This window comes from Mastigoproctus giganteus, chromosome 1, assembly GCF_048544385.1.
Source record: "Mastigoproctus giganteus isolate SK-2022 chromosome 1, ASM4854438v1, whole genome shotgun sequence".
Taxonomy (NCBI): Eukaryota; Metazoa; Arthropoda; class Arachnida; order Uropygi; family Thelyphonidae; genus Mastigoproctus; species Mastigoproctus giganteus.
In genome coordinates, this window is record NC_143575.1 from 90,801,603 (window position 1) to 91,089,960 (window position 288,358).

General features: G+C 38.3%; 3 protein-coding genes and 1 long non-coding RNA gene across 4 annotated transcripts in view; 2 read left to right on the top strand and 2 right to left on the bottom strand.

Moving 5' to 3' along the window:
- LOC150090985 (hypoxanthine-guanine phosphoribosyltransferase-like) overlaps positions 1–51,507 on the bottom strand; it is a 96,575-nt gene extending 45,068 nt beyond the window's left edge. The window contains exons 1-2 of the mRNA XM_090379413.1: positions 51,322–51,507; positions 15,893–15,999 (exon numbers count right to left, since the gene is read on the bottom strand). Of these exons, the coding sequence (XP_090235539.1) occupies positions 15,893–15,999; positions 51,322–51,345 (131 nt within the window). The 5' untranslated portion in view covers positions 51,346–51,507. The remainder of the gene's footprint in view (positions 1–15,892; positions 16,000–51,321) is intronic.
- A 23,307-nt stretch (positions 51,508–74,814) lies between these two features.
- Positions 74,815–188,528, top strand: LOC150090986 (NACHT and WD repeat domain-containing protein 2). The gene is made up of 8 exons (XM_090379506.1): positions 74,815–74,917; positions 90,099–90,187; positions 126,143–126,259; positions 126,701–126,904; positions 129,006–129,150; positions 130,802–131,027; positions 159,836–163,914; positions 188,416–188,528. Exons 1-8 carry the CDS (start codon positions 74,815–74,817, stop codon positions 188,526–188,528), a joined length of 5,076 nt encoding a protein of 1,691 aa, XP_090235632.1.
- Positions 188,529–192,914: 4,386 nt separating this feature from the next.
- Positions 192,915–288,358, top strand: part of LOC150090987 (uncharacterized) — a 98,643-nt gene continuing 3,199 nt past the window's right edge. The window contains exons 1-2 of the long non-coding RNA XR_016547364.1: positions 192,915–193,040; positions 286,040–286,207. This is a non-coding gene — a long non-coding RNA (uncharacterized LOC150090987). The remainder of the gene's footprint in view (positions 193,041–286,039; positions 286,208–288,358) is intronic.
- Pburs (bursicon subunit partner of burs) lies at positions 279,980–285,370 on the bottom strand. The gene is made up of 3 exons (XM_090380965.1): positions 285,120–285,370; positions 280,849–281,151; positions 279,980–280,480 (listed from the first exon to the last, which is right to left on the bottom strand). The coding sequence occupies exons 2-3, from the start codon at positions 281,149–281,151 to the stop codon at positions 280,322–280,324; spliced, it is 462 nt and encodes a 153-aa protein (XP_090237091.1). The 5' UTR covers positions 285,120–285,370; the 3' UTR covers positions 279,980–280,321.

A 288,358-nucleotide genomic window follows, 5' to 3' on the forward strand; every position in this document is an offset into this window, starting at 1 on the left:
AGGCAGCAAGCTCAGCTTGACATACCTGCGAGAATGTCTGTGACAGCCACAGAGATGGTTCTTTTGCTCCAACTTTTTTTTTTTTTTTGGCTGGTGCAGCATAAGCTATAGGCTTCCTTGCACCATGTGCCATTGCTAATACTAACTAAAGGCTTTGGTCAGGAAATGCATGAAATGCTACAGTGGCAGCCCAGATAGTCTGGTGGTGGACTGGATTTAATTATCAAAGTGAACTATCTCTAGCAGAAGCATAAACCAAACCTGTGAAGAATAATCAAGTTTAGAATGCATGATCCTGGTAGAGCCAAAGCAGGATACAGCAATCTGCACCCCACAAAGTTCACGAAAGGGACTTTAGCCCCTTGGCACACCTTGCCCTTAGATTACGGATATGTTGTAGAAAAGCTCTATTATCACTGGGACACTGTTTTTGCCCAAGCCTTAATTCTGGGTCAAGATGAGGATTCCATTTTCAACAAAAGTGTTCACAAACGGTCTTCTGTGGTGAAAATCTGAACCCACGAGCAAATGTCCATGATGTAAGGTGATCAATGGCGTTTTGCCTCATATTGCACATGTGACAAAATATAATAAAATTGTCAACTTAGAGGGCATTGTTTACTGTTGGAAGTTGTTCTGTGATCATTTATTTTGATTGTGAAAAGCGTGACACTTAGAACAGACTGCTGTGACTCCTTCCACTTGGCAAAACACTTGAAGAAATATTGAGCCTAAACAACTTGAAATAGGTGATCAGAAAGAAAGTTTTTAATAAAAACGGGATGGTTACTCCTAATACGAAAATCATGGAGGTCTTGCAATATACCGAATCACCAGGTTGTGTCATATGCTTTATAGCAAAGGAAGTAAGCAAACCCATAGCCATAATTATGAGAGCATCCTTTGACTCAGGGGAAGTCCCCACTGACTGGAGATGTGCACATGAGTAATTACGGACCAGTTAGTTTAACTTCTGTTCCGGGTAAAATAATGGAGTCACTGGTTAAAGATGCACTGCAGGATCATCTAGACAAGACTGCAGCAATAATTCAGATATAGTACGGATTTGCCAAGGGAAAGTCGTCTGACAACTTTGATTGGGTATTATGATGTGGTCACAAAGGAACTGGACGCAAAAAATAATTTTGATATCATATACTTGGATTTCAGGAAAGCTATTGACACTGTTGCACATGGAAGACTACTGTACAAATTGGAGCAGAATGGTATTAAGGGTAAGTTGCTACAAGTTGCTACTATGGATAAAAGGATGGTTGAGTGGGAGAAGACAGAGGGTGATAATCAATGAGTGCTGCTCTTCGTGGACTAATGTTATTAGTGGAGTCCCACAGGGTTCGGTGTTGGATCCACTGTTGTTTTTTATATTTATCAATGATATTGATGAAGATATATCAGGCTTAGTGTCGAAGTCTGCAGATGATACAAAGGTTGGCAGGGTTGTTAATGACAGTAATGGCAGTGTGCTACTGCAACAGGATCTAGAAAATTTGGGCAGATGGGCTCAGAAGTGGCAACTGAAGTTTAACCTTGACAAATGCAAAGTACTGCATATGGGTAGAAGTAACCCCAGAGAAACGTACCACTTAAGGTGGTAGAAAATGAAAAAGACCTGGGAGTAATTGTGTAGTCAGATATGAAGTTTTCTGAGCAATGCAGACAGGCTGCCAGGGCAGGTCATGGGGTTTTGTCAATGATATACAGGAATTTTGCTAGTAGGGAAAAGGAGGTGATTGTCTCTCTGTATAAGGCAATGGTCAGGCTACGCCTTGAATACTGCGTACAGGTCTGGTACCCAGATTTGCTTCAATGTATACAGAAAAGGGCAACAAGATTGGTGAGGGGGAATGAAGGAATCCTCTTACCAAGAGAGGTTTAAGTTCTGCAAATTGCAGTGGCTGGAGACTAGGCACCGGTGCGGTGATCTGATTGAGGTGTATAAGGCTTTGAATGGGTTGAGCATGCTGAATTCTAATGGGATTCTTCTGCAGATTACGAACCTAAGGGGGCATAAATTCAAATTGAGAAAAGACAGATGTGCGGAAATTTGCCTTTAGCCAGCGGGTGGTTAATTGCTGGAACAAGCTTCCATCTGTCATTGTGGAGGGAATTGTTTTGTGATTTTTTTTTTTTTTTTTTTTGCTGATGCTCATACACTTGCTTTCTAGCATCATATGCCACTACTACTACTACAATATTAAAGAAAACTGCTACTGGATAAAAAAGGTAAAGTGCAGCCATTATCAATCCACTGCAGGATGGAAGCTTCCTCAACAATTCATGCTGACGGAAATGGACCATAATCTGCCACGTTGGTCCAGTGCGGGTTGGCAGATCAACCGTATTCAGCCGTCAGGGGCTTGAACCCCGGTTTACTCAAGGAGCGTGTGCTACTGTACTCTCACTCCTGACCACTCGGCTACGGAGGCTGGATACTCTTCCTTTATAAAAGCATAATAGATGTACATACTGAGTCTGATTAAATGATCCAAAGTGGACTTGCTTCTTTGGGAGCCTCCCCTTGGGTATTTTCAACTGTAGTAGGATCCGCAATTGGATATCAATTCTGCTCTAGGATCACCAAAGGGCATGGAGGATATTTTCCCTTCATTTTCTGAATCTTATCCGAGACTACTTTTGATCTAGCAGACTGGGTTATAGGGGAGGTAAAAGAAATCAGATTCCCTTTGGCTGGCTCGGATGTTAGATATAGCATGCTTTGGCATGTGCATGTTTAACGTTTGGATATTAGAATTTCTGCGGTGAGTTATCAGCAAAATAGCCCCTAACCTTGTTTTGAGCTTTTCCTGCTGCTGTGAATTCTGATTTCCACCAAGGTTTTGGAAATGGTGGAAACTGTAGACATTTTTGGAATTGCAACTACTCCTGCACGGACAATACCTTTTGTAATGTATTTAATTGTATCATAAATAGACTCTTGGCTGATTCTTGTGATATTAATTGTGCCAGATGTTTGACGGCATTCCAGTCAGTCTTATCAAACTTCCATTGAGGTATCCTTGATAGGTTACATGAACTTTTTTTCATTTAGAAGAGCTATCAGAGAGAAGTGATCACTCCAATAGGGATTTTTTTTTTCACCATGTGAACAAAGGGAAGAGAGAAGGGGAGCAAATAGAGAGATCAGTGGCAGTAAACATACAGATAGATGTACAGAGAAATGTGATTGTTTTTCCACATTTAGGAAAAAAAGCTCATTATTTTCGAGTATGTGCCCTATTTTATGGCCCCTCATATTACTATCTGCACTACTCCAGAGAGTATTATGACCATTAAGATTTACTAAAAGAATATGAGCTGACAGTTGCACAATGATATCAATGTCTGTCTGTCTGGAAGATGTTGATCTGAGGTAGCAAATACACTGAACATATTGTTAGAAGAAACCCTACAAAGACACAAGCAGCAACTGCCTTTATGGTGGTTTTAAGAGAGATTACTTGGAAAGGGTGCATGATTACCCACCAGGATGACAATTCCATGAACAGGTCCATCCTGTTTCGTCTTTGTGTATTATGCTGACATTATCATTTATCTTAAGATATGTCTCCTGCAAACAAATTCACACTAGTTTGTGCCTATGGAGAAGAGCCTTGATATCATCAACATTCCGTTTGTATTCACAACAATTCCATTGTATGAATTTGGCCATTATTTCGGTTTTGTAGATCCAACAGATGGACATATGGATGCTGTCCTGTCCAGTTCTTCATCAATAAAGAGTTCCAAGACTGAATCATATGGTATATCCTTTACCTCGATATCTAAGTTTTCCTGTGTTATGAGGTAACTTCAGCTTTTTTAAATCTTATCTCTATCACTTTTTGTTACTGGGGGAGAATAAGGAGGCACAGATATAGGAGTAGCAGCTGATTGACCCTTCTGGGTATTATGAGCATTAAGGATATTCTGATTGACCATTCTGGGTATTTTGCAAGCTTAACAAATACTAGACAATGGGAGTAAATGACTCTAATGATGGTATGGTCATGTTTGTATCCCAATGCTACATTTCCCAGAAACCTTCTGGGCATATGAGGGCTTGTCACTATTTACTAGTTGGATACATGTCCTGGCCTCTTAGTAGGAAATTTTCAGTTCGGTTTTCAGTTTTTGAATTTTTTTCTCCAATTTCCACTGCTGGCATGTTCAAGGTTTGTTTTTTTCAGATTTTTTCAGATATGGATCTAGAGCATTAGCAACTAAATCCATATTGCTCCAGGGATGGGATATGCGGTGGTCATTTCCTGACCTTTCCGCACCCTCCGTATTTGGTGGTCACGGGCTCAAACCCCGGTCTAATCAAGAAGCGTGTGCTAAGCACTGCCACTACTGCCCACCTGGCTACGGAGGGGCCGATTTTTATGGCATAAAAACAACTATGGTTATAATGTGCCACGTCATTACGCTCGAGGAATATGCAGGGTGCTCTCCTCGGCAATTTGTACAAACTGGCTTTGAAGCTTAACATTACTTGTTCTCATGGTCTTTGGCACCACGTTGAGCACAAGCAGAGTTGCCACGATAGCTGTCACTTCTTGATCTTTCAAATTCAGAGCAAATTTCTTCATCAGAGACATGAAGATCCCACTTTGATATGACACCATCTCTACACCAACATATGAATTGTTAAAAACTGTTTATGGTGAATGGTTATGATAAAGTTGTACCAGTGTATTTGAATGGTATAAGTGGTTCAAAGATGGATATGAGGATGTTCATAATGAGTGAGCATCCACCAACTTCTCGAAATGAGAACAGCTTTGCAAAGGTGTGGGAAATTGTGGCAAGAGATCTTCATTTGACCCTCAGAATGACTGCTGATGAGATGGATGTGAATAAGGAGATGATTTGTCAAATTCTGCATGAAGATTTAGGGAAAAGGAAGGTCTGTGTAAAATTTGTGATGCACAGCCTCATGGATGAGCAGAAGCAACGAAAAGTGTCATCATATGAAGGCTTCATCCAGTCATCATGTGAAGACTTCATGAAGGCAGTCCTAATTTCTTTGACTGTATTTTTAGTGGAAATGAAGGTTGGGTGTTTTAGTACAACTTAGAGACGAAGCACCAGAACATATAGTGGACTTCAAAACCATCACCAAGCCCCCGAATAGTTTGTTTACGGAAGTCCAGGATCAAGATGATGCCGATCATGTTTTTCAACAAACAGGGTGTGATTCACAAAGAATTTGTACCTGAAGGGGAGAGAGTCGAAGCTGCTCTATGTACAGGTGCTTCAAAGGCTGTTGAAGCCCATGTCCAAAGTGAGGCAGCTAGGTCTTGTTGCATGATGCCTCCGCTCATCATGCAACAAGAACCTTGTTGTGAAGACATTTCTGATGAAACATGGCAATGCACAGATCAACCATCTGCCATACTCTATGAATCTCGCACCAGTGGACTTCCTCTTTCCCAACGTGGAAACTGCTCTCAAAGGAAAGAGATTTTAGGATGTTGAGGATATAAAGAAAAATGTAATTGCTCAAGATTTCTTTGGATACATTTGCTGACTCTTTTCAAAAACTTTGAGAACAGTGTAACAAGGGCATTCAATCATATGGTGATTATTTTTAATAAAAATAAAACCATTTTTGAACTCCTTCACTTTGTGTTCTTTTTATTGCAGCAGTCCAGAAACTTTATTGCACACCTCATATATATGTGTGTTACTGTAAAAGCAAACCAGTAACATTAACACATTTCCAGCCTTTTCTGCTCTGGTAAGGTAAATCCCAGGAATTACTGGTTTGCATTGTTAAAAGAACAAAATGTCAACATATTTCCAATTTTCACTGGTCTGATATGATAAATGCTAAAATTTAACTGTTTCAGTTGGTATAAACCCAACTGCAGCACCTAGATCAGTGCATGCTGACCTTTTACCACTCTGAACCAACAAAACCTACAATTTGCAAGTTCATTTTGGTAAAAGCATGGTGAGTTTTTTAAAATCCAACAATTAAAAATAAGTTATTTTCTTTTAGGAAAACTGACTAAACAAATTATATATCATGTTAGATGATCTGCACAAACATTTCTTGCTGAACCAATTTATGTGCAATGGCATCTTTTGAATCCTTGTTTTCCAGAAATATAATCACTAACGAAATCCTCAGATCTGCTCTTCAGTGATCCACTTTTGGGATTTAATTTTAACAGTTTGCCCCAGTAATGCTGCTTGAAATTTTTTATTTGATGTCAACTTCATTTCTTTTCCTTATTCCTCTAATCAGTGTCAAGAGGTTTTGGCAGTCCTCCCCCTCCCCCAAAACCTCTCTCAGGCTTCTAGATTCAATTCAAAAGAGGGCAGGTACATTAACTAATGACTCATCTCTAACAAAGTCTCTCCAACCTGTCTTCATAAATATTCTGTTTCTACTGCATGCCTTTTCTATAGATACTTCTATGGGCACTGTTCTTCTGAATTGGCTTCTACAATTCCTGCTCTCTTCCAAAGCAGTCCAAGCACGTGCCACAACCAGCCAACATCCTTTTACTATCAAACTTCAAACTCGCAGAACAAACTTTTCTTTTCCCTCATTTATTTATTCAACTTCCATTTTCTGGAACAGCCTTCATTTATATGTATTTCCTGAAAACCATCTACAAAAGTTCAAGTCTTCTTTACAAATATCTTCTTTCATCTTCTTGACTCTCAACCCATGCATGGTACTAAGTACTATAAGTTCTAATACCTCTTGTGTATGGGGTTTCATTAAAAAAAAAAAAAAAAAAGGTTTGTGGTAATCTCATTTGCAAATTTTCTTCCATTATCCGATTGAAGTATATCTGGAGTTTTGGATGAAGTGAATATGTCAAGAATTTGGAAAGCTCTCTTCAGTTTGTTTAGCGTGAAGAGGACGAATAACAAATTTAATCAGATGGTCCTGGTACACCATAATGGATTTAAAATTATTATCAGGGTTCAACTCATATGAGTAAGGTCCAGGCGCCTCCGTAGCCAGGTGGGAAGGAGCAGCAGTGCGTAGCACACGCTTCTTGATTAGACCGGGGTTCGAGCCCGTCACCACCAAATACGGAGGATGCGGAAAGGTTAAGGAATGACCGCCGCATATCCTGGAGCAATATGGCCTTAGTTGCTAATGCTCCTAAAAACCAAACAACAACAACAACAACAGTAAGGTCCAGTTGACATTTGGAATTCATTTTCACAAGCAATGCTGGTTTTAGAACAAGCCCTTTTCTCATGCTTTGTTTTTCTGGCATGGTTTCAATAGTTTCAAGTAATCTATAACTGATTTGATGGCAACATTTTGTATTTTTGATTTGTCTCCTTAGTACTCATGTTCTGCCTCTGTAACTTGTTGAAAGATAAGCTTCATGTATAACAGAAAATAGTTCTTTTTAACATACATAATAATAAATATCCTGCATTCTTTGGAGAGAGCAGTCCACCAATAAGTTAAGTCATCACCACTGATAATAAGAATATTGTACTACTTAACCATCAATAATGTACTGCTATTTTTGCACTTCCCCTCTTTTGTCCTCAACTTCTCAGGTGTCGTTTTCAGGTGTCTCAAGTTCTTGTCTCAGGTTTTGAGGTTGTCACAGACATTCTCTCAGATATGCCACACAAGCTGTACTTGCTACCTGAGAGCCTAAAACACTGATGGAACTGATATTCGGGTGACACTCAAGTCAAGTGGACCCAATTTCGGTGAAGTCCAGACGGTCTGTGACAGCCAAATCCTCTGCTTACACCTTCACAATGGTGGGTGACCACCCAGGTGTGAACCAACGTAAGCAGGGGTCGAGATGTGGTGCCCACACCACATGGAGGAATGCCGCCCCTCTATGTTACCAGACAGTACTAGGTGGTAGATGACTCTCATCAACTGGTGCAATACCACCACTTTGCTTATTGGAGGCTTGAAGTGGTGAAACCCATGTTTAGTCTCTAGAGCAGGGGTGGGAAACTTTTTTCATCAGCAGGCCGAATGAAATTTTCGTATCATGACGCGGAGCGGAATAGATCGAACGATTTAACAAAAAAAAAGCAGAACCTAAAAAATGTTACATTATTTGAATTACCAAATTATTAATGTATTTTAAAAAAAGTAAATACAATATTTAAATAGAAGTCGATTATAGATGGGTACAGATAAGAACTACAGTTTGGAATAAACATTTTTATTGTTATGATAACAAAGTAAATGCAGAAAACAAAAACTTTAATGTGAGGGATTACATTTGGAATGTTCCTGATTTATGATTTCATCAAAATTGGGATTCAATTCACTAGTGGCTATTCGTAGAACTGCTCCTAAATTTTCATCCGTTATTCTTGATCTTTTGCTCTTTGTATTTTTCATTAAAGAAAATGTAGTTTCGCATAGGTATGTCGATCCAAAGAATGCCAAATATTTCTGTGCATTATCCAGAATATTTTAAAATATTTCTGGATTTAATGAGGCATAAAAGTCCGTTATTGTTTTTTCAGCAAATTGATTCTTTAATATTAAATTTGACTGTAAATTTATCAGTTCCAACTGGATACAAGGTGGTGCATCATTGACATTAAAATTAAATGGTAGGCTTACTAAAGATAGATCTTTAGAAATTTTCTGGAAATCATCAAATCTTGTAAATTCATTAAATAAGTCACTTATTATAGCCTCATATTTCTTAAAATCAGCACATTTCAAGTTTTTTTTCTTTTTTCTAAGATTGGAAAGTGAGTTAACTGTTTATTTTGGAATTGTTGCGAAAATAACTTGAGTTTTCTCGTAAATGATGTGACATTTGTATACATATCAAAAATAAATAGTCCTTTCCCTTGTAATAATAAATTTAATTCATTTTGATATGAAAACATATCAACGGAGGAGAAAAAGTCGTTCAGCCATTGTTCATCTTTTAATTCACAAAATTCATTCAGTGTCCTTAGCATTTAAGAAGTTTACAATTTCATCAAACAAATCATGAAATCGTTTTAACACTTTTGCAAGAATAAGCCATCTTATGTCCGTATGGTAAGGAATATCAGTAAAATCACATTCAATTTCTTTCAAAAATGTTATGAATTGGTGGTGGTTTAAAGCTCTTCCACAAATAAAATTAACTACTTTCGTTACAACCGATATAACATGCTTCAGTTTTAAAACTCTTCTGCAAAGGGTTTCTTGATGAATTATACAATGTAAAAAAATTATTTCTTTTCCCGGAATATGCTTTATTTCATCGCTTATTCTTTTTAATAATCCAATGATTTTTCCTGTCATACTAGGACACCAATCAGTTGTGATGTTGACAATTTTGTCCCACTTTATATTATGTTTTTGCAAAGCTTCTTGAAGAGCTATAAAAAAATCTTCGCCAGTCTTTGTGTCTTTCATAGAATATGCATAAAGTAATTCCTCCGTAATTTCAAATCTATGATTTATACCTCAAATAAAGATTAAAAGTTGACTCGTATCAGTAATGTCACATGATTCATCTAAAGCCAGTGCATGGTAAGTACAATCTTCCAATTTTAATTGATCACATAAATTACTCGAAATATTATCAATTCGTCTCACAAGAGTTCTTCATGACAGAGAAATTTTTTCAAACGTTAGTTTTTTATCAGGGCATAATAATTCAGCAATATCTATCAAACATTCCTTCATAAATTCCTCATCAGAAAATGATTTACATTGTTTTGCAACCTTATGTGCAACAATGAAACTAGCTTTTTTCAGAGCTCTATCTGTATTTGACAAAATTTTCAAAGTATTTTGTTGCTTACGCAAACCACATTTTAAATTTTCTGCTTCAATTTTCATTTGTTCCCGTGAAAATAGCTTATATTTTACGAAATGTTTTGTTGAAAAATGCCTTTTTAGATTATATTCTTTAAGAACTGAAATAGTTTTGTTACAAACCAAACAAACAGCTTTATCGTCTATATTTGCAATTAAATATTTGAATGTCCAATTATCATTGAAAATGCGGCATTCGGCATCAATTTTTCTTTTTTTTTTAATTGGCTCATTTTAGGGGCTATAAATTATATTAAATTAAAAATTGTAATAATTAGAAAAGGCATAAACTGACTTATAAAATATCTTGCACCAATATTATTTTTTCCAATAAGATGTCAAACCCAAAGGAACTTCGATCGATGCTACAATAATAATTTGGAAATAATACTCTTTGACACTGCGTAGAATCACCTGGTTAACTGCACACTGCTTACTGCTGCACTGGCCGCGATTCCTGATTGAACCGAATTAAGCCGAACGTTTACGGCGAGTGTAGTCAGGTATGGATTTTCTATATTTATGCATTTACGGAGGGGGTCGGATACAACATTGTCACGGGCCGCCTGTTGCCCACCTCTGCTCTAGAGCTAAGTTCCGGTCAACCCTTCCCCATCTCTTCCATCATGCAGTATGACTGATGATTTTGAGGTCATGATAAACATCAAGGTGAGATCCAATCTTCCTTACATTTCAAGGGTACAGCTCTAAAACGGCGTTTGCAGGCTGCCCGCTAGTTAGTACACCGGACCGAACCTATTGGTAACTCTCTAGGAGGCTTCCGGATCAGCTAGTGTATAATCTTGCTACATCTACTCTGCCAGATAGTGACTGGAGGGAGTCCGAGTAGTGTGTATGCGGGGAGCATTGTCAAGGCCACATTTGTCAAGGATCTGGGTTCTTACTATGTCTACACCATATCCAAAAATTTCATTACTTCATACAGCATGTCCCACCCACTTTTTCTTACTATTGAATACACCATGAATTGTCAAACTAATAAAGCAAGCTTATCTGCGAAAAGATCTAAACCTCCCAAACACTTCCTAATTCATTTCACAAATATACATGGTCTCAATTCTAATCTCAACGATGTCCATTTCCACTTGCAGTCTGCCAAACGCATGAACTTTTTCTGACTCAGTTGATTCAACTACTGCTCATCTCAGATGCCCATATCATTCGCTGTATGATTCCTTTCGCCTCAAGGGTGGTACTTGTGTATATGTCCATTCTGATGTTCCCTGTCAGAGACTTGGCAATTTGGAATTTTCTCTCTTTGATCTTCTCTGGCTTAAAATCTCTCTACCTCATTGTGTCAAATTTATCTGTTGTCTCCACCATTCTCTCAACTCCATTAATCATTTGGAGCTCTTTGACTTCCTCTCTTTGCAACTTGACTTTCTCCAGTCCAACTTTCCTAACTGAGGTAATTTTCCTTGCTGATTTTAATGTTTACAACTCCAGCTGGCTTCTGTTTTCTAGTCACACTGATCCAGCTGGCCAAGATTCTGAGGCTTTTGCAATAACTAATAGCCTTGCACAGATTGTTCATTTACCTACAAGAATACTGGACAATCCTAACCATACAGCCAACATGCTTGATCTTTTTCTCACAAACAACCCTTCTAAGTACACGGTCGAAGTGAGAGGTCCTTTAGACACCTCAGATCACAACTTGGTGATTGTGTCTTCTCCAATGGAGCCTTTATCTCATGGCTATTCCCAACCTCATGTTGTTTGACATTACAAGAATGCAAAATGGGATGATCTGCGAGATTTTGTTTCTTCTTTTCCTTGGTCGGATTACTGTTTCAAAACTTCTGACGTCAACGTTTGCTCAGATCATGTCAGTGAAATTATTCTTGCAGGAATGGAATCCTTTATCCCACACTCCACTTTAAAATCTTGTCCTTTATCTAAACCTTGGTTTTCCAATAAATGTGCTACGGCTGTTCAAGAGAAGAATGTTGCATATCGTAATTGGCTTGTTTCTAATTCTTCAGTTTCATTTTCGGCCTACATCAAAGCTCGCAACAATTGTAAGGCAGGTATTAATCAGTCCAAACTAGAGTTTGAACAGGCTAACAGTAGAAAAGTTGCTTCTTGCCCTAATGGTAGCCGAGCATTCTGGTCTCTTGCCAAAGCTATTGGCCGCAACTTTTGCCCATCTCTGCTCCCACCTCTGTCCAAACCAGATGGTTCTGTTGTCACTTCAGCCAAGGATAAAGCTGACCTGCTAGCATCCCATATTTCTTCCAACTCATGTATTAATGATCTTGGTAAAACACTTCCCTCCATTCCCAACACGCTCCATTCATTGCCTCCTGTGGTCTTCCGTCAAAAGGATGCCGGATTATGATTTTGACGAGTTTTGATGCTAAGAAAGCCCCAGGTCCCGATGGTATTTCTTCACTTATTCTGAAAACCTGTGCTCCTGAACTCTCTCCTATTCTTTGCCGCCTTTTTTCACTTTCTGATTCCAAAAGTGTTTTTCCTTCTGCTTGGAAATTTGCTCATATCCAGCCAGTTCCTAAAAAGGGTGACAAATCGCTCCCATCCAATTATCGTCCCATTGCAATTACTTCTACTCTTTCTAAAGTAATGGAAAAATCAATTAACCGCCAACTCTTAACTACCTAGAAACCTTCCGTCTGATCAATGATCGCCAGTATGGATTCCTTCAGTGTCAATCCACTAGTGATATTCTGGTTTACCTTACCCAATTATGGACTAATTCAATGGAAAGGTTTGGTGAAACATAAGTAGTTGCTCTTGACACCTCAAAGGCTTTCCATCGTGTCTGGCATAAAGGTCTTCTAAACTAGCTTCCATCTTATGGTTTGCCAACTGTTTTTTGTAATTGGTTATCCAGTTTTCTCTCTGATCGTGCCCTGAGGGTGATGGTAGATGGCACTGTCTTCTAACTTCTCCACTAATGCTGGTGTCCCCCAAGGTTCAGTTCTTTCCCCTACTTTTTTTCCTCTTGTATATTAATGACCTTCTTCCACTGACTGGAAATCTTATCCATAGTTTTGCCAACGATAGCACATTGCATTCCACTTTTCATTTTGAGAAACCTTGCTCTGCTCAATCAGCTTCAACTTCTCGAAAATCTGCTACCAATTCCTTAAATGCCAATCTTCTGGTAATTCTCCAGTGGGGCAAAGACAAGTTAGTTGATTTCAACCCTTCTAAAACTCAGTCTTGTCTTATATCTCGCAAAAAGGATTCTTCTGCTCCTATGCTTATCTTTGGTGACACTCCGATTTCTACGCAAAACGATATATATCTCTTTTGGGGATTACCCTGACTCCTAATCTCTCTCTCTTGGCACAAGCACATTACAAATATTGCTTCCTCTGCATCTAAAAAACTTGGTTTTCTCTTTCGCTTTTAGCGTTACTTTTCTTCCAAACAGCTGCTCACTATGTATAAATCGCAAATCCACCCTACCATGGAATATTGTTCCCACAACTGGGGTAGTGTACCCAAAACCTCTCTCAGGCTTCTTGATTCCATTCAGAAGAGGGCGGTTAAGTTGATTAATGATTCATCTCTAACAGAGTCTCTCCACTCGCTGTCTCATAGACGTACTGTTTCTGCTGCATGCCTCTTCTACAGATACTTCCATGGGCACTGTTCTTCCTGAATTGGCTTCTATAATTGTCACCCTCTCTTTCAAAACAGACCTAACACGTGCAGCTACCAGCCAACATCCATTTACTGTCCAACTTCAAACTCACAGAACTAACTTTTCATCTTCCTCGTTTATTCATTCAACTGCCATTTTCTGGAACAACCTTCCTTCATACAGATTTCTTGAAAATTACAGTCTACAGAAGTTCAAGTCCAATGTCAACAAATGTCTTCTTTCGTCTTCTGAACTTCCAACAAAAGCATGGTACTAAGCATGGTTCTAATACCTCTCGTGTTTGGGATTTACATAAGAAAAAAAAAGGTGTAGTTAACATTATTTATCACAAGTTATATAAAAGTTATTTTTAGCTTTCTTCTGAGTAATATCACCTGTTAATTATCATAAAAATATTTTGATGAAGCCATTTCTGCCACATAACATACAATCGACAAGAATGGAACAGATCGGGTTGTAATAAGGAGCAGAGAGCACACCTCCCATCAGCGATAGTTGTCTGATTTTGGCTTACAAAAGCTGATATTTTCCATAATTCAAATCAAAAAGCTAATGAAATACATAAAAAGATGTAGAATGTAGTATTACATAAAAAAACAGGAGTAACTGGGTTTTTTTTAAAATTTTTCTATAATTTCTTTAAATTTATTATTATTTTTTTAAATTCTTTTTTGAATTTCAATTTCAATTTTTTGACAATAATTTCATTCAAATGATGGGTGTCTGACTGAAAATCAGAAAGAATTCTATGTCATTTAAGTACAAATTTTAATTTTTATGAATTTTGAAAATTTAATGAAGAAGCTTGCTCCAGAAATGGTTAAAGTGGAAGGAATCGTGAAGCAAATAATTATGGCAAATGAGATGAATGGTAACTGATGCAAACAATAATTGAGATTCTTTCTGGTAAAAAAATAAGTGGGCTAGGCATATTATAGACAGAACTGGACGTCGATGAGATTAGAACTGAGACAGCATACATTTCTAAAATGAATTAGGAAGTTTTTGTGATGTTTAGTTCAAAATACTGGAAGCGTTTTACTTTTGTAAAGTTTTTTTAATCTGTCATATATGTTTTCCCTTCCACTTCTTTTTTAGTGATTGCAAAATTAAACCTTTATACATGGCAAGTAGGAGTGCCTCCCAGTGATGCTTCTACTAAATTCATAATCAGAGCCTAAGGAATCATGAATCCACTTTACTTCCTTTGTTGTCCTTGATCTGGGACAAAATGAAGGGAAAATGCATATCCCACTCTTCACCAATCCTGTATTATAATGTATGCACTAAATTGGCTATTACAGATTGAACAGCAATAGCCAATTCTCCTGGGAAAACATTTTCTAACATTCCTGGAACATCATTTTACACCCAACATTTCCTGGTCCTGAAAAAGAAAAATGCTCTTTAATATTTTATATCAAAGAGTTTTTACCCATACAATTGACCATTTAGCAAGCAAGAATTAAAAATGGTCTTAACTCTTACTAAGGCAAGTGCTTTTGGTCCAGATGACATTCAATATGAAATGAAAAAAACCTGTGGATCACCTGCTTTTTTTTTTTTTTAAATATAACAATCTTTCTTAAATAGTAGTTCCAAATACTGCTGGTACAGGGCAACCACCGTCGCCTTCACTAAGCTAGGAAAAGATGTCGAAGTTTCACCTATCGCCCTACTGATCCAACAAACTGTAAAGAATGGTAGATTGGACACGTCTATCCGAGATGCTTTCCTCACATGAGTATCTGCAATTCACCTTTTGATATAGAAAAAGCATATGACATAACTTGGAGATTTCGTATATAGCCTTTGTCTTAGAGGTCACCTCCCTACTTTTATTAAAAACTCTTTATCCCATCAGTCCTCCTGATTCATGTAGGATTCACCCTCTCCCAATCCTTTTGCAAGAGTAGGAAGTACCTCAAAATTATGTGATCAAGGATCAGTTTTAACTGTTGCACCTTTAGAATCCACAACTTTTTCTGTGGAGGTATGAATTTCTTTTTTTCTTTTTCATGTTAGCCATTGTAATGCAAACTGTGTTCTAAGGGCAGTTTTTCTCACTGCAAAAAAAAAAAAAAAAAGGATAAATCCCTGGAAAAATGCAACTGCTATGTCTGAGACCAGCTAACTCAACCTATTTGAAATCACTTAAGTTCCTTTTGTATTAACGTAAGTCAAATTAGGAAATTTTACAGTCTTACCTTCCATAACAGATATGCACAGACATCTGGATGTATACTATCCAACTTTGGATAACCCTCAAAAATATGAAGAGAAATCTCATCATGAACTTATACTGAAAAGTACTGGTATTAGTATTAATATTGGCACGTGATTCAAGAAAGCAAGCTTATACAGCATCAGCCAAAAAAAAAAAAAAAAAAAATCCCATTTCACCTGCCATCTCCTCCAATAGTCTAACTTACCTATCAAGGATTAATCCACATGGAAGAAGAACTGATTCAAGTGATTTTTCATAATGATGAGGAACACAAAATACATGAAGGGGATAGCCCTGACAGTCATCTGGAACCTATAATATAACACAAACAAACTTCTTTTTAAGGATGAAAAACAAATAAGGACTCAATATACAAAGGTGAATCAAAAAGCAATGGTGATTTACCTATAGATAAAATTTATGGTTATTAATAGGCATTTTATTAAATTTTTAAAAATCTGGTAACAATATTTTGTGTTTTTCAGATAATTTTATTAAAATTGCCTATATGTGATGCCAAGAGCTTAATTAATAAGGGTGTCTCCCTTACAACACTGAACTGAGATCAAAGAGCACTTAGCCATTCTTTATTATGCAAAAAAAGAATATCTTCATAAAATTTACATTTTTAGATCTAATATGGCTTCCTTTTATTTTTTTATTATTTATTTATTATTATTTTTTTTTCCAGCTTTATGAACTCTAAAGGCATTTTTAAGATAATAATACTTCTATTGACAAATGTAAAGAACTACATATGGGAAACAGCAACCCCAGAGCAATGTATCAACTCTGTGGTACTACACTAACAGTGGTAGAGAATGAAAGGGACCTGGGGGTGGTTGTGCAGGCAGATATGAAGTTCTCTGAGCAGTGCAGACGGGCTGCAAGAGTAGCTCATGGTGTATTGTCAATGATATATAGGAATTTTTCTAGCAGAGATAAGGAGGTGATTATTCCCTTGTATAAGGCAATGGTCAGGCCACACCTAGAGTACTGTATACAGGTCTGGAGGCCTCATTTCAAGGATGTAGAACTGCTGGAACGAGTACAGAGAAGGGCAACAAGATTAGTGAATGGAACAAAGGGTTGCTCTTACGAAGAAAGGCTTAAGTTTTGCAAATTACAGTGTCTGGAGACTAGGCACCAGCGAGGTGATCTGATAGAGGTGTATAAAGCCTTGAATGGTTTGAGCATGCTCAATGCTGTAGGGATTCTTCCTCTTGCTCAGAATAATTACCCGAGAGGGCATAAATTCAAATTGAGGAAAGACAGATGTAGGATAGACGTGAGAAAATTTGCCTTTAGCCAGCGGGTGGTTGGTTGGTGGAACAGACTTCCATCCCTTGTCGTGGAAGTTGATAGCCTAAATAAGTTTAAGGCTCAGCTGGACAGGTATTTCGAATTAACAGAGGGGTGAAGTGGAAATGGTTTTTTTTTTTTTTTTTTGCTGATGCTGCATAAGCTTGCTTTCTTGCATCAAATGCCTCTACTAATGCTATAATGCTGGAATTCTCATATTCAAAATAATTAGGATTTTACTGTTAGGATAATTTATAAACCAATAATTTTTGATACAATTTTATAAATGAAATCATTATACATGGACACCTGCTTTATGATATTAATCCGATCCAGAGACACCATTGTATTGTGAAAATATTGTAATGTGAACCCAAAACACAATGTTTTATGGTAATTCATTCCAAGACTGCTGAAGTTAAAATTTTTGCTATATAACTAAGCTATTTATCTCTCTAAAAGGCAATTTTTATAATGGAAATTGTACACACTGATTAAAAAAAAATTGATTAAAGCAAAACAAAAAAAAAAAAAAAAATCACTTAAACTAAAGGATGCAAAAACAAAACATGTGGCCAACACATTTACAAATGCTGCTACTGGCTGAGAGGAAGACTATGTGGCCTGGTTGGAAACAATTGTGAGCCCATCCCATTGTAAAGTGAAATAAGTAGGCACCAGTTAACATGGTCATTGGTTAGTGGAATCAGCCACTTTAATTTCAAAAAACCAATTCAAATCATTAAAATGTACTACACTTTCATCATTATCATATGTTCGGTTATAAGAATGAATTTTGGAAACCTTTGTGATATTTTTCTAAAGCACATTTCTGGAGATCACTACCATAAAACAATAAAAACAATTTGCAGTTTCCAGTTTATCAGTCTTTTCTGTTAGTGCAATCTATTATAAACAGGTAGTAAATTCAATCTTATTGTATTTGTGGTAATACCGATAGCTGGAATTCTGTAGCTTTTTACATTATTATGGTGAAATGTGTTTCTCCCTTCCACAAAAGCTTCAATCACATAAAAACAATAAATTTTCAGAATCTTCTTTTCATTTTTATTTTTTAAGCTTCGTAAACTTGTCACACCTTATCTCACTTGCGCATATCATGTTAGTTGCAATTTGCGCTTGTTGTGTTCTTTGTTATTGATTGCTTATCTTGTTTTTTTTTTACTGTTTTAATATTTTACAACCCTGCCCCCCAAAAAAATGTCAGCGAACAGAAATATCAACCCGTTAGTAGGAACGTATTAAAGTATGTATTAATTAAGCTATATACATAAGCGTAACTATTTATATAAAATACTTAGGTATGCTGCCCAAATTTTCCAACTGCTAATTGTTGCCAGCACCCGTTCACTTGGTTCACCTTGCATGACCACCATACCAGACATACTTTATTAATTTTTGTACTAATGTTTTTTGACAAGAAAGGCAGCCCATGCCTGAAAACTATCAATGTATGTTTATTTTATCTGTCTTCAATTTTAATGAACCTTTCTAAGTTTTAAGAAGTGTAGTGGCTGAATAGCATGTAAGAACTTTGAAAAAATGTAGAAGAAATGCTAATGAAACATTAGAGGGGAGAGACATCTAACAGACTAAGACACAAAAAACATTGAAGAAAGAGAAGCAATATTGGAAATGAGAAGACACCATAGGACTAATCAAATAGAAGTACTGGATGTGAATAATCAACATGTTGTAATTAATGCGGAAGAGCATGACATTGGAAATATGTGTTACAACTGTGAGTATTGCAATGCAAGATATTGGGTACATGAGTTAAACACGTTGAATAAATACACTAAATGCTATCATGATGAGACACCTACTCCATTACGACAGCTGCGTACAGGGGATACACGTGAAGCAAATAACTACAGATAACATATATATGAGTACAACTCAGCAATGGCATTTGCATCAATGGGCGCAGAGATTAAATTACCGCCTGGAAATGGTCCATACTGTTTCAGAATACACGGCCAGATTTACCATTTGGTCTCACTGCTATATCCAAATGAGACAAATAAGCCAAGATATGAACAACTTTATATTTTTGATTCTGTTGAAGCAACAACAAAATGGCTTGAAAAACAATCAAACCAAGGGTGTATAGTCGAAGTAATGCAAGAACTGGATGAGATGGTTTAGAGACAACATAACACACCTACATCCAAAACAGAGATTGCTGCAATATTTCTTGGACAGGACGGGAACCACCTGCAAATAGAGACATGCAATATCACACAGGTGACTGCTCTAGAATAATATCACCGCTAAACAAGAATGGTGAAGATTGAAGGATCAAGATTAAATGTGGAAAATATTCTTCCTATTTTCAGTATCATTTAATTTTGTTAAGTGGTGAGGTAATAAAGTGTAAGTTTGTGATCTTTACTTTTATAGCTTGTAGGTAATATTCCTCCTATTTTTGCTTATTAGAATTGCCATTTAATAGAATTAAAATTCAATACACAAACGTGATCATCACATATTGTATAGTGAACGGTATTTTATTATGGAGAGTCCATTGTAAAGTGATTTGATCGTATAGTGAACCAATCATAAAGTGGGGGTCCACTATAATTAGATTTCAGAAAAGCTTCTGATACCATTGCCCATAAAGGCTGCTGTACAAGGAGCAGGTGGCATTAAGGACAAGCAACTGCTATGGATAAAGAGATGGTTGAGCAGGAAAAGACAGAATCGTGATCAATTGGCACTGCTCTTCTCGGTCTAATGTTATTACTACAGCTCCCTATGGAAAATGGGTGCCGCCTTAGCCAGGTGGGCAGGAGCAGCAGTGCGTAGCACGCACTTCTTGATTAGACAGGGGTTTGAGCCCGTGACCACCAAATACGGAGGATGCGGAAAGGTCAGGGAATGACCACCACATATCCCCGGAGCTTTGTTGTTGTTGTTGTTGTTTGAGAGCTATTGGCGCAAGAGCAGCTTAGGCTATAATGCGCCTAATCTAGGTTAGAGTTTCATATTTCGACATTTTTTATTATGTTGTTCAGATGGAAGTCAAGATTTTATTTTATAATTACGTAGCTTTTTCGTAAATGTTACGCTATTTATTTTTATATGTTTTGGTAGTATCCGATTAACTTAAGGAAAAAGAAAACGTCGGTAATATTTGGCTGGTTATCTAAAATTGTTTTGAGCGTTAGGTTGTTTTGTGCGTTCGTGGTTATTTGAAAGGCTTTTATACGTTCTGAAGTAAATCTTGGACAGTTCACCATGAAGTGATGTACAGTGAGTGGAACTTGACAGTTTTGGCATTGAGGAGGGTCTTCACCTCTGAGTAGGTAAGAATGGGTCATATGTGTATGCCCAATTCGCAATTGAGCAAGGATCACTTCTTCGTGTCTGTTGGATCGGTAACTGGAAGTCCATGGTCGGAGTGTTTGTTTAATTACACGAAGTTTGTTGTTACTTTGATCTTTCCAATGTTATTGCCATTGTTTTAAACTGCTTTGGTGGATTAAGGACTTGTAATCGGTATATGGTATTGAGCGGAAGGCATAGTAAGAGGTAGCAGCTTCTCTTGTCGCTTTATCTGCTTTTCATTCCCAGTTATTCCTGTGTGGCCTGGAATCCAACAGAAACTGATCTTGTGATTATTTTGCAATAAGCTTTGATACTGAATATTGGACCTGTTGTAAAACTGGGTGTGCTTTAGCATTGGCATTCTGCAAAGCAATGACAGAGCTAAGCGAGTCAGTGAAAATTATGCTGTCTGCTATCTGTTCATGTTTAATTTTGTTTACGGCCATCAAAATGGCTTGTAATTCTGCTGTAAAGATGCTGCATTCTTTTGGAAGTTGTTGGATGAGAGTACAGTCCTCAGAGTGAATCGCAGCTCCTACACAAGTTTCTGTTTTTGAGCCATCTGTGTATATGAAAGTGTGATGTTCATATTTTTCTTTGTATGCTGCATGTAGTTGCTGGTAGTTTGTTCTCGGGAGATTTGTTTTCCCCCAAGATTGGAAATGCAGGTCATACGCAGGTTGAATTATAATTCCACAGTGGAATCATCTGTGTAGTCGTGGTAGCTATGCTATCATAATTAAGCTCTCGGCATAACAGTAAATCTTTTAGACGGATGTTGGAAGGTCGGTTTATTCGTGGATGGGCTTGGTATACGTTTTCAAAGTACGATGAAAACAGAACCTCTCTATTTGGATGATCGGTGATGGATTTTATCTTTACGGCATAGTGTAATAACAAGTTCTGTCGTCTAAGTTGTAGTGAAGGTTCATGGGCTTCTGCATATAGGCTTTGTACAGGTGAAGTGTGAAAAGCTCCAAGCGCTATACGGAGTGCACTTGGTCTTGCGGAGTCGTAAACAGGTGCTCCATAGTCCAGCTTGGAACGCACTATTACTCGATAAAGTTTAAGTAGTGTATGTCGATCTGCACCCCAAGTTGTTGCGGAGAGAACTTTGAGTAGATTTAACTTCTTGATGCAAGAATGTCTTAGCTGCTTAATATGTTCAAGGAATGTCAGTTTCTTATCTAAGAGAAGTCCTAAGAATCTTATGTTTGGTACGACTGGGATCATATATCCATCTAGTTTAAGTTCAGGATCAGGGTGTAGGTTTCGTTTCCTACAGAAGTGTATACATGCAGTTTTCTGTGTGCAAAACCGGAAGCCATTTGTTTGTGCCCATTGACTTATTTTATTTATTGCTCCCTGTAACTGCCATTCTATACTTCGCATATTCTGAGAGTGATAGGACATACTGAAATCGTCAACGTATAAAGCGGTATCAACAGGTTTTGGTATATGCTCAGTTATGGAGTTTATTTTGATAGCAAAGAGGGTTGTGCTAAGCACAGACCCCCGAGGCACACCCTCTTCTTGGGTGAAGACTTTTGAAAGAGCATTCTGCAATCTAAATTGAAATGACCTGTGGAGTAAGAAATTTTGAATATATTTAGGAAGATGTCCACGTAATCCAAGGTGGTATAGGTTTTGAATAATTCCATAACGCCATGCAGTATTGTAAGCTTTCTCTATATCAAAACATATCATTACGTGGTGCTCTTTTCGGATAAAGGCATTCCGCACACTGTTTTCTAATTTGATCAGTAAATCTAGTGTTGAACAATTTTTTCTGAAACCATGCTGTGCTGGATTGAGAAGGTTATTTCTGTTCAAAAACCATGTTAGACGAGCATTGATAATTTTCTCCATAACTTTTCCCAGGCAACTGGTTAGAGCAATTGGACGGTAGTTGCGTGGGTCAGAGAGGTCTTTCCCCGGTTTTGGGAAAGCAAGAATTATTGCATGACGCCAACTGTCTGGAAATTGGTTTTCTAGTAAGATTTTGTTATATAGTTCTAGTAATGCCATTTGGGATTAATCATCGAGTTGCTTTAACATCATATAGTGGATTTGGTCTGGTCCTACAGCACTTTGCTTTGTCTGGCATAGAGCGTGTTTCAATTCATAGAATGTTAAGGGTAGGTTGTACTCTTCATTATTTCTTGTGGAAAAATTCATTTTATGTCTTTCTATTCTTGCCTTGTATATTTGAAAACTGGGAGTATATTGAGTGGTCGCTGATATTCTGGCGAAGATTTCGCCCAGTGCGTTGGCTATTTCTGACGGCTCTGCAGTGACTTGTCTAGTCCAGTTTAGGATCGGAGTTGGAGTAATCTGGTATCTGCCACTCATTTTGTTAATTTTATTCCAGACAGTTTTAGATGGTGTGGAACTTGTTAATGTAGATGCAAATTTTATCCAGGATTTTTTCCTATTGGCCCGCCTAATATATCTGGCTCTTGCCTGTGCCTTCTTGAACAATATGAGGGTCTCTAAAGTTGGATATCTTCGAAAAGTATTCCAGGTTTTGTTTCGCTCTTTCTTAGTCTGCGCACATTCTGCATTCCACCATGATTTTGGATGTGTTGGAAAGTGAGACGATGTTTTTGGGATAGAGTGTTCAGCAGCTTGACTTATTTTATTTGTTATATATTGTACTGCTGCATCTAACGGTTTTTGCTTGATAGTATCAACATTTAGTTTTGCTAATGATTTATAAGTTTCCCAATCTGCTTCATTTATTTTCCATCTGGGAGTTTTGCGTGACTTGCATATGGTTCCTAATGCCATGGTGATGATTATTGGATAGTGATCACTGCTGAGAGGATCACTGTGCACTGACCAATCAAGTATTGGAAATAGTATTGGAGAACATACAGACAGGTCTATAGCTGTAGTATTTCCTGATGGAAGATGTGTATAAGTAAGTGTGCCGTTGTTCAACAAAGTTAAATCATTCTCGTCTATCCATTTTTCAATTTGTTTTCCTCTCCGATCTGTGGTTGTGTTACCCCACACAGGGCTATGCCCGTTGAGGTCGCCTAGTATACAGAAGGGGATTGGTAACTGCCTTACAATGTCTTCTAAGTCCTGTTGTAATAAATTTTGGTTTGGTGGAACATAAATTGTTATTACTGTTATGAGGGATCTAGTGGCTATGCATACTGCAATCGCTTCAAGGGTTGTGTTTAGCGGGACAATCTGGGAAGGAACGCGAGAATTTATTAGTATTGCCGCACCACCATGGGTTGTGTCACCTGTTACTCTGTCCTTTCGACATGCTGTATAGTTCTTTATTAAGGTAGAGTCTTGAGGTCTGAGGTAGGTTTCTTGTAAGCAAAGACATAATGGTGCATACTGTGTAATCAGATCATATATATCACCTATGTTAGTGTGGAGTCCTCTACAATTCCACTGGATTATGGTTTTCATTATTTGGTTTTGGAGAGGTTTTCGGTCTGTTTCCTAGATGCTGTTTTAAGTCTTTCACACGTTGGTTTTTCCTTTTTGGGGAAATATGGTTTTCCGGTGTCCATATCGTCTTCCGCGAAAATCTCTAATACTGACTCATCTGCTTGGTTGGTTGCTTCTGTCTCCATTTGTTCAGTTGCCTTCTGACTTATGACATTACGTTTTCCTTGAGGGGCTTTCGATTCTGAGTGTTTTATATCGGGAGGTACGGAAAGTGGTGTGTTGGCGAGTTTCTCTTGATGTTTTGGCTGGGAAATTGTAAGTAGTGCTCCTGCCCAGTCTGAGATAGATTTCTTTGGAGGAATTGTAAAATCTGTTTGGGTTTCTATTGTACGATGATTCGTTATGACCTGCACGTAGGAAGGTCTGTTTAAGATAGTCGGGTGTATAGTTCTCTTTGCTTCTTGGTATGTGACAGAATGTTCCACTTTATACCGCTGAATCTGCTTTTCTTTTTCCAATATTCACAATTCTTGGAATAGGCAGAATGGTCTCCCTCGCAGTTTGGACATTTTGGTTTCTCGGATGAACAGTTCTGATTGCTGTGCTCCTGGGACCCGCAGTTGGAACAGATAGCTACACCACGGCATGCCATTTGTGAATGACCATACTTTTGGCATTTAAAGCAGCGGAGAGGATTCGGAATGTATGGTCTGATGTTACAATTTAGATATCCAGCCTTCACAGATGTAGGTGGTTTAGGAGTGTTGAACGTCAGTATGATAGTTCTAGTTGGGATAAGTGTCCCATCTCTTGTAATTTTAATCCTTCTCACAGCTATAACGCCTTGATTTTCAAGTTCATTTTTAATTTCTTCTTCGGAGATGCTGATAAGGTCCCACTCAGAAATTACTCCTTTCGATGTATTTAGCGTATTATGGGGAGAGACCTTTACTGGGATCCCACCAAATGTTTTCATTTGAAGCAGTCTTTCTGCATGTTTGGTATTTGCTGTCTCGACTAGAATGTCGCCTGATTTTAGTTGCTTAACATTTTTTGGTGTTCTAGCCACACTTTCTAAACATTTCTGGATGACGAATGGCGACAATTTTCCTAATGGCTGTTCTGTCGTAGAATTAAAGACAATAAAGGTAGGTGCATTAAGTGATGTTATTTCCTTTTTTTGCCTTTTGGTTGCAATAGTCACATTGTTCTCATTTTTCCGACTCAAAGAAGTCAGATCTTTGGGATGCATGGTAATGTTTGAGCCATTCGTGTTTGCTCCTTTTGGCCCTGGGAGTGAGAGCTTTTCCTCCCAGGTTTCCGGCCCCGCCACGGGGAGGCAGGAGCGGTGCCACCTAGTGACCAAGCGGAAGTAGATTAGTGGTTAGTAGGACTAGAATATAAATAAAAGAAAGGTGACTTTCCTTTCTTAGGAACCTTTGCACTGATACTTTTCAGCAACTATATATATTTACAGAAGAGAATTAACTTTAAACTCTTGATATATCTAACACTCTTTCACTTTAGGAATCGCTTTATAATTGCACAGAAATCGCCTGATCACTAGAAACGCTTGGTATTCGGGGCCATCCCCGGAGCAATATTGCCTTAGTTGCTAATGCTCCTAAAAACCAAATAACAAACAAACTGGGAAAATGAACTGATGAAGGTATAATTATGAACTGTAATTTCTTGAGACCAAGTGCCTGCGGGGAGATCCAACTGAGGTATTTAAAGCCTTGACTGTACTTGAATGGCATTCTTCCATTTGCCGAGACTACACGAGGAGGCATAAATTCAAATTGGGGAAGTTCGCCTTCAGCCAGCATGTGGTTGATTGTTGGAACAGGTTCCATCTGTTGTCGTGGAAGTGGATGGGTTGAATAAATTCAAGGGAGAACTAGATAAATTCTTGGAGGGCACAGATGGGTGAAGTGTTTTTTTTTCACTGATACCACTACTAATGAGTTTACTGTATACAGGCAGTTCCCACTTTACAAGTTCCTGGGTTTACGAGTTTTTTTTTTTTTTTAAAGTATCAACAAAATCGAAAGTATGAACATTAATTGCAAAAAATGAATGTTAAACATTCATAAATATTGCATTTCAAACCACACATGTAGCCATACAATACAGTGCACCCGCTTTACGATATTAACTAATCCGTTCTAGAGGCACCACTGTATCGTGAACCCAATAACACATTGTTTTTTGGTAATTCGTTCCATGACCTCGGAAGTTGAAATTTTTGCTATATAACTCTCTAAAAGGTCGTTCTTATAGTGTAAATTGCATTGGTTACCAATTCAAATAATTAAAATGCACTACACTTTCATCGTTATCATACGCTCTGTTATAAGAATCAATTCTGAATGGCTTTGTGATATTTTTCTAAAGCACATTTCTGGAGGTCACGACCAGAACAGTTTGCACTTTCCAGTTTATTGGGTTTTTCTGTTATTGCAAACAATTATAAACGGGTAGTAAACCCGATTTTATTGCATTTGCGAAAATACCGATAGCTGGAATTGTGTGGTTTTTTTATGTTATTATGGTGAAATACATTTCCCCTTTACTGAAATCTTCAATTGCATAAAAAACAAATAAATTTTCAAAATCTTCTCGTCATTCCTTTTTTTTAAGCTTCGTAAACTTGTTACTCCACGGAAATCGTGTTAGTTGTAATTTGTGCATTCCATTAAAAAATGCTTATGAATGCTATTGAAATTTATAAAGAAAAGAAAAGATTATCTTGGAAACAAACGCCACTTGAAACATTTCTGAAGAAGACAACTCCTCGTGCTGTTGTCCAACGAGGAGTTGTCAACAAACCAACGAGTGCCGAGCCAATAATGCGTGATCAAAGAGTGTGTTTAGTCGATGATGATGATGAAGAATAAACTTTCTTTAACATTTGTAAGTCATAAATAATTTCTTTATTATTAATAATGACTGTTATTAAGCCTTGACTAAAGCATATATTTTCTTTCTTTATTATTATAATTTGCTTGATTTTACAGGTTATGTTGTTATTTCTTTGGATAAATCAACCATTGTTTAAAAGACCTAATTAGCTAACTGATTTCATTGTTAAAAACGTAACCACTACTTTTAACATTATGTCTATGGGAAATAAATTCCCACTTTATGAACGTGTGCTAGGAACTAATTAACTTGTAAAGTCGGAAACTACCTGTACATATATAGTAGTAGTAGCAGTGGCATGTGATGCAAAAGCGCCTCCGTAGCCAGGTGGGAAGGAGCAGCAGTGTGTAGCACATGCTTCTTGATTAGACCGGGGTTCGAGCCCGTCACCACCAAATACGGAGGATGCGGAAAGGTCAGGGAATGACCACCGCATATCCCAGAGCAATATGGCCTTAGTTGCTAATGCTCCTAAAAACCAAATAACAAACAAACATGTGATGCAAGAAAGCAAGTGTATGAGCTTATGCAGCATCAGCCAGAAAAAAAAAAAAAAAACATTTACAAAACAATTCCCTCTAAATGTTTGTCCAGTTCCTCCTTAAATTTATTTAACCTATCAATTTCCACAATGACAGATTGAAGTTTGTTCCAGCAATTAACCACCCGCTGACTAAAGGCAAATTTCCGCACATCTATTCTACATCAGTCTTTCCTCAATTTGAATTTATGCCCCCTTAGGTTTGTAATCTGAACAAGTGGAAGAATCCCATCAGAATTCAGTGTGCTCAACCCATTCAAGGCCTTATACTAGTCTCCAGTTGCTGCAATTTGCAGAATTTAAGCCTCTCTTGGTAAGAGGATCCCTTCATTCCCCTCACCAATCTTGTTGCCCCTTCTCTGTACATGCTCAAGCAAATCTACATCCTTCCTAAAATGAGGCCTCAAGACCTGTACGCAGTACTCAAGGCATGGCCTGACCATTGCCTTATACAGAGGGACAATCACCTCCTTTTCCCTGCTAGCAAAATTCCTGTATATCATTGACAAAACCCCATGACCTGCCCTGGCAGCCTGTCTGCATTGCTCAGAAAACTTCATATCTGACTGCACAATTACTCCCGTATGTATATATGTGTGTGTGTGTATATAACATACATACATGCCGACCGGGCTAGCCAGGTGGGTAAAGTGCCTGCTGGAACCCAAAGGTTGTAGGTTCGAATCCCGCCTCGGGCTTGGATCAGAGTAAAATGCAAAAACTTTGGGAGGTGCATTATGGCCACAGAAGCCGATGCGCCAATAAAACAAAAAAAAACAAACAAAAACATACATACACACACACAGAGTTCTGAACAAAAACATTATGACCAAGTCTGTGCCCATGATTTGTCACATCCCAGAGCACCCAGGAGTGATATCACCAAACCACACAGCATACATAGTGATGGCACAGGTATAGCCTGTAGATTTATCAGTATGAAGCCTAAAGAATGAGAAGGAATGAGAAGGACCTGATGGACTTTGTGGAATGCTTTGTGATGTTAGAAATGCAAGGGCCAGCATCTCAGTAAATAAATAAATAAATAAATAAATTTTCTGTTTATACTCCAGGACGACCAAACAGTCAGAGGAGTTAACAAGATAGACAGAATACAAGAAACAGCACCGTATTCAGCAGTCACGGGCTTGAACCCTGGTCACTCAAGGCACGTGTACTTATGTACCCGCGCCCCTGACCACTAGGCTACGGCGGTAACTGCAGGCATAGTTGGTTGTTCAAGGACTGCCATAGTGAACTTCTGGCAGGAATGGTCCAAATAAGGACACAATCACCCAACATGGTAGAACATAGAGAGACCACCATTGGTTGACAGTCGAGGTGAACTGCAGTTCACAGATGCTGTCTGGGACAACAGATGGCTCATGATTCCTCAATTAACAGCAGACCACAATCAGAGTGCACAGAGAAATATTTCCAAGCACACATTCCAGTGGATCCTCTTGTGGACAGACCTACAGAGAAAGCAACCTGTTTCTTTGCTTATGTTGACCAACCATTATCATCAACACCTTCACCTGTAGTGGGAATGGGAATGCCACTGCTGGACAGTGGACTGAAAAGTTACCCAGTATGATGAATCAAGGTTCCAGCTCCATCATGCTGAAGGATGGGTGCATATTTGATGGTAAGCAGGTGAACAGCTGCAAAAGACTGCATGGTTGGATGAAAACAGGCTGGCAGTCATGATATCATGGTTTGGGATATGTTTTCCGACTTCACTGGGTCCCCCTCATCTCTATTGAACCCACTGTAATTACCAGATCCCACCTTAGCACTGTTTCAGAACAAGCTTTTTCTTAATTGGTAACCATGTATCCACATGGCACTGGACTCTTTCATTAACACAAGGCCCAAATTGTTCAGGAATGGTTCAAAGATCGTGTCCAAGCATTCCATGTGCTCCCCTGGCCACCAAATTCCTCCAATAATCTCACTGTTCATTTGCAGGATGCAGTGGAACACAGCATTTGCCAGTCCACACCAGCAATTCACTCCATTGTTGAACTCAAGACATGATTCTATCCAGAATACTGCTGGACCCTTCAGCGGTATCATGGAGCTGATGTCACACTGGGTACAAACATGGTGTGTCCATACTGAATATATGCTTTTTGGTATGATCATAATATTTTGTCTGAGTGCATGCACGCACACGCACACACATATATATAAATGTAAATATTAAAAGGTGAATTAGGAGTATGAAAAAAGGGAAAGATTGATTATGGACAAAGATAACTGAGAGACAAAAAGAACCTAACAACCATAATACTATAATAAATAGGTAAATAAAAGTTGTAGAGATAAGAGAAGTAAAAAAAAAAAAAAAAAAAAAAAAATTGATACATATAAATAAGTCAATATTATTATACAGAATTATATTGTCATATATCGCAAAATCCTGGTCTCATTCCCAAGTGTCAACCACCAGAAGGTGGTTGGTTCTGGTGTTTTCAACACTTGAGAACGATGCCAGGATTGTGCAATATACGACAATATAATTCTGTATAATAATATTTACTTATTTCTATATAAATAAAATTTTTTTTTACTTCCTTCTCTTATCTCTACAATTTTTATTTACTTACTTATTTTATACATATATACACCAATGAGCCAAAACATTATGGCCACCTACCTAACATGATGCTGGTCCTCCATGTGCAGCCAAAACAGCTCGTACCTGGTGAGGCATGGATGCTACAAGATTTCTAAATATGTCTTGTGGTATCTGGAACCAACACGTAACCAGCAGATCCTTAACTCCTGTAAGGTCCGTGGTTGAGATGCCGCAGATCGGAGTTTCTGTTCCAACACAAACCACAGATGCTCGATGGGATTGATATCTGAAGAATTTGGAGGGCAGAACAATACCTGGAAGTCTTCCTCATGTTCTGCGAAGCAGTCTCGAACAATCTGGGCGGTAAGGCATGACACATTATCCTGCTGAAAGATGGCACCACCAGAGAGAGAGAGAAAGACTGTTGCCAAGAAAGGGTGTACCTCGTCAGCAATGATGTTTAGGTAGGTGGTAGACATCAGAGTGCCTGGCACACGGATGACTGGACCCAAGTATCCCAGCAGAACATCACCCAAAGCATGACGCCGGCTTGTTTTCATTCCATGGTATATCCAGGTGCCATCACTTCCCCAGATAAACGACACACATGTACCCACCTGTCCATGGTGCAACAGGAAATGTGATTCATCGGACCAGACGACCTTCTTCCAATCACTCAAGTTCCAGTTTCGATGCTTGCGTGCCCATTGTAGATGCTGTCGCCGGTGAACTCTGGTTAGCATGGGCTACACAGGCTACACAGTCCCATTTTCAGTGGAGTTCGATGTAATGTGTGTTGTGACACATTATTCACATCACCAGCATTCCAATTACTGGTGAGTTGCACCACAGTCACCCTTCTGTTGCCACGTACCATCCGGAAGAGCCTTCGCTCACTTCGAGCATCGATGAGCCATGGTCATTCAACACCTTGCCGACAGTTCGTGTGTTTTCCCTCCTCGGATCACTTTTGGTAAGTACTAACCATTGCTGACCGTGAGCACCCCACCAGCCGTGCCATTTCGGATATGCTCTGACCCAGTTGTCTGGCCATTACAATTTGGCCTTTGTCAAACTTGCTTAAGTCCGCTGCCTTTCCCATCTGAAGAATAAGAGTAACACTGATTAACGGAGCTCAGTATCAGGTGTTTTTTATAGTGTCATGACCTGTGCACGTGCCGTAGTTCACCTGCAGTTGCTTCGATTTGCATAACAACTCGCTGGTCATAATGTTTTGGCTCATCGGTGTATAATGTATACAGGGTGATTCACTACCAGTGCGACAAACTTTCAGGAGGTGTAGGGGGCACCAAGATTAATCGGAATCACATAGCATTGCAGGGTCCGAAATGCCTTCATCACGCGGTAGAGGACGTTGAACGGGAGGATGCGTGAACAGCAATCCCGCTGGAAGTCAGCATTTGCGAACAGTTTCTGTTGAAGAAACCAAGTAGCAAAAGTCTTCCGGAGTGGATAATCTGCAGGCTCCAATGATTGGATGCATTGCAGATGGTATGAACTCATTTGGTTTGTTGACAGTATTCTCCATACAGTCGATTGGGAAATACACAATCGTTGGCCTATCACTCGAGTACTCGTACTGCCTTCTGCAAGACGTAGGACATTCTTCTCATTGGCGAACAGTTTCATGGTACCTCTCGTGAAACAACCAGTCTCACGTAACCTTCTGTGCACACGTGCGAAAATCGTATGATGAGGAACACGCCCGTGAGGGAAACGTTCCTGGTACAAGCGCAGAGCGGCGCACCCATTACAGTCCGCAGCTCCATACACGAGGTGCATGTCGGCCAGTTCAACGTTTGAATACTCGTCCATCCTACTGCCTCAGGAACCGGTTCACAAATGCTGACTTCCAGCGGGATCGCTGTTCACGCGACCTCCCGTTCAACGTCCTCTACCGCACGATGAAGGCATTTCGGACCCTGCAATGCTATGTGATTCCGATTCGTCTTTGTGCCTGCAAGTTTGTCGCACTGGTAGTGAATCACCATGTATATGTAATGTATATACACTATATATATATATATATTTTTTTTTTTTTTTTTCTTCTTTTCTTCTTCTGCTAGGGCAATTACATGGATCAAACTGTGACTGCTTTGATGTGAACATTTCAATTAAAAAAAATTTTTTTTTAATTTTCTGTTTATACTCCAGATAGCCACACGGGTTATGAAACGATAATGACGTCATTTCCATTTCATAACAGAGAAATCGGAGTCGGGAGAGGAGATCGGGCAAAGGATCATGGGAGGTGATCTTGGATGTGCTCAGAGCTGTCATATACCACATGGTTGCAGAGAAAAATGCTTATGATTCGGGGCATACCACTTAGGTGGCTTTGGGCTAACCTTTGCCACCCATAGCAGAAACCTTTTGGTAATCAGAGAAATGGACACTTTGCAAAATTTAGGGTAAAGCATTTAAAGCAAAGGATCATGGGAAGTGATCTTGGTTGTGCTTAGAGCTGGCATAAACCAGCTGGTTGTGGAAAAATCGTGGGAAAGACAAAAAGAAGAGTCGGGATAGGAGACTGAGCAAAGAATCATGGGAGGTGATCTTGGATATGCTCAGAGCTGGCGTAAACCAGCTGGTTGCGGAAAAACATTTATGATTATGGGCATACCACTTATTATTATTATTTTTTTTTTTGGTAGTTGTTGGCGCATCAGCTTCTGTGGCCATAATGCACCTCCCAAGGTTTTTGCAGTACTTTGATCCAAGGCCGAGGCAGGATTTGAACCTGCGACCTTTGAGTTGCCAGGCAGGCACTTTACCCACCCGGCTAGTCCGGTCGGCATACCACTTATGTGGCTTTGGGCTAACCATTGCCACCTGCGGCAGGAACCTTTTTGTAACCAGAGAAATGGATATCTTGAGGGCAGTGATCTTAGCCATCCAAGGTCACTACATTACATGCGCTTCAATCTTACCAGTTGAAGTGCATGTAATCTAAGCGTTACAATACCCATCTGTATTACTGAAACGGTTATAAATTTCCATCAAGAGGCAAATCATAAATGTTTTTCTGCAACCAGCTGGGCAAGTCAAGAATATTTGAATTGGTTTGGAAATGGGTGATAAGACTCCAAATTACATGTATGAGTAAAATCTTTTGCTTGTTATTGGCTACTTTCATTAAGTTGCAGAAGTCATCGTTGGTCATCAAGTTTTTGTTTCTTTGCAATTGGGTTGAGTTGGTTGAGCTTTAGATCCCCATTCATCTCGCTGTTTGGATGACTTTAAAAGTTTCGAAAGGGGTCTTCTCGCAGTTGCATTACAAGGCTATGCAGGTCATTACCGTATGTTTCGTCAGGGTCACCATCGTTGTTGTCTTGATGCATCGCCTTATATTTCAATCGTTTTGCGAATGTCCAAGTCCAATTCATACAATTTACAATCTAGTATGAGCTCTTCATTGTCGACATAGATCTTGACATATTTAACCTCTGACAGTATCTCTGTTTCCTTGTGAAATGGAATGTGCAGCATTACCATCTCGCGCTTGTACTCGTTGAGATCCTGAGCCAAGTCATAGTTTCGATAGCGTATTATGAATGGATACTGTCGTTTCTTGCAGATCTTGTAGCGCTGCATGGTAATTTGCAACAAAGCATGACAGAGTAACACAATTCAACATGATAGCAACATAGACAGTATGACTGTAACAATACAAATACTTGCATTGTTTGCAATCATACTATTCAACAAATGGCTGCAATCAAATGGGTTATTAGACTATTGGCCTAACTGCTTCCAAATGTTGATTTGGCAGAGTAAGCAGCAGGCGTGTGTATCTTATTTATCACTAATATTGATTTGGTAAAGTAGCGGGCATGAGCATAAATTACATCGTTCATGATTTCGGTTCTACTGTTATCAAAGATGTTTACACATAAATCATCTTTCGTACCTACAGGGTACACCCGCAATTTTTTTTAATTGCAATTTCCTTATTATTAGTATTAAATTACCTCCATCTCTCTTATTCTGCAGTATTTAGTATTAGTAATGGCCATATGATGTAAAGAAGCCTAAGGTTTATGCTGCACCAGCAAAAAAAAAGAAAAGAAAAAAAAGTAAAATAATAATAATAAAATAAAATAAATAATTAATAAATAATAAAAGAAAAGGAAATATACAGCCTATGTCTCTTTCCCTCCTCTAGTAGGTAACTATCCAGCTACCCTTCGAATTTACCCAAACTGTTAGCCTTGACCACCCATGTAGGTAACTTATTCCAGTAATTTATAACTCGCTGGCCAAAATAAAACTTCCTGCAATCCAGTCTAAACATCTCCCACCGTAACTTCAATTTATGGCCCCCAGTTCTAGAATCATTTATAACTGTGAAAATTTCATCTTCATTCATTTTGCTTATGCCTCTCAGAGCCTTAAACACTTCAATCAAGTCTCCTCTAAGGTACCTAGTTTCCAAGCTCTGCAACCCACATATTCGAAGTCTTTCCTCACATGAATGCACTTTTGCCGATATCACCAAGCGAGTTACTCATCTCTGGACCCTTTCAAGAAGCTCGATGTCTCTTTTTTTTAGGTGTGGTCTCCATATTTGAACACATTATTCCAAGTGGGGTCTCGCAATAGCCTTATATAATGGGATTATGATGGTCTCATCTCTACTAGAAATGTTCGATAAATCATCGATAGGACACCATAGGCTCTCCCTGCAACCTGTCTACAATGCTCTGAGAACTTCATGTCTCACCATATCATAACTCCTAAGTCCCTTTCTTCCACTAATGACTTTAGTTGAATGTCATCAAGTGTGAATAGCAATAAAGCTCAATAAATTTCCACCCCAACTTCATGTAACTAAGCAGATCAATCAAGGTGAGTACCGTCTATTAAGCTTTATTGCTATTGATTTTTTAAGGAGTCCTTATGTGCTGTAATGTAATAACTGCTGAAAAATTAAGCTAAGCTATACCTACGATCTAGCTTTATTGCTATTCACACTATTAAGTCGATTGTACAATGGTACATTAAGAAGCTCTATAAATCATCTAAGTGCCACTTATCAGAGCATTGGTAATGATCATTAACACCAAGTGTTAATGATCACTACCGATGCTCTGCTTGGTAGTGATCATTTAGTTTAGGTAGCTGAAAATTTAGACATCATGCGCTCTATCCCTTCACTGATATCATTTAAGAAAATCAAAAACAACAATGGTCCCAATACCAATTCTTGGGGTACCCCACTTCTTACATTAACCCAATCTGAAGAATAACTATTTATCACAACCCACTGCCTCTTGCCCTGAAGCCATCCTGCTATCCATAAGGATTTTTCTCTGTGATTCCAACCTGTTCCAGCTTACAAAGTAATCAGTCATGTGGGATTGAGTGAAATGATTTGCTGAAATTTAAATAAACAATGTCAAAATTATTCCCTAAATCCAGCTCATGAGAGACCCTGTCAAAATAGTTAACCAGATTTATTAAACATGATTTTCTCATTATAAAACTACGCTATGTATCCTTCAGAATTCCATTTCTATCTAAATGATCCTAAAGTTCACCCTTGATCATTACCTCCATGATTTTCCCTACTGAAGTTAGACTGACCAGTCCGTAATTTCCCACTTCACTCATAGAACCGCCTTTATGTATTGGCGATACATCATGTTTCCAATCTAATGGAATCTCTCCCAAGTCCATTGATGCTCTTATAATTAATCTTACTGGTTCGATGCACTCACTTGCTGCCTCCCTTAAACTTATAGAGTATATGCCATCAACCCCAGGAGGCTTACTTGCCTGTAGGCCCGAAAGTTTTTTTATTAAGTAATCATGCAAAATTTCAATATCACTAATTACATATTTTTCAACTACACCCCTATAATTTGTCAATGACATAAAGGGTTTTTCTTCTGCAAATATCAATGAAAAGTAACTATTGAGTTCATCTGCAACATCAGCTGGGGCATCTAATACTATCCCACGTCCATTACGTAAGGGTCTTATCTTATTTGTCCTTCTCTTCTTTGCATTTTTATATGTGAAAAATTCCTTATCCTCACAACTTGCTTGCCTAACCTTTTCTGTGGTACTACTACAGAGAATTTGTAGCTGTTATAAGCTTCAGTACTTTTTATTGCCCTGTAACTTTTCCATGCTGTCTTTTTCTGCTCAAGTAATCTGGCAACTTCATTATTCATTCAACTTGGAATTCACCTCTTGGATTATTTTTTTAATAGTATATACACATTCAAGCCTTCTGTGATTAATGTTTTAAAGGTATACCATAATTCAATTATATTCATTCTCTGTGAGATATCTATTCAGTAAACAGAGGCCATGTAGCACCTTAAGCCGTCGCGATTTCCTTTCCTGCAATTATAACCCTTTCCTTTAACTACTGCTACCTCTCTCTCTCTTCGTCCACCATAGAACTATGTGATCATTTCCTGCTACTGGTGCCTGTACTGTCAGCCATATAAAGTCATCAGGTTCATGGGCGATGATTAGGTCTAGAATATTCTTTTCCCTAGTACTTTCCCTGACATGTTGATACAAATAACAATCATCTAGTTGATTTAAAAAATTTTCTCCCATGCCAAGTTTCCTTCCTATTTGCTCCAATCAATTAGAGACAAATTAAAATTACCCATAATAAAACATTTATGTTTACTTGCCCATTCCATTTGCACGTAGAGGCTCTCATCATAATCTTCAAAATCACCTGGCTTGTAAATTACCCCCATTCTCATTATACCTTTGCTTCCAACTAACTCACACCACACAGATACTCTACTACCATGGGAAATGTCTGAATCTGGGAAAGCTTTCGTCATGCTCAGGCTGCTTTTGATAAGAATCATGACCCCGCCACCCCTTCTATCTGCCCTGTCTTTCCTAAATACATTGTACATACCGTATGAAACCCATCATCCCCTATTTCCGGGATGCACCACATTTCCGTAATCAGTATCACGTCAGCGTTACTTGTCCTAACCAGCAGTTCGAATTCACTCCTTTTATCAACAACCCTTCTGACATTACTGTATAAACAATTAAGACTTGTATAGTTCTTGTGTTTTTGTATAGTTAACTACTTTGACATACCCCTTGAAGTTATTTAAGCTTGCTTCCCTGTCATTAGCTACCCACTCATTTGAAACGTTTCCGCCCTCAGAACATCTTGCTAATATGATCTGTTGCGGTAACAGAAAAACTCTTGAGGTATGTGCAAGCGTTACTTTGACCAATATCATCAGATAAATGTTTATCTATATTACCCTTGTCCAATCGAACTAGCAGTATCCCCTGAACCTTTAAGGGATCCTCAATGATACTGGCAAAAACTCTTGCATCACCTTTGTTTAAATGTATCCTGTCTCTACAAAACAGATTCCTTCTACCTACAAGTGTGGGCCAAGCTGATAAAATTTCTCCCGAAGAGCCTTGCAGAATCATTCAAGTCGTGAGTTAATCCACAAGGCTTTCAGCATATAATCCCTCCTATCGTGCGTGGGGCAGAATTGCAGACACACAGATTTTCTGACATAACAAATCATCCGATTGTGTGCGCTTAATATCATTAGTCCCTACATGAATAATATTCTCTTTACCTCCCTTAAAATCTGACAATCTGTTGGTGACATCATTAATTGTTGCTCCAGGCAGACAAACCCTGGTTCTTGTCATATATCCTTATTACAAAAAATATTTTCTGTTTGCTGACAATGGAGTCTCCTAATAGAAACTCCTTTTGAACCAGAGCGGTTTGTACGTGGTTATTCTGTTTCTGGGAACAGAATCTACAGTGCATCACTTAATAAGTTACTAGAGTCTCGAGTCACTGACGAGCTCCCATTATTCTTGAGGGCAAGCACCCGTTTTTTTCATTGACCCAGCTTCTTCTAGCAATGCATAAAATTTTAACTCTAGATCGGCACACTCCGTACAATGGTGACAAAGAAAAGAATTACCAGGTGAGCTATGATTATCCATTAGGTCGACCTTGGAATACATAGCACAGGTTCTGCAAATGATAAAATCATAATTCACCTGGAAATTGCCATCAGCTTTTTCTGTATGAGTCATGATACCTTCTGACTAAGTGTTCAAGGTGCATCTTGTCACAACCATTGTTAAATTTATTAAATATCACAGAAAGTAAAAATTGTATTTATCATCATCATGAACTTGGTCCGGCTTAGGTCTTTTAAGACCTGTTCTGCTGTAGCTCTTGGAAGTGGTTTTGATCTTGCCATCATTGTCTTGGTCGACCAACATCTCTCTTGCCTGTAGGTTTGTAGTTAAAGGCTAATTTGGGATCCCATCTGGGTTCATACTTTCTATGTGCCTGATCCATTTTTTCTGATACTGTTTTATGTCATTTTCTATGTTATCTACTTTTAATTTCTCGCAGACATCTAAATTTCTTTGGTGGTCTAGTCTTGTAAAGCCTAATAATGGTCTTAAAAATCTCTGTGCTGCTTCTAGTTCGTGTGCATCTTTCTTCTTTATGACCCAAGTCTCACAGCTGTAGAAGAGGGCTGGTTTTGAAGTGATGTTGTGCAGTCGTAATTTTGTTTCAGTTGTCATTTGTTTTCTGAAGTGGCGTTTAATTGTTCCATTCATTTTATTATATTTTTGTAGTTTAGTGTGGATGTCTTTCCCTTCATTTGATATTAAATTTCTCAAATAGGTGAAGTCAGATATTTGTTCTATTATTTTATCATCAATAACAATTTTGACTCTTTGTATGTTTTTTCCACATAATCCCATTGATTTTGTTTTTGAGGTGGAGATTTTCATCTCGTACTTTTTACCTATTTTATTAAGTTCATTTGCTGCTATCTGTAGTTCATCTTTGGATTTTGCAATTATAACTTGATCATCAGGATAGAATATAGTTTGGATTTTATTCCTGTTCTTCAACTGTATTCTGTTGTTAATTGTTTGTTTCCATTGTTTAAGAATTTTATTGATGTAGATATTAAATAAATTTGGTGATAATCCACATCCTTGTTTCACTCCTTTATTGGTGTTAATTGGGTCTGATAGTTGGCCATTAGAATATTTTATACAGACTTTTGAGTTTTTATATAGGCTTTGGATCGCTTTCTGGAGTTGGGTTGGGATATTTTCTTCACGTAGAATTTGCCAAAGTTTTTTCCGGTTTACATTGTCATATGCTTTTTCATAATCAATAAAGAGCAGAAATGTTAGCATTAGCATTAGTAGAGGCATTTGATGCAAGAAAGCAAGCTTATGCAGCATCAGCCAAAAAAAAAAAAAAAAAACCCCTTTCCACTTCACCCCTCTGTTCGTTCAAAATACCTGTCCAGCTGAGCCTTAAACTTATTTAGGATATCAACCTCCACCACAAGGGATGGAAGTCTGTTCCACCAACCAACCACCCGCTGGCTAAAGGCAAATTTCCGCACGTCTATCCTACATCTGTCTTTCCTCAATTTGAATTTATGCCCTCTCAGGTGATTTTTCTGAGCTAGAGGAAGAATCCCATCAGCATTGAGCATGCTTAAACCATTCAAGGCTTTATACACCTCTATCAGATCACCGCGCTGGTGCCTAGTCTCCAGACACTGTAATTTGCAAAACTTAAGCCTTTCTTCGTAAGAGCACCCCTTTGTTCCATTCACTAATCTTGTTGCCCTTCTCTGTACTCGTTCCAGCAGCTCTACATCCTTCTTCAAATGAGGCCTCCAGACCTGTATACAGTACACTAGGTGTGGCCTGACCATTGCCTTATACAATGGAATAATCACCTCCTTATCCCTGCTGGAAAAATTCCTGTATATCATTGACAATACTCCATGAGCTACTCTTGCAGCCCGTCTGCACTGCTCAGAGAACTTCATATCTGCCGGCACAACCACCCCCAAGTCCCTTTCATTCTCTACCACTGTCAGTGTAGTACCACAGAGTTGATACGTTGCTCTGGGGTTGCTGTTTCCCATGTGTAGTACTTTACATTTGTCAATGTTAAACTTCATTTGCCACCTCTGAGCCCATCTGCTCAACCTTTCCAGATCCTGTTGCAGCAGCATAGTGTCAGTAGTGTCCTTGACAACCCTGCCAACCTTTGTATCGTCTGCAAACTTGGACATTAAGCTTGAAATACCATCATCAATATCATTTATAAATACAGAAAACAATAATGGACCGAACACTGAGCCCTGAGGGACTCCACTAATAACATTAGTCCACGATGAGCAGTGTCCACTGATTACCACTCTCTGTCTTCTCCCCCTCAACCACCCCTTTATCCATAGCAGCAATTTGCCTCCAATGTCACACTGCTCCAATTTGTGTAGCAGTCTTCCATGTGCAACAGTATCAAAAGCCTTTCTAAGATCCAAGTATATAATATCAAAGTTATTACCTGCATCCAGTTCTTTTGTGACTGCATCGTAGTACCCAATCAAGTTGGTCAGGCAAGACTTCCCCTTCACAAAACCATGCTGTGTCTGAGCTATAACTGAAGTCTTGTCTAAATGATCCTGCAGTGCTTCTTTAACCAGTGCCTCCATTAATTTTCCTGGAACAGAAGTTAAGCTCACAGGTGTATATTACTTGTGTCAGCCTTTGATCCTCCTTTGTGAATTGGGGTCACAGTTGCACATTTCCAGTCTATAGGTACCTCCCCTGAGTCCAAGGAAGTTCTCATAATTATGGCTAAGGGTTTGCTTACTTCTTTGCTGCCTCCTTTAATATAACTGGATAGATCCCATCCACCCCGGGTGCCTTTCTTGTGTTTATCTTCAACAGTTTCTCCTCCACTTTACTCCCATTTATTTCAATATTCTGTAGCTTACTGCTAGAGTTGAATACACCTCTGGCATTCCCCTTGCTCAATAACTCCTCATGTGTGAATGTCGATGCAAAGTATTCATTTAGTTTGTTAGCTACCTGAGCAGGATCATCAATATCAAGTGGACCAATCTGATTCATCCCCTTCCTTCTAGAGTTTACATAAGTAAAGAACTCTTTGCTGTTTTTCTTTGCATCCCTTGCCAAGGATTTCTCGTAATCTGCCTTCGCCTGCCTAACCTCCTTTGTAACTTGGTTGCATAACAACTTGTATCTATCATAGGCTTCTGTGTCATGTGTTAATTTGTAAGTATCCCATGCATTTTTCTTCTCTGCCATATGCCTCATTAGTTCATCTGACATCCATTTTGGCCTAAACCTTGAACAATATTTCTTAGTTGGTATGTAAAGCCTAGCAGCTTCCAAGGTAAGTTCTTTGAATGCTTCCCATTTTGAATTTGCTGTTGGTAACATCATCAGTTGGTCCCACTGTATAGAATTTAAATACTGTCTCAGTCCATCGTAGTCGCCTTTACGGAAGCAATAACCCTTCCCTTTACCCCTAATGGTAGTTACCTCTTTGAGTAAATCCCACTTCAGCACACTGTGATCACTGCCACCTAGTGGTTCATTTATCTGCAGATTCTTAATGCACGAAGAATCACTGCTGATAATCAAATCAAGAGTATTACTCCCTCTAGTTGCCTCCCGAACATGCTGATGTAGAAAACAATCATCCAATAAATCCACAAAAGCCCTGCTAGTGTGTGAGTAACCAGCCCCCAAATTCCAGTCAATATGTGGGAAATTAAAATCTCCCATTATAAGACTTTCTGATTTACTGGCCCACTCTATTTCCCTGTACAGTTCCTTATTATACTCATCAGAGTCATAAGGCCTATAGCACACTCCTACTCTCAATTTTGATCTCCCAATGCTTATGTCACACCAAACTGACTCAACACTGCACTGTCCAGCGATGTCGACTGGCTTCACTTCCTTGGTTTTTATGTGTTTCTTAACTAATAGCATAACCCCTTCCCCCTTCCTATCCTGTCTATCCTTTCTGTAGACGTTGTACTCCCCAATTGCCGTTCTGCATCCCTTATATCTCTGTGACACCACGTCTCTGATATCCCAACAATATCTGCCTTTGATGTTTTGAGCAATACCTCAAATTCATCAAATTTATTTACTAAACTCCTAGCATTGGTGTACACGCAAGTATACCTGCACCTGTTTCTATTCTTAGCTACCCTAACACAACCCATGTGTTTACTTGTACCGCAATGGCTCCCAGCAGTCTCTGAAATACCATGCATCTTGTTTTTCAGGCTTCTGCTCATTCTAATAGAAGCAGTGCAAGAATCTCTTTCACCTCTGCCAGTGGCTACTGTCAATCCATTGGTCTTTGTCTCCCCCCAAGCTAGCAGTTTTCCGACCCACCTAACACTGCCTCAATAGCATCAGCAAATATTCTTGCACCCTTTCTATTTAAGTGTATCCCATCCCTGTAGAAGCAATCTCTCCTGTTAACAAGTACAGTCCAGGCTGAAAAAAATTCTACCCCTTGAGCCTTGCACAATCTTTCCAGGGCCGAATTGATCGACAAGGCTCTCATCATATACTCCCTCCTATCGTGTCTGGGCAGAATTGCAGACACTTTCAAATTCAACCCTAATTCTTGGCTTTTGTTCAACAGTGACCTGTACTTGTTAAGTAATTCTGCCGGTCTCCTAAACTTAATATTATTAGTGCCAACGTGTACAACTATATCACCTTTTGTGCCCTTAAAAGATGATATTCGCTCTACAACGTCATCAACCTTTGCCCCTGGCAGACATACCCTGGTCCTGTTCCACCTATCTTTTTTACAAAGCATGTTCCCCGTTTCCCTGACAATAGAGTCACCAACAACTACTAGTTCCTTCGGGACCAGCGCATTCTGCCTTGGGGGTTGTCTCTGTGTCACGCGATGCCCAAGTGCAAGCTCTGGCTTTGATGCGGGCAGCTGAGAGCTTGATGGGCCCCTCAATTTAGTTTCTTCGAAGGCATCCACCCTGTCCTTCAAGCTCTCATATAGGCCCACAAGAACGCCGAGTTGTTGCCTGATATCGATACACTCCTTGCATCGCGCACACACAAAGACATCCCCCTTGGCAGTATCATGTCCCGTACCCGATTGCTCTGCAAACATCAAGCAAACAGTGCATTTTATAAGGCTGTGAGTCAGAGGACAACTGCCTCCCTCAGTTCTGCTCTGAGCCACAGCACTTCCATTAGCTTGAGCCTTTTGCTTTGCTGCTCTGGTCTGAGTCATGATTCTATTAATTTATTAATTAATTATAATTAATTATGTTAAATATAATTAATTATATTACGTTTGTAATCTAAGTCGTTATATGTATTTATTTAAACGTACAATTTAACTGGTATCTAGTACGGTATATAACTATCGTATCACAAAGGCGGGAAAGTTACGAACGGTAGCGGAGTTGAAAACACGTGAAAACCCTTACCGATACTTTTATGCAATTACAAGGCCGAGTAAAGAATAAATACACCAAATTAATCAGAAAATCACAAAATAATGTTATACTACTAAATTTAAATCAAAAGTTTTAGAAAAACAATAATTTCAAATCAATAAATAAGAAAAATTCACTTAGCGGCTTTGAACACGACCGTCTCCTAGTAGCCTCGTCAGCAGACTATGTTGATAGATTGAATTCTCTTTTTTTTTTCTCCAAAATTTGTTGTAGTGAAAAAATGGCATCTATTGTGCTTCTACCTTTTCTGAACCCACATTGTTCTTCTTCTAAGAATTGTTCACGGTATTTATTAAGTTTATTCTTTAGTATATTAGAGTATAGCTTTGTAGCAGTTGACAGCAGTGTTATCCCTCTGTAGTTGTTAGGCTTATTTCTGGAGCCTTTTTTGTGTAAATTGATTACTATTCCTGTTTCCCAATCTTTGGGTATCTGTTGCTTATGCCATATGATGTTAAATAATTTTAGTAGTGTGTTTTTTAGTAAGGTGCCCCCATATTTAAGTTCTACATTCAAATTGTCTATGCCTGGGCTTTTTCGTTTTTTTGATTTTTGTAATATTAACTCTAGTTCTTCCATTGTTATATTTTCTTCATCTTTGGTTATCACAGATTCATCTTCCAATTCCCTAGTGCCTGGGTTATACCATAGTTTGGAATAGTGTTGCTTCCATTCTGCTTGGGAGATGAAGTTGGTTTTTATTTGATCATTTGTGTTTAGTACTTTCTTAAAAATTTTAAAACCTCTTCTCTGTGGGCTCGTGATATCACGTTCTAAAGATTTAACAAATTTATCCCAGTCATCTCGTCGGATTCTTCTGGTTAGTTTTCTGACTTCTGCTCTAAGCTTTTTATATTTTATGTGTAGATGTAGGTCTTTAGTTTGTAGGAACAGTTTATAGGTCTTTTTTTTTCTCATTGATTGTTTGTTTCAATTCTTAATTCCAAGTTCTTAGCCAGTTTTTATTTTTTTATAGGTTTATATCCAAGACTTTCTTCAGCAGCTCCCAGAATTGATTTTTTTCATGTTTGACCAGATTTCCTCAACATTATCACTTTCATCTTCCAACAAATGTATTTTTAATTTCTTAGTAGTTTTCGTTGGTATTTTCTTCTTTTTATTAAGATAATTTCTTTTTATTTTAAAAGTGCTTTCTACTAGGTAGTGATCACTTTCAATTTCACTGCCTCTGAATACTCTAGTGTCTCTAATTTTGTCATTTAAATTTTCATTAATGATAATATAATCTATTATAGACTTTGTGTTTCTTGCTTCCCATGTGAATTTATGGATATTCTTGTGTCTGAAAAAAGTATTTGTAATTTTAAGTTTATTAAAAATGCAGAAGTCTATCAGGCATCTTCCATTATTGTTGACCATTTATAATATTATATAAATTCAATTTGCAAACTATTACAGGGAAAAAAATATATCAAAACAAACTTAACACAGTATATTAAATAAATTATTTAAATGCAATTATTTAACCTCTTAATCCTAATATAATCCTCTTATCCACTCTAAGCCTCTAATTATTATGTTCTCCTTGTGCTTTAGAAAGGTGTCCGCTCGCTACGAATGCCATTAATCCATATTAAAAAAACTAATAAAATAATCCATATTTAAAAATTAAAATCACTGTTCATTAATCCATATTAAATTTATTTCATATTTTTATTATTTCAAGCACTTAACATAAAATTAGTTTACACAGCAGAAATATCTAGTGAGAGGTGCAGATTGGGAGGGGGAATGATTAATTCCCATAGAACCCAACCCTGAAGTTTCTGTAAAAGCTTTTAGTTTCCTTATAGAAAAATGGTAACTGAATTCTTAAATCAGTGTTTCCTCCCCCACTCAAATTCAATTTGCCTTGGGTGGCTTCATGTGGCATCTAAGGTGTTGCATGCCAGTCAAAGGTGTTCACAACACATTTCAACATAATATATAACACACTACAGGAACAGGATGCAAGTGAGTTAAAAGATGCTTCAGTATTGCCCGTAGTGTACCAACAGAAAGAAATGAGCACTCAATTAGGAAATATATCAGAAAAAAAAAAAAATCCTAATTGGTCAATGATAAAATCTGAAGCAGTTTTAGAATAAATTAGCAGGCACTGTCAATTAGATGAATAATTTTACCAAATGAATAAATCCAGTAATACCTTTCTAACACTAGCAACTGCTAGTGTAAGCAGACCCTTGATCTAAACAAAAAATTGTGGCAAAGACAGCTTGTTTCATGTAGTAGTATTCAACCTTTTTTTCCTTGACATATTCCATAAAAACATATTTCTAGGCCATATCATACCCTACTACATTCCAAATCCAACGTGCTGAACTTCTGCAAAAGAAACAGTTTTGATTGTTAAAATCTTTATTGGTAAAACCAAGTTTTATAAAATGTTTGAGACAATTTGTCCCACTCAGAGATCAGGCTGAATATGCATAATGGGCAAAACATGCTTGTAGTTTTCAATAACACGTGTAGTTTTATGAGTTTTAAATAACTGTTCACTACACACTTTTAGTAATCAAGTTAATAGAGAACTTCTCTTAAAATGTGGATACTGAAAAATCAAAAGATAATTCAGAGAAAGCTTTGACTGATGGAAATGGAAACTATTCAAAACAGAAAAATCAGTGATATGGAGATTGTGGAAAGCAAAAATTGGGAGCTCTTTTTGTACATATTTTTGAAGTTGGAACAAGTAGGAAATATGATCACTAAAGTGCACAAAAAACAAAAGTAAGAGCAGTTACAAACAATTCTTGAAAAGTAGTTTGCCAATAAGCCCAATACAAACCTTGGTCAGCATTACAAACAAAGGGTTTAACATAAGAGAAAGCATGGTTAACCAGGGCCAGAGGAATAAATGATGCACCTCAGATGGCATTCAGGCTTGGCACTGCCTGCCAAGACGTGCACATAATCCCCCCAAACAAGATTGCCAATTGCTCCATGTGATCTTTAACAACCATACTAAAGCAGCTATAGCAAATCACATAGTATGGCAGTTCCACCATTGTGTGGGCATATAAATAAGAAATATTTAAGACTTTTATATAGCACCCTGATAAATGAATGAATGGCCAATCCTTGAATAAATCTGCTACATAGATGAAACTGCATCCAAACCTCCATCTTAAACATAACCCAAAGAGTAACAACACCATCCAGCTGCTATGACTTATTAAATATGAAGTTATCAAAACAGAATATAAATTTTTTTCAGAAATTAACTTGTCATAATTTATTCTAAAAAATCTTAGATATTAAATTGTATGTGTTCAGGAAAAAGGTTATTGGAAACTATTGTTAGAATATTGACAAAATTACCTGTCACTTGAATCTAGAAGAGGAAATTTAAATGTAACAAGCAAATTAAACATTACTTTTTAATTATGTCAGGAAAGATTGAACAAACTGACTATATTTTCAATTAAAAACAAACTACTGTACCATGCAAAATAAGACATTTTTCCCAACTGGAAAATGTTGCCTAAAACTTCCCTGCATCTTATGGTCGAAAGGTTTACTAGGTGCATGTAGTGAGGATTTATTATTATTTTTAAAATATCACTGTATAATATTTAGCATATCTGAGCAAGGTGTTCGATATCTCACTAAAACTTGTCCTTTATTCAAAAGAGGAAGATTACTAAAAGCCTACATCCATCTAGAAACCTTCTTTGGGGGAAAACTGCAATTACCAGGGAACTCATGCGAGATATCTACCACACCATTCTTGTCCTGCTTCTCTGAAAGTTTAGACCAGTGGTTTTCAACCTTTTTTTAATAACGGCACCCCTAAGTAATTTATTTTATTTTGTGGCACCCCTACTCAATTTTCTGCCTGTTAGATCCGATTCTCTCTCTGTATATATCCGTGTATGTGTGTGTGTGTATATATATATATATATATATATATATATATATATATAAAATTAAAAAAATATGTTATATGATAGTTATTACAATAATATAATTATAAAAATTACATTTCATAATACAAATTATTTTATTATTATTATTATTAGCTATATGGTGCAAGGAAGCCTGAGGCTTATGCAGCACCAGCCAAAAAAAAAAATTACCGAATTACCCCAAAAGAGAGAGAGAGAGAGAGAGTCAAAGGGGAATCACCAAGAAAAAGAAGAATGATGATATCCAGCTCAGGACCCTGGGTGTGCCAAGCCCATACTCACCAGATGTGAGCCCCCGGGGAGAAATATATATATATATATACAGTTTATAATTTTATTCTTTATATAGAAGTACTAAGTAAACATCAATTATAGATCACCACAAAATTAAAAAGAAACTGTACACCATTTTATAATGAAATAAACATATAAATTAAAAAATAATAAGTAACTTAAACCCAAATTACGTGGCATATTGGTTGAAAACCACTGGTTTAGACTATAACTTAGTAACGATTTTATTATTTCGTATGGCAAAAAATGAGGATACATTTGTAACAATGTCAAAAAATAAATAAATAAATTACAATAAGCCTAAAAACAATATTTACAGAAAAAAATTATAAGTAACATTTGATGAATTAAAATGTAATGTCCAGTTTACAGTTTATTCAGCCACTTAATAGCATCATCAGTAACACTATGTAGATCTTGGATGGAGCCTTCAAATCTCCTCTTTGGGCACTCCGAGATGACATGCTGGATGGTCTGGGGCACGTTGTCACAGTCGCAGAATGGGTTTTCAGTTTTTCCCCACTTATGCAGCCAAAACTTGCATCTTCCGTGATTTGTTCGGATTCTGTTCAGGGATGTCCATTCCTTTCTTGGTAAGTTGAAACCTGGAACAGCTCTGCATGGATCACTGACTAAGCCCAGGTGGTCGGGATTTGAAGTAGTCCAGTCTTCGCGCCAGGTCTGGTCAGCATTAAAATGTGACTTGATAAGTTTCTCGCCTAGCTTCCATGAGGGGTTCCTAGACTTCAATCTCTCCGGCTTCTGGGGGTTGCAATCCTGATGTATGGGCAAGTGAGGATTTCTTTGACATTTCTGCCATTCTTTCAGCAAGGCTATTTCTCTTCTTATATGAGGGGGATAGATGTTAGATAACACTGGTAGCCATTTTAAAGGTGTCGATTTAATGGTGCCTGATATTGTCCTCATTGTGTCATTCAGTTGGATATCAACTTTTACAGAGTGTGCACTATTAAGCCATACGGGGCAACAATATTCTGCAACTGAGTAGACTAGGGCAAGGGCTGATGTTCGTAGCACCGTTGCGTTTGCTCCCCAGCCTGTTCCACTGAGTTTATGCAAGATGTTATTCCTAGTTTTTATCTTTGCTGCAATATTACAAAGGTGTTGTTTATACATCAGTGTTCGGTCCATTATAATTCCCAGATATTTTGGGAAAGGGTTGTGTTTCAGTCGTTGACCTTTATATTCCACTTGTGGCATATAGTTAGCCCTATGATTATCCAGATGAAAACAGCTAACTTCGGTTTTATTTAAATTAGGTTTAAGTCGCCATGTGTGAAAATATTTATTCAGGTTACGAAGATCCTTTGTAAGTACAATTTCGGCTGCATTGAAGTCAGTAGACTGGGCAGTCAGGGCTATGTCATCTGCGTACATGAATTTCCTAGAAGCAGTTGTTGGAAGATCTGCAGTATAGATATTAAATAATAATGGGGCTAGAACTGATCCTTGTGGTAAACCATCATTTAATATATAGGACTTGCTCACTCTGCCGTTTAAGTGTACTTCAAACACTCTGTTGCATAACATATTGTTAAGTAGGATCACGAGGGGCTTACAAGGAATAATCTTCAAAAATTTCAGAATCATTCCTTGTTGCCATACTGTGTCATAAGCTGATGTCAAGTCCACAAAGACTGCAATGGTCTTCTTCTTATCTTGGAATCCGTTCTTGATATGGCTGGTAAGTGCCAGTACCTGATCGCAGCAGCTTCGGCCTGGTCGGAATCCGGCTTGTTCAATTGGTATGTGTTGGAAGGTTGTGGATGAAATTCTATTGTAAACCATTCTTTCAATTAATTTATAACATATATTTAAAAGTGCAATTGGGCGATAATCTTCAGGGCAAGATCCACTTTTCCCAGGCTTTAGGATGGCAACTATTTTAGTTCTCTTAAACAAAGACGGGAACCTACCATTCTGCAAGATGTCATTAAAAAATTTAACTAGCCAATTCAGAGCTCTTGGACCACAATGTTTCAGGAACTGTGGATATATTCCGTCCACTCCGGCTGCTTTGCCTGGTTTTATTTCCTTCAGAGCTGTTGAAATCTCTGCAATTATGAATTCTCCTGAGAATTGGGAGGTTGGTTCAGCCAAGGATAGTCTAGTTCTTAATTCCTTCTTAAGTTTTTTGACTTCAACTTTGTTAGTATCGGTTGGTCTCTTGGAAATGTTGACAATTCTCTTGGCTACTTTTCCTGGGGGATACTTCTGAGCTCTTATTAATATATTTGGGAGTACTACTTCCGAGTTTCCTCAGAAGTGTCCATGCTTTTCTGCTTGAGTGTTGGAAATTCATACCTGCTGTCATTATGTTCCATTTTTCTTTCCTAGCAGAGTCTAAGCATTGCAATAGTTCATCAGCAATTTCTGTTCTATTGCTAAGTTGGTATTCTTCATATAGCTCATCACATCTTCTGTTCCAGCCAGGAATGTATTCTTTCCTATATCCTCTGGGAATATGTTTCTTTGCTATGGAGCATATTAAACCAACAAATCGCTTATAACTGTCGGTTTTTGATGGGATCCATTGAATATTGTGATCCACTTCATTAGTGAAGGCTTCCCAGTGAGCTTTTACAAAGTTCCAGCGAGGTACAGGCTTTGATCTTACTATTGGAACTTCGGTGCAAATTTTTACAAGAATTGGTCTATGCTGACTACGAGGAAAATTATTCAAAACTTTCCTGCTACACTGCAAAGGTCTTCCGCACTCATCTCTTGAGACAAAACAGAGGTCTGGGTTGGTATCTTTGTTCCATCTGCCTGAGTGAAAGGAACCTTTCTCTTTTGCGTCATACATTAAGAAAATATCCTCGACTTCAGACCAGGCCATCTGCATTAGTGTCAGCATAGCCCCAAAGAGTACTCCTACTGTTGAAATCTCCCATAATAATTGATGGATGAGGGAGACAAACGTTGCTACACGTCCGTAGGAATAACCTTAAATTGCCCTACACGTGTCTCCCGGGTGGTGCTAAGTGAGCAACTGCGTTGGCTGCTGGACCTCGAGCTCTGCTTTTGGATATCCCAGCAATTAGAGGATACATTATATTAATACTTAGAACATGGAACATTATCCTAATCTAAATGGCTCCTTTCAGAACCAAACAACAACAAAGAACGTAGGACACCCTCTGAATATTCTTCAACTTAATATTGAGGGTATAAGCCGATCAAAAAGTGACTACCTCTTAAAAGTGCTTAACGACTACCATGTAGATGTTGTGCTGCTACAAGAAACACACTGTGAAGATCAAAACCAACTTTACTCTAGATGTAAATTACCGGGATACAGCCTTGTCACGGCTACTTTCCATAAAAACTTAGTAATGATGAGTCCAAGAGTAGCAACAATTGGTTTTAATGGTTGAACTGGTTAGATTTTGAACCATAAAGTTTCTATGGCTCTTATATTTCAATGTAGAAACATAAAAACCACAGCTTTTCAGAGCATTTAATTGTTGTTAATGCTTTTTTCTGCACTGAAATTTTGTTTATTAAGCACTTATGAATTTGTTTCAAATACAGGCATAATTTTTTTTTCCATAAAATTCACCTTCTAAAACCTAAGTTGTGTAGTCCATAAAATATATTTTTTGAAGTTATCAATCGATACCATGATATGATTTTCTGCTTTCAAATCTTTTTTCCCTACCCCACTGCATGTATTGCAGTAGAGCACTCTTTGGTTACATGTGGCTTTGAAACATGGGTTAATAGAAGACACGAGTTATATTCAAAAATTTGTAAAAAAAGACACACACATGTAGTGCTGTACGATGTAAAAATCCAGCCCGATGCTCCTATAGTGTGGGCAGTAGAAAAAACAACTCAATCGAATCTTAAATTCGGAGAAAACGGATAAGAAAAATGACAAAATACCAAAAATCTTACCACGATACATTCCGAATTTGACATCACAGAAGAAGTAGCTTACCGAGTCAACGATTATTTGTAAACTATCTCCAATTTATTTCAAGTTTTTGTCGATAAATAATTCTATTCCGTTATCAATATCAACTGAATCGACACATTTTTTTTTTTTTTGTATTACTTTTAAGTGATGCGTTTGGAGGTTTAAAAAAAACACACAGCTAAAAGTAACAAGCATGTAGCAAGTTCGTCTGGTGCTCAGATAGTAGCGTCCTCTCTCTCAAGAAGTTATACTTGGCGAAATAGAATTAAGGTTGTAAATATTAAGGCTTTGTATGCGGCCGTTTTTATGATGTTATGTATAAATGTGAAGAAAATCGTTCTTAAAATTTTATAGAATCATAAGACTTTTGTACTAACTACAGTGGAAACCGGTTAATAAGATATGCACGGGACTTTCAGAAATATTTCCTGTTAAACGAAATTCATGGAAAAGGTTTTGATGACCGATTCCAAGTATGGAAAAAAACGGGGAGAACTGGGCACATAAGTGGAAATGGTTCACAGAAAACAATTAGCTCACCTGTAGGTACTGCGAAAATCGCAACTATCAAAGTCGATAACAAGATGCACCTGCAAACCCTTCCCTTTCCAACCATTTTTTCATGCGAGGATGGCAGCAATATCACAGCATTAACCAAATATATGGCCCAATCACAATTTCTATCGTCATATTTTCATCAATATTGGCCACTGACGAAAGTTTGAAAACCGCTGCACTATGTAGTTGAATTATTTAGAGCGCGACAGAAAATGCATAGAGTACCAATAGACAACATCTGTTAAAACCACAAAGAATAGCTTACTGCAGTGGTAAAAGGGCCGATGTAAGGCAAAAAAAAAAAAAAAAACTTTTTTTTTTTTTTTTTTTTTTTTGCAGCTCTTGAATACAGTTTATCAGTGGCGTAGATACCATGTAGGCAATTGCCTCTGGGCCCGGGCCCTTTGGGGACCAGGCGTCTTTGGCTGTCTCCTGTTTTTGCAATTTTCATTAATTAAGTAGGGGCCCAACATCTTCTTTGCTTCACGGTCCGAAAAAGGGTAGCTACGCTACTGCAATTTATGATGTTACATGAACATCGACTTTATGAACAAATCTATATCATGACTGTTACTGTTCGCTGTTACAAAGCTATTCAATGTTTTGTGTCCCGAGGAGAACGATCTCCTGCTACTGCTACTGCAGTTTATGATGTTACATGAACATCGACTTTATGAACAAATCTATATCATGACTGTTACTGTTCGCTGTTACAAAGCTATTCAATGTTTTGTGTCCCGAGGAGAACGATCTCCCTAAATTCTAGGACCATCTTCAATGTCGAATTCCACCCAAGGCTACCTGAGCCACTCCGCATCTCCAGTCTAACCTTCTCTGAATAAATAGTTTGATTCGTTCAAACAAATTCAAAACTTAAAACCTGATGTTTGGTTTCGTGATAGACAACAGAAAAAGAATTTAGACGCACTCATATTAAAACCCTGACTTTAGCAAACCAGTTGTTTTCAGTTTACGTAAGCTTTTTTACATTTTATTTCTTTGTTAAAGCCTCAGTTGCCTATTTTATATATTCGGTTTTTGTTCAATGCAAACCTCTTGTTTGTACTTTGGTGCGCAATAAATGTTTTTTTTTTTTTTTTTTCGTATATATCGAAAAAAAAAATCTAACATAGCTTTGAATCATTTGCCATTCAAATGGCTGCTTGTTACACTAAAACATTAAGCAGGTTGAATTTTAACTACAATAAAAATATATCTCAATTTATCAATTGAAAAAGGTTAATAATTGATTTAGCACTTCATTAAAACCGAACTATTACGGTGGAGCAATTAAAAAATAATTAGTCATTAACGTAAAAAACGAAAGAAGATATCATGACTGACTAATTGAGATACACTGCCGATTGAGGATAATACGTATTAATAAATTTTAATCTGGGAAAAGTATTCCACAGCTGATATTGTAGCTAGCATGGTAAGTAAAATTTTACCATTAAAAAGAAACGAAAAAGTGATTTGCAAAATATCGATCAAAAGATTTTTGCGAATATACTACTATATAATACCAACCATTATGGTTTCATGTTCCCTCAGATCAGACAGTAAATTTCGGGTTTGAGCGTTCTAAGCTGCTCTTTGCTGTTTCGAGGGCGAAAGCTCTGAGGTTATGAGGTGTTAGTATACTCTGTCTGTAAATTGCTTATATTTTATGACCAATTTTCCTGTTTTATGGACGAAAAAACCATGCAACCCACGCTTGAAACGGACTAGCTTAGCTACGTTGTCAAAAAAAAGGCATAAATTTTGCTTCCGTCATCGATGTGATTCTAGCCCAGACATTTTCCACCCAGTGTACGGAGGAATGAGATTATATCTACTGTGCTACTGCGAAGGAAGCATCCTCAGCAGTAATGAAATTACGATCACAGTGTCAAGTTTTGATTTTTAGCAGGGGGTGAAATACAGTCAGAGCTCGAAATGGAAAGTTTTACGACACTCTGGCCACTCGTTAATAAGATATCTTATTTTAAAAACACTAAATAACAAAATTATTTTTTGTGTTTATATGCAAGTGTTTCTTATGCTTTTTGTGTAGTGAATATCAGAGATAAAAAGACAACCGTGAGGTACATAAGAACAATCATCTTTCCACCTTTACTCTATGCTGCTGAAATTTGGCGTCAGCGGCACCATCAATAAAGAAACCACTCTTTGCCACAGAATTCTGGCTCCTAAAGGGGGCCAACTGGAAGCACAACCTTCCAGCTCTGATTCGTACCACGCAGCTTACCAACTCTCTTGGGATTCCACGGCTTCCCACCTTAGTCGACGACCAACGCCTCCTAGCAACAGTCAAGATGATAACAGGCATAATCGCAACACCTTTATTCTGGGATACCTGTGGCTGGAGGATTCCCCCTGTTGCCCTTAGGGCCAATCCCGAGCTCTACTCGCATTCAGCGCGACTCCATCTCTCGGACAGGTTCCTCCCTCAGCAGATGTTCAAGCAAACCCAGGCACTTGACGCCGACCTGAACAAATTCGCTGTTGACCGGACTTAGAGGAAAAAAATTATGTCTAGTAGGACTAATCAGCAATGACATGTGTACCTTGCACCTGTTCCTGTCTGATTGAGCTGGTGCTCTTATCTCGATGTTAAGCCAGCTCAATCAGACCTAACTCTCGTAAGGAGTTCTCTCCTTTGTATCAAAATATGTTTTCTTTTGTAAAATTACCGGTTTTGTAAATTAATTGTTCTATTTTCCCGGAAGTTTCGGGAGGCTGTAAAAATTTAAACCCCTGGCTTTTTTTGGCCGTGAAGGGCATTAAAGATTATCTCTCTCTCTCTCTCTCTCTCTCTCTCTCTCTTAATTTAAGAGTGTTATTAGATTTTTTTTTGGTATCAATATTTTAGTGGAATCTACAGGTTTTATGGGTTTTTTTTGGACATTACATAAGAGGGTAACAATAATATGATGTACAAGAACCTGTAGCATTGGCATAATAACCATTCGCATTCGTTTGGTAGGCACAGCATTTGCTATAATTGCCAAACGACGGTGTAACTTATTTCTGGACTAGTTCTGCTATATCTGTGGACAGTGGATATTATGTATAAGCAGATAAAGCGCGTTGAGAGTGCCAAGATTTGTAGGCAAATGAAGCTTATTATGGAACATGGGCATTCTTTGGATGATCAAGACAAGTTGCAGACGGTTGTGGGCTTGTGGCAGTTGCCAGTTAATATTGGAGGGACGATTTAATGGTAGTCGTAAGTGGATGCCCTTTGCTGTACCTCGAAAATGGAGAGCCCACAAATCAATAAGATCATTGTCACCTTTATATGGTAGATATTAGTATTAGTATTAGTAATGGCCGCATGGTGCAAGAAAGCCTATGGCTTATGCTGCACCAGCCAAAAAAAAAAAAAAAAAAAAATCCAAACAAAAAAAATAAATAATAATAATTAATAAAAAAAAAGAAAATTAAACCTATCATCCTATGCGCTTCCCTTACCCGAAAGTACTATCCAGATGACCAAACTGTCGGCCTCTACCACCCATGAAGGCAACTTATTCAAGTAATTTATAACTTGCTGGCTAAAATAAAACTTCCTGCAGTCCAATCTAAACATTTCCGCCCGTAACATGAATTTATGTCCCCTAGTTCTAGCATCATGTATAATCTTGAAAATTTCGTCCTCATTCATTTTACTGATGCCTCTCAGAGCCTTAAACACCTCAATCAAATCTCCTCTAAGGTGTCTAGTTTCCAAACTCTCCAACCCACATATTCGAAGTCTTTCTTCATAAGGATGCCCTTTTGCCAATCTCACCAGGCGAGTTACCCTTCTTTGCACCCTTTCAAGAAGCTCGATGTCTTTCTTTAGGTGCGGTCTCCACACTTGAACACAGTATTTCAAGTGTGGTCTAACATAAGCCTTATATAATGGGATTATCACGTCCCTATCTCTACTTGCAAAAGTTCGATAGATCATCGATGGGACACCATGGGCCTTCCTTGCAACCTGTTTACAATGCTCAGAGAATTTCGTGTCTGACCGTATCGTAACACCCAAGTCCCTTTCCTCCAGTACTGGGTTTAGTTGAACTACACCAAGTGAATAAGTTATTTTGGGATTACTGTTTCCCAGGTGTAATACCTTACACTTTGTTGGATTAAAGCATAGCTGACATTTTTCTGGCCGTTACTGAAATCTATCTAGGTCTCCCTGAAGAAGCTCAGCTTGACAGTGATCATTAACTACTCTACCAGTATATCAGGGTTTAAAAGTTTTATGAGAGAAAATTATAGCGTCATACTTTAACATGCCATCCTCTTTTGCTCTGGTGCCATACGATAAAGACTTTGTTCATTCCCACTCCATCTTCCAGAGAAGAGTTTTCAGAAATGGATGACAAAACTGGCGAAAGAATAACTGCGATTAAACCTCAGAGTTTGGTCAAGTACAGCGGCACATTTTAGTAATTAGCAAAACTGGCTAACTCGGTGTCGGTTTGGATATAACGAAAACCAGTACTGAGCTCCTGACGAATAGTTTAAAAGGATAGAGTTTACTGGATAGCTCGTGCAAGATTTTCACATTCAGAAAAATATATCACTACTGCACTTTTTCATATTGTTTCAGAATCCCTGTACTATTGTTTTTATTTGTATTTATTAGCATTAGCATTAGTAGAGGCATTTGATACAAGAAAGCAAGCTTATGCAGCATCAGCCAAAAAAAAAAAAAAAAAAAAACCCACTTCCACTTCACCCCTCTGTTCGTTCAAAATACCTGTCCAGCTGAGCCTTAAATTTATTTAGGCTATCAACCTCCACTACAAGGGATGGAAGTCTGTTCCACCAACCAACCACCCGCTGGCTAAAGGCAAATTTCCGCACGTCTATCCTACATCTGTCTTTACTCAATTTGAATTTATGCCCTCTCAGGTGATTATTCTGAGCTAGAGGAAGAGTCCCATCAGCATTGAGCATGCTCAAACCATTCAAGGCTTTATACACCTCTATCAGATCACCTCTCTGGTGCCTAGTCTCCAGACACTGTAATTTGCAAAACTTAAGCCTTTCTTCGTAAGAGCACCCCTTTGTTCCATTCACTAATCTTGTTGCCCTTCTCTGTACTCGTTCCAGCAGCTCTACATCCTTCTTCAAATGAGGCCACCAGACCTGTATACAGTACTCTAGGTGTGGCCTGACCATTGCCTTATACAAGGGAATAATCACCTCCTTATCCCTGCTGGAAAAATTCCTGTATATCATTGACAATACTTCATGAGCTACTCTTCCAGCCCGTCTGCACTGCTCAGAGAACTTCATATCTGCCTGCACAACCACCCCAAAGTCCTTTTCATGCTCTACCACTGTCAGTGTAGTACCACAGAGTTGATACGTTGCTCTGGGGTTGCTGTTTCCCATGTGTAGTACTTTACATTTGTCAATGTTAAACTTCATTTGCCACCTCCGAGCCCATCTGCTCAAGCTTTCGAGATCCTGTTGCAGCAGCATAGTGTCAGTAGTGTCCTTGACAACCCTGCCAACCTTTGTATCGTCTGCAAACTTGGACATTAAGCTTGATATACCATCATCAATATCATTTATAAATACAGAAAACAATAATGGACCGAACACTGAGCCCTGAGAGACTCCACTAATAACATTAGTCCACGTTGAGCAGTGTCCATTGATTACCACTCTCTGTCTTCTCCCCCTCAACCACCCCTTTATCCATAGCAGCAATTTGCCTCCAATGTCACACTGCTCCAATTTGTGTAGCAGTCTTCCATGTGCAACAGTATCAAAAGCCTTTCTAAGATCCAAGTATACAATATCAAAGCTATTCCCTGCATCCAGTTATTTTGTGACTGCATCATAATATTATCCATAGCAGCAATTTGCCTCCAATGTCACACTGCTCCAATTTGTGTAGCAGTCTTCCATGTGCAACAGTATCAAAAGCCTTTCTAAGATCCAAGTATACAATATCAAAGCTATTCCCTGCATCCAGTTATTTTGTGACTGCATCATAATATTCAATCAAATTGGTCAGACAAGACTTCCCCTTAACAAAACCATGCTGTGTCCGAGCTATAACTGAAGTCTTGTCTAAATGATCCTGCAGTGCTTCTTTAACCAGTGCCTCCATTAATTTTCCTGGAACAGAAGTTAAGCTCACAGGTCTATAATTACTTGTGTCAGCCTTTGATACTCCTTTGTGAATTGGGGTCACATTTGCACATTTCCAGTCTACGGGTACCTCCCCTGAGTCCAAGGAAGCTCTCATAATTATGGCTAAGGGTTTGCTTAATTCCTTTGCTGCCTCCTTTAATATAACTGGATAGATCCCATCCATCCCGGGTGCCTTTCTTGTGTTTATCTTCAACAGTTTCTCCTCCACTTTACTCCCAGTTATTTCAAGATTCTGTAGCTTACTGCTAGAGTTGAATACACCTCTGGCATTCCCCTCGCTGAATAACTCCTCATGTGTGAATGTCGATGCAAAATATTCATTTAGTTTGTTAGCTACCTGAGCAGGGTCATCAACAGTTGACCCATCAATATCAAGTGGACCAATCTGATTCATCCCCTTCCTTCTAGAGTTTACATAAGTAAAGAACTCTTTGCTGTTTTTCTTTACATCCCTTGCGAAGGATTTCTCGTAATCTGCCTTCGCCTGCCTAACCTCCTTTGTAACTTGGTTGCATATCAACTTGTATCTATCATAGGCTTCTGTGTCATGTGTTAATTTGTAAGTATCCCATGCATTTTTCTTCTCTGCCATATGCCTCATTAGTTCATCTGACATCCATTTTGGCCTAAACCTTGAACAATATTTCTTAGTTGGTATGTAAAGCCTAGTAGCTTCCAACATTAATTCTTTGAATGCTTCCCATTTTGAATTTGCTGTTGGTAACATCATCAGTTGGTCCCACTGTATAGAATTTAAATACTGTCTCAGTCCATCATAGTCGCCTTTACGGAAGCAATAACCCTTCCCTTTACCCCTAATGGTAGTTACCTCTTTGAGCAAATCCCACTTCAGCACACTGTGATCACTGCCACCTAGTGGTTCATTTATCTGCAGATTCTTAATGCACGAAGAATCACTGCTGATAATCAAATCAAGAGTATTACTCCCTCTAGTTGCCTCCCGAACATGCTGATGTAGAAAACAATCATCCAATAAATCCACAAAAGCCCTGCTAGTGTGTGAGTAACCAGCCCCCAAATTCCAGTCAATATGTGGGAAATTAAAATCTCCCATTATAAGACTTTCTGATTTACTGGCCCACTCTATTTCCCTGTACAGTTCCTTATTATACTCATCAGAGTCATAAGGCCTATAGCACACTCCTACTCTCAATTTTGATCTCCCAATGCTTATGTCACACCAAACTGACTCAACACTGCACTGTCCAGCGATGTCGACTGGCTTCACTTCCTTGGTTTTTATGTGTTTCTTAACTAATAGCATAACCCCTTCCCCCTTCCTATCCTGTCTATCCTTTCTGTAGACGTTGTACTCCCCAATTGCCGTTCTGCATCCCTTATATCTCTGTGACACCACGTCTCTGATATCCCAACAATATCTGCCTTTGATGTTTTGAGCAATACCTCAAATTCATCAAATTTATTTACTAAACTCCTAGCATTGGTGTACACGCAAGTATACCTGCACCTGTTTCTATTCTTAGCTACCCTAACACAACCCATGTGTTTACTTGTACCGCAATGGCTCCCAGCAGTCTCTGAAATATCGTGCATCTTGTTTTTCAGGCTTCTGCTCATTTTAATAGAAGCAGTGCAAGAATCTCTTTCACCTCTGCCAGTGGCTACTGTTAATCTATTGGTCTTTGTCTCCCCCCAAGCTAGCAGTTTTCCGACCCACCTAACACTGCCTCAATAGCATCAGCAAATATTCTTGCACCCTTTCTATTTAAGTGTATCCCATCCCTGTAGAAGCAATCTCTCCTGTTAACAAGTACAGTCCAGGCTGAAAAAAATTATACCCCTTGAGCCTTGCACTATCTTTCCAAGGCCGAATTGATCGACAAGGCTCTCATTATATACTCCCTCCTATAAAGAAATTGATATCAGTCACAATTCAGAAAAGTGGCATCTTTCATAGACAGTTCAAATAAAAGTTTTGAAATCTGTGATGCTTTTAAACTGATATATACACCCATCGATTCCTACTGCGCACTCTGTTCATATTGAAGAAAACTTCGGAAATGTGAAACATGTATTAGAAATGATTCAGTATCACCAAGATAAATGAGATGTCTGTGGGGACTTCAAAATGCTGGGACTCACCTCTTTCTGTATTTAGTATTAGTATTAGTATTAGTAACGGCCGCATGGTGCAAGAAAGCCTATGGCTTATGGCTGCACCAGCCAAAGCGAGATTTGTTAAACATGATTTTCCCTTTACAAAACCATGCTGAGTATCCTTGAGAATTTCAATTCGATCCAAATGATCCTAAATTCCTCCCTTGATCACTGCCTCCATGATTTTCCCTACTACTGAAGTCAGACTGACAGGTCGATAATTTCCAACTTCACTTTTAGAGCCACCCTTATGTATGGGAGATACATTTGCACTTTTCCAATCCAAGGGAATCTCCCCAGAGTCTAGTGATGCTCGCATAATTAGCCTCAATGGTTCAATGCACTCGCTTGCTGCCTCTCTTAAGATTGTAGGGTATATTCCATCAACTCCAGGAGCCTTACTGGTCTGTAGGCTGGAAAGTTTTTTCATTAAATAATCTTGCGAAATTTCAATATCATTAATTACATATTTTTTAACTTCGCTCCCACAATTTCCGTTTGCCACAAAAGGCTTTTCATTTGTAAATATCGATGCAAAATAACTGTTGAGTTCATCTGTAATGGCAGCTGGTGTATTTATTACTATCCCCTTTCCCTTACGTAAAGGTCCGATCTGGTTTGTCCTGCTCTTCTTGGCATTTATATATGTGAAGAATTCTTTATCCCCCCTCTTTGCTCTGTTTGCTAGTGATTTATCATAAACTGGCTTTGCCTGTCGAACCTTTTCTGTGGCTCTATTACACATCACCTTGTAGCTGTTATAGGCTTCAGTACATTTTATTGCTCTGTAACGTTTCCATGCCACCTTTTTCTGCTCAAGTAATGTGGCAACTTCACTATTCATCCAACTTGGAACCCTTCTCGTGGAGTATTTTTTTAATGGTATATACGCATTCAAGGCATCTGTGATTAATGTTTTAAAAGCGTACCACAGTTCAATTGTATTCATTCTCTGCGTGATATCTACCAGTTAATAGAGGCCATGTAGTACCTTAAGGCATTGTAATTTCCTTTTCTGAAATTAAAACCCATTCCTTTGCCATTTACTTCTGCTACTTCTTTCGTCATCATCCACCATAGAACTCCGTGATCACTTCCTGCTACTGGTTCCTCTACTGTCAGCCCTGTTATGTCATCTGATTCATGTGTGATGATGAGGTCTAGGATATTCTTTTCTCTAGTACTTTCCCTGACATGTTGATACAAATAACAGAAATCTAGTTAATTTAAAAATTTTGTTCCCCAAGTCGAGTTTCCTTCCCATTTACTCCAATCAATTAGAGGCAAATTGAAATCACCCATAATAAGGCATTGACGCTTACTTGCCCATTCCATTTGCATGTAGAGGCTTTTGTCATAATCTTCACAACCACCTGGTCTGTAGATTACTCCTACTCGCATTATACCTTTGTTTCCAACTATCTCACACCATACAGACTCTATACTAGCATGTGAAATGTCTGAATCCGGGAAAGATATCGTCGCACTCAGGCTGCTTTTGATAAGAAGCATTACCGCACCACCCCTTCTATCTACCCTATCCTTCCTAAACACATTATACAAGCCGTACTGAAACTCATCATCCCCAATTTCCGGGTGGCACCACGTCTCTGTAAACTCTATTATGTCCGCGTTACTTGTTTTAAACAGCAGTTCGAATTCGCTCATTTTATTGACGACACTTCTAACGTTACTGTATAAACAATTAAGATTTACTGTTCTTGTATATTTAACAACCCTAACACAACCCTTGAAGTTTTTTAGGTTCTCTTCCCTGATATTAGCTACCCGCTCACGTGAAACGTTTCTGCCCCCAGAACATCTAGATGATACGTCCAGTTGGAGTAACAGATAAGAACTCTTAAGGTATGTGCAAGAGTTACTTTGACCAATATTATCAGATAAACGCGTGTCCGTATTACCCACATCCCCCCTAACTAGCAGTTTCCCTGAACCTTTAAGGTATCCTCAATAATACTGGCAATAACTTTTGCACCACCTTTGTTTAAGTGTATCCCGTCTCTACAAAACAAATTCCTTCTACCTACAAGTGTGGGCCATGCTGATAGAAATTTACCCCCTAAAAAAGCCTTGCAGATTCCTTCAAGTCTTGAGTTAATCCACAAGGCTCTTAACATATAATCCCTCCTAATGTGTCTGGGCAGAATTGCAGACACATAGACATTATGGCCTAGCTCGCGACATTTCCTCAGCATGGTCCTGTATTTTTCCAACAAATCGTCAGATCGTGTACGTTTAATATCATTTGTCCCCACATGAATAATAATATTTTCTTTACCCCCTTTAAAATCTGACAATCTGTTGGTGACATCATCAATAGTTGCTCCCGATTTGTAAGCCGGGGTCATTAACTTCTCTTGCTTTTTTGCCTCAGTGACAGAAAAGCAAGTAAATCAGCATTACAGGGGACGAGAATGGTCTGCCAGAATTAACTGCACACAATGTACTAAGAAATCTTTTGGTTACAAGAAAGAAAGTCTTGTTTTTACCATTTCATATTAAGCCAGGACCTGTCAAACAAATGTTTAAAATACTGGATCCTAAGGGTGACCTTCAAGTACATACAATCCATGTTTTCAAAACTACCTAATGCAAAAGTAAACGGTGACATATTTATTTACTGTTCACAAGTTCAGCAGATACAGTATTTGATTTACAAGAGCTGGAAGATAAAATAATGATGCTAAATAAAAAGCTTGGCCATCATGTTGCTTTGCTTCAAAGTCAATAACGATTCTTTTCTCCCGGAAACTCGGAGTTTTGTCAGAGAACACGCAAATTGACTTATTTCTGGAGAAATACAGAAAATACATAAGTTACAGTCATAATACGCAAATAACACAATATGATCTAAGGTGCTAAAGCACTTTCTAAAATCATACAAACAACTGAAACACTGTAATTCTTATCAGTAGATAGAATGCAATAGTTTTAATGAACTGCAAAAGTTCTAAATAAACTAAACCCTGAATAACTCAGCAAAGGTAAGATACATGTGACGATGCGTATGACGAGCCGAACGGCGTTCCGGTGTACTGTGGCCCATTCCGAGCCCTGAAAGTATAAAAAACGATCGTGGAGTCAAGATCGTCCTTTTGACTGCAGTACAGCAGGTCAGCTATCCATAATCTACATCGACAAACTGAACACCGTAAAACACGCAATTTTCAACCTAAGAAATGAATTACACCAAAATTTCGCTTGAAGTTCGTAAGAATTTAATTAACGCAAATATTCATCAAATATGCAAGGGTGTTTGGTGACATTTGAAACAGATTCTGATATGTACTTTTCCCCACCATGGCAAGTGGCGATGAATGACGGAATAGATCAATTTGAGTTTCTTTACATTTTCTTCAACAATTACAACCGACTCGCCTAACATACTACAGGAGATAGTACAGGCCAGGTAGTATAGGAAAAGCCCTATACTATCTGGCAACCTTAGGAGAACGATACATTTGGTTTTCTCTTCTCTCAATATGTGTGGACAGCACAGTGGTTATAATCGCCGTCCTCCGCGCATCGGATAGAAAAGACCCCGGTCGGTTCGAATCCTGTCAATGACGTGAATAACTTTTATCGCTTTTTTTTTTTTCGGCTAAATTTGTCGGTCTCAGGCGTGGATAACAAGGTTTTCTCCCGGAAACTTGGATTTTTTATCCATAAAAATAGACAAATCGATTAGAGAACACATGAAATTTATGAGCATATTACACATGGGCAGATGAGTTAGTTCTCGGGCCTAATATTAGTATTAGCATGTAATGCAAGAAAGTAAGCTTATAAAGCATCAGCTACAAAAAAAAAAAAAAAAATTTCCACATCACCAGTTCACCTATTATATTCACACATGAGGAGATCAGGGCCGTGCCCAGCCATTTTAGTACACGAGGCAAGAATGAAAAATTGTGCCCTCCCCTAAAATATTAAAAAATATATATGACTTATTTAAAATACATTTCTGGTGCACATTTTAAAAAATTTAAAACTGAGGTTAAAAATGACAACCAGTGGGGAAACACCATGGAGGCACCTCAGATAGTGTTAGCTCGCACAGCTCGGTATCTATACAGTGGCGCGACAAAGATTTTCGTCTTGTAAAAGCAGTGATGATAAACAGATTGGAATAATCAAAACATAAAATCGAAAATATTGACAATTATTTAATCTTTCTTTTGACGCCCCTTTCAGCTTTTAAACTGAGGCAAGAGCCTCGTTTGGCTCGGCATGACTCTGTGAGGAGTTATCCAAGGACGGGAATGCCAGAAGTTTATCAAACTCTAACAGGAAGCTAAGTGATTTTGTAATAACTGAGAGCAAAGTGGAGGAGAAATTGTTGAAGTTAAACATAAGGAAGCCACCTGGGGTGGATGGGATCTATCCAGTTATATTAAAGGAAGCAGGAAAGGAGTAAACAAACCATTAGCCATAATTATGAAAGCTTCCTTAGACTCAGGTCCCCATGGACTAGTGATATGCAAATGTGTCCCCAATTCACCAAGGTGGATCAAAGGGTGACACGAGTAATTACAGACCTGTTAGTCTAACTTCTGTTCCAGGGAAAATAATGAAGTCACTAGTTAAGGAAGCGATGCGGAATCATCTGGACCAGACTGCAGTTACAGTTCAGACACAGCATGGGTTTGTTAAAGGGCAGCACCATGATTGGATACAATGATGTGATCACAAAGGAACTGGATGCAAAGAATAATTTTGATATCATATACTTGGATTTTAGGAAAGCTTTTGATACTATACAAATTGGAGCGAATGGCATTAAGGGCAAGTTGCTACAATGGATAAACGGATAGTTGAGTGGGAGAAGACAGAGAGTGGTTATCAATGGACACTGCTCTTCATGGACTAATGTTATTAGTCCATGATGCTATATAAAGGGGTTCGGTGTTTGGCCCATTGTTGTTTTCGGTATTTATCAATGATATTGATGAAGGTATATCAGGATGTCTAAGGTTGGCAGGGTTGCTAGTGACACTAATGATAGAACGCTACTGCAACAGGATCTGAAAAAAGTTGAGAAGATGGGCTGAGAAGTGGCAACTGAAGTTTAACATTGACAAATGTAAAATACTGCATATGGGTAGCAGTCTGGAAGCCTGATTTTAGGTAAGATGTAGAGCTGCTGGAAGGAGTACAGAGAAAGGCAACGAGATTGGTGAGTGGAACAAAGGGTTGGTGGTACCAAGAAAAGCTGAAGTTCTGGAAATTGCAGCTTCTGGAGACTATGCACCTATGAGGTGATCTGACTGAGGTATGTAAGGCCTTGAATGGATTGAGCAAGCTCAATGCTAATGGGATTCTTCCTCTTGCTGAGATTACTCACCTGAGAGGGCATAAATTCAAATTAAGCAAAGACAATTGTAGAATAGATGTGCGGAAATTCGCCTTTAGCCAGCAGGTGATTGATAGTTGGAACAAACTTCCATCTGTTGTAGTGGAGGTCAACAACTTAAATAAGTTCAAGGCAGAACTAGACAAACATTTGGAGTGAATGGATAAGTGAAATGGGAAGGTTTTTTTTTTTTTTTTGGCTGATGCTATATAAGCTTGCTTTCTTGCGTCATATGTCGCTACTAATGCTAATCCCTACAATAATTTGTCTAGTTCTTCCTTGATGGAAGTTTGTTGGAAGTTTGTCCCAACAATAAACAGCAGCTGACCCAAGGCAAACAGCCTTCAATTTGAATTGATGCCCCTCCTGTGTAGCCTGGGCAAGAGGACAAATGTCATGCGCATTGAGCTTACTTAATTCATTCAAAGCCTACACCACCTCAATCAGATTTTCTTACAGGTGGCTAGTCTCCGCACGCTGCAATTTGCAGAACTGAATCCTTTCTTGCTAAAACCGCCCTTTTGTTCCTTTCACTAATCTCGTTGCCCTTCTCTATACGCGTTTCATCAGATCTATAACTGTCCTATTTTTGTTCTTGTAGGGTTTTAGAAGTATCAGCGACTAAGGCCATATTGCTCTGTATATACTGTCTGTAAATTGAATGTGTTCTGTGGTCGATTTTCTGCTTACTGGACAATAAAAACCCGAGTTTCTGCGAGACAAAAAAAAAACAAAAAAACAATGCTGTTCTCGCCTGAAACTGACGAACTCAGCCACGTTGTGAAAGAAACCCATAAAAATTTCTCAAGTCATCGAACTCAGGTCTTTTTCACCAATGTGGGTAGGACGGTGATTCTACGTACTATGCTACCTACGAAGACACACAAGCTTCCGAAAATGAGGCTTCCAGACCTGTGTGCAGTATTCAAGATGTGGTCTAACCATTTCCTTGTGCATGGGTTATGACTAGGCTGTCTTAATATTATAATATACCTATAATATAATTTGTTTAATTATTAATTAAATTCATAAATTTATTTAATATTAGCTCCGGAAATACAGCATAGTATATATTATTTTTCCAGTGAAATTGTAGTAACTTTACTCCCGCCTGAATGTGGATCAGGTTGCTGAGGATGGGAAAATACGAAATGAAAATATATAATCTGTTTATCATTTCACGTTACAGCCACAGTCAAGCTTAGTTCATTAATTAATAACGATTAAATAAGTTTTTTTTTTTTTAATGAAAACCCAAAACACGAAAGTTATTAGTATTGTGTGTGGGTTGAGAAGATGAAAGAAGATATCTGTTGAAAATTTGCCCTTCTGGATTATAGCTCAATTATATTTGTATTAATTATAATCACATAGCAGTTGGTTGAGACATATTACCTCAAGTTCCTAAAACAATCCGTAGTATTGTAGAAAAAGAACACTATATCACAAAATTAAAGCAGCAAATTAATGTAATTTGCTGCTTTAATTTAATTTTAACTGAAAAGGTGTATGTTTTGCATTAATTTCCGTTTTAATTTAATAGTATAGTTAGCGTTCTTTTCTCTAATAGTCTCAGCGACCCAATCACGTTTGTGTTTGTAGTAAGCTTTCAGACCTGTATGCAATTTCGGTTTTTGTTGAAAGCTTTTCGATATTCGTGTGGCTTTTCTTTTTTACTTTTCTTCATGATTGTCCTCAAGTTTGTGTTACTTATTATTATTATTTATTATGTTTTATTACATTCTTCAATTAGGTATATGTGATACGTTTTATTAATTAAAGTGGATTTCAAAAATTGTCCATGCTATTCTGCAAAAACTGCCACGATATTCTCCAAGCTAAACGATACTCCTTATGGAGGCTCTTTTAGCGTGGAGAACATCAACCACGTGCTCATTATACGTTTCCAGTTTCTCAATTTTTGAACAGTAGTAACAGTAACAGGTTTTGTAAGATTTGTCAGCTTACGAGTGGATAATTTTATGATTTATTTGTTTTTAAACATATAAGCAAGATTATACAGCATCAGTCAAAAAAAATTACTCACCTCATCTATCCATTTCCTTTAAGAATATGTCTAATTCTTCCTAAAATTTATGAAAAGTACCCACTTCCACAACACCAGATGATAGTTTGATTTTCAAATAATTAATCTCTGTATGAAAGCAAATTTTCTCACACCTATCTGGCAGGCATAATTTTTCAGTTTATGTTCCCTTGTGTATGTTGTCCATGAAGGAGTAAGAATACCATCATCATTAAGTTCACTCAATCCATTTAAAGCCGTAAGCACTTCAATCAAGTATTCAAGGCCTTTGACCTTGCAAGTGCCTACTTTACAAGCGCTGCAATTTGTAGAACCGATGCCTTTCGTGGTAAAAGTGTTCTTGGTCAATCTGGTTGCTCTTCACTGCACCCGTTCCAATAGAGCCACATTCTTCTTAAAATAAGGCTTCCAGACCAGCACACAGTATTGAAGATGCAGCCTAAATGAGTTGTTCTAGCAGCCCTTCCGCGCTGCTCAGAGAACTTCATGTCGGGCTGTACAATTACTCGTAAGTTTTTTTCTTTACCACCACTTGTGGTATTAGTGTGGTATCACCTAATTGGTAATGTTATGCTGGGATTAGTGCTACACACGTGCAGTACCTTATATTTATCAATGTTAAATCTCAATTACCACTTCTTGGTCCAAAAAAAAAAAAAAAAAGATTTTAATTATCATTAAATAAATCATGATAATACTGTTTGCATTCACTGCCTTCGTTATGAATATATGTAAGCTGTGTATTTCGTTGCCTGAGCAATTCGGGAATAATAAAAAAATATATATCCAGAAAATTTTTTTTATCCACGAGAGGGCGCGCCATTGCATAAAGTTACTGTGATGTAGAAATGCGATTCATTTTTGTGCAATACTTACAGTGTTTTGTATATTTGAAACTATACAAATGTGTAGATTGATATATATTTAATTAAATTAAAATAAAAAGAATTACAGTAAGTACTAAGTATTCCAATAAACGTTTTCAAAGAATCTTTTCGACGATCGCTACTACTTCCTGGTTGCAATTGCAACACCTTTATCTTACTATTCTCAAAGAAGCCAAGTGTTATATAATCTGTGAGAACAGTTCGCTGATACCATGCGCATTGCCTTAGATAATATATTTGCACTTCTCTCACTCTATCTTCACAGAAACGATGTAGTGAGAAAAGGGTAAACATTAATAAATTACACCGCATGCGTGTTGTTTACTGTTGCTATCCGTGTCTAACATGGGAAGTAGTAACAGGCAGATAGATTTTATCGCTCCGTAAACTAACACGGACGAAGCACATCTCATTTGCCTCTTTAGGGCGATGATGAAACTAGATAAGGAATAATAAGCGACCTGTTTATCCACAGGTCGTTCATTATTCCCAGGCTGTTATAAACAAATAACATAAAAAAAAAAAGATAATGATAACTTCACGTACATTATAAACGCAGTGGCTTTAAAAGAACACGTTGGATGACATAATTTTTTCCGTCTCGCCATTAAGTATTTTCGACGTGTTTTCGCATCTGGAGGAGGGAGAAAGGCAGGGGGAGAGAGCTCAGCTTTCAATAACAATAGATCAATGAGAAGATGCATACATAGCTTTCGATATTTATTATATACTTAAAATGATTCCCAGATAGAAACTATTACAGAAGATGCTGCCGTAAGCTGAACATAAATAATTTTTTCCTCCATGGCAGTGAATGCCAAGGGTCTACAAAAGTAGAAGTTTATGTACATGTAAGTATTTATCGATCAAAATGAGACAGTCACGACCCCATGAGGTTCTTCGTTTCTAGAGGCCCAAAAATTTAATTCAAGTGCCTCGCTCTACCACTGTAACTGCAATGTATTAGAACGTTAGGAGCTTAAGAATAAAATAGACTATTGAGCAAATCCTGCTAGCAGGCGAGTTTGATATCTTAGCTATATTCGAAACATGGTCTGAGCATGAGCAACAGAACATAGTGATAGCTACGCCAGCAGACTATGGGGCGCGAATTCCCTCCAGGAGAAGCAGAAGGGGAGATGGTGCTGCTATGTTCTTCAAAGAGGCGGCTTTAAAACTGATCAACACTAAATCCAGTGATTCACCGGATTTCGAGGCAATGGCTATCACACTCCTCAGAAACGCATCCATAGTAGATATTTGCTTAATGTATATTCTATTATCCACTATTGATATCATTACTGAGGTAGCCAACTGGACAATGATGATATAATATATCATCATCGGGGATTTCAACCTCGCTCCACAGCTCACGGCCCATAAGAAGGAAGCTCCACATGCAATTAGCAAATATACAGCTATATCAATCATTGTCCTGCTAGAGGAGAAAACCACCTTGAAAGGATTCTTCTACACCTATCTTCAATGACACTGATTTCTATGCAAGATCATATATCTCTATTGGGGATTATCCTATCTTCTAATCTCTCTTGGCATAAACTAAAGGTAAACTGCAGTCATTATCAATCCACTACAGGATGGAAGCCTCCTCAACAATTCATGTCGAGAGAAATGGACCATAATCTGCCAGGCTGGTCCTGGTGAGGGTTGGAAAATCGACCGTATTCAGCAGTCAGGGGCTTGAACCCCGGTCTGCTCAAAGAGCCTGTGCTATTGCACTCCCGCTCATGACCACTCGGCTATGGAGGCACATTACAAATATTGCTTCCTCTGCATCTAAAAACCTAGGTTTTCTCGTTCGCTCTCGGCTCTACTTTTCTTCTGAACAGCTGTGTACTCTGTACAAATCGCAAATCTACCCTACCATAGAATACTGTTCCCACATTTGGGGCAGTGCCTCTATAACCTCTAGTGCAGTTGATATAAGAAGTACAGTATAATCTCGGTAATCTGTCAAAGCTGGAACCCTCTCGATTGTGATGAATCAGCTGGCATGACGAATTAAAGGAAGTAGGGCAGGTACAATACATACAAATTAGAAAAGCATATAAATTTTGAAAAGAGAATACATTTTTATAAAAAAGAGTCTTATTTAGTGAAAAGTTCTGTATATTAAAACAGTACAGTACCATATTTTAAATAGTTCATCTTTTTTTTTTTTTTTTTTTTTTTTTTGAGCCATCTTCCGTTGTCACTTACAGGTGCAATCATGCCCTTTACAGATATATTTATGAATGTATTTTTGCCCTGTGCATCCTTGCACAAACTTCTACATTAATATGAGCCTGAAAATACATTAACAGAAAAGAAATGTAAGGAACGATAAAGCATTGTCGACGCCAACTCTAATACCATGAATATTTGTTAAAGGTTCTGCCATTGTTCCTTCTTAGATGAAGGGGAATAACCGTTTACATTCTCTTTTTTTCTGCTATAAATTCCTTTGGAGATTCTTTTTTGGCACTTGCCAGCTTCCATACAAATAGTAACTGGATTGAGAGAACCGCAAAGGACCATGCACCATATGAGTTGTGACTAAATTATATTAGGTGGTATCACTAGTGTCTGGTATTTCCGCTCAAACGAATTCCTTTGTCGATATCTGTTATTTTCCTTAACTTGCAATTATCCCACATAGCAATATGCATATGAGAAGGTTTTTCCATAGCAATAAACAGATATGAGGTTTTGAAATTCTACGGTATACAAAAAAGTTTGTACTTCACCAAATATTTGTTTTTGTTTGATTAAACGTACAATTCCTCTACTTTTTCATGAAACATAGGAACACCGATATCGGGTCTATTATTAGCAGTTTCATTTGAATGAATGCTATTGGTGATTTCAGGCCACGAAGTATTGCATGTAAAAGTAATAAAAACATCGGGTTTACCAAACTTTCTTTCTATTGCCTTGGCGTCTTAATAATCTGCATCATATTGCGAGGACTACCAGTAAAACAAAGGGATTAGATAACAATCCGCCCAGCTCTTAAGTTCTCTTTGTCAGCCCTCGTATGTAGAGCCTCTGCAAGGCCAACGTATGTAACTACCAGTAACCTTGCCTGCAGGTTACGGATAGATTTCAATCTGTCATCTTAGATGTGACAGTAATAATCTACAATTAATTGTTGGATCAGTTTTACAGCATTAAGTATAGGGTTGAAATCTCCTGGAGAAGAGTGACCTCTACCCGCAAGTCTGTATGAAATATATTCCCGCATAGTAACATTATGTCGCATTTTAGTTTAACGCTCCCATCCAGTTGACATCGAAATATGCCACCCCATTTCCGCACATGGCCATATCAACACATAGCACATCGGATCGCAGCGCATACTATCAAAATCCATTTTCCTCAATCCTCCCTCTTTTGGATACACGGCAATATGCCTACGAGAAGGTGGAGCATCGTTGGCCGATTCAAAAACAACTACAACTTCCGAACATGTAGGATTGTTATACAGTCTAGATTGAACCTGCTTGAGGTTCATGATAAAAGGGCATTACCAAATTTATTTGAGGACGATTTTATTTTAAAGCTAACTCCCTTTCTTCGCAAACCTTTTGATGTATCGTTTTATATGAACGGCTATAAGGGTTATACCGACGTAATACAGAATGTTCGAGAATGAACTAGGACAGAATACCAAGAAGAATGTTTAAGAAGAAAATGGACAAGAAGAAGCCAAGAGGAAGCCTCCGAAAAGATCAGATTAGGGAAGATGTGGAAACGAAAATAATTGAGTGGGAGAGAATGACAGAAGATACGATTGGGAAGATAGAAAAAGATGAAAGGCTTTGATTCACCCGACCCAACCCTAGGTTGGAACCGCAAGGAAGATATCGGTTTAATTATAGGAAGCAAGGAAGATACCGATATTGTATTACCGGTTTAATACAATAAGAATGTCTTCCCTTAAACTACTATTTGAAGGGTTGCAAGTCTAATTTGATTGGCTTCAGAGAAATTTAAAATATATAACTAACAAAAAGAACTACTGATTGTGTTTTCAGGATATAAGGATGAAATTCGATGATGCACTTCTCGAAGAATTTTAAAACAATAGGGTCCGTATCCAGGAAATATTGGCACCAAATGAAACAAAAAACTGTTGTACCGACGAACGTTGTCTCTAAATTTTTTTTAATTTTCTTCATTCCCTACGAATATTTTTTTAATCTCACCAGGCATGTTAAATGTAGGCAAGTTAATTTTTCCATTAGAACAGCAGAGACAGAAGTACCCTGCCGTATTTTTTTCACATACGAAAAGCAATGCAGGGCAGTAAGTATATTTATTGCATACATCTTCTACCGTGAAAGGGGTAAGATTTTGAGTGGTAAATCAGAAATGGCAAATCAACACTCGATTTGAAAAGGCCGTCGATTTTGATATCGTGTACGTGTAGCTTTAGATTCTCTGCGACCGGTCAATGTTTTTCTCCTTTTAGACCTTTTTTTAGGAACGCTATGCTGAGCACCTTCAGTTAATGACCTAAATTCAAAAACACTATAATTTCCTGTAGCAATATTGCTAAGAATAAGTAAATTGCAAACACTATATCCAGTACCATAATCAATGGTTTCGTTGCTATCAACTCCATTCCATTATCAACCCACTGCAGGATGGAAGCCTCCTCAACAATGCATGCTGAGGGGGGAAATGGACCATAATCTGCCATGCTGGTCCAGTGCGGATCGACCGTATTTAGCAGTCAGGGGCTTGAACCTCGGTCTACTCAAAGAGCATGTGCTATTGCACTCCCGCTCCTGACCACTCGGCTACGGAGGCCTATCTATCAACTCTATACACCCTAAATAAATAATCGGTGAACACGGGCTTATGAAATTCAATTCAACATGACCAGCATATAGTCAACATCTATAAAAAGCAAATTTTGATAGTCAAGAGTGTGAATGGGCAGTCTATAATATTGGTCACCAAAAACGAGGCACCTCTGTAGCCAGGTGGGCAGGAGCAGCAGTGCGTAGCAGACGCTTCTTGATTAGACCGGGGTTCGAGCCCGTGACCACCAAATACGGAGGATGCGAAAAGGTCAGGGAATGACCACCGCACACCCCCGGAGCAATATGGCCTTAGCTGCTAATGCTCCTAAAAACCAAATAACAAGCAAACCAATAAAGAAGTCTATACAAAACTGTCACTCATTTACTATTTTGGGAATGACTTGCAATTGAATTTCATGATGCCTTTCAAACAATAAGAAATAGCGCGAAATAAGCAATTCAATTAACTCCATAATTAAAGAAAATCAAGAAACAGGGATGTTGACGCAGCAGCAGAACTATCTCCTACAAAAGGCAGGTTACAACTGACAATATTGCTAGCTGTAGTTTCGAAGAGCGCCGCCCCGCATTCATAAAGTTGAAACATTAAAACATTCATCTACAGTGATGAATATGTAAATTAAAAATTATAATAATTAAAAAAACAGAATGATGAAAATCGGTTTAGCAGAAGTTGCTCGCGGACTCAAGCAACCTTGCGTTTTAAATACATAGCTGAACGGAAGGGGGTGGGGAAAGGTAAACTGCAGCCATTAATAATCCACAGCAGGATGGAAGCCTCCTCAACGATTCATGCTGAGGAAAATGGACCATAAATTGCCACGCTGGTCCAGTGAGGGTTGACAGATCGACCGTATTTAGCAGTCAGGGGCTTGAACCCCGGTCTACTTAAAGAGTGTGTAACCTTCAAAGAAAAATGGATAACCTGTCCAATATCAACTGTTTGGTTATGAAAAAAAAAAATTACAAACAAAACGCAGTTTTAATAATTCGGAAAAACTAGGAAATTCTGAAGGAATGGAGTGTGTTCCACAATCATTCCATGTGAAGAAGAGAAAGGGTAAAAAAAAAAAAAAAAAAAAACGCTTTCAGGGAATACCACCAGGTGCATTCAAGTTCGCACTAAAATCTTAATCTAAGGTGTCCTAATACTTATTGGCTGATGGCATTTCTTTATAACGCTTGCGCGTTACCATGGTCACACAAGACGCGCCTAGCAACTTCAAATAAAGGTCTTTTCCACGTGACCGAAGTTCATAACTACCGGTTTCCGTTGTTATCAAACTTTTGACAGTTTCGACCACCTCAGACTGCTGTCGCAAGACGACAGCCAGTGCACATGCCGTCAATTCAGTCGGCGGTCGATCTCTAAGTAACCTTCCATGTTTCAAAAATTGTGTTCGCTATTTTGACAGAAGATCAAGGTTTTTATTGCCAAACAAGAGCAGTAGACGTCAACAATCATGGATGATAGGGCAATCGATCGTATTTTTAGTGGCAACCTATCGGACCTTCCACCGGTCAGCTCAAAGATTGTTCGTATATTTACAAGTTCGACATTTACAGGTAGGTTGCCTGCACGCACCAAAAAAAAAATCTTCTCTTGTACTGAATACGTCTAAGGCAACTGATTTATGAAAACTGTTTACACCTAATAGAAAAATAATTACAGGTATTTGCAATTATAATTAGGATAAGATCTTTAGAGATAAATTACACACACACACATATATGTATATACGGCTATTTTAAGTATTCTATTTAACACTTTCTTGATGATAACTTCAAAAGCATAAGTACGGATATCTCTAGGTTTTACTGTATTATATGTTTACTCATCTTTCTTACTTGAAGTTCTAATTTTCATCTTTCTCTGTATGTGACCTCATGGAATTTAAACCCGGCGTCAATGAACTTTGAGCCCCGTTCTGTTTTTCAGTTGGGTCATGTTGCCCATTTAAATTACTATATTCATCTGTCTATACCACTTGCTCAGTTCATTGCGATGACATTTGGTACTGGAGATCCATAACAAAATACTTTGCCCCAATTCAGTATTTGTTCATATTGGACAATTTGATATAACTTTATGAAAATATATTGATGTGTATAAACAAGCGAATCGGTTATGATTGTATCTTACCACTTTAATAATCAAAGAATGGTGAACCGTTTTTGAAACCAATTACAAAATATTTTTCGCGTAATTATCGATACGAAGTGGTGTCCATCGGTGGCGTATCCTAAAGAAGCACACACATATATTTTCACATATACAGTACAAGTATTTTGTATGCACCAATGCTATCCAGGGTACAATTAACACCAACAACTAACTGGATGTTCCCACCGGTCTGGTTCTGGATACTTCTTTAATTTTTGCTTTGTTTTATGGTGCCACAAACGACCTTCATTTCGCTTGTAATTCGCTTTCTTTCAATGCATGAAAAATAAAGATAGACTATTAATTGATTGCAAGCCATGGGCATCACCCTACAGTCAGCGCTTTTAAAATACTTTTAAAGTAAATTCATTATACTGACTGGAACTGAACATGTTTTCATGAATACGTACTGTCCACTAATGGCAGCCAAAATCGAAGTTAATTTCTAATACCATTTCTAAAAGATCTTAGTCGCTGCTAGGTTGATACCAGTACTAATAGCTGTAAATGAAATTTTTATTGCTAAATGAGTCTATTTACTGGACTGTGTCAGCCAACCTTACTGTAAATGCAAAAAAAGATGACGCTTCTCTCTTTATAAGATGCTTGCAGGACTATCTTGCCTTTTAATCTGTTTTTGCGGCCAGCAGGATATCAACTGCATAGATAATGAATGCTTTTAATTATCACAGCAAAATAAACTTGCCTTTGCAATGAGTGTGCCTGATATTTCACTACTTTCAAACAGAGGGCTTCGTCAAAAGGTTAATTGGCCATTTTTTTAAAACATGGGACTGCTATGACAGCCTGTTTCAAGACTGACTGGTCCCTCATCAGACAGCAGGTAGTCTCTAGTAGCAATAGGCAGACAAAAAGGTTGCAAAGAAGTTGTTCGATGTGAGCTGCTATTCTGTATAAAAAACCAAGAGCTTTCAAATTTGTAATATAGGTAAAGCTATCTGTTTGGTCTAACTGGTGTCACTGGAGATCATCTGCTATCTGATGAGGTACCAGTTAGTCCTGAAACAGGCTGTTACAGTAGTGTTTTATGTTTTAAACAATGGCCAATTCACTTTTTTACAGGACCATCTGTTTTAAAGTAGTGTAATACCAATGCAACTCATTGAAAAGGCAAGTTTGTTCCGCTGTTAGAATTAAAAGCATTTCATTATATAGTTTAAATCTCGCTGGTAGCAAAATCGGATTAGACAAAAAGATAGTCCTGCAAACATTTTATGATTTCTCTGAGGACATATAGCTTTAGATATATTATAAATTTGAGTTTCTCTCTTTTAGTGCTATCTCTAATTCAGCAAACTTAGTAACTTAGTGCGAACTGCCCTTGCAAATTACAGCTGTGTGGTTGGTCAAACAATGTTTGAGTGAGCTAGTGATCAGGATGACGTCACTTAAGAATAGTTTAGAGCAAAGAGACAGAAAACGCCCTGTGTGGGTACAGCTGGAAAATCTATGATTCATTTACTGTCATTTGTTCACACTTAAAATTTTGAATTCTTATTTACATATTAATGATGATGAAAATAAAAAAAAAAATTGTCGTGTACCTTCCTCCTTGTTCCAGACCGCACAGCTGTTGATGAAATAGCAAACTGGATCTTTAATCAAACGCATGCGTCCTAACTAAAGTAATATGTGATGTTTTTAATCTCACCTTACAACTCAGGCAACTGGAAACTGCACTACAGGCAAAACTATCTATCAATGTACTCTTCGCAATTAACTCAGCCCAAACTCTGGTAAGCCACAGGGCTAAACATATTAAAATGCTGTCCTCATGCCATCATTGATTAAGCATCAATAGCCAGATTATGAATCCCAGTTTATATAGAGCAGTGTATGAAATGCATGTACGTTGCATTCTTCTGGCCTACATTGTTTGATGCTAGATTTTAGCACAACCTACATAGATACCCTTGTAATCTCTGACATTGCCGTTAGGGCTGCACAGACCCCGACAACCATTCATCTTGTGACTCGCTGATATTCCCTACTTTTCTCAGAATAAAACATTAATGACAACAGTTAGGCTATGCAGCTACTTATTGATAAGCTTATTTCGATATATTACTAGGTAGCTCTCTAAGAATCATGATGGTCAAATATTTTGTGGTATTTATACAAAATAAGCACCCTCTGTGACAGTATACTGCTTTCATCACTTGTTACTAGTTTGGAGAGATCTAAGTTCAATTTCTGTCGACGACTGGAGGAATTTCTAAAGGCCTCTTCAATCGAGGCTGTGGAGGGAGTAGGAATCTCCTCCCCTGTGAGTTATTTCGGCCCGTGAACACACACACTTCTACAGGTATAATACACTTACACGGATATAAGTTATGTTTGGGAGCCGTTAACATAATAATTATTATAATAAATAAAGTAGAATCTTTACATCCAATCTGTTTGCAAATGAATTGTATATGTCCAAACGTGGGCTTGACTTCTGAAAATGTAGACCTCTTTTACTTATAAAAGAAACTTATACTATTCGTGATAAAGCAATAAAGTAACGTCCAACTTGATGTGGATATCAAACTGGAGAGCTTTTCTTCCAGAGAAACTATATAAGTACCCATATATTTTTAGCTACTAGGTGTAGCGTGCAAGATGATTGGAGTCTTATCAGTGTTGGAAAATGGCACCGGTCGTTATTAGTGTCTGAAATCGATAACAATATACTGACATTCTCCTTTAAGAAGTTTTATCAGACTCTCTGCCATGACCTGCTTGACTGCTATTGATAATGGTTTACCTTGCAATTTACGCTGAACAGCTCCCAATGACGATATCACATGTGACGTAACGAATGAGGTTAAAATTTCAAGAATTCTGTCTACAAATACGTAACTGCACCACTTCAATTATATACTATTGTTAATCAAAAATAGGACTGCTGCAAGCCTATATTGTGGTTTAAGCTTGTTGCGCATATTTATATGTACAGTATTATTTAAAATCAGGACAAGAGTTCTTAATGCTTTTACTACCTTAGCTATATTTCATTTAGGGATGAAAGCAGAAGTGAAGCGATCAAATCATAAAGCCATCTCTCAAGCATGCTTACTCATTGTCCCCTCCAAAAACGAATTTGTTTTTGGAGGGGACAATTGCTGAATTTTAAGTATGAAATTCTACCTCTCTAAGCTTAAAGAAGTAACTCTACCAGTTCTGTGACGGATTGTTTAGATTTTGCGCTGAGGCAAGTGTCGGGTTAGTGTATAGTATTTGTAAATTGCGTGTATTCTATTATCGATTTGCCTGTTATGGGGAAGGAAAAGTAAAGTAAAGTAAAGGTAATTTCAATATTTCTTTAGTTCCTCTTAAAACTTCTTTCACCTTTTCGGTTTTTTATTGTACAACAACTCTAATAAACGGAATGGAGTCTTCCCCTAGACCAAATTCTATTTTGAATAAAAAAGTTTATCTTATTAGTTTTACCTGTTTATCTTATTAGTTAACGGCTATCTCGAGATGATAACGAGATTTCTAAAAAGCAACGTTCCCAAGGAAGACAATTGGTTTCTTCAGGTTGTCAATAAAATTAAGGAGAAGTACGCCACAGTGAAGAAAAAAGAACAAAACACAATGAAGTATTATAAAAGGTTGCGGTTAAGAATTTTCAGTGATGACAGATCGTTAAGAAAACGTAAAGCAGGCATTGGAGAAGAAATTTTTGAAGTTAAACATAATAAACGCACCTCGGGTGGATGGGATCTATCCAGTTATATTAAAGGAGGCGGCAAAGAAAGTAAGAAAACCCTTAGCCATAATTATTAGAGCATCCTTGGACTCAGAGGAAGTCCCCACGGACTGGAGATGTGCAAATGTATCCCCAATTCACAAAGCGGGATCAAAGGGTAACACGAATAATTACAGAATAATTAATTAACACGAATAATTAATTAGTTTAACTTCTGTTCCGGGGAAAATAATGGAGTCACTGGTTAAAGATGCATTGCAGGATCATCTAGACAAGACTGCAACAATAATTCAGACACAGCATGGCTTTGTTAAGGGAAAATCTTGTCTGACAAATTTGATTGGATATTATGATGTGGTTACAAAGGATTGGTTGTTTGGTTGTTGGATTTTATTGGCGCATTAGCAACTAAGGTTATAATGCGCCAAAGGTTACAAAGGAACTGGATGCAAAAAATAATTTCGATATCATATACTTGGATTTCAGGAAAGCTTTCGATATTGTTGCACATAGAAGACTGCTGTACAAATTGGAGCTGTATGGTATTAAGGGTAAGTTGCTACAATGGATATAAAAGGGTTGTTGAGCGGGAGAAGACAGAGAGTGGTAATCAATGGGCACTGCTCTTCGTGGACTAATGTTATTAGTGTAGTCCCCCAGAGTTCAGTGCTGGGCCAATGTTGTTTTGTATATTTATCAAAGATATTGATGAAGGTATATCAGGCTTAATGTCGAAGTTTGCAGGTAATACAAAGGTTGGCAGGGTTGTTAATGACGGTGTGCTACTGTAATAGAATCTATATTTGGTTGGTTGTTTTAGGATTTTATGGCTCATTAGTGTCTAAGGCTATAATTCTCCAAGTCAAAAAGGTTTAAAATACAAAAGTATAATATTATAATTGTTTATATATTATTGTGAAAGAGTATACGATACAAAAATTTTATAAAGCATAAAACGATGAAAACATTCTAGATAAAGTTATTTAGATTAATAAGCTGTAAAAACTTAAATATAGTTGACACGTTGTCATTGTCCAATAAAATCTGTCTGAGTGTATAAGGCTCAGACAGATGGCTAAAACATAAACGACGGTCATTATAAAAACACGGACATTCAATTAAAGTATGACCGACTGTTAAAATGACCTCATAATTTCCACATAGGACGATCGTCTGCTCTCAGCATTTGCTGAGGGCAGACGATGTGTCACTTGTCAGCAATGTGTCAAGTGACAATGTCCTATGCGGAGCCGAGATAGAACAACTTCCTCTTTTCGGTTCCTGCGTAGAATAGATTGTCAATGTTCTATTACAGGCTCAATCTCATATAACTTGTTTGCAGCCTGTCCATGCCATGAGTGTTGCCATTGGGATACAAGTTTCTTTCGAATTACAGTACTTGCCTGTAGTCTGTATAGGGGACTAACAGGCAAGAGTTTAAGAGGTTCGTTGATTTGGCTGCAATGTCTGCGAAATCATTTCTTGAGATCCCAATGTGGCCTGAGATCCAGCAGAAACGAACATCAAATTCAGATTGTGAAAGGAAGTGCAGCTTCTGCTGTATCCGGGTCAGGAAAGGATGAGTGTTGGACCTCATCGACGATAAAGCCTGCAATGAACTCAAAGAATCGGTATATACAGTATAATATATTTTTTGTGGCGGGTGATTTGTATAGGATCCAAGGCTAGCTCAACTTCGTGCAGCTCTGCAGTGAACACACTGCATTTGTGGGAGATCTGCTCAGATACCGTGGTGTCTGGGAAAACAGCTGCAGATCCGACAGACACTTATGACCTCGAGCCATGTCTGTAGACTGGCAAGAAGACAATGTTCAGAGCGCTGTGCTAAAAAGAGCTGCAAGTAGACAGCGGATGGAGTATTGTCGTTTCTCCAGTTGTTATGGGAGAAGTTGCAGTTTGGAACACGAGCATGCCAGGGTGCAGAAGGTTGCCCTGGTGATGAGGCAACATTGTCTAATGTGATGTCCACATCTCTCCGTAGTCTTTGGATACGAATACCAAATGGTTCAGTGGCAATCTCGCGACTGTTGTACAGATTTTCCCAACGTGGTTCAAAAACGGGTGTCCACGTGGGATGGTCTGTTAGGGATTTCAGTTTCGAAGCATGCTGTAGAGACAACTGTTTCCTACGAAGCAATAACAAGGGTTCATTCGCTTCGACATATAGGCTCTGGACAGGAGATGTTCGAAATGCTCCAGTGGCAACACGGATCGCCTGGTGGTGGTTGGGATCCAGCCATCGGAGTACGCTGAGTCTAGAAGATGCTTATACCTGGGACCCTTAATATAACTTAGATCGCAAGTGCACGATAGGGCCGCAATAGAGTGCATCGGTCAGCGCCCCAGATGGGGCTGAGAAATGGCAACTGAAGTTTAACATTGACAAATGCAAAGTACTCCATATGGGTAGAAATAACCCCAGAAAAATGCATCAACTGTGTGGCACTACACTTAGGGTGGTAGAAAATGAAATAGATATGGGAGTAATTGTGTGAGCAATACAGAGATGATGCCAGGAGAGCTCATGGGGTTTTTGTCAATGATATACAGGAATTTTGCTAGTAGGGAAAAGGAGGCTATTATCCCTTTCTATAAGGCCATGGTCAAACCACGTCTTGAGTACTGCGTAAAAGTCTGGAGGCCACATTTTCGGAAGGATGTAGAGTTGCTTGAGCGTGTACAGAGAAGGGCAGCAAGATTGGTGAGGAGAACGAAGGGGTCCTCTTACCAAGAAAGGCTTAAGTTCTGCAAATTGCAGCGGCTGGAGACTAGGCACCTGCGAGGTGATTGATCTGATTGAGTTGTATAAGGCCTTGAATTGGTTGAGCACGCTGAATTGTGATGGGATTCATCCGGTTGCTCAGATTACGAAACTGAGGGGGCATAAATTGAAATTGAGGGAACACAGTTGTAGAATAGATGTGCGGAAATTTCCCTTTAGTCAGCGGGTGATTAATTGTTGGAACAAACTTCCATCTGTCGTCGGAAGTTGATAGCTTAAATAAATTAAAGGAGGAACTGAACAAACTTTTAGAGGTAATGGATGTGTGAAATTTGGGTTTTTTTTTTTTTTTTTTGGCTGATGCTACCGAAGTTCATAGACTTGAACTTCGTTGCATCACATGCCTCCATTACTACTAGTATAGTATAACGCGGGAAGAGTAAAAAAAAAAAAAAAAATGTGAAACTGCAAATTTGGTGTCCCACAAAATACCAGAACCTCCCCTCCTCCATGCTCTTTAACAACTGCATAGGCAGACTGTAGGGGCCTTTGCGGCAGACATATCAGTATGGTAGTTTTGCCACTTTTACAAAATAAAAATAACTCCTCACCGCTGCAAAAATAAACTGCAAGCAACTGGAGCGGTGGGAAAGAGTGAATTGAAAAATCAGTATATATGGATATACAGGTTCTTTGAAACACGAACTCATTCATCACGTTGTTTTACAAATGCATCAAGTAGTTGCCAGTTTATCTCAAGTAAAACTGTCGCATTTTTTGACATTCACGAATTGAAATAAAAATTTACAATAAACGGAAATCCAGTATTGCATAAACTACGTGTAACACATAAAGTTCATTCTGTCATGGAGAAAAGTGAATGATAATGGATAACAATCATGGTAACTGTTAGCACCTGACATCACGGGCATAAGAAGCAATCTTCTGCATCGCTGACAGTGAGAAGTCTTGCATGCGTGTCACGAACATATGCAATCAGTTACCTATTTCTCGGAAATAGGCAACCATTGTTTGTTTGAAGCCATTACTTTATTAAGAATACGTAGCAGTTTTCTTTATGTAATCAGGATCATCGGGAGAACAAATATCATTTTCTCTTGTTCTCGCTGTGTTTGTGTGTAAACTCATTTCATACTCATTATTAAAATGTCACTTTGGAGTAAAGTAAACGCATGCCTTTATCATCTACTCAATGATTTTCTTGGTGCTTTCCTATAGTGGGACTACCTTAATTTCAGTGGAAAGGAGACTAACAGGTTTGGGGCAGACTAAAAGATAATGAATCAATGCTTTGATTGATACTCCAGAGCGTACTGCTAGGGTATTTACGTGTCCCTTTTTAACTAACAAAACGTTTCGATTATTTGTGAAAATTATTCCCAATCTTAAATTTATTTTGCAGATTTATTGTATAATTAAGAAAAACTTTTTTATTGAATCAGAATATTAATACAAAAGTTGTTCGAGATAGCACAGTTTGTGAATCTTCATTAATACAGCCTGAAGATTCATCACAGGCACTGATGAAAGAGTAAAATTTAAAATCATCATAACATATGCACAGAAGGAAAGAGTGCAGAACACTCGTACTTTAATCAAGACTTGGAATTGGTCATCCTCTTCGAGGGGTTACCAAAATTACCTATAATTTTTACAAGAAGATAAAATCATATTTTATTCAGCAATACATTACAGTACCTTTACCTGCGCCTTGATTACTTGAAGACACACGCCTGGAAGTGTCAGGTTCCAGTACCCGAACTCCTGTTCAGATGCAGCCTAATCTTAGATACGTACATGTTCTTTCTGTAGAGAACCTGGCACATTTGAACTTTAGTGGATCATTTCCTGTTGCTGAATTTGAATTGAATTGTTATGAAGTCTTCTGAGGAACTTTTAACTTGTCGTCAAGCTATTCCTATTTGACTAAGGATTTCTCCCTCTGACTTCATATACCGCGATGTAGACCTTTGATCATGTTGACGACTTTTTCCAGTGGATGTCTTCTCTGAGAAGAAGCATTCTCCAAGCAATATCTTTTCATGCGCAATCTTTCCTCTCCCTTCTTCTCCCCCCCTCTTTTTTTTTCTAACCAATTCAGGGCAGGATTTGCTGGTTTTAATTTTTTATAGAGGCGGGAGTTCTACTTGTGGTACGGTGTTGCTGACATCCAACTGGTATTGCACTACTATTAGGGATTACCGGCATCCACAGAACTTGCACTACTAATTATGGGTCCAGGATTTAGTCCACTAAGGACAGTATGTGGACAGCTGTGGCAAGCTTCCTGGTAGCAAAACTGCCATGAGCAACAGAACAAGATATACACTGTATACATTTCTAGCTATTTTTCAAAGTAATGTATCATTATAGTGCAACTCGGCAGAGTTGAATCAACATCGAAGAACCACCATACATGTGACACGTCCTTTCTGTACCCTTTACTGGTCAATCTCACTGCAGCCCCAGAGTTGTGGTGAGAGGCTCAAAAACTATGATTTATTTTTTTACAAAAGATGGCCCACTTCCTCGTGACCAGGAGAGAGCCAGCGAGCAGATTTCCAGGCTACGTTTGCCACCTGGTTGCTAAGAGGCCACTCATACAACACATCAATAAACAACAACATACATTGCCGGATTTGCAAAGACGCTTAACGCATAGGCACGATGACAGTTTGAAGGACCTCTTAGTAACTTCAGTAACTAAACTACATATCCTTTCTGTACGCATTCCACTTACAATTTTTCAAATTCTGGATCCTCTATGTCTGAGTGGCACCATGTTTCCGATATTCGTGTAACGTCCATTTGATGTATTAACCAATACTTCACATTTACCAAATTTATTTACTATACATTAAATATTAATGCACAAGCAAGTATATATGCGCCTGCATAGCCCATACACAATATGTGCTTATTCCACGAGGACCCTCCCCCCAATAGTAGGCCGTGAAATTCCGAAAACCTTGCTTTTTCAGGCTTCTGCATATCTCAACAGAAGCAACGCACGATTCAAATCCACTTCTGCTTGCAGCTGCCCTTAAACTATTAGTATGTGTATCCCCGCCCCCACACAAATTAGTAATTTTTCTAGCAATCTAAAACGGCCTCGATAACATCAGAAAATATTCTTGCATAATTATTCATGAGATAATTATATACGTATTGCAGAGTATTACTTTTTGAAGTCTGTATATTTTTATAATCCGAGATTAGAAATAATTACTTAAAAAAAAGGGCTAGATTTTGACATGGTTCGCAAAAAAAAAAAAAAAAAAAAAAAAAAAAACATCCCCGTAATAGCACTTTTGACATGAGTTAATTCTGTTTAAATCGTGTACAGTATTGATTATCTTGATAAACCACCTCCTACCATTTCCGGTACACTCCATTCAATGCCTCCTGTGGTCTTCCGTTAAAAGGATGTAAGAAGAATTTTGAACAGCCTTGATGCCAAGAAAGAGCCAGGTCCTGATGGTATTTCTCCACTTATTCTTAAAACCTATTTTCCTGAGTCTACTCCTGTTCTGTTTCGCCTTTTCTCCTTTCTTATTCTACCGGCGTTTTCCTTATTGCTTGGAAATTTGTTCATATCCAGCCAATTCCTGAAAACAGTGACAAATTCCTCCCATCCAATCATCGTTCCATTACATTTACGTCTACGCTTTCTAATGTAATGAAGAAATCTATTAACCACCAACTATTACACTATCTAGAAACCTTCTATCTGATAAACTATCGCCAGTATGAATTCGGTCACTGTCGATCCAAAGGTGATAATTATGCCAAATTCAATGGAAAGGTTTGGTGAAACTCAAGCAGTTGCTCTTGACATTTCAAAGGCATTTGATCGTGTTTGGCATAAGATCATGGCTTGCAAACCGTTTTCTGTAATTGGGTATCCAGTTTTCTCTTTGACAGCTCACTGCAGGTGATGGTAGATGGCTCTCTGTCTTCTAACTTCTTTACTAATACCCAAGTTTTCCGTTCTTTCTCCCACTCTTTTCATCAGCACGGTTTTGCTGATGATAGCACATTGCATTCCATCTTCTTGCACAAACAGCTTGAACTTCTCGAATATCCACTACCAATTCTTTAAATGCTGATCGCCAGTAGGGCAAAGATAACTTAGTTGATTTCAATCCTTCTAAAACTCCGTCCTGTCTTATATCTTGCAAAAAGGATTTCTGCTCCTATGCTTATCTTCGATGACACTCTGCTTTCTAGACAAGATCACATATCTCTACTAGGGATTAACCTGACTTCTAATCTCTCTTGGCATATATACATCACAATTATTGCTTCCTCTGCATCTAAAAGACTGGGTTTTCTCTTTTTTTGCTCTCGGAGTTACTTTTATTCCAAACAGCTGTTCACTCTGTACAAATCGTAAATCCGCCCTACCATAAATAGTGTTCCCGCATCTTGGGAGGTATCCCCAAAACCTATCTCAGGCTTCTAGATTCTATTCAAAAGAAGCAGTTAGGTTAATTAATGACTCATCTCTAACAAATTGTCTCATAGAGTATTGTTTCTGCTGCATGCTTTTTCTCTAGATACTTCCATGGGCACTGTTCTTCTGAATTTGCTTCTGTAATTTCCGCTCTCTCTTCCAAACTGCTGCCGCAACCAGTCAGCATCCTTTTACTGTCCAACTTCAAACTTCCAGAACCAACTTTTCTTCTTCCTCATTTATTCCTTCAACTTCCGTTTTCTGGAACAACGTCCCTTCTTACGTATTTCCTGAAAATTACAATCTACAGAAATTCAAGTTTAACGTCAACAAGTATCTTCTTTCCTTCTCTGCCTTCAACCCATGCACGATACTAAGGACTGTAGGTTATAATACCTCTCGTGCTTGGAGTTTTCATAAAAGAATACCATACATGATCCGCATTAAAATGGAACCGAAAAGAACCTGTTACGCTGTCCTACATACTAGATCTCTTTTACTTCATAATAATACAGAAGAAACAGTTACTGCCTAAGTGTGTCAAAAGTTGTGTTTAGGGCTGCATGTCTGGAGACGACTGAGCAAAAATTTCAGTTTAATGGGTAATCTCACGCACTAATGAAAAGTAAGTCGCATGTATAATCACCCCAATTGGAATTAACCCATAATATTTAAGTTAGCAAGCGAATATGAACACCATGAGCAACCAGTATGTTTTGTCTGTATGGTTACTCACCTACATTATCTAACTCCTGCTTCTTAGAAGATTGTTATGCAATATTCTCTGACATTCAGAATTGAATATTGAATATTCTCTGACACTCAGCACTGCTATTAGGAATTATTAAAATGCTAAGAATGACTTTGGATAATTTGTTATACGAGGTATGTCCCAAAATTAGTGAGACTAATTTTATAAAATGCGACAGGGCAGCACTGCGTACACATACTTCATTTCAGCGTGTAGGTTGAACCCCCCCTAAACAAGCATAGTCCCGTCTCTTCGCGTTCAGTGTGTGTCGAGTCATCATGAAATAAGCAACTACGTGTTTGTCGACTGGGTCATTAAAAATAAAATCGAAGAATATTGAGCAACGTTACGCCATCCAATTTTTGCGCCATCAACGAAAGCGCGACATAAATGCACGAAAAGTGCTAAAAGGGTTTAGGACTGAAAGTCTCAGACCATGGAAAAAAATTACTTCGATGATTTACCACGAATTAAAATTTGCTTTGCTCCTAACTTGTTCGTCTACGTAAGAAAAGTTAAAAAGAGCTTATGGAGATCAAGTTTTCCGATTGCACAAGATCTTTTTGGAAGGATATAAAGCCGTTGAAGATGAACCACGTGCAGTGAGACCTGTCTGCATCGGAAACAACAGATAAACATGTAGAGAGGGTAAAGGCTCTGATTGATCAGAATTGACAGAGTATGCGTTGGAATGCATTCAGGAATATAGTAATAGGAACTATGCGGTAATGGGGGGAGGGGAAGAGTTAAAGAGACTTTGAAAAGAGAAAAATAAAATAAACATTTTATATTAAGAACTTTAGCCAGGCAGCTTTAAACAGAAACGAGGAGAGAAATATAGGAGAAGTGTAGAATGGGCTTTCCAAAAGCAAAAACTAATGGAGCATGGCGGGGGTTCTGGGAAACGCGAGCCTGTGAGAGCACTCAATCCGAGATTGGAAATACTTCAGACGGTATGACGTCAGCAATTAGAGAAAGGCCAATCTGTAATTCTTGTTCGGACTCATTATGCACGTGAACTAGATCCCGGTAAAGGGTTTGTAACGTAATGTTCGTTTATTAAAATTATAATTTTAATGAACGGGCACGATAAATAATTAATAAAATTATTTATCGTGGTATAAAAAGTGCGCTTTATTTCTGTATGGATAACACTCAGGAAGAAAATATTGTTTAAGGAGATGATTAGCTCCTTCAGTGAGTAATAACAGGTGACGAAACATGGACTCTTGAGTCCAATCCGGAAAGAAATAGACAGGGTGAAGAATGGCACGCCACAAATTCGAGACGCCCGAAGAAATCACGAATGAGCAAATGTAGAATGAAATCGATGTTCATCTATTTATTATTATTACAGCGCAGTGGTGCACAAAGAGTTTCTACTTCAAGGTAAAACTTTCTACCGAGAAATCCTTGAACGACTATGGAAAAAGGTTCTGTGCGTTCGACCTGAAAACGCCGAAATCCCTGTTCTTCCGCAGCCATCGTACTCCCCAATTGACATGAGACCATCTTTTTCCAGAGATCAACAATCGCCTGAAAGGTCATCATTTTGGGATGATCGACAACATTCAAAGCGCCGTAACCGATGCACTGAAGGACTTCACAGAAGAAGACTTCCAGCACTGATCCCAGGGGAGATTTATAGCTTCCCAAAGAAGCTACTTTGAAACCTTCAGTTGCAGAAAATTTACAATAATTTTTTTTAGATAATCAGTCGCATTAATTTTATACAGACCTTGTACTTTATGCTTCCTTGTGCTCTTGTCAGTGACTCGACCAAGGGCAACTGTATGTCAACTTCTTCCTCTTTCTCAATTTCATTGTGAGAACCTGCCGGACCCTTTCCGGCAGGTTTTCGCAATGAAATTGAAGGTAATGGTACTGCAAAATAGCTATTTCTTTATATGCAATTATATTGAGAAGTACTGAAAACTTTTTATTTATGTTTTTTGCGAAATAGGTTCATTTGAATTTAGTTCAAAAATATGTTTTCCGAATAGCGCTAATGGATAAAACACTGGGCTCTCCAAATACGATTGCATTTAGGTTAACAATATTAACTCAACTCTTTCGAAAACTGAGTTGGGAAAGTTACTATCTACGAGACGTGGTCAAAAAGTTCTGAGAAGAGGATATATAAAATGTATTAATAAATTATAGAATAAAATTTATAAATGGTAAATACCTTGTAAGTGCATATTAGCCTATGTAGGTTGTGTAGCAGCACTAGGGCCCTGAACTCACGGGGACCCAAAGGAAAAGAGCACTTTGTGGCATATTAGCCTATGTAGGCTGTGTAGCTGCACTAGGGCCCTGAGCTCAGGGACCCAAAGGAAAAGAGCACTTTGTGGACCAATAAAGAAACTCAGCACCTGCACTTAAGGTCATCATGATAATCCTCTGATCTTGTATCTATCAGAGTTTACAATTAGTTCATTCTACCAATTAGATTTAAAATTCTACCGAAATCACAATTTCCCCATAACAATGAATTCAGTAATGATCAGTAGAGTTGATAATTCTTATTTAAAAAGGCACTGTCCCAAATTTATGAAATAAATTAGTTTTTTTTTCTTTCCTCCACCTCTAATTTGAAATAAAGACTTTCCAGCAGGATTTCTCTTTATCTTTAAGATTTTGCCTCTGATTTTTGTGCACTCTTCGACTAGGAGATCGCACTGACATATTTAGCTTTATTTTATTCCTATTACTGTTTTATGTAAGAAAATCCTAAATCAGATTTCCAAAGAGTCTTCATTATTATTATTTTTATCAAGCTAACTACTGTAATCACGCAAATGTCAGTCCAGCAATAATTGATTGAAGATATTGATCAGTTTTCATGCTGTTATTATAGTTATCTTCTATTTCTTCTTTTTTGCCTTTTTCAGATATGTCGATGGAGCGAAATGCTCTCATGGAAGAGGTCTATCCAAAATTGAAGGATTACTGCCGAGAACGACATGGCCTGGAGTTTCAGGTACGTAACCTAGACATTGAGTGGATTTTGGTCCATGTGTAGTGTGTCAATGAACTGCCTGAAAGCATTCAGATGGATTGAAGAATAATGACAACTGAACGCTGATATCTACTTCGTGATGATTACTAAAAATAGAGTGCAGTGGGTGTTTCCAAAACCAAGTCAAGCTTTTTTTTGTCAAGAATACATTACGTTATGAGATCTTTGTGAATACGAATACAAAAATAAAATACTGTATAACAAAAAACGTGAAGTTTGAAAAGAAATGGCAAAAATAATCACATGATTTCCTAGAAAACAGTACATATAGCAAAAAAGCAGAGCTGAACACAACATTGATCCATAGCCGCCTTTTATCTCTTCTGTTCATAAAAGAAAGTTGGGTAGATTTACAAAGACTGGCCTGTTACCAACTGCATTAACACAATAGACAATTCAATAAACACAGTACAAAAAAAAGGAAAGTTTTCTGCCATTTCTCCAATCGATCCAGTTTGATCTTTTAACGTATTCAGTAAGGTTTCACTCCATTTGTGCGTTCCAGTTATCCAAATGCTTCCAACAACAAGCACGTTTTCACATGTCAAGAATGTCGCCAGACCGGGTCGACCTTCATGTGTCATATGTGGGAAATGACATAATGTTTGTAGCTGTTAAAGGAAATATCTGAGAGCACGGAAAGGGCGGTTTATTTATTTATGAATATGCTCTATTGGTTATCAAATGCATCGCTCATTGGGAAATGCCCAATAAAGTTGATTATTTAAAGTGTTTTATGGCACAAGGTCTGCGGTGGCCGTATTATACCTTTCACTCTTCTTTAAACAGTTCTAATGGCTAAGTCTGAAACTTTATGGGTAGAATTAATAATTATTACATACATGAATTTAATGATAACAGGCCAGTGAGGAGGGCTGCTCACAAATTACATAATTCCAGGAGGAGAAGAGGTTAGGAAAAATGTTATGATGAAGGCAAGGAAGGCAGTGGAGCGCGCCAGACCCCTTTCTAGTTCTGTGATGTACATGCTTGATTATTAATAAGATATTTTATTAACAAGTACTCTATTCTTAAGATTTAGCATTTCGACCCATGGTTACGATGCAGTACCGAAGTTTGTTTATAGGCTTTACAGCGCAAGGGCAACAAGGCCATAATGCGACTAGCTATAATCCTAAATACATAGTTTTATCCGTATAAATGTTGTTCAAGTTTACACTGCGTTGTACAGTTGTATCTGTTTGAGAAAAGCAAAAATTTTGACCACGTGTGGTGTATCTGCTAGGAGGTCAGCAATACTGAAAGAAGCGTTCGTCGTGGAAAAAGAGGTAAACATAGCTTGTCAGTCACTACTGTATTTGATTGGGGCAATCCATGAGTACAAGTTGGACAGTGAGCTGGGTGTTGCAGTTTTTCACTATGGTGGATTAATACCAGAAAGCAGATAAAATATGTTTGTGGCCTATTCGTAGTCGGTCTAGCAGTACCAATGGGTGGATCCAAAGCTGCTGCCAGAGAAAGTACGAGGGTGGAGGGGTGGAGTTTCCAGAAAGTTAGATAAATTGCATTAGGTGGTCAGTGGCCCAAATGGAAAGCTTTTCTAAACTTTGTCTATTTGTTTTTCTTAATGTGCAAGTCTCAGTCCTATTATTAACTTTAGTTAAAGTTAATACTACTGCTCAAATTTGTTATTAGATATGCAACTAAAAAGATTAAAAAGATAAATCAGCTGAAAATGTGTTTCACCCATTCTCCAGTCCTACATTCATGCGATAGAAGAGCAAAGGCAACACAATCCATATTTCCTATCGATTAAAAGAAAATAAACGCAAATATACATCGCTTAATGCCTAGATAGTAGGTGTACAAATCTGTACAGTTCTTGTTTTTTTGAAACGTTTGACTTTATGCATACTGATTACTCGTCGAAAGAATGTATCAATCATTTCTGATCAGCAAGGTGAAGTACTAGCAAACATCTGCAGCACACTGCTCACCTATAATTCAAAATTTAAGCGCTGAAAAAATAAAATAGTAATAAAATAAAAAAAGGATATCACGCACTACTCCTATACTAACCTCCAAGACAAGAAGTGGTCACGAAAATACGTTCGTTGTGCATATTTTATTCTCTTATCTGCTACCAACTTCATGCTATCGGTTGCAATGCTCTGAACAATTTAAAACAGATAAAAATCTTCTAATGATTCTAGAATTCGAAATTAATATTTAATTTCAGACGCTTTCTAAGTTCCAGCTGGCTTCGTGCAATAGTGATGCAGAAGTGCAGTGAGGGTAGCAGAAATGCTATTATTTTTAATGCACGACTTATCGAATACTGAAGGAATAGCCTGAGATCTGAGAATGCATCCATCGTTAGAATCTGTACACCAGCCACTTTTGTGACAATTTTTTCATAAATTGTTTTGCAGTCGCAAGGAAATGGTGAATGTAGAAGTTCATCGAGCCTTTTACATTCATTATTTCCGTGCGAACGTTACTCACTCAATATTACACGTAGCTGTAATATAGAGCGAGTAATATAGCAGCACTTAAAAATAAATTAAAATTTCTGTCTATACTCCGGAATGATCACATAGAGATCAGAGACGTTTACAAGATAGGGAGAATACAAGAACACTGTGTTTAGTAGTCGCATGAATTTCAACCATGGCCAGACAAGCGCATATAATTCTGTACTCTCGCTTTGATCACTCGGCTAGAGTGATCAATGCGTAACTATTTATAATTAGTTAAAATATTTTCACAACAGAATACCAGGGAGCCAAGATGTTCCTCATCATCTTACATCAGCCTGACGATCATGTTAAAGAGTAGAGAGCCATCTCAGGCGCCTCCGTAGCCAGGTGGGATGGAGCAGCAGTGCGTAGCACACGCTTCTTGATTAGACCGGGGTTCGAGCCCGTCGCCACCAAATACGGAAGATGCGGAAAGGTCAGGGAATGACCACCGCATATCCCCGGAGCAATATGGCCTTAGTTGCTAATGCTCCTAAAAACCAAATAACAAGCAAACAACAAACAGAGAGCAACCTCCAGCGTGGATACTTGAGAGCTATTTGAATATACTTTATTCAAAGTTTCCTTTGCTAATATACGCCACGACACACTCTACTCTATTCAGTATTATATACTGGAAACTTTGGAGAATTCCCTCCCCCAAGGTTCAGGAGAAAATCGGATTTATCGGAGAGGACTTTCCCTCATAAAATGTTCCATAACGAAATTGTTAAATCTAGGGTTTATTGAAATGCAGTGTTTCGATCCAATACAGAAAAGTGATCCGAGTCAACGCCGACCCACCAGAGTATTCCTATACTCTGGTGGGTGGGCGGCTCCCATAATCTATTGCGGCTAATGATCGCCTGATGGTCTTTGTGGAGACGTTTCTGGCACTTCCCTCGTTGAAGTCGGAGGTGATTTGTGCCACTGTCGCTTTCTGGTTGGCTGAAAAAATTCGAGAAAGACGTCGAAGTCACGTCCATCCACCATCATTCTCCGCCCACAGCACTGTCCACGATGAGATGTTATTCTGGAAATGGCATATTCCCGATACACTCTTGATACTATCGAATAGGGAAAGTGCTATTTCTGTACAACCCCCGCGATAGAGTGACCCATGCATCGGGCACCCACTATCATCCCTCTTTCAAAGTCGGTAACTCACGACGTTTATCCATACTAACATTGGATTACCGTCTACGTGAATGCAGTGTACCTATATACCTGCCAAGCGGCGGGTTCGTTCACTAGTGAGAGGGGTGACAGCGTCGCGTTGCCCACAAACCTAGTATCCCATGAATTCTGTCCTTTCAGAGTACATTCACATCCAAATAATGGCCTACTCTTGTCCAGTATTCCCATACCAGAAAGATACTGTTTAGTGAATAGTGTTCGGTATAAATTTAGTTGTCTTCCTTCGTCACGCCTATGTAGGTCTGCGACAGTGATTTTCTTCTTTACTTTGCATCACCGCAGATTATTTTTACTAGCACCGTAATTTTCGTTTTTAGGTCAAACCGATATAAAGTCAGCAGACGAAAGTAGAGAATAGGGTGGAGGCAGACTATAATTATAGATGTTCTTAATTACTAACGATGCGCCGATTTTTCTGAGGTTTGGATGCAGTGTTTTATCTCGGTTTGAAATCTTTAATCGAATTTACAGTCCACCCTCCTCTCAATCACTCGCACTGCAGAAAGAAGTAGCCCTTAATAATTAAAGAAGGGATAAATTCTGCTTATTGATTATATAAAGGAATAATGTAGTCCCCTAAAACTGCATAATAACAGAAATATAATGACAAATATAAATAAGCATCAATGAAAATGGAAAAGGCATTATAAGAGAGGATTATTTTGTACATAGCAAATATGCTAGCAACAGTTTAACATTTATAAATTTCAAGTCTGAAGTTTAAAATTAAAATAAAAATTTTAATTTTAAAATGTGTTCGATTTTCTGTTTGCCGGGAGAAAAAACCACGATAGCCTCGACTAACTCAGCCACTTTGAGATAAAGGCCCATAAAAATTCCTCATGTCATCGACGGAACTGAAACTCGGGTATTTTTCACCCTGGGTGGGGAGGCCGGCGAATCTACCAACTGCGCTACTCACGAGGATAATATTATAATAATAATAAAAACATGTGTTCACACATTAGTACACAACTTTAATTCATGGTGCTGATAGGGGAAAAGAATCTTCACACACACACACACACCTTTGCCAAACTGCTCAAGGAAGGTTTGACCATTCTAGTCTGATAAACTTTGATACAGATCGTTTTAGCAGGAAGAAATTGAGTCGATGTAAGACTTCTCTCACGTTTCATCCCAAACAAGCTGTCGTAAATGAAGAAAACGATCCCAGCTAGTACAATAAAGCTTTTTTAACATCCTGGTCCACAACTCAAACAGGTTTTGCAAGAAGACAGATATAAGGAATATACTAAGTGAGACATATCCACTCGATCAATTTCAGGCAGCTGAAGACTATAACCACGAATAAGAAGCGTCCTCCAAACCCCAAGAAGCGCCCATTATACTGGGCGTTGCACTAGATGATTTTGTTTTCTAAATTGTCTTTGCCAGCATTCATATTTAATGAAGGTTCTTTTTTTTATGTTAGATGTCAAAATCAACGCCCGTAAATGTACGCCCACCAATAACTTATGCCTGTTCGTTCAGGGTGAAACCTTTTATAGAAATAAACATTAATTTAATAATATTAATAATAAAAATGACAAAAGCCCTCCTCTTATTTTGTTGCATAGCTGATCTGGAAAATAGCGTTTCTATAGTACTTTTTCCTCCAATAAAGGATGACTATCTGATTTTTAAGTTTTTTTTCGATTTGGATGCTATTTCATTCGATTGAACTTATTGGAAAGTATAATGGATTATCTCTGTAGTGTTAAATTTCATGCCATTCAACTGTGAGAGTTCTTCCTATGGCTGAAACTTTCCTTCTTAATTCGTTTATGAAATCTGCTGGTCTGAATCATGAAGGCTCATGGGTAGATAACCAGGCGGACATAGCGCATGATAACATATTGCCAAACGAATCCAAGCACTACTGATAATTGGGAAAATGCATTATAATGGGGGATTTTAACTTTCCAAATATTGACCGGAACTTAGAGTTGGTCGTTCACACAGCACCAGAAATATGCGGGATATACTGGATGACTGTTTTATACAACAACGCGTTAGAGTGGCAATAAGAAAAGGCAATCCTCTTGATCTGATTATCAACAGTGATCCTTTATGCAGTGAAGTATCACTGCTGATAATCAGATCAAAATTTTGGCCACGTGTGGCGTATCTGCTAGGTGGCAAGCAATGCTGAGAGAGGTGTTCGTTGTGGAAAATGATGTAAAATTAGTTTCTCGGTCACGATTGTATAAGGAACAATCGATGAGTACATGCTGGACTGTAAGATGGGTGTTGCAGTTTGTACACTGCAGTGGATCAATGTCCGCAAGCAAATATAGATGTGTTAGGTGCGCGCGCGTGTGTGTGGCCTATCCACATTCGGACTAGTACGACTTCTTTATACCCGTTCTCACGCTGACTCATTACTGACGGATTTAAGCAACTAAGGCAGATTATGAGAAGCCTTTGGCTAAGAATGAAAAGAAAAGCAGCGAAGAATTCTTTGCTTATGACAACTAGAAGGAAAAGGATGAAGCACATTAGTCCACTAGATGAATGGCATAAATATTGATGGTCCTGTTCAGGTTGCTGAATAAATATTTTGCCTATACATTTACACGTAAAGAAGATTTTGGAGATGGAAATACCTGAAGAGTACTAACTTCCAACTGGGAGTTAAATGATTTTATGATAAATGAGGAAAAAGTAGAAGAGAAATTGCTAAAGCTAGAAGTAAATAAGGTATTCCGGGCTGACAGTATCTAATTATATTAAAAGAAGCGGCAAAAAGGATAAGAAAATCTTTGGCTATAATGTTGAGAGCATCCTTGGGACCAGGGAGGATCCAACAGATTGGAGATGTATGCAAATATTTCTCTTATTCACAAAGGGACAAAGGGGAGGGGGGAGTAAAGGGCGTAGTTAGTAATTAACACCTGTAACTTTTGGATAGAGTTAATGGTTAAAGAAGTAATGAAGGATCATCTTGACAAGAATGCCGTTATATGGCAATTATAGCGTGGATTTGTTAAGGAGTATTTTATCTGACCAACCTGATTAGCTATTACGATGCAGTAACTAAGGGACTGGATGTCAATAGTAATTATAATCTTATATACTTATATTTTAGTAAAGCTTTTGACATCTTTTACACGAAAGACTGCTGTACAGATTGGAGCAGAGTGGAAATTAGGAGAAAGTTCCTGCTATGGATAAATGGATGGTTGAGTGCTGAAGCCAGAGGGTGGTTATAAATGGCCACTGCTTTTCTTGGTCTAATCTTATTAGTGGTGTCCATCAGAGTTCAATGCTGGGCCCCTTACTGTTCAAAATTTATTAATGATTTTGATGAAAGTATATCCAGCTTATTGTCTGAGTTTGCAAATGGAAGCAGATTAATGACGGGATGAAGGCGTACTGATACAAAAAGATCTAGACAAAATGGAGAGATAGGCCAAACAGTGACAATTGAGGTTGAACATTGATAAATGCAAGGTAATATATATGAGAATAACATACCATTTCGGTGATGAATCCAAAATGGTGTTATTACATACCTGAAATTCTCTGAGCAGTACAGACAGACTACTAAGACATTTTCATGGAGTTCTATCAATGATATATAGACATTTTGAAAGCAGGGACAAGAAAATGATTATCCCGTTGCATTAGGCAATGGTCAGGATGTATCTTGAGAGCTGCATGCAGGTCTGGAAGCTTCATTTTAAGAAGGATGTGGAATTGCTCGATTGCATTTAGAGAAGAGCAAGAAAATTAGTTAGTGACACAAAGGGGTACTCTTACCACAAAAGACTAATTGTAAAGGTTTCCAAATAACAAATTTCAGCGTTTGGAAAGGCGCCTACGGGATCACCTGACTGAAGCGGTCAAGGCTTTAAACGGATTGAGTATACTAAAATCTGATGGTATTTTTATTCTTTTTCGGAGAGCACACATAAGGGAACCATGCTGCCCAACAATTAGCAGCTGGCGACAACTGCTAATTGTTGCTAGCACCCGTTATTAATTTTTATGCTAACGTTTTTCGGCTGAAGAAAGGCAACCTATGCCTGAAAGCTATCGATGTATGTTGATTTTAACTGTCTATTTTATCTGTCTTAAATTTTAATAAATCGTTCTAAGTTTTAAGAAGTATAAAAATGGCTGAACTTTGAGAAAATATAGAAGAAATGTTAAATGAAACATTAGAGGAGAGATCTAGTAGATCGAAACGAGACTCTACGACTACGAAGACGGACAGAAAACATCGAAGAAAGAAAAATAAAATTGGAAATGAGAAGACGGGCGAAACTCGGTAGGACTAATCAAATAGAAGTACCAGATGCGAATAATCAACAAGCTGTAATTAATGTGAAAGAGCATGACATAGGGAATATGTGTTACCACTGTGAGTATTGCAATGCAAGATATTGGGGACATGAGTTAAACACATCGAATAAATACACTAAATGCTGTCATGATGAAAAGGTTTTACTTGTCTGAGACACCTACTCTATTACGAGAGCTGCTTACAGGGGATACACGTGAAGCAAATAACTACAGAAACCACATACGAGAGTACAACTCAGCAATGGCGTTCGCATCAATGGGCACAAAGATTCAATGACCACCTGGAAATGGTCCATACTGTTTTAGAATACACGGCCAGATTTACCATTTGGTCTCACCGCTATATCCAAACGAGGCAAATAAACCAGGATATAGACAACTTTATATTTTCGATTTTGCTGAAGCAACACCAAAACGGCTTGAAATACAATCAAACAAAGGGTGTATGGCCGAAGTAATGCAACAACTGGACGAGATGCTGCGACAATTTAACCCATTTGTTGAGTTATACGAGTATGATGCTGATGGCGTACGTTACGCCGGGTTCTTCTAGTTTTTTATTTTCATATTTTATTAATAACAAGATACATAACAGGTAATCATTAACGGTGTATCTGAGAACAGAACAATGATGAATCCGAAAGATAAACAGGAAGATAAACATTGATATAGATTCAAACATTAAAATCATATGTACAAAACAGGTATGCATTAAGTTAAGTTATCGGTAAAACAAATAATAAATTAATTAATCGGATAGTAGAAAATAGTAAAACAAATAATAATAATAAACTACAATAATTAGATGATAGCTGGTCGCTTTGCAATTTAAGAGAGGAAGAAAACTTGTGGATGGAGTTCATCAGTGATTGGGAGTTGTCAAAAAAGTTAATGAGAGAGTCATTTGCTGATTATGTTCAGTGGACTGAATTTCATAAAGTCAGTATCCGCAGAGTCAAGGCGAAACAGCGTAAGATTCCTGACGTCTACAAGGAGCATGGAAGTTGATTTTACTAAGGATATCAGATGCTTCATAAGTTCCAGTGATTACTTTGGCTAGAAGGGTGATGTCAGCAATAACTCTTCTAGTGCACAGAGGCCTCAGATGAAAGTAATCACACAGCGATTCATAGTACACTGAGTGATAAAATAGAGGATTACGGAAAGTAAGGTAACGAACAAAATTTTTTTGGACTGCTTCAATTTTGTTAATTAACGTCTTTGTGTGAGTGAGCTGAATTCAAGGATTGGCAGAAAAATAGTTTTATAAAGGGTAACAGCGTATCTGCTTTCCTTGTGATTTTAAGGACATGGACATCAAATTTAGCACTGCGAGAAGAGAATTCTCAAGTCGTTAACTTGATCACATCTTTCGATGACTACAGAGTTAATAGTGTACTCCGTATTTATTAGTTGTGGAGATCTACAGGATGATAAAGAGATTACTTTGCACTTCGAGGGGTTAACAGAAAAGCCATTCAGAGATAGCCACGAGAGAATTTATTGAGGGCGCATTGAAGCTGTTGAGAATTGGTAATTTCCTTCACTGCTGAGTAGATCTTAAGATCTTCTGCATAGAGTGCAACTTGAAAATTGGAGGTGCAGATGAAAGAATGAAGATCATTTATGAAAACATAAAGCCTTGAGGTACTCCACTTAGTGGTTTAAAATGGTCCGAGTTCAGTCAGAATAACCGATTATTGGAATAAATTTCTGTTTGATGTTGTGGATAGTTTGGATATATTTAAGGAAAGATTAGACAAATTGTTAGAGGGGACTTATAAAAGGTCGATTTTTTTGCCTAATGCTTTATAAGGTTGCACCCAAGCATCATTTTCACTTCTAATACTATTTCTTGTGGTTTGAACTGAGACTATTGCTTGTCAATCCTGAAATAATGAATACCATACATTACACTGGCATTCTGGATAGTTCCACTCCTCTTACACTGCTGTGGCATAGCATAATGGAGAAATGCCATTTCTATATCAGCATGAAAATACACCACGTTATACTGCATAGCCTGTTGTGACTTGTTTTTAAGACATCGGCGTATAAAAGCTTCACTGTCTTGCCCGGATCGCCAACCTTAAGCCCACTGAACATCTTTCGGAACTGGAACGCCGGCTTTCGGCCATGCCAACATGACAGAAATCAGTAGCTGAAATGACCGCTGTGTTGAAGGAGTAATTGGACCCAAACTACTGCCTTCCTCTTATGGAAAATTGGTTCGGAGTATAGTGACGAGGATACCGTTTGTATTTAAGACCAAAGGTGATCCGACACGTTATTAAATATTATATAAATCTCTTCATGCTAGATATTTTTGGAAATTTAGTATTTTTACTTCCACAATACATAATGAGCCATTTCTTTAATGAAACAACAGCTTTGAAATTCATTTTAAATGAATGCTTTACTGTCATTTGTACTTTGTATATGGTAATTTGAGTGTTCCCTAAATGCTAGGAATGAAAGCTTTCGCTTATCGTTCTTGTGCTTAAATTTGTCCCTGATGTATATTTGATTAAATAAAATAAAAGAAAGAGTGATTAAGGAAAAATCGTCGACAACAGATTATTGAATAATTAAAGATCTTAAACATTGCATGCTTCCTTCAATTTATGAGTGAAAGTTTATTAAGATAAGTTTGTACTTGCTGCTTCGTCTCATTCTCATCTATCTGATGAGAATCGCCTAAATTGTAATAAAGAACATCAAACAGATGAGTAAACTGTAAATGAATTCGGCAAATTTTCTTACCGCTAAAGAAAAAAAAAAAGGTACAAATACCTGTTTCTTCAATGACTAAACTACGCTAAACCCTCATTAATATCCGAACACTTGCATATTGCCCTCGTGGGTAGCACAGTTTTCAGAAAGGTTGTTCTCCCCATACCGGATGGAAACGACCCAATTCGAGTCCCGTCAATGACGTGAGCAATTTTTATGGGCCTTTTTCACAAGGTGGTTAAGTTAGTCGGTCTTAGGCGAGGGTAGTATCCCCTTCCGGAAACTCGGGGATTTTCGTCAAGAAAACAAAAAATCAACCACAGAACACACGCAATTTAGACAGTATACACGGGCAATATGGCCCTAGTTGATGATGCTCCTAAAAACCCTATACCACCACCAACAACCTGCATATCTACAAATAACCTTTATCTGCAGAAAAACTAATAACGTGTGCTGAAACCTTTATCTTTAATAACAGCCTCTAGTCTCGGTGGAATACTTTCCGCCAGTGTTTTTAAAATATCCTCCGATTTCGTTCATTCCGAATGATGGTTCATTTGAAACATCATTCGGTTTTCAAAGCGGTTACTAGTTCAGCCCTATTCTTTTTTCTGCTGTCTCTTCTCAAATGCATCGGTCAATCCAATTCATCTGGAGATTCTCTTGAGGATTCAGATCAGCACTCTGGGCTGGCCAACCCAACTTTCGACGCTCGTGTTCTTAAACCAGTCTGTCACAATTCGAGGAGTATGACATGGAGCCACGTCTAGCTGATACAGTATGGGCTTTTCCCCACGTGCTGCAGCAACGTAGTATTCTTTTATTGTTCGGAATGTCTAGATAGATCCTATTAACATGGTTTGTCCAAAGCAACCAATGGTTCAAGGCCTAACCATGAAAAACAGCTCCAGACCATCATGCTGCCTCCACTAAACTTCATTGTTAGGACGATACAGTCCAGGGTAGCTTTCTCAGAGAATTCGCCACGACCGCCAGACTGGTAGACCATGCATCGTGATTCGTTCACTCCAAAGCACAGGTCTCCGGTGGTCTACTACCGAAGACCCTACATTAAACGAGACAGTGTAATTTGTCGGTGATTAGTGGCTTGTGGACCGCTGCAATACCGTACTAGCCCATATCATGCAGCGTCCTGCAAGTGAACACTAAAACGAACCCAAGTTACCACCAGAATTTCAATGCATTAAGGACATGCTTACTCAAAATATTTCATGGATGAAACAACTGAGAGGTGTTTAAACATCAACAAAAACCGTCAGCGAGCGGATACCGTAGAATTCATATATTTATAATCCATATATATAAGATTACGTTAACAAAATCAGAATAACTGGAAAGAAATCCAATGAACAAATAAAATTTACAGTAATCAATATTCTGTGGCATAAATTGTTTCCCTGTACAAAATTCTTATGTGCACGTCTTGTTAACTGACTGCTTATACTTGTACTGTATATATATTCTAATAATTTATATAAATTCACTGTATTTGTATTAACATGCATATACAGTGCTTGTTTATTACATATAATTTTACTTCTGGGGAATAATAATTATCACAGCAAAGCTGTCGATTTACATGCTGATTATTCCGCAGCAAACAGTGGACTTGGTATGAATGAAGAAGGAAATATTCTCTGGAAGCTCTCCGCAAAACTAAACTAAAGAGATCAAAGTGGTGGCGGGGAGAAAGAAACAATATACCAAAAATGAATTTTAGTTTAAGTTGAAGCAAAATTAGTTGCTATACGAGTAGGAGAGTTCATATCGATTATATTTTTTTTTCACCTCTGCCTGACTACATTGTAATGGTTTATTGCAATACACGAGAGAGACCCTGTGACTTCTTTTGGAGCAGAGAGAGAGAGAGAGAGTATCGATTCCTTTCAGAGGGTGTTGGCTAGGCTACATATATTTCCTAATGATGACAGCTATAAACGAACAAGGCGTGGAAAGTAGAGTGTTTTTCAATCTTTATTTGGTTTGATTCTACAAAAATTCTGCATATATTTAATCTAACTGTTTTGATAGAATGAAATGTCGCTCGACCATTTCGAAACATCCTTAAACAAGTAACATCGAACACATAATTCTTGTAATGCACGTGATAGGTCACAAAAGTTAGGGAAAAATATGAAAAACAATTCAGTTTAATTGTTAAAACACCCATCTTCAGAGCAGGTTTAACCCCCATTGCGAATCAACAATGTATACATTAGAAACTTATAGCTTTGTTTTCGAAAACTATAAATTAGCATTAGCATTAGTAGAGGCATATGATGAAAGAAAGCAAGCATATACAGCATCAGGCAAAAAAAAAAAAAAAAAAAACACTTCCCATTTCACCCATCCATTCGCTCTAAAGGTTTGTTCAGTTCTTCATTGAATTTTTTTAAGTTATCAACTTCCACGACAGACAGAAGTTTGTCTTCTATCTGTCGTGGAAGTTGATACCAGCAATCAACTACCCACTGGCTAAAGGCAAATTTCTGCACATCTAGTCTTTCCTCAATTTTAATACATGCCCCTTCAGATTCGTAATCTGAGCAAGAGGAAGAATCCCATCAGCATTGAGCTTGTTCAGACCTCAATCAGATCACTTCGCAGATGCCTAGTCTCCAGCCGCTGCAATTTCGAAATTTAAGCCTTTCTTGTTAAGAGCACCCCTTGATTCCTTTCACCAACCTTTTTCTTCTCTGTACACGCTCAAGCAACTCTACATCCTTCCTAGAATGAGGCCTCCAGACCTGTACGCAGTACTTAAGGTTTGGCCTGACCGTTGCCTTATACAAAGGGTTAATCACCTTCTTATCCCTACTAGCAAAATTCCTGTAGACCATTGACAATAAATACCCCATGGCCTGCTCTGGCAGCCTGTCTCCACTGCTCAGAAAACTTCATATCTGGCTGCACAATTACAGCCAGGTCTTTTTCATTTTCTACCACTCTAAGTGTAGTACCACACAGTTGGTACGTTTCTCTGGGGTTACTTCTACCCATATGCAGTACTTTGCATTTGTCAATGTTAAACTTCAGTTGCCCATCTGCCCAAATTTTCTAGATTCTGTCGCAGTAGCACAATGCCATTACTGCTATTAACAACCTTGCCATCCTTTGTATCATCTGAAAACTTGGACATTATGGCTGATGTCATCAATATCGTTGATAAATATAGAAAACAACAATTTTTAATGTATACGTTATGGATTCACAATGAACGAAAACTACATTGGGGAAGGATATATTACATAAAATAAATAGGTCAACAAATCAGAGCGATTAACGGTTGAGCGAAGTAAATAATTGGATCAATATGCAGAAATAAAATGCGATTGTGAGAAACATCTTGACTTTAGTGATGGACATTAGCATTAGCATTAGTAGAGGTATATGATGCAAGAAAGCAAGCTTATTCAGCATCAGCCAAAAAAAAAAGCACAACCACTACTCCCATTTCAACCCTCCGTTCGTTCAAAATACCTGTCCAGCTAAGCCTTAAATTTGTTTAGGCTGTCAACTTCAATAACAAGTGATGGAAGTCTATTCCACAAACCAACTGCCCGCTGGCTAAAGGCAAATTTCCGCACATCTATCCGACATCCGTCCTTCCTCAATTTGAATTTATGCCCTCTCAGGTGATTATTCTGAGCGAGAGGAAGAATCCCATCGGCATTGAGCATGCTCAAGCCATTCAAAGCCTTATACACCTCTATCAGATCACCTCGCCGATGCCTAGTCTCCAGACTCTGTAATTTGCAAAACTTAAGCCTTTCTTCGTAAGAGCAACCCTTTGTTCCATTCAGTAATCTTGTTGCCCTTCTCTGTACTCGTTCCAGCAGCTCTGCATCCTTCTTGAAATGAGGCCTCCAGACCTGTATACAGTACTCAAGGTGTGGCCTGACCAATGCCTTATACATGTAAGGAACTTCCCTAAAAGGCACCACCAGGACCGAAGTACTAATGCGCTTGACTTTAGTGATAAAGGTATTTGAATAATAGGTGAAAGACGGCGTTCGTAATTACACACAACCCAAGTCTTGCAGCCAACTTCGCATAACGGGGTATTTTTGAGCTTTTGTGCGGGGGAAAACCCTGCCATTATGTTGGATGTAATTTTTCAACATTTCTATTGTTTTTTTGTGAATTTCCGTTGTTGACTAGCTAGCCGTTATGCAAAAAAAAGAGAAAAAAGGGACAACCCCATATTTTAAAATCCAAATCGTCTTACAAAAGGGGAAAAGGTTTCACACACTTCAAAAAGTTTAAATTTAAAAGAAGCAACAATCCGGACCATAAAGAAAATAAACAGAAAATTATAATTGACAATAGCAGTAAAAAAACGGATCCCATTAGACGGTAATGCAATTAAACAAAAGGCACTAAAAATTTATAACCATTTAAGAGAAAATTAAGAATCGAATCTTCTGTTAACCCGTAGTTTGTTGCCAATAAAGGTTGGTTTGAGCGATTTAAAAACCGCTTCTCATAACAAAACATAACAATTCAAGAGGAAAGTGCATCGGCTGATAATGAAGCTGCCAAGAAGTATGCAGAGGAATTTCAAAAAATTATTGAAGAGCACGGATATACACCACATCAAGTTTTCAATGCCGATGAGACAGGTCCTTGGTGGAAAAATGCCCAACAGAACGTTTATTTCAAAAAAAAGAGAAAACTGCACCAGGTTTTAAAGCATGAAAAGATCCTATAACGTTACTTATGTGCAGTAACGCACTAGGCGATTACATGATAAAACTTATGTTAGTTTATAGATCCTCTAATCCTCGTGCAATGAATTCAATATAAATTGAAGTACCAGATGTGGAAAAATCTAGATTTCAAAGTTTTGTTACTATTGGATAACGCGCCAGGCCATCCAAACGTTGAAGTAATGTTCCTACCACTTAATATAACTTCTTCAGCGATTAGATTATATCTACCTTTATCAAGGCATTATATATCTATCTTTAAAACTCAATACATCAGAAAATCGTTACAATGGAATTTGGAAAAAAATGATTCCAATTCTATTGAAGTGATGGAGGCATCGGAGGTAAACCAAATCAATTTAGAGGATGATAACGCAGATGAAAATTCTGAAGACACTAAAAAGCATACGGGAAGGCATAAACTTAGCCGAGCAATTAGAATCTTATTTTTTGAAAATGCAAATCCTTCGACAGAAAGAAGCACAAAGTTCAAAAGGGAGCTTCAAAAATGCTTAGATCCATAACCTAAATTTTACAAAGATCTGTCAAGCAAAATCAGATAACTGATTTTTTAAAAGAGCACAAGATACACGAAATCTAGATGCTGCAAAAGAAAGTTCAGAAGGTGAAGATATTCTGAAACAGAGAAAACGTTTTCGTTTGATTGTGCTTAGCAGGAATGAAGAGGAAGAAAATTAAATGAACGTACATTATCTGACATATATGTATCACAGTTTGTATGGCGTTTGTTCAGTTATTACTATTTTTAATAATAATTAAGTTTATGACAGTTATATGATGTATCTTTGTTAGTTTTTGGAACATAATCCCCTTTATCCCCTTTTTTGTATTGGTTCTTAGTCCAGTATAACACGGTTTCGCACTACACGAGATTTTATGGGAACCTAACTACCGTGTTTTAAGAGGGTTACCTGTACTTAGTACTGTAATTACTAACGCCATATTACGCGAAAATAAATCCTACATCTATTGAGAAATAATATTTATGCAAATATGAAAACTGTTTCTGAAATGTCGTCGAAAAGCAGCTTCTCAGACACGCAAGAAAGGTCATAAATTTTCCTGAGATTTATGCAAACATTGAGTAATGAAGCTGATAACCACCATTTAGCTTTGAGTGAAAATTAACGCCCATGTAGTATTCTGATATTCAAGTGTCCCTGAATAAATTTGACACAGGCATTGTACACCTTTTAATATTTATGTAACATTCGTCTCACGAGTACTCATAGCAATGATAGATGAACTCATGGACACACATAACACATGGTCTGGAAGAATAATTTCAAAGTGGGCCAACAAAAATATTATTTATTTATTTAAAATCAGCATGTAACTGACTACGCCCTCTACTCATTTGTATTAATGATCTACTTACAGATCATTTTATTCGGAAAACCGTTATAGTACCATACAGAACCTTCGTTCATCTTCATATAGTCTTCTGCGTGCTGCTTGTTTTTTTTTTGTGCCAAAGAAGTAGAGCTATAAGGCATCAATATATTGTCTGTAAATTCCATGTATGCTGTGGCAGGCCTGCCTATTCCGCTGGATACAAAAAACCCAAGTTTCCAGATGGAAGTGAGGATCGTGCAATGTTGGTATGAGCCCGACTAACTCGGCCATGGTGTGAAAAATAAGTCAGTCTTGACGATATTCAAATTCAGATTAAGTACGTGCAAGAAACCAGAGTTTGTTAATTTTATTAATATTAGATAATTAATTAGTTAATTTCAATTCTTCTAAAACTAAGTTCTGTCTTACATCTCACAAAAATGAGGCTACTGCTTCTATGATTATCTTCGATAACACTCAGATTTCTAAACAAGATCAAATATCTTTATTACCCTGACTTCTAATCTCTCTTAGCATAAGCACATTACAAATATTGCTTCCTTTTTGTACATCTAAACAAACTGGGTTTTCTTTTTCGTTCCTGGCTTTACTTTTCTTTTGTAGAGATCTGAAATCTGTCCTATGATGGAATTCTACAGATGTTTTCTTTTCCGAACTGTCATCTCTAATTCTCTTTTCCAAACCAGTTCGAACACATGCCTCAACCAGTAACATCCATTTAGTGTCCAACTTCAAACACATAGAAGGAACTTTTCTTCCTTTCCCTTTCTGTTTTCTGAAACAATCTTCCTCCACATGTATTTTCTGACAACTACAATCTACAGAAATTCAAGTCTAATATAAACAAGTATCTTCATTGTCTTCTCAAACTTTAACCCATGCCTAACTAAGCACTACAGGTTCTAATACCTTTCATGTTTGCGGTTTTAATAAAATATATTGTATATATCCAAGAGTGGACAAAATACTGGAAACACCTAATATGAAATAGTGGTTTTTGTAATGCCTGTATGATGTATTTATGAACATGTAGCGTTGATTTTTTCTTGTTTCTTGCAGATAGTGCTATGAAGGAAAGATGATAAAAGCTGATGTTTATTTAGAGGTGCTATAAAAAAAAGGTACATGAAGAATATAACTGAACTGTTTGAATTCTGAAGAGGTCAAACTGTTGGTGCACGTTTAGTAAGGGCATCTTTGACTAAAACTGCTGATTTGTTTAATGTATCCAGAGAAACTGTATCGAAAGTGATGTCTATATTCACCAGGTATTGAAAACAAAATCTGACAGGACGAATTATGGCGAAAATTGAAGCTGACTGAAAAGGACTCTAGCTCAAAAATATAAAAATGACTGCAGAACTTAATCCTAGTTTCTAGAAAAAGAGTTCGGTGAGAACTTCATAATGCTGAAATTTATGGCAGAGTTGCTATTATTTAGTGATAGTAATTTTAGAAAGAGGATGCAACGGTGTAAGGAGCACAAAAACTGGACACTTGATAATTAGAAACGTCATAATTTCAGAAAAATTATCATTCACACTTTTTCCAACGTCAGGAAGAGCTTACGTTTTGACGAATGCCAAAGGAAGCGTATCATCCTGACTGTTTTCGCCAACCGTCAAACATTGAGGATCAACAATGATTTGGGCAGCAGTATCTTGGTGTTATTTAGATTGTTCCATTACTCTGAACGGCCAATTACTGCCACTGATTACCTTGATATTCTGAGTGAACAGGTTCATCCGATGGTGCAGACATTGTTTTCCACAAATGATGCAATGTTTCAAGATGATAATGCTCCAATACACAGTGCCAAATGTGTCCAGTCTTAATATGAGGAGCATGAAACTGAGGCTAAGCATCTTCCGTGGCCTGCACAATCACCAGAGTTAAATGTTATTGAGCCACTGTGAGCATATCTGGAGAGGAGAGTGAGAAGCAGATTTCCTTACTGAAGGAGCTTGAACCGTTCCATGACGAATCGTCTAACATTCCTCTTAAGCCAGGTCAAGATTTATTTCAGTCTATTACATGTGGAATACAAGCTGTTTTAAAAGCAACGAGCGGCCCAACATCATATTAGTGCATACCTGTAACTCTTATTATAGGCGTTTCCATTATTCTGTCTCTCCCCTTGTGTGTGCGCGCGCGTGGTTTTTAGCAAATAGTAAGTCTTGAAGACAAAAGGGGAGGTTTCTGAACCCGATGTGACACTATATGCAAGTCGGATTTTATTCTAAAATGGAGGAAGTGAGGGGAAATTACTTTTTATACACGCCAAAAGCAGTCCCATCATTTACTCTCACATAAGATTCGTGCGATCAATCTCACCCTCCCTTGCAATACAACGGAACATTTTCTGTCTTCAATTCTCTCCTTGCATCACATAATTTTTGAATGATCCCTTAACTTCTCTGCACCGAGCCATATTTGCATATATTCTTCACATTACCACCTTTTCCAAATTGTACGAATGAAATGTGTGAGTGAACTTTATACAGGAAGAAGAGAACAGAAAATTTACTATTTTTGAGAGAAATGATTTACATACCAGGTTAAGTAAAATGTCACTCAGAGATATGAATGGGTCATTTCCTCTTCTGTTAACAAGTACATGGCTGTCTTGTTGCTAAAAGAACCATTAATAATAAGGCGCCAGTGCCATTGCGGGGAAGGTGCATGTAATTCATTGATAGGCACGCTACCTAAGTACAATGGTCAACGAGAGAGAGAATGCACAAACGGAAATAAAATTTATCGGTTGCTGTTAATGCAAATATTTATAGAAAATAGTTTAGTATTAATAAAGCCATATGATGCAAGAAAGCGGCCATTTTCTGCATCAGCCAAAAAATTAATAACAAATAGAATAAAATGAATATTCATGCAATTCCATTTTGAACAGCCAGAATCACTACCTCTGCTACGCTGGGAGGCAATTTATTCGTGTTGGACAAACCGTTGCCCACAGCTGAACTCTGAGATCCGACTTCCCGAAGATTTTATATTTGTGTTCCCTGGTCCTTGTCTCATCTACAAGAGAGGGAGAACAAATCTCTTCCTAAATCTGGTCTTCCTTAACTGAACCCTCACCAGTAGCTAATTTCGTGGTTTTTTATTTTCTCTTTTTTTTAGGTGCAGTCTTCAGACCCGAATACAATACCTTCCTCTTATACCGAGAAATAAAAACGTTATTCTTCCAACTAGCAAAAGTACTATAAATCATGGGCAGAACATTGTGTGCCTTCCAGGTCGCCTGTTTACACTGCATGGAAAATTTCATGTCAGAGTGAATCGCAATATCTAAGTCCTTTTCGGTTTGAACAACGTTTAGCTCCTCTCCTCCTAACTCATACGTGATTCCAGGATCTCTGTTCCCCAAATGCATAGCATTACAATTAAAAGCATTAAATTTCAGTTGCCATTTTTGGATCGTATATGCAACTGATCCAAGTCTTTTTGAAGCAGCATAGCCTGGCTCGGATTGTTAACCACCCTTCCCATCTTAAAATCTTCAGCAAACTCTAACACCTTCCTTCGGATAACCTCGTTAATTTTTTTTTTTTTTTTTTTTTGTAGTTGTTGGCGCATCGGCTTCTGTGGCCATATTGCACCTCCCAAGGTTTTTGCAGTACTTTGATCCAAGCCCGAGGCGGGAATCGAACCCGCGACCTTTGGGTTGCCGGGCAGGTACTTTACCCACTCGGCTAGCCCGGTCGGCCACCTCGTTAATATAATTTATGAAAATCAGAAATAGGAGAGAGCCCAACACTGAGCCCAGTACTCTGCTTATTACACTGGTCCACCCTGAAGACTGAAACATTTATGGCAACCTATCTTTTAGTCTCCTCCGTCTCCTATCTTGCAAGCTGGCTAAAAGTTAGCCAGCCTGTAATCCAGCATACTTTCTTGCCAGTAACTTCAACCAGTTTATATACTAGTGTTCCATGAGGGATAGTATCCACAGCTTCACTAAAGTCGAAATACAATATCAAAATTGTTACCTGCGTCCAAATGACTACATCACAGTTTAGTTGACTTGTCAGGCATCACGAACCCATGCTGGAATCTAATCAACGGACCATTCTTGTTGGGTTCTGAATCGCATCCTTAATCACAGAAGTCGAACTTACTGTCATATAGTTATCGAACTCCTCTTTATTACCAATTTTGTATATCGGAGAGACTTAACACTTATGCAGTAGAAAGAGGAACCGTTTCGGAGTCTAACGCTCTTAATAACATTCCCAACGCTTTGGTACACTCATGTGTAACTTTTGTAAGTATAATTGAATATATACCATCGTGCCCTGGATCCTTGTTCTCCTTTAACCTCGATAACTTTTCTAACAAACGTTTCTCTGAACTAATTGTATCACATATTTTACAGCAGCCTGACTCCTTAATATTCTCCAGAGATTCTGGCTTGCATTCGACTGTTCAACTCATCTTCCATTTCTGCTGTGATTTATATTGACCTTAAACTGCAATCTAATCAAGAACTATTTGATTTGCTCTTTTATTTGTTGTATTTACGTATTAGAAGAACTTTCTACTCTTTTTCTTAGCTCTCTTCGGTCGTGTTTTCTCGAAATTAGTTTTCGGCCATTTATTCCATCACTGATTTTGTTACATATTCTCATATAATGCTCAAACAAATCGGAATCACGTAATCACTGTGTAATCGTCCCATACTTGTTTCTTTTGTTCAATTAAATTGTTTACCTCACTGTCATCCATTTTGGTATTTTACGTTTACGAAACTTGACCACTGGTAGAAATACGTTTGTGGCTTCCAGGATAGACTGTGTGAACATTTCCACAATAGTCTCTCCAGTTAATCGGGCCCAAGAAATCTCATTCAATTATAGCCCCCCCCCCCCCCCTCTTCTTGAAATTGAATCTCAGGCCTTTATCTTTGAATATACAGGTTTCTTTAAACACAACCCAATTTTTAGTATTGTTGTGGACATCCTGTTATTGGATTCCCCAGAGTCTAAATTTTGCTACAGTTAGGCTCCTTAGTGAGAATCAGATTTAACTCATTAGATAAGAATCATTCAGTTTGTTCAAAAAACTGTTACGATACAGGATATTTCCTGTCTCCATACTCCGGTCTATAAGAGGTAGGTTGAAGTCATACATAATGAGGTATTTGCATTTACTAACCGATTCAATCTGCCTAAAGAGATTTTTGTCATATTCAGACTTATTTGGCCCGCATCTTATATCTGCAAAAAACCCCTCTTCTCTCTTTTTCTTCTTTTGCTCTTGAAGATACAGAAAAATTTCGCTTTCTTGTATCATCTAGCCATTAATACTAAATTTTCTAGATGAATCCATAATCTCTTTGAAATAATATTTAAAATTACAGAACACTGATTAATTACTGGCTAAAATTACATATCTCGCTCTCACGTTCCCTTTATTGCAAGTCATTTCATACAACATCCGCGTCTGCGTTACTTCGATCTGACTCAGAGAACATTCTTGTTACCTTCAGGGAGGTTTTGGTTAGAAGCATCACTTCCTACCCTGCCCATCCCTCCTGAATGTACAGTATTTACCGAAATGAAATTCATATTATATATCTCTGGGCGGCACCATTTTCGGTAAGCCAAACTACATCAGCATTAGATGAACTGATTGAAATCTCAAATTAGTTTAATTTTGTTTACGATACTCGTACCATTACTCTTATAGATAAATTAAGTTCTTTGCTTTAACCCTCATACACTCTTGTTTACTTAAAATGTTTTTCCATGTGACCTTAGATCCCTGGTGGATTTTTTACTACTAATGTTTCCCTTCAGTGTTTAGGGTAATTAAATGTAAATTAATGGTCACACAAGAACTGTGAGAGAAGGTGCAAATGTAATTGTGTCTCATGGCACTGACCTGAGTCGATTCCTCAATGCTTCCTCAATGGCTCAGCAAAAACCCAGACACCTCAGTTTAAATGTATTACCGTCTTTATAAAATAAATTGGGACTACCAACTAAGGCCCGCTATGGTGAGGAAAATTTTTCCCGTAAGCTTTTCAAAGTCCTTCAAGTCTAGAGTTAATCCATAAGGTTTTCATAATGAAATCCCTCCTGCCATGTCTGAGCAGAATTGCAGGCACAACGTTTTGTTCTATCTCTCGCCACTTTTTCGATATTCTGTATATTTCATAACCAATTCAGTCAGTTTAAGATTTAAATCAGTATTTCCCATATGTATTACCAAGGAGCCATTAGATCGGCGCACGGTGGTTATCATTACAATCATAACCATTGTGCATTGTGAGTTGATCAACTCTTTGTTACATCGTGAATTTGTGAATTTTTGCATCCGGTAGACATACTCTAGTTCTATGCCATCTGTCTTTCTTACCGAATATACTTCTTGTCTCTCTTACAACTGAGTACCGATAATACCTCGGAACCAAAGCATTCTGTACAGTTGATCCTCTGGAGCCGGATTCAGAAAGAAGATGCTCAACACAGCATCAGACACTTGAGTCTTTGTTGAGTTCACCGGATTCATCAGTCTTTAAGTCACTTTCTCAAAGACTCAATGGCCGATCAGGCATTGAGTCTTTGAGAAATTATGCCATCGAGTATTCGCCTAATATGGCAAGCACTGAATTCGGTTCTTCCCACTCCCGACATCTTGCACAAAGATGTCGGGAGTGGGACTCAGCTAGTGAAACTCGACATCCGTGTGACAAGTGCAAGCAAAAGTACATAACTCATAGGTGAATCATCTCCATCAGTTGACATCTCGTTTGGCACGTTATGATAGAAAATATTTCTTTCTTTTTTTGCAGATACAAAAGAAGTTAGCTTTCTTGTATCATCTAGTCATTATAATACTAAAACAGAATTTTCTAGGTGAATCCATAACCTCTTTGAAATAAAATTTAAAATTACAAACCAATATTGGTTAATTACTAGCTAAAATACATCAAGAAGCTATACAAGAGAATTCGTACTTGAAGCTTACGTATTTCTCAACAAAATTACTGATAACACAGGTTCCAGGAAAGTTAAGCTGCAACTACATGAGATTATAATATTATTTACAGTATATACATATATATATATACTGTAAATAATATTACAAATAAACGAAAAAATTCAGCAAAAACTCACTCGCTTCACAGCAGCTGAAAATTTCGACTATCACCATCGAGCAGGGAAAAGTAGAATCTCATTTTTATGCCAAATCAACTAAGACTATGAGGAGTCAGTGGGTGTTCTAAATTTTGTTAGATGCAAAGTTCGTTAGGGGGGGGGGGGAAAGACCGTACAACTCTCGCCTGAGTCTAAATCGGCGATTGTTTGAGCAATTTCGTACCCCTCCTCAATCTTGAAGAGAAATATACTAAGATCTTTATTTCATCCAATTGTTAAAAGTCCAAGGTTCGAATCCTGTCAACATTTGGGAGGGAAGATTTATGGGCTTTTTCCAATCATTGCCGCGTTAAGCTCGGGAAAGAGTGACAATTTCGGTCACTTTTTAATTTTTTAAAAAAGTTTTGATAATTTTTTTTCTTTTCATTTTCTTTGGGAAAACAAAACGTGGTCAAAATTACTGCTTGTGCTGCAGTACAAATGTTTCTGAAGTCAGTAATATCACTGAGTAAGAAGTTCATTAAGATCTAACTAGAATAGTATCAGCAAATCACAGAGTCCAGAAATTCGCGCAGCTTTTATATGGGGATACATGGATGCAGTTCAATAAAGGAAGAAGTAAGACATTTTGAGGGGCAGTGTTGTATGAAATAAATCAAAATGCCCTCTTTTCCCCTTGAGTTTTTAGTTTCCAATTTCGTATGAAAGCAGCCTTTCATGATTACTGAACATGGTTACTGACACGGAAGCTGTGGACTGTGTTGCTCTCGTTATTACAAGTGTATTATTGCCTGGGGCACTTCTGATAAATAATGCAAGCTCTCATTTTGTTCTAGTGTCACGAAGATGAATCACATCATGAGCGAAAATTACACATCAATTTGTTAGTCTTCAACAAGTAGGACGTTCTATGCACGCTGCACACCTGGATGACGAAATATATTAAGCATTATCAAAACCGTTTTGAATATGTTTGTTCACGATATTGACCTCGAGTTTTGCATCTATAAAGATAAGAAAATTCTCAACCAACGATCGAGTTCATGATGTTAACAAGAATTTAATAAGTTAAATTTTAAATACGAAATTAAGTAACTAATGAGTTTGCGCAAATGACTAACTGGAATAGTAAATAAGGATATTATTAAGCGCAACAACAACAACAACAGTTGAACAAATAGAGTAATGGAAATCGGGTATACCTCATCAAATCCAGATGGAGACGTGTATTCTCCCCAACTATTCCTCGATTATTTTGAGAGAATTAAGTGGTTAGCTTATTTTTTGCCTTTATAACCAACCTCCATTGCATTCTGCGATTCACTTTGATCACAAATATTAAATACAAGTCTAAAATATATATATAATACTAAATATACTCATAGTGCAACTCTTAAGGAATTGCTTCCATTTGAGGAAGCAATTCCAAAGGTAATTGAGCAGTATTACATTGCATTAGTGATATATTTATATATATATATCCTCTCACACATGTATAGATTAATCAGTTCTAATATTATAGGCGTGTGTGTTTTTGTTACATTATATTTCTTTAAGAATTTTCTTTTGGAACTCAATGCATTATTTAAAATTACGAAATATATGTGGCTAATTTTATTAAAATTTTAGCTCACGTAATGTCTTTCATATGTTCTTAAAATATATGTTCTTAAAAGATAAAAACCAAAAAGAAAATGCAATATGTATTGACGAGGTTCGAATGTAATACCATACCACAGCACTGAATACTATACATTAAAAACCTTGCCACACAAAAATAAAATCCAGAGAAATTCACGGGCAGTTGAGATTCAATCAAAATAACAGAGAAGCCAAGCAAGATGTTTCCTACAAATAAAATCCAACATCTAAATAATGCTTGAGTGGACCATAAGATTTTTTAATGAAAACTCCAAACACGAACAGTATCAAAACCTATAGTACTTAGTACTGTGCATGGGTTGAAGGAGCTGGGGAGGGAGGAGATGCGGGAAACTTTGCTCTGGTGACTAAATATAGGTTTCACTACTTCAAGCTTCCGATAAGCAAAGTGGTGGTATTGCACCGGTTGATGATTGATATTGATATGTATTACTTAAAGCGGTCCCAGCCAACCAATGGCAACCCCGCTGTCAGTTACACATAATTTAGCAGTACTCTTATATACTCCTTCTCCTGTTTGCCCAAGTACAGGGAGGGGAAAAAACCTGCTATGACCCAAAAAGATTGATATGAACAAACTGAAAAATAATCAAATTACATAAAAGATAAAATATACATATAATTAAATTTCAGACAAAGTCCAAACTTCATTGGAAAGATCTGCATCTATTCACAGTCTGTTGGAAAGCCAGCAGCGCTAGGAGCTGCCGAGAAGAGAAATACCAGCACAAGGAGCTGGAGTTGGTTGCAGTGGATATAGCAGACTCCAGCCTCCACGATTCCACAGAATTCTAGGTAACTCGACATACACCATACCGCATTACAAATCCAAGGCTTCCAGATGCAGAAGAGTCTTCCGCCTAAGAAATATTGCAGTTGCAAAGGCTTGGAAAGCCAAGAAGTTCTCCTGTTTATCAATTAGAATTGTCTCGCAGCCTTCTGCCATAAGATTGAGATTACTAATCCGAGATACCAATTCAATTCGTATATCGCAGTACTCCTCACAGTTGTATATAATATGTTCCCATGATTCTCTTTCGCCACAATGACAACTAGATCTTTCATTAATTCCTAAATCATGCAACTTTGCATTAATCTAACCATGACCAGTTAATAAGAACATAGCCTGTAAGTTTGGGGCAAACCATTTGAATTTTATCGAGGCTGCATTTCTTAAATCTGGAAAAAAATTTTTGTGTAATCTGCCCTTTATCACAAACACTCCAACGCTCTTGCCAGACTTTTACCAAAGCATCCCAGATTCTTGTCCTTTCTTTTTTGGGATTTACCAAAATGTCCACCTGTATATTCAGAAAAGAACAGGGAATACCACGGCGGATGAAGTAAGCCAATGCACAATACAATAAATGCAGATCAACAGGCAATTTTCCAGTCACAATCTGCAAAGCTGGGGTCGACACAGTTCGGCATGCCATGCACATCCTAAGGAGCATTACTCTTTGAATGGAACTGAGCTTTCTAGTAAATACTTTTACACTTACACGTTCAAACCAAATTGGTGCACTATACATTACCATGGGGATAAATACACATTTATATAGAAAGTTCAGCACCGGTTGATGAGAGTCATATACCACCTAGTGTCATATTAGATCATACTAGTATTATATTATATTATTAGTGCAATTTTATATTAGTGTTAGTACCAGTAAGTACTTTTCTAAACACCTAGTGATGATAAAGCACCAACTGTTCCTTGCAGGAAAACTTACTGAAGTTTACTCCTGGAATTATAAATTTCATTTAATATTATTGATATCTTTCACAGTTAATTTTCATATAGGAATGTTATCCTGTTGGGCTGTTCTGAAATGTAGTCAATAGCTTTCTTTAATAATAATATTTGAAGATCATTCAACTGTGCAACCAGACTGCATAGTTAGTAGGCGGCGATGGTATCATGGCTTGGGTGATGTTTTCATGGACACCCTCATCTCCAGATCCTACCTGCGCATTGTTTCGGACCAAGTTTTGCCCTACGTGGGGACCGTGTATCGAGGTGGCACTGGACGCTTTAAACACGACAACATATCTCAAGGCCGGCATTGTGCAGGAATGGTTCTAGGATCATGTCCAAACATTTTGTATGCTCCCTTGGCCGCCAAATTCCCCCAACATCAACCCGATCGAACATTTGTGGGTTGCGGTGGAACGCAGCATTCGTCAGTGCCTCGCTCCGTTGCCGAACTTTGGGATGTTCTTCTGTCCAGCTGAGAACATCTATGTTCTCGTGGAGTCATGCCACGCCGGATGCAAGCGGTTATCACGGAGAAAGGTGGCTTAATACTTTTAGGCAGGTAGTCATAATATTTTGGCACATCACTGTAAGCTTGCTTCCCTGCATCATTTGCCACCACTAATACCACCGCGAAAAAAAGTGATAACACAAATATTTTTGTATTAATGATTCATTCACTTTTCCGATTTCTAAACAAGGACATATTGGGGATCATATTGGGGATCCCGACAAGGACATATTGGGGATCCCGACACCACAAAAGTTGTGATGATATTTTTTTCAGCTTAAGAAGTAATAATATTTTATTTTCAGTTTGTTTGTTTTTTAACAATTATTTATCATAATCAGTTTTAAGATTATTATCTCTCCCCGAAATATCTAAGAAAATATTTAATCTGAACCTGTATACATTATTTGAAGTCCAGTGTGCAATCTTGCAGAAATCTGATAGTGCAACAATTTAATATAAAACTACTAAGAACATTCATGAATAATCTGTTTGTCTCATTTTGATAATCATATGCAATTCGTACAAAACCACATCTTTGGCAACACTGAACATCTCAGCATGCAGAGCAGTGGTTCTAAAGTTGCCCTTGGACAAACACATTCAAAATTGCATAAATAAAAATGCGAAAATCAAAGCGGAATTCCGAGAAAATATCAAGATTCACTAGAACCAAACAAATCAACAATTTCATGATTCACTGTTTGTGCAGTTAACGGTAGAACAAATTGTAGCGTGCTTGTTCGCCGAGTGGAAAGGCCTGGGTTAGAATCCAGCAGAAGGTATTCAGGAAGTTTTCCTGCCTTCTTCCACCTGGTGCTGAGTTAGTCGCTCTCAGGTCGTGAAGTGAGGTTCCCCTCGCAGACCTAAAATCGACCGTAGAACGAAGTTACAAACAACTACACTTCGCGTTTCTTGAAATTTCAGTGCCTCGTTTTTGGGGTATTGAACTTTCAAGGTTCTCTTACGAGAGCTGTCCCCTCGCGGGAGAAAGTAGTTCCTTGCTCCCCCAGAAAATGTTTAACTAGTTTCTTGATCCAAACATTTGTTTAAATGTTTTACAAATTTGCTTGATCCAAACATTTGTTTAAATCAAGAAACTGTTTGAATTGAATTATCGAACATGAAGAAAAGATAGCGTCTGTTTACAACACTTATTATAATTACTATCATCGGGGGGGGGGGGCTTTGTTTTCCGCATATGGGCTCTGTGGGCATGTATTGCAAGTTGTAGCAGAGTGCAGATTTAGATGTCATGTAGATCTGGCGAAACCGCAAGCTGGCCCATTTCAGCACCAAGAATTCTAGACCCCACAGTTTCTTGAGACTGGTGGGAGGTGCGGCAGATCAAACTTCCATGGCATAGGAGAGCACACTACTGAAGTACGTTGCGAGATTTACCTGATTATTTGTTTATTGTGAGTTTTGCAAAAATCTATTTTCATTCCCCGGAAGGCTCTTAAAGCTTTGGAATACTGAGCTTGGATTTATTCTTTATAGATGAGGTTCGCATCAAGGATTACTCCTAGGAATTTAATACTGTCTGTAGGAGTCAGAATATTTCCTACTATTCCGGAAGTAACGATGATGCAGTATCAGCAGACGTCATCCGACTTGGAGTAAAGATGAGATAGCTTGACTTCTCTGGATTGTGAGTATGCCCAATTTTTTAGCTTGACAGGCTAAAAAATTGGGCATACTCACAGGATCTATTTAGTTAGCTTACAATTTCTGAGGAGGTTTGTCTTGCTTGTGAATCACCAACATGGCGTTTGCATGACAAGTAGCACACAATATCATTCGCATACGATAAGAACGAAGATGGATCCATAAGCGGAACGAATATTGCAGCGAATAGCAGGGCTGAGAGAGAGAGAACCGCCTTGTGGGATACCTACATCCGAGCTTTTACAGACCGTTCTATCATTACTTGTGAAGTGAAGCATTCTCCTAGACAGAAGGCCCTCGTGGGTAGCACAGTTGGAAGAATCGCATCCTCCTCACACTGGGTGGAAAAGAACTGAGTTTGGAAACTGAGTGAGGAATTTTTATGGGCCTTTTTCACAACATGGCCAAGAGCATCATGGTTTTTTCTCCCGGAGACTCTGGTTTTTCGTCCAACAAACAGAAAATCGAACACAGAACACACGCAATTTACAGACAGCATATATGGAGCAATATGGCCCTAGTCGCTAATGCTCCTAAAACCCAACTACAACAACAAAAACAACTAGATAGAAGATTTTTGAGGAGTTCGAGTATATTGAACTGAGTCGAATGCAGATTTAATGTCCAGAAATATGGCGTGGAGATTTTCATTGACAATCTTCATTGTCAATTCTGCGATAAGAACTGTAGAAAGGTTATAGGAGATATATTTGGCATGACATAATTGGAAAGTTCGGGCCTATGTGCAAAGATTGCGAGAGCAACATCATGAGCATGAGGCTTTTTTGTAATTGCCGCGACTCAAGTCAACCAGCTTGCAGGCACCTCTGCCTGTTTGGGTACTTTGTTGTAGAGGTGGGTGAGCTCTCTCTCTCTCTCTCTCTCTCTCTCTCTCTCTGCTGATGAAATAGGAAGCAATTTAGACGCTAAAGAGAGGTATTTCGCCAATTCCTATGGTGGACTTGTCAGGTAGTGAGTCTATTATTTTTATTAGCTGTTCTTCGTAAATTTCGATATTACTAGTACTGTAGTTGAAGAAACGTTAAGCGCTTCATTCCAAGGATATACTTCGAGCACGTTATGATCTCTCTTAAAACGCAGCACGTGCTTACACCATTCCTGGGCAGCTAGAGCTAGCGGTGGGTGCAACTATGACTTGTGGACCACACACATTTGCCTCTGGACAGCCGGCCATTCATGAAATTGTCAACAGCTGATTGCTTGCTCTTCTGGAAATTCATCCGTGCTTTGGAGAGTTTGGCATATGAGTCTTCTGAAGGCGGCTTTTTGTAGCAGGGCATGGGCTGCCTGTTTTTCCTTGAAGGCCTTAGGAGGTCATTCTTCCACCATGACTTCGAGTGGGTACTAAGGATGTAAGTTTTGGACATTGCACACCTTGCAATGAATTCCATCCATTTCGAAACCCAGTAGGCGGCCTCATTGATGTTAAGCTCTGCAAGTTTGTCCCACGGGTAAAGTTAGAAAAGGGTAGTAACTTTTTCAATGATGATGTATTATATCCTGACTGTGTTTGTAGCTTGTACTGGCGAACTTCATCCTTAGGTGCCTGCAGTGATATTACGGCAGCGATCGTATCGTGATCGGACGGGAGGAAGTTATCGGATATGGTCAAGGTTTCTTTTAGGGAACAGTTTGAGAAGATGCGCTGAAGGGTCGCATTGCCATGTGAAGGAGGAACATCAATATGACCAATGCCCATTTTTGATTTATTCAATGACAGTATATCTAGGAGCTTCTTTGTGGCTGACAGTGAAGGTTAAAGTCTCCGAGGATGATAACCTTTTGACGATGATTGATTGTGCATGACAGCCATGCCGTCAGCTTGAGGGGAGAATCTTCAGAAACCGGTGGAGGGAAATAAACGGCGCACACAAAGATTGGCAATTCGGCAACTCGGTAGATTACAAGAACTGTTTCTACGTTTCCTCCTGGGTAAGTGCATGCCTTAATTAGAGGGAGTGTGCTCCTTTGACAGGTTGCTACAGAACTACCTCGTCTCCCTATTCTGTTAGCAGCCAGCGGGTGATAGCCAAGATTTGAGATGAAGGTAGTAATTTCCATTTCATCACTGAGTCAGGTTTCGATCAAAACTACGAAGCCGTACTCTGCGCAGAAAGTAAATCGAGTACGCGAAGTAGTTTGTTTTTGACACTCCTGATGTTTTGTAGGGAAAATCGAATATTTACCTTCACAGAGGGTTGCCAGGATGAGATACTAGATCTTTTTATTTAAATATTTGAGAATATCTTCCATCCTTGCATTTTTTCGTTTTGCAGAATTAAACTTAATTTAAAATAAACATGAACGTTATGTTTGTTTTGCTCATTTTATTTAGTCGCACCTCACGAAGTTCATAAAGTTTTTTTTTTATTTGAAACTGGTTAAATATACATGTATTGTATATATATATATATATATATATTCATTGCAGGAATTTCCAAGTATATATATCAGACTACGTCGCGCTTCTCCAAGTGCTTTAGCATTCTTGTATAAAAGAATTATAGTTTGCACACTTTTGAATAATTATAAAATATTTAATACTCTGTGTTACAGATACAGTAAACTGCCACACAAAAAAGTAAATAAAATAAATACATTTTAGAAGTCCTACACCTGCTTAAAGTTCAATTTTTAAGTTTTAGGGCGCACTTATCCCACCTTACTTTACATATATTTCTAATATTTTTGAGCCCTTTTAATTCACCGTATATTTCAACCCTATATTTTAACTTGCTTAGTGCATACTGCAATTTTATTGTAACTAAAGTTTCAGTTTACTATCCTGTTTGTGTAACCGGTGTAATTTAAAATGCCTATCACGTTTCCTACACCCGACATGCGACAGTTCTTCTACTAAACAATTTTTTTGAAGTTAAAAACGTTTTTACTGGCGTTATTCCAAAAATGTTGTAACGAAAAACCGTCATACGAAAATGTATTCCAATTTAATTTATCTTCTACTGGACCACATTTAATGAAATTTTGCACGGAGCTTCATCTTAGCTCTGTACTAGTGGAACAACTTTCAAACCTCCGAAAACTGCAGTAGTTTTTCCAGGATAGCGGAAAATATGAACATGTGAACAGGGAAATTTTCTCACATAATAAACAGGATAATGTGGACGAATAGCATATCGTTGGAAAGCTAACGAATTTAGAAACAGAAATATTAAGGTTTTAAGATACAAAAAAATAAAATAAAATAAAATAAAAATATTGTTATATTATTATTCATGAATTTTATTAATATCTGAAAATTAAAACGTTTTAACGCCTGCCAGTGAAAAACACGTTAAATTATGTACCTGGTACATAATTTTATGCCATCTACTTTACATATAATAAAGGTTCAACATGGACATCTATCATAAAAAAATCTTATCGATTTGACCGCTTCATTTTCCATTGACTGTGAAGAAACGTCCAGAGGAACACTGGTAGTGTTCAGGAAAGTTCAAAGAAAAGTTTACACATTCCTGTGGACTTGCCTTTCTATCTGACAGCAATGTCACTTTCCTGACAGTTTCTTACAGATTATCAACAGTTCTTGGCTTTCGCTGGAAAAAGTTTACTTTGGCCTAGTCAAAAAATAAAATATCCACCGGAGTCAAATAAGGTCTCATTGAGAGCACTGCGCTCCACCACACTTCATTAAATATTCGATGTAAATAGAAATATCCTTCTAAATTCCTCATATCCTGTAAAATGTATGGGCAAAATTCTGTAACATGTCATACTACACTGTCACTTTTGGACGGCTTTTGTGGTCCCTAGTAATGTCTGCTACCAAAATAGTGTCATGTTAGAATAAGTTAGTCCTCTAGCCATTCAAATTCGATCGTTCAATCAGTCTTCTGGCTCCTGTACGGTTTCCATTTTTCCGCTTTACTTCTGTTTTCAAAATTTTCTGTTCAGAATGGAAAGTCACCCTTAGTTTCAACGCTAACCTGTTTCTTCGGATGTTGTGAAAAAGCGTCATCTGGAACCATCTTAATGTTCTCTCCTGATACATAAGAATGGTATTCCATTGCATTTTCCATGAGCAACAAATCTCGCTGTCATCAGATTTTGGTGGAAAATTTTAACAGTCTTAGGATTCGGTCTAGCACTACTTCCACGCCGTGCTCCCTGCCATCTTGAAACAGTTGTTATTGACCCCCAATATACAATATGGCGGAAATCTTTGATCTATCACTGATACTCAGTTGCCCGAACATTACTTAATTAAAACAGGGAAAAAAAGGGAAAAAACAGTTATGTAGAATATTATATTTGTCAACTTCTCTAATAAACATAATTTCAATATCCTATCTGGTTTTCGCTCTTCTAACAGCATTTTAAAAATAGTTAATCACTTTCCATTTAATTCTTTATATAAAGATTTCGATTTCGTCCCCAAAAGACTTGATAAGGACAGGGAACATGGACGTATCTCGGAAAAATTTTAAACTATCACTTTCAAAAATAAATGAAGCCGACATCTAATGGAAACTGCTTTTTAGTTTCTATTACATATCTAAATAAGATCGAAAACAGTGGTTATTGGGCAATGCTGCCTAGAATTACAAATAACATGCACGAGTTCTCCATTGATTAACCTTGTCGCTCTGAATTATCTATTGTGCTCGCGTTATAACAGACGCTATGTTAAACGTGCAAAGCATTCAAGTAGTAGACTACTGACCTATGCTGCACTGTACAATATAACAGTCAAAGAGAACCTTTTAATTTGATAGCTCGAACTTTAAAAGGAGTATGATCAGTGCAACTTTCTGACTCAGCAAGGATGATGGACTGTTTTTTTTTTGATAGTTGTTGGCGCATCGGCTTCTGTGGCCATATTGCACCTCCCAAGGTTTTTGCAGTACTTTGATCCAAGCCCGAGGCGAGAATCGAACCCGCGACCTTTGGGTTGCCGGGCAGGTACTTTACCCACTCGGCTAGCCCGGCCGGCTGATGGACTGTGTCAAAGATGTATAAGTATTAGCAAAACCGTAGGTGAGAAGTGCAGCAATCACAAGAGATGTGGTAATAAACGAGCCTTCACGCGATGACAGATGAATGGAGTATATAGTCCCCAACTGTGAATAACAGTAGAAAATTTATGCCCACCAAGCAATAACAACGTGTCACTTTCGGTTCTCCTTTCCAGCTGATCCATACTCTCCAACCAGTTAAATTATATCACCAGATGAACAACAGTGGCAGCCGTGTCCGAAGCGACTCCTGCACAGTGGATATCAATCACCGGAATTCCCAAACAGCTGGAAAAAGGCCTAAGTTCGAATCCCGTCAATGACGCGAGAAATTTGATGGGCTTTTTCCACAAAGTAATTCAGTCAGTTGGTCCCAGGTGAAGGCTGCGTAGTTTTTTTCTCCCAGAAGCTCGGACTTTTCGTCAAGTAAACAAACAATTTGAACACAAAATACACGCAATTACAGAACCAATAGACTCATAGCGATAGTTGCTTTGGCGCTTAAAGCACATACCGTTCTCTCTGAAGCAGTATTACAAGAAACGTAACTCTCAAGGTGTCACGAATATCTTGAGTAGACCAAGAAAGATTAGCAAAAAGTGTGTTGAATCACGCTATCTTGAGTTAATGTAATGGACGTTTCACGTATAATGGAAGCAATACAAGTTGGCGTTACTGTTTACAGAATGTTTTTCCGGAAAGCTCTGTTGATTGTTCATACGTGTGCACGAGGTTCAGGTCCGCTCATTAATATTCTAAGCTTTATTCAGTGATGGTACAGTTTTATAACGGGGCAATACACTTTGCCATGTGCTGGAAATGTGGCACACGGTTTTAAATACATTTGGATGATCAGACCTTCCTTGGTCAATAACCATCTTTGATTTTAACTTAATCGAATATTTATGGGATGAATGAAACAGCTGAGTAAGAATCTGTTGAAAACTATCCACGGTACAATAAATACTGTAAACGCTGTGCAGACAGCAAGAGAAACCATATCTCAGGCATTATGTTTCGCCATCCTATAGTATCCATGTCAGGATGAATTAAGGCAGCCACGGAGGTCTAATACATTAATATATAGGTATTCGTATTTTGATGATGGGTAAAACTGTGATTATGAAACGTTTAGCATTTTAATAATAAACAATTCAATAAAAATAAAATAACTACTAGCAGTTATGAAAATTCTTAACAAGATATAATTAATATTCAATCTGGCAAGAATAATTTAATATCGGATTGATATTCTCACCTTATGGAATTTTAATATTCTTAATGCGAAAAAGTCGGTCTATCCATAAGCTAATGCAAAACATTCATCATCTTAAAGTAACTCATATTCATTTCTTATTTTCTTTCAGGTGGTGGACATGCGTTGGGGAGTCCGTGATGAAGCTACAGATGATCACATGACCACCGACCTGTGTATGAGGGAAATAGAGAACTGTCAGAGACTATCAATGGGACCGAACTTTGTCGTTAGTATGCTCTATTCATTCAGCAATCCAAAAATAAAAAATAAAAAAAAGAAAGAAAGAAATCTCACCGTGTGCGATTTCTTTCTTTTTTACTAATTAAATTTTTAATTAGTAAAAAATTCCCGATACGTCAGGACAATGACTATGTAAAATAAATGAAGCAATGCTGTATAAAGTCAGTGATTTTCTATCGATTATAATTCACCATTTAAACAATAATACTGTACTAATGAATTGAACTGTTACTCTTGTTTTATTGTCCTTAACACTAAAAATAAGTTGAGCTCAATTCCTTTTTGGAGCTATAATTAGCGCGTATAGGTCTGTCAGTACAGTAAATTGTTCTCATAATTCTCAGCTCTCTTGTCTACATAAAATTATGGATTCATATTGGAGACTGTTTATAATATGCCAGTATTGAAGTGTGTTTGAATCTTCCAGGTGTTCTTGGGGCAGAAGTACGGTTATCGTCCAATTCCTACTATCATCGACGGAAAGGAGTTTCGTCAAGTGCGTGAATGCCTTGTCACATTAGCCCTGGACACGTCTTTGCTTGACCGTTGGTACCGTGAGGATACTAATGCCGTACCATCCGTCTTCATTCTGCAGCCAATCAGTTCAATCCTAGTGCACTTCAACAACAAGGTAGGCAGTTTATATAAGTGTGGATAGGTGGAAGCTAATATCAGAGGAAGACTACGTATTTATGGCCAAAATTTATTTCTTAAAATTGAAATATAGGTCCATTAAATTTACATATATAAAGTGCGTTCTTAGGCCAGGATAATTTAGGCCTTCAAGCCTTTCCGTTTTTCCATAAAAGTCAAATAAATTCATCTGAATTTCTTTAAAAATACAAGAAAATAAGAATACAAAAAGGATATCAGCGTATCGAATTTACACTATCCTACCAAAAGTCATGAGAGCCCACAGACTACACGAAATTTGTATGACTACGAAATATGCAAATATTTTGGCGTGTAAAGGTGTTCAGCAGTTAGTCCAGAATTCATTTAAAACGTGTGCGCCGAACGTTGAGCACATAAAAAGAACTAATACAGTTTCAGAGGAAAATGACAGTCAGATGTCAAATTGGAAATATACCTGTGTGTTATTACTCAAGAATTAAACATTCCCAAATCAATAAATGGAAGTCCATGGTTCAAGAAACGATAAGGAAGGCATAGAATAGTGGTTAATAGGTGGCTCACCTGCCTTGAGATAACTGTTTTACTCATTTCACCATCAGACCCTAGGGAATCTGTTTGGAGCTGCAAGGTAAACTGCAAGTAAACCTACAGCTCTTTCCATGACATTTAGAAAGCTGAATAACATGAATTTCCATGAAACAGCTTCAGTCCACAAACCTTTGATAACAAAAACAAATGCACTATCGACTGGCATAGTTAGTGCAACTTACACCGAAGCTGAAACGCAGAGCAACAGAAATCGATCCTGTAGAGCGGCGTGATAGGCTACACGCTCTTTCAGTTTGATGAACATGTTTGGATATGGAAGATGCCGCAGAACGCTTATTATCTGGCTGCATTCTTTCAGTTGTGAAGTTGGGTCGAGATAGTGTCATGATCTGGGGATTTTAACTTGGTATGGACTAGATCCACTGGGTCGCAGTGCATGGAAAAATACAAGCTAAGTCTTACATTAATGTTATGAACAATTCTGTGTGCCTTATATGTGACAGTTTTATGGAGCTGCCGTTACATCTTCCAACAAGAAAACGCTGCATGTCACAAAACAATGATTGTGAATGTGAGGTTTGAGGCGAATAACGTCGGAACATTACAAGGGCCAGTGCAGCTCTCTGTCCCGAACACCTTTGTGGTGATTTGGAACACAGAATTAGTTTGTTATTGTTAGTTATTTTGGTTTTTAGGAGCATTAGCAACTAAGGCCATATTGCTCCGGGATATGCGGTGGTCATTCCCTGACCTTTCCGCATCCTCCGTATTTGGTGGTGACGGGCTCGAACCCCGGTCTAATCAAGAAGCGTGTGCTGCGCACTGCTGCTCCTTCCCACCTGGCTACGGAGGCGCCCACACACAGAATTAGGGAAAGGCCAAGTTCATCGCCCTTCGTCAGTGGAGCTGGCGATGTTTTAAAAGAGGAGTGAAGCTGTTGTTGCACGGTCTTAGACCATATTGAGACGTATATATTTTGTCTGTAAATTGCGTGTGTTCTGTGTTCGATTTGTCTGTTTGCTGGACGAAAAACCCATGCTACCCTAGCCCAACACCAAATAAGTGAACCACGTTGTGAAAAAGACACATAAAATTTCTCATGTCATCAACGGGATTCGAACCCAGGTCTTTTCCACCGGTGTAGGGAGGATGGCAATTCAACCAATTGTGCTTCGTGCGAGGGCAGGAGTGGAGCACTTACCACTAGCTTTCTGGTAGCTTTATACCGGAAATTGATAGAAAAACTTCTGCAACGCATGAAATTTATCTCGAGTTCACATTGTATAACAGTGTTATAATAAAAATAACTCATGTGGTATAATAGTGCCTTATTTCGAGAGGTAAAATCATGGAAAATCACTATGTAATGTCCTCTCCTAACTTTTCAACACATTAAATTTCTTTCTTGCAATTAATGTCTTTGAATAAATACATGTTTTGTTCATAACTACAAGTGTCCTATGATTCTGGGTAGCGCAGTGTAATTTATTATTAGGATGCTATATATTTATATAATAAACAAATATTTTATTACATATATCTGATAGAGGGCACCGAAGCTACAAGCTCAAGATCAAGCAACTTGGTGGGACACTTTAGCAAAACTCCAGAAGCTCCTCAGAAAATCTGCTCAAACTTTGAATTCATCTCAAAGAATGGATGACGATGCAACGCATAACTATATGATGGCTGGTGAGTACATAAAGTAAAAATCTTCTCTCTCTCTGCCTACACAGCGAGTTGTGTTTTCTTTGTGATGTATTAACTGCAACTAACTTCCTTTGAAAATCAGAAATTATGAGAAACTGGTATATTTCATCATTACTTCATTTTAATTCCATTGATTTATCATTATGTAGTCGTAGCTACTTTAGTGCATTTTGCAGATTGAATGAGATAATTCATTTCCGCGAAGAACTGAAGCTCAAGAAGCGTGGGAAATTGGCCAAAGACAATGGACTTGCGCCCACAGCGTTTGTGACTCAGACAACAATGCGTGACTGTGGATTCGCCCTCTCTTCAGATTTGGCTCCATCGGACTATTTTCAAATTTCAAAAAGGAGTTAAAAGGCCAGAATTCGACAGTGACAATTCTGTTATGGATGCAGTCAACAATTGGTTTGAGCCAAAATCTGAATTTTATTTGAGAGGATTACAAAAGATAGTGGATCGTGCCAGAAAGTGTTGACTTAAGGGGGGGGGGGGGCTGTGTTGAAAAATAAATGAGTTTTCACAATTTTCCAGCATTCCTTCTTTAAGAGGCTAGAAACTTTTAAATCTCTCCTCGTATGCGTAAACTGGTAAAACACAAAATAAATCTGAAGTCAACTTAGAGTTAATAATAATGAGCTATCTTTCTTTTCAATGATTATATGATTAAACATTCATGACGCAATCTGTCATTCTCATGTTTCAACTGTTCATGGAAACAGACGGTCCAGTCTCTCATTATGCTTTTTTTTAAGATATTAGTATTACTGTTCATTGGAATACTTAACATCTGAGGGAATGAGTGAACATCTTCTTAGGAAAAACTTCATTAAAGCTTAAAGTAACTGGAACTTTAAAATACTCATTTCATTAGGCCCTTCACACATTTCCTTCGTGTGTTTTTTTCTCCCCTCCAGGAGTGAAACTACTGTGGATGTAAAATTTCTTTTGTTGTTTAATGTTTCTGGAAAAAAACTGAAATTCACTTCTCGTATTCAAATTATTATTTTTACAATTATGCAATGGAAGTGCATGCGCTGAATAATAATTATTATTTGAACAGACTAATCTGACCCCAAAACGGAGTGTTTCTATGAGAACCATGCCCAAAGTAAAGATTGATTAAACTTGATGTGAAATTTTTAAATCAGAAACCATATCGCATAATTAATATTTTAAATTCTTATTCTACTTGAAATTCAACAAAAAATAACAAATAAAAAATATATTTCATAAACAGCCAACGGCATCCCACACTCTATTCATTTTTCTTTCAATTCGAATGGTTTCCTATGATCAGACTATCCAAATTACTACGATTTTTCATAATGTTATATCTTTTTAAATGATCTGGTCACTGAAAATCATTAAAACTTAAAAGTGAGTGAGAGATAAATTTATATGACCTTGGATTTTTATGAGATTTTACATTTTTCTACATAAAGGCAAAAATCCTTTTTTATATTTATAATTGTTTCACACAGAAAAGTTACTTTTTGGGACAGATGTTCATGTAAAAAATCGTTTATCATTTATTACTCTAAGAGTCCATGAATTGCATTAGATTTTATCTTACTGTGAATTTATTCTTAACGAATCACTAAAAACTTTTTTTTTTATTACTGCCTTCTAGTAACAGAGAGAGAGGTCATAAATGGCATACTGAGCGTGTCAAACACCAGGAATCACTGTTTGGCATATATTCGACACATAAACAACATCGATATGACCAATCTGAAGACAGTTGGCAACTTTGTTGATGTCATTGGTAGGAATGTGGATACCGAGGCTCAAAATCTGTTAAGTAACCTGAGAGACGAAAGACTGCCTGCAAAGATTGAAACCACAAACATTGTCAGGTAGAGTAAGACTTTTTATTGTATACGCAATCGTTAGTAATTAGTCACTAATTAGAATCCTTCAACAATTATTTGTAACTGGTAGGCTGGCCGTGCCTTGTGGTAACACGCAGATAAGTTTAGCACGTAAAAAGATTCAGTTCATCATTATGCTATAAATATACTTCATAGGATTGATTTAATCATATTAAAAACAGCAGGCAACTTCTTTGGTAGTCTCACAGAAGCCGCAGGCTAATTTTCCTTTTTATGGTCAGTGGTTACAATTTTACAGCGCTACCCCGTTTAGCCCTCCAAAATTCATGAAGCTGTTCATATATACGCAACAAACTGACAGGGACAACCATATTCATCCTGTCCGTTTTTACCTGGATCTCCAGGAAATTAAATAAGTTTCATTCACTGGAAGATATTTCATCAACTACAGTGGCAAATATAATAATCCTGTTTATAAAAATAAAATATAAAAGGGGGAAAAAATGGAGTCAAACAACTAAGACCATACGACATAGGCGCCACTATATCGTGTATGTGAATGCGTTTGTGGATCCGATCCTACGGGAATAGCAAAATTTTAAAAAATTTTCTGATAGTTCGAGCAAGCACGCATCTATTCCTACCCTGCAATAATCCCCTCACACGTTATCTATTCTACCATGCTGAATACAGCTGAGAGACCATGCCCTTTGTATAAAAATCAAAAATTTTCCATTGATTTCCATGTCCTTCTTTATGGAAACTTATACCAGTCGGTTCCCACAATGAGCCCCTAAGATCCCAAACAGCAATTGTGTACGCTTAATTTACTGTGTTATCAATCTTTATACGTTCTAAAAGTCACATACCAAAATGACCCTATGTAGCGGTCCCAAAATAAACACAGAAATGTATTTACTATTTATTCATTTTATTGCTCTATTATGCAAACACTTGTACTAGAAGGGCCGCTTTGTTTCAGTTAGGCATTTCTAATAAATTGGCAGGCAGTGAATACGCATCAGTCTAAACGTACGAATTACAAAGGGGGTTTTAATCTGCGTCGTTAACTGAATCCGCAGCTTAACTAAAGGAAAAATTGCTACTGTTTTATTGTAATGAAGGAACTGATCTTTGTATATTGCCTCACTGAGAATTAAACTAAAACTATGAAGTAGGTACTGTCCAGTCTCTGAGAAATATTTGTTCGATCATTCCCAGAGGCTTAAATAAGTTGGAAAAAGCAGCAGTGCATACCACTAGTCTTTTATATCCAATTAGTCAGCACTCTTCGCTTGTTCTCTGTTAGGTTGAATGATTTTGTGACTGCCACACTGGTAATGCGATATTGCTGGAAACCTGGAAACCATAAGAGATCTTGTCTTTCGATATCGTCTCTCATCGAGCTATTCAGTGATAAGTGAAGAGGTAAATTATCTAAGATAACATCAATCCTGGGGGTGTCTCGTTTATCATTCTAACACTTATAGGGGCCAGATAATGGAAACTGCTGTAAAGTAGCCCGTGGTGGTTTCAAGTGTCATTGACTGCCGGTTTTATATACATTTTGCCAATGTAAAATGAAATTATGTTCATATTTTACTGTTATTTGATTTAAAGTGCATTTTTTGTTATTTATTTTTAAAGTGCATTTGTTATTTATTTTTAAAGTGCATTTTTGTTATTTATTTTAAAGTGCATTTTTGTTATTTAGTTTTAAAGTGCACTTTTTGTTATTTATCTTTTAAAATGCATTTTTTATTTATCTTTTAAAGTGCATTTTTTGTTATTTAGTTTTTAAAGTGCATTTTTTGTTATTTATCTTTTAAAATGCATTTTTTATTTATCTTTTAAAGTGCATTTTTTGTTATTTAGTTTTTAAAGTGCATTTTTTGTTATTTATCTTTTAAAATGCATTTTTTATTTATATTTTAAAGTGCATTTTTTGTTATTTAGTTTTTAAAGTGCATTTTTTGTTATTTAGTTTTTAAAGTGCATTTTTTGTTATTTAGTTTTTAAAGTTTGGGCGTGTACTGATAGAATATTTTCATGTAAGAAAAGTTTTCTTGTGGCGCCATCTAGTATGAAAATCGCTATCTAATTATTCCATGTTGCTTAAATAATATTTAAATAAATAGGATATCAGCATTTCTCCATGTTATTTCAAACAGCTTTGAAGAATCCTTTTGTCTAACTTTTCTGGTAAAACTTAACACTATCTCTCAATCCATTTCTATAAACAATTAGTGACCTTTACAAGGTTGATCGACTGATACATTATTCCAACAAAATGTGGGATAATTACAATATTCAATGTAAAATAATTTACAACCACAATCCGATTATCGAATTGTAAAAGACAAACAAAAAAAGCATTACTAAAATGGAAGTAATGAGAAATTGCCATGGTAACGGTTTCTACGTATATCAGATTATCTAAATGATCTAAATGATTATTAAAATTATGAAATTCGTCATTAATAACTTTATTATCGCTATAAAATAAGCTCTATAGATCCAACAGAGAGAAAATGAAAGGTTTCCAGAGAGAAGGACAAGGAATTTATCATAACATGCAAATTTAGAGGAAAATTCCAGTGCTGCTGACATAGCAGCAAGAAGCGTTAACGGGGAGTAGGGAAAGGAGGGGATAAAAAAAGAGAGAGACAGCATCTGCAGAATCAACTGCAATTCGTAAATGATTTCTCTCCTTCTTGAAGATTAGAGTTAGTCTTAATTATTTATTTATGAAATTCAATGACTATTATTTTTATCGTACGCCAATAATACAAAATCATTTTGTTATATTAATCGTACGATAAAACTGTTAGGCTTTATTCGTAGTTGCTCAGTATTTTAAGTCCCATTAGTTCTTCCCTTACTATGATTTGCAGTGCCAGTCTGGGCATCAAGCAAGGTGAATAGCCTAGCCTGAAAAAAAAAAGGGGGGGGGGAATACAACCAAAACTTACACTTGGCCAACATGGTGTTTTACTAACACTAATATATCAGCTTAGAAAATAATTCTTAACGCGGTTAGTCCTTGACGGCAGTTCTACCAACTATACTATCCACGAGGGCCCTTGCTAATCCAGATAGCTTTTTATCCTGTTTGGTGACTTGCTATATGATGATGAAACCAGTGATGAACTTTGGTTGCGTTTTTTTGATCGTGAATCCAAATTAGAAAGCATGCAGTGGAAGCAAAAGAGATCTCCAAACCCCGAAAATTTCGAACTCAACCATCAGCTGAAAAAGCGTTGAACTCAATTTTGTGGGATACAAAAGGATTGCTATTAAATGATTAACTTGCATCTAAAACGACAACAGCAGAGGAATAATATGTAAAAGTTAAAAGCCTGAACTCAGGAAAAAAGGGAGGAAAGCTGGGTCATTGGATTTTGCTTCTACATAACGATGCACTCATGCACAGAGCTCAAGTTACAGGCTAAAATTCACGAAGGAGGGATTTGAATAATTTACCCCCTCCCGCGTTCAGCCTAGATCAGGCTCCAAATGATTATTATTAGTTCCGAAACCTCAATTCTCATCTTCGTTGAACTAATTTTAAAGATGATGAAGAGCTATAAGCAGCTGTGGAAGCCTGGTTTGACGCCAACCTGAAGAATTTTTTTTTTTGAAGTATTAAACTTTTTGCAGATTAAAGATAACAATAAATTATAAATTATATATTATAAAATATAATTAAATATAATAAACCCGTTGAAGATTAAATATAATGAATGTATTGAACTTCTGGGTGAATTCATTAAAAAACAGACTTTTGCACCTGTCTTTTATACTCCGTTGTCAGAACTTTTCGACCTCATTTGGTATAAAAACGAAGTAGAATTTCTATGAATCCGATTTTAATAAATTGGGTGGCTTCAAAAATGTTTCTAGATGACTCAAATATCAAATTTTTATGAAAATCCATTACTGAGAATAGGTCATGTGAAAACAACTCGATTTTAGACTTAACGCATTTATGAATTTGTCTGAAAATGACGTATAGCCAAGGTGTATACGCCGTGGTATGGATTCCGTTAGGTGTCTGAGGGAGTCCAGCTCCAGATTTGACCATTCTTCTATCTGAATACTTGTCAGCTACTGTATTATGGCCAGTAGAGAATTGCGAAGTCGAACTGCCATTTCCAACATACCCCAGACATTCTCATTTGGATTCAATCTGGAGAATTAGGCAACCAGGTAGGTGATGGAAATTTTGGGAATGCTACTTGAACCGTTTAGATACAACTTTTTCACGCTGGATAGTTTCTTTGTTTGAAAGAATCCATAGTAATTCGGGTAAGGATGAAAAGTTCATCTGCTACAACAGAAAGATATTCATTGGAGGACACAACCTTTTAACGGTTTAAGCAGATCCATCCGTACCACCAGCACACATATCCCATGCCATGACACCACCTCCAGCCGCTTGGGTGGTGGACGGATAAGAAACGGTCTGGATATGTGACTTCATGAAGTCCACGCCACTGATGCAAAAAAGTGTAAATCGAGACTGGTCAGACCACATGATCTTTTTTCTCTGTTCCACAGTCCAGCCTTGACGTTGGCGGTAATACTCCAGTTGAATTTTCGATTGTTTAAAAAAAAAAAAAGGTGTCTTTAGTATAGATACTCGACTACATAATTCTAAATTATTCAAACTAAGAAAGACCCATTTCCATTTATTCCTTTTAGAGCTACATTCTTTGGTCTTCCACTCATTGTATATTTTGATATGGTTGCTTTGGACACACCATTCCTTTGTTTTCTCTATTGTTGTTCCTGCTAAAGACACTTCACAGCAACACCTTTCTAGAAATCCAAAAGATCACTGTCTTCTCCATGACCGGATCGAATAAGAAGCCTCAGCAAAGCGTACAGTATTCATCTGATGCCAATGAACCTGTGATCATGTCATGCTACAACTTACATTTGCATACTCTACATTTAATTATCTGTTGACGCCAACTGCAAAAGGTTTCTAATTTTTCGCCCAGTGAGTGTATGCAGTAATCAATAATTACTATATACTGATAAGTAAAAAATTCTGTAATTTTTCTGTTTCTGAAGAGTACAGAACATTTTTACCAAAATGCAATGAAATGCATGCATTTTAGAAAGCACACGGCTATTGGATTGGATTGGATTTTTGTTTTAATGGCGCAAAAACATCTAGGGCTATAATGCACCAGGAACAAGGGCTTTTGGGGCTGCAACGTTTTGTGACACTAGGTGCCTAACATGTGAACCCTAAACACTCATGTCTGAGGGTTCACATGTTAGGTTTATGTTACGTTTACTGCCAATAAGCTATCTTATTATAAGTGAGATCAAAGAATTACTTATTGAACGTACTTCTTAAAATACACTTGGGCTACTAAGTCAATATACTTGTTTAAGAAAGGGTCACGCGAAATATTTTTCTAGAACTGACTAGTAGGTAAAGCAGATATTCCATTCGAATCCTGCCAGGGTGAAAAAAAGTGTATTTAGAAAAGAAGATAGGAAAAATCGTAAAATATCACTATAAATTGTATTATGACATAAAAATTCATGGATCACTTATCTCTCCAGTGTTCAATTTGGCAAATTAACAATGAAGTTGCGAACTCTTTGGGGCTGTCGAAGAGTACAAAAAGGAAAAGTATTTTATGATAATATAATTATAGTCACATAAAACATTTCGTAAATGATTAAGTACCTTTAAACCAATGTAAGGACACCCGGGGACGAATCCGTTTCACCAGAAACAAAAGTGGCTTCAGTTGCTGACATCGCAATTCGTACGTCGTTCTCACTCTTCTCCTGGTCTTAATCCCTACAAGGGATGATAACTTCCTTAATTAAAATAAGCAAACTACATGAACATACTGCTAATGTACACACAATAAGTAATCTGAAGCAAATGCTATTTGATGAGATGTGAACAAACGAGAGGTAATTTCCTTTAGTTTTTGGAATTTTAAGAATAAAATTATTTTCTGATCACCTACAAAAGAAGACAGATTCGAAAGTGTTGGATATTACATATTTGAGCAATGCGCAGGAAAGGTGTCGTTCGCAGACTCAAAAGGCAAGTGAGGCCACCATCAGGGTCAACAAAACAGCGGAACTAGTTCAGCCAGCAAATGACTGTAATTGCGATCTGATGTAAGTTTATATCCTGATCACTTGTAGGAATTTCATTATGGGAAGTACCTAACCAGGAAAATATCTGTCGCTGATCTTGAACCTGTTATTTTTTAGCTTAAGGATAGGAGTGATTTTGAGGGTAGGTAGTGGAGCTTGCATATGTTTCCGCACCAAGAAGTTGATTCTGCCAACTAGCATTTTAACAGTAGTTGAAGTTCTCATGCAGGTAACTGGAGGCAGTCACAGGATTTTAAGCTGAGTGGCCATGCTAGCAGTCCTCTGTTGGGGAGGAAGGCGACGTTTGTGAGTTTCCCACTTCAGAATCCAGTATTCACTGGCGAAGATGGGTTTCAGAAGACAAGAGGTTCATATAGAAGAAGATCATATTATGGCGACGTACAAAACGGTAGAATACACCACGGTTTAGAGATATCTTATTGTGGTTTTTGCATCCGTTACATGAAGGAGACATTGACGGGCTATCCAGTGCAGCGGCATTTGTTTGGAGAGTACGAAGTCAATGCGACTGTTGAACCAAATCTTTAGGTCGAAAGTTACACCAAGATTTGGCCCCGGGTGCCAAGCGTATTTCGAGGCCAAGCGATATTTGTGAGATTTATAAAGTGCTCTTCAAAGGCGATTAAAGTTATTTTTAAGTTTATACGTTTATCTAAAGCCTTATTTTTTTAAAACCGTTCTACACTTGAAAAGCCACAAGTTAGAACAGAGAAAGAAAAGCCACCTTTCTTTTTATTCATTTTTCTAGGTCACTAATCAACTAACACTTTAACCGCTTGGCCTCCTAGCGGCACTGCTCCTGCCTCCCCGTGGCGGGGCCGGAAATCTTGGCAAGTAAGTCGACTTGCCAAGGGCTAAAAGGAGCAATCATGGATAATACAGACCATAAGGATATTGAGAATGATAATCCAAAGAGACAAAAGACTGATCGGATGGAGCAACCTTGCCCGTCATTCTTAATCATCCACTCCCTTACTAGTCAGCCCATGAATAAATTGTCTCCGTTTGTAATACAAAAACATCTGGAGGGTATTGCAGGATCTCCCAAGACGGTGAAGAGACTGCAATCAGGAGACTTACTAGTAGAAACCACCAACCACAGACATTCCGAGAAGCTGTTACAACTCACAAGCTTTGCTGGCATTCCAGTTAAAATATCTCCACACACAACCCTAAATTCATCTAAGGGTGTGATATCCAGTTGGGACTTACTGAATGTCACCGATGAAGAAATAACCCAAGAACTGCATGGACAGAATGTAATTGAAGCAAAAAGAATAATGACTAAAAAAGATAATCAACTGACACCTACAAGAAATATTATTCTCACCTTCAATACACCCAACTTACCCTCCTCTGTAAAAGCAGGTTATTTACTTTGCCGCATCCGACCTTACATTCCAAACCCTTTAAGGTGTTACAAATGCCAAAAGTATGGCCACTCACAAACTGTATGCAGAGGAGTTCCTGTCTGCCCTAATTGTGGATCCTCAGATCACATACAAAGTAACTGTACAGCTACAAAAATGACCTGCTCAAATTGCAAAGGTGACCATCCTGCATATTCAAAGACATGTGAAAAGTGGAAAACGGAGAAAAAAATAGTAAAATACAAGGTTGAGAACAAAGTAAGTTACCCAGAAGCGAGAAAATTAGTAGCTCCTACTATAACCAAAAATATGACCTATGCCAATGCTGTAAAAAAATATCAGACAGTCTCCACTCAAACTGATGTAACAGTTCCCACTAACAAATCAATTTCTGACTGGGCTAGAAATGTTCTTTCTAAGCAACAATCCAAGTTCTCTGACCAGGCAAATAATACTCCTCTGACAATACCAGTGGCATCTCCTGCTCCAGTCATAGATACCATATCTCATAGTTTAAACACAAATGTAGTAAAAAAATTTCAAGATACAACCATGGACACAGATGGCACACCCATACAGGAAGATCCCCTTCTAGAACTCCATGCAGAAGAAGAAATGGACACAGGTCGGCCAGTTTTCTCCAAAAAAGATAAATCTAAATTAGAACGTCATAAGCCAGTAACCTTCAAAAAGCAGTCAGATACATCTCCATCAATAAAACACAAATAATGCCTTGTATTTTACAATGGAATTGCAGAGGCTTTCGTTGCAACACAGATGATATCTGTGATCTAATTAACCGATATTCTCCAGTTGCCCTTTGTCTTCAGGAAACTTACCTAACCTCGCAAATTTCTCCTTCAATAAAAAACTATTGTCTTTATCGAAGAGATCGTAATACAGCAAATGCTGCCCATGGTGGTGTAGCAATCTTAATAAATTCAAAGATCCCAACTAAACATATTCCACTTCAAACTGACATAGAAGCTGTTGCTGTTCATATAACTCTCCATATTTCAATAACACTGGTCTCAATATACCTACCACCAAACCATACTTACTGTTTAAAAGATCTTGAAGATCTACTCATACAGATACCTCCACCTCTCTGTATATTAGGGGATTTTAATGGACACCACCCCCTTATGGGGCGGTCCTAAACTAGACACACGTGGTCGACTCATTGAAAGCTTTCTAGAGTCACAAAACCTCACCTTACTCAATACTGGTGCGCACACTCACATACAACTCCCAACTGGACACACCTCAGCAATAGATCTCTCAATTTGTTCTCCAATACTCCTCCCAACCATAGAGTGGTATGTTTTAAATGATCCTATGGGCAGTGACCACCTTCCAATCATATGCAATTTTTTAATATCACAGTCTCCTCCAAACAAACTCCGCAGGAAATGGAAATTTGTTCGTGCAAACTGGGCAAAATTTCGATCATCAATCTCTCTTGACGAGGAAAAAATCCAGCTCCAGAATATTGACAATGTAACAGATTACATCACATCACATCTCCTAAAAGTGGCCAAGGACACAATACCATTATCAAATCCCCCTGGTCGCAAGCATTATAATTACTGGTGGAATGACGAATGCACAAAAGCAAAGAAAGCAAAAATCAAAGCCTGGAATTTATTTCGGCAATGTCCAACCACAAACAATCTCATTAATTATAAGAAGCTAAGAGCAAAAGCACGATTTGTACAAAGGCAAGCCAAGAAAGAATCCTGGACCCGTTTTGCATCGACCTTTAACAGAAACACTGATCCGAAAACTATATGGAAAAAAATTAGACAGTTATCTGGTAAGTTTCCTACTATACCTTCTCCAATCCTCTCCTGGAAAGGGCAAGATCTATCTAGTTCCTTAGATATTGCTAATGCTTTGGGCAATACTTTTGCTGAAATATCAGCGGCATCAGCATATTCTTCGTCATTCCAACGAATTAAAAAAACTAGAGAAAAGCATGCCATAAAATTTCAAACCGCACGTACTCTTCCATATAACAAACCTCTGCAACACTCTGAACTTCTGCATGCCATTAGAACAGCCCAAAATGGTGCTGCCGGGCCAGATGGGATTTATTATGTCATGCTTCAACATCTCGATGACAAAGCTTTAAGCCTGCTTCTGATTTTTTACAATCGTATATTCTTAGAAAATGTTTTTCCAACTTCTTGGCATCACTCTACTGTTTTGGCATTCCTAAAACCTGGAAAAGATCCAACTAACCCCTATAGCTATAGACCGATCTCTCTCTCAAGCTGTCTGAGCAAAATCCTTGAAAAAATTGTCTACAGAAGACTCGTATGGATCATTGAGTCACAACATCTAATGAGCCATAGCCAATATGGCTTTCGTAAAAATAGGTCATGCTTAGATCTTATGGTCAAGGCTGAATTCGCCATTCGAAATGCCTTTGTTAAACGTGAACATCTTGTAATGGTTTCAATAGATATCGAGAAGGCTTTTGACACTACCTGGCGGCATGGCATACTCAGTGATCTTTACTCTCTTGGTCTGCGAGGCAACCTTCCTATATTTGTCCAGAACTTCCTACGTACTAGATCGTTTCAAGTTCAGTACCAACATGCCCTCTCTAAAACATTTATACAGGAAGAAGGAGTACCACAGGGATCAGTACTGAGTGCCACTTTGTTTGCTCTTAGAATAGATTCCATCACCAATCAGCTTCCAAATACAGTTGAGACCTACCTTTATGCAGATGATCTTTCCATCTCCTGCCATTCCCAAAACATGAGGTCTATTGAACGACAGCTACAGATATCACTTAATAAAATACAACAGTGGGCCAGCCTCAATGGCTATCGACTCTCGCAGCAGAAAACAGTTGCCATCCATTTTTGTAGACAGCGCAAACTTCATCCGGATCCTGAACTTCAAATTTATAATGTCTCCATCCCGGTCACTAATAGCATCAGATTTCTAGGATTAACATTTGATAATAAGTTAAATTTTATAGACCACATAAAAAATGTACGTACTTCCTGTCTAAAAAAGTTAAATATACTCAGAGCTTTATCCTCCCAAACATGGGGCGCAGATCGTACATCTCTGCTTCGGCTATATCGGGCATTAATCAGATCCCGTCTTGATTACGGAGCTCCCATCTATGATTCAGCCAGATTGAGTGCATTACGCTGGCTTGATCCAATTCAACACAGTGCCTTGAGACTTTCACTCGGTGCTTTCAGAACATCACCAGCACATAGTCTCTACATTGATGCCCATGAACCCCCACTAACTTTACGTAGGAAGACACTGTTATTGAAGTATGCTGTCAAGATACAAAGCTGTGCCATGCATCCGACTCAGTCATACCTGTTCAATCCACCATTAGAAAACCTTTTCAGAAATAAACCAAGCATAGTAAAGCCAGCTGGTCTTCGCCTTCTTGAACTGATGCAAATTTGGAATGTTTCCATCCTTTCCGTACAACAGACAAGAACTTGTACTCAACCACCATGGGTTCCACCTCCTATACCGACCTGTGACACTTACCTCTCTCAATGGGGAAAGAACATTTTACAAACATCAAATATCAAACAACTTCACGAAGCTCACACTCAAAGATACTTTGACTTTTTTCCAATTTATACAGACGGCTCTAAATCTAATTCAAACGTCGGAGCGGCTGCAGTGTTTCCAAATACCGTTATTTCAGCATCCTTGCCATCTGAATTCAGTATCTTCTCAGCTGAATTATATGCAATCAAACTAGCTTTACAGAATCTCTCTTCTGACTGTGCTTTAAAATCTGTTATTTACACTGATTCCCTCAGCTCAATTTTGGCTTTATGTAACCCCTTAGATAAAGTACACCCTGTTCTAGATGAAATAAAAAGCATATTACTACAAATTGAAGAACGCAGTCAACTGGTCACCTTCTGCTGGATTCCAGCTCATTCTGGCATTTTGGGCAACGAACTGGCTGATAAAGCCGCAAAAAAATCCAACTAGCTTCGACTTAACTGATATCCCTGTTCCGCCATCAGATTATGCATTAATCATTCAAGCTGCATGCCTGTCAAAATGGACAGCAATATGGCACTCTCAAATTAATAATAAACTCTTTCAATTTAAACATGATCCAAAAATTTGGCGCTCCAGTATCCGCACATCAAGACGAGAAGAGGTAGTCCTTTCAAGGGTAAGAATAGGCCATACATATCTGACCCACCTTTATTTACTCACAGGGAATGTCCCGCCACAGTGTTCACTTTGTAATATAAATCTGAGTATTAAACACATTCTCATTGACTGCCCTTACTATGAACAAGACAGAACTTCAACCCTACTATCACTGGTTAATCTTCGTAAACCAATAACTTTAGAGAATCTCATTGGAGATGATGCAGATATTTCCGAATTTTTCAACTTCATAAAGCAAACAGGACTTTTTAATCAATTCTGAATTTATGAAACCTTTTCATCTCTTTTTATAATAAATGAATAGGCGCATTATGGCCAAAGTAGCCTATGCGCCATCAAACCTCCATATCAACAACAACACCAAGATTTTTGTGGTTTGTCACATTTGACGTTACTGCACCATCCAGTAAGGATGGTATAAATGCGGAAGCCTGTTTCAAAGAGGAACACCTTAATTACAGATATTTCTGGATTCAGCTTATACCGAAATGTTGAAGACACTTGAAGATCGAGAGCTATGAGTTTTTTTGCGGATGACAGCCGTGATTACGCCTATGTCGGATGACGGTGGTATTTCGTCGGAACAGGTAATTACCTCATCTATGGTGCATACATACGGAATAAGGAGAGCGGTAAGCAGCAGCCGGGATAAAACGTCCCTTGAGGCAAGTCTGCATGGATAGATCGAGTGTAGATCAGGCGATGGGGAGATATACTTTCTTAAATAATAGAACAGTGTACCTCTATCATCGCAATGCGATAAGTGAAGTACACTAATCTATTACGTAGGAGTGATTGCAGAAAAGTGAAGACGTCACATTTTAAATGGAAGAAGTTTAACAGATTCAAAAGAGCTATAATATTTAGGCTATCAAATTCAACCTCAATTTCCACTCTAAACTCGAATATATTTAGTATTGAAGTTTGGAGTGGTAGATGGTTGGTGACAGTTGAAGTATTGGGGAGTGCATAATAGAATTGCTTTAGTAATTGCGGAAGATGTTGGCTGGTTGGTGTTTTATGACGCATTGTAATTGGGGAAGAAGATAGCGTGTTATGTGGGGTAGGAGAACGTTTTTTGAGAGAGGATGGAACGAAACGGGTAGAGCTGAGGATAAAGGCTATCAATTGAGGCGCTTCACGAAGAAATGAGGGACTTTATCAGCAGTGCATGATGTGCGTTCAGATTTAATGTCATGAAACAGTGCTGCCAGTCAATATAGATGGAAAAGGTTCATCATTTGAACCAGTAATGAAGTCTGTGTGATGATTATACGGTTGTGTAGCGTCGTCCTGAAATCTGGCGACACAACTGATGTATTTAGCTGGAGTGAAGTAGAAACAATTATCAACTTGCAGAGAAAACTTGGATTGATCTGCGAAAAGCGGGATAACATACTTGTCTAAAGTCCACTCCATGTTCATGATTCTATCTGTACTCGCTGTCTTCTTTAGAAGGAATTAACACTGTGGTTCTATGTACATAGAAACCCATGCCCATGCAGTTGTCCACGTACAGCAAGGAAAGAAACACGCTTTCCTTTAACTGCAGCGAGCTGTCCAGATTGTACTCTGGAGCTTGGTATTATCAGGTATCTCACATAATCAATCTTTATTCAACAACAGATCATAATTTATGCGACATACACACACTGCAGCTTGTTATTTCATCGCTTCGCTGGTTTTTTGTTACACTGAACATATCACCATTTTACTCTATGGAAATAGTGAACTTTTATCTGACTGCCCGTTTCATGATTTGATGATCACCATCGTACTAAACCCTCTGAAACTTTTGATTAAGTGTTTCCCCATGCGTAATTAGGATCATGATCATTCGAACCGTGACAGCTGTGTTTACTAGGCTAGCAAAAATCCTTGCTTTACTCTACATAAAGATGTTAATCTGCCAGGGATCAGTTTTTGTATGGGACTCTCCTGTGGGATAAATGAACCTAACAGATTCAACTATACTGTTGACGGATAGAGTTACCTTGACTGTTAGTAAATGATGCAATTCCTACAATAAGAAATGTGTTTCTGGAACGGGACGGTAAACTCCACATTTTCACTATAATACACAGAGAGATCAATGAATTATGACCACCTACCTAATACTTCGTAGGTCCTCCTTTTGCCCTCAGTATAGCAGCTGTCCGACGTGGCATTGATTCAACAAGATGTCGGAAGCGTTCGGGAGGTATGGCCAAAAAAGCTGTGTGTAATGTGGCTAGCAATGCAGGTATGGAGGTGATTGGTGTATTCAGACGCCTGATATGCTTTTCCATAATGTCCCACAAGTGCTCTATGGAATTGATATCGGGGGAAGTTTTGAGGCCAGTTGATATGCTGGAAGTCAGAACTGTGTTCCTCAAACCATTCCTGCACAACAAGTGCCCCATGACTCAGCGCATTGTCATCTTGGAATACACCATCGCCATTCGAGAAAAAAAGTGTGACATAGCGGGGTGTACACGGTCAGCAAGCAGTTGACGATAGCCGAGACCACTAATACTTTGTTCCACATGCACAAGGGGTCCAAGTCCCTGCGAGTGAGACAACGAAAGGTCAACGAGGCGGCTGTATGGTGTCCCACACCATACAGCCGCCTCCACCGGCCGACAATTTTGATACCATGCATGATGCATCAAGAGCTTCATGTTGTTGACGCCAAATTCTAAAGGACCATCCACGGTGTGGAGTAAATAACGTGACTCATCCGACCAGCACACCTCCTTCCAGGCTTCTAACGTCCAACTTGCATGATCTTTGCACCAGGCGAGCCTTTTAGGCCGATGAACCTTGGTTAGGAGATGATGCCTTAGGGATCGTCTGCTGGTATAGCTCATGCGTGCGAGCGTGCAACGTATGGTCATACCAGATAATGTTCCGGGTTGGCCCATGTATTGGGTAGTCAACTCTTGAAAGGTGCTGCGCCTGTTCGCCAGCACGAGTCGTCGGACCCGGCGCTTACCTCTAACATCAACCTTTCGTTGACCTTTGCAGTTTTGCCGTCGGGCCGTTGTTTGACCATTTTGACGCCACTCCTGGTACACTTTAACTACGGCGGCTCTCCAACACCCCACCAGTTCAGCCTTTTGGGAAATCGAGGCACCAACTCGTCGAGCACCCACAATCTGACCATTATCAAAGTCCGATAAATCCTTCCTTTTACCCATCACGCTCGGAATTTTACTACCTGCAGAACCACTGACACCTTATCTATGCTACGTAGGTCGACTAACTGCGCACTCTCGTACCTCACGTGGTCAACGTGTGACATTCAGTTTTCATAGAGTGGTCATAATTCAGTGATCACTCAGTGTATTTATGCTTATCTGAATAGTGGATTTCGCAAAAGATGGATATGTTCCTGGGGAGGGGGATGTTTTTTTGAATATCTCACTTTCCTAGACTTTTCTGCATAAATCACAAATTTGCAGGATTTGTTGGCGATGATACAACAGGAACCAGGAAAAATTACAGCTGATATGTGCACCACCACACGCCGTGATGTGAGAAACTATGCCATTCATGTATGCGTGCTACTGGAAGACTTTAACAGGTAACATAACGTCTGTAATGCATCACATTTTTATGAACATGAAACCCATTTTTGGTTCATGTTCACTCAATAAACTTTCTGAAATACAGCATTTCAAATGTGTTTATGCATAATTTTGACTAACCTTGTAAATAAAGATATAATATAACCACCCGAAAACGGGAAAATTTCAAGATCCCTTTAAGCTCAACTTCTAACGTGGCCAGATATGGAGGTTTGACTGTATTTATATCCATTGATTTACTTTATTTAATATTTAATTAAAATATACACAATCGTCGGAGTTGTTTGTTCCATTTAAATTTAATACTGTCTGGTAAAAAAAAATAATTAATCAGCTTCTGATTTTCACTAATGAATCAAATACAGCATTAACAAAAATAAGAAATAACAATGAGCTCAAAGTAGATCCTAAGTTGGGCTAAAATATAATTACCAAATTTTGACATTTATATCAATAAATAAGAATTTTATTCCTATGATAAAAAAAAATTACAGCATACGTGAAATATTGCCATTCAATCCATAATAATGAATTCAATCCATTGAGTTTTGCCAAAAAATATTCACAATCTCCATGGAGTCAAAATGGCAAATTCCGGTGGACACTGGTGGTAATTTCCGTGAAGGACCAATTCCTGGTATTCTAATTAAGGTGTCATCTATTATGAACTATTAATCGATTCATGGATCGGATGCTAGGGTTAAAATTCAGCTACCTTGCCAAAAACGCTTGATACTCCCCCCCTCCCTGCCACTTCAACCTGCCATCATAAACTCAACCAGGCGCCATCTTTCTATTGCATGATCATTGGGGAGCTGTTTCACCCTGTTTTCCAGCAAACGGCACTGATTCCACACGAGTTTTTTCTAATATGAGCCACGACGATTTCCATCTAGGTTTTAAATGCATCTAGTTTACATTATGTAGCATGGCTAAACACACATCACTCTTTGTATATGCAAATAATTTCAGACAGATCTTATCGATTTTTCTGTTTGTTACTTAAAGTTTTATCACGAATCAATTATTAATTAGTTCTAGCAAACGACGCTTATTCAAATTGCAGTCACGAATAAAGAGGCGTTCTGTGTTGCTTAACTTGTTAATTAACGACTAGTGGTCATTACTAAACCACACTTGAAAAAAACTATTTCGTTCTGAAGTATTATTAACGAACTAATGATATTTTTAGTGCATATGCACAACCAGTAATATATTCGCTAAAAGATATCAAGCACGAGTTGACTAAGAGATAATGGCATTGCGCATAAAAATATATTTTATTAACACTAATTACCTTACGGACCTCACTAGTCAGCAATTACCCATCTCTTCCATCATGCAGTATGATGGATGTCTTTTGAGGTTATGATGAACAACATGGCGAGATCCAAACTTCTTTACATTTCGAGGGTACAGCTCTAAAACGATGTTCGCAGGCCGGCCGCTAGTTAGTACTTCGGAACGAACCTATTGGTCACTCTCTAAGAAGCTTCCAGATCAGCTAGTGTATAATAATCTTGCTACCTCTACTCTGCCAGATACTTACTGGAGGGAGTCCGAGTAGTGCGGGGGGCATTGTTCAGGCCACATTAAGTCAAGGATCTGAGTATATTCTTACCATGTGTACGCCATATCAAAAATTTCATTACTTCATACAGCATGTCCTCCCCCCCAACTTTTTCTTACTATTGCATACACCATGAATTGTCAAACTAACAGAGCAAACTTATCTGCGAAAAGATTTAAACCTCCCAAACACTTCTTAGTCATTTCACAAATATACGTGGTCTCAGTTCTAATCTCATCTCAGTTGCCCAAATTATTCGCTGTATTCCTCTCGCCTCAAAGGTGGTACTTGTGCATATGTCCGTTCCCATATTCCGTATAATAAATTTGGTATTTTGGAATCTCCTCTGGCTTAAAATCTCTCTACCTCATTCTGTCAAACTCATCTGTTGTCTCTACCGTTCTCCCAACTCCACTAATCACTTGGAACTCTTTGACTTCCTCTCTTTACAACTTGACTTTCCCCAGTCGTACATTCCTAGCAGTAAGGTAATTTTCCTTGGAGATTTTAATGTTCACTACTCCAGCTAGCTTCGTTTTCTAGTCACACAGATACAGCGGGTCGAGATGCTTAGGCTATTGCAATTACTAATGACCTCGCACAGATTCTTCATTTACCTACCAGAATACCAGACAATCCTAACCATACAGCTAACACGCTTGGTCCTTTTCTCACAAACAACCCTTCTAAGTACATGGTCGAAGTGAGCGGTCCTTTAGGCATCTCAGATCACAACATAGTGATTGTCTCTTCTCCAATGGAGCCTCTATCTCATGGCTATTCCCAATCTCGTATTGTTTGGCATTACAAGAATGCAAAATGGGATGACCTGCGAGATTTCCTTTCTTCTTTTCCTTGGTCGGATTACCATTTGAAAATTTCTGATGTCAACGTTTGCTCAGATCGTGTCAGTGATATTATTCTTGTAGGAATGGAATCCTTAATTCCACACTCAACTTTAAAATCTCGTCCTTTATCTAAACCTTGGTTTTCCAATAAATGTGCTAAGGCTGTTCAAGGGAAGAATGTTGCATATCGTAATAGGCTTGTTTCCAATTTTTCAGTTTCATTTTCTGCCTACACCAAAGCTCGCAACAATTGTAAAGCAGTTATTGATCAGTCCAAACTAGATTTTGAACAGGCTAAGAGTAGGAAACTCGCTTCTTGCTCTAATGGTAGCCAAGGATTCTGGTCTCTTTCCAAAGCTATTAGCCACAACTTTTGCCCATCTCTGTCAAAACCAGATGGTTCTATTGTCACTTCAGCTAAGAATAAAACTGACCTGCTAGCATCCCATTTTACTTCCAACTCGTGCATTAATAATCTTGGTAAAACACCTCCCACCATTCCCAGCGCGCTCCAGTCAATGCCTCCTGTGGTCTTCCGTCAAAAGGATGTCAGAAGGATTTTGACGAATCTTGATGCTAAGAAAACTCCTGGTTTTGATGGTATTTCTCCACTTGTTCTCAAAACTTGTGCTTCTAAACTTACTCCTGTTATTTGCCGCCTTTTTTCACTTTCTTATGCCAAAGGTGTTTTTCCTTCTACTTAGAAATTTGCTCATATCCAGTCAGTTCCTAAAAAGGGTGACAAATCCCTCCCATCCAATTATCGTCCATTGCAATTACTTCTACTCTTTCTAAAGTAATGGAGAAATCAATTAACTGCCAACTCTTAAACTATCTAGAAACTTTCCGTCTTATTAACGATCGCCAGTATGGATTCCGTCAGTCTCAATCCACTGGTGATATTCTGGCTTATGTTACCCATTTATGGACAAATTCAATGGAAAATTTCAGTGAAACACAAGCAGTTGTTCTTGATATCTCAAAGGCTTTCGATCGTGTTTGGCATAAAGGTATTCTAAACAAGCTCCCATATTATGGTTTGCCAACTGCTTTTTGTAATTGGTTATCCAGTTTTCTCACTGACCGCTCACTGAGGGTGATGGTAGATGGTACTCTCTCTTTCAACTTCTCTAATAATACTGGTGTCCTCCAAGGTTCAGTTCTTTCCCCACTCTTTCCCTCTTGTATATTAATGATCTTCTTCGATTGACCGCAAATCCTCTCCACAGTTTTGCTGATGATAGCACATTGCATTCCACTTTCCATTTTGAGAAACCTTGCCCTGCTCAATCAGCTTCAAATTCTCGAATATTCGCTACCAGTTCCTTAAATGACGATCTCCAGGTAATTCTTTAGAGGGGCAAAGACAACTTAGTTGATTTCAGTCCTTCTAAAACTCAGTCCTGTCTTATATCTCGCATAAAAGGATTTCACTTTGACACACTGATTTCTAGGCAAGATGATATATCTCTTTTGGGGATTACCCTGACTTCTAATCTCTCTTGGCACACGCACATTACAAATATTGCTTCCTCTGCATCTAAAAAACTTGGTGTTTCTCTTTCGGTCTCAGCGTTACTTTTCTTCCAAACAGCTGTTCACTCTGTGGAAATCGCAAATCCGCCCTACCATAGAATAATGTTCCCCCCTCTGGGGCGGTGCCCCCATAACCTCTCTCAGGCTTCTTGATTCCATTCAGAAGAGGGCAATTAGGTTAATTAATGACTCATCTCTAACAGAGTCTCTCCACTCACTGTCTTCATGACGTACTGTTTCTGCTGCATGCCTCTTCTACAGATACTTCCATGGGCACTGTTCTTCTGAATTGGCTTCTATAATTCCCGCTCTCTCTTTCAAAACAGTCCGAACACGTGCCGCCCCCAGCCAACATCCATTTACTGTCCAACTTGAAACTCACAGAACCAACTTTTCATCATCCTCGTTTATTCATTCAACTGCCATTTTCTGGAACAACCTTCCTTCATACGTATTTCCTGAAAATTAGTCAACAGAAGTTCAAGTCCAATGTCAACAAATATCTTCTTTCGTCTTCTCACCTCCAACCCATGCACGGTACTAAGTATTGTAGGTTCTAATACCTCTCTTGTTTGGAGTGTTTCATTAAAAAACAAAAAAAAAAAAAAAAGCACAATTCTTCCCGGACAGTACACTGAAGTGGGTTCGCAAATCATCAGGGATGGGTTTAATTCTGTCAGAGACGAAAGGAATTTTTAAATGTCTCTTCGACTAGTGTTGTAATCTTAGGCGGAGAGAGGGATTTTATTCTCTTCCTATGAGATTTTTCTTGTGCACAACGTTCAAATCGACTGTGAACACACACACACAAACACGACGAAGGCCATGTGCAACGGAACTAAAATGTTTGAAAATCACATTACAAAACAAGGGTGACATCAGTGTGGTTAGCGGAGAGAAAAAAACAATTTTAGGCTTAAGGTGAGAGCTAGCCTAAAGGGGACAACAGTTTATTTATAAAGTAAATTCATTATTTTATGATAATTCTTGTGATTTGATCTAAATTTGATTTACAATTTGGCATCTGTGCATTTTATTGTCATTCAACTTATCTGGATCAATCTGTAAAGTGTTGAAATGCTTTATGGCGTTTCCCGGGAACATCCCTCTTAATGAGTCTAATTTGTTCATCATCCCGAGCGGGAGTTGCTCGTTCTGGCAGTTTATATTTCTTGGTTTTGAGAGCGAGATGATGTCTTCCACGGATGTCGCATCAATCCAGCTAGTTAGCAGGTTAGAAGTGTTAACATGTTCTTTCTGCGGACAGTGAGCTTCCAGGGTCATGCCTAAATATAACAACGAATATCGAGATGGTGAACGGGTTAAGTCACCGCAGAATCCAATATTCCATCATTAGAAATTTGTTTTGATGGGAGGCAGGTAGAGAGGACAGATTTCGGTGGCATAAAGAGTTATAGATGTGGCATCTCTCAATGTACGAGTATTTACCAATCAGCTGGATATTGTGGCAGCATACGCGTTCTTGGTGGATGGCTCAGAATACAGCATAAGTATTTTTCTTAGTCTTAGGTATGTATGGGTTGAAACTGTTCGAATTTGTTCACTTTGACAACAAATCTGGATGTCACTACTAAACTTCCTCTTCGTGATTGTCATGTGTACTGACTTCGCGTTGCTTAATTGGAGTCCAGCTGGCAGTAGATAGGCAATTAGTTGTTTATCTGTAAACAGGTTTCATTATTAATTGCATGAATCGGTTTAAGATCGTTTGAAAAGATGAAGAATTTAAGATCATCCGCGTAGCAGCTGAAGTTTCGATTTATTGCTAGGAATGGTTCTAGCAGGACTGCGAAGAGCGTTTACGACATCGTCCCATCCTGGGGCATACCCCTCTTTGCAATGATTTTCCAGTAGATGGATTAAATATAATTAACTGTCTCCGTTGTAGCAAAAACTCCAGGATGCTGACTATTTGATTTGATGCCTTTTTGTTGTTGTAAGGTATTAGGCGCATCAGCAACTTGGACCATATTGCGCAATTTTATTGACAATTGTCCCGCAATTTTTATTGCGGGACAATTGTCAATGCAATTTTTATGTCAGTAAAAATTGCGTTTGTTCTATTGTCGATGTGCCTGTTTTATGGATGAAAAACACGATTTTTTTGGGAGATAAAACCATGCTACTCTCGCTTGAGACTAACTCAGCCACGTTTTCTTACGTCATTGACGGGATTCGAACTCAAGTCTTTTTCACCCGGTGTGGGAGGTCGAAAATTCTACTAATTGTGCTACCCGCGCGGTCCCTAAGATTGTAAAAGCAGGAATGAAACATTATCATAAGCAGATTTAATATAAAAAAAAAAAGATAATATCCAAGTGGGCTCTGTCATTTAAGACTGTCTGCGCGGGTAGCACAGTGGTATTCGATCCTTCTGTCAGGTCTACGGTACGGTCACCAAGTAGGGTTTTATTCCGTTTGCATGGGGTTGTCACCATTCCATGAGCTGCAAGTTTTTGCACACAAGCTGGCGAATCCGCATAAGAAGGGCTTATATGAACATCCATCGACTTTTTCCAGCAACAACGTGCAGTAAATTTTGAGCGAGCTGAACTTGATAATTTCTTCGGGCTTAAGTGAGAAAGACCAGAAAAGCTATGGAAAACGAGGCCTTTAGAGCATTTTATAGATTCGGCTTTTATCTGGATTATTAAATCTTTTGTTGCATAATTTGCAAATATTATTCAAACTACCACTGGATATTTTACTTATTTTCCCCATTTGATGTGATATAATAGATTACTTTAATGACAAATTCCTTTTTACTTTATATGCAAAGTACTGTTTCCTTCGTCAGAGAAGATAATGCTGTAGGATCCCCAGGAATTATTCAGGGATAATCCATTTGCCTTGCCTTGATGACCTCGGTGATCTACCTTGACAATACTCAAAGTCTCAAAAGCAATAAATGGACAAGCTTGCACTTTGAAAAAGTTATAAATTAAAAAAAAATTACCATTATGTCAGATAAATGTCTGATGGTTGCATTAGGCTACGTATGGGAAGGTCATCTCAACATCTACCAATTCAAAAACGCATAACACACGTAAGTTTCAACGAGTTTAAAAACATGAAAAAATATCACCAATTAAGTACGAAAAAAAGAATATATATATGTCAAAATCAACCATTGATTGTGGTTGCAATTGATCGAATGAGAGCGATTAATATCAGCCAAGCAGCGCTCCTTCTGATGGTTTAGATCAAGTTTCACGGATGGTCAGAAAAAGTGGCATTATGTTTTAATGCAGCAAAATGCAAGGCCTTATACTAGGGAAATAGCAGCCCTAAATAACTTATACACTTGGTGAGGTCGAATTTAGAACAGGAGAGGAAGAAAGAGATTTTGGGAGTTTGATACTGGCACATGTGAAGTTCTCCAAGCAGTGCAGACACGTGATAAATCTCCAATAAGGCCTATGGTCCTATTGGAGATTTAGGGATGCTCACAGAGGAAAGATTTCAAATATGTGAGACAGAGGGGACCTGATTTAGGTTTATAAATACTAATACTAATGCCAATTATGGAATGAAATGGAAACACATCAAAGGCTGACCCTTGTGGCAAAACCATCTGTGACCTTAATGCTTCAGAAATTCATTTTTCAATATCGATGGTTTAGTGTCAAACAACGTTAACTACAAAATTACATTTTTGTTTTGAGACAACTTTATTTTTACTTTATACAAATAACAATGCATGTGATGTCATAGAACTGTATGTCTCTAGAACTTTACAAATTAGCTTGCGCTATAAGCACATTTCCAGTAAACCAAGGAAATATCAAATGACTTTTTCTTCGTTAATTAAAAAACGTTTACTACAAAATGATTTTGTACGCATAAACTATCTGGTCATCGGCCCCTGAGAACAAAATCAAGGCTTTCTTAGGCGTGAAATACTGGCTCTTGAGATGGCTAAATAGGATTGCCGGGACACTGTTCACCATTTCAAGAGCGGTCTTGTATGCTAATCGTGACATCACACCCTGGATGCAAATCATCATTACAAGAAACATAATAACTTTGGCAAAGTTATTAACAGAGAGAGACCAGATGGGTCTAAAGCTGAAAATTGCTTTCGGATGACGCGATGGAGAATAAACTGGAAAGAACCAAGACTCAAATGTGACATGACTCAGTTAGACTCTCTGGGAAGATTCTTCCCAGCAAACATTGTTAGGTTTTTTAATTATTTAAACATTGATCCAGGAAAACTATGTAAGATAAGATATACAGGAAAGAAATCCTGTATATTAGGGTCTTCTTTTGTAAATATCAGGATCGCCCTAATAATAGTTAGGGTGAAATTGCGTGTGTTCTCTGGTCGATTTGCCTGTTTTCTGGACGAAAAAAAACCCAGTTTCTGGGGAGAATAACCTTGCTATCTACACCTGAGACCGACTAACTCAGCCACGGAGTGAAAAAAGCCCATTAAAGTTCCTCGCGTCATCAACGGGATTCGGACCTGGGCCTTTTCCACTCTGTGTGGGGGAGGATAGTTACGGTACCACTGTACTACTAGCGCAGATTGGGTGTCTCAAAAGAGAAACAAACAGATAATAATAATAACAACAACAACAACAATAATAATAATAATAATAATCCTAAGATAAAGTGGAAAAAATAAACACAACGTGCATTACCTAATGCTGACGTTGCACATTACTAGACTGAACTAGATCTCAGAATGGTCCATTCTGTGTTCGGCAGGGTCTTCATAAAGCGACATAAGTGAACCTATGCAATGGATTTTTCTGGAGATATACGTACAAGGATACAATTGTTTTATTCGGGAAAAGTAATGAAATTGAAATATTTTGCTATCTTTTATCGCGAGCTTTTAAAACAGTGTATTTATATATCTGAAGTAATATCCACCCCTTACATTTGAATGCCTTATTCACATTACAGCTGTATACTTAAATCTGTACTCTGGACAGCTGGCTATCCGAACTATCCAAAACCATTAAGTTACCAAAATCGATGAGGGTTTTGCGTGCAGTGCCATAATGCGGCATTTTCAACAGGATGTAGCGCAGCTTTATCGTAGGAAACTTTCACGAGTTTAGTTTTTATTGTTCTCTTGAGTCCACTAAGCTAGTCTTTGGTCAATGAGGGCGTGGCCACAATGCTGCAATTAGGCACCTTTCCTCGTCTATCCGAAAGCGCCTCTTGTTGACACATCTCACGCACACCCCTTAAGACTTGTTATGACTTAAGAAGTTGGTTAGCAAATTGTTGCATGCAGAGAGAGAGAGAGAGAGAGAGAGAGAAGCACCGATTACATGTATTTCATAGTGACGTAAACCTCCACCCAATAATATTTTAGGCAATGAATTTTTCACACAAATCGTTATCGTTTTGTCATATATCAATAATCATTTCTTTAATTCGATGAAAAGCATTTCTTTATAGAGATTTCCTGTAACAAATTATCATCACCGTTGTGAGGCCTAAATTTCTGTATTTGGGATCAGATGGTCGTTCTAATCCATTTTTCACCACTGTAACACCAAATTCGCTTGTTCCGAAATTCCTCTGAGGCTGAGAGCAGATTTAAAAAGATTAATATAACTGCCTAAGGTCTGTCGATTTTAATTCTAAATAAAGATTACTGTACAGTATGTTATAGTTTCTTTCACTACACGCTTCTATTGCTGAGATAAATTACATTAAATTAAGTGAGCAATTCTTGAAGAATGGGTTAGGTAATACAACAGAAGTAAGAGTTGAATTTAGGAAAGATTTATATTCACCTAAAAGTAGTTGTGATAAAAAAGATAACTTTTGTTTGTTTGTTAGCTTGAAATCTCTATAGCAACCATAGAAATTTTGGTTTCGATCTGACAATTTATTATTTTTTCTAGCGCTGAATGAAGTGAAGTGTCGCAATGGATAAAGTGGAATACAGATCAATGATTCGGTTCCTCTTTCTGCAAGGAAAACACCTAAAACATTCTAGAAAGAAATGGTCGCTGAATGGAGAAGATTGCCCAGGTTACAGAGTTGTTGTACTTCGGTATAAAAAATTCAAATGTTGAAGAAACTCAGTGCATGATAAAGAAATTCTAGGACGTCCAGCAACTGCTGTAACATAAGTGTTGCAAAAATTGAGGCGTTAATTCTGAAAGGTCGTTATGGCAATTAGATGAATTGTAGAATTCTTTAAGGTACCAATTTAATTGACTTAATAAATGGTAGCAATAGCTTAATTTTTAGTAATTAGGCACCTTTCCTCTTCCGCGTCGCATTTTTCGTGACCAATCAGATTTACTCGGCTAAGGTGTCCCCCAAGGATGTTTCACATCAAAAAAAGAGGTTACGGTGGCTCAGGAACACCAAAGAATATCAGGACGGGTCTATATACACCAATATAAAAACAACATGAGTCTATGCACCCATCCTAGTGAAGGCGGTGTAATGGTATGGGGGTTGTTTTCGTGGTGCACACTGAGCCCTCTAGAAACGTTTGAATGTCACAGATTACTTTCTAAAATTGTTTTCAGAAAGGTGCATCCCTTCTTGGTTGGAGTGTAATCATCTGCGAACGGGTTCTTCCATCACGATAATGAGCCATGTCACAAGGCCATACTTATATAGAAGTGGTTCTAGGACCATAAGTGTGAATTCAGTCTACTGTGGTGATCAATCCAGTTAACAAATCTCAATCTCTATACGATGGACAAAATAATGGAACACCTGCCATGAAAGTAGTAGTTTTTGTAATTGCTGTATGACGTGCAGTGATGTTTTTTTTTTACTGCCGCTTTGTTTAATGCATCCAAAAGCAACTGTATAGGGGAAAAAAAAAATTATATTAGGGTCACCTAGAAAGTTACTTCAACTACTCATGTGTATTGTGTTTGTAATTGCGTGTGTTGGTCGATTTGCCTGCTTTGCTCGACGAAACCCCCCAGTTTTTTTCGGGGAAAAACCTTGATGTCTACGCCTGAGACTAACTGTTTCCAAAGTGATGCCTACATTCATCAAGTATGAAAAACAAAATCTGACAATGAATCATTCCAGAAAATTGAAGATGAATGAAAGAGACTGCAGGACACTGAAAAGGACTGTAGTTTGAAAACAAAATATTTCAAAAAGATAATTGCAGAACTTAATGTGAGTTTCAGCAATCCAGTTTCCAGTAAAACAGTTCGGCGAGAATTTTATAAAGTTGAAATTTATGGCAGATCCACTATTACCAAGCCACTTGTTACTCATGATAATTTTAGAAAGAGATTACAGCGGCATAAGGGACATAAAAACTGGACCCCAGATGATTGGAAAGATATCAATTTTCAGATGAAGCATCATTCACACTTTTTCCTGCACAATTACCAGGTTTAAACGTTATCGAGTCACTGTGACTATTCTGGAGAGGAGAGTAAGAAGCAGATTTCCTCACTGAAGGAGCCTGAACCGTCTTCATAAAGAATAGTCCAATATTCCTCTTAAGACAGTTCACGATTTATTTGAATCTATTCCATGTAGAATATAATGTGTTTTAAAAGCAAATGGCCTAACACCCCCTGTTATTGAGCACCTGTGGGCTCATTTAGAGATCCGCGACCATCTAATTTGCAACTACTGTGAACATGAACAGCATACTTATGGAACACTGTTGACACCTCATTGAGTCCATGCCAGAAGAATCTAGGCTGTTCTGAAGGCTAAAGAGAATTCTACTTGATATTAGGTAGACACCTAATAAACTGGTCCACTTAATATATCCAGAATAATAAGTCATTTTACACTGTTTGGCCACTTTACTAGCACCATCGAAGTCTGATGAAAGCGCTTTAAAGCCGTGTAATACCATTGGTGACCAAATCGGTCACTAATGGTATAACACGGTAATAAACTGGTCCACTTAATATATCCAGAATAATAAGTCATTTTACACTGTTTGGCCACTTTACTAGCACCATCGAAGTCTGATGAAAGCGCTTTAAAGCCGTGTAATACCATTGGTGACCAAATCGGTCACTAATGGTATAACACGGTTCAGTGATAATGAGGAACTGACAGATTTTACGGACGTATAAAGCAGTATGACTATCGGTAAGCGTTCATCAGGTTCTACAGCAGAAAGGACGGCTGTGCCTGTCGAACGTTGAAAGTCTACTCTCATTCGAGTATTTAACGAATGGAAAAAAACACCTGGAAGGCATCCATGAAAAGATGCAACTGCGTCCTAAAAAATGGAAGGTGATACAGTGAGGTTCTCAATGTCCAGAGAGAATTATCGCGGAACCTCCGCATTTAATTCTGGACCATTATAAGGCAGTAGTAACCACACAAAAGTACCTTCAGAGAAGCCAGTGACCTCGGACACTAGCTGGAAAACAAAGCCACACTGGTGTCAGAAATACAAAGGATGGATGCAGGACTGGGAGCAAGTCATGTGATTCGGTTAGCCCCGATTAACGCTTTTCAGAACCAATGGTAAAGCGCACGTGTGGAGAAAAATCACATGAGGCACGAAAAGTAGTCTGTTTGCACCGACACACACATGTCGCTGGAGAAGTTGTAATCGTGTAAGACATGTTTTGTGATAAACCTTTGTTTACTTCTCCCCATACCACTCGAGCGCACTGAATGCCGGAGCATATCTGAACAGTTTTGAGGATCAGGAACATACAGCGATATTTCATATTTACCTCAATGGCCGGAGACAATTTGAAGATGATAATGCAACGATTCCACTGAGCATGTGTCAGATGAACTGAGGAAGTGTATTCGTTAGCATAATTTTCTACCTATGGTGCTGCAGCAATTCGCTAGAGTTTTGTTACATGTGTGGTCACTCTTGTGGATAGCACAGTTGGTATAATCACCGTCCTCCCCACACGGTGGAAAATACCCAAGTTTGAATCCTGTCAATGACGCCAAGAATTGTTATGGGTATTTTTCACAACATGGCTGAGTTAGATCTCAGGCAAGGGCAGCGTGGTTTCTCTCCCAGAAACTCGAATTTTTCGTTCAGCAAACCGACCACAGAACACTTTACAGATATTATATAGGCCGGAATAACGCCTAAGTTCCCGATGTGCCTAAAAACCCTACAGTATATGTGTTACATTATTCCTCGTGCTAATTTTTGACACCTCCTTCACTCGTCATGTTAGAGTAATGATTCCAACCAACGGCGGTATAACAGGTTGAATATCCGATTATTGGGATGCATATGTACCAGTCAATACATAAATTAAAAAAAAAAAGAAGACTCCTGAATACGAGAATGTCAAATGAAACTAATACACACTCAGAGTTGACAATGGATTGGATTTAAAACTAGCAACGCTACTGGAAAAAGCATATTGAGCCATAGACTATAAATTTTTGTAGTAGGGCATGTGTACTCATGCAGATAGTACATAACATTCTTTTTTCTTTAATAATCAGAACAATTAGCGACTGAAACTAGGAATAAGTGCAAAACCAGCAAAAGAACTATGCCATTCCCTGTTATTGCTTATTTTAAGGTTATGAGTATCCTTAATGGAAGAGATATAATTTGAATGTGAATTTTTTTTTTTGGAGGATAAAGTGGTTTTTTCTATTCGTTTAGGTATTCAATCGAATGGACGAACAAAGGAGGCCTGAACGCTCAGTTCCATAAAGAATACTTGAAAGAATTTACCGCCCACTTCCACAAACATATTATCAAACTAGTAGACCGAGCTATGCGTAAAGAAGATTTGAGTTCTCAAGGCCAAATTATAACAGAAATTCTTCAGCATTTGCACTCCTGTAAAAACTCCGAAAGGATATTTCAAGGAAGGGAGGTGGAGTTGGAGATACTTAGAAAATATATTCAAGGAGACTGTAATCAGCCGATTGCACTGCATGGTGAAGGAGGTTGTGGAAAGACTTCTCTTCTAGCAAAAGCTGCCAGCATGGTAAAAGTGTGGGCTCCTAGTGGAAGTCGCCCAATAATGGTGTTGAGATTTCTTGGTACCACCCCCGACAGTTCAACGGTGGTCCCAATGTTAACAAGTGTGTGCCATCAGATCTCATACAACTTGATTTTACCTTGGACAGACATTCCTGATGATCTGATTCCTTTGACAGCTTATCTGAAGAGACTGCTAATGCACGCGAGTAGAGAGCAGCCTCTTTATATCTTCCTGGATTCCGTTGACCAGATTGGAGGACCGAATGATGCTAACCGGTTGTCATGGTTACCCACTCGTCTGCCTCCGTATGTAAAGTTGGTAGTGTCGGCTGTGTCGGAAGGAGATTGCACGGAGTACTGGATGTTAAAGAAGGTGCTGATGAACGATGATCTGTTTATTGAGGTGAAATCTTTGGGTTTTGATTTGGCAGAATACGTCATACAACAATGGCTGGCACAAAACAACAGGGATCTGAACACGTACCAGTGGAAAGTCGTCCGCAATGCCATCTCTAAGTGCACGTTGCCCATTTTCGTGAAATTAGTGTTCGCTGATGTTATTAGATGGAAGTCCTACTCAAGAGCTTATGAGACTACTCTTGCATATACCGTGAACGATAGCATTATGAAGCTGTTGGAAAGGATCGAATTACAGCACGGTAAGACTCTGGTTGCGCACGCTCTTTCATATATTACCGCAGCTAAGAGTGGACTCAGCGAATCAGAGCTGGAGGATCTTATTTCTCTCGATGACACTGTTCTGGACGACGTATACCAGTATCATCTACCGCCCGTTAGGCGTATTCCTCCTTTACTGTGGACTCGAATTCGACGTGATCTTCCAAATTATTTATCGGAGCGAGAAGCTGACGGGGTAAGCGTTCTCAACTGGTACCACAGGCAGTTCCGGGATGCAGCCATTGAGCGATATTTCAAGGTTTCCAATACCTTAAAGTATTTCCATTCTTCCATTGCGGATTATTTCCTCGGGATCTGGGGCGGAGGAAAACCCAAACCTTTCAAATATACAGAGATTCAAAGACATCGCTTTGGTCTTAAAGATAGGGAAGGTGAAGCTGACAGAAAGGTGCCTTTACAGCCGTTAGTCTTCCACAGTGCAGATGGTAGAAGCGTTAGGTATAACCTGCGAAAATTCGGTGAACTGACTTTTCACCTTGTGCGATCCGATCGATTTCAAGATCTTTTTGATAACGTGATTTTCAACTACCAGTGGCTTCACAGCAAGTTAAGCAGTTGTCCGCTACAGGCAGTGTTGGCTGATTTCGAAGATGCTAGTGCCCATCTAGATGACAGAAATATAATCAAGGAGATCCAGCTGGTGGCGGATGCTATAAGACTCGGTGGTGCTGTGTTAAGTGAGTATCCCAATATGCTTGCCTCCGAGATTATTGGCAGACTTCTGCCATTGAAGCACAGTCAAAAGAAAGTTGCAGGACTCATTGATCAGTGCGACACGTTAGGTGTACAACAGTGTGCATTGCTGCCAGCATTCCATTTTCTTCACACGCCGGGAGGACCTCTGAAGTATTCCCTGGAAGGTCACGAGTTTGCTATCTTTGGATTTACTTTAACCTCTGATCTCCGTTTTGTACTCTCAGTTTCTAATCGATTTTTGATGTTTGATCTCTCAACGGGTGAGGTAACGAGAGATATCAATCCAAACATCCAGGGTATAATGCAAACCCTATCAATGAGCGCTGATGACAAATTTGCAGCATCATTCACTAATTACAACGAAGTTTTGGTTTTAAATATGCTGTCTGGGGATGTGCAGAGTATAAAACCTATTGCTGAACATGAAGACTTTCCTATAATTGGTGTCCAAGCCATGGAGAAAGTAGTCGTGGCATGGTCCACCAAGCACTGGAACGTATATGATGTCAACTCAGATGTTCTCCTCGAAAGCCATTTATTAGAAGAAGAAAACATGAAAATCGTAGCCATCCGATATACGAATTCGTCCGAATACCATGTGGCCTTGGAGGTGCCCAAGGACGACGAGTCCGGGTACCACATTCTTCGATCGACCTTTGACGATGTGATGCTGTCAGATTTGGAATTTTGTGGAGGACTTTGTTATACCTCCGACAAGGACGTCATCTTCGTCAGTAATCGAAACAATGAACAGAGATTTGATGTAATGAGGTACAGAAAAAAGAAGGAAGGTTGGATTGAAGAGTATGTGATACATCGCGGGCTGCTGAAAATTCTGTGTTTGACTTTGTCCCCTTGTTCTCAATATTTGATAGCCATTCTGGCAATGGAATTCATACTATGGCATCTGGAAAACAAGAAGTGCATCCAGCTACCTCTTCCGCATGGGGTGAGGAACATATCCATTAAGGCGTTCCAGTCTCAGAGCTCCTTAGCCTTGACTCAACACAACCAGTTTGCAATTGGTGGCGTAAGGAAAAGTCTTTACGTATGGGACATGCGAAATGGCACACTGGTAAAAGAGGTGGATGCACACTTCGCTCGAATATTACAGCTTCGTCCTCTAGTGATTGACGATTTCAATGGGGTTGTCTCCTCATCCATCGACAGATCAGTGAAAGTATGGAATATACGGAACATCTTTGAACAGGTGCATGTCATTGATCGGATGGAGATGGCTATTGACTCTATCTGTATTGCTAAGAAGGAGGATATAGCGATTGTAGTGACACGCAACAGTGTCGGAGTATGGAGCATCAGGACTGGAAAGCTATGGGCTAAGCTTGCTGATAATCCTGTAGGAGCCATTGTGACTCATGCAGTAATCACCAGCTGCGGACGTTTCGTAGTCAGCGCTGAGACGGGCAATCTGGTTATGTGGAATCTCGAAGCTGGTGCTGTGGTTTCTAGGGAACCTCAGCCAAATCTCAAACAACTTTTACTGGCTCCTGATGATTCGATGGTTGTTGTTATTGCTGACGAAGGCACAGGAAATGCATTATGCATAGCACGAAACATACCGGATGGATCGGTTGCTTACTCGTTCAGCTTCCCTTTCGTCACTTTAAAAACAGTAGTGATAACGAACGGTGGTGTCTATCTGGTACTTATAAGTGTCGACAGAGGAAGAGAATGTCTTATGGTGTACGAAGCAAAAACAGGAGAATTCGTTCATAAAATACCAATGAAAATCAGCAGCATTAAAGGGTTCAAACGGATGATTCCTTTTCCTGCTAAAAGCTACTTCGTAGCCATCATTGGAGCAGACAAATCGTATATTATTGATGTGAAGAACAGAAAACTTATAAAAGCTCTGAAGAAATGGAATGGTTCCTGCACTCGCGATGGGCGACTGGGACTTTACGCTCCACCTCAGGGAGGATTGGAGATAATTGAACTCCGTCATGGTGCCACCGTACGTGTACTTATTCCTCCAATGAGTGAAGGAGTGTGGAGTGTCGAGGCAAAATTCACCAATTCTAACGAGCACGTCATCTATTATCACAGTGGACGAAGAAGTATCAGCTTATTTCGAGTATCAGACGGACAACAGTTGGCTAACTACAAACTATCCGCAGAAACCAGTGCTATAGAAAGTACTCCAGATGGATATTCAGTGGTGGTGGGTGGTGAAGATGGAAGTTTCATAGTGCTGGCTATCGTTGATCCCAAAATGCCTGCCACTAGGCGAAGACTGGAAGCGCTACCAAGTCGCTCCAGCGAACCTGTTAGGATGTCGGGGATGTCATTCAAAGCTGCTGTCCAAATGGCATCAAGGGCTGCCAGAATGCGGCAAGGTATGTATGCAGATAATGATACATCTCGCGTCTGTTCAGTGTCGTAAGGTACGTATTCATATATCTTCCTGTATAAGCACTTAATAGAGAAAAACAGCAGCAGAAAGGATTTTTAAAAAAAAACATTGATTCTGATCACAGTTTCTGGCTTCCATCACCTAATACCTCAGAATATATATTTGAAACAACTGTCAGATCACGAAGATGCTGACCACTTGCCGAAGTAGATCAGGCTTCCTTTTATAGATTGTGGCTTCCGTCCTGTTACCGTAGAAGCTAAAGAATGACAAATAATTCACGATGTGAATGTGTCAATAGGACATTTAGGATGCATGTTGGAACTGGTACAATGAAACATAGATTAAGGCTATTTGATGTTGTATCTTCAAATTGTAAGTTTTTTTTCAGTTGTTAAGGATTTCGGAAGTAGTACGCCATGCTACTTAAGGAATGCTATGTCATGATATAATAGTGGTTTAAAATATATATGTATATATTGTGTTAGAGTATACCATAGTTTAAGGGGGGGGGATAATAATGTTTGGACATACGGTTAAAAATTAATTGTCACCATGCTGATGGAATTGTCTTGCGTCTCAGCTACAGTTCTAACACTGAGGCCAACATCTCTGATAATTATACTAATCTATTCATAATAAGAATTCAAAGATTATGGATAACGAAGATGATAAAGGCAGACGAGAAGTGAACGTGGTTTATCCTCAGGTGCAGATACAACGAAGGGCAGCTAGCCCCGAATCAATTTTACACATAAGGTGTGTACAAGGCATTAAAAAGAAATTTAACTCCAACTATTCAAATATCATTTCATAGCCTTGGATAATCATGTCTTAATTATGCAACCAGTAAATAAAACCAAGTAATTTAGTTAATAACTAGCCCGACAGGTGGCAGAACACAACTTTTTTTATTTGAATTTTCATACACGCACGCGTTCAAATGGAAAATTTTATGAGGCGAAACGCTCATTAATAAACTTATAATTAAATATGTTTATGACATTATATGCATGTAATAAAGAGGAACGGCTTTCTGTTGCTTAAGTCCATTTTAAACACGTGTTTTAAATAAGGAGAAAAAAGATCCGAGTAATTTTAAGCATAAATTGTAATTTTGCTATAAAATTATAGTAACTTAGTTAATTTTAGCTAACAGGATATTGTTCCCTAGTTGACATGACAGATATTATTTTAAAAATACTGTGCTGCCATCTAGTAAAGGAGAAAGATTTTAAATCAACAAAACTAGCGATTACTGCGCTGTTAACTGTGTTCAACAATTTTTCAGTCCTTGGAGAAAACCACTTTTACTTCTTCAAATAAAAGAAAAAGGAAATCTAAAATTTCAGTTCTTATATTTTCCAAATTCAACCGAAATTTTCATGACAAAATTTTATTATATATAACACTGTAAATTCATCGATATTTTGATATAACTTTGAAAAACAAAATGAAAAAGAAATTCAGTAACAAACTTTAAAAAAAAAAAAATTAATAGAACGCTGCTGCTAATAGTACTGAATTCAGACCTGCCTCACTAATGAAGATTTTATAAACTTCCAGGAGGACTTGAAGGTGTTTTCTAATATCTGATTAGAAATTGTAATTTTAAATAATAACTCAAGCATTTCATCAACAGTTAGAAAGAGCCTTTGAACATTTTATCAATAACTAACACCCTTAAGATTAAAAAAAAATGAATCAGAATGAAGTAACTCCATGTGCCAAGAAGCCCAGCGAACACCCTTAATACTGCAGAAGCTGAAAATACTCATGTGACACATTCTGAATAATTTTTTGAAGGCTAACTTTTTTTTAAAGTGTTATCAGGTGTTCAAATAACTTCATAGTTTGTGTAATCTGGTCATTCAACAGGAAATGCTCGTCATATTAATCATTCCAGAATACGTAAAGGATGTTTTTAGTGTTATACTGTATGGAATTGTAAATTCAGTCTTAATTAGATAGTTACTATAGATTGTTTATAGATAATTATTTTGTTATATCCCATTTTTAGAGGAAAAAAATCAGAGCACTTGATAGCTTGTTGGATCTATCCAGTAATCAATGGTTAATAAAGTTGTACATATGTGTCCCTGAGTCCATAAATATTTGTCCAAAGTTCATAATACCATAAAAAAAAAAGAGAAGACCACTATTTATGTGGAGAACAGCTCCATCAGGTGTTTATACTTTTAACACTCGAAGTAACCAGCTCTATGACCGGATGAAATAATTCATTCCTCCACTCCATTGCCATTGGTCTCCACTTCCAGGTAATTTTGAAGAACTGTGTCATAGACATTGTCCTTCGCAACACCCCATTCAAAAAAATCAGGAGTTAAGCGAAGAAAATTTGAGACCACCATAGTGGCTCGTCCACCCAACACTGTTGAGTCTCTAACTATAGTGGAGAAATTCAATAGGCATTTGAAGGTCATTCTTTAGCTGCCCTCTTCTCGATCAATTGTTTATGTAAGCAGTGCATTTCATACACATGGGTTATCGATGAGAAGGAGTGGTTTTATAAGGTGGATGCATCGCGGATTAGCTAATGAATAACCTTTAACTGCCTATAGATATTCTCCATATTGTAACAACTGCTATTGAAGGTTCGTACATCGACATGAAAGATATATCAAGATAAGGTGTCCTATCACATTCTATGAATGGCATTATGCAAATAAATGTGTGCTAAACATTTAATTTTAGCTGTGCAAGATGCAACATAATGGGTAGGTTACAAGTACATTCTCCGATCTTCAAGTTCACTCGTCGACATCAGCGCAACAGCTCAAACGGAAAGCTACTTGGGCAGTGCAGAGATATTTTTCTAGTTTCCAGAAATGTTGTTTTTCAATTCTGCAACACGTTATTTGGTAAGGCACATACACGTTAGAAACCTATTTACAATGGGACGACTTTTCAGCCAAAATTACATAAAAATAAAATAAAATAAATGAAAAATAAATTAACACAATTAATGCACACATAACTGAAATGAGATATTTAAAATTATAAAAATATAAATACAAGGTTAATCCAAAAATATCTACAAAAATGAATCAAACATTATGTAGTATACTCATTAAGAGATCGAGCTAGCTGTAATACAGCAGTTAGGACAAAAAAAACTCCTTTAATCCCTTGCAGATGGAACTTTAAACGAAAAAAAAATCAATCAGAAACAAGTACACATATTGTAAAAAAAAAAAAAAAAAAAATCTTAGTGAAAATGCAATTAGGAATAAAACTATTTAGCAAATCTGTGTCCAGATGATGATGGGTATAAAATAAAGTGCCCTCATCAAACTATAATGTGTCCTCTGGCCACTGCTCATCAACCTCTCCCCGAACGAGAAATTGGAGTACAGTACATACTCAAGACTTTTTGTAGAAGCAACATTTCGAAGGCCTTGGACTTCGGAGATCGCGTACAGGAAGTCCGTTAAAGCCAGATTTAGATCCAATTGCATCTCATGCTAAATCTTACTGTCCGTTAAACTCGAAAGAAATACTTATGATAGTCGCCGCAGCTGCTAGAATATTATGAGAAAGTGCAGTACTATGAATAAAATAATAATAATAAACATTAAATTTAATAAATAAACTGACTAAAGTTTACTAAAAGTTTCAAAAGCTCTCGAGTACCCTTTCTGAAGATTCATCTTAATGTTTGAAAATGATGCAAGAAAGCAAGCTTATGAAGCATCAACCAAAAATAAATAAATAAATAACCACATCACTTGTCCATCCCCCCAAATAATTTGTTTAGTTCTCCCCTGAATTACTCAAACTACCAGCTTCCACAATAAGAGATAATTCCCTACTGATGTCTGAGAAGCTCGGTAGGTTGATAAAAGGTGATGGTTAGGAAAATCCAGACTCCCTGGCACTCTGCTGCATCATGAAAATATTTTGATTTATGTCAAGTACCATCAGACTGAGGCAGGTCATCAGGTTCCGTAAGGGCAAAAATCCTGTCCTGGTTTTATTCACTGTCCGCTATTTCCGAAGTCCGTTAAAGCGAGAGTTTACTGTATCTAATTTGAAAACACTGAACTTTTAAAATAAAAGGTAATAATAAATCATTGCAACATTTGACATCAATGACTTTATACATGAATTTTAATTAACTGCCTACGAACATAACTCTTCGAAAGAAGCTAAACAAGATGGAAGTTATAATTTGCTCTTTGGAACTCAACTTTTTTCGTCAAGCACAATAAATAGTTAATATCATTTGTGATGGAATATATTCATTCAGAACATTCCTAATGAAATGCACGAGACAAATAGGACGAAAACTCCAGAAGGGATTATACATCCAAGAAAAAAAGTTTCAGCAGATTACCTAGATACCAAGGAATTTTGAGGAAGTTCGTTTAATACAATGTTTCTTAAAATCATGGTTAACCATGGTGTTCATGTTGTTGTTGGAGTACGTCTTTTGGTACAAGAGCTACTATGGAGAAATTTCGCCCGGTGTAAAGAAAAATGTGCAATTATTGTTGAAAACGCTTGGGTGAGCCAGGATCTGTGAGAAAGATCCACTTTGTAAAAATAAAATTATAGTGGCCAATTTACAAATGATCTCACGCACATTAGCCAATTGAAATGAACGGTAGATGTTCTACAGTTGCACTTCATAATACGTTGCTTGGACTTAAAGTTGCACAGCGCACTATTAGAATAAGCACCAAGGAAGCTAAGACAACGTTTATAAACTTTCTGAATTACTTCCTTGGAAGATGGTGCCTTCTGTTACAGAGACGAGTGAAGTAACATTTAGCCTGTATGACGTTTGAGAATTTGGCATATAATAGATGTTTTGCTTTCTCAATGAACGATGCCTTTATCAAACAACGCCTTCTCTTTCACAAGTGAGTTTGCGGAGGGCTATGCGGTGGTTGTGTGGCACAGAAAAACTACAATCCCCTCCACAAAATAGAAAATAAAACAATAACGAAACAAACATTGTGTCCCCTGACTCTTCGGACCTCTCATCAAGTCGGACTTGCGAGTAAAATGTGTCGCAATGCTATTCACAAACATTCACTCTTTGCGGACAGCTGCTCTCTCTTTAGTACCATTATCCCTAGGATAAGGATTTCATGAACATTCTATACACCCACCCTCTCGTGTCTATAAAGTTGTTTTTTTGTCCGAAGTTTGCAGCAAATATCTGTACTAAGTAATTTTGTGAAATGAAAATTTGCATCGATTCTTTCTCTATTCGGCATGAACTCAAGTTCATTTCGGAAGTCAAAACCTGCATTACTGCATAGTTCCAATTTATGTCACCAGTTGTTGTTATTTTTGTTAAGATGGCCGTTTTATGACGCATCTGCATCTTGAGCGCCATACTGCACCAGTGCATTACGTCGATAGGAACGTGTGTTCACAGGTTAATCTACATGTTTTGTGGAATGAAAAACCCCAAAAAACTCAATTTCGATCTGGAATGTAGTTTGAAGGCAAAAAGTCAAGTGAAATTGTATCCGGACGATGATATGTATTCTCACCTCCTGATAGAATAAAGTACGCTTATCAAACTATAACATATCCTCTGGCCACTGCTCATCAACTTCTCCCCGTACGAGAATTGGAGTACATACTCAAGACTTTTGTCGAACCAACATTTCGAAGGACTTGGACTCGCGTACAGGAAGTTCTTTAATGTTGACAAAAGCGTTCTTCAAGGACACCTGAATTTGCAGGTCCCAGACAAAATTAGTACACACAGATCTTAAACAAAATATCGATACATGATCCCCTTATGGAAGTAGCCAAGTGGAAATTTTTCGAATAGTGATGCTCAAAATACTTGTTTGCGATAGGTTTTCTATTTCTTTTATTTAAACCAAAAACTGTAAAGATTGTAATAGCTGTAGCATGCACTGTGAAGATTCTAAAACAACTGCTTACACGAACATAATCTTAAAAGATAATGTAATAAGGGCGCCTCCGTAGCCAGGAGCAGCAGTGCGTAGCACACGCTTCTTGATTAGACCGGGGTTCGAGCTCGTCACCACCAAATACGAAGGATGCGGAAAGGTCAGGGAATGACCACCGCATATCCCGGAGCAATATGGCCTTAGTTGCTAATGCTCCTAAAAACCAAACAACAACATAATGAAATAAATGCAACGGAACTTTTGTCGCGAGACCTGATAAACTACGAATCCTAAATCACTGTATATTCATAAATTCGATCCTAGTCCTCTTTGCAGTGGACATAGGAACTTGTATGCAGTGAAACACTGTTCGTTACCAGAGGAACGCTTTTCTCTTGTAAATGTGTATTAAGGGCGAGGTAGCTAACGCCATGAAGAATCAGTATGTTGTATGTAATTGGGCATATTCTATGGTCGGCTTGCGATGAAAATCCAATGTTTATGGGAGATAAACACAACCCTCGCCTGAGATAGTCTAATTCGGCCAAAGTGTAATAAATGTCTGCAAAATTTCATCTCTACAGGATTCGAACCCAGGGGCCTGGCGCAAGGATTGTGATCGTCGTCCTATCACACAGTATGGTAGGGCTGCTACACATCACGATCATTGTGCTGGCCACAGAAGTACCCAAGTGTGTTTAGTATTATAGAGCACAGTAGACCTCGGCAAAGTGTAGATGTAAAGGTTAGTTTTGAACGTAACCTCTAATAAGTACAAGCGGTTGCATCAAATTATTCAATCACAAAGAGCCTGACCTCAACTTGATTCTTTCAAGTCAAAATTCATGTAGCGGGAGCTTCGCAGTTGCATGTCACCATATGTTCTTGTCGACATAGTCATGATTGAAGATGCAAGAAATCCAGTATTCGTGCAAAAGTTTGACCATTGATCTCTCTAATACATGAAAGTCTATACACATTTTCAACTCTCAACATGTAGAAGAGATCAACAGCAAGGAACCCCTGAAGAAACTCATTTTCACGCAGAATACACATGCGAGCCTAACAAAACGCAAAGAATGCATCTGGTAGCGGCATCAGCCAACATGGTTGCTAATTCCTCTACCGGATCCATTACCTCTATCAGTATTTATGCCAAACGAATTAGCCAACATGGTTGGCTAATACGTTTTTTTAATATTGGATATGGTAAACCGCATCTAATATAAAAAGTATCCGGTAGAAATCATTAATAATATTGTGATTTACCTAGAAGTCGCATAGCTTACAACGAAATCATGCCGTTGTTGTTGTTGTGCGGTTTATGCCTTATTCGCCATCATGGCCCGCATATATTGTCTGTAAATTGCGTGTGTTCTGTGGTCAATTTTATGTTTGCTGGACGAAAAAACGATGTTTCCGGGAGGGAAAAAAACATGCTACCCTCACCTGAGACTGACTAACTCAGCTACTTTGTGAAAAAGGGCTATAAAAAATAAAACATGCCACACCAATATATCAGCTATGGCGTTCCCTACAACCGTCCTCAATTGCAGATCAACAACCTACATTCACTTTACTGAAGGCTATTTGAAATTTGAAGGCTTTTTGAAGGCTATTTGAAGTGGCAGCACAGTGTAGTTATCTTCAGATAAACATGCATTTATAAGTGCTTTAAGGAAATGTATGTTTATCAGAAGATAACTACACTGTGCTGCCACTTTATTAGGTACACCCCTGCTGTGCACACAAATGGTTTGTCCCACTACGTTGCAAGTCACATGACCACAGTTGTGGATATAAATGCAGCAGAACAACCTTTCTAGTATCAGTTAAGCGTACAAACCGTAGCAAGAATGGGGAAAAAGGAGTGATCAAACGGACTTCGAACGTGGCATGGGCCACGTTCGAAGTCGCGAATGGACTACAACAGCTGACGGCCACATTGCGTACCTTTGTTATCAATGAAGAACAAGAGAGCACGCCTCTTGTGGGCACAGCAACACCAGCACTGGACTATCGAGGATTGGTAAACAGTTGCTTGGTCTGACAAGTCGAAGTTCCTGGTGCATCATGTTGATGGAAGGCTCCGAATTTGGAGAAAACAACATGAATCCATGGACCCATCATGTCTGACGACTACTGTGCAAGGTGGTGGGGGGTAGTGTTATGGTGTGGGAAATGTTTTCTTGGCACATGTTGGGTCCGTTGATACCCATAGATTCACGTCTGAATGCCACATCGTATCTAAACATCGTTGTTGACCAAGTGCATCCGTTCATGTTGACAGTTTATCCTCAGTCAGATGGTTACTTCCAGTAGGATAATGCGCCAGTGCACAAAGCTCGAATCACTATACAACGGTTCTAGGAACATGACAATGACTTTTCTTTGCTGCAGTGGCCCGCTCAGTCCGCGAATCTCAATCCTATTGAAAATATTTGGGATGAGCTGGAAAGGACTGTTCGCTGCAGGCCTACACCTCCGTCGAATCTCAAAGAACTGCGTGACACACTCATGTCTGCATGGTATTCCATTCCTGCACAACGTTTTCAGCATCTTGTTCAATCCATGCCTAGCCGAATTCAGGCTGTTTTGAAGGCTAAAGGAGGCTAATAAAGTGGCAGCACAGTGTATTTATTGACTATTATATAAAAAACTAAGAGGCGTAAATTTTTCTTATATTTGTGTATGAAATTTGTAATGAAGTAACTGATGTTATAAACATTCATGTACTGACATTGATAATAAATATGCAAATAGACAAAATTGAGTCCTCATAGTATGATGCCTTACATTCTGAATAATAACACTGGCCAACGTGATTTTTGCCTCCACTAATACATAAGCTGTTTGTACTCGTGCGTAGATTTCAAAAATAATTCTTAAAATTATACTTTAAAACAATTTCAACATATACAGGGTGTCTTACTACAATTTAGGAAAGTAGATATGATACAGTGGCAAAAAAAAAAAACGAACCTTTGTATTGAGATGGTCACAGACAAAAGAAATGCAAATATGTGCAAAGAAAACCGACTTGGGGAGTTGAAGTGTTGCCTTATTGACTGCTCAGGATATTGGACTGCAGTAATCTGAAGATTTCTAAGAACATTTTTTCTGCGCGTTCACCATACTGCCCATTTATTTCTCCAATCAGCTCATGACAACAACACATATAATTCTTCAGCTACAATATTTGTAAAGTGTATGATTAACCTAGGTAATATGTATGGAAAAATTGTAATAATTGTAGGATGAGAGGCCAGTAAGCTTCGAAGCAGCTGTCCTGTAGTGTCTCAGATTTTTAAATGTATAGCGAATTCGCCCATAGCGGCGATGCCATACAATTTAGGCAGACGAGATCTGTGGATAACGGCATTTGTCTCTAAAAAAAAAACATAGGCCCAAGAGCCAGATGTGCGTCCCTAGGATTAACCAAGGCTATTTGAAATAAATTTAAGACGAAGTTCAAATTCATATCAACAGATTCACAGAAGAATGTTCAACAGAATGTTAGATCAACAGAAGAATGTTCTAAATAAGTCAGAATATACACTGAAAATCTTGTGTTTCATTTTTTCCCTCTTCCAGTAGTTCAGAACATTCAAAAAATAAAACATTCATTAATACATGTACCGAAATCAAAATCTTGAGAAGCAGATTTTATTAAAGTCTGCATTTTATTCTTGCATAATATTACTACCCGCTGCTTACTCTACCGAATCAACGTTAGTGACTGAGTTAGCATCGTTAGCGCCATTTAGGAAGTGACATCATTTGCGTCATTTAAAATCTAAGTCACCTGATAGGAAGTGGCGTTGGGTACAGACACGAAGAAGCTGATAGCAGCCTCGTGCATTTTCAAAAACGCCTAAAATTTAAAAAATATATATAGACACTTCCACTTGAGATGCGCCAACTCAACATCTATTGAAAAAGACATCAAAAAGACTCTTGCTTCACCTGACAATATTCGAACTCGGACTTTTCCCAAACAGGTCAAGCTATAATAACGCTACAGCACCAAAGCAGGCATTTGCAATGGGAGTTCCCATCCACCCCCCTCCAGAAAGGGAAAAATCCAGGCAAAAGCTGTTTTTCTTTTTTTTTTTTTTTTTTTCTTCTTCCACAGAGAACAAAAAAGGACAATGGAAAGGCTACCATAATATAATCTGAGCAATAATAAACCTGTCAATCAAAAACCAGCATTGTTATAATAGCCACTACGCCCAAGCCCAACCCTACTCCTTATTTTAATGGTTCTCGAAAGGTTGTCGGAGACGGAAAATCAAGCTGCTTGCTTAGCTCGCACTTTGCGTTTGTAGCGTGCATGCACGCATGTATGTATATTTGGTCGAATACAAGCAATCATTTGCAGATTATTGTTTTTGTCTTTGAGTCTGTCAGTGAATCTGAAACCCAATTCAATGTTACATTTGCCTAAGTGCTTATTACAGGAAATTGGTTAACACCTGAAACAAGACGTGTTTTCAGTCTGACGGTTCTGTTTCCGGGATAAAAAAGGAGGATGCGGATGATGAGTTTTCACAAATTCTTGTAGTGTCTAATTTAAACAAGGGCGTGCCACATTCGACAATCTTATACCGCCTGCTGCTCATGAACAAGGTGTCTTCTTTATATACAATAATTGTAGTTTTATTCTAAATGTAAAGTGAGTCTCGCCCCTGAAATATGAAGACTACTAGCGAGGAAAAAATGCAGTTTAACTACGCATTTTATCTATTTTTTTTTCAAGCAATTAGAAAAACGATTTTAAGTTACTGCAATTCGTTTAAACACTCGTACTCATAAATAGAAATAGTGACAACTAATCTCTGCATTGTGAATATTCCGTTATTTCTTCTGGGATGAATGCCCTTGGCGAATTCTTCTCCCTTATCTTCGGGCTTCAGCACAGCCATCAGTAAACCACCGATAATTTCCTGCCTAAGAAAATTCTGTCATCGCTCCAAGATCCATGGTGCTCTCCAACAAGTGGCAGACAGCAAGAAATATAAAGAAATCTTCATTACACTAAAAATTTAGAACGCCACGTCCAAGCCAACCGCACTTTTACCTGCCAATAGTGACACCTTCGACTACCACTAACATGTCTTCTAGATGCCAATCGCCGCCTGCACCTGTGATCAACCCCGGTCGACCACGCTTGTCCAGCTGTTCCCACTAATTTCAGACTGCTACATAACACCGCTCCAGCTCAGGACTGTTATAATCAGAGTATACAACGTCACAGTTACTCTATAAGAACTTATAGGAATGTGTGTATAATATCTCAATGCCAATTTAAGAGTTTACTAATTAGATGGATGGTATTATTTAATTATGATTCTATTTTTAAACCCTTGGCACCATCATGCCTTGATGGGATTGATTGTATATATCTTATACTGCGATTAAAGGCTATATTCTATCATTTACTGTTCCTTTCTTCATCATTTATTAATATAGAAAATATATATATTTAAAAGAATTATTTTGGTCACGTGATAGTTAATGTTGTAAGAGCAGGAGCGGGCGATTAAAGTTTAGTAATCCTCAGAGAGGTACAAGAATCTTCATACACTTGAGTTGAGAGCAGCAAGCCTTCAACGTGGGCAGGTGAATTCTATTTAATAAAATTAAATTTAAAATAAATTACGACAGGCGTTGCTGACCAACAAGGCTACCATTCCTGCCATTAATAGGGGAGGTGAGAGAGAAGAGGTCTGCCTCACTTTCCCTTTGATCAAACCCGAAAGTGATCAAATCAGGAGTGTGCTTGTGTTGATCATTGTAAGGAACGAAGCCTGGGTCTTATTGACTAGCTTTCCAAATTGGAAAGCTATTCAATAAGACCTGTCTTGAGAATATTCTTAGGAAACAGGAATTAAAAATGTAAATTTCCAGATATCTGTCAATTAACTTCACCATTCGGAAAGAATTAGCCAAACTATCAGGTTATGTCAGCCCACAGAATTACTTTTGAGATAGACACTGCGGAGGACGACAGCCATATATGCTAATAATACTATTAAGGATTCTTCTTGCTGTTGCCTTCACACACAAAATAACTACTTAATTATTCAAGTAAACTACATTCATCAGTGAATAGCACAACACAGAGATATTTCTGCGAAGAATGTCCTTCAGAGCAACAAAATACAACTTTGTCTTTGGTCCATATCGGAATAGCTCAGTCACCAAACCATGTTCAAAACTTCTCTATTCTTCGTCTTTCATATCTTAAATAATTGTAGATCTTGGTATGCTGAATTCGTTTGAGTGATTCCTTGATTTGTTAGATAAAACCATGAGCAATCGGTTTAAGCAATCAGTTAAACGTGCCTCCATTGAAAACGGATTTTATGTGGACGCCATATCCAACTATATTGAATAAATACATGAATTGATGAAACTCTAAATTATGAGTGTTTTTTGCCCAAGCACATGCACATTTGCACATGCGTTAACTGCCTTCTGTACATATCCTGATGAGTGTTCTGGTTTGCAAAATTTTCCATTTTGGGCCCTAATACTTATTAACAGTAACAGCAAAACTATGCACGACTTCACTCACCGATAACCAATGTTAAATCTCGTATTCCTACATTTACTAGATCGAAGCCCGTATTTTTGAAACACAGGGTCGGAACTAGGTACTTATTTTAAATTCTTAGCCTAAATTTCAGTTTACATTGGAATAAAACTACACTGGTGGACAAAAAGCTATAGTACAGTTTACACATTTATCTGTAGTATATCAGACTACTGAAACTGCGCAAATAGCTAAAGTAACTGATGCAAATGAAAGAGTAAAAATTTGAAAATTGTTCTGATATCCATATATGGATGATTTAAATAGAGCAGACTGACTGCGGTCAGTTATTTCGATTGTGTACGAGTAAATTTTCGTGTCCCAATGGAACTGGGAAAGTTGCGTATAATATATCACATGGTGTCATGTCTGATGAGAAAATTGTCACTATAAATTCACCTGCATATTAAGGCCTTTTTCCTTGTACTCGCTGTTGCATGCAAAACTTCCTCTAGTTCTCTTTTCTGAGTGCTACATGTGTGACCTAAAATTAGAACTCGGAACACTGTTGGCGAGATTGAGTCATACCTAATGGTGTAGAGAAAAATCGAACTGAGGACTCGACGGAGATCCAGGTGTCTGATTCCACACTAAGCGACGCTCTCCCGAATCCGTCTCAAGGATTGGATCTTTTGGTGAAGAATGTTCTGGTTCCATAGGAAATAGTCTTACTGGGAGGCTCAATTGTAAGGGAAACTGGAAATATAATCTATAATAAATAGAGGTGGAACAGACCAAGTGTATCTGCCGGATTCAAAATTGGTGATGTGGCTAAAGAGCTATCGATTTTTAAGGGTACTAAAGTAGCGATTCACATAGGTACGAATGATTAAAAACATGAGCGAATTGATGGCTTGTTTAAGAAATACTGGTCACGCTGGAGAAATGTCAAGAGCAGAGACAAAATTTTTGTCTCTGCTCTTGACATTTCTTGACAATTTGTGTCTCAGGCATATCCAGAAATGACAGGAAGGAATATACGATAAAAGCGTTTGGAAGGACATTTTTCTTAGAGTGGAATGCGTTAACAAAAGAAATTTGTTTTTGGAAATATGGAATTCGTTTGAACAGAGGAGATACAAGAGGTTTTTTTTTTTTAGTTGTCATTGAGGATGCCTTAAGGATTCAGGGAAATTGTTAATTCAACGTGGGGAAAGATTCATTGGAATGATGCTCTAATAACCTGGACCTAGTTCTCAACGAGAATCCAAAGGACATCCACCATTTTAACAGCGCGTCAACTAACAGCGCGTGTGGTTTAAACCACGGTCTCCTCAAACGCATATACATATGTACCCACGCGTATGCTCAATGATTGGCTATGTGCTAGTCATGAACTGCTAAAAGTAAATAGGTACACGTAAAATCCCTACTTTTTTTGTTATGAAAAAACAATCAGAACTTTCTGAAATCGTTTCTTCGTATCAAAACATTGCCAGTCTACTTTCACTTTATTGGTTAATTAGAACATCGCGTGAAAATATCTGAAATCACGCGTTAATTTTTCGCCCTAATTAAATTCTCGTATCTTTTTTTTTTCACTTTCAGTAGAGTTAATTTCTTCTGATGGCACGCGCACGATCTCATCCCCCACTCTTCGAAGTCTAGATGACGCAGAGGTGTGTTTCACTTAGGGAATTATTAAATGCCACTTTTAATTCCCGTGGTTTTTTCATAACGCCTTCCCCCCCCTGCACCACACAGACAAAGTCCTCATTTAGAAACACTTGGTGTAAGAGAGTGGAGTGGAAGTAGGGCATGGGTGAAAGCAATACAGCAAAACTTTCAAAGGGAGACAACAAACCCGTATTAATTACTAATCAACGTAGAAAACGTCACGACAGTGAAGGAAAAAGGTCAAATGAATCATAATGTCCTTGTTGAATACTTTTTTTTTCTTTTGCACTTAACGAATTCTGAATACTAAATATCGAAATGTCCCATATTTCCTAAAGAAAGATCATATCATAAAAATGCTAATTCTCATACGGACGAGCAATTAAAGAAATGAAATAATCGCTCCTTTTCATTTGCATCAGACTCCCGATTACCTGGGGTGGTTGGGAAATATATTTGCCCGGATAATAAGAAACCCAGGATAACCCCAAAATGAAAGAAATTTAATACGTACATATTTTTGGAAAAAGGAAAACAATAAAGTTCACTTTCTCTCTCTCTCTCTTAGTTCTTCCTGCGAATAGCAAATTTCGCATGAAGGAAAACTGAGCAATATTTCATACTTAAATTTCGAAGAATCTTGTTGGCGAGGGTAGTCTATATATATTTTTTAAATACAAATTTTATGGAGAAATAAATAATAATTTCCAGGTTTCAATTTGTCGGATTTTAATTAAATTTAGATTGGTTCTACAAATATTTTTAGAAAGCTCAAATAAAAAATTTCAAGAAAATCCGTCCACAGGGAGTCCAGCTGATACATGCGGACGGACAGACATGGTAAAGACAATTGGTGCGTATGTATATATACACTGATTGATCACTGACTTATGACCATTTGCCTAACACTGTGTTGGCCCCCTTTCGCAAGGATAACAGTCGCTATTCGCCTAGGTACTGACTCCTTTAAATGTCCGAAGACGTCCGTAGGGATCTGCAGCCATGCTGCCTGCAAGGCTTTCCACTGTTGGAAGAGATGATGGTTGCATGCCCATAACAATCACTTCCCGTTCCCACAGGTGTTTGATTGGATTGAGGCTAGGCGAATTTGGAGTCCAATCAAGATGGGTTATATCTTCACTGTGTTCATCGAATCACTCGTGGACAGACAGGCTCGATGACACGGAGAATTATAGCCTTGGAAGATACCGTTTCTGTTTAGGATAAAATCTACGTTCTATGTGCTTTCCTTCACTTGAGATGTCTGAAAACCGTGTGACACAATTTCGCGTAGCATCTCATTGGGGATGTTGGCTACATAGGGTTTAATGCTTGCTTTCAAATCGACAAGCATCTGTATGCTGCCACGGTAAACTCTGTCTTTCAGGTATCCCCATAGCCAGAAATCACAGGGATTGAGATCTGCTGATTGGGCTGGACAGAACTGCGGAAAGTCTCTAGAAATGCTGCGATCATTTCTGAACGTTGAACGGAGCAGTTCCTTCACTTGTCGACCAACGTGGGGAGAGGCACCATCTTGCATGAACAATACCGTGCACTAATTACCATTTTTCTTCGAAGAGTCTACACCATACTGTAACGTATGCACTTTGTAGTGGTCTTTCATGCACAGCAGATGGACGAGAATATTCGGCAGTTTTGTGCATTTACAGCCCAATGAAGAGTGAAATGTGTCTCTTCAGACCTCAAGATCATTCGAGCCCATGAATCCTCAAGTTCCACATGAGCCAGAAATCTGCCCCACAGGCCACTCCTGGGGATGCCTTCTCTATTGTCCTCATATTTCTGACTTTTCCCCCCCAGCCTTGTCTCACAAGCGTACGTCCCACACAGTGGAAATTAGAAATATCCAAATTGAAATCGCACACGACCCTTTCGGCTTAGCAAAATTCTAGCGTAATTCTCTCTTTTTTTTTTTTTTTTTTTTACATAGGCTCTAGCCACTGAAATCTCAGGAAATTAGGTGGCAGGGCCTGCCACAGTACCATTTAAAATACTGGTGTACCTGGTCTGCCTCCACGGGGCCAAGTGTGGACAACGTTGGGCCCCAATAGGGGTCCAACAGCTAAATCACCAGATGAACAACGGTACACGACGCTACACATATACAAAATCCATACACTTGTAAACCTCTGGCATTGACAGTGTTCTATGCCACACCCACAATGTATACTACGCGGAGATGGGGGAAACCCCTGGTGCCGTTTGACCCTAAACACACTTTATTGTTGTTTTGTTTTTTAGGAGCATTAGCAACTAAGGCCATATTGCTCCGGGATATGCGGTGGTCATTCCCTGACCTTTCCGCATTCTCCGTATTTGGTGGTGACGGGCTCGAACCCCGGTCTAATCAAGAAGCGTGTGCTACGCACTGCTGCTCCTTCCCACCTGGCTACGGAGGCGCCTTAAAACACACTTTACTTTACAAGCCAGAAATCGTAGAGCAAAGTCTATTCGTTGTTGCTGATCACAAGACTTTAGTTCTTGCCTTACGTGAATCTTGTACGGGATCCAGCGTAAAATTATCGTAGTAGACCAAGGAAGGTTCAAGTTTCTTGATACACCTCTGGCACTACTGACTGGTAGTGTTTCGCATTCTGACCTGGAGGCCATTGCAACCGCCAATTCATCCACTACCTCCGTTCTGATACGTAGTCATCCCTTGCCTGGAATTACACCTAACTCCCCGTTCGGTCGCTTCAAATTTCTTTATTAGTTTTCGAAGCCCCACTGACAATGTCAAAGGTCCTTTACGCAAACCTTTAAGTTTCCGATATTCATGTAGAGCTGCATTGGCGTTACTATTATTGTGGTAGAACAGTTTTACTAAAAGAGCACGTTCCTTTTTTGTAAGAGCCATAATGGTGATTGACGGTGGCGTTGGCCTTTCTGCTTTTATCTAACAGGATTTCATTTGCGTAAGCAGCGTGTCTTCAAGTAAATGACAACTTTTACATATTTACAGCGCCGTTTCTCCCCTGGTTACGGAAATTTGAACTGATTTTTTTTATTCTACAGATCGCTTCCACATACCCTAAATGACATACCCACCGATTTTCACAGCGCTAACTCTGACTGTTTTGACACTAGGGTCTCTTGAATAGGGAAACGTATTTTTTAACCACTCCTCTCTTCTGACGGCGTGGAACTTGTCACCATGGGACGCCTTTGTTGACCTCAATCCCAGTCCTCAATATACTCCTGTATATTGAGGACTGGGATTTCTGCGAACGCTGGGATATATTTTTCCAACGTGATTTGACTCGGTAAAATAGATAAAATAATAGATTAAATAGATAAAAAAAAGTGCTGCCGCAACCAACTGAGTCTCACTCTTATTTTTTATCTATATATTCGGTCCGCTAAGGATAACCCAATCCGACCATTCTATAGGGTCTCGCACCTCCTTTAGATTCCTACTCCTTACTCGCCTGAGGGCTGCCTTCTTCCTCCATCCCTCCTCTTAATTAGATCGTATTATTCACTCCGTTCCTGACACGCTTTCTCTGTCCTTCGGGACAGAGTGGCCCAGTAAGTGTTCCTATCTACCATACCTGCTCCGGATCCCCGTGCCGTGGGTGGATGTTTCGAGGTCCCTTCCTGGCAACAAAATAACCAGCCGAACAACACATTACTCACATAACCCACACTGACTGGTTTTGCAAAGTCGTGCAGCATCACAGCGTACTTAACGCGGATTGCCCAGGATCCAATTCCAGCAATATCCTCCCCCTCTTTCCTTCGAAACCCATGCATTTGATGTGATGCGGCTTAATTTTTCACTCTCTTCGAGTTTTAAACTACGCCCTCCGTGTAACCTGGATTAGCTCTGAGATTCAGATTTTTATTGCATTTTATTGCATCTGGTTAACGCATGCATCATAGATGTATGTGTTAACCAGATGGCATGAGAATTGCCCACGGCAAAAGACAGTTTTCCTGCGTGTATTAACATATCTCATTTGGAGTTCTTCCGTGACACCAAAAGTTACTATTAATTAATACTGAATTATTTGTTTTCATAACGGTTGAAAGATATATAGGGGTGGCCAAAATAAAGGAACCACCAATGATAAGAGTTACAGGTATGCACTAATACGGTGTTAGGTTTTGCTTTTAAAACAGCTTGTATTCCACTGGAACAGATTCAAATAAACCTTGAACTGTCTTAAGAGGAATATTTGCATATTCTTCGTGGAGGAACGTTTAAAACTCATTGAGTGATGAAGGTCGAGAAAATCTGCTCTTCATTCTCCTTTCCAAATACTGTATACCCAAAGTGGACCAATAACGTTTAAGGCCATGAGAGATGCTCAGCCATGGTTTTGTGTTCCCCAAACCAAGATTGCACACATCTGAAGTTCTCGTCGAACTGTTTTACTAGAAACTGGATTGCCGAGACTAACATTAAATTCTGCAGTTATTTTTAAGGCAACAGTTTTATGTTTTCCAGGCTGCAATCCTTTTCAGTGTCCGGCAATGTCTTTCTGTCACAATTCGTCCTATCAGATTTTGTTTTTCCATACTTTCAGACATCACTTTCGGTAAAGTTGCTCTAGATATATTAAATAAACCAGCAGTTTTAGTCACCGATGCTCCTGCTAAACGTGCGTCAACAATTTGACCTCTTTGGAATTCAGACAGGTCGGTCATTTTCTTAATGTACTTTTTATATCACCTCTAATAAACATCAACTTTATTGATCTTCCGTTCATAGTATTACAGCGCAAGAAACAAAACAAACAGCACTGCATGTCATTAATATGTACGTCATGCAGCCATCACAAAAGCTACCACTTTCATATCAGGTGTTTCCATTATTGTGTCCTCCCATGAAACCTCATTAAACCTAAAAAGTCACAGCCAATATCAGAGTTTGCATTCCAGAACAGGATGATGTGATGAATTCAAATTGAAAAGTCCGTTTCGCTGTTCAAATGCTGCTAATCAGTTAATTTTAAGCGATAACAGTTATTAGCATTACCAACGCGAGCAGTCGTAAATCTTAGCCTGTTGAAGTGAAATGGAGTATTCAGGGCGACAATCAATCAATCAATGAACACCATTTCGCAAGTCCTACTAAAAATTTACCCCAGCAGTTCACCTTTATTCAACTGTAGATCCGCATTTTCAAATGGAAGACATGGGGGTACTCTGGTATATGAATATTGTTTAGGTTTGGGCATCTCCAAGTGTATCGATATTATTTAAACTTTGATTGAAAAATTACTAAATACCATTCAAAATTTGAACAATTTTTACCACTTTTCAATTCAAAGTTTCACTTTTAACCAGTACATAAATGTGGAGGGCACGTGCTTCAGTTTTCAACTGTTTGAAACGTTTTAGTAAATTGATTTTAAGGACTATAAAATATACTTTCTATGAAATATCTACAGGAATTGGAAAGCTTCTTGTTAAGAAAAGACGTTCTATCTCCAGATATTTTTTTCCTGTTAATCTTATAAATGATCAAAGGAATGTAGTACAAAATCTAAAGGACAAAATAATATTTCAAGATAAGGAAACTAAAAATAGCCTATGAGTTCAAAAAACAATAAATATTCCTTTGCATTTCATACTTTGAAATATCAGACTTCTGCTGCCTAATACGCCTTGCAAGGTTGTAATTGCGAAAACTGATTGGTTCGGGACAATGAAAAAGTAACTGGCCGTACAAAATGATCAACTCTAGGACTTATTTGCGATTGGGTGATATGGCCTTCATTGGTGAAGGCAGACTAATCGATTCTCACAATACGACCTTGACACCTTCATAAGGTTCATCCTTGAAAGGTTCCTCTTTAGTTAAAAGAGACATGTTACTCGAACATAAAATCTGAATCATATCCTTTAAATTATCTGGGGAATAATTTAATACTAAATAGTCCAAAAAGTATTCAGTCACGCAGGTAGTTGCAAGAAGGGCCTTTAGTTCAAAAGAACTAATACAAAAGTAGCAGGTTGGTTCAAGGGTATTTGGCACACTAGACAAGCAAGCAAGTGTGCGCCCCTAATACGCTTTTGATAACTAGTCCATTTTTTTCATTCATTCATTTATTAATTACACACAATATACAGTCTCAAGATTATGTACATCAAGATATATACATGATTTATATACAAGATATATTTACATATAATTATATACTCTGTACATATCATTAAACACTCGTGTGTGTGTGTGTGTTCTTTAATCAGGGTAGCTCCCAAGCATAAGCCCAACTCTACCTTGAGAACATGTAAAAGTATCCGTCATCGTTGGAAACAAGCAAAAGTCACTAGGTGCAACGTCAGACGGGCATGAAAGATATGGAACAACCTCTATTTTTTTTCTCGGCTTAAGAGCGCGATGGGGGCAGAGCATTGTTCTGATGGAATCGAATGTGATTCAGTCGGAGAAAAGATTTCTTCGGAATCTCTTTATACGAGTTTTCTGTCACTGCAGTGCTCTTGGAAATATACAGCACAATGGCAGCGATTATTCCATTAATATTTTAGAAAACAGCAACCATCATTTTCTCCGCAGTTCCACAACACGGAACTTTTTGGTAGCATCGATCCGGTGGACTGACCCTTGGATCCAGAATGAACAATAGAATTCAAGTTTCACCCGTTGTTGCAATCGAGGAGAAGACACAATCCTTCATTCAAGCCACTCGAGTGAACATTGTTTCACACAATTTGACACGAATGTCTCTTTGTTACTGAGAAGGCTACCGTGGAAATCACTTCCTGGCACCTTGTTCATTCTGTGATCTTCATGAAGGTATGCACGGAGACAACAGAAATGCCTGTAGTTGCAATTTCATCTACTGTCGCCCAAAACAATTTCCTACACCTGGAGGATGTTGACCATAGAACGGCTGATTGAAGACCTTGGTTGACGAACGTTCTTATAGCCATAGCAGCTAATGCGCCAATAAACACACACACACACACACACACACACACACACACACACACACACACACACACACACACACACACACACACACACACACAGACACTTCGTTCTTGCAAGATTCTTGTCCTTCACGAAACTTTCGTACCCAGCTGCGCACATTTTTCCACGTCCATAAAGCTCTCAGGAGAAAGATTCAACATTTCACGATGAATTTTAATAGAAGTTTTTCCCGTTAAATGCAAATACTGGATAATTACACGTTCTTCTTGATGACTGAAGACCGCCATTTTAAGTGTTACAAACATACTGCGCTCTTTGGAGTGCTACAATCGATTGCCGCGTTGTATCGTGCTGCTATCATTTGACAACATTTAAAACTAACTTTACCATTTTTAAAGCGGTCTCTTTATTCTTTATTAACAAAACAACAAGCGGCCCCTAGCCAGAAATTGGCAAATCCGCTATATACATACATAGATATATATTCAATGATACAATATATGGTACATATAATGATACAATATATAATGATACATACAATGATATATACATATAATCGTGTTAATTACAATGTTATAGGTGTAATGAACATGTAACATGTTCATACAGCAAATCACATCACGCAACTAATCAGTAGTACAAATTGTGGCACAGGAACCACAAGACAGCAGTCTTTTTCTGTCCTAGGAAGAACGAAAACCGCACCCACTGAGGTAGTGCTATACCAATGGGTGTTAGCTAATTCTGTATCCACAGCTGCCCAAACTGTGGTACCAGCTTTAAAAATAAAAAAGTGGATGGCAGGCGATATCAGTTTTAAGAAATGTCGATAGACATTGCAGGTGTTGGGTTGGTTCCTTGTTGTTGATATGTTGATAAACTTGAGAAGAGTTGCTTTTTTTGGTGAAAACAGCAGAGCAGAACTGTTGTAGAGCTGAGAACGATTGAATTTTCAGTCAGCGCCACTTCATTTCCTTCAGAGAAGTTGCTGACAGCAGCTTGTAGTGTAGATCTATCATCGTGGTACAGGCTGCAGCGATACAGAATGTGCGTCCAGGTTTCCTCAGCACCACACAAGCAGAGATTGGTGTCAGACAAGCCAAATTGAAATAGTTTGGAGTTGATGGAGCCGTGCCCTGTAAGTATATACGATGTTGTTAGGCTGCGAGAAAACCATTAGCGGACGTTCTTGTTGAGACGGAAGGTAACTGCAGGAACAAAAGAGCGGGTGACTTGACCAGTAGTACTGGAATCCCATCGTGATTGCCACACATTGATAAGTTCATTCCAGATTCTCCGTTTCTCGTCTTTGATGTTAGCAGTTAAGTTGCATGAGATGCCGAGAATCTCGCCGGGAACTTCGGGCTTTAGACGATAGCATAGTCCTTTGAAGATTACATGCAGGTCTAGTGGTAAGACTCCAGCAAGGACCCGTAGAGCAGCAGAGGACACTGTCCTGCAGGACCGGAGCATGGCAAGGAGCATAATCCGTTGAATGGAGATGAGTTTGGAACGGAGTTTAACCTTGACGGCTCTATGAAACCAGACTCCCGAAGCATATGTTGTTATTGGTACGAATACTGCTGTATAAATAAGTCTTCCTATTTAGTCCCCAGTCCGATTTGGAAATTCGGATAACTGCTGCAGTGAACTTCTTAATCTTCGAGGCGAGATGATTAATATGAGAGGAAAAGGTTAACCTGTCATCTAAAATTACGCCAAGATGTTTTAATTCACGAACAACAGGGTTTTGCTTTCCGTCTATCTTTATATTTGGAGGTCTTCTGTAATCTAACTTGCCCTTAAAGCAGTCTCAATAATATACATTGAATATATTTTTAAAGAAATTCAATTTGAAGACCTTATAACTCTGGCGCATTATGACCCGCGTAATCCATGCGCCATTAAACCTCAATACAAACAAACAAACCTTATAACTTGAACTCACCTCGTAGCGGCATAATGAGGCAAGAAAGTAAACTTCCCAAAAAAAAAAAAAATCTAATATTATTTCCATTGTTAAAGAGTGCAATCTCCGCAATCAAACTCGCCCAGTTCATGAATGTCGAGAATAATTCTACTGCTACCGCCATTTAGCACTGAAGAATGAAATATTGGGCTTATGCAGCTCCCTACAAGTCATTGAAGAACTGACATATCCCTGTGGCATCTTGGACCTGTGATTTTTCTTGCAGAAAATATTGTAGAACTTGAATTATCCTCTTTGTGGTTAGTCGACTACGTTCCGCGAGTTAGTGAATCTGCCAAGACCGTTTTTTTCTGTCGAGGTATCACTCACGATTTTATATTTTTGAACGTCCTCATGGATTTTGGAAGCTTCAAGCGAATGACAGTTGCGCGCTCAGAGAAGTTACTGTTGTTATATCCAAAAACTATTCCATGTTGAAAGCCTTGAGTTTCTGATCCATGACCGATACCGGGTCTTGGATCGAAATGTTTTGAGGACTGTGAAAGTCGTGAAAACATGAACGTATTTTTCTGAAGTTCACTAAAGATAGTCTTCATTTGATTCGTCACTCAGTAGGACATGTTTCATTGTTCCATGGTTGGACGACAAGAATAGAGTGGCGATGTCCGGTTTTCAATGTTTTTTCCGGTATCCCGAAAAAGATGGCAAAAGAAGAAGAGGATAGTAAAAAAAAACAAACAAACACATTACCATTTTCTTTTGCTAGAATTCATTTTCAGTTCTCCAATTAGATCTACTAAATATGCTTTTATAAAAGGCATTCGCATTTTTCTGGAAAATTCCACCTATGCGTGAAAATTCAACAAGAGTGATTCTAAAAAAATAAGAAGAGTAGTTGGGCATGTATTTCCGTTCCTTCCCTTTTATTTATAAGCCGGCTTAGTGAAGCAGGTTTTGAATGCACCCGCTGTACCATCATGAAGAGCACAGCAGGTGCCCTCAATTCCGCTGTACACGCAGAATTCCATCTGGACGGCGAACACACAAGATGCACTGTGCGACGCTGGAATTGAAAATTTATCTGGCTTTCTGTTTGACATTCTGCACATAATTGAAACGTTGAAAGAATATTTTCAAATTCACTAATCATTATAATCGCAACATCTCAGCTCTTCCACACCAATATCGAGTTCTCAAATTATATTTGAGAATATTTATAATTCATTTAAAATATTCTGTCGGTATGGCAGAGAATTAACTTTTTAATTTACCATCAACCACACTAAAAACAATTTTCTTCCTTGTAAAATTATTTTCCTGCAATATAGTTTTAACAAGCCACATTAATCAAATTTGTTTAGAATGCTACCTCGTCCTCTCAACGTCTTTTGTAAAGTAAATCAGAAGCCAAAGGTTTATGATTCATTTTACTGCAATACTGCTTTAAATTATTCCTCTATGATATATCAAACCATACTTTCTCCTTTATAAATATTTTGTTTCATTTTTAGAGCAAATATTACCTAATCATGATGACGTTCTCAATAGTACCGATTTTTTAAAAACTGTCTTGGATTTTAGAGTTAAAACTCATGTTGTTCCGGTTGTGGCCACCAACTGGTGATCCTATCCAAGAATAATGGTGCTAGGCGACCATTGCAAATGACGTCTAAAGTTTATTGTCATAATGTGGGACTTCAGCAGCTTTGCAAAGAAAAAATATCGAGCAGACATATTGTAGTTTCAGAGGCAGAATCCCACCTCATTCTGCTTCGTTTTTGACATCACTGTTGTTGCCTCCATACTTTTTAACCCATTCCTGCTTTGCCTAAATCTCTTTCGAACTGATGGTGATGCCCAATACATTTGCTATGGCAATATTTTAATTAACACTACAATTAGAAATGTTTGAATAAGAAACTTATTCAAACAGTACACTAAATTCATCTCCCTACTATTCTATACTCGGTATTTCATAAAAAAATTTCCTTTTTTTCCTATTTCTGCTGCAACACTGTGTGCGACCCGTATATTTCTTCTTAGTGAAATACTTTATCCCTCAGCCTGTATCGAGGCACAAGGCATTATTAAATTAATTGTATTACCCTTAGAAGTCACCCGTATACTTTGTGGGGGTTTTTAATTGCATTTTTATTTTGACCACGTCATAGCAAATGTAAACTAGAACACATTCACTAGAAATCTTATAGCGTACACATCAGCACTCTATAGGTTCTATGTCGATGTACAGGGGATGTGTTTGACACGCGAGCTGGAGGCGAAATCCGATTGTAAAAAGTGTTTGAATCATAAGCTTAAAGTGGTTACTTCTAGAGTGTGGCTGTTTGAAAATCAAAGTCTGAAGTAAGTATATTTACTTGTAAAGTAATGAAGATGTACAGCGTTACTAAGTTGTAAATCAATACAAAGTAATTCGCTATTTACGATGCAGAAATCTGTGACTTATACGCCTTGTTATTTCGTAATTATGACCCATAATCTTCTTTATAACAGGTTTCATTTTTATTTAGAAATAGTGGGAGGAAAAGTAATACTGGCTGAATGGATGGATGGGTTTGGATCCATTGTGCTTCGTAATGCATTGTTTGTGTGTGTTCTTGGTTATTTTGCATATTTGTATGATGAAAAACCCATGTTTTCGAGAGATAAAGAACTAATTCGCTCCCGCCTGAAAGCAACTAATTGGGTCAAGGTACAAATAAAGGCCCCAAAAAGTTCCTTCTGATAGACCATAGCGAGAACTGTTTTTATCCTTAACTTGGGTTTCATTTATATCCTCATATTTCTGACTTTATTACCTCCAAGATAATCGTATAAGTTTTATAGTGAAGTTTGAATTGTTAAGATAATTTAATTCTACAAATTTGTTAACGTAAAAATGGTTATTAAAACTGATTTAATAATAATTATTATTATAAATTATAGCCTGTTTGAAGTCTAATTAAATGTCCTTGACCTTTGATTGCGTAAAAGATCTTGTTAAGGAATTTCTATAGCGCAACGTCCACTCAAAATGGGTATGAGTTTTCACTTATGCTGAAAATCCACATTGCACATAACACTGAACAACAACAAATTCTAAACTTTTATTTTCTTTTCCGAAATATAAATCTCATGGATTTTGATGAGCTGGATTCAAATTTGAAGTCGGATATTGCCTAACGTCCATGTACGTGTATTTAGAGAGGAGTGCAAGTGACGCTTAATGAAATTAAAAAAAAAAATACGACAATAAATGACGTAAAAATATTTTTTATTCACTTATTTTATAATGATCAGGAGCCTCTGTGGTCGAGGTATAGCAATAGTCTACCAATTCTGCTGCAGTGCTTAGTTTCTAGAACTAAAACTAAATATACTGGGTTGGTTTCATCTTCCCCCAGGATTGGTTAACTACCTCCAAACCATGGGAACAGCGAATGGCAATGATACTTTAACGTTTATTTTATTTTTTTAAGAAGCCTCTGAAACACGAGGAACAACTAGTGCAGCATATATGAGGAGTCCATTTCTTGTCTCATATCAACTAATTTGAAACCAAAATAAAAGTTACATGCTTTTTCTAATAGAGAAATTATAGGCTGTTTGTGAGATTTAAAAATCCGATTGAATGATCTGTTTGGGAGGATTTTTTAATTTTTGTTTAGAGTTTAGAAACTAATCAATGCAGCAATATTAGAAAACTTCTGCCTCCAGAACTTATTAATCAACAGCAACTAATATGAACATTTAGATTTTGGTTTAAGTACTTGAAAACTAAAATATGAAAATATCTTGTGAACTAAGGATACTACGAAAAAGGTGGACAGCACATTCGAAATCAGCGTTAAAAATACACCAAGTCGAATATATTTTAATTGAAAAACTTTTATTTTTTATTGTTCAGTGTATTCATTAAATTAATGCAATGTTTCGTCTGTTAACAATAAAAAAAAACTGCGTGTGTACCCTGTACGCACGAAAGATGTTTTATTTTATGTGAAAATATCTTTGAAAAATCAAAACCGTTTAAATTTTTAAAATCGAATAGCTAGGACCGAAGTTATGAACGATGTAACGTTTTATGCTCACATCCGCTACTTACTCTACTGAATCAACATTAGTGACTGAGTTTATCAATCAATAATTCACTGTAGCCATTTGTTGAATAGTGTGGCGTCACAATCATACAAATATTTGTCATATATCTGCAAAAATTGAAATATTTGTCAACAATTACTTTTATTCGTCTCGTATTTTCGTTACATTCCATTGTTAGGTGCCGTTATAGATGTTTTCACATAAAAAACTAGCTTCTGCAAAATCTATAAACCATTAATTCGAGTCTAACACTGAACAATACTGACATTAATTTTCAATAGAAGCGAAGAACAATTCAATACCAATGAGAAAGTTACCTTTAATAAAGTTAATAGTGTTATATTTTTATGGTTTTTATCCATTGTTAGAAAGAGAATTATGCTGTAACCAAAAAAGAATCAAGAGTTGATAACTTTAATTTTGTGTCAAAAACTTTTGCAAGCCTACTTAGTTATTTCCAAGCTAAAAACAAACCGACGTTTACTCCTATTTTGTTTCTAGTAGACTTTTCTTATGGCTTGGCTGCGTTTGCCAATTTCCGGGGCATTGTGTGCGCATCATGACGGTCAGCTAATTATCCCCCCTCCCGTCCCCTTCAAAAGTGGCCAATGATAGCAGAAACTGATGGCAGAAACATCAAAATGGACTTCTCAGGTGATGGCTGAGTTAGCCAGTTTAATGGTAATGGATAAATGGTAATTTACAACCCCCGTCCTTCTTGAAGAACTCAGGTTACTCATCTTGGAATCAGGAAAATCTAGTATAGAACCATGCAATTCACAGTCACAATATATTGACGCATAATTGGCTTGGCTACCCTCGGGTTTTAATTGAAACAACTAAATTCATCTGCAACGATGGGTTTTGTTGTTTGGGTAAAAACTAATCCTCTGAAATGCTATAGAAATCATGGTCATTGCCATATTTTAGAGGGCTGGCATGTTGCCCTGATAGATGCAGATCAAGTCACTCAGGAGATAACGTGTAGCAGCGTCAGGAAAAAACGCCAAGAGAATAAAACAGCAATTAATTAAAAACCTACAATGAAAAGAGTTCGTTGACCGTTCATTGATCTGAATGAAATCTGATTTCTACATTAAAAAAAAAAAAAACCCAAAGGTTATTACATGAAACTTCTAAGTTAAGACCCAGACCTCAGGGTTAAAAATCTCGGCGGTACAATCTGCAGGTCTAGTTTCTAGAATCGAGAAGATTTATGTCAACATCAAATGAGGGAAAAGAAAACATGACCTCAAGCAAATGAAACTTTTTTTTTATTTCGGATGACCGCAGGTACATCCTTAATGCATGATCTAAAGTGATGATATCAATGGCTCGAAATACAGACCTTCCATAAGTGATGCTTGTGACAAGTTTCCGAAAGAACACCTCTCATATGGGTTGGCTCATTTAATTCAGACACATCACAGGCCATCGCTGTTGGGATTTCGTCATATGAAGGGCATGACATAACAACACCTCACGACTATAGATACTGCTCCCATTTGTCTTTTTCGCTTTGCATGCCTTTCCATTGTACGCTGAAGGTGATAGAGATCTTAATTGAAACTCTATTTATTGTTTGGTCGTATCTTTCTCAAGTCGCTGGTCAAGATTCAAAGTGAGTCTTATTTCTGGTCTTTCCTATCGAAACAAGATATCTTGAGTGTTTGACATTTATGGCTTTAACCCCAAACCGTTAAGCCTAAAACGGTAGTGTCCTCATTAGAATGATAAATGGTAACTTGCCATGTACCTTGGGTGTGGTCTGAGAAGGGAACACAGTTGATCGGGCAGTTCGTGCAGCCCAGCTTCCTTGACGTCAGGCCCACGCCCTTCCTCGAGGGAAACCCTTACACGCACCGTCGTCAGACAATCCTCGAAAAATCTTCTGCCAGCAGCGGTCGTGGCTTTCACCAGCAAAAAAGGAGGATGTTATGTGCCCGTTGTTCGTAAAGGTGTGCCTTCCTTAGGTCTAGATACAGCGTTGATTTTAGATTGACGAGTGAAGTGTATGAAGATAGAAGAAACATGGGTAAGTCTGTGGGATTGTTCCTTAAATTCCTTAGCAGAATAAGCAAAAATCTCTCTTGTCTCGCTCTTTCCCCTAACAGACCTGCTAGGAATATAAATTAGAAAACTGATGGAGCCAGCGCAATTACGTTAGAAAGCTATTTTAATTAGAGTATATTTCGTTATAGAGAAAGCTGGAGTTAATACTACAAATTTGCTTTTAATTTCCATACTCAAATTAGTTTCGATTGTCTCGTCTGAGTTTCTCTTTTATCTTCTCTCTGTCCGTCTGGATAGAGATATGGATATCACTTTATCAACTGTCGAGGGATTCGTACCCATTAAAAAATGAAATGCGATTTGAGCCGCGTGATTATATCATTTCCATATTTAGTTTATTATAATGTCCAAGACAAACTAGATAATTGTCGTGTTTAATTCACTATTTGTTGCACTGCCAGGAGCACACCTGGAGGCACGAATGGGAAACAGATATACAGCGTGTTATGTAAAGTAGTCAGTCAGCTGTTTGGTAGCTTTGGGTTGATGGCAGGGGCATGAAGGCCAACTGTGCTAGAGCAGAGGGAAGAACAAGGGAACTGTTGTAGTCAAGGGAACTAGTCGTAAGGACCTCCCCACAATACACCCACACTTTATATGAATTCACATATTTATCAAGAACATTCCCCGAAAAATAATTTAGCAAACCCAAGGAACGATTTTTTACTATCTTACTGTTTCGGGGTTTCTACTTCACTTTTTTTTTTTTCACTTCTATCTTCGATTTTTAACTGTTCTGTCTAGGTTTGCAGTGTAATACAAGAGTTCATTTTTTACCTAGCCGTATGGCGCCAAAAAGTTAAGGTCACTGCCACCTAAAGAAAGATAAGAAACAAGGCAGGAAGTAGTCGAACTTCTAGCAACTAAAGCCTACTCACCAATGAGGTCTGTGATAATGAATTGAATTTAGATAAGCGTGTGATATGTGGACCTCTTGGGACTTTTATAGTTTACCACTTAGCGGCGCATGTCATAAAGAAAGTGAGGTATGCAACGGGCATCGACTTCAGCTGCAAGATGGGAATTTGGAAATTCAAAATTTCTCCATAACAATAATAATTGTTTTGGTTGTGTTGCAGATTTGATTACTAGTGGGAGTTTAGTTAATTTATGCTTCTAATATAATTCTAATTGCAAGGTTCTGTTTCTTAAATTGGTTTAATGAGCATAACGCTGGAAATATATGGAAACGATGGTCAGATTACCTGTAGTTTTTTTTGTTATAGTAAAACCAATATGCTTGGATATATATTAAATAACCCTATATTTTTAGACAAGAGAGTCAAAAAATGTAAGTAATCCTTAGATTTCACATTTTTGTCCTGTGTACGGCTTTAGATTTTGTCCATTATAGTTTCAATATAATAATATTTCATAAAAACATTTTCACTGGCATAATTTCCAAACAGTTTAAGTTTTTAAACTTTTATTTTTAATTCTACGCCTGATTTCGAATTGTTCTCTGTCTGGGTTCCTGTTTCGCCGGATGGAAAACCAATTTCCAGAAGAAAACAGTTATTGTAGTAGGGTTTCAGGCGCATCAGCGACTAAGGTCATATTGCTCCGTGTATGCTGTGGTCGATTTTCGGTTTTCTAGTCGAAAAACCCGAGTTTCCGGAAGAACAAACCACGCTGCCCTTGCCTCAGACCTTAACTCAGTCATGCTTTGAAAAAAGTCCATAAAAATTCTTCGCGTTATTGATGTATTTCAAACTCGGGACTTTCCTACCCGGTGTGCGAGGGAAGGGGGGACGCGATGATTATAACCACTGTGCTTCTCGTGAATACCCCCATTTAAGTGCTGGTACATAATTAATAATAAATAAAATCATGGTATAGAACTCCACTCTCAGTAATGGGGGAAGGAATAAGTACTAAAGCGCAACTCATGAATTCAAAACAAATCAAAACTAAAATTTTGAAAGTCCCTCATCCCACAGCTAAAATTTTGGTTACAGGTCTACTCTGATAGCACTGTTGGAATAAGGAATCGTTAATGTAACGTAATTATTTAGCTTTCGTATCAGTATTCTATTCTTATGTATGTGTCTTTTGCTTTAAAAAGCCTTATTTTATTACTATTGATTACGCATGATCTCTCTCTCTCTCTCTCTCTCTCAACTCTCTTAAAAACGAGATCAAAGAATTGGTACATGACAGCAATTATACGCCACATAGCCTATTTTCGGCCTTTCGGAATTTTGTTTCGATTCGATTAGTTGGTTGATTGTAACTGAAAAGCACTCCATGCTATCCAAAAGTGCTGCTGGGTTACGTTACATTTAATTTGGAACTATTGGCCCGACCAGTAGCATCGTACACTTATCATTGTAGGCCGAATATTTTTAAAAATACCGGTATATTTTTTTCTGTTTAGACTCCGGAACAGCCACATAGGGAGTTCACAAGATAGAGAACACAAAAGCATCAGTGTATTTAGCAGTCATGCGATCTATAACCACGGTCAACTCAAACAAATGCACTACTGTACCCTTGAGTTTAACCATTCGGCGGGGTTGACCGGATATTCCATCAATGTATCCATCAGGTTGGTTATTAGGAGCATTAGCAACTAAGGCCACATTACTCCGTGTATGCTGTCTATAAAAAAATGCGTATTTTCTGTTTCGTTAGACGAGAAACCCGAGTTTCCGGGAGAAAAAAAAACATGCTACCCTCGCCAGAGACCGACTAACTCAGTCACGTTGTGAAAAGGCTCAAAAAATTCCTCTCATCATCGATGGTACACGAACCCAGGTCTTTTCCACCCGTTGTGGGGAGCACGATGATTATATCAACTGTGCTAACCACGAAGGCATATCCATCAGGTGAAAGAACGGATGGCATATTCTGTATCATGTCTATGGTAGTTATAATCACTATTCTCCCACAACTGGTGGAGAAAGCTTGAATCAATATGGTCAAAGCCAGATATAATATGGTGACACCTCACGGCTTTAGCTGCAGCACTTAACACACATCTAAGGCACAGTGCAGGACTCAGGTGCGACCATGAGGCCTGCAGTTATTCTTATGGCACGTTACCGAGAGGCCACCATATTCCCTATAGTAACACTGTAAGCAACTCTGCAGTGCAATTCCTTCCTATACCATGCAGACAGGCAAAAATTTCAGAATGTTAATTGAATACTCAAATTCAAAATAAACCAGAAATAATAATAACTAATAGATAAATAAAACTTCAAGGGAAAGCTTAACTGGGACTGCTTTTGTGGCGCAGTGAATTTGTTTTCCATCCGTTGGAAAGGGTTCAGTTCTAAGGTAGCTCTTGGGTAACTTTTAGGAGTGCCGCGGCTAGAGGGGTGTGTGATAAGGTTCAAGGCAACAACGGGCACGAGGAGTCAATATACCACGGTGTGTATTCTGTGGTAGGTTTACTTTTTTGCTGGCGGAAAAATCCTAGATTCTGGGTAGATGAAACTGTCCAGACGAAAAAGAAGCACCAAGGCAGGTAACCCACAAAGCCCTAGCTGTTTTTAAATTAAGTGTATTCTGTAGTCGGCTTGAGCGATTCCCCTCCCTCGCAAGATTTTGTCTTTTTTTTTTTTTTTTTTTTTTTTTATGTAAACCCCAAACACGAGAGGTATTAGAACCTATAGTACTTAGTACCGTGCTTGGGTTGGAGGTTGAGAAGACAAAAGAAGATATTTGAAAGAGGCAGTCCTCTCATTTGAGAGGGGAGGATGGTCATGACAGTAACATGGTGTGTCAGCGGGAGCAGAGACGCTTGCCGACGGCAATGAGTCTTAAATGCGAGCCGTCCCCAGAGCACGATTCTATGTTGAATAATATATGGTACTGTGTATAGGGTATTGGCTAGGTGGCGAAGGTCAGTGAGTTACTGAATTATGTGCTCCTAAAAATACTCAAATACCTAAGTTAACCTGAAAGGATCATAAATGAACTGCATATTGACAGAGAGCTTATGAGAAGTGGAATCTGGATATAGTGTCTACTAATGGAATCCTGAACAGGTAATATGTCTAATCTTGATTTTAAGCATTCATACTTCGCGTAATAGTTGAAAGGAACGGTTGGTTTATAGCGATTCAGTGCAGCGGAACATAGCAATATTCTGCTTAAGGCAATACGGCACTTAAGCTCTGAACAAGGTCAAGCGGTGACAAAGTTAGGGATTAAAACCTCCCCCATTTCCACCTGCATGTTTCATAGGCTAGTCATCGAACGATAGAAGTGCCCTATCTTGTTGTACTAAAGACTACCTGCCTCGAAATTACTGAAATTCCAGCCCCCATTTGCATTTCATAATGACAGATTTCAGCGCATCAGCCGTGCCGCTTACTTGCTGCATATGTCTGACCAATGATGACTTCATAATTAAATGCGTTACTTGTCACAAAAACTATTGCAATAAGCCTGATTGTACTTCTGTAGATATTAAGAAATTAAACAAAACTAGAAAACGCAAGTTTGAATGTAACGCCTGTAGGCAACAAACAGGGAAAAATAATGAAGAATTACCTAATGAAGTCATTTGTGAAGATTCTTGCACAGAACAGATTAATGACCTTGAACAAGCAACAAAAGAAATCCTCTCGCAGACTGACCTTGGAAATGGCATCTTGGGCCATCCTGAAGGATCAATTTTTGAAACCTTGGGATGCGATATTTGCCCGGAAGACTGCGAGCACTCTGAAGGGGGTTTCGCTAGACAGAGGAGCAATCATAGCCCGGATGAAAGGCAGGAAGAGAACCGTAAAGAATATGTCTCGCGTACGGAATTAAAGGATATCCTTGCAGACTGCATCAGCCCCTTTTCGATGCAGGCTGTGGAATACGCTGAAAACCTCGCGAGCAATTTCATCCCTGTACATAAAATGCTACAGGAACTGCAGGAATAGAATTTTCTTCTCAAAGAACAAAACAGTAAAATATTGCACACCCTTAAACGACTGGAGGAAAAGCTAGGATGCTTTGAATCCGTCCTCGTTGCACAAGGTGGCTCAACGGCTCCCGTAACCGACGAAACTTGCTATGCGAGGCAGAGCTACCCAAAGAAAAGTAGAAGTGATATGCATGGTTTGTACAGGAGGACAGAAAGCATTGAAAATCACAAACAGAAGACAAGAAAAGAATTGAATTCGGGGGAAAACATATCAGAAAGAATTGCAAAACTACAAGACAGCCAAATAATATGTGAATCTCAAGCCCAGCCGCGAACTGTCTGTTTGCAGCAGGACCTCGCAAGCAATAGCACCAAACCCAGTGAAACTTTAGGGGCAGCACAAGGAAATGGCTCCACACATTCCACTAGGAAAAGTCGAAACCAAAATAAAGAAGCCTCAGAAATATTAGGACAACAGGAATCAACTGAAATGATTGGAGCATGCATGTATTCCAAGAGTACGAACTCCAGAATTACATCTTCCCCCTCAAATCATGTTCCTGCAAACCCACTCACTTATGCGCACATCACTATGCTACCTAAAAAGCATAACACTTTTGAGGGTAGAAAAACCCGCCCATCCCAAAATTTCATGCCTACTCTCGCCGAGGACAGCCGACGACGTAATCCAGTTCACAGAGAAAGTATTAACGTGTCTTCCTGTAACACACCTGAAACAAACAAACGGTTTTCTGAAATGTACAACATTACTTCCGTTGCAACCAGAGAGCAAATTTTTGTATCAAGGCTGGGACCCACAACACAGCCCAGAAACATTAAAGCCATGTGTGAGGGCGAACATGGGATAACTGTGGAAGTCAAGCAAGTGAAAACACGACACCCAGCTTACTCCTCCTTTATAATCTCTTGTCCACCAGATAAAGCAACTCGCCTACAAGACGTAAGCGCCTGGCCAGTAGGTACCTTAGTCAAGCCCTACAGAGACAGATGGGCCAGACCACTGGTTAAAAATGATGCAAGGAATCGGGCTCAATAGCAATCAAGAAAACTACCCCCAGCTGGGGATGCAGAACATCACATCCACCTGTTTGCACAAAACGTGAGGAGCATCTCAAATAAGCTCCACACCCTACAAACGATGATGATGTACGAGGACCTGGATTTCATTTGCCTAATCGAAACCTGGTTGGGAAATGGAAAACAGTTAGATCGGCTAACTGCGGTAGCAAACTGCAAATGTGTGGGAACCGGAAGAACAGATAGGCGAGGAGGGGGAGTTATAATTTGCTATCAAAATAAATACCAGCCTATAAGAGAACGAAAAACCAATTCAAATAATTTTGAAGGGATTTGCGTTACCTTTTCAAAAGAGCACGTGAAAATACAGTTATGCATCATATACCTCCCACCTGAGCACACAAAGGAGACAAGAAACGAACTCTATGCTTGGCTTGCTACAAATCTAAAGCCATCAGTCGACACAATAATAGCGGGAGATTTTAATTTGCCTCTTCCGAAACACAGGGAGGCCAAGAAAGAGCTGGATGCGACATTGGGTGCATTGCACTTAACGCAGCTTCCGACACCAGTGACAAGGGGAATGCAGCAACTTGACCTGTTGTATCATAGTTCCTTAGACATAAGGCTAGCGCAAAACTGCATAAAATTTAAGTCGGACCACAATCCCATTGAAATTGAAGCAGCACTGAAGATACACAAATACATGCAGGGTAACCACACGAACTGGGAAAAGCAAAGTAAGTATCTTTTCTCCGTGAAGTATATTAATGCAGAGGTCATTCTCAGTCACCTGACTAGTTACAACTGGAATGACCTGCAAGAAAAGCCAGTAGACGAAGCTTTAGAAATGATCACTAAAAAGCTATACCAAACAGCATTGGAAGGAGCAGCAAAAGAAATCAAAATATCTGAGAGAACAAAAGAATGGTTTAACCCACAACTGAAAGCAAGTTCCTCAGGAAGCAAAAACTGTATAGAAAATGGCAAAGAACGGGTCATCCTGCCGATCACATTCGTTATAAGAAAGAAAGAGCACATTTCATCAAAGCAAAACGACAGGCACACTGCAGTGTTGTTCATAATAAACTAAAAAGAGCAAAAAGAATTACTAGCAATAGAAATAGCACAGAGAATATGACCGAATGCATTTTCAAGGAATGGGCTTATAACACTTTTAGTAACCTGCATGGACTGAATCAAATTGAGAACACTGATAATGGTAACAAAATTTTTGAATTCCTGAAAGATTTAACCAAGCGAAACCATTCGGCAATAGAGGAACCAAGAAGACCTCCTTTGAGTGAAATACAAATCACCAAAGAGAGCGTAATGAAATCAATCAACGATCTGCCCAATAAGGCCACTGTTGGACCAGACAAATTTCCAATGTTCATCCTTAAAATAAGTAGCCCATTTATAATAGATCTATTACTGCACATCTATCAGGAAATCATTAGGTCAGGAGCTTTCCCGCAAGCCTGGAAAAATTACATTGTAACCCCAATACCAAAGATTAAACACCCAAAATTGGCTAAGGATTACAGACCAATTTCTGTCAGTTGCACCCTACAGAAGGTATTCGAAAAAGCACTGCTTCCCACCATCAATCAACACTGCTTCAGCCATAGACCACCACATTTGCACTCAGTTATTTCCGGTAGATCAACAATAACAAACTTACTGGAAACCCTTTTTCGCGTGCAGAAAGCACTAAATGAGAAAAAGCAAATCGATATTATTTTTTTGGATATCTCCGCAGCCTACGACAACGTCTCAATTCCAGCGCTCATTGCGATTTTGAAGAATTATTTTAATGTAAGAGGAAATTTGTTAACTATAATAACCAGCCTGCTAGAACATAGAAAACTTATTGTTAAGCACCAAAAGCTACAATCTTGCTTTACCATCTCGCGAGGAGTGCCACAAGGGGGAGTTCTTTCGGCTACTCTCTTCGCGGCCGCCCTGGAGCCGTTTCTTGTACGGTACTACAATTTTATAACATATGCTGACGATGTAAAATTCTTCATCACTTCCAAAGACCATGAATCAGCAGAAGGTATTTGTCAGATGGCAAATAGCACAATCAGAGAATTTGAGAGCTACCTGGATTGCATCGGGCTCCGTATTAATGCGCAGAAGTCTGCCCAAATGACCATAACTTGCAAGCAGAATAAAAATGACATCTCGATCTCTGTGAACGGGTCTAATGTGGTAAAAGTGCACTCTCACCTGGACCTGGGTCTTAAGTGGGATGACAGACTCACCTTTGCTCAACACTTCGCCCATATGAAGACAAAAATATTCGCCGCTTTATGGGCTACCAGACAGGAACTGGTAGGAATTAGGGATCCTCAGCTAGCGACCAAGTACATTTTAATGTGTGTCCTGCCAATTGCAATGTATGCCTCGCAAATCTGGTCTTCAGCTCCAGATTCACATTATAAGTCCGTCCTTGGGATCGAGTACTGGTTCTTGCGATGGCTTAACAGAGTTGCTGGCCACCCTTTTACTATCTCAAGGGCCATTCTCTACTCAAACCTTAACATCACACCCTGGATGCAGCGGACAATTAACAGGAACATACACACTCTCGCACAAATGCTCACAGGCAGAGTGAATGCTCCAGTCCTGGATAATATTCTAGTCAAACCGCGTGCCACTGCTAGACGTGGCGGAGAAGTAAATAATCCACTGTGTTCAGTCCTGAACAATCTTAGTAGCCTGCAAAGATTCTTCCCATCAAATGCAGCGAAAATATTTAACTCACTACACATAGATGCCGAAAAACTGTGTGAGGATGCAACATACCGGAAAGAGATCTTCCAGGATTCGTATAGACTTACCAAAATATGAATCGGCTGCAAAGTACCAAAGAATTTAGAGTAAAAGAGAAACTTTCTGCTTTAAGAACAATAATAATTTGTTGACTGTAAAAATATACCTTCTGTAACAGTTAAGTTAATATGTAATTTATAGATGGAATTATTAGTGAATTGTAAATATATCAGTTGTATAATGTATGTACAGAATCATCAATGTGTAAATACTATATATATTAAACATAAAATGTGTATATAATATTTCGGGACGAGACTACGTGTTCAGTATATGTAACCCACTGCACGTAGTATCTCGTACCCTGATATGTACTTAGCACCCTCCTGGCACTTTGCCGTCCCGGGGTGGTTTCCTTATGGAAATAAACGGATAATAATAATAATAATAAAAAAATAATATTTGTTGACATTGGACTTGAACTTCTGTAGACTGTAATTTTCAGGAAATACGTATGAAGGAAGGTTGTTCCAGAAAACGGCAGTTCAATGAATAAACGAGGAAGATGAAAAGTTGGTTCTGTGAGTTTGAAGTTGGACAGTAAATGGATGTTGGCTGGTGGCGGCACGTGTTGGGACTGTTTTGAAAGAGAGAGCGGGAATTATAGAAGCCAATTCAGAAGAACAGTGCCCATGGAAGTATCTGTAGAAGAGGCATGCAGCAGAAACAGTACGTCTATGAGAAAGCGAGTGGAGAGACTCTGTTAGAGAAGAATCATTAATTAACCTAACTGCGCTCTTCTGAATGGAATCAAGAAGCCTGAGAGAGGTTTTGGGGGCAACACCCCAGATGTGGGAACAATATTCCATGGAAGGGCGGATTTGCGATTTATACAGAGTGAGCAGCTGTTTGGAAGAAAAGTAACGCCGACAGCGAAAGAGAAAACCAAGTTTTTTGGATGCAGAGGAAGCAATATTTGTAATGTGCTTGTGCCAAGAGAGATTAGAAGTCAGGGTAATCCCCAAAAGAGATATATCATTTTTCCTAGAAATCGGAATGTCGCTAAAGATAAGCATAGGAGCAGAAGAATCCTTTTTGCGAGATATAAGACAAGACTGAGTTTTAGAAGGATTGAAATCAACTAAGTTGTCCTTGCCCCACTGGAGAATTGCCTAAGATCGGCATTTAAGGAATTGGTAGCAGATTTTCGAGAAATTGAAGCTGATTGAGCAGGACAAGGTTTCTCAAAATGGAAAGTGGAATGCAATGTGCTATCATCGACAAAACTATGGATAGGATTTCCAGTCAATGGAAGAAGGTCATTAATATACAAGAGGAAAATGGTGGGGGAAAGAACTGAACCTTGGGGGACACCGGCATTAGTGGAGAAGTTAGAAGACAGAGAGCCATCTATGATCACCCTCAGTGAGCGATCACAGAGAAAACTGGATAACCAATTAATAAAAACAGTTGGCAAACCATAAGATGGAAGCTTTTTTAGAAGACCTTTATGCCCACCACGATCGAAAGCCTTTGAGATGTCAAGAGAAACTACTTGTGTTTCCCCGAACCTTTCCATTGAATTAGTCCATGAATGGGTAACATAAGCAAGAATATCACCAGTGGATCGACACTGACGGAATCCATACTGGCGATCGTTGATCAGACGAAAGGTTTCTAGGTAGTTTAAGAGTTGGCGGTTAATTGATTTCTCCATTACTTTAGAAAGAGTAGAAATAATTGCAATGGGACGATAATTGGATGGGAGGGATTTGTCACCCTTTTTAGGAACTGGCTGGATATGAGCAAATTTCCAAGCAGAAGGAAAAACACCTTCGGAATAAGAAAGTGAAAAAAGGCGGCAAAGAATAGGAGTAAGTTCAGGAGCACAGGTTTTGAGAACAAGTGGAGAAATACCATCGGGACTTAGAGCTTTCTTAGCATCAAGATTCGTCAAAATCCTTCAGACATCCTTTTGACGGAAGACCACAGGAGGCATTGAATGGAGCGTGTTGGGAATGGTGGGAGGTGTTTTACAAGATCATTAATACATGAGTTGGAAGAAAAATGGGATGCTAGCAGGTCAGCTTTATCCTTGGTTGAAGTGGCAACAAAACCATCTGGTTTGGACAGAGGTGGAAGCAGAGATGGGCAAAAGTTGCGGCCAATAGCTTTGGCAAGAGACCAGAATGCGCGGCTACCATTAGGGCAAGAAGCAAGTTATCTACTCTTAGCCTGTTCAAACTCTAGTTTGGACTGATTAATAACTGCTCTACAATTGTTGCGAGCTTTGGTGAGGCAGAAAACGAAACTGAAGAATTAGAAACAAGCCAATTACTATATGCAACATTCTTCTCTTGAACAGCCTTAGCACATTTATGGGAAAACCAAGGTTTAGATAGAGGACGAGATTTTAAAGTGGAGTGTGGGATAAAGGATTCCATTCCTGCAAGAATAATTTCACTGACACGATCTGAGCAAACGTTGACATCAGAAGTTTTGAAACAGTAATCTGACCAAGGAAAAGATGAAAAGAAGTCTCGCAGGTCATCCCATTTTGCATTCTTGCAATGCCAAACAACACGAGGTTGGGAATAGCCATTACATAGAGGTTGCATTGAAGAAGAGACAATCACCAAGTTGTGATTTGAAGTGCCTAAAGGACCTCTCACTTCGACCGTGTACTTAGTAGGGTTGTTTGTGAGAAAAAGATCAAGCGTATTGGCTGTATGATTAGGATTATCCGGTATTCTTGTAGGTCGGTGTGACTAGAAAACGGAAGCCAGCTGGAGTTGTGAACATTAAAATCACCAAGGAAAATTACCTCACTGTTAGGAAGGTTGGACTGGAGAAAGTCAAGTTGCAAAGAGAAGAAGTCAAAGAGCTCCAAGTGATTAGTGGAGTTGGGAGAACGGTAGAGACAACAGATGAATTTGACACAATGAGGTAGAGAGATTTTAAGCCAGAGAAGATCGAAAAGAGGAGATTCCAAATTACCAAGTATCTGACAGGGAACATCGGAACGGACATATACAAAAGTACCACCTTTGAGGCTAAAGAAAGGATAATTTGAGGCGAAAGGATAATACAGCGAATAATTTGGGCATCTGAGATGAGCAGTCGTTGAATCAACCGATAACTGAGATTCTGTCTGAAAAAGTACATGGGGTTTGGCAGACTGCAAGTGGAAATGGACATCGTTGAGATTAGAATTGAGACCACGTATATTTGTGAAATGAATTAGGAAGTGCTTGGGAGGTTTAGATCTTTTCGCTGATAAGCTTGCTCTATTAGTGTGACAATTCATGGTGTATTCAATAGTAAGAAAAAGTGGGTGGGACATGCTGTACGAAGTAATGAAATTTTTGGATATGGCGTACATAGGTTAAGAATATACCCAGATCCTTGACATAACATGGCCTCGACAATGCTCCCCGCATACACACTACTCGGACTCCCTCCAGTCACTATCTGGCAGAGTAGAGGTAACAAGATTATACACTAGCTAATCCGTAAGCCTCCTAGAGAGTTACCAATAGGTTCGGTCCGGTGTACTAACTAGCGGCCGGCCTGCGAACACCGTTTTAGAGCTGTACCCTCGAAATGTAAGGAATATTGGATCTCGCCACGATGTTCATCATAACCTCAAAAGTCATCAATCATACTGCATGATGGAAGAGATAGGGAAGAGTTGAATGGTTACCATTGCTATCCTTTCATACCGTCCACAGACGGTATGAAAGAATAGCAATGGTAACCACTCTGCTATTTGCGAGTGGCCTATTCAGATCTGAATCTTGCTGATCACTGAAGAAAAATAATGGGCCTAAAAAAAAAAAAAAAATACAGCGACGGGTTAGTCGGTCTCTAGTGGAGGTCCACAGTTTTTTCAAGCATTGTCCTTCAAGTTTTTTCATCCACAAACAGATAAACCCATTTTGGAAAACGTGGCGTTCACGTGCATGAAATATTGTCATACCCTGGGCTGAATTTCCTTGAAGTTAATCAAAAACAATTCGACCCACAATTTAGGGAAAAGATTTATGTTAGAATCCAGTTAGTGAGGGGAGGAACTTTTCTTCTGAGCTTTTTAAAAACTAATTAACTCACTCTCTGGAAAACTTTCATGTACGTTTCAACTTTCATACCACAGAACTCGGCTACTTTCCAACCATAAAACAGTCATTCCACTCGGGAACTCAGCAGTGTAAAAGAAATAAAACAACTAGCCATTTTTAAGATTTCAATAAAGCGAATAGTTACAACCCAAACTCTTCTAGCTGTATAACCGTTCTGGAATATCAATTGAAATAAATAAAAATAAAAGAGGTTTGATTGATCGAAAAATATCTCTGACAGTCTTATTTACAAGAATTCTGGCACCAATCAATTGGCAAAGCCTATAAAAAAATAAAAAGGCAATGACGCCAGTGTCTTTCTTACTGCGCTTGGTCTGTGAACGCAAACATCATTATGCACTAGGACTGGAAAAACTATGGATAAACACGAATAGGTGGTAATGAAATCATTTAAATTTGGTGGTAGTAAACAAGGGCGTTCTACGTAATTTTATTAACAAATTTCTGCATTACTATTCGAAAGGCGTATGCGAAACTTGATTTCTCGATAACAAACGTTCAAAACAGTCTTCAAGTCTATATGGCGCAGTGATCTGTAGTCCCATTTTGAATTATGGCTGTATATGCGCAAACCACTTTACTTGCTACGTTTTTTACCTTTTCTAATTAAATAAAGATGTTGCAGTATTTGAGTGCGCTTGCAAGGGCCGCCATAATTTTATTATATACAGGGTTTCCCAAAAGTCACTATCTATTTGGCTAAATAAGATGAATTACATAAAAATGTCCAAATTATATGATTATACGCATATTTTTCTACAAAATATAGGTATTTACATTGGTCCGCAATATATTATTATTTATTAATTATTATTTTTTCTTTCCAGACCCAAGTATAAGTATCATTGCCATTAAAACATTTCTTTGAAATTCGCTTTATTTAGCCTAACAGATAGTGATTTTTGGGACACTATTTTCTCTTATAGTTTTGTTTATTCCGATGACTCGATTTGGTCTTTATCTCCAATTTAGTCACCAATGAATTCCTTACACGATCGTAAATTTCCCTTAACCATCTACAATAATTAGTTTCTTTTTTCAAGGTTTGATTTACTGGTTTAAGTTTCTGCCTGCCTCTTATATTTCTGATCTGACTTGAATCAAAGGCAACGTGATGGAAACAGGAATAAATATAATATTCTTTTCCCTTTTTACCAGAGCTATACTAATTCCAAAACGTTTAATGTATTTTATTAGAGAGAAACTGGCCCTCATTAATGATTTTTGTTCTTTACCAGTGATATTATGAATATCACTGGTAAAGAACAAAATTTATCTGGCGTACCAGATAAATTGCTATATCTGGTACGCCATCAACCAGAGGTATGGTTACATTTCAGTACATATAAAAGGTTACGATAAAGGTATAATATAATACAATGAGCAATGAAAATCAAATTTACAGTTTAACAAAAGGTTAAAGTGAAAAAGATTCCTGGATGACTGCTTGTGGCAGGGTTTCACATTCTCCAGATAAAGTTGCGGATGCTATTGAAGCAATGTTAGGTGGGTGGGATAACTACTAGTCTGGGGGGTCACGGACATAATTTAACAGTAACCGTAAGCAGAAGCGAAATTTATTCTAGCAGTGCCTTTTTGCAATTTATGCAAATTGCTTTTTGAAGAAAGCAATTTGAAGAATGCTTCTCATTAAACAATTGCGTTGTTTCATGAGAAGAATCGGACGAAAAATGATGAAAACAATAGGCCCTTTACGCATATATGCTAACCCCCCTCCTCCTAAAAACGGCTTTTCCAGTAATAGCAGATCACGCTCTCGTACGAAGCATTATTCACCTTTACATCAAATTGCCCAGTATTGCACTACTTGAAACAAATAAGATAGGTCTATGCCATTACTGCAAAATCTATTTCTGTAATGTCATGGGTCTTCCATAAGGGGAACTTATCTCCTTAAAAACGCGTTGTCTTGACGTAATAATACTTCAAATATATAGCACTTCCACATCGAGAAAGTCAATTGCTGTGTGAAGTAGTGCAATGTCGATGCAAATCACTGTATTACACTAATATAAACCTTGGTGAGTACACCAAGAACAGGAAAAGGGAATACATCCAACTGTCATTAGGTTGACAGCATTGGTGAATCAACCGCTCTGTATCATCTGGCTGCTAGTCTCAGGAGGACACATGAATTGTTGAGGAGGCTTCCATCCTGCAGTCGGTTGATAATGGCTGCAGTTTACTTTTTACTTTGTATGCACACCAGTCAAAATATACGCATGCAGTTAAAAAGTTATGTATGTAGCAAACAAAAGAATTTTTTAAGCCATTTTCAACAGGAGTATTTTAAATGGGTAAAATATTTATTAAAGCAAATGGAAACATTTTTCACAACTAAACAATTTTGAAATTCTAAACCGTAAAATTTGACATACAATTCTAAGATTTACGTTAAATACGCAAAAAAAAGGTTGTGCTGATATCAGCTGAAACAAAGAAGTTACGGTGAAGTTTGAACTCCTGTGGTCCTTTGCCATAGTGGAATACAAACTAAATATTTTTATACGAACTTTCTGTAACACCCTCTTATGCACAGGTTTATAATAAATTTATTACAATGGTTAGGAAATGACAATGAATGGTTAATATCAATAAAGATAAAATTACACACACACAGGATGATCAAGAAATTTGGAGACTAAACTAATATTTGGGAAATGGAGCTTATCGGCTATGCGGATGGACCTCCTTCGAATTAGTCGCCTTTGACACAGATTCCTACACTCTTACAACTTTGGAAACATTTCTGATAGGCTTCTTTTGAAATGTCACCTTTCATGGGGGCTTTAAGCTTGGGGGAAAATCATAGGAGGCTAAATCTGGTAAATATCGTGGACGGGGAACCACAGTGATGGAGTGTTCTCAAGAAACTTTTGAATGGAAAGCGCTGTGTAGGGAAACTGTCATGATGCAAGCGCCAATTCTCTGAAACCCAGTTTTCTAGCCGTTTTCTCCGAATAGCAATCACTGTAGAACTTTTCTGTACTATTCCTGATTCACTGTTGGATTATGCGGGACAAATCATAATGAACAATGCCCTGTGAGTCCAAAAATAAGATAAGCATGATCTTCACATCTTATCGAGATTTGCTTGCTTTCTTGAGCTTTGGTGAAGACAGAGTCTTCCATTGAGATGATTTCGCTTTTGCTCCCGGATCACACACAGATATACACCCAGGATTTTTCAAGGGTAAACTAACGTTGGGAAAAACAAAGTGCGAATCAGCAGATCACACATTTACGAAGATCCTGACATGCGAGAACTCGCTGCTCTCTGTGATCGTCACTTAAGGTAGAAGGCACAAAGTCGGCCGAAACAGATAGTATTCCAATATAGTGTTAAAACTGACTGCCATGTCCCATAAGAAATACAGCGGGTGGAAAAGACCTGCGTTCTAATCCCGTAAATAACGGGGAAATTTTTGTGGTCTTTTTCAAAACAGGGCCAAGTTAGTTGGTCTCAAGAGAAGGCAAAATTGTTTTTTTCTCTCGGAAACTCGGGGTTTTCATCCACCAAAAAGCAAATCCACCAAAAAAGGCACGCTGTTTACAAACATAATATAAACAGCGCAATATGGTCTAAGCAACCGATGCGCCTAAAATACTGTAACAATAACCCAGGAGAAAAACCAGTTCACTGGTATTTCTTTATGGGTTGCCAGGTACATCCGAATAATATTAGCATATGTTTTGCTCTTGTCTCCTTTGCTTTCTTATTCTAATTTTTACAACCCACGACTTTCAGAGAAATCCAAGGCCGATTGGAGTACTATTTCTACCTTAACTTTGCCTAATTTAGTCTCAGGTTATCCTATACCCTCTTCTGACTGCCTTCTCACTATGTGTATATAATTTGAATATACTGGTCTGGTCTGGTATCTATTGGGCTAGTTTTATTCTCGCAGTAAGCTACTAAATTATTGATATTTTATTATTTTTTCTTACTAAAGACATCTGATTTATCTTTAGGCTGTGATTACTGGCAAATAGCTATCAGAAACAGGCAGCTTCTGCTGATTGCCATCGTGGGTAGTACAGTTGGTATAATAACCATTCTTCCCACACCAAGTGGAAAAGACCTGAGTTCAAATCCCGTCAATGACATGAGGAATTTTTATGTGATTTTTCCACAAGGTGGATGAGTTAGTCGGTCTCAGATGAGGGTAGCAAGGTTTTCCTCCCGAAAACTCAGATTTTTCGTCCGGCAAACCGACCACAGAACAGGCGCAATTTACAGACTATTATATACAATGCACTAAGGCCCAAGTTGAGGCCAAAAATCTTACAACCATTCTGCTAATTATTATTCGGCTGTATATTTCCTAAACTATCAAAAGCTTTTGATAATTTCACAGTGTTTGAGAGTGAGGCCTTCTTACTTAGTAGCACTTAGGTCTGATAGGATTTGGAAGGAAAGGGAATACGTCACCAGCTAACAATTTAATGTTGCTATTGTGCTTGCGAATTATATAAATATCAAATCCACTGGTATAAGAGTGTCATAACATATAAATTATATATGTATATTGATGTTTTTTATTTAAATGCATTAATGTTTAGACATTCAGACACTGTGATAGAAGAACTATCGTTATTGTAATGACTTTTAAATAATTTCAATGATTTTAGATCTGCGATATTTTGTTGTATTCTAATATAGCGTTTTCCAAACTATGGTGGTCTCTGGAACTTGACAATAACACAGCTTTTTCGGCGATAGGCAACAATCCTATTAATTTGATGGGAAATACAGGTATGCCAATTACAATATAACATCTACATGGTATTTAAAAATAGTTATTAATATATTTGCATGTATAGTTTAATATTTCGGTGGTCTGTTTCTCATATATAAAAGTGGTTCGTATCTCAAAAAAAAGATAGAGAAACACTGATCTACTATACAATTACAATACAGAATTGAATTTTAAACTTCAAAAATGTGTAAATTATTTCTATCTAAGCTTATTAAAGAGGCACAACTGGATTAGAAACAATTGCATTTATGATACCCGCAATTAAACAATTAGTCATTGACCTTTAAGGAGTGACTCAAGTCAAAATGGTCTCTTGAAACTTTTGAACAAATCAATTATCCGAAAATGATGAGCATATTTTCACTGATTACTACCAAAGTAACTCGCGTCGGTAGTGTGGTAAAGGAAGCAAGGAGTGCATTTGTGCAAATGAGCTTGAAGTGTGGAACTGAATGTCGAATTCTTTAGAGAATTCTCCAGTGATCACACAATTAAGAATTAATACCATCCTATTGAAGCCATAAACGGCATATCGTCAGGAAAACTCGTATTTTCATACAAACCTTTGATAAGGTGTATACAATAACCGTAAAATATAAGTAGACTACAAAACTAGAGAATAAAAATTCTCCGCTTAAAATGTATTTAGTCATCTTTGGAACCACGCCCTAAAATACTTCCTTTGGACCATTCCCAAAATCCGAAAATCTTTAAATACTGGAAGTAGGTCATCCAAAATCATTATGTGTTAACCAGCCAGCAAAGTTTCGTAATATTTTTAAAAATTTCATGTCTGCTATAGCATTCCTCTCTCCCCCATCCCCCCCTGAACTTATTGGGCTCCTAAGTATTACTGAAAGTAATTTTACATATATAAAGATCGATTTCACGTAACCACTACAGCTGCTCATATTTTAAAATGCCTAGTGGTTTTAATTTGTTCGTCAAAAATTCGGAAAAATTCACAACGAAGGTGCTTCGAAATTTTTGACAAACTGGTAATGGATATATTACTATATTACACTAGTAAAGACGTTAATGTATACGCAGGTTGTGATGCAGTGGTTTGACAAACCGTTTGATAAATTTGAAGGTGAATTTCAAGGATAAACATGACACGGAAATTAAAATCCTAACCAGATGTAAAAAAAAATTGTCAAAAAATCTTTAGAAATCTGGATGCATAAAATGATAACAATCCCATGCCTAAAAAGAAATAAGCAATTATTGGACCCGGACTTGGACCGGATTAATGTTGTCATTTATTTCAGAGAGTCACAATTCTGCTTGTTCCAGTAATTCCAAGTCAATTTACGGATGGAATTATTATAGACTTTTCCGTTGGTTTGCCACGTTAAGTGTAAAAACAAGTTTACGTGTTGTCCTATGTCAGTACAAACTTGTACGTGTTACGTAACGAACTCGCCTATTTATCTGAGAGATTCAATGATTAAAAGGCAAATTTCTCTCCCCCCCCATAATGGCTGGTTTAGAAGACCATTATGTTATTAAGTAGAAGGGGAAGGGTAGCTGCACGGTTCCTTCCTCTCGCTGGACACTCGAGTTTTTTATAATCCATCCACAAAACAGGCTGACCGACCCCAACCTAGTTTCTTTGCCAAAAATAAATTAAAGAAAAAAAAGCCTCCCATAATAGTCATAATTTTACTGTTATCTGCCTTAATAAAATAAAATAAAAAAAAAAAAAATTATACACACACACACACACACCGATGAGCCAAAACATTATGACCAGCGAGTCGTTATGCAAATCGAAGCAACTGCAGATGAACTACGACGCGTGCGCGGGTCGAGACACGGTATAAAAAATAACTGATACTGAGCTCCGTTAATCAGTATTACTCTTGTTCTTCAGATGGGAAAGGCAGTGGACTTAGGCGAGTTTGACAGAGGCCAAATTGTAATGGCCAGACGACTGGGTCAGAGCATATCCGAAACGACACGGCTGGTGGGCTGCCCACGGTCAGCCGTGGTGAGTACCTACCGAAAGCGGTCCGAGGAGGGGAAACCCAACGAACCACTGGCGAGATGTTGGACGACCACGGCTCATCGATGCTCGAGGTCAGCGAAGGCTCTCTCGGATGGTACGTGGAAAAAGAAGGGCGACTGTGGATAAATGGAATGCTGGTGACGGGAATAATGTGTCACAACACACAGTAAATAGAACCCTGCTGAAAATGGGGCTGCGTAGCAGCTCCGAATGCCCTTGCTAACCATGGTTCACTGGCGACAGCGCCTACAATGGGCACGCGAGCATCGAAACTAGACCTTAAGTGATTGGAAGAAGGTCGTCTGGTCCAATGGATCATGTTTCCTGTTGCACCATGTGGACGGTCGGGTACGTGTGCGTCGTTTACCTGGGGAAGTGATGGCACCTGGATGCACAGTGGGACGAAAACAAGCCGGTGGTGGCAGCGGTGTCATGTTTTGGGCGATGTTCTGCTGGGATACCCTGGGTCCAGTCATCCATGTGCTGGGCACTCTGACGTCTACCAACTACCTAAACATCATTGCTGACCAGGCACACCCTTTCGTGGCAATGGTCTTCCCCTCTGGCGGTGCCGTCTTTCGGTAGGATAATGTGTCATGCCACACCGCTCGGATTGTTCGAGACTAGTTCGCGGAACATGAGGAAGACTTGCAGGTATTGCCCTGATCTCCAAATTCCCCATCGAGCATCTGTGGTTTGTATTGGAACAGCAACTCCGATCTGCAGCGTCTGAACCTTACAGGAGTTAAAGGATCTGCTGGTTACTTGTTAGTACCAGCATATTTTATTAATTTAAAATATTATGCCCCAAACTAGAGCAGCAAAGCAGCGGGCACAAAGTGGCAGGAGTGCTGTGACTCGGGGAAGAACTGAGGGGGGCGATTCTCCAACGCATCACAGCCTAAAAAAATGTGCAACTTGTGAAATGTTTGCCGAACTCTCTGGAACGGAGCATGATATTACCATGGGGGATGTCTTTGTGTGTGCGCGATGTAAAGAGTGTAAAGAAATCAGGCGACAACTGAGCGTTGTTATGGGCCTATATAAGAGTTTGAAGGACAGGGTGGATGCCCTCGAAGGATCTAAATTGAGGGGCCCATCAAGCTCTCAGCTGCCCACATTAACGCCAGACCTTACACTTGGTCATCACGCAACACAGCGGCAACCCCCCAAGGCAGAATGCGCTGGTCCCACAGGAACTAGTAGTTGTTGGTGACTCTATTATCAGGGAAACGGGAAACATCCTTTGTAAAAAGGATAGGTGGAACAGGACCAGGGTATGTCTGCCAGGGGCAAAGGTTGATCACGTTGTAGAGCGGATATCATCTTTTAAGGGCACAAAAGGTGATATAGTTGTACAAGTTGGCACTAATGATATTAAGAGTGGGAGACCGCCGGAATTAATTAACAAGTACAGGTCACTGTTGAACAAAAGCCGAGAATTAGGGTTGAATTTGAAAATGTCTGCAATTCTGCCCAGACACGATAGGAGGGAGTATATGATGAGAGCCTTGTCGATCAATTCGGCCCTGGAAAGATTGTGCAAGGCTCAAGGGATAGAATTTTTTTCAGCCTGGTCTGTACTTGTTAACAGGAAAGACTGCTTCTACAGGGATGGGATACACTTAAATAGAAAGGGTGTAAGAATATTTGCTGATGCTATCGAGTCAGTGTAGGTGGGTCGGAAAACTGATAGCTTGGGGGGATACAAGGACTAATAGTTTAACAGTAGCCGCAGGCAGAGGTGAAGGTGATTCTTGCACAACTTCTATTAGAATAAGTAGCAACCTGGAGCGAGGGGTGTTGGGGGTTTCAGGTACGGATAGCAGTCATCGTGAAATAGGTGGGTATATGGGATGTGTTACGGTAACTAAGAATAAGAATAGGTACATGTATACTTGCATGTATACCAATGCAAGAAGTATAGTAAATAAATTTGATGAATTTGAAGTGTTGGTGAAGACATCAAAGGCGGATATTGTTGGGATATCAGAGACGTGGTGTCACACAGATATAAATGCAGAACTGGAATTTGGGGAGTACAATGTGTACATAAAGGATAGACAGGATAGGAAGGGAGGAGGTGTTATGCTGTTAATTAAGAAAAACAAAATCAAAAGAAGTGCACTCAGTTGATATAGATGAACAGTGAACTGTTGAGTCAGTTTGGTGTGACATAAGCACTGCGAAAGCAAAAATAACAGTAGGAGTGTGTTATAGGCCTAATGACTTGAATGAGTACAATGAACAATTGTACAGAGAAATAGAGTGGGCTAGTAAATCAGAATGTCTTATAATGGGGGATTTTAATTTCCCAGATATTGACTGGAACTTGTGAGTTGGTCACTCACACACTAGTAAGACTTTTGTGGATTTATTGGATGATTATTTTCTGCAGCAGCATGTTCGAGAGGCAACCAGAGAGGGTAATACTCTTGATCTGGTTATCAGAAGTGATCATTCGTATATTAAGAATTTGCAGATAAAGGAACCACTAGGTGGCAGTGATCACAATGTACTGACGTGGGATTTACTTAAAGATTTAATTACCATCAGGAGTAAAAGAAAGGGTTTTTGTTTCCGTAAAGGTGAGTACAATGGTCTCCGACAGTTTTTAAATTCTGTACAGTGGGATCAACTGAGGACGTTACCAACAGTAAATTTTAAGTGGGAAGCATTCAAGGAATTAATCGTGGAAGCTACTATGAGTTTCATACCTATTAAGAAATATTGTTCAAGGTTTAGGCCTAAATGGTTATCTAATGAACTAATGAGACTCGTAACAGAGAAGAAAAATGCATGGGATGCATATAAATTATCAAGCGACTCAGAAGCCTATGGCAGATATAAGCTAGTCTGTAATCAGGTCACAAAGGAGGTTAGGCAGGCGAAGGCAGATTACGAGAAATCCTTGGCAAAAGATGCTAAGAAAAACAGCAAGGATTTCTTTACTTATATAAACTCTAAAAGGAAGGGGATGAATCTGATTGGTCCACTTGACATCGATGGTTCGACTGTTGATGATCCTGCTCAGATAGCAAACAAACTGAATGAGTATTCTGCATCTACATTCACACATGAGGAATTATTAAGGACTGAAAATGGCAGAAGGTTATCAAATTGTAGCAGGATACTTAATGATTTTGTAATAACTGAGAGCAAAGTGGAGGAGAAATTGTTGAAGTTAAACATAAGAAAGGCACCTAGGGTGGATGGGATCTATCCAGTTATATTAAAGGAGGTGGCAAAGCAACTAAGCAAACCCTTAGCCATAATTATGAGAGCATCCTTGGACTCAGGGGAGTTTCCCACGGACTGGAGATGTGCAAATGTATCCCCAATTCACAAAGGGGGATTGAAGGGTGACACGAGTAATTACAGAACAGTTAGTTTAACTTCTGTTCCGGGTAAAATAATGGAGTCGCTGGTTAAAGATGCATTGCAGGATCATCTAGACAAGACCGCAGCAATAATTCACACACAGCATGGATTTGTTAAGGGAAAGTCTTGTCTGACAAATTTGATAGGATATTATGATGTGGTTACAAAGGAACTGGATGCAAAAAATAATTTTGATATCATATATTTGGATTTCAGGAAAGCTTTTGACACTGTTGCGCATGGAAGTCTATTGTACAAATTGGAGCAGAATGGTATTAAGGGTAAGTTGCTACAATGAATAAAAGGATGGTTAAGTGATAGAAGACAGAGGGTGGTAATCAATGGGTGCTGCTCTTCGTGGACTAATGTTATTAGTGGAGTCCCACAGGGTGTTGGGTCCACTGCTGTTTGTATTTTTTTATCAATGATATTGATGAAGGTATATCAGGCTTAATGTCGAAGTTTGCAGATGATACAAAGGTTGGCAGGGTTGTTAATTACAGTAATGGCAGTGTGCTACTGCAACAGGATCTAGATAATTTGGGCAGATGGGCTAAGAAGTGGCAACTGAAGTTTAACCTTGACAAATGCAAAGTACTGCATATGGGTAGAAGTAACCCCAGAGAAACGTACCAACTGTGTGGTACTACACTTAAGGTGGTAGAAAATGAAAAAGACCTGGGAGTAATTGTGCAGTCAGATATGAAGTTTTCTGAGCAATGTAGACAGGCTGCTAGGGCAGGTCATGGGGTTTTGTCAATGATATATAGGAATTTTGCTAGCAGGCAAAATGAGGTCATTGTCCCTCTGTATAAGGCAATGGTCAGGCCACGCCTTGAGTACTGCGTACAGGTCCGGAGGCCTCATTTTAGGAAGGATGTAGATTTACTTCAGCGTGTACAGAGAAGGTCAACAAGATTGGTGAGGGGAATGAAGGGATCCTCTTACCAAGAGAGGTTTAAGTTCTGCAAATCGCAGTGGCTGGAGACTAGGCACCTGCGCGGTGATCTGATTGAGGTGTATAAGGCCTTGAATGGGTTGAGCACGCTGAATTCTGATGGGATCCTTCCACTTGTTCAGATTACGAACCTAAGGGGACATAAATTAAAATTAAGAAAGGACAGATGTAGAATAGATGTGCGGAAATTTGCCTTTAGCCAGCGGGTGGTTAATTGCTGGAACAAACTTCCATCTTTCGTTGTGGAATTGATAGGTTGAATAAATTTAAGGAAGAACTGGACAGGCATTTGGAGGGAACAGTGTGATTTTTTTTTTTTTTTTTTTTTTGGCTGATGCTGCATAAGCTGATACACTTGCTTTCTTGCATCACATGCCACTACTACGTATTAGTACCAGATACCACAAGACGCATTTAGAAATGTTGTAGCGTCCATGCCTCGCCGGGTACGAGTTGTTTTGGCTGCACATGGAGGACCAACATCATATTATGTAGATGGCCATAATGTTTTGGCTCATCGGTGTATATATATATTATTTATTTATTTATTTTTTTTTTTTTTGCTGAAGAAATTAATGCTTCATAGTTATGCCACTTAATCATCCGATCCAAAGAGTTATCGTCAAAGATGTCCTTTCAAATTCCTGAAAAAAATGTGCAAGTCTGTTGGAGCCACATCCGAACTTTACGCTAGGTATTGCTAAGCAGTGAAATCGAAGCGGCAAACTGCTTTTGTGCACTAATATGAGGGCTATCGCGAGGAGCAAATAGTGTTATAATTGCTGTTCTCTCATACCGGGTGGAAAAGTCCCAAGTTTGAATACAATTATCCGAGGAATTTTTATGAGTTTTTTTCACAACGTGACTGAGTCAGTTGAGGTTTATATGGATTTTTGTATCCGAAAATTCGGTTTTTCGTCTGTACAATCACAGTCGTCCGATTGCTAGTCTACAGTAAAGTTTTTCTATCACCCCACACTGGTGATTGAACAGAATTTTGGGCTTAGCTAGTTATCCATATTAGTTTCGGTATGGAAAACGAGAAACATGTTTAATTCAGATTTATGCTTAAATGGAAATAATGTTTCGGTATTTGGGGTGGAGCTCCCAAAACCTTTCTAAACTCCTAAGGAATCTAGATCCTCTAGACTCCTCACATTCAAAAGAGGGCAGTAAAGATTATTTGTAGTCGAAGAATTTTCTAGAAAATAATAAATGTAATACATTGTCTATGAAGAGAAAATAAATCGAAACCTTCCTACATTTAAAATCAGAATATTTGTCTCCTCGATGTCCTGCGCTTTGCGCTGACTTCGGAGACCATATTCACCTGTTATGCAACAACTAATAAAATTAAATGCCAATAATTCGCTTTAAAAATTGATATGCTCGAGGTGATTAAACTGAGTTTAACGACGGTTTTATTGCAGTGTTTACTATTTTCTCCTGGACCTAATCCAATCATTTAGCAATATCAAGTCAGTGCAACAGGCCTATCTCTAGTATAGGCGTGGTTCGAAGGTCCCAATAAATTAACATACCATATCCGTGTCAAAGAGACAGCTCAGGTGTGGTCTACTTTTCATACCAATCAATTTATAGAAAGGGAAGCAGTTTCTCGATATTTGTTTTTTTTTTTTTATGTACATGAAATATTTATTACTGAAGACCAGACAGGATAAAAAAATAAACTCATCTTTATCAGAAGCTATTAGCTTGTCGACTTTAACATAAATATTATTCCGCCTGTTCATGTATGTCAGGAAATACTAAAGTTTTTTCTTTTTACACTGAATCTGGCAGGGATATTATAATAAATAGTAACACATAATATCCATCTAAAGAAAAATGTCATCCTGGAAGATGCTCCTTAGGCTTGTGGAAAAGATGAAAGTTTGATGAAGCCAAATCCCGCACGTTGGAGGAGAACTGACTGCATATCAGGAAAAACCATTTGAATTTGTTTGTTAAAAATATATTCTTGTTTATAATCGGGCACGACCATTAGTTCCAAGGGTTTACATTAATTATTCTGGCAATGAATGCAATCATTAAACGTATTCAGCAGTTATGCAGGCTTGAACCACAGTCCACCCAGGCCGCATGTGCTTCTGAGTCCGACTATTCTGCTATGTCGGGCCACTCTTCAGAGATTCATTGTGGCAGTCATGATTAATGACGGTACCAGGTAGTATGAATTTTGAATGGACTACAAAGTCATACCATCCCATTAAACCAGGATTTCTCTAGCAGACACTTTTTGAATTGTTTTTACGTTAAGGAACATTTCTGACGGTCACCGACCATCTCCACTTCTCTGTATCACAACAGTGTGTGATCTTCAATAAATACTGGATAAGAATTCAAGTTCATATCACAAGACCATGTCTGCACAAACTTCCAACCGCTTCTCCTTCGTTGCTTCATTCAGCTTTCAGAGAACTTAACAAACACACTCCTTTCTTGTATTCAAGAACGGTCAGTACAGGCTGCCCTTAAAATGTCAAGGAGAGAAAGCGTGCATCCCAGTTTGCCGAGATGCGCGCTATTCTCTGGGATCATCTTATCAAAAAGTTGTGGATGAGCCTGCTCAGCTGCTGCTGTCAGTCTCCCATTATTTTCCTTGTCTCGCAATTTGACTTGTGGACCATCATCAATACGTTAGTCCAGTAAAGAACAGCATTTATCTCTTCAGCATCATGACAGCTTTCATTCGCTTGTGAACGTCGACAGGTGGAACATTTTTTCACCTAAAAAACTCGATAATTGCAATACCTGTCGCAAAATCGTGAAACTTCACACCAAGTGACAGGAAAAACGAACGTACTGGCTGCGATTTTCTTTATAAATATGAACCATTTCAAAGGGGGTGGGGAGACTACTTTTCAAGACCAATTCTTTGCTTAAAAAGCACACCAAGTGACATTTCGCCCGCTTTAAAATTTTCCTTTTAAATTACATTTAATATCTTAAGAATTCCTTTATTACTGTGCTATTTGCCATTATGTACTTTATTTGACAATGTATGTTGTATCAGGAAACAGAAAGAAGTGTGTGGGCTAATGCTCTTTAAATAAATGGTTTCTACAGTTTACAAAAATATTTTAAAATATGTTTTTGTTAAAATTGTGTTAAAACGTTTGTTAAAATAACAAAAATATTTCATAAAATTCCTAATAACTGCGCATTAGATGTATATTTAGGTATCAATTATACCTATAATGCATAAGAATAAAAATAACCGTGCAGAAATACTTAGCAATTACATTTATCTTTTACCTAATTTATTAATTCCTATTCGGTTTTTATTTGACAAATTAGCTTAGCTGATTAGTTTGACAAATTAGCTTGGCTGATGCTGCATAAGCTTGCTTTCTTGCATCATAAGCTACAACTAATACTAATTAACATGAGTTATAACGTATCTCACTTCGTGTTTAAAACGTTAATTATTGGTAGTTGACAACTTATTTAATGAAGTGTTCCAGTATACGTTGTACAAGTATGCGATATGAATTTAAAATGCAGTGTCACATACTAAAAGAAGCACAATGTATAGATTTGTAGGCACGCTGCCCTCGCGAGCATACAGTGGTTATCATCAACTATCTAGCCACAGCGATTCGCACAAGTCGTTGGTTATTTTGCTCTTTTTTTTGTTATAAATCATGAATTATTACTATAGGCTAAACGCGCCTGAAATGTAACGTACTGCGTATATTAACTAACTTGTCCTTTGTTACTGACAGCAGCACCTTTTTTTCCTTAAAAAGGGAATGGTCAGTCATTTTGACTCAAATCGCTTCTCGATAATACCTGGCTCATACATGTTAAGCACCGTTCAGGTTATTATAGTTTTATTTAAACATAAAAGTGCTCATCCATAAGGAAGAGTTTTTTTTAAATATTATTTTCTATTGTAAAATTAATTCAATTAACGCTTAATAAATTGGTATTAGGATTAAAAAGCATAATAATGCAAAAAATTCTCTATTCCTTTTATCTATCTTATTATTCCTATCAAAAAAAGTCTATCCGATTGCTCTCTGAATTTTGGCAAGCTCTCCTCCACAGCTACCCTTGCAGACAAATTCTAAGGTTCCACACACGCTCCCAAAGTTCAAAGCTTTACTCCACTGTTACTTTTTTTAAGATTTTATACGTGCTCTTTCGTTATTGCCTCACTCACCACTAAGAATATTCGTTCCTCATTCATTTTACTAATCCCCTTGGGTTCTTATACACTTCAATCAAACCCTCCCAAGGTGTCCCCACAGTGATAATGTTCAACGCTCTTCATCAAGGTAGTCGTCCTTCTGTACTTTGCGCAGTTCTATATATTTCTTTAAATACGGCCTTCAAATCTGGATACAATATTGTAAGTGTGGTTTTACCATTGTCTCAAAGAGAGGGTTAACAACCTTCTCTCTACTTTCAAAATTAAGATAAATCATAGACAGAAACATATACACAAATCATCACATAGATATCGATTCGAGCACGTAAAGTGTTTTAATCAAAGTAAATTAATCATAGAATTGAAGAACATATCAATAAGCAGGAATTGCCCAATTCAACTTCATAAGTTGAATATGATGTTAAGTATCAATATTATCCAGAAGGTCTAAAACGTGCATTACATTTGAATCCAAGATTAGACTATTCATGGATCCCGTACCCAATAAAAAACTCTTAGCAGTTATTGGATATTCCATTTTACTTTGAATTTTCCTCACTAAGTCAGTGAAAATTTAGTCATAAAAATTAATTGCTGGATTTCGGAACAAATTCTATATTATAGTGCAAGCTCCAAGCATACAACTATTCATTGTATGCTTGGAGCTTGCACTAGAATATACTTTGGCTGAACTCTCTGCACTAAATTCTAATGTCACGCAACTTTTCATGATTAGCTACCACACAGAATAAATGTACATTATGATACATTCCGAATCATCACCAAATTAATTGAGTGATGGACTCAAAGTTAAATTTCACCTTCTAGCTAACTCAAAAGTCAGAGTTCACATAATCCCCCCCCCCTCCCTCAGTGGCAACACTTAATACAACAAAGAAATTTTTAAAAAACTAAAACTTGATGGATATTAAATCTTTCCCATGTTCTTAGCCAGTTGATATGCACGACACTCCACCCGCATCTACAATTATGAACTGGCAATCTGAAATGACTACAATAAATGTCACGCACTGTGTGTGTGTGTTGGGGGGAGGGTGTACTTATCTCCATCCTTTGACTAGTAGGAACTACCAAAGCAACAAAACTCCCGACTCCACACGTCAGTCACTACCTACCAAGGCAGACCACTGTAATTATCCGGTTTTCCGAAAATACCTTAAAAACGGAAGCATTGCTTCCGATTAGACGGATCAGTCGTCACGTTGGTGCACGCCCCAGAGTTGGGCCATTGCACGTAGTGAACCTGCTTAGACTATGAAACAAGCTGTAATAAGGAGGGGACGCAGTACTTAAATTAGAATTCACAAGACTGCGCTACTACAGGGCAACAAAAACGAGTCTGGATATTCTGGTCTGCGAGTTGGGAATATTTTATAGAAAAAAGGCAAACAGTTTATGTACCACATAATGTTTTGTTACGTTGTGTCAGCTACAAAACCACAATCACCTCCCAGAGTACGGAAGGCACAGTATTTATCGTCGTGTTCAAGGTAGCGCCAGGCTGATGATAATGGGTGGAGCCCGTTGGAGTAATAACCTGAGAGGCATTCCTCGCTGCGTATACAGCAAGTAGGATGTGCCATGAATTACTGTGTGATTGTGGTTCTATCACTCTACACCGCAGTTCACTGTTCCTAGTTTAAAGGGGACGATGACAGCTGTTTGTTTTTGTTCCTGTCTCACTTCATTGAAATTTATGTCCAACAGGTGGATTTTACTGCACTTTAAATGTAAGTTTTCTTGTTAACCCTCCCCTTGACGTCTCAACGTTCACTTAAAGCAAGTGCCGAGTTTTGTTTATGCATGAATTCTGTGCACGTACCCATCACAAGCGTGTAAAGATATCGCGAAGGGTTTTGTCTTTCACAAATGAATTCTGATGACTGATATACAGCCATTGCCCAATGAGAGCCAAACTACAACTTAATCATAATTAATAGTTGCGATGCACACGTCATTTGCTCGTGCCACGTGAAAATACGTTTCCTACAGTGCACCCCAAACCTTCTTGGTTAAGATCTACATAGAGGATGTATATTTACATCTGTGGATGCAGATTTACATTACGATCTATATAGAGTGAAAAAGGTCTGGGTTTGAGTTCTGTCTAAACGGAACCGGTGCTTTTTTTTTCCTGACCAGGGTCGCCTGGTTTTTTTTTTCTACGAAAACTAAGGTTTTTCATCAAGTAAAACAAACAAAATCAAAATTTAAGGGGTTTATAGACACAGTAAATGAAGCTTCATAATTTAGCTGCTTCGACGTGACCAAGTCATTATTTCCTCTTGTCCTTTGTAAACATTCGCCATCGCATTATATGACCTGTAAATATGCTCATTTATTGAACTATTCCCACCGATGATTAAAAGAAAGACCCCCCACCATTCGTAACTAAAAAGACCCCTGACACCGCTTGTTCGAACCCACATAACGCGGTCAAATTCTTGTAACTCACCGAATTGTAAACTCTTCTCATGTCATGTAGCAGGATTATAAACTAAAAATCTATTTGTTTGCTTCGCATTATGAGGGTTTTAGTAGTGGAAACTTCTCATTCAAGACACCCTACTAACTACCTTATTTTTCTATTTTACCTGTCTTTTAATTACGAAAACAAGAAGATAGATTATTTGAGAGAGCACAGTAACGCGAATTCATTAATCCGACAGATAGCGCTACAGGAAAGTGTTAACTTTAATTTTTGTTACTTCAGCCTGATGAAGTACTTTAAAGTAAAGTGGTGAATTAAAAATGTATTTAGTTCGAGGTTTCGACAGATTATTTATTTAATTTTTTAGCGTACGAAACACATTGGGATCTTTTTTTAATCAAACCAGTTTTAGTGACATGGGTAATGAATCAAATTTTATTCTATACAATATTCAAATGCTATATGTTTGGGTGTCTCTCCCAAAGGATACGCACCTTTGCGAAGACAGGTTCTGAATATGACTTTACAGCTACAGTGGAGCAACCAATATAACAAGTTCAGAACAAGCAGGTTTGTACAGTAAAATGGATGCATGCATCTACTGGATATTAAATCTTATATATAATATTCCTTTCCCTCTTACATGTCCTAAGGATACAGAATTCAGTGACGATTCTTATCAAAATTAGAGGACCAATGAATTCCCAATACCAATCATAGAAATTATGGGAATTTAAATCATATTTAAAACTCCCAATCCATCTACGTTCTAAGACCACTTTATCTGTCGACACGGAAAATTTCAAAGGTCATTTGCTACGTTAGCATAGCTTCCGACCTTAGCTTAGTTCACTGGACACAAAGATCATAATTTTTTTTGAATTATTTGAGTGTATGTCCTTTGGTATTTGAAGTGGAGGAGGCTAATCCTCTCATTAACTGAATGAAAATGTCTCGACTGAAATGTCTGGATTTGAATCATGCCAATTACGAAAAGAAATTGGCCTTTCTAAATAGAGTTTAGTTAATCACCATCCGATGTACACTTCCTCCGTTGTGTTTTTAAATCCTGTAAAAAAATGACTGTAGAACTTAAGTTTATAGACAATAGTTTACTGACATTTCGTGAACTAAACTGTCGTGGATCTAATCTAAAGAATCCACCCCTCTGGGGAAAAAGAATAGTTGTATCTTGTGGGAAGGGGTAGGAGAATTGTTCCATTCCACAGATGAAGAAGTTACAGTTATCATATTAAATGGCACAGTAGAAAGGAAAGAAAACCAAAAATGCCAGGTAGAAATGCTGGTTCCCTTTATTTACGCTTACAGCCTAACCATCAAGGGAACTGCATTAAAAACTGCCCAAGTTAGTCATTATTAAAATCTACATAGCACTGGTAGCTAGAGTAGTGGAAATAAATGCATAATTAAAATGACAGCCACTGAACTTGCAATCGCATATGTACAGGTCGTATAACTACTGTGACATTATCTCCACTATCAACTTCAATGTTTACACGAATGCATGACGTACGTAGGAAATGACCAAAAACCTATTGGTGGAATACTTTTTGTGGTTCGAGAGGATTTAAAATGGTCATTTTCTAATATTTCGTTGGCCCATCCCTTGCTTTGATGACTGTTGCATATGGTCGTGGCATCAACTGGATAAGGTTCTGAATGTATTCCTGGGAAATCTCATGATACCAAATACGGATTAATGTCTCCTGTCGCTCTCTAAGTGTTTTTGGTTTCCTTTGCGTTACAGAAACACCCATTTTCAATTAGATTGAGGTCTGGACTGTTCCTAGACCATATTATTGTGCGAACTGATTTATCCTTCAACCATTTTTACACCTGTGGACAGTAAAGACAGCGAAAAAAATTACATATATTTAGGCAAGAGTGTGACGTTTCATAAATTTAAAACTTTTGCTAATTTTATGAAGTAGTGCTTAGGGTTTTGGCTCTATGATACGGAGCAGAGTCCTCCTGAAAATGCAATTCGCAACATCCTCACAGTGCTCGCTAATTTTAAGTAATTTTGTCTCAAAGATGTCCTTGTACACTTCAGCTTTCACTGTACCCTTCACAACTTCAAGACGACCAATTTCTCTATGTGAAATACAGCCCTATATCGTTTGGGATGCGGAATCTTTCACTGTGGAGACGATAGTCATGATGAAATTCTTCTCTTCTTCTTCGTCTAATAGTCTGCTGGCCGTCCGACCCATGAGAAAGTTGAATTTTGATTTATCAGAGAAAATAACACATTTACACTGATCCCCAGACCAACCAGCATGCTCTTTTTCCCACTTTAAAAGCCGGGCTTTCATGTTTTGTGTCAAAAGTGACTTTTTTCTTTCTTTCTTGGCGATAATCCCAATGAGAAGCCACATCTACGTACTGTAACAGTACTTGCCTTTGCTCCTGTGTCCTCCTCCCATGCTGTTTTTAGATCGGTCGATGAGGACTTTCCGTTTTGAACACAGACCGGTTAGAAATTTGTTCTGCAGAAGATATTCGTGGATGTTCACTTCCTTTCCTTCTGGTTACACTGCCAGTTTCTGATAATTTTCATAATAAATGTGCCACTGTTGACTGATTACAGTAAATCCTTTTAGATATTTCTTTGTAGACTGTCTCTATGCATTAAATGCAGCAGCAACACTTTTCCTACATGGTGTTAATTGTGAAAACAGAGCACAGAACACTGGTCTTGCTGCATGTGCACTGTATTTATACTGCCGCTGGGGTGATGCAATCATGTATGCCACGTGACATCATCTAAGAGAGCTTCATAGAGAGGGATGATGCAATAAAGTAATGCTATTACGAAACATATATTGCCAAATTTCACAGATATTTGGTGAATTTTTCAAGTGATGCATTTTTTTGAGCACCACTGTAGGTTGATATACAGCAGCATAGAAGAGAGGCGTTGAGTGTTTATAAGCCAGATACTGTCAGTTTACTTAAAGGAAAAAAACTGTCCAAAAACCCAACCGATATTCAATGCCAGTGAGGGACATACTTTGTGACACACTAGGAAAAACAGGCCGATCAATTAACACAACCCAACATCACACTACGCAAACTCATTGCATGTTAAGTGTGGAAATTTTAGTTGCGTATTTAATCAGTATAATCATGGCTATGTAATGGGTTCCATATGAGTACAAAAATTATACAAATTCGAGGGACTACATCATTTACCTTTCAGAAGAGTCATCTTCATAAAAAATGTAATTTTTTTCCTGTCCCCTAAACTTAAAAAAATAAGACCTTCAAACACAAAATATTTATTAAAGATTTGGAAATAATCAAACAAAATGCAGCGCAGCTGCTTAGTGATTTCGAAAACTAAGTTTGAGAGGTGCTTCTAGAAACAAAGTGAAGTTACGTGATTTCTTCATAAATCACGTGTCACTTCGTGTATATTTTTGTATAGTTTAGCCCTGCAAAGATACCAATACTTTTTTTAAAGTTTTATCATTTCACACTAGTTTGGTGGGGATCGCGTTTTTCGGAAACCCTCACCAAATGGAGCAATATACACTGAGTGGCCACGTTAATAGTTGCACTTTACATGAAATGAGCGACCCTTCAGTAACAGCATCACGTGTTCATACCATGCAACTTAAAGCCAATGGGGAGATAAGTAGAAATGTGGCATGTGTACAATTCAAATACGAAAATGGGCGAGAAAAATATTTAAGTGACTTTGAACGTGGCATGGTAGCAGGCACCAGATGTGTTCTGGTATGAGTATCCCAGAAACCGGCTGCTGTTTTCACATACGACTGTGTTTCGGGTGAATCGAGATTCATTCAATAGCCAAATAACATCCAGAGACGATCCTGTGATGGGAACAGCCAGTTGACACGAGACACCAATCGGGGGGGGGGGACGATTTTCTGTGTGCACGATAACAGAAAGGCTACAGTCAATCAAATCCTAATCCAGTCTAACAGTGGTAACCAAAGAGACTTTTCAGAACGCACAACTGGTACCTCATCATGGTTGGGATATTGCAGCCGAAGACCGAATTGGTTCCATTTCTCTCAGCAAAAAACAAACAAACAAACAATAAAGTCTCTGATGGACTTTCACGCTGATGGATCGACCAGAATATGCCGAAATGTGAAATGAATCCATGGGCCCATCTTGCCAGTTGTCAACAATGTAGGCTGGTGGTGTAACAGTGTGGCGAATGTTTTGTATTGTACACTGGGCTGCTTTGATATCAGTGGAGCAATATTTGGATGTTACAGGTTATTAGGCGAATTAGTATATGCAAAGCGAATACTGTCTTCGCCATGTCGGTCTGTATGTAATAGCTCAACTCCTAATGGATGGAGTTTCAGAAAATTTTATATTTTGCTCTTTCTTGTCGAGCCATCCTAAATTGCATTAAAATTGGACCAACAGAAATCTGGCAGTCAACATTTCTTTGTTCGTCCGGTCGGATGTAATTACTCAACTCTCAGTAGGTAAATTTTTATATCTGACTCTTTTAGAACGATTCGTTGAGTCTTCCTAAATGTTATTAAAATTGGACTAATAGAAAATCTAGCCTTTATCATTTCTTTTTTTCCATACATATCACATAGCTTCGTGGTTCTCAACTGGGGGTAACGTACTCCTGGGGGTGCCTCGGGCGTTGCATCCAAAATATCGGATTTTCAGGTGCTTAGTTTTTATTGTCCAGCCTATCATAGTGCCGAAGTGGAGTCACGTGATTTCTTCATAACTCACTTGTCACTTCTTGTATATTTTTGTACAGTTTAGCCCTTAGCAGTTTTTCCAACTCCTAACTGTAACTTCCAGTCGACCAAAGGATGTCATCTGCTATTGTTTCCATGGTGAGCTGTGCTATTGAAAAAAATAATAGCTTGTGTTGCCGTCATGAACTCGACCGCAAGAACGAAGCACGTTGGCTGAGTCAAGGTAAACTGCTGATGAGATTTTCTGAAGTACCTCTAAAATTTTAATGCTTTTTTTTTTTTTTTTTTTTTGCTGATCATAAAGCTGAAACCACACGAAAAGCAACTCGAGATAAACTTCAGAGATTCATCGATTTTATATCTAGTGATTATAATTCACAAGTGATTGCATACCTTGCCGATATATTTGACAAACAGAATGCACTGAGTCTATCACTTCAAGATAAAAACAACAATTTTAATGGCTAATGATAAAATCTCTGCATTTAAAGATTTATTCTTTGGAGAAAGAGAACTGAAGCAGGACCATATGATACCTTCGGTACTTTTACTACATGTACTCTTGAGAAAAATTATCTTCGCAGAGTCAGCCTATAATTGACCACCTCACACAGCTGTCGATCTCTTTAGAAGAATATTTTCCTCTCAACATTGAAAATGACAGGTGGATAGCTCACCCTTTCTTGAAAAACCAAAACTCCTGTCATAACAATAAAAGAAGAAGAATTGATTGATACCTCTTGTGAGCCGTCACTCCAAGGAAAGGTTTTATTTTTCCACTGTCTTCCTTCTGGGCTAGTTTGTTGAATTTTTTCCTTAATATAGCTGACAATATACACTGAGTGGTGGACAGAAATCATGGAATACCTACCAAGTAACGGGTAGGCTCACCTTTCGTCCGGATAAGGGCAATCACATGGCGAGGCATTGAGCCCATTAGTTCATGAAAGCGTTCCACAGATATTTCCATCCATGCTTGCTGCACCCCTGTCCATAATTCCGTCGCATTCCTGTGTGGAGGAGCCAAAGCTCGAACGGACCTTTCCACAGCATCCCAAAGATGCTCTACAGGGTTCCTGTCCTGTGAATGGGGAGGCCATTCCATGATGGTAAAATCTGCGGAATGCTCTTCGAGCCATGTTCACGGCTCTGTGGGGAGGCGCATTGTCTTGCTGGAAGAGTCCATTGCCCTGTGGGTGCACGATGACCAGGAAGGGATGCAGATGGTCTGCAAGGATGGACACGTAACCTGGACCATTCAGAGATGCATCTAGATGTACCAGAGGTCCCAATACCCTCCTGGCACTTTGCCGTCCCGGGGTGGTTCCTTATGGAAATAAACAGATAATAATAATAATAATAATAATAATATGTGCCACTTGAACACGCCCCAGACCATTACCGACTGTCCACCTGCCTGAACAGTTCCTTGTTGACATGATGGGTGCACAGCTTCATGCGGTTTTCGCCAGATACGTACCCTCCCGTCCACTCGAAATAATAGAAACAGAGAAACAGGACCCATCGGACCATGAGACCAGTTTCCAATCATCCAAGGTTCGATGTTCTTTCGCCCAGTTCAGGCGTAGAGTCCTGTGTCGTGGTGTTAGCAAAGACTCTGGTGGTTCGGCGGCTCCCATAGCCTATTGCGGCTAATGATCGCCTGATGGTCTTGGTGCAGATGTTTCTGGCACTTCACCCGTTGAAGTCGGCAGTGATCTGTGCCACTAACTCATCGCAGCGAACCGCAACCAACCACTGACACAATAAGGAAATGAACAAACCTCGAAGGCAATCGTCCCGCAGAAGACGCCTGGAACCCAATGGCCTCCGATAATCAAGGCACTAAACCTTGAAGTGGACCTAAAGTCGAATCAATGAGAAATGACTCTATAAACAACATTGACGCAAACACCACATGGATGGAAAATGACACAAGAAAGACCCCGCAAACCCGGACCTTTTGACTCTAAAGACTGCAGAACGGACGGGAACCATCCCATGAACGATCACGCTTCGGTCCGATCTCTCCTGGGAACAGACTAGGACCACCTGCAGCTCCGATGCCAAATGCTATGTGGCGAGCTGAATGGGGTACCCTAACCCTATTCATCTTTAATTCCCTATCCCCGGCAGGAGGGAGAGGAGACATGCTCTGTTTCCTCCCTTCCCTGCCGACCCATCTCTTCGCCTGGTGAGGCATGGGCCTGCCTCACTCACCACCTGGGGTCGCCTTCTCTATCGTCCCCATACCTCTACCTTTCGCCCCTTAGTCTTCAGCCTCTCCCCCACTCTACCTGTATACCCTATCCATGGCAGGGTGAGATAATTCTTCTTCGTCTTCCCCACCTGCCATCCAAACTTCTCTCTGGTGTGGCATGGGCATGCCACACTGCCTGGCAGGGGTCATCTACTCTATCGACCCCTTACTTCTACTATTACCCCCCAGTCTTCAGCCTTCCCTCCCTCCCACTATTATTTTTCATCTAACGTATAGCCCACACGTCTAAATTTAATAACAACAAAATTCTGCCCGACCTATTAGGCCTTTTAACACATCTCTCTAGCGTTCAACCCCCACCAGCGATTTGCTAACAGCAATCTTATTAAGAATTAACGTCAAACGCGTAGATTTTTTTTTTTTTTTAGGTCCTAGCCACTGAAATCCCAGGAAACTAGGTGGCAGGACCTGCCAGAGCAACTTGTAATGATTCTGGACACACCCGACTAGCCTCCACGTGGCGAGGTATGGGCACCGTCGGGCCCCATAGGGGCCTGGCGGCCAATTAGCCGGACAAACAATGGGCACAACACATCACACTGCACAGACATGGCCCACACACTTTCAAGTCTCTGGCTTGACAGTGTACTGTCCTCGATACAGCGAACACAAGCGGAGTTCGTGCCGTCTGACACGAACATACCTTATATGATCTGTGCCACTGTCGCTCTCCGGTTGGTTGAAACAATGCGAGACAGATGTCGACGGCCACGTTCATCCACCACCTTTCTCTGCTCGCCGACAACGCTGTCCACGATGAGGTGTTATTCCGGAAATGGCATATTACTCTTGATATTGTCAAACAGGGTAGAGCAATTTTTGTATCACCTCCGCGATAGAGTGATCCATGCGTCGGGCACCCACCATCATTCCTCTTTCAAAGTCCGTTAACTCACGACGTTTATCTATACTGACATCGAATTACCGTCTACATGAATGCAGTGTACCTATATATCTGCCAAGAGGTGGATTCGTCCACTAGCGAGAGGGGTGACAGCGTCGCGTTGCCCAGGAACCCCCACGAATTCTGTCCTTTCAGTGTAGTTCATAAACCTTTGGCATTTGTGGCGACTTATTTATGTGAAAGTAGGTTTGCCAAAGATTGTGACGCAAAATCAAAAAAGACAAACAGATTTGACGCTTCAGCAGACATTCGCTGTCAATTATTAGCTTTGACACATAATTTCAGCAAAATCGCTGAAAATCTGTCGCAGCAGTTGTCTATAGTGTCTGTTCACCCAGTGTCTGTTTTTTTTTTTTATTTGGAGTCTTAATAAAACTTCAATTATTCATCTTAAAATTTTAAGAGTACCGATTATTTAAGTGCCCCTTTCTTAGTGTTGTAATCTTAGTGGGTACCTGAGGACCTTGCCGATATTCATGGGGGTACCTCGGCCAAAAAGGTGGAGAACCATTGACATATCCTATCTGCAATATCGGGATGGGCAGAATCGAACTGTTCTCGGTTCGTGCATGAAAGTTGTTACTTTATTGATCATTGTTTGTTATAAATCGTGTATTATTCCTATCTGTGAGGGCGCCTGTAATGTAATGCACCGCGTACTAACTTGCCCGAATACTGTTTCCGGCCAGGTGCTTTCCTTCATGGCTGCAGTATATCCATCTGTAAATGGATTGGATTCTTCCAACAGAATAATACTCCGTGAAGGACATAATTGTACAAAATGTATTCCAGGAGGATGTGAGTGAATTCAGCTTACTGCAGAGGTATCGCAAGTCACTAATCCAATTGAGCATTTTGGGATGAAGCGGAACGAGCCCTTCAACCAATTCCCTCGGTTGAAGAGATTTGCAACCATTCCATTTCCAGCAATCTCGGAAGAAATTGAATTACCACGGACTAGCAGCCCTCTGGCACGTTTTCAACATCTTTCTGAGTCCATGCCTCTAAGATTCCAGACTATTCTGAGGGCTAAATGGATTTACTCGCTGTTATATAGGTGTATCTAATAAAGTGGCCCTCTGTGTAAGAAGAGACATAATAATCAGAGAAATTCGGTGAATTTTGAATAAAGATTTATTTTGCTTAATTTTGAATTTCATTTTAATATAAACAGATTAAACAATTAATTATTTAACAATGCTTAGTTTTAAAATTTGAGTTTTTGTTGGTGATTTGTGGAACACCATTTTGGCAACGGAATTACTTCTGATCAATTATTTTTATTCACTGTGTGCATATAGCTCACGAATTCTTTATTTTTACTTTTGTGGAAGAGAATGGGAAAACTCGAAAATGGCAAGTGAATGAGGATTTACATAACTGTGTTTATTTAATTTAAGTGCAGATTGGAAATGAGAATTATGCAAAATGGCCGATTATAAGTGAAATACCAGACTTGGTAATGGTTCTGATAGTTAATTATGACCACGATTTTTGATATGCTTGCCAGAGAGAAACTAATGCCTACAAAAATATGAAATATTCACTGACATAATGATACGAAGACTTTGATGGGTGAAAACAAGAGATAAGTTGTATTTAATCGACATCAAGTTATTAAAGAAAAGAAAAAAAAACTTAGGCATGCAGCCAAGAGGAAAGATTAGAGAACTTCTAGCTTTGACAGAGCTCTTTCCAGCGGCAAGCACATGTATTTGTGATAACAAAAATTATTAGCTTACAGTATACAGTGCAAAAAAAAAAAAAAATAAATAAATAAATAGATGTGTTTTAATGAGAGGGAGAGACTCCAAGAAGGAAGAATAACTCCTGAGTCCTAAAGGCATTTATAATTCAAAAGGAAGAACCATCTCTAAAACAGACATTTAAAATATGAAATCTCTAAACACACACTTTTTTTTTCCTAAATCGCTAATCGTTTGGTAAGACCAAACGGTTAGCGATTTGTTTTCTAAATCGTTTGGTAAGACCAAACGATTCAGAAAATCAAAGGCAGAAAATTTAAAGAGGTGTTGGTGTCGAGTTCATGTTGTCGAGGGATAGTGAATCAGCCTGTTTACTTTCAGTATGTATAAATTACATAAAAGGTGAGATTGAAGAGAATGACAATGGATTCTTTTTTAGGAAGAAAACGTATTGATCACTATCAAAAAAGTGTAGTGTAAGTATATTCTTGAAAATACTGGAAGAGGCTGAACTACTTTAATATTTTCTCAAAAAGTGTTAAGAATACCGTTTAAAAACCATTTTTTAAGACAGGCCTTTAAAAATGTTGCCTTCCATTTGAAAGATTTCATTCCAGCACAATTTACATTGCAGTTATCATTAACCCCGCCCTTAAACTGTAATGATTTTGTTAATAATTTTGCGAGTTATGATGGAAGATCTATAAAATCGAAATACTCTTAACGGGAATTTCGAATTTCAATTTGCATTTATTTTCCTCAAAATAAATAACATCATTGATTCAATGATGGAATAACGTGATCTTACTAATAATGTCTAAAGCACACAAATAAGAATGTTTGTGTCAGAGGAGGTTCCCTTGAATAACAAGGATGAAGGATACTTTAGATAACTAAAGGCTTCCTTACTCGAAATGTTTTATACAGCACAAGTCTAAAGATGCATAACTACGCCCTAATTACCTATAGATATGATAGATGAGCTTCGATAGTATCTTTTAGTTAAGTATGGCTGTATTTATCGCTTCGTTTATAATTATAATAAATGTAATTAAGTATAATTAAAGGTTTTACATGTCAACTGTTGAGAAATACTAAACCAGCTTTCGGGAAGCTTGGTAGGATTTTTTTTACGTTTATTTCTTGTTTGAAATTTTAATTTATTGAGAAAATCTTCAAACGGGATCGAATGTAGCTTGGCAGATATACAGACAGCACGTCTTTGTGAAGAGAATGTAGGAAAACAGAAAAGGAATACTAAACAGTACATGTTGGTAGAGACACCTAGTCTTTTTTCAACTGTACTTGAAAATATTTCAGTTTTATTTTTTAATTTATTAATGTCTAGTTACCCATATTATCGTCAATCCAAGAGCGCTTGCTTTTGCAGGTTATATTGGACGAATTACCCTTGTAAAAGGGCAAGGGTAATTCTTACAAACTTAAGGATAAAGAATCTCATATACAGATATACAGGGTGTCTCAAAAATATTGATACAAACGTTTAGGGGAGGTAGATAACATCTGAAGGAATGTGAATCGGAACCCATAACCGGAAACGTCACCGTAAGTCGGTACACGGCGCTGTTCATCAGTTCGCGAGAGGGAAAATTTCTGGTTTACTCATTCAAGCAGTAGTCTCCGCACGAAGAGCATGCAACGATATACGAACTGTGAGCTGGCAGACATGCACCTAGTGTATGGATTAGAAGAGGGAAATGGACGAGCCGCTCAACGAATTTGTGGAGAACGCTTCCCAGACAGACATGTACCGGACCACCGTTTGTTTACGCGTGTGCATCAAAATTTGTGCGATTATGGGTCATTTAGAGGTAACAGGAGTAGTGTGGCAGACCACGTTCGACGCGAACTCCCGCCATGAAAGAAAGTGTGTTGAATGCCGTCCAGAATAATCCTACTACCAGCACACGCTCCACTGCCTCTACCTTAGGAGTGTCTCGTTGCAGTGTACAGCGTGTCTGGCACGACGATTCCTTACACCCCTTTCATCTCCAAAGGATTCAGTACTGCTCCACCAAGATCATCCTGCACGTGTGGCTTTTGCACAGTGGTTTCTCCAAGAAAGTGTTCAAGACTTGAATTTTCCAGCCTATGTTTTGTTCACGGATGAGGCTTATTTCACTCGGGAAAGCTTATTCAATCAGCACAATGCTCATGTGTGGGCTCACGACAACCCACACGGTGTGCGCCCCCATGCGGCACAACATCGCTTCGCAATAAATGTGTGGGCAGGTATGGTCGGTGACTGCTTAGTCGGCCCATACCTGTGACCATCCCGCATGAACTCCGCTAAATATTGGATCTTTCTTGAACAAGTTCTACCAGGGTTACTTGACGATATTCCAGCAAATGTGAGATGCAACATTTGGTTTCAACATGACGGGGCGCCTGCCCATTATGGAAGGTGTGTTCGTGACCATTTGAACAGGCGTTTTGGGCGTCGATGGATTGGTCGTGGTGGACCCGTTGCCTGGCCCCCACGCTCACCTGATTTATCGAGCCTTGATTTCTTTCTGTGGGAGCCCTCAAATCTATCGTGTATGAATCGCCTGTGGAGACGAAAATGGATCTCGTGGCGAGACTCATCTGCGCTGCTGCTACTGTCAAAGAAACTCCAGTTGTGTTCAACTGTGTCTGTCAATCCATGCTGCGTCGGTGTCACGCATGCATCGCGTCTCATGGTGGAACCTTCGAGCATCTGTTGTAACATCATGAAATGCATCCATCTCGTACTCCATTGTTAATATTATGTCAAATAAATGTTTGCCACTAATTACTGTCTTGTGTCATTTCTGCTTCTTGTGCCTCTGTTACTACTTTCCCGTGACGTTTCCGGTTATGGGTTCTTATGCGATTCACATTCCTTTAGATGTTACCTACCTCCCCTAAACGTTTGTACCAATATTTTTGAGACACCCTGTATATACCTAACATTTGTGAGAATTCCATGTGGAAACACATGGAGATCTGTATGGCTATTAGTAGCGTTTCAACCCAAAACCATTAAGCCACTTCCTCTAAACGTGTCTCTTTCCTCATGTCAGCGGATGAAATCTGGTTCTCCCGTTCTTTTTGCATGCAGATGGGCCAAGACGCCAACTGAAAAACTATCTCAATTCATCAGTAAAAGCAACATGCCACATTACTCTTCGGTCCCGTCGGTCGGCATGCTCTCCGCACCAATTAAAATCAGCCTTTTATGGGGATCAAGGGAACAAAAAGAACTACTCGTGGGCATAAGGAACCCCTCTCATGAAACCTTATATAAATGCTGTGGTTGGATACAAGCTCTACAGATCCAGCGAGCTCTGAAGTAAGTTGCGGTACTGTGAATTCTCTATGAGGATAAAGAATTCCTAACAATCGTAAGAATTCCATGTAGAACCAAATGGACATCTATGCGGCTAATAGCAGTGACTAAACCCCCAAACCATTAAGCCCCCCTCTAAATGTGTCTCTACTTCATATTACTTTCCACCAGGGGCTAATGGGGGGAACCCTGGGATTCGCAACAACTACACTTGCAAAATTACTTTCCACCTCAAAGGAACATCCAAAAAAGGTATCTTAGTGACATTTTTATACTGATGGTCATCTTGAATTCGCCAGTGCGAGCAAATAAATGAGAATTACAGAATTTTATCTGGTTACCCGATTGTTATGTACAGAACAAGTTCTGAAACCGTTTGTTTAAGGGATCAGATAGTATTTTATTGAGTTATGAATATTTAGTCCTTTTTTATTCGTATTTAAAATTTATTTGTGTTTTTTCCTTAAAGTTTGAGCAGCAGTCCAGTTTTTTACGTCTATGTCTTGATGTAATGGTTATCTACTTAAAAAAAGAAGTTAGACTTTAGTCCCACTTTAATGAACTTGGATCAGACACCAAATTGAGGACTTTAAAAGATCTCTTAATTTATTAAATTAACTCTCGCTGAAATTACAAAATAAGATAATGAATTTACATGGATGTTATTACCATTCTGTGCGAGGGCGAATGTCTTATTCTCATACAGGCGTATCTTTTAAAATTCGAAACTAAAAGAGTCAGGCCGACTCTGTTTTTTGGATGTTATTAGATATCAAGTAGAGTTTAAAATTATACCAAGAGGAATATCCATGCTTTTTCAAATAATGCGGAAAAGGGTTTACTCAATTTTTTAAGTGGGACAAGACGTTTACCATTACACATTTCAAAACGCTTATTATCTTGTATCGTTGCCAAATTAAAGCATCCGAAATAGTAGCCACTGATCTACTAACTCTACATTAACAATACAAAGTAAAAATTATAACAAAAATGGTAAAGTAGTTAACAGTGGTTCCCAATCTTTTGTCACTCAAGTCACACTTTATGTTAAGAGCCGAATATTAACTGCACACCGAAATAGTTATTGCCATTGAACGAACTCAATGGAAATTTCCTAATTTCCATTGAACGAACTCAATGCAAAAAAATTCATATAATTTCTTGATTCTTCAATGGGATGACCGTAGAAAAACAGCCAAAATTTCGGGCATCTTTAATTCCAAATGGCTTTTATTCCCCAGCAAGAAATCCTCAGATTATGTACAATTGGAAAAGCTGTTGCATTTTCCAGTTATACTAGGGTAAGGGGCTTTTAAGGGGATTACAACAACCCAGATATCTTTACCTCTGCAGTAAAGGTATCTGTTGATAGCGTTGACAATTTGCGCGTACTCCCATCACATCCGAGAGGTTTCGGTACTTTGAGAACGTCGAACATAGAGTTGTTTTTGGAAATGTTTTTCAAAGTTATGGCTTCTTTCTCTCATATTTCAAAAAACGTTGTATAGATTTTCCACTTTGATACGTTTTCTTTTTACTTTGAGGACATGCTTTTTTTTTTATATAAAACACATTTCTTCGCATACAGCGGTGAAACCTTTGAATGGGCTTTCTTTTTTCTTTCCTCGACTACGAAATATTTTGTGGGATGATAGATGAATGCAAAACTGCCCGCGTTCGATGGATACAATGATGACATCCACATTTCGCAAGTTAAAATGAGATTCATGTATTCCAAATTTACAAAATTGCGGATTCACAATATTAACAACAAATTCGAATTTACCACTTTAATTTACAAACAATCATTACTCTTTTATTCTTTTAAATCAATTATACGAAAGTCAGGTGGCAAATTAATTATTATCATTTTTAGTGATCATTGGTGGATAAAAATCATGGGGAATCAAAGTTAACCTGAAAGAATAGCAGCTTACAAAGGCCAGATTTAGTTCTTAGAGAAGAAAAGGTAGCTGCTGTGGCAAAGGTGGCCGATATCACAGAACACTATGATCATTTGCTGCGGAAGAGCATTCCAGAAAACCAGAATGATATAGAATTCTCAATGAGGAACAAGAATCACGGCTTTTTTAAGGAAGTTGAATGTGGCATAGTAGAAGAAAATTCTTCTTTTAAATTGTATTTCAATACTGCATTTTTAAAGACAAATACCGTTATCCATGCTTGCGCCTAAGTTGTTACTTTTCAATTTGTGTAGCATTACTTAAACAGGCAAATCCGTTATTCATTTAAAATTCTGAGATCCCACAAAAACAGCTGTTTCGAAGCTTAGTGACTTCTCATCAGCCGGTATTTATCATTAAGTGAGACATGGGAGCAAGCTTTAACTCTTTCCGCTAAAGCTTGGTTGTTTGGAGGAAACAGAGTCCTCCATCATCTATGTTTAAAACAGTAATGCATCTCAAATCCCTCAGCTTTCGATATTTTTTTTTTTAGGTAATCAACAGAATAAAGGAAGTATTTTCAATAAGTAAATACAATATGCTAAAATTGGGAGGTTATACATCCTGAGTTCCTTTTTGGGATGCATGTTTAATGTACAGGTATTCAGAAATTCAGATATTTCGATATTCAGTTTATTCAGCAGTTTTTATGATTAACATTTGCATTCAATAATTTACATTCTCAAGTTAGATATATAAATACAACTTTATAAAAGACGAAACACTTAAGCAAATCAGTTCAGCAAAATTCAAAAAAAGTGGAAAAGGGAATAATGTAAATATTCTATTTTTATTTTATTCCTGTTTTTTTATTATTTTTTTGGCTGATACATCTTTTGACTTAGTAATATAGTACTAAGAATTTTACTGATTTCATTCTAAGAAAATTAGGATGATAGCTGGGCATATATTTCCATTCCATCACTTCCATCTACACTGCTCGAAGAAAATTAATCAAATACCTAGAAAACGTGCAGCTTGCGATGAAACGAGACAAAATTTGGTAGGATGGTGTACCATAAAATATCAATGAAATGAGGAGACAGCGAAAAATTTCGGGCAGCTATAAGCGACATTTATAGGTACTGTATAAGAATTACTAAAACAGTCACAATACAGACGTCGGTAAAAGATGCTCAAAAATATGGTCACATGACATCAGTACGGTGTATGATCCCCTCCAACGGCTAAACAGGTCTGGCAGCAGTGAACCATGCTCGATATAAAGAGGTCTATAAGATTCTGTGGCAACAAATCCCATTCTTCCACCAGCGTAGACCTTAGCTCACCAAGTGATCGAGAAGCCGGCTGTCAGCGTGCAATGCGAGGCCCAAAGGCATCCCACACATTCGATCGGATTTAAGTCTAGTGATCGTGCTGGCCATAGCAGTCAGTCAGATATGTTGTGGTACATTATTATTGCACATATTGTTTTTTGCCTGTGAGCACCGGAGGGTTTTCTGAAACTCTGCTGGCCATAGCAGTCGTTGGATATCTTCATTTTCAAGGTATTCCTCCACCACATGAGCTCTATGTGCAGTGGCGTTGTTGTGAATGAAGAAAATCTGAGCCAACCGCTTCCTTAAAAAAAGTCGCACATAGGGTTTGAGGATCTGTTCTCCGTACCTCTGCGAAGTTACAGTATTCCTATCAAGCACATGAAGAGGGGTAAGGCCATTGATTATTATTCCGTGCACACGATAACACAGCCTCATTCATAAGTGTCCCTTTCTCTGATATTGGAGGGATGGTACCACATTCCTCGTTGTCTCCAGATGAAATAACGTCTAGAATCTGTTTTCAGGCTAAAACGGGATTCAAAAAACAGAACTGTACCCCATTTGTCAGGGTCCATGTCCATGCCACCAATTTCGACGAGCTTTGCGGTGGTTTGGATTTAATGTGATATCAACCACTGGCTTCCTTGCATATAGTCCTCTTGAAGTGAGCCTTCTTAACAGAGTCCGGTTGGAAATATTTTTACCTGTGGCCGCGGCAACCTCAAGAGACAGTTGACAGGACATCATAGGGTTCCATCTTCCTGTTGGAGCCAGGTAGGGGCTTGTTCTGGTTGACATAGCCCTCAGACGACATTGACTAGCTCTTCTTGTAATGGTTCCTGTCTTCTGAAACCACTTTCTTAGTGTGTTTAGGGTCTAACAGCACCAGGAGTTTCCCCCCATCTCCGTGTAGTATATATTGTGGTGTGACACAGAACACTGTAGAGGCAAGAGGTTTAAAAGTGTATGAATATTGTGGTGTGTAATGTTTTGCATCGTTGTTTATCTGGAATTTTAGTAGTTGGGCCGCTAATGGGACCCACCATTGTCCACACTAAGCCCTGTGGAGGCAAACCAGGTACACCAGTATTTTAGATATTTACTCTGGCGGGCGGGTCCTGCAACCTAATTTCCTGAGATTTCAGTGGCTCGGACCTATAAAAAAAAAAAAAAAAGAGGAATGGGGAGAAACGCTAGAAATTGGTTCGGGCCGAAAGAGATATAAATTATGCGGGTGGAGTTAAAATTTTTGAGTGAGGGTGCTTGTGCAATTTGACAAGGGTCAAATGCTGGTTGTGAGATAGCTAGAGAGGGAAGGGAGACTGAACACTGGGGGGGGGGGATGAGACAGAAATATGGAGTCAATAGTGAACATAACCCTAAAATTCGATGAGGAAGGCCCATGCCTCACAGGAAAAGAGTAGGGGTGGAAGGGGGTACAGAGGAACCGTCCCCCCCGCCAAGGGAAGGGGTGGAAAGTGAACCGGGTAAGGGTACCGGTTCAGATCCCCAAATAGCGTTTTGGCAGCAGAATTGCAGAATGTCTTTGTCGGGTCTTCCAATGCTATTTGTGGGACATGTTGTCCCCGTCCGTGTGAGGTGGTCAAGTTCAGATAATGGCTCCAGTTTAAGCCGGTGGTCAAATACATGTTAAGTTAACGATTTGCTGTTCTTCAGATTATAGCTGTCAAGTTTTTGTTTGGTTGAGGCATCTAAGGATGTTTATTCTGGTTGTTGTTATTTGGTTTTTAGGAGCATTAGCAACTAAGGCCATATTGCTCTGGGGGGGGGCGGGATATACGGTGGTCATTCTGTGACCTTTCCGCATCCTCCGTATTGGGTGGTCACGGGCTCGAACCCCGGTCTAATCAAGAAGCGTGTGCTATGCACTGCTGCTCCTGCCCACGGAGACGCCTGTTTATTCTGGATGACGAGTGGGTGGTTTGTAGGAAAATTCCTCTTAAGGTTGTGGGTATGTCCTTCTTATAGTAAAAAGATCCTGCGAGAATTGCGTTAAGGCTTTATAATTGTCCTCGCTCTCTCCAAGAGATATTGTTCTTAGTTTATCGCGAGAAACGTATTCTGGTTATTAATAGGCAGTGGAAGTCTACGTATAGTTGGTCATGCATGAGATGCTCCCACGTTTCTGGATGTCCACAGTAGAAAGTTCCGGGAGGCCGCGGGGTTTCTAGACCAATCCCCAAATTATTTACAAGCTATTTTTACCAGCGCTCTATCATAGTTAAGAGTGGTACTAAACAGGTCTCTAGACATGTCACAAGGGGTTGCTCACAGGGATCAATTCTTGGCCCTCTGCGTTGGAATGTTGTGTTTGATTCAGGGTTACCAGGAAATTTGAAGGAACAAAGGTGATTGCCTATGCAAACGATCTTACCATCCTTGTACGCGGAAATTCAAGGAAGAATCTGGAAGACACAGTTAACTGCGTCTTACAAGAACTTTCAACTTGGTCTGCAATTCACAAACTGAAAGTTTCAACAACTAAAACATCGCAGATGCTTTTAAAAGGAAAATTAGATAGAGAACGTCCGCCACTTGTAAAGTATAGAGGACAGTCAATTAAATATATTGCCATTTCAATATATTTAGGTATTCAACTTGATGATGCCTTATGTTTTTTGCCACATACAAAATATGTGAAAGAGAAGTGCAAGTCATTCTTATCCAGATTGAGACAGGTAACCAGGCAGGAATGGGGCCTGAGAGGCCATTCACTCAGGTTATACTATAATTGTGTTTTTTTACCAATCATTGCTTATGCGGTTGGAGAGTCGGGACACAGGGCCAACGTCTGCAATTATGAAACAGCTTCTCCAGGCCCAGCGTACTGCCCTCCTTATGATGTCATGGACGTGTAGAACCACTTCTACTATGGCTTTGCAGGTGTTATTGGGAAAATTAACTCTACACTATGAAATACAATACAGATATATGATATCACCTGAAGAAATCAATACCTGTTACTTTGGATGATGTGCAACTTGATTAGATGCTTCTTTAACATCTGAGAAAAGAAAGGTTCGTTCCATTTATGTAGATAAATGGCAAAGAGACTGGTCAGCTTTGGAACTTGGCGCGTGACCAGAGAGTGTTTACCATCGGTGAAGGAGTTCAGTAAGAGAGAATCTTTGTGGTTTGCACCTGGCTGGCATTGTACAGTTTTACTCATTGACCACGGGAGTATTAACAGCAAATTATTCAAATTAGGATTGTCTCCAACCCCACTTTGTCTCTGTGGACAGGAAGAGAGTACTGACCACATTTTTTCGATTGTCAATATTATCAAGAATATAGGCGTGAACTGCAGCTTGTTTCAGATACCTTCACAATGGGAAATAAACCTGCGCTTATCCGATCTCGATCAGCATTTATAGCACTGAACACCTTTGCCTCAAGTGCTTTTAAAAGAAGAGAGGAGCTTAGACTTGGTAATTTGGGATAATTTTTCAGGAGTTTGTATTAGTATTAGTAACGGCCGCATGGTGCAAGAAAGCCTATGGCTGCACCAGCCAAAAAAAAAAAAAAAAAAAAAATCCGAACAAAACAATGATAAAAACAAAAAAAAAAAATAAATAAATAAAATAAATAACTAAATAATAATAATTAATAAATAAAAATAAATAAAATAAAAAAATAAATAAAAAGGAAATTAAACCTATCATCCTGTGCGCTTCCCTTACCCGAAAGTACTATCCAGATGACCTTTGAATTTCCCCAAACTGTCGACCTCTACCACCCATGAAGGCAACTTATTCCAGTAATTTATAACTCGCTGGCTAAAATAAAACTTCCTGCAGTCCAATCTAAACATTTCCCCCCGTAACTTGAATTTATGTCCCCTAGTTCTAGCATCATTTATAATCTTGAAAATTTTGTCCTCATTCATTTTACTGATGCCTCTCAGAGCCTTAAACCTAAGCCTTATATAATGGGATTATCACGTCCCTATCTCTACTTGCAAAAGTTCGATAGATCATCGATAGGACACCATGGGCCTTCCTTGCAACCTGTTTACAATGCTCAGAGAATTTCATGTCTGACCGTATCGTAACACCCAAGTCCCTTTCCTCCAGTACTGGGTTTAGTTGAACTCCACCAAGTGAATAAGTTTTTTTGGGATTACTGTTTCCCAGGTGTAATACCTTACACTTTGTTGGATTAAAGCACAGCTGCCATTTTTCTGACCATTCCTGAAGTCTATCTAGGTCTCTCTGAAGAAGCTCAGCTTGACAGTGATCATAAACTACTCTACCAATTTTAACGTCATCTGCAAATTTAGACATCACGCCCTCTATCCCTTCGTCAATGTTGTTTATGAAAATTAAAAACAACAGTGGTCCTAATACTGATGCTTGGGGAACCCCACTTCTTACATCAACCCAATCTGAGGAATAGCCATTTATCACAATCCTCTGCCTCCTGCCCTGAAGCCATCCTTCTATCCATCTAAGGATTTTCCCAGTGATTCCAACCTGTTCCAGCTTATAAGGCAACCGCTCATGTGGGACTGAGTCAAAAGCTTTGCTGAAATCTAAATAAACAATGTCGAAATTATTCCCTAAATCCAGCTCGTGAGTGACCCTTTCGAAATAGCGAACCAGATTTGTTAAACATGATTTTCCCTTTACGAAACCATGCTGAGTATCCTTGAGAATTTCAATTCGATCCAAATGATCCTGAATTCCACTCTTGATCATTGCCTCCATGATTTTCCCTACTACTGAAGTCAGACTGACAGGTCGATAATTTCCAACTTCACTTTTAGAGCCACCCTTATGTATGGGAGATACATTTGCACTTTTCCAATCCAAGGGAATCTCCCCAGAGTCCAGTGATGCTCGCATAATTAGCCTCAATGGTTCAATGCACTCGCTTGCCGCCTCTCTTAAGATTATAGGGTATATTCCATCAACTCCAGGAGCCTTACTGGTCTGTAGGCGGGAAAGTTTTTTCATTAAATAATCTTGCGAAATTTCAATATCATTAATTACATATTTTTTAACTTCGCTCCCACAATTTCCCATTGCCACAAAAGGTTTTTCATTTGTAAATATCGATGCAAAATAACTGTTGAGTTCATCTGCAACGGCAGCTGGTGTATTTATTACTATCCCCTTTCCCTTACGTAAAGGTCCGATCTGGTTTGTCCTGCTCTTTTTGGCATTTATATATGTGAAGAATTCTTTATCCCCCCTCTTTGCTCTGTTTGCTAGTGATTTCTCATAAACTGCCTTTGCCTGTCGAACCTTTTCTGTGGCTCTATTACACATCACCTTGTAGCTGTTATAGGCTTCAGTACTTTTTATTGCTCTGTAACCTTTCCATGCCACCTTTTTCTGCTCAAGTAATGTGGCAACTTCACTATTCATCCAACTTGGAACCCTTCTCGTGGAGTATTTTTTTAATGGTATATACGCATTCAAGGCATCTGTGATTAATGTTTTAAAAGCGTACCACAGTTCAATTGTATTCATTCTCTGATTCCAACCCAATTATCTACCCAGTTAATAGAGGCCATGTAGTACCTTAAGGCATCGTAATTTCCTTTTCTGAAATTAAAATCCATTCCTTTGCCTTTAACTACTGCTACCTCTCTCGTCATCATCCACCGTAGAACTCCGTGATCACTTCCTGCTACTGGTTCCTCTACTGTCAGCCCTGTTATGTCACCTGATTCATGGGTGATGATGAGGTCTAGGATATTCTTTTCTCTAGTACTTTCCCTGACATGTTGATACAAATAACAGTCATCTAGTTGATTTAAAAATTTTGTTCCCCATGTCGAGTTTCCTTCCCATTTACTCCAATCAATTAGAGGCAAATTGAAATCACCCATAATAAGGCATTGACGCTTACTTGCCCATTCCATTTGCATGTAGAGGCTTTCGTCATAATCTTCACAATCACCTGGTCTGTAGATTACTCCTACTCGCATTATACCTTTGTTTCCAACTATCTCACACCATACAGACTCTATACTAGCATGTGAAATGTCTGAATCCGGGAAAGCTATCGTCGCACTCAGGCTGCTTCTGATAAGAAGCATTACCCCACCACCCCTTCTATCTAACCTATCCTTCCTAAATACATTATACAAGCCGTACTTAAACTCATCATCCCCAATTTCCGGGTGGCACCACGTCTCTGTAAGCCCTATTATGTCCGCGTTACTTGTTTTAACCAGCAGTTCGAATTCGCTCATTTTATTGACGACACTTCTAACGTTATTGTATAAACAATTAAGATTTACTGTTCTTGTATATATATTGTCTGCGTGGGTAGCACAGTGGTACCGCCACCGTCCTCCCCACACCGGGTGGAAAAGGCCCGGGTTCGAATCCCGTCGATGACGGGAGGAACTTTAGTGGGCTTTTTTCACTCCGTGGCTGAGTTAATCGGTCTCAGGCGTAGATAGCAAGGTTTTTTCCCTCAGAAACTGAGGTTTTTTCGTCCAGCAAAACAGGCAAATCGACCAGAGAACACACGCAATTTACAGACACGAATACGGGTTAATGTATTTAATTACGGGAAACCCTAAAATAATAATAATAATAATGTTCTTGTATATTTAACAACCCTTGAAGTTTTTTAGGCTCTCTTCCCTGATATTAGCTACCCGCTCACGTGAAACGTCTTTGCCCCCAGAACATCTAGATAATACGTCCAGTTGGGGTAACAGATAAGAACTCTTAAGGTATGTGCAAGAGTTACATTGACCAATCTTATCAGATAAACGCGTGTCAGTATTACCCACATCCCCCCTAACTAGCAGTTTCCCTGAACCTTTAAGGTATCCTCAATAATACTGGCAAAAACTTTTGCACCACCTTTGTTTAAGTGTATCCCGTCTCTACAAAACAAATTCCTTCTACCTACAAGTGTGGGCCATGCTGACAGAAATTTACCCCTAAAGCCTTGCAGATTCCTTCAAGTCTTGAGTTAATCCACAAGGCTCTTAACATATAATCCCTCCTATCGTGTCTGGGCAGAATTGCAGACACATAGACATTATGGCCTAGCTCGCGACATTTCCTCAGCATGGTCCTGTATTTTTCCAACAAATCGTCAGATCGTGTACGTTTAATATCATTTGTCCCCACATGAATAATAATATTGTCTTACCCCCCCCCCCTTAAAATCTGACAATCTGTTGGTGACATCATTAATAGTTGCTCCCGGCAGACATACCCTGGTTCTGCTCCACCTATCTTTATTACAAAAAATATTCCCCGTTTCCCTGACAATGGAGTCTCCTAACAAAACAATGTCCTTTTTAACCAGAGTAGTTGATGATGATTGGATACTCATCGTAATTAAATATACTCTGCTGGACATTGAACGTGTTCCTGTATCTAGTGTAAATTTTTGGTTTTCTTCTGAAGACGTGGAACCTGTGTATAGCATGATTGGGGTAAAAAATAAATGATAATAAAAAAATAAAACAAAATAAATAAATAAATAAATAAAAAACTTGTTTCTCCGATGAAGAGCCTGGAGCAATGTCTACAAGAGCTTAGACATAATTATATCTCAAGAAATCTTGCTGATCTTAGCTTCTAGGATGGGATCCTCCGTGGGATCATTTCCCATTGCATGAGAAGTCAGTCCACTTCTCCACCTCTTTCCTTTAGTCTTGCTTTATTTATTCTACATTCTAACTATTGGAGGGTTCCTCTGTTTGCTCCTCCTCTCTTCTATTCTTTCCTACCTCTCCAGCTCCCAAACTTCTCCATCTATAGCCTTTTCATTTCATCCTAATTTGGGCTCCCTCGGGTCTTTTTCTCTGGGCTAGTACAGCAGGTGATAGTAGATCCTGGCCGCCTCCACGTGGCGGGGATGGTGGGTGGGACGTGGTGACCAGGTGTTGCTACTTCCCATCTGCTAAGAGCCAGGTACCGGCCGAAAACATAACACATCATATCACTACACTTACACATCTAACACACTACATAAAAATGGCCGGTTTTGGCGTAAGCTTCTACACAAGATGTACAACGGCGGCTGATGGGGGAAACCCTGGAATCCGCCTCAACAACACATGAATATTCCCTGTCCACAATGGCAGAAAGGGGTGTCACTCAATCCCAAAACTGGAGAGTTTTTCTTTTATTGCGCCGTGTCCCGTGAGTAGGTATGATGTGAGCAGTCCTGAAAACCAGTTTGGGCATTTGGGAAACACTAGTTGAATATTCCATATGAATCTCCGGGTGACTTCCCCTTTTGTCGAGGTCGTCCAGTGGGTTTGTCAGGCCTGCTGTAGGTGGGTGAGAAGGCGATTTTTTTCAAGTTTACGATCGTTCGCCGGATCAGTTGTATAGTCTAGGCAGGTGATTGCTCTACATTTGGACAGTTGATAAGCAACCCACAGTGGACGATCTCCAGGTCCAGGGAGGGAAGAGCACCCACGAGGACTTAGAGGGCGTGGATGCTTACAGTACAGCAGCCTCTGGAGAGTGTCAGTAGGATTGAAAGTTCAATGGTCTCTAGCTTCCTTTTGTTTACTGCTGTTACTGCCTTGTGGAACCAGACTCCTGATGCGTATGTTATTGTTTGTAAGAAGATTAACTTATAGAAGAGGGCTAGGGTCCTCTTCTTAAGCCCCAGTGGCGGCGGGTAACTCTAGCTACTTCATTAATGCCGAGCCTGCGTGACACATTAAGGCAACATGCCATTTCTGCGTGCATTTGCCTGGCTTAAAATCGTCAAACGGCCCGCCATTCAAAGAATCATCTAAAAGACGATGACTTGTCATCCTATGTACGGGAGATGTGGCTGTCTGATTCAGTATGCCAAAACACGGGAATAAAGTGATGTGGTCGCAGTGTTTTTACAGGTATGAATAATTTGCATAACGTGCGGCTCTGTAAGGTGGTAGATTGATTTCTATTGGATACTCGGAATCTGCAGGCCAGGATGCCTATAATATCAAATATTCGCTTGCGGCGACACTGATCACAAAAAACATTTTCTTCCATTAATTTAGTCATGCAGTGTATGAGAAGTCTTCGTTGTGTAGATTTTAAGTGCATCCGCTATACCATTCTACAGAGTACCCTCTTTTCCAAGGAACTGCATGTGGATAATTGACAAAGTAGATGCGTGATAGGGTGGGACAATCTACCTTGAAATCTCCATTGATCTTGCTGAAAAAATGCGATATTATCATCATTAATAGTTCGTATATATCTGTAATTGTGATAATTTTGTTCTTTAGAGGATGCAAGAATAACAAGTTACTGACCCATTCGAAAACTTGATGGGTTAAGTTTATATCATGCGATCGATAGAGTATGATAGATTTCCAAAATATTAAAGGCATTTTTTCTTGTGGTAGAAAAATACCACCGAAATTTATTGTAAACTTTTTTGAATACCCATTAAACGAAGCGTACTTCCATGTTATGCACAGAGTGCTTAGCATATTCAATAAGAACAGAGAGATGAAGGAACAGGAACGGTATTACTTCAAATTGAGAAGGGCCGTGTGTGGAATTTAGCCTGTAGCCGGCGGGTAGTTAATTGTTCGAACAAACATCCATCTGATGTTGTAGAAGTGGGTAGTTTGAATAAATTCAAGAAAGAACTAGGAAAACTATTAAAGGCGATGGGCAGGTGATATGGGAAACTTTTTTGTTTTTTGCTGATGCTGTATACCGCTTGCTTTCTTGCATCGTTTCGTCCTTGAGGCCGTCGCAGAAATTCTCTCAGATACGCCAGACAAGCTATGCTTGCTACCTGGGAGTCTAAAATGCTGATGGAACTGATATTCAGGTGACACTCAAGTCAAGTTAACACAATTTTGGCGAATTCCGGACGGCCTGTGAGAGCCAAATCCTTTGCTTGCAGCTTCACGATGGTGGTACTGTTAGTAATCCAGCGTATCCAGGTGTGAACCAACGTAAACAGGGTTGAGGTGTGGCGCCACACCACACGGAGGAATGCCACTCCACCTCAGTGGTAGATGCCTCTCATCAATCGGTACAATACCACCACTTTGCTTATTGGAGGCCTGAAGTGGTTGAATCCATGTTTAGTCTCCAGAGCTAAGTTCTGGTCAACCCCCCCCATCTCTTCCATCATGCAGCATGATTGATGTCTTTTCAGGTTATGTTGAACACCATGGCGAGATCCAAACTTCCTTACATTTCGAGGGTACAGCTCTAAAACGGTGTTCGCAGGCTGGCCGCAAGTTAATACACCAGACCGAATCTATTGGTAACTCTCTAGGAGGTTTCGGGATCAGTTAGTGTATAATCTTGCTGCCTGTCATCTGCCAAATAGTGATGGGAGGGAGTCCGAGTAGAGTGTGCGAGGGGGGGGGGTATTGTCGAGACCACGTTATGTCAAGGATCAGGGTATATTCTTACCATGTGTCATCAGGAGCAGAACCTACCAAATTGCACCTATTCGCGATCACAAAACTCAGATATGGGATCCTCGCTCACGGAACTGGATAATGTTTTTCGCTGCTGAAGTACATCGCAATTGTGGCTCCACCTCAAACAACGTGAGAGGTAACCATTAACAGGGACCGGCGCCTCCGTTGCCAGGTGGGCAGGAGCAGCAGTGCGTAGCATGCGCTTCTTGATTAGACCGCGGTTCGGGCCCGTGACTACCAAATACGGATGCGGAAAGGTCAGGGAATGACCACTGCACACCGGAGCAATATGGCCTTAGTTGCTAATGCTCCTAAAAACCAAACGACAACAACAACAACAACATACAGGGGACCACGTTGTATCTAATGTAAAGACCCATAGAGACACTACAACGTATGCAATGATTGCAAACCAAGGAACAAAGAACACTGACCCGTAATCTAACTCTTAAGGAACTGAGCCCCAATCTTAAAGTTATTGGAACCAATCTGCACTTCAGCAAGATGCAAATTGCGAACACTGGAACGATGGACAAGCGGACGCGTAAAGTCTTCATTAGTAGGCTGTCCCCTGCTACCACAGCTAATGATGTGGAAAACTTTCTTGCTGCATTCAAAATGAATAGTAGAGTCACCAAGCTATCCACGAAAAATCCCACCTACGCCTCCTTTAAGATCGATGTAGCTGCTGTAGATTTTGAAGCACTCTTCAATCCTGAAATCTGGCCTGCTGAAGCTCTTGTTATGCCATATCTCGGGCATAAAGGGCAGCGATATAGAAGTAATGGAAAGGACTTCTACCAATGGTACCCTGATTCATAGCAATCCCAGATCTCGTCACCGCAAACAGAACCACAGACACAGAACACCAATATGCCGATCCCTGTGCTCGTCAATCCTAGATATACCCTGCTGAATCGAGTAGTACCATGTCAGAGACCACCCGTCCGCATCAAAGTACCTAGAGTGCCTGCCTGCACATCTTTTATCAGAATGTGCGTAGTCTTAGGAACAAGCTTGACACTATGGAGCAAATTCTGCTCCCCGGATATTTTGAGCTGCTCGCCATCACCGAAACCTGGCTCAATGATGATCACGATTTCCAAGCGGCAGCTGCCCCAGCTGATTATGGGGTCGTATTCACATCTCGGATTGCACGCAAGGGTGGAGGCGTCGCAATATTTTACAATAAATCCGCTTTCAAGCTATTGGATAATAAATCCAGCAATTCCCCCAATTATGAAGCAATCCTCATCACGTTAGGATACAACTTCGTAACGTTTAAGGCCTGTGTGGTGTATATACCCCCAACGCCTTCCCAGCAAATCATCCTTGACGTTTCCAACTGGTTAATCAATCAGCTGCATTCCACAGCTTCTCACTTAGTTTGTGGTGATTTAAATTTACCTCCTTATCTATCTAATCTGAAAAAGGATCTTCTTGCACACTTGAGATGTGCTGACCTACAACTTATTAATGAAGCTCCAACCAGGGGGAATAACCTCTTAGATCTAGTTCTAGCCTCTATCCCTTGCACCCTTGATTACATTGCAGAAATGTCATTTGACTTTGATCATGTCCCAATACATGTGACTGCATATCTGCCAGCCTCCAAATTAGAATCCAGAAGGACAACAAAAAAGTTTGACATCACTAGCCCCAACTTACTTGATGTAGATAAGTGCATCAGAGCCGCCTCTCTCATTCCCTGGGTGGCCTTAGAGACTTGTGACCCAGAATTAGATGTGAACGTTCTCACAAACTGGATCAACACGGTTGCCAAATATGCTGCCTCTAAAAAAAATCACAATCAGTCCATATCCAAGACTTTGGTGGAATTCAGAACTCAAAATGAGTTTCCATGGAATATTGTCCCCACATCTCGGGAGGTGTCCCCAAAAGCTCTCTCAGGCTTCTTGATTCCATTCAGAAGAGGGCAGTTAGGTTAATTAATGATTCATCTTTAACAAAGTCTCTCCACTCTGTCTCATAGACGTACTGTTTCTGCTGGATGCCTCTTCTACAGAAACTTCCATGGGCACTGTTCTTCTGAATTGGCTTCTATTATTCCCGCTCTCTCTTTCAAAACAGCATCTTTTCAATTTAGACAATCTAAATCTTTTATCGTGTGATTCATCCCAGTACGTTGCAGTTATATAATAACAACAGTGACAGACTAGATTAAATTGTGTATCCGAGAAGAGACCAGGAGTTCGATCTTATAAACATATTTCATTTTAATGAGCTCCCCCTTGCTAAGAATTACTGATAAAGAGCAGAATGTTAATAGCTTTGTAATGATTTAAATATCGATATTGATTTAACGAGTTGTGCTTATTTTGTTGCACAAGGTTTGTTCTACTTTATAGAAATTGTGAGGTTTCATTAAGAAATGCTACAAGGTTAAAAAGTTAGTGGTACGCAGTGTTACATTTCAGATGTAATAGATTTTTCTTTCTTGAATTAATTGATTTTTTTTCTCTGATTTATGGAAGAAATAAATAAGTAGTCTTGTTATCAATGAATTTCTTTTTTCCAATTAATTGCTAACAAGGTCATGGAGTCTTTGATTAAGCATATCATACAGGATTATCCTGATAGGAATGGTATTCTTAATGGGTTACAGCATGGGTTACTGTCTGATCAATACAGTTAATTACTATGACGAAGTCATAAAATAGCTGGATGCAATAAACAACCTACACATTATTTATTTTGACTTCGGTAAAGCTTTTAATATGATTCACCGTGAAAGGTTATTATATACGAGTAAATAGGAAAAAATTGAGATTGGTAGCAAGATCCTTCGTTGGATCAAAGTCTAGCTAAAAGATAGGAGAAAGAGCGTAGCCATAAATGGATTACTTCAGGGTGGACCAGCATAGCAAGTGGAGACTCTCAGAGATCAGTGTTAGGGCCACTTTCTTATTTTCCTTAATGACACTGATGAGGAAGTCCACGAGAAGTTCTCAAAGTTTGTTGATGATTTAAAGGTAGAAAGGTAATGATTAACGACCAGAAGCATGCCACTCTGCTTCAAAATGGCTTAGATCGGTTGCACATATAATCTTAAAAATGGCAGCTGAAGTGTAATGCTTCTAAACGTAAGGTTTTGCACCAAGGAAACAGAAATCCAGGATTTAGTTACACGCTAAGGGGAATAGGATTAAAAGTGGTCGAGGGCTTTCAAAAGACTTGAGGGTTACGATTCTGTTAGACATGAAATTTTCCACACGGTGAAAACAGATGGCTAGGGAGACGCATGATGTCTTGTATACGATATACAGGCCCTTCACAAGTAGGGAAAAAGACGCTATTGTCCCTTTGTATAAGACGATGATGAGACCATGTTTGGAATACCGTTTCAGGTCTGGAAGCGACCCTGGAAGAAAGACATAACTGCTTGAGTGGATTCAGAGAAAGGCACCTAGTTTGGTGAGGCTGTGCTAACCGATGTCTATATGAAGAATGGTTTAGAAAGTACGGCCTACAAAGTTCAGCAACTAGACATCTTAGGGAGGCCCTGATAGAGTTTTATAAGGTGTTGAGGGGAGTCAGTAAAATGAATGAGGCAGGCGAAAAAGAGAGAAGAGTAAGAGAAAACATCCAGATACACGAATACAAAATTCTAGGGAGCAACATGAGGCCGGATACCATGAAGATGACTTCGGTAAGTGTGTCGTAGATTACTGGAATGAATTGCTTGCAACAATGGTAGAGATGGATAGTCTTGTAAAGTTGAAAGCGGAATTGGACAGGCACTTTTTTGGAAAGGGGAACGGTATGACATTATTATTATTATTATTTTTTTTTTTGGAGATTCAGAAAAAGCTCACTTCCTTGCATCATTTAGCCATAATAATACTAATACTGCCACTTCTTTTGCTTTTGGAATTTCAAGTTTTAAAATTTCTCACGCCTATTATCTCTAGAAGAAGATTCTACAACCTTTAATTACGAAGTTATCAAATCAACAGATATCAACATGAAGAGCACTTAGGCAGAACTACGAAACTTTCCGTGAGATCTCTTCTATAATGAAGAAGTAGGAGCGGACAGCTATTGGGAAACAATCTACCTGGTATCAAAGTACTATAAACAACAACAACAAAAAATAACACTAAACTCATTCCAAGCCATTTTATAGAGTTCCGTTTATCATCACAGAGAACTACGGGCAGAGTTGAACTAACGTTTAGGAGCCGCCCTACATAGGACAGAACACATGTCCCAATTACTTACTAATTGATCATCTAAAAATATAGAAAATTAATTGTTTGCACTCCACTTGCACATACAGTCCATCTCAGTTAACTTTTGACGCTCCTCATGCAGAAAGCAGTTCTGATTCCGATGGAAATTGTGAGAAACTGAGGTGAAAAAGACAGCGCTAAAGTCCTAATTTCGTATATATGAAATACACGAAGTTGTTTCGAAGGAAACTTGGTCGATTAAATTATCTATGTTTTATTTTAAGATGCAATCATTACAAGAAAAGATTCTGATTGAACGACTGAGATGAGCCCGGCCGTTCTTCCTTATGCTGACGTGGTGATACCGTTACAAAATAGTCATATGTTCATGGCACCAATTTCGATGAGCTCTGCGATGTTTTGGGGTTAATGGGATACAAACCTCTGGCTTCTTGCGTAGAGCCCACTTGAATGAGCTTCTTAACGCCGTTCGATTGAAAATGTTCTCGCCTGTGACCGCAGAAACCTCAAGAGACAGTTGATGACAGGATATCGTTAGATTCTGTCTTGCTGTTAGAGCTAGACAGCTGTCTGTTCTGGTTGACATGCGACCTTGGCCAGCTTTTCTTCTAATGGTTCCTGTCTCTTGAAACTGCTTCTAGTGCCGAAGCGACATAGCGTGACACATTAAGCCAACGTGCCACTGCCACCTCTGCCTGGGACTGCCCGGCTTTAAGTCGTCCAATGACCCATCATCTCAAAGAATCATCTAAACGACGATGACTTGCTATCCTGAGTACTGGAGATGTGGCTATCCCACTGAGCAAGCCAAAAAATGGGAATTAAATGATGTGGTCGCAACCCGTGTTTTTATAGGCATGAATAATTTGCATAATGTGCAACACTGTAAGGTGGTAGATCGATTTCTATTGGATATACTGAATTTAAATGCTAGAATGCCTATTATATCAAATATTCACCTTCGTCGACACTGTTCACAATAACCCCTGGCATTGCTGCTGTGAAGGGTCTATTGTATATACCATGTTTGTATACAATAAAGATTATATATATATATAAAATATTCATGAAAAACATTCTGTTCTGTTAATTTTGTCAAGCAGTGTATAAACTACAAAAAGTATAAAATGCAAGAAAAGGGTAAAAGTATAAAAATACAAAAGTATACAAGATGTGTGGACGAATTAAATTAAGTTTTCGTTCTAGGTCTCGGCACTGACTAAGATTGATGACCGATGGGAGGCCCCAAAAGCCTATGTGACCATCCTTGTTGACACCAAGCCTTTCCTAGCTAGATGGTGTGGGATGTTGACTCCAACTTTGATTGGTCCAACACTGGTGTGCGATTCAGAGAAAGCCTCATAGATGCGGCCTCCATTTACATAGGACGCTCTGCCCCTATGCACTATTTTTCCTCACTCTTAGGGTAGCACGCCTAAACCCTTCCACCTCCCATCCCCAAACTTTCGCCTGTGAGATCCCATACTAAACCTTCTTTTATCCCGCCTCAAGGTGTGGATGGAGTTTCCCACCCTGTGCCCCTCAATCTTCTTCCTTTTTTCTCCATATTACTCACGATCTTCCCTGCGCTCCATTCCATTAAAAATTTATATTTTATTTTTCTTGGGCTCTCTCTGACAAGCTTAGGCGAAGCCAGGGTTCACACCGCCAGAGCCTTTATAAATGCTCCACCCATCCAGATGGGATTGATACCTACTTCATTCTTTCAAATGATGTGCAAAGATAGAGATCATACCCACTGTGCTGGAAGCGAAGGAGGATGAGGAATATTATATGCAGATTGGTAGACAAAATTTCAAAATTATGGGAATTTACAGTAATTTTAATAATATTATACTGAAATTACCAGTATTCATCTTGTGTAATCGGCTAATTTGCTTAAAAATTTAAAGACGGTACGATTAATTAATTCTAATTCACTTTAATCGAACTTATAAATTATACCTTATTGAACAAAATTCAATATACATTTGTAGTAGCATAAAATGTGTTCTGGTGGCGTTTCACTTCGGAATTATCATGATATATATATATTTAATAATAGAGAGCTATTAAGTGCTCGATAATTCCTATATTCTATTATATTATGAATCAACAGGGATTACCTTTATTTTAGATATAGGAAGCTTCTTTTCCATCCAGCTCTCCTGGTCCAACTCGCTAATAATTCTTGGGGAAGGCGATATCAATTTTGCAAAACATGTTTTTTTATGTCAATCCACGTAATGGTTTCCTTGCTTCCAGAGGTATGGTGTTTGAAGATGGTCAAGACTTCCGAATCCTTACCAGAAAAGGAAAGGGAAAATGTGCACATGAAATGTTGTCGATGTGCCAGGAAAAGCAAGAGGAGTTTTTTCATGGCTAGTTTCCATAGATGAAACTTACTCATCACTATGATTCCAAAACTAAACAAATGCCAAAACAATGTAATCATGCAGCATCACCATGCTTCTCCTAACAATAACAAGAGCTTGTAGCACGGTCTCACTCCATGTCCTGCAAGTCCTTGCAGGTGTACTACCTTTAGACCAAGAAATTTTCCGCACAGGTCTACTCTATCAACTCTCTAAATGAAAATCAGACACAATATTAGACTTCGTCTCTGATCCACTCGACAACAGGACTTCAGAAGAAAAAGAGAATTATCATCCATTTAACACAGGTCTGGCAGACTAGATGGACAGAGTCTACAAAGAGGGCCACAACCCGAAAATTTCTTCCAGAATACAAACAGTTTATCCCAAATACCCGACATGGTTCTCTCCGGGCCTACAAACCACCTTCCTTCTCACAGGGCACGGCTCCATTCGTGCAAAACTGCCCATCACAACTACTTACGGGTGAATACAAATCTTTTTTGAACCACCCCCCCCCCCGTAAAATATTGAAACAATAATCCCACTTTCTATATGTTGTATTAGTAGGGTTTTAGGAGCAGTAGCGACTAAGGCTATATTGCTCCTTATACTGTCTGTTAATTGCTTGTATTCTATGGTCGATTTTGTTTGCTTGACGAAAAATCCGAATTTCTGGGAGGAAAAACCATGCTACTCTCGCCTGAGACTGTATAACTAAGCCACATTGTGAAAAAATTATGATAAAACTTTTTCGTCTCATCGAAGGGACTCGAACTCAGATGTTTTCTACCCGCTGTGAAGAAGGCTGCGGTTCTACCAACTGCGCTACCCATGAGGGCCACTGTCTAGAATATTCTAGGATCATCTACAACGTTCTACCACAACCAGGAATCTTCTGATTGTGTTAGAACGTTTTGGAAACGCCTTTCTGTAATATTCTCGAAAATTGTATAAAATTCTTAAATATGATTTGTTTTTTTTTATTTTCATACTTAAAAGAAAATATTTTAATAAAAATTGTTAAACAAGTTGGTCCTATTTTACTAAAAACTTTGAAATTAAGAAGGCTGAAACGTGATTTCAAGCTTGTATGTGTTGTAGTAGGGTTTTAGGTGCATCATCGACGATTTTCTGTTTGCTGGACGAAAAATTTCCGGGAGAAAAAACCATACCATCCTCGCTTGATACCGACTATCTCAGTCACGTTGTGAACAAGACCCATAAAAATTTCGGGACTCGAACTGAGGTTTTTTCAACCCGGTTTTAGTAAGATGGCGAGCTTATCAACTGTGCCAACCACGAGGGTGTGGGTGTCTGTGATCAGATGATTAAGATTAAGATGATTATATATATGATCAAATGATTACTACAAAATACTTTAGGCTGCACGTAGCCGCGTGGTTATGGCTCAACCCAGCGTTATCTGCTAAATATAATTAATGATTGTATTTATTATTAAAATTGTAACCTCTTCTGACCAAGTGGTCCTGCCAGAGTATAAGAATTTTCTGTTAAATATGATAGATATAAATAAATAATTATAAGTGTCGTTTTCCATAAACAGGATCATAATTTGGAGAGCTGCTGTTTGATAGTATACTTTATAATTATAATTTTTTTTCGCTAATGTTTCGACTGAATTCTTGCGTGCATATAAAAATTTATGTTTGCACTTCAGAGTATATGCTCTTAATAGTAACAAATACCATCTGCTATACAAAAATAGCTAACAAACAATAAGTATGTCCAGTGACTGTCAATAACAGGAAGTTTGTCGTCCAACGGAACTTCATTTCTGCAGGAAGTTTTCAGATAATACCTGTTTACACAATGTCTATTTATTATCTCGATGAAATTCGAGATATTTTAGCAGCAGTTATATGCCAATAAGCATGCTTCCTACACTGTCACGATCTTGCATCCAATTTTTGGATGAAATATTCAATGTGTGCCGAAGCTTTAATTTTCAGAAGAGGAAGTTCTGGCATTTATTTGCATTGGTAAAGCATTTTCGGTTATTATAAGCAATACTTGAGGATATCTCTTTAATCTCCTCTACATCGGTGATATTATAGAATATTAGCTAGATAGTGTTGCCTTGAATGTCAACGGCTGAATTCTATTAGGAGAAAATTGTTAAACCTGTTATTTCATTGTATTCTTATCACCTATCTATTTCTTTCCTCACACCCCTGGATATCAACGTACTCTGTAATAACCTATATTTTCTTGTTGCTGCAGTGGTCTACTTCCATACAAATGTCCTTCCAACCAGGTGTGATTGCGAGCTGTCCATTAAACACTCTGATTGCCCAAACTTGGCGCCCCTTTAACTTGTCCTTAACAGAGGCAAAGGGGAAAAAATCACTAGGTCAGAGGAGCCAGGTCAAAAATATAACAGTGCTCTAGGGAGACGTACTGAATGTCGGCTATCGTATCAAACGTATGCAATTCGTTTGTCGCCAAGAGGGTGTCAGCCAACTCCGCAGGAAGTTTGACAAGAGGTAGTTTCAGCAGTGATGTGGTGTCGATCGTAAGAGAGGTTTCTCAAAGGTGCAAGGTACTTTAGATGTAAACTTTTAAAACCTTTGTTACTTAATTCTTTTCAATTTTCTGAAGAAAGTGCGGAGCGTCAGGAAGTTTTCACTGTTCCCACCACAAGATTAATATAAAAGGGTGGTGGCTGGAAAAGCGTCTTGAAACAAGTTAACCATGCATGGAATGGCATTACGAGTGTAAGAGAGGAAACTGTGTGTCAGCTGCCAAACTGCATTACGGTAGGAGGTTCTGAATTTTCTGTAAAATTTTCTTTAATTTCTCAACTTCTTTTATTTATAATTCTATTTAATTCTATTCTTCTCTGCTTTTAAACAATCCCGTAATAGTGTGCAAACAGAATGCGCTTCAAATTATTTTATTTAAGATTTTATGAACTTAGTTTATTTTATTTTCACTTAATTTCACCAGATTTTCAGGGACAAAATAGTCAAAATTTCTCTCTTCCTTCCTATCACTAAAGATCCTTAGAGGTTCCATAGTAAGAAGGAATCTCCTCAGCCAAACTTCCATCTGGTCTTAATCTGTCTCAAACTGCTAAAGATTCTTACTGAGAACTGGGAAATTGAGGTTGGGTGATTTTTCCCCCTTTTTTTTTTTAGCGCAAAAGCTACTTTTGTCACATGTAGAGCGCTTGTATATTATTGTCTGTATAAGCGTGCTTACAGGACAAATTGCATATTGCGTAGGTTGAAATAAATCACAGGAGAACACTTCTTACTTTCTCCACCTATATCTGCTAAAAACACACTCCGATTAAAGAAGCCTTTTAGAATTCTTACAATTTCCGATGGGAGGATTCGAAGTCAAATCTCTCCAAACCAGCGACAAACGGAGAACTCAATGTCGTTGTGGCCCTGTGAGTTTTGGCTTAAAATGAACCCAAATTTAGCTAGAATGCAGCCAAACTTACTTGTAGAGAGTGCAGTAATACAATGAATATATTAACACAGAGATGTCCATTATCCTGAACAATCAAGGACTTAGCAGGTTATATCACCCATATGAACTATCATTTGTTTCATCATAACTTAACGTTCAACTAACAAGGCGCCTTGAGTAACTGTCTTTTAGTGATATCAAGCGACAAAGCACAAATGTAAACTGCTGTAAATTGTTTTTGAATGTACAGTATTATTTGTTGTTTTTTCTCTTATATTTCAATGTATTTGTGACGTTGTAAAGTATTTATTGATATTCGGTATTCTGTTCGTGTGAAACTGATGATGGCGAAGGCAATTTTGCTGTCATGGAGACTTGGCATACAATTAGCGCAAGCAGTATCGAGAATAATAGCTATTATCAATTATTGCATATTTTTGTTCAAGTCAAATTATTTTTCAGGAACAAGGTAGTCAAATTTTCACTCTTCCTTCCTATCACTAAGGATTCTTAGGATTTCATTAACAAGGAGTCTCCTTAGCTAAACTCCCATCTGCTTTATAATCTTAATTCGTCTCAGGCTGCCTTATTCCTTTATTTTGTTGTTAATCCCCTGGTCAAAGTTCATATTTTCCCATACGTCGCAATAAAGATTTCAACATATAGGAAAATATGAACTTTGACCGGGTTAACAACAAAATAAGGGAATATCCTTGAACTAAAAAAGACACATGCTAAGAAGACAGGATAATTAATATCAGAAATTAAAATACAATGAAATAATATATGAATGTTATAGGTTACAACCCAACTGTTAAAGCTGACAGGTCCAGATAATTTATAGGGGAGCACTAAATTAAAGATGTGCCCAAATTTATCAAGCCTAGAGACACTGTCCAGTCAACCCCTAGGCCATGTGAGATGACTGTGGTAGTCTCGGCCGACAGTCATGGACTATATTTCGTCTGTATAAGCGATCCTGACCAAACTACTTCAGGTCGACACCCAGATTCTGGACGCGCGATAGCATCTGCTGTGGGAATAAAAGGTCGGATAGGTGAAGGCGTGCATGAAGAGGTAACAATCGCAGAGTTGACAGAAGATGAGACACTCTTCCTGGAATAGCCATCCCAGAAGAAGGGAGAGCTGATGAGGCCAGCCATGAGTTTAACTGTTAATAAGAGTCGCTTCTCTTCAATAAGCTACAGGATCCTCTGGGATGTTGACACTTTTGGCTATGGCTGTGGCCTGGAGCTAGGGCGGTAACTTGAGCCTGTAGAAAGTCCATTTGAGCTAATATTCAAAGGCAGACACTGATTTTATAATGGAAGGGTTGCCGGCGCCTATATTTCTGCTACATATAATAGTGGGAACAGACAATGGTTTATATGCACTTGACCATAGCAGATCTGTCACTTTCCGTGCTGTTTGCGCAGCCATCTAAGTCAGGCAGCTCTCGTGATAATCATGTTTGCGTGATTAAAATGAAATTTCGAATCAAGCACGATCCCTGGTCGATGTGGCCTTGAACAAGTGGGATGGCGGATCCCTCCAGGAGAAGCCGAGTGAATTTTGGGAGCTGGTTTAGTAATAAAATAATGGCTTCTGACTTCTGAACATTGATGTGCAGGACGAATTTCTTTAGGTAGGTAAACATTGATGACAGGAAAACATAGCGTACTTGAAGATTTGGTAGGGATCTTCATCAGGACTGGAGTGAAGAACTTTAAGTCATCAATATATATATATATCAAGTTGTCCTGTTCCTGGGTGGCAAAATTTCTGTAATCTGCTATTTATACTTATTACTGAGTAAACTGTATTGCAAGACATCGTCTATTATGTATGTTTTTTAGAAAAACAAAACAAAACAAAACAAACGTGTAATGGCAACTCATCAATAAATTATGGACATATTTATATAACGAAAATGGAAAAAAAAAAAAATAACAGCAGCTTTTACAAGGAAATAAACTATTTCGAATGAGAGAAAAAAATTAAACCGAGTGGAAAACTGACTCTTCGTTTTGGCAAAACATCGATTATACGAACTGGCTACTTTGATCTCTTAAGACGGTCCCACTATGATGTTATGTGTAAAGCCTATCTTGAGTAGAATGTGTTTTATGATTTTCTGTCACTTTGCTGGAAACTCCTTCCTCATTTCCTAAGCGGTGATGGAAAAAAAATACCTTGTTTATACTCCGGTACAACCATTAGATAAGAGGAGTTTATATTATTTTCAAAATGAATACAATCATTAACCGTATTTAGCAGTCACGGGAGCCTGAACCACGGTCCACTCAAAACGCGTGTGCTTCTGCACGCTCGTACACGACCACTCGACAATATTCTGAAAGAAGCCAACCCAATTAAAGTTGAATTATCCTTCCAAGTGTCATCTGCCTTTGTTATACAACCGCTGCAAATGTAGAAATACCAAGAAATATTAGTCGAGGTAAATTATTATTTGTATGCCGTTGAACTAATTACAAGCAGCACAAAGATACAAATTCACGTCTTTGGCAGCATAGCACACAATACGGGTGTTTTTTCTATAAATTAATACTGTTTAATTTGTCAGTTTTATCTCTTAAAACATAAAGTAAATATTCAATTACGACACTAAATTAAACCGATTTATCACAAACGCATAAAGTTGGCAGTATACCAAATATAGTACATTAATAAACAATTTCTGAGTATCCCCGCAACTGGATGCTTGGTCCATTTCCATTGGCCTCCTTGTTTGCTGGATGCCATTTGTTTACCTAGTTTTTGAATTACTAGACGTTTTACTGCTGTCTGTTTCTATTGGTTTTATTAAGAGTTCTCTGACAGTTTTTCCTCAGAGTATACAGATCTTCGGTACAAAATGGATTTCTTTTTTCTGAGAGTGCACAGATCCCTTACTGATGGAATAAGAAAATAGGGACGCAAAAATTAACTGCACTCTTTTGTTGAGAAAGCAAAGTTGCATTCCTGTTTCTGGCATTTCTTTCTTCTAAAATATTACTTTAAGTGATAATTAATTTAGCTGGAAATTTCAAAGAACATTTTCGATTATATGTATTCATTCGTGAAGTCCGTCCCAAAAGAAATCTCTAGCAGGTTTAAAATTGGGTAACTTCCTCCTCTGACACTGTTTCACAACTGTTATTCACACGTAATTCACACGGTGTTGTTTGAATATAAGGAATATGGAGAAAATCAACTCCATGCATCACAATTATCTTGACAGTCTTACTTCTGTCATTAAATGTAGATCAACTACATGAATACTGAACCTCACAGATGATTCTTTCTTCTTGTGAATTACCATTCATCAATTACCATGGCAACCTATACTACACAAGAGTCCCTTGACATCGTAATGATTTGTTGGCATGTTCTGCATAGCATGTGATAGAAAAATATTTAAATTTACATTTTCATAAGGATACATTCAGAAGGTAAATTATTTTAGTATGAGCTTTTAATTTCCCTCGGAAATTCATGGAACCAAAGCTTACTTCAAGTAAAATTTTTTAGTGTATCCTTTAAGAGAGGAGGCCATTTTCATTTTATAATGAGAATATTTAGACAAGTCTCGTGCATGTAAATATTTTTAGTACACGCAACTTAGAGTTTGTCCATATTCATTTGGTATCGGTGGTATTGTTTGCAAATGTCCGTTATCACGCAACTGGCTTAGTAAAGCATTCAGAACGTGCTTTATCTGACTTGTAATAGTGTGCTGTTGCTATAATGATCAATTCGTTCGAAAATTTCATTTTTGACTTTCGGCGATTCATTTTTAGATAATTGTCTCTGCAAATCTTGTAAGACTGGCACTGTCAGCTAGGGTAACAAACGGGCCTCACTCAAAGAGCAAAATTTTTATGGCTGAACTTTTGTATTCTCTGTATACATTTTAGTTAGGAGATGCATTCTAGTGTGGTTATTACTGTAAGATATCATCAATCTCTCTAATCACTGCATTCGGGTGCACTGCGACTAACGGGTTGGTCTTTCTCAAGTAGGGCGTGGGTTGATATGAACCGTATGGAGGGTGGATAACGACTGGGAGAAGATCCATGATGTTAACCAGTCAAAGTGAAGGCTAATTTCAAACATGGTCTTTTAATACATTCTCTGTCATTATGTCTAAATTCTGTGATGGCATTAGTAAATTATTTTCTTCTCCCCATTCCCCTACGTCTCTCCCCCCAATTCCGTTATGCACTGCATTGTACTCCCAAAGATTTCAATAACTGATAAATTGACAATTTCATCCTTGTATGAATGAATCCGCCTTAATTTATTAGAAAAGATTTCGAAATGTTTCCTTTTTATGTCATCTATCGCTCATGCGTGCTGTTCATTAACCTTTGATACTTTCTATGTTTTCTTTGGAAAGAAATCATCCATTATTTTAAAATGTGGCGAATATTTCTCCGAAAGATCCTTTCTTTTTTGGAATATATCATGCAAGGGTTGTGAGGGCTGAAAACCCCATTCCCTTCAACCAAGATCGACCAACTGTAGGCCCTAATGGAGAAGCCTTGATGAATGCCTCGGTCTCCGAAGGGATTCCAGAAGATATACTCCCATTCCCCCCAAAACGAGTGGCAAATGGTAAAATCCATATACAGTACTGTCGCAGAGAACTGAATCTCTGCTGAGAACATGAAAGCAATCATTTCCATTTTGGTTTACTTGATTTAGAAACTAAGCAAATGTCTTTTTAAATACATGATATAGATGATATGGTAATTTGCAACTGTTGATTTGAACTGTTTCAGTAAACAAGTGTGTCAAACTTTAGGTTGTAGAAACTCTGTCGAAGCAAGCTTCTGTGTTCACCAAACTATACGAAGCGTGAGAGCAACAGACGTTTGTCTGTTTATTAGTTTCGTTGCCGGTTTTTTGGCTCATCGATATCTCTGGCCACAGTGCGTTATATATATGGTAAGTAGTAGCTTATTTGTTTACGGAAAGAGATAAAATTGCAAAACTATTATCAGAAATGGTGTTTTGTTTTACTAGATAAAGGAGGTGGGACGGAGTTATTAATTTTAAAAATTGAAAATATTTGAGACATTTGTTTCATTGTCCAAAAGTGAGTGGGACTTCATTGGAGACAGGAGTTAAGATATCATTTTGTGCATTCCACAAGGGTATATCTGACAGTAAGCAAAGTGTTACACTAAATGACACCGAGAGGAATACTCGGGGCCAATTCAGGGTTTTTTTATGTTTTTTTTTTTTAAGAAGTGAGGGGGGGAGTAAAGACTAACAGTATAACAGCAGCCGCAAAGCAGAGAAGAAATCAGTTCGGTGCACTGATTTTGTCTCTGCTAGCGGCTGCTCTTACAGTGCTTCTATTGGGATATACAACGGGCTGGAAAGCAAGTGATGGTGAGGTGGGGAATAATATAAGGTCGATCTAAGGTCTTCATGTGACAAGCAAATATATGAACTGTTATGAATACTAAGAGCAGAATGAATACTAAGGCACAAAGATTCTAAAGGCAGTGCAGATCCACTTGACGTAGATTGCCAATGTAATGTGATGCTGAGTCAGTTTGATTTTCCTGTGAAATAAGCACAGAAAAAAAAAATGATAGTAGGAGTATGTTATGGACTAATTATGAACCTGTGGCGAACAGCTATATAGGAATACAGAATGAGCCAGTAAACCAGAATGTCTTATAATGGGGAACTTTAACTCCAATTTGTAGAGCAGTCTTTTATGTGCGACAGCATCAAAAGCTTTCCTAAAGTCAATGTATATTACATCAAACGTTTTTTTTTTTTTGCATCCAGTTCCTTATTTAATCATATTATCAGATGTCTTAGTCTTCGGCTAAGAATTTGAAGAAATGTAACAAAGAATTCTTCGCTTATTTGCTTATGCTAGCACTAGATGCAAAGAGTTGAACCACATTGGTCCACTACATATGCTTGTTGTGGTTGGTTAGGCGATCAACAACTTAACTATATTGCGCTATTGTGCATTATGTCTATATAAACGTGTGGGTCGGTGTCTTCACGAGTTTATTTGCACGTTGTGCGGGCTAAAACAAAAACCTGGAATAACTCATGGAGAAAACCCAACTCGAATCCAGATCTCTCTCCAAGCGAATGAAAAGTGGCAATATCAGTATACGCTCAGAGAACACTATATATAATGTCTGATGATTCAGGTTGCCGACTAAATAAATATTTCGCATATATGTTTAAACAAGAAGATTTTAGAGATGGTTTTATCAAAAGTCTATTTCATTCTAAATGGGAGCTAAATGATTTTGTGATATCTGAGAGGAAATTGAAAGAAAAATTAATGACGCCAAAAGTAAATATGGCACCTGGGGCTGACAGCATCTATTTAATGATGAGATATATTAAAATAAGCAGCAAGAGAGGCAAGAAAACCTTTGGTCATCATTATGAGAGCATCCTTGGTGGTTGTTGTTACTGTTATAGGGTTTAGGAGCATCAGCGGCTAAGGTCACATTGCTCAGTATATTCTGCTTGTAAATTGCCTGTGTTCTGCAGTCGACGTTCTGTTTGATAGACGAAAAACCAGACTACCCCGCCAGAGGCAAACCCAGCCACGATGTTAAAAATGCCCATAAAAATTCGAACTCAGGTGTTTTTCCAACCGGTGTGGGATTCTTGTTGTAATAGGGTTTTAGGAGCATCAGCGACTAAGGCCTGTTTGTAAATTGCATGTGTTTTGTGGTCGATTTTTTGTTTTCTGGATGAAAAACCCGAGTTTCCAGGAAAAAACCATGTTACCCTCGTCTGAGACCGACTAACTCAGCCACGTTGCGAAACAGGCCCATAAAAATTCTTCACGTAATCGAAGGGACTCGAACTCAGGTCTTTTCCACCCGGTGTGGGGAGGGTGGCGATTCTACCAATTGTGCTACCCACGAGGGCAGCATCCTCGGATTTGAGGTGAGGGGTCCTACAGACTGAGATATGCAAATGTTGTGAGGGATTTCGAAGGGAGTAAGTACAGCCCTGTAAACTTAACTTCTTTTCCAGGGAAAATAATAGAATCGGCAATGCGGTATCATCTTGACAAGAATGCAGTTAGACGGCAATCACAGCACGGATATAATAGTATTGGCCATGTAGTGCGATACACCATTAGGTGGCGTACACTGTGTTCTGGTGTCTACTGAGTTTTTATATTTTATTGTTGATTAAATCTGCAAGTATCATCTTTTCTCGTTACCAGGCAACCATAAAGTGATGTTTCACTTGCCTATGCTCGCTATTTCAATGGATGGATTCATCTGCACAGATAAGTATTTTTTTAAATTTTTTCTTAAGATATGAACATCATGGCCGACACAACTGTCTTTGTTCAGTGTTCAAGAATGTTGCTGACATTAGTCGCTAATTATATAAACTCGTCGCTTTCCCGAAGTACTGGACAGTGCGCTGCTGTGTCGTAACTCATTGCCCTCGGTTATGAGTTATGATCTTTATTGTCTCAGGAGACTCTAAATACTGTAGTTTCAAATAGCTGTAAACACCTACTACACTTACCAAAACGTGCATTTTATAGCGGTTTTTAAAGAATAACATGATTAATAATATATTGATTTAAATCGAGAATTATGAGTTCTCACATGGATGGTAAGAATAATACTATAATAACACCACCAACCGATTTAGAGGATGGAGATAGTAATTCTCCAAAGCCAGCTGGGGAAACTTTATTCACAGTTAAATTAAGAAAAGCTTAATGGTTAAGGTTCCATGTCTACTCAAGAATTGAAACTTCTGAAAGTTCTGGAGAAAATGAAAAGACAGAGAAGCTGGATAAATCACAGAATCATGTATCACAGTGTCATGTATGTAAAGATAACCCAATATGAGAAAAGATATGATGAGCTTCCTCATGGGGGAGACCAACATAGTTACTAAAAAGGTTGGAGATATAATTATGGAAAAATGGTTAAATCTTGAGGCTGTTATTACAGTTCTTTTAATTGATAATGAGAGAATAAGAGCTATTAAATAAGATATCGAAATCCGGGCAAATTTACATGATAAAGTTGTACAAACTTTTTCAGTGGAGAACAGAAATAAGATGGATCATATCTAGGAATCAGTTAATCAAACTGCTGAAACAAATACAGCAGCGTATGAGGGATCACAGTTTCTGGTTGTGTTCTCTGTATGATAATGTGCCGATGGTGCCGTGTGGCACGTTCGGTCAGGGCCATGCAAATAGGATGGATTGGATGCGCCGCACTAGGGCCCGATCTAAGGGGGCCCAATGGAGGGAGCCACTAAAGTCTCAACAATAAATCGGTGTGGGATAAATCGCCGTGTAAAGTACTTTTTACACGGCATTGCCTTCGGTGAAGAAAAAAATCAATGGAAAATGTTATAATATTACTAGCTTTAGAAAACAGTAATATGAAAGTAAATGTCAATGCAAAAAATTTAGTATCTAATACTTTAAAGACTGAGTTTAAGAATGTAAAAATAAAATCCTTGAGATTAGCGCATAATAAAGGCGTAGTGCTAGAAACTGCTTCCAAATCTGACCTAATAAGCATATCTACTTCAGATTCCTTGTCTTCTGCGGGCAAGGGTTATCTACAGGGGTTATCAAGAAAGGTAATCCTGCAGTCTTGACATACGACATAACTAAGGATTTAAGTAAAGAAGACATCGTTGAGGATTTATACAATAAAAATCTCAGTAACTACGGATTCTCACAAGAGGAAGTCAGAAAGGATACTACTTTGAGATTTACGACAAAATCAAGATCTTCATGGAACGTTCACTAAACAGTTTAACCCTTCTAATTTATAAATGTATCTCAACTATGGACAAGATTTTCTTGGCCTGTGGCTGGAATAGACATCGGCCATTTACGATTGTAACAAGTGTTTTTTTATGCTTGGGATACGGGCATAGCACTCAGTACTGTACCCACACATTTCCATCTTGTGGGCATTGTGCCCGGAGTGGTCATGTAAATGCAGAATACCCCCGAATAAAGAGGAATCCCCTTATAGTATAAATTGCAAAAGAAACTTTCACCATTCGATTAGAGATTATTATTATTATTATTACTAGCCATACGGTACAAGGAAGCCTAAGGCTTATGCTGCACCAGCCAAAAAAAAAAAAAAAAAAAAAAAAAAATTCCCGAGTTACCCCCGGTGTGTGTGTGTGTGTGTGTGTGTGTGTGTGTGTGTGTGTGAGAGAGAGAGAGAGAGAGAGAGAGAGAGAGAGGGGGGGGGGGGCATCACCAAGAAAGAGAAGAATGATGATATCCAGCTCAGGACCCTGGGTTTGCCAAGCCCATACTCACCAGATGTGAGCCCCCGGGGTTAAATCCCAGCTGCCACGAATATAAAAGAACATTGGAGCTAGCAAGGCTTTCTAGTTCAAGGATCAGGATTTCTGATGACTGAGTCTGTACAGAATAAAATTGACAAAGATAATAATTAATCTACTATATTGCTATAACTAAAAATGATAAATGGCCAACGGTCGAGAGTTGCAGCTGATGAGATAAGGGTCTGCTGACAGGAATTTTATTGATATTGCACTAATACAAGAACCATATTCTGTTTAAATGATGGGCAATCTAAAATAGCAGGTTTCCCCTATAAAAGCAAGGGTAATTCAATGGTTAATCCAAAAACTCGTATTATTGTTTTTAATCAACAGATTGATGTTACAGTGATCAATACACTTTGCTTTGCATGTGCTACTGTGTTCTAATAACATACCATTCTATGTCATTTTATTTAATATCTTAAGATTATTTAATCGAGTCATTAAAATCCTCTTGCAGAGGATTTTAATTACTCTCTGAATTACTTGGAATATGCAACTACATTTATAGGTCATAAAAATATTCTTATAGCCTCAGATGTTAATGCCAAATCAAGCTTAATATGTATAATAACAATACAGATTTTTCGAGGTCGTCTTTTGGAAGACATTTTAATAAATCACAGTTTAACTGTGGTTAAGAGACCTAGCCAGTATACAACTTATAGTAGCTCAACAAGCGAGTCAAATACAGAAGTCACTTTGGTTTCCTCTTTTTTTGCAAATCTAATATCAGATTGGTTAGTCATTACATATTGGACTATTAGCGATCATCGTACGATAGTTTATTTTGTTAAGTCAACACAATGCTATGAGGTTCATTCACAATCACTTCGAGAACTGATTAGATTTGCTCTCAGAAAAATTAATTGGACAAATTTTGAAGCCTCTGCTAATTTGTATTTTACCAATCCATCTGATTTATTTTAAAATAAAACGGCTGCTGAACTGGCAAATTACATTCGGGAATCTTTAATAAAAGAATCATATGTCAGCAAACAAGAAGAAAACTATTGTTCTTGGTTATCTAATTTAAGAAGAAGAGTACATGCGGCTCGACGAAGATACCAACGCCATCAACACTGGCCTTCTGCTGAAGTTCAGCAGTTACATTCAACGTATATTGATATCAAGAATGCTTATACAAAAGCAATCATAAATAACAAGCTCACTAATTGGATGAAATTAGTTCAATCATCTGATAATAATACTTGGGACTTCTATATAAAATGAAGAGAGATCGGCTACATTCACCGGAAATTTTTGGGACAGCACAGGCAAATGGGAATGAAACTTTAGATTGACATGGAACAATTAATGTAATACTAGATAGACTTTTTCCTATTCATGATGAAGTACTGGATACAGACTTTCATTTATCTATCCGTTCAAATAATGATAATTACTTCACCAATTAGACTTCAGAGCTATTCAGTATTGATTAGATCGACTCAGTAATTAAGAAAATAAAACTTCTAAATGTACTGGTATGAACCTTGTAGAAAATATCTTTATATTAGGTTTTTACAAGATCAGACCAAGGTTTATGCTTGTATTATTATAACTGTTTGTGTGAGAGTTTATTTCATACTCGTTGGAAAACAGCATTATTACATCTTATTCCTAAGCCTGGAAAACCAAGAAATGATGCTAGGTCTTATAAGCCAACTGCTTTGTTGGCTAATATGGGGAATATCCTGGTACGCATTATGGCTTTCAGAATAGCTTCCCTCCTTCGTGAGACTAATTTAATACTCAGCAATATGGATTTTGCCCTGGAAGATCCAGAGAGGAAGAGCTTGTGGATTTTGTAAGTCACATAAAAAACTTTCTTAAAAATACATACTTGCTATTTTCGTGGATTTCGACAGGGCTTTCGACTCTCTTTGGTGGTAGAATTCCCTCGCAAGGTGTAGTAGTAATAGGATTTTAGGAGCATCAACAACTAAGGCCATATTGCTCCGTGTGTACATCTGCAAATTGCGAGTGTTTTGTGGTCGATTTTCTGTTTTACTGGACGAAAAACCCGAGTTTCCAGGTTTTTCGGCCATGTTACTCTCGCTTGAGACGGACTAACTCAGCCACGTTGTGAAAAAGCCCATAAAAATTCCTCACATCATCGACGGGACTCCAACTCAAGCCTTTTACACTCGGTGTGGGGAGGACAGCAATTCTACCAACTGTGCTACCCACGAGGGCCACTCGCAACACTACGTCAAGCTAATTGCCCTCAGCAGTTGTTAAACTTAGTACGAAGTTATTTTTTGCAAAGTAAAATACTGGTGAAATCAAAATTTCTGTGAGCAGAGCGGCGGAAGATTACTTGAGGGTGTCCTCAAGTCTCGATTTTGGGACCGTTAATGTGAAATATGGTGTTACAGGAACGGTTAGCACTTCTGACAAGACTAGGCTTATTGCATATGATGATGATTTAACTATTTTAATTGAAGGTAATTCTCGAAGCGCTTTAATATCATCTGCCAACCATGTATTAAAGGATCTGTACAAGTGGACTCTTCAGAAGAAGCTTACCATTAGTTCTTCTAAAACTAGGATGATTATTTTAAAGACTAAACGGATCTCCTCAGATTAAATTTAGGTCTAAACGGATCTCCTCAGATTAAAATTAAAGGGACTTAACTTCCTCTTGTAACTGAAGTGTGAAAATATTTAGGTGTGCCAATTTAATTTATAAGTTGAATTTATCTTCACATCTTTCTTATTTATCTGGTAAATTTAAGAAGTTCACTGCAACTATTTACAGGATAGCAAGAGCAGATTGGAGATTGACGAGAAAAACTTTGAGGTTATACTGTTTTGTAGTCTTCCTATGGCTATTTATGCTGCTGGAGAATAGTTTATTTTGCTCATGTCATTGCAAAGGACAATGCTGTTAGCTTGATCTATTGTTTGGACAATGCTGTTGATTGATCTATTTGTCGAATAGTATAGACAGCTGTTTTGCAAGTATTAGCTAGTGTTGCCATTGGTTTTTTCTTAGTATTTCGAGGGCCATATTTCCTTCATCTGTATCCGTAAACAGATTCTAACTGCATCTATGGGGATTGAGATTGACACACGACAACAACAACGTCACAAACCCAGCTTAATACTAACCGTCTGAAGGAGAGTACCTCATTACAAATGTAATCTTACTTCTCATAGAAGCAACCTTAACTGTAGTGTAAACTGAACTGTGTGTACTTTGTAGGCCATCTTTTAAAGGGTGCAGTGCTGTCAACTTCTTTAGTTAATAACTCCTCAGTAGGTTTACGAAAAAGTTTTATAAGCCTGGAATATTTTACAGTTACACTAAAAAACTTCGAGCGTATTTACTTTCACTTATAATAAGAAAATTTATTATTATAGGAATGGTTACTTATACAAAAATGCAGGATCAATAAAACATATTAGTGATTTTATTTTTTAAAATGATTTTTTTTTCAGATTAAGGGGTGAAAGCAAAATTTCTATCATGGAAGGTGATTAGTCCAATAGTGTTCTCAAATAGTGCCAATGTATTTTGAAAATAATTGAGCTATTGTTGCAGCTCGAAGAGCGTTCACAAGATAGATATAAGAACATTGCCATGTTTAGTATTCATGCGAGGTTGAACCACTGTCACTTAAACCGCGTGTACTTCTGTACCCCCTCGCTTGACCACTGCACGAATGTTGTGGCGAGAATTTTGTTCCTTCTGAATATCTCATCCAACGGAGTGTGGCAAAATTTCGAGAAAGTGGGAGGGTTAGAAACAAGCAATGAATAGAAAGGTCTGCAAGAATGAAGAAAAATACTGTGCGCCAGTGTTTTGCCCAGTTCGCCGAAACCGATCAGAAGTAACTCATCAGAATTTCGAATCGTTGAAATCTTTCTGAGGCGAATTATGAACGAAAGACCTGAGGTGCATCTTGCCAATAACAGCTGTCCAATGGCAATGTTACTCGAATGTTATTTGCAAGGAGTCTGTTGGGACCCTACACACGACTGTCAAATTTCGAAATTGATAATGCAGATGTAGCATATTTCATTTATTTAAATGGTTGCGTGAATAAATTGATTCCTAACTGTGCAACTGTGGTCTGGAATTATGCGGAGCACAATTCAACACCACAATTATCGAACGCTAACAGCGAACTGCAAAAGGTAACGGTACAAAAATCTCTTCAACCACAATTGGAGGGTATAAATTTATCGAAATGTGTGTTTCCCAAGATAGTACAGTGATTTCTCACTTACCATTTGTTTGAGGACATCTGGGTTCGATTTCCATCTATGACTGGAGGAATTTCTAAAATCCTCTTCAACCTAAGCTATAGTTAGACGATCTCATGTGGAGGGAGTAGAAGTTTTCAGCCCACATAATATACAAATAAGCCCGTGAACAAACACTTGTAGAGACATCACACAACGGCGCAACACTGTCCAAGTCGCTGATATGCCTAAAGCCCTACAACTATCGAAGTTGTGATTTCAACAAAATGGCGTCACCTGCAACACAACAAGAGCCACAATCAACTTTTTGATAGAAACGCTTCATAGCAGATTAATTCCACGCACGGAGCCATTAACTGACACAATCTCCAGATGTGAAAGCACTTACTTTTGCTTGTGGTCAAACCATTCAAAACCACGAAGAGTTCATGCTATCAAATATAAAGTAACGGTTGAAATCAATGCCATAATTTTCAAACAGAATTAAAACTAAAAGGATTACGACAAGGACGTTGACAAAAGTCTCAACTCTACTATATGCTGATAACCAAGTAATTTTAGCTGAATCCGAGACAGAATTACAAAAAGCAGGTCACAATATTTTCAAAATTAGTTCATTATTTGGTATGGAAATATCAATCAAAAAAAAAAAAAACTATGGCCATGCAAGAAAAGGAATTATTACGAGCAAAAATAGTAATTAATGGCCATATAATAGAACAAGTAAAAACATTTAAATAGCTCGGCAATACGATTTCATATTTAGGAAATGCAGATATGGAAAGTAAAATAATAAATTTCAACAAAATGAATAGTATTATTAGAAGACATTTTGGTAAACAAAATTTCCTAAGATATACAATTACGACTCCATAAAATAATCTCAAAACCAGTCTTAATGTTTGACTCCGAAACTTGGATCTTGAAGAAAAAAGATGAAAGAAAGTTGGATGCGCTACAAACGAGATTTCTTAGGCTGCTTTCAGGGTACTCGTTGACAGCCCATATCAGAAGCCACACTATTACAGAAAGTTTAGGTAGCAATATAGTGGAAGATATTACAAGATATGGAAGGAACACGTAATGAGGATGACTGATGAAAGACTACCTAAGAAAGCTCTGTTTTATAGGCCACATGGATAGAGAAGTGTTGGAAGACCCGAAAAAAGATGGACGGACCAATTCGAGTCTTGGAAAGGACCTTAACGGCCCAATTCCTGTTCGTAGAGAAGTATTGCTCCAAGATAAACTTAAGTTCATCAGTGATTAAATAAAGCTGCAATTAATTCTGAAATCAGCTCTTATTAGGAATAACACACGAAAAATTAGTCTCTTTTTATGGAGGATCTGTATACGAAGCATACAGTACTGGGTGAGAAAAAAAATCTGCCTTCATTCATGTAAAATTCAGAAAGATCTCATGTACTCCAAGGCACTACCACTAGCGCTTTTGTAACCTATCAGTCATAAAAAACGTAAGTGCTATTATTTAAGCTGAGTTTGGAACTCTGGAAAGACAATTTAAAAGTTAGTAGCACTTGGTACCACAGCCTCGCAGATTTAATATTTACGATGCCACACAAGCGCACACTTTTATTCATGTCCTCATATTACATGATATTCCATTTTTAGTGCATCCGAACTAGGAATGGGGGGGGGGGGTAGCCTTGATATCAAATAGCGAATCTCCATGGTTCCGAGTTGAAAGGTGAGGTTATTTTATTACCATACTTAGCTATATTGGAAATTGTTGATGTACTGCTATGCATCTACACACAAAAGGACATGATGATGTTCTATAAACATAAATCACAGATTGGAAAGAAAATATCAGGGATGATTCTATTCAGAGTTTGTTTATTGCCTATGTAACTTCCTCAACAGCAGATTGGCAAAGCACACATAAACAGCAGTATTATTATGTTCATATTCCTCTGAAAGGAATAAAAATGTTCCGATATTTATACCACATCAGTTGTCTGCTATTGTGCTTCATGAATTACTGTACTAAAAAAAAAGTGCTTCAAATTTAGACTTACCTGAAGTATTTGTTGCCTGTGCGAACAATGAAATATCGATGGCTGCATACTGCTCACAGATGTACACGTAACACTCGATCATTTACTTCGGGAACACCCATAATCGTTCAGTAAAGTGTGCCCATGTACTTCCTTCCAGGTGCTGTCACGAAAACGCACGTGTTAAGAACAGTAATTAATCGCAGACACAGAAGGTATACGGCTCACTGGCGCCACCTAAGAAGGGGACTTTACCTACTAAAAGTTTGCCGTCAGGATCGAAAACGGCACAGACCAAATCCGTGACCTCCACCACACCTAGGTGCTCGTGACTTTCACGTTGGCTATCCCTCCTATACATGTGGAGCAAACAACGTGGTAATTAGAATCTTCCACTGAGTCATTAATAGCTTTACTTTTCCATTATTACTCATCGAGTCGCAAGATTTTTTAAATTTCAATTAAATGTGTCTATATCACATTTAAAAAGATGTCTCAGGAGTTATTTTCTTTCTTAATTAATTGGTATTTAACGCATATACGTGAAACCATTTTTCCCCTTGAAAATCACACACGCACACTGATAGAATATCAAAGCAATGGCAGAATTGAAGTATAAAAATTCTGCGCATTAATAATCGTCTTGAACTTTTCTATTTTTTTCGCTAAAGAAGAATGGGATGGGTGGAATCATAATATCCCTTATAAAACAGAACATGAGCATTCAACAGTAATTTATTTATTATTATTCTTGTTCTTTCTTCGTTTTATCCTTTGTCTCTGCATAGGCTGAGAAACAACGTTGATGAAAAGCAAAAATAGTTTGATTGATGTCGTCGGCTGACTTGAGCTGTTCGGTCAAAGCTCCCTTTTTTTTACTGTTTTGTTCGTTCGGCTCGAGTTAGAAAACGACCTCTAGCGGCAGTAAGAAGAACCCAATAAATCATTTTCTAAATTCCCATACTCTGCAGAATTGGTGGTTGGTTGAATTCTTAATCACATTTCACATCAAGAACAGAGAGGAAGGAAAGGGGGGAGGGGAGATAAAGTAAAGCTGTAATGTAGTTTCACTCTACCTGTGCAAGAGAGTTACGAAACTATCCAATGTAAAAAATATGAAATTCGTAGAACATATGACATAAGAAACAACAGTACTGCATAACTGAAGTAATCACACACACACTGGTTTGACAGGTACAGTATCGGTGTCTCGAAAAGTTAAGTAAAACCACATTTGAGCTAGTTTTGCTGTATGGCGACACAAGAACTCAAAAAATATATATATACACACGAGTTGCTGAGCAATAATGCTATATAATATATCAGACAGTACTTATACTTCTGTGAGATTTACTTAGATTATAAAATCTTTATTGCCTGTAAGCATAGAGTAAAATGTGATTTTACAATCCATAATTTAAACAAAAGGAGAGTGAACACTTAAAAAATGAATCTTTCAGAGTAACCGAACTTTTGCTGTAATTCGATGCCGATTTACAGAAAAGGTTTGGTTTATTATTAAGAAAAAGAGAATTAATGGGACGATGTAATCTGACCCCAGAAACAATCGAGCACAACACCGCAGGATGCTAGGTTGGTATTCAGTCACCCAGACGGATTTCACTCACAGACACGACCAGCTTGTCAGGATAATACGTCTGAACTAAAGACCACTACTCAAACTATACTGGGACCGTGCCATAATAACGGACAAGACAATCTCGCACAACAGACCGGACATAACCCTTGTCTCCAAGAAGGCAAAGGATACCTGATTGACATAGCGCTGTCCAACACTAGCAACCTCCAGGAAACATAAGAGGAAAAGATCAGGAAGTACTCAGACTCAGAGATATGTGGCATATGGAAAAGGTAATGACCATCCCGATCACCGTGTCAACCACCGGCATGGTGCCAAAGAGCCTCCATAAGAACCTAGAAACAATAGGCCTCCCAGAGAACGCTTACATGGAACTACAGAAAGCCGCAATCCTGAACACCTGTAGGATAGTAAGAGAGTTTACCGACCAGTAGTAATAGTAACCGGACACAACCAACCAAACTATCCATGCACTTGGTACCAATACCCGTCACGGAGCGGGAAAAATCACATAAAAGGAGAGACAAAAATAATAGAGAGGGAAAGTGATTACAGCGCAGTTAAAAGGCCATCAGATGACCTTTTACTCCCTGATGACTATAATATATTTATCTTGATTTATAGACAAATACTCAGAAGTTATAAATCTGTTCCGAGGTCAATTATAGCTTGACCTGTACCTTTAATGAAACTGCCAGGCATGTCATTGAAAGCCCAAAACAAGTTAGTTTCCAATTAGAAAATGGAAGAGCATAAGTAGCTTGCGTTGGTGTTTTGCATGTATGTAATAACTTGACTTTGGGATTTTGAGTTCCACACATTGGACAGAAAGCAACGTTTGTTACGTTATTAATCTTTCTCCTCATTAAATGTGAAATTCCCAGAGGACCTTAACACAGAATGAGTGAAGCTATATTTCTCTAAATCGGATAAAATCATTTTAATGAAACCATTTTAACAAACAGTCAATTACATTCTCATGTAATTTTGTTAATTTTTTAGCAATTAAAAATATTCACATAGCATAACACACTTCTTACCTTTCTTCGTTTAATGAGGAAACCATCTGTTACAGAAAAAAAACATTTATGTTGCCACATAAATTTCATTTATGTTCACACGCACACACACAGAGATTACAAGCGATCATCATACATTTAAAAAAAAAAGTAAGACTTTTCATAAGTCATGATATGTTCCTTCTAAAGGAGTTCTCAGTCCATCAAATTTTAAAAGAATCATGAGAACTTTTATCATGATGCCTGTATTTTGTATTGATCCTGTTTCAGTTATACCCAAGGTGTGGTAGTTTAGACATTATTTGTATGTGTTATTATCCTGAAAGTTTTATAATTGTATTTATGTTAATCTACATACGTCTTATTGAAGTTTACTAAATCAGTAATATATTTTCATATATTCCAATCTGTGGCTTGCATTTCTAAAATATGGCAGCATTCCAGAAAAACAAATACAGCATAAACACAGTTATGAGAGAAACCAGACAACGTGAAGAGCACTTAACTTCTGCCCAGGGGAGGGGGAGAGGGAAGGAGAGAAGGTTTAAGGTAACTCCAATACAGTTCATTTTTGTACACCTGTGAGCTAAAGCAGGGTACACAGGAGCTGGGTACCCTGCTATAATCTCAGCCTGCATACAGACGCTTACTCTTTTCGGGCAGCATAAGTTTAAATTAATTTCTATGAGGGATGCTATGAAAATTAAGGAAAAAGCTAAATAAACATATTCACTAAAGCCTGATTCCAGTGAATCAAATTAAAATGATAATAAATGGATGTTCGTTTTCTTTACATTATTTGGCAAAATAGTATTTTTAAGCAAATATATATATATATGTGGGTGAGCATTTATAATTTAAATGAGACGAGTCCACAAGTCTGAAAATATACTGACATAATATGTATAACTTCCCCCATAAAGAACTGATTGTAATTTATTCAATAATTTTTTTTAACTCAGCAACCAGTGGTAAGTTGCAAAAATATCTACACCGTGAAATTGGTTTATTCAGAAATACATACAGCAGCCAACACTACATAGTACCGTTCACAAAATTTAATTTAATCTAATTCAAAAATCTTGCTAATGATTTTCTTAAATGGGGAGAAAAACACTGAGAGATAGCAAACAATAATTTATGTCATTGGTACTGTCATCCTGTCACTATACAGTTCATTTTTGCACTTATTTATCACCATTAAACTGAAGAGTTTTGGTTATTGATATAAGGATTATCGTATATGATTAAATAAACGAATAAAAAAGCACAAAGTTGCATCGTTGCACAAAATAGCAATGCCCAAAATGAATTTAAGAAGTTTACAGGATATAAAAATACCTGGAGAGCATACGGACATTTAAGCATCATATGTTTGATCAATGTCGGAAATTATAATAGCCAGAATACAAGTAGATATAATTATCACAGTTTACCTAATTGTGATTTCCTTGTCATTGAATCCGAAAACAATAGATTCTACACAACACGATATGAAGCTTGATATTTAAAGTTTGATATTTAAAAATAAGTGGCAAGCGACGTAAATGAAATCAAAACTTAAATGCAACCAAGGAACATAATCTGTATAGCTTTAATACCTCAAATGTGGGATAAATGTATTGTATTTAATTAGTAAACAATTAACAAGTATGCTACACATTTAAATCGAAATAATGATATCTGGCAGGCCAATGAATCGAGAAGCTTAATTAGAAGCACGAGTTTGAAAGATCCTTTCTCAGAGCACACAAACAGATAATATTAGTTTGGATTTTTATTTAGCTCTCTTTTTGTTTTCATTTTATTTCGCAATGCTAACCATCTTCAGGTACCGCATTTATGACACGAACAGGCTTCTGGTTCTTTTAAATGGATGACCATTGTACCTTGTTGTCCAAATAACCTTTGACCATCTGCTCCGTAGCATTCTGTAAGAAGTATTTCTCGTTGTCGCATCCAGGTCTCGCGGCAACACTGGCATTCCTGAAACAGAGTGATTAACATATCGATTATAATGACACGTATTACTTAAAATAAAATCAGAGACATGATATAATAATGGTTGAAATAAACGTCTTGAAACTGTACTAAAATACAGTAAGAAATACGTTATCAGGAGGGTCCTCATTTTTTCGCTACGTCGCTGATGAGTGGAGTTTTCACAATAATGAGCAGTGTTTCCATTATTGTGTAACTGACTGTATTCGTTCAGATACAGCTAGTTTGCAATAGTATTCCAGAGTTTTTCAATAATGTTAATAGCAGCAAATAACTTTAAACAGGAGCATGCAATTCTCTTTGTACAAATATCATACGACTGTTAAAGTAAAATAAAAGCTTAACTGACACACCTTGAGGAATCCGCTTGGGGTAACAACGCTGGGTTGAACTTGAGATGGGCATGTGCCTTCGCATTTGCTCACTCCAATGGTACCTTCACATGTTCGGACGACATTCCCAAGTTCATCATAATCTTCTTTTGTGACGTGTATTGTGGAAGGCAATGTCTCGCACGTGACCCGACCTCCGTTGGTGGATGCCTCTTGCAATTCGGGAAGGTGGTCCCTTGCCAATGTTTGACTTAAAAATAGAAATAGCAGCCAAGGTAGCCACATCCACGAAAGTAGACTACTGCATACTGATTTGGCTGCCATCTGGTGAAATCGACAGGAAATTCACTGACTATTAATACATATTTCCACACATTTATACAGTTAATCAATAAAATTATAACTTATTTAATTCTTTTAAATTAAATTACAAATTAAGTTAATACTGATTTAAAAAAAAATGACTGAATAAGAATCATCTCTAGACATGAATAATCTGAAGTTAAATTTTTCTAGTGATTTAAGGAAACACAAAGAAGATTAAAACTGAAAAGGCGCTGAAGTGTGATTTGACCTCTTGAATTTTCCTCATTCTAGTAATCCAATGCTAGATATCAATTAAACTAAGCAATAAGTACTGTTGAATTGTTTTTATTTGAGTTGAAGAAATTAAGGATATGAAGAACCAACATATATTATCTCTGTAAATTACGTTTATCAATATGGTCAGTTTGCTGTTTTGCATGATTTAAACTCTGTACTTCCTAGATAATAAAAATCCTCAGCCGCCCTCGAGATCGACTAACTTGACCACTTTTATGAACTCGTTGTGAAAAGAACCTGCTGGGTACAGATACATTAAGACCAGTGTCTATCCTGTTATTCTCTATGGCCTCCGAAGTCTGGACATCAACTGATGGGACGAATCTCAGACGGATTATTGTGGAAGAGGAACATTAAGAAATTTCGACTTCTCTCTGCACTAATGAACCATACTGATAGCAACGACAATACAGTAAACGTCTTCCAGTAACCATTCACGAGAAAAGGCTCGTCTTTTCAAGATGATGGACGGGGTTATCTCTGAACCCGACTTCTGGGCTCACTAAAGCTGTAGGGCCAACCCACACTGCTTAAAGTTATAGGATCATTTCGTACCCATTAAATCCTGTGCTATATACAAGGTGACCTCTACTAGTTCGCAGTAGATAAAAAAAATATAGGCACTAATCCATGAGCCTCCTCAGACAGTAAAACCTGCTCCTGAGGATTTCCGTACTAACTCTAAAGCAATATCTCCCCAGTGTTCCAGCCTTTCTGCTATCTGCTGAGATGATTTGCAATCTAAGTAATGCAATTTCTGACTACCTCCGCTTTGCCATAAATAAACAGTGCAAATCTGTGCTCAGAACGCGACTGTGCATGCTTATATATATTTTTTTTTCATTAAATGTATTTTCATTAAATTTATTGTTCTCTAATTTCATACATATTGTTGTCTAATCTTTTAATAATCATGTTTTATAATATTTCATTACTTTAGATTTTATTTTCTTTGTTCATCTTTCTATGCAATCATTCTTTCATCTGAACCCCTGGCTTGTAGCCGTGAAGAGAGCTGTATACAGTGATGTGCATTTTGGGTACAATAAAGAGTTCTTCTTCTTCTAAAACCAGGGTACTAACCACGGTTCTTATGTTGCTAATATCATTTTAAATTGTATAGTTGAACAGGTGAATCTTCTACAAATTTGAAAGTTTGAGACATCTCCAGAACAGCTTTTTAATTTTGGGATTAAAAAAAAAAAATCCAAATCTCAAAAATGCCTCTGACAGAGGGTAGATGAAACGAAAGTAAACAATTTGAAGATAGGAAAGAGAATATAAACATGAGACGAGTAGCTGTCTGGAATAAAAGAATACCCAACTATTTTAATCTCATAAACACAGCGCGCATCAAAGCTCACTGGCTTCTTATCAGCTAGCAAGAAGTCTTTATTAGGGAACGTAAGAAGAACTGTGGATAATGCATTATGCCTATAGGAACAGCTAATGGAAGTAAAATTTCCATTTTTAAAACGTAACAACTATTTTATCTTTATTTCCTAAAACTGAGCCGCGTTTATCCTGCATAGCACACAATACTATAGGATTGCAAGGGTATTTCAACGCAGTAGTTGACATAAAAATCAAAATTCCTATTACCAGCATTTGATTTTAATCATGGAGATTATAAGTGGATAGCAGTACTTGTCTCTGAAGTTGAATATAAGCCCATGACTTATGGGCTTATATTCACCATAAGTCATGGGCTTATATGGACCTGAAGGACCCAAGTGCCCAATACTCGGCACTTGGTCCTTCAGAAAGTCTCCCCATGATCGAAATCGAAATCTGTACTTTTTATAAACAAAAAGTACTGAAAAGTACAACGTTTAATATTAATATAAAAACAAATTTAGTAATACCTAGATCTCATTAATATTAATTTTTGGTATTTTCTATTATTTCTATGCACCGAGATCGATCAATTGTTGACCTCTGGCATAAAATAAGTCAGAACTTTTATTTACAGAACTGTAGCCATATAACACTATTTTTAATACGTAATAGATGATGAGTACAGTATTTTGATTTGTAACAAAAAAAATAATTAATAGGAATTATATGCATTTAAAGTGAAAGAATTATATATGTGAAAGAAGAATGAATTGAGCAGTTTAATTACATGCAGGCTTTAAAAGATCCTTTCTAAGAGCACAAACCAATAATACTAGTTTGAATATTTAATTGGCTCTCTTTTTTACTTTTATTTTTATTTTATTTAGAAATTCTAAACATCCTGAAGTTATGACAGAAACAGAGCAGACAGAGGTTATCTGGAAAACAAATAACCATTGTCACCTTCAAGCTTTGATTCTTCTCATAGTTCTTGCTTCTGCAACTCCCAGTTTTATTGTCTTTCGTCTTTGTGGAAGAGGAGGGGATCTGACAGCTAATCCAAGGAATATGCGATGATCCATAGAAGTCCCTCAGGCGCTGATCCTGGAATTCCATAACATATATTTATCTCTTTAAGGAATTTCCCGCTTTTGGACTCGATTAAATCTGTTTATATCTTCAACATGACAAAAACTGATCCGGTTTTGTTAGTGATTAATTGTAAGGTTTTAAGCGCATCAGCAATATAGGCTGTATTGCAAATGCAATATAGCCGAAGTTGCTGATGCGCCTTAGCCAATATTGTAAACTCAATATAGCCTAAAAATTGCGTTTACAATAACTGCAATTTTCGTTGCAATTTATTGCGTTTGAGTAGGACTCACATGTCCTCTTTATGTAACATATTGTGCAAGTGGTACCCCTTCTGACATACCAGTTCCAGGATGGGTTCCTCTTGTGGAATAATAAACGAATGTAAAAAAGTAATATATAAAAAAAAATAATAACATATTGATAACAATAAGATGAAGAAGATGATGAAGAATAAGAACAACAACAAATTAATGAAACACTTTGGTATGCACATTTTAATTTTAATTTATTGGAATATGCAAGTGTTATTATGTCACTTAGATACCTTACAAAATCTAAAATTAAAAGACCTATTTTCAGTTTGCCAACATTTAGAAACATCTTTGTGTTTATTTTCAAGACAACAAATAAAGAATTTGGTACTACAGCCTTTATGTGACCGCCACCTCCAGTAATATAACACAATATTTATTTAACCACTACTAATAATTCAACAAATTCAACAGCTATTCAACTAATAATAATAATAATAATCTCTTGGTAACATAACGACAGAACAATTCTTTTAAATTTAAAACTCTGTATTTAACTGGTTAAATGTATACAATTTTAAAATTAAACTTAAAAATTAGGTAATTAAAATGTTAAATATATTATTTAAAGAAATAATTCATTTCACATAAAAATCAAAGTGTAATTTTGCCAGTTATTATAGGTAAAATAAGGAGAAGCGAAAATAAACAACGTTTAGAACAACAATTCACAAAAACTTCTAGCCCTTCGAAAACCTGGGGTAATTTCATATAAAGTTTTTCTCTAGCTGCTAAACTACAATTTATCATGAAGCTGCTATGAATTCTAATGTTATTCTACATTAAAATAATTACGATACAATATAATCTAATTTAAAAATGATATATTCAAATTTACAGCCACAAAGCGTGAGGTAATTCACGCATAAAAGATACTTCATTAATATTTGGTATATTTAAATGTAAGTTAGTTAATCACAACAACTAACAGAAATTATCACTGACCTGTTTCGTTCTTTGTATTTCACAAATAACGCCCCCAGAAGGCTACAAATATTCGGCACAACACAGAAGACCACACTGCTCTCTTCTGCACCAAGAATCGAGAATGCCACGAATTGATTGTCGTCACATAAGAAATCCTTCTAACCAGTGGTTTCTAGAAAGGCACCATCTAAGAATTTTTTTTTTTCGTATGCAGCCGACAGGTAGCGCTAAAGTGAGTGTATTCTGATCGCGAAAAGCATTTTAGACCCTTTTGGCCTGTGTTACTGAAGTTTTCGAAATGCCAATGTCCAGGAAATAATCACGACAGTTGGTAGCTGGAACCATGCTGCGACGCTTTCAATACGGCTGTAACGCCACAGGACAGAAGTCACATGATTTCTCGTGGTTTCTTGTAGAAACGAAAGGCAAGAGGTCTGAGTCCCTGCAACTGTGTGTGTGTGTGTGTGTGTGTGTGTGTGTGTGTGTGTGTGTGTGTGTGTGTGTGTGTGTGTGTGTGTGTGTGAGAGAGAGAGAGAGAGAGCGCTGCGCCACAAAGTTGGATACTGAAATATCATAATTTTGTCTGTCTTTCATCATCGCAAAGATACAAAAGATCCAATGTGAAAATCTTAAGCGTACGCTGCACTTGTTTTATATTTATACGCAATTAATAATTCTTCAAACTAAAGAATAACAACATTCTTATGGAGCTGCCGCTAAACAAATCAAAACATTTCTACAATGGTACACGATAAATTCTGCTTCACTGAATCATTTCAAATGAATGTCGGAATGGTATCACTCCCTATGCGCAATTTTCCATAAATGTTTGACTAATCCTTGCAGTCACATTCCTCCACAGCAAATTTTTAGACATAAATAAATAAATTGTTATACAAGAACAATTATGCTCAAATAAATTTCTGTTTATTCTCAAGATGGCTGAGCCAGAAGAGTGAACGTACTAAATTAAAGACAGCCAAATTATCTGTGGTCGTACCGCCACTCTGAGCCTGGAAGTACAAGAAGATGAAGACGTCTTCCTACTCCGAATGTAATGATCAGGAGGTCAGGGGAAGAGGTTATCGGTACAATCTCAACGCCAGGTAAGTATGGTACAGCAATACTATTATTACGAAAATTCCAATCAAAAACAAATCGCAAAAGATTCTCACAAATATCCTTTATAATCAAAATGATTAAAAACTTCGTTTATTACTTCAGGTTTTCTTAAATTTTCATTAATTTCTCAGAGTTTTGATGAAGGTTGGTTCTATGCTGTTCTGATTTTCTATGATTATATATCATTAATTTACGAATTTGCGTTCAAAAATCACAATCTATATCATAATTATTATTATACTCATTAATGAGATAATATTTTTGCACATTCTTTACATACTCTTCGATCAATGTTAGTTAGACCTTGGAAATTCTGAAATAAGGTTTTATTTTGTACACCATTCTTCCTTTTATTTCCATAAGATTTCTTGCGTGTAAATCTTACTTTCTAATGTCTGTTAAAAAAAAATTTCCACATTCACATAACAACGATTTTTCTATATTCATCTAACTTTCTTCGACTACACTTTTCTTCCTAATATTTTTATTGAAATCTTTACAATGATGATGACATATGTTAAATTCAATTTCATCTTTAATATAATTACATTTCTTATACAAAATTTTGTTGCCATTTATAAAAAAAACATTTTTCAAATATTTTAATATATTTATATATTAAAATATTTGAAATACTGTAGATTTTCAAAATTTTCCAGTTAAATAGCGTTTAAAAAGTAAATATATTAAAAAATTTAATTTTTTTTTATAAACTGGGCTTGAAAAAATTACTAAAACCAATTGGTCAATTTAAGTTAACTGAAACTAAAAAAATTAAAAGATTTAAATGTCGATACTCCTTATCCAATAAAAATATTTAGAACTTCAATTAACTTATAGGAAAAAAATAATTGTAATTTAAACTGATAATAAACATATCTGTAAAAATATTTGAAAAATATTTTTATCAGATAGGTTTCTAATGAAATAACCAAAAAAGAGGAGAAAAAGCAGTATGTACTGGAACTTAAGAACAAGTATGAGCTTCTGCAGACTGCTGAGGACCAAGATATCGACGAGGAATATTACAACTTTTTGAAAGTGATAAAGCCCAAGAAACCTATAGGGAAACAGAAATCCAAAGAAGAAAAAAATTAGTCAAGAAACACTTGTCATGATGAACCGAAGACGACAAATCAAAAGCAAGAAAAACACTGACAGGGAGAAAATTGAGTATACTGAGTTATGCAAAGCCATTAGAAAGAGACTCAGAGAGGACATAAGAAGATTTAACACAAGAAAAGTAGAACAAGCATTAAGGGAAAACAAAGGATTTAAATCAGCAGCCATGAGCAGTAATACAGAAAGACAAATGATACTGAAACTGAAGAATAGCGATGGTGTACTTATAAACAGCAGAGAAAGCATAATTCAAATAGCAGAAGACTACTATGGAGAATTATACAAGGAGCAGGGGAATGATGCCAGCAGTGGGGAAGATGGATTGCAAAGTAGCAACACATACGACATACCCGATATTCTTCCTGATGAGGTAGAACATGCATTGAAGAAAATGAAGAATCAGAAAGCCCCGGGGGAAGATGAAGTTATTGTAGAGTTGTTAAAATTGGGAGGAAGAGACATAACACAAAAACTGGCAAGGCTCTTCACAAAGTGCATTAGAAAAGGTGTGACGCCTAACCAGTGGAATAATGCAATCATAGTTTTGTTGCATAAGAAAGGAGATAAATCAGAAATTGGAAATTATAGACCAATTAGCTTGTTATCCCACATTTACAAGTTGTTCACAAGGGTCATTACTAACAGATTAGAAAGAATACTTGATGAGAATCAACCGAAAGAGCAAGCTGGCTTTAGGACAGGATTCTCAACTATGGATCACCTTCACGTAATACCACAGCTAATGGAGAAAGCAAATGAATATAAAACACCATTATGCCTGGCATTTGTGGATTATGAAAAGGCATTTGACTCCATACAGCATAAGGCAATGTTTCGGGCACTGGAAAGACAAGGCATTGATACCCCATATATTATGATTTTGAAGAAAATATATGAGAGTGCTACCTCCTTTATTAGACTAGACAAAGACAGTAGGAAATTTAAAATTGAGAAAGGAGTTCGACAAGGAGACACAATATCTCCGAAGCTGTTTACTGCTGCCCTTGAGTAAG

Bases quoted from the DNA above. Each gene is read 5' to 3' on its own strand.
- LOC150090986 (XM_090379506.1), top strand. From the start codon at position 74,815: ATGGATGATAGGGCAATCGATCGTATTTTTAGTGGCAACCTATCGGAC. The intron at 90,188-126,142 runs GTACGTAACCTA...ATTTTCTTTCAG, and splicing joins GACATGGCCTGGAGTTTCAG to GTGGTGGACATGCGTTGGGG. The intron at 163,915-188,415 runs GTATGTATGCAG...TTTCATTTTTAG, and splicing joins GGCTGCCAGAATGCGGCAAG to AGCAAATATTACCTAATCAT.
- Pburs (XM_090380965.1), bottom strand. From the start codon at position 281,151: ATGGCAGCCAAATCAGTATGCAGTAGTCTACTTTCGTGGATGTGGCTA. The intron at 280,481-280,848 runs GTGTGTCAGTTA...ACTCTGTTTCAG, and splicing joins CCCCAAGCGGATTCCTCAAG to GAATGCCAGTGTTGCCGCGA.